Genomic DNA, 252,983 nt, shown 5'->3' with positions numbered 1-252,983 from the left:
CAATGCGAACTGAGCGTACAAAAAACAGACCAATCCTCAATTTTAACTTGCAGCCAGCCTTGATGAGATGATTACTATATTATTATATGATATACTATTTATGTGTATCCAAATATCAATAGTAGCCATATATTTTATACCTTTTTGATAGATTTGGTATCCAAATTTAGCCTATTTCAATTCTCATGTAGCACTTAACGAACAGTTCTGTATAACTTTACCTAACATGATGCCCAGAGCCAAAACCACCATTATTCAAAAATCCATATATATATATATATATTCCAAAAAACGCAGCGATTGGAAATGATAACTGTCCCAAAAATGCCCAAAAAGTTGAAATTTGGTACCTACAAAAATTGGTTTTATAAATATCTCAACTAAGTTCTGGTCTGCTTAGTATGCCATTTCGTTAAAATATGGCAGCTGTCTCAATCTTTAAATAAATCAACATAAAAACAATGTTCTGAAATGCTTATTACTTAAATAAACAGCTTGTAATGAACAATATTTGCGTATCCCAAACAGTGTCCGAGATATTGATTACATGTTAATACCATAATTTTCTATCGCCAAGAACAGACCGAAACAAGTTCAAACATGTAGAGTTTGTTGGCCAGTTTGGTATGCCATTTTGTTTCTTTATGGTGGCTGTTCAAACTTTAATAAAATTCACAACTCCATTATTTTATGAAGCTATTGAAAAAAAAAACTTCTGGAATGCTAATACCATTTACTAACCTTTTGTTATAAACAAATTGTTTCTTATATCAAATGGATTTTGATATATTTATTGAATACATGTATATCCCATGAGAATAAATTAATATTTCAGCTTTCATAAAACCTACCTACTTCTTCTGACTCAGCCGGAAGGACTGTTGAATAACAAAATCAGCTGAATACCAGTCAATTCAGAAGGTTTCTCAATTAAATTATGCAATAATTGTATTGGAAATATAATGATGATTTGATGAGTTTGTTAACCAATTTTCCATTAGTTTTAAAATAATAACTGTCACTTTTATGTTTTGATTATGAATTATTAGTTTTTGAACTCAAGTTTGAAAATTACTTAACACAAGGTAGGCGTATGCCACACCACATGTTGCGTAATAGACTTTGCTCAAGTCTATAGCTTATTTCATTATTGAGATGTCCTGTGAACAGGCAGACAGAAACAACGTCCAGGTAGTTAGAAGAGAAATTCTGCCCATCTACTGAGTGATAGACTTTGCTCAAGTCTATAGCTTATTTCATTATTGAGATGTCCTGTGAACAGGCAGACAGAAACAACGCCCAGGTAGTTAGAAGAGAAATTATGCCCATCTACTGAGTGATAGACTTTGCTCAAGTCTATAGCTTATTTCATTATTGAGATGTCCTGTGAACAGGCAGACAGAAACAACGCCCAGGTAGTTAGAAGAGAAATTCTGCCCATCTACTGAGTGATAGACTTTGCTCAAGTCTATAGCTTATTTCATTATTAAGATGTCCTGTCAACAGGCAGACAGAAACAACGCCCAGGTAGTTAGAAGAGAAATTCTGCCCATCTACTGAGTGATAGACTTTGCTCAAGTCTGTAGCTTATTTCATTATTGAGATGTCCTGTGAACAGGCAGACAGAAACAACGCCCAGGTAGTTAGAAGAGAAATTCTGCCCATCTACTGAGTGATAGACTTTAATGACGCTCAGTCAAATTCCATGGGTAGACATGCACCCTCATCAAACTTAATTCTTGTCAGCCCCAGCGCATCAGCACAGCTGTCATAGCAACAAGATGGCCGTTCGTTGGATACTACTCTTGCATTAAAAAGTATAGATAACCTAGTTTGAACGTTAACCACAAACTAACTAGTGAGCAAAAATTACAGGAGTTTTTGTGTCTAGACATAAATCAAATTGTTTACAAACATTAAATTTGTTTTTATGTTGGTAAGAAAGGAAAATGGACCTCTTTTGGTGCTTTACAACCAAATTACAATTTTAAACATTTTCATAACCAGGAAAACTTGTCTTCCTATTAAGATGAAACTTTTATACAAGATATGTACAAGAGTACTAACTTAGAGTGTTTAGTTTTAGAAATTTTTAATTATATGGATAAAAGTTGTTGTAAACCATTTTAACTTACTGCTCGGTTAAAAAATTTCTGCATTGGTCACATTATTGAGCTTATAGTAATTATTTTTGGTTTAAAAGCAATTTATTTTTGTTAACAGAATATAAAACTATAGTTTTAACAGCACTTTAACTTAAACAGTTTTGTTAATTTTCCGTGACTGGCACATGCTTGTTGGAACATGCGAACTGTCAGACTGTCGAGGGCGGTGTTGTGATGTAGTAAATTAAATACTGTTTTAATATATTAGACTTTCTCATCAGCTTTTTTCATATGAGCTCTGGGCCAATTGGAGGTCTTCAAGTCTAGGGTCAAGACTTGGCTGCTGAGGAGAGCATTCTACTCACTGTAAGAGTTTTTTAGTAGCGAATTTGATACTATCTTGCTCCATAGCCTGTGTAAATAATGTAAATAGTTTGTAAATAGCTAAAATTTTAACAAAATGTCTTGTACATGGCTAAATTTTTGAAGCCATCGATCCAGCTACCTGGTCAGGGATGCAGATAACAAGTATCAAGTTTAACAATGAATAATTTAACTTTTAAAATAGGAGTTTAGTAGTAAAGTACCAAAACCGGTATCTTTATCATTCTTACAGACACAAACCTATGATGTAAATAAATTGCTTAATACATCTTGACGCAAAAATAAACAAGCTTAAGTTTAATGTAACTCTCATAATTTTAGCTCTATTAGTTTGTGGTTAACGTTCAAACTCGGGTATCTATACTTTTTGATCCGAGAGTAAGCAAGCATCTTCCAACCAGACTGTTTGTCAACCGGCAGCACCGCACAGTGTCTAATATTTTATGTGCATAAAATTAAATGTGATGAAATAATATAAGTATTATTATAGTATCATTGAAAAACGATATTTTTAACGCTGTAAAATTATTTTTAGAATGCGATATACTTTTTTGGTTAGTTCTTTCTCATCGCAATTCTCAACAGCATCGCATTTTCTCTTTTTTTACTTTTTTGAAAATATTAAAATGCTTATAAACCAAACATTTTTAATAGTAAGGGGGCCTTCCCATATAAAATTAAAGGCTATACAAAACTGAATAACTTTCACATTTAAAGTTCTTTTCCATTTTTAACCAATAAAAAATCTGGAAAATAAACTGTATTTTATGCGGTACCAAGTGGAGGTTTACCTATCTCTTTACAAGTAGTCTGGCAATTAAGAAGCAAAAAAATAAAATAAAATATTGAAACATTGTATTTAATACATTCACACGTTTGCTGCGGCTGGCACGAAATCAAGCCAGCAGCGTCCCTGCCGCCCGATGGCTAGCGTGAAATCTACTGTCTACTGTCGTTCCCACAGTGTGAGCTCAGCTCTTGACGGGAGTGGATTTATCGCTGTCCGCGTGTTGGTTCAGACCTGTGAAACATTTATTATGGAGGGAGTGTTACAGACAGTGGTGCTGAACCTGAATCCAGCCCTGAATGGAGTAATATTACGGCGGCCTTGAAAAGAATACCTTTTACAGGTGAGAACAAACTTCTATGCCCAGTACCCGGAGAAGGGAAACCAATAGACTGGTTTTTGTTGTTGCTCGACGACATGGTGCTTAAAGAGCAAATTTGTTGCTACACTAACCAAAATGCCTTAGACATTTTTTCTGGTCCAGACATCGAACCACAGTCCCGGATTGCACATTACAAAGATCTTACAGTACCGGAACTGAAAACTTTCACTGGCTTGCTCCTACATATGGGTTCAATTAGACTCAGTCAATTCCAGGACTACTGGAAAATTGACAGACTCTACAATTTACCTGTCTTTAGGGAGTTTATGATAGGGATAGATTTTTAATCATTCTCAGATGCCTTCATTTTTGTAAGCCTAGAACGAACAATGCTCAAAACACTGATCGGCTCCATAAAGTTCAATATTTAGTTGATTTTTTCAACTCTAAGATGATGACAACTTATTCCCCAGCAAAGCAACTTTCACTTGATGAAGGTATGATACTATTTAGGGGAAGACTCCAATTTAGGCAATACATCAAGGGGAAACGCCATAAGTATGGCATAAAGCTGTACACCTTGAGTGAGCCTGAGGGTTTGTGTTTGCGCTTTATTATATATAGTGGTAAACATGATGTTTTGGGCGGAAAAGGCCATGCATCTAAAGTCGTGATGCACCTTATGAGGGGATTGTTTTATAAGGGCCATTCCCTTTATATGGACAATTTTTACATCAGTTTTGAATTGACCAGTAAGCTATTAGCACGCAACGCATGTGCCACAGGAACTCTCCACACAGACAGGAAACATAATCCTGTGCAGGTAACAAGGGCAAACCTCAACAAAGGTGAGACTACAGCTCAATACGCTGAAGGTGTAATGGTAGGGCGGTGGCGGGATAAGAGAAATGTATTGTACATTTCTTCTGAGTATGAAAACAATATGGTGACTATAATAAACAAACGTGGTCAGGAGAGAGACAAACCACTTCCCATAGTGCAGTACAACACCCATATGAAGGGAGTTGACCGTGGGGACCAAATGCTCGCCTACTACCCTTGTGAGCATAAGACCATTCGGTGGTACAAAAAATATTTGTCCATCTTATGCAAATGTTGATTGTAAACTCAATGTCATTATATAATATGCACAGTGGAAGGAGTAAAATATCCCTTTACAATTTTAGGAATCAACTGATTGGACCCTTGTTAACTCCAACACCAGATCGACCACTAAGAACACCACCACAGAATGTACTGCACAAGCTAGTAAAGACTGAAGAACTAGATGGTCAAGGGAAAAGAAAAAGAAAGCGCTGCAGGTTTTGTTCCAAGAAGGGAATAGTGAAGAGAACAGTGTATGTGTGTTGTTCTTGCCCAGACAATCCAGCATTCTGTCCGGTCGAATGCTTTGACAAATACTATAAAAACTTGTAAGTGGAGCAAAGACCCCTGGGGGGCAGGGTTGTAAGTATTTGTACATATTTTTAGATATTTCTCAACAGTAAATATAAGTTATTCATCCATTACCATATCCATATACCAGTTTTCGGGCCACTGAGTCAAATCGAACTTGCACCAGAAGCGGCCGGCACGAAATCGAGCCGAAAACTGTGACGTCATCTATACGTAAAATTATGCAACATCATGCTGATTTATGATCACCAAATAGATTTCTAACACGATTCGGTAAGTTTTAACACAAAATATGTTTTTAGCTCCTAGTGCATGTTATAATGTATTTCTGACCGCAACGAACGCGTTAATAAATATCACTTCAACCATGCGCTCAAATTTGTATTTACATTTTATCTCTTTTCATTGCAAAAGTGAGTTACAAGTTCAATTTTATGGATATTTTCACCACTTATTCAGCAAATTTATTGCAATGTCGAACAAACATAAACATTGAAAATAAGAACTGAAAGCAAAATATTGGCAAAAGCATGATAATTTGTTAACCTACCTACGCTTTTTTCATATAAAAAGGACAACTACAACTATTTTAGTGATCGGTACTTACATACTGCCGATCAGCTGCCGTCCATGAATATACACAGCAGACTCGCAGAGAGGGATGTCATAAATATGCACAATATTATTTACAAAGCTAAGATAATTTGTTTATTAGGTCATCTGTTTACAAACTTTCATATACTAAGTACAACAATCATCACCTAGTGATCGGTAACTTGCGTACTGCTGATCAGCTGTCATCTCCAAATAGACACAGCAAACTTGCAGCAATGCAAGATCATAAATACAGAAATAATAACTTTAAACAAAATACTATTTACAAACCTCTAATAATTTAATTACAATTTTTTGAACACAAAATACGAAAAAACCATATTAGCTGCTGGTGATTTGTGTACTGCAGATCAGTTAAAAATTATTGACAGGGTTCAAAGATTTGCAGATTTGATTGTGGTATATCGTCGATCAATTTTACAGTTTGGTTGAAAAGCACCAAAACTGGTACCTTTTTTCATTCTTACAAACATAAAAACTGGAAGTTATTGTTTATAAATAATTTGCTTAATATGCCTGAACACAAAAATAAAGAAGTTCAATTTTAATATAACTCTTACAATTGCAGCGCTACTAATTAGTTTGTGGTTAATTGTACGTTATCAATACATTTTATCTGAGATTTAAACTTGTGCTACTTGTAATGACTCATTTCATACACCCATCTCACATTCATTTCAATACTTAGGCCTAATTTAATTTAGAAATTTATTAGTAATAATAATTAAGGAATAATTATTTATAAATTGTCTCAAATTTAACTACAAACAATAATAAATACGAAATCAAAATTAATCAAAATTCACCTTATTACATATAAAATTCAAAAGTTATAAAGTGAACTAAAGTCAGTGATACAGTGTGCAGGGATGATTGTTATAAGAGAGTGAAGAGAGCAGATTTTTGAAAGGTGAAGAGGAGAGAGGGATCTGGAAGAAGTGAAGCAAGATTATTATTATAAAAGAAACTGGTTACATTTATTCAGCAGTATTTGAAAGGTTACTTTATTAAATTCTTATTATCACTGAAGTACAAAGAAGCAGAAGACAGACATTGTGTGAGAAAATTCCTTTTGAGTTTACTAGTGATTCATTGGAAGAACATAAAACCCAGGAACATTCGATTTGGCTAATAATTCAATTTTTAATATAATTAAAATTTAACAACAATTATTTTTCAAAATTACAATATCTTATTATAAAAATAAAAATACCCAATATTTCTATTTCATTAAGCCAGCACGACCACCCTGCCCTAAAAATTAAGAATTGTATTTAAAAATTTACCATTATTGTATCCTCCATCTTGTTTCAAAATTCAAACTTGTATGTCAATTAATAATCATCATTAAATTTCACATTTATATCATACTGAGTTATTTGTTTATTTCTAACTATAATCAGAATACAAAATTAAGTTTAACCATTTATTTAAAGTAATAATAGTAGTAGGATATTACAAAATTGGCGTCCAACGTAGTGGCTTAATGAAATATTTATAATCTTTGATTTGAGACAATTTTCTAGATCGTAACAATAGCCTAGACATAAGTACTGTACGTAGTTAGTTGTCATTTATTCATATTGTCTGTCAATAGGCTATAGGTTATTTAATAACTCACTATATAAACATTTAATTAACAATACATTAGTCCTGTAATATTTATTCTATCTTTTATCGCAATTAATGTCCCGTGATTTTAATTTAAGATACCCTAAACGGTACCCATTCCCAACAGATAATATGGAAAATAACCAAGTGCTAAACGTAAACAAAGACGCCATTAATCCCGGTATCGAAGACGAAAGCGAACAGAGAGAAGAAGCAGAACAAACTCCCACAATTCCTCGCGCTAACCAAGTCAACATTCTCACAGCGGGTCGACAACCAATCACGGATGAATGAAAAAAGTGCTACCAACACCTACGCGGCAAATTTCCCTGATTCCCTGCAGAGACGTGAAGATGGAGCTACTGCGCCTCCCACACTAAACGTAGTTGAACATTCTCATTATACTCAATCAGTTGATGCCATTGCAGTGACAGGTCAAATAAACAAACCGCTGACGAATCCCAATCGACAGCTCTTCATGCTATCATGAACGGTTTAAAACAACTTAATGAAAATTTGATTAACACTAAATCTGAGTTAAACGAAAACCTAAACGCAAAAATAAACGAAATAAGTGATTGTAATTTCTAAAACTAAAAATCGAACTTAGCTATGAAATCAAATCTTGTAGGGAGACACTCGAGACACAAATTAATGAACTGCGGGATAATCAAACTGAATTCCGAAATGAATTGAAACGCTATAAGGGACAATCAAGATCAATTCCGTGAAAAAATAGACCTGAAAATTAAAGAATCCACTGACAGCATTAGAGGAGAATTAAATCATAGTTTTGAAGAACATAAGGCATTTGTAAAACCAACAGATGAATAACCAACAGTTCAAGATATTAGAATCGGTACAAAACAAAAATCAAAACTCTAGAAAATAAAAATTGCTTTTGAAATAAAAAATGCTATAGACCAAGTACGACATGAAAACGCGGAAACAAATAAAATACAAATCAAAACCATTATAAATGAAATTCAACCACAAATCCAAAACAATCATGATAGAATAAACAATCTAGCCGAGTGTATTAATAAATATGAAAATGTGAATTAGAAAATATAAAATCTAAATCTCAAATTGAGACGAAACCATGTGAACCATTGCAAGTCATTTGTACCGGAGGAGATTCTGTAGACAGACAAGTGCCAAAATTCAACGGACGTTCTACCAGTCCAATGGAATTTTTACAAAAAATTAGAAGGTATTACGAAAAAAATATAGGTCGTGTGCAACTCACACACACATCTAACACTGAACATCTCATTGACATATTAGAAAGTAGTCTCGAAGGTCACGCGTCACGATGGTTCCAATTAATAAAACACGATATTAAAAGCTGGAGGATTTTGCACAAGAATTTACTACGAAATATTGGAGTCGTGATGTGCAACGCGGCATACGTGCAAAAATAGAATCAGAACATTACAAGAATAATGGAACATTGACTCGTGCTGAATACTTCACCGAGCGTGTTATCACACTACAATCGATTACCTCCCACCGATAACCGAAGAAGAAATCGTCACCATTTTATCGAACGGTTTGAACAAATTATTCAGGACAGCCGGAGCGTTTCAAAACATTAACACCATTAAAGAGTTTGAACGATTACTACAACGAGAAGACATCCGAGACGGCCCAAAACGGAACAAAATGATTTCATCCCAAAATCACAATTCATCTGGTTATAAGCCAATACACCAGAAACCTAACCTCACCAATCCCCAGTCACACCACATAATAAACATTGAACAAAGAGCATATCAGCCAAGGAATCAATATCACGGACAAAATCAACATTATAATGATCGAAACCAACATAAACAAAAACTATTACCACCCATACAAACAGTCGTAATGATAATGAATTCAAGAGTAAGACACAACCATACAAAGACCACTACCAAAATCGACAGAATACTCACTACTACCCAGGAAACGATAGACATTACCCCACCACAGAACAGGCACAAGTATGCACTATCGTGCGGCAGGGAGAAAATGCTCGAAATCTACCTTCTAGTACCGGCAACGACCGCAGCGAAGACGTTCCAGCGGCGGGAAACGGCTGCGCGCTGTAGAACGGAACCGAGGAAACATCGCACCAGAAATAAAATACGAAACTACAGCGCTAGAAAATAACGACCTCGGATATTTAAATCAGAATTATTCTTCAAACTATAACCCTAGTAGTGAATTTCAAGTTAACAACATAATATGTGATAAAGATTTCCTTTTTGAGGAAAAAATAGAACATCCACTAATAACTAATCCTATACAAATAAGATGTCCAGAAATTAACATCAGAATTAATAATGTAGAAACTAATGCCTTAATTGATTCCGGATCATCTATTACTTGTTTGTCAGAGTCTTGGTTTATGGACAACCAACAATCATTAAAGCCATTTGAAGAACTGCCTCTAGCCAATACTACCATTAAAACTGCTATTGGAAACATTTCAAAACGAATCAACCGAGTCATATATGTACCTATCACGGTAGCTGACGAGACTACTCACATACAATTCCTTATAGTACCGCATCTTGTCAAACCAGTGATTTTAGGAATGGATATGCTAGTGTTATGGAAAGCAGAGCTAAACTTTAATAATAATACAATAAATATGAAAATAAACAATACAAAATGTTATAATGAAGTTTGTAATGGCAATAAATGAAGGGCACTTATGTGAAATCACCACTCAACAAGGCGTTATGCTTATGGCAGATTTTAATGACTCAATGTCAACATTTAATGAGTATGGCACTATGAAACAATGGGAAGATAACAAGATTAATAATGAGAATAATGATTACATTGATGCACAACACAATATATCATCCAAAGATAATATTGTCGGTGGAAGATATAATGAAAACTCTAATCCCTAATAACTACATAAATGAAGAACAAAAACAATGTTTGATCAATCTACTATAACCGATATAGGGACGTTTTTCTCAGACAAACCCGGATGTTGCACTAAATATGAACACGAATTAAATATAGAAAATCCTAAAAATTTTAAATCATTAACCTATCCAGTACCTCAAGCATACCAAGACCGCTGTACAAGTTGAGATTCAACGCATGGAGAACCTTAACATAATCGAGAGAAGCAAAAGTACCTTCGTAAATGCTATCATCCCAGTAATTAAAAAGTCTGGAGAAATTCGATTGTGTTTAGATGCCCGCAAAGTAAACGCAATAATTAAACCAGATTTCGAATGTAACCGCAGTGTTAGCGAAATTCTGAGTAAATGTAGAAACGCGAAATTCATAAGCAGTGTAGGACCTAACGGCTTCATATTGGCAAATCCCACTTACTAAAACTTCGCGTCAATACACCGCATTCCAATTTAGAGGCAAGACCTACCAGTACAAAGTCACACATTTGGAATTTCTACTTCCCAAGCTGCACTAGTAAGAGCTCTTGATAACGTGTTTGATGATGAGATAGAAGCTTTCACAGCAATTTACGTTGATGACATATGTATCATTTCCCCCGATTTCAATACACATCTACAACACCTAGAATACATAATTCAAAAAGCTAGCTGAAGCCAATATGACAATAAACTTTGAAAAATCTCAATTCTGTAAAGATTCTGTACACATTCCTAGGTTTTTAACTCTAACAAATGAAGGTCTTCGTATGGATAACAGTAAGATTGATCCAATTCTAAACTTCCCAACTCCCAGAAGTCGTACACAATTAAAAGCATTCCTCGGATGTATCAATTATTACAATAAATTTATTCATAAATTCTCTGAAACAGTCCCAGCCACTATTACGACTAACGTCAAAGAAGGTTAAATTTAATTGGACTAGAGATGATGATACAACATTCAACAAAATTAAACAGCTGTTCATAAAAACTAACACTCTAACACACCCCGATCCATCCAAAGAATTCTACTTACAGACCGATGCGTCCGAATTTGCAATTGGCGGACATCTATATCAAATAAAAGAAAATAACGAAAAAGCCGCAATTATGTTCATATCACGCACATTACAACCAGCAGAACAGCGTTTCAACCACAACCGAAAAGGAATTATTGGCTATGATCCACTGCCTACAGAATGTCGATACATTGTTATGGGCGTTAAGTTAACAGTAATTACAGATAACCACACCTTAACTTTTTTTGAAAACCTGCCGTTTGCTAAACAATAGATTAGCAAGATGGATATTGGCTATACAAGAGTACGACTTTAAAATAATCCATTGCAAAGGGACGGACAACATTACTGCTGACACTCTCAGTCCGTATATCCCCACAGCACATGTCAAGCGATGCAAACAACCTCACTGAGTTATCTATTCATTACATCGAGAGAATTCCCGACCAACATCTACAAGATCAACTCCGAAACTTACCTCAGCTTCAACATCAAGACCCTAAACTACAACCACTTATAGAAATCTTACAGTCACCTATGGAAACAAATGAATTTCAAACAATTATATACTAATTATCGTTTATATGACAACACTTTACTACAAAAAATATAAGGGCAAATGGCTTATAGTCATCCCAGAATCAGTAATTAAACCACTAATACTAGAATGCCATCTCTATTATCTACACTGCGGTGCAAAAAAATGTTTCCTGTTACTGCGTGAAAATTTTATTTTCAAGAATATGCATCGAACAATCAGGCAACTGTTATCATCATGTGATAAATGTCAGCGCTGCAAAATCAACAACCATCCACTCAACAGTCAAGCCAAAGGAGTTAAATGCAGAGAGAAGAATGACCAGTTAGCAGTTGACATCATAGGTCCCTTACCGACTAGTGTAGGAAATACAAAATACATGTTAATTGTTATTGACATATTTACCAAATTCGTTAAACTTTATCCACTGCAAAGAGCAACAACCAGAAGTATATTACATAAATTATTTCACCATCACTTTCCTAATTACGGTTTTCCTAAACGAATTCAATCAGATAACGGAACCCAATTTAAAAGTAACGAATGGATCAGGAAATTTGAATCCCACAGCATACAATTAATATACAGTCCAGTGTATCACCCCAGTTTTAATTTGGCAGAACGGCCAATTAGAGAAATAAAGCGCTGTCTCAGAACATATTGTTTCACAGAATCATAAGAGATGGGTGAAATATGTACCTGTTATAAAATGAATGTCTTAATGAAATTTACCACGAATCAACTGGATTCACACCAAACGAACTACAGTTTGGAACAAGAAATATCAGATTTTGGAAAAAATATGTATCAAACCCTCTAGCTGAAGAAGTACCAATCGAACACAAAACTACTGATTGCAAGGCGTAAAACTTGAAGAAAGTAGAAAGAAGAGATCTGATAAGAAAAATGAAAAGAGAAAACCAGTTTCTCTCCAAATTAATGACCAAGTATTGGTAAAGTCCCATCACCTTTCTAAAGCTATAGCTGGTGAAACATCAAAATTATTTGAAGTGTACGAAGGACCATTCATAATTCAAGAAATCCTCGGAAATCAACCTACCAAATTTCTGATTTATCCCAAGAGCATGTATATGGACCTTATCATATATCCTCTTTGAAGCCATATAAAAACTCGGTCAACAACGCTACAGAATATACTGAAGTTGACGGCGTTGGGACCTGTGTGAAATTAATACTATTTCCCCCAAATAAACAGTGCAACTATACACCCAGTGACATAGACACTTTTAATCAATACTATATAAACATTTTCCTATCAGGAGGGGATAATAATTTGTTAGTGGAAAGTATACCGCTATTCGGTACACAATTCATTAAATGTGTATTTCTCCAAAAAAAAAAAACTATGTCCTTTGACATTGAGTTAATATTTGCCATTGATCTAAATGTTTCTCTATTGTTTGTTATTGTATACTAAGAAACTTGTAACTTTGTTCGTCTGGCTTAGCTTAAATACTACCTAACCCTAATGTTAATTTTGTTCTCCTTTTTCCCTATTGTTTATTTGTTAATTAAATTTATTAAATAGTATGTATGATCATCAATTAATTCACTCATTTAATGTGGTTCATCCTCCTCTTTAAGTATCACACATCTATATGTATCATTTGCTATTCATTCGTCATTGTATCGAAACCATGTTCATTTATTTCACATGATTTCTGAGGGGATATTGTAATGACTCATTTCATACACCCATCTCACATTCATTTCAATACTTAGGCCTAATTTTAATTTAGAAATTTATTAGTAATAATAATTAAGGAATAATTATTTATAAATTGTCTCAAATTTAACTACAAACAATAATAAATACGAAATCAAAATTAATCAAAATTCACCTTATTACATATAAAATTTCAAAAGTTATAAAGTGAACTAAAGTCAGTGATACAGTGTGCAGGGATGATTGTTAAAGAGTGAAGAGAGCAGATTTTTGAAAGGTGAAGAGGAGAGAGGATCTGGAAGAAGTGAAGCAAGATTATTATTATAAAGAAACTGGTTACATTTTATTCAGCAGTATTTGAAAGGTTACTTTATTAAATTCTTATTATCACTGAAGTACAAAAGAAGCAGAAGACAGACATTGGGTGAGAAAATTCCTTTTAAGTTTACTAGTGATTCATTGGAAGAACATAAAAACCCAGGAACATTCGATTTTGGCTAATAATTCAATTTTAATATAATTAAAATTTAACAACAATTATTTTTCAAAATTACAATATCTTTTTATAAAATAAAATACCCAATATTTCTATTTCATTAAGCCAGCACGACCACCCTGCCCTAAAAATTAAGAATTGTATTTAAAAATTTACCATTATTGTATCCTCCATCTTGTTTTCAAAATTCAAACTTGTATGTCAATTAATAATCATCATTAAATTTCACATTTATATCATACTGAGTTATTTGTTATTTCTAACTATAATCAGAATACAAATTAAGTTTAACCATTTATTTAAAGTAATAATAGTAGTAGGATATTACATACTACACTAACCTGGTATTCAACAGAAAGATACATTAGAATTTTTCGTGGGTTTTATTGCAGTTACTTATTACTGATAATGACCACTTAAAACAAATTGTAGAATATTTAATAATCTTGTAGTAAGTACATATTTGGCTATGTTGATATGAAAATTGTGTGTGACAAAAGTGAAGATAATCCATTCTGTAGATACAGTTTCACAGCCATAATTATAAAAATGCAAAATATCAGCCTTTCAGTTTCTCCTACAGATGTGGCACTAATTTAAAATCTTTAAGTTTAGAACTGCATAAACATGAATTGATGTCAAGGTCAAGGGAGGTTTATGTTCATCTTATGATGATAAATAAGTTACACAAATAAATGGCTTAGAAATCTTTTTATTTCTATTACAAAAAAATGTGATCTATTCTGATTTTTAATATAAAAACGAAAGTCATATAATTACAATAAAATTATACTTCTTCAATTAAAAACTAATATTTACAATAATTCTTCTAATACAGTTATCAATTGGAAAAATGATCTTCATAGCTCTTACTATCAGCACCTGAAATAAAATTCAAAAGGTAAGAATAAAGTATTGGTAAAGGTAAAATAAAACTTGTAACTCTCTATATCTCTCTCCCTCCCTTAACTTTACCAATGATATGACACATAGAAAAAACACAAAGTTTATTAATGTACCAACACTGTTTTTTTACTTATTTAAGTGTGTGTTTGACAATGCCATGATCGAGCGAAATGCATCACGCTAAGGATAAATTGGAATGATTTAGCTGTGAGTACATAATATGAGATTTATACCAGCAATCCCAGAACAAGATTGAAATAGAAAACATAGCAAATTTAAAAAAGTAACAATAATTTAATGGGCTTAAAACTTATGTATATAATATACAAATAGAGGATCCAAATCGACTATCATGGGACTAAAAGGACAGAATCACTGAACCAACTGACGGGAGTGGTAGGGAGAGGGTGCAAGTGTGATGATGGTGTTTAGAAGTCCTATCAAGATAGTCAGCAGGTGTCAACTGCCTTTTCATGTTACGCAGTGCTTTGTTTGTCTCTGAAAGAACGATTCAGTCTTTTCATTACTCTTAATCGTGAAGGACGATACTAAAAAAAAACAGTAGAATTGAACATTGAATTGCAATTATTTCAGGACACTATTGTATTTAACAAACTTGACATAAGTTTCATGGGAAATTGCATTAATCATTTGAGATCAAATATACATACAGTTTGCAGGGATTCACGTCAATAATGTACTAAAGGTCAAATAATCTTGTAGTGCTTTTTACTGAACTGACTCACTTATTTGTATTATCATGATTCTTATGTAATAACAAGTGAGCTTTCCAACAAACAAGCCTGGCAAATGCCAATATGTCAGAGGTTGTAGTTTAATTAACATTATAGTCTACTTGAATCTTGAGAGTAAAATAATTTGGGTCCAAATCTACTTCAGTATATGTCAAAACAGGACGTAAAAACAATTCCACAACATCTCAACTGAAGGTGTAGTTCATAAAAAGTAGTGAAATATAAAACATGGTTCAACATAATGATCAACGATGATTGACGTTACACTAATACAGGTGAACCAATATCATTGTGCTAACAAAACTAACTAAATGCAGTCTGAGTAAATTAATCGAAGATGAGTTGAGGTTAATGACATGGCTCGATTTGATGCTATACCAAACAATGTAGATGCTGATTATGCTGGAATACAAGAAATAACCGGGACAGTAAATAAAACCGACTAAATGACAACTCTGAAAACAGAATGACATAATGATAACTCAAAATGGAAAGCACTTAACTGTAATAAAATTTCATAACTTTATGAAGACAACAACTAAAGAACAGCCTGACAACAATAACTGAAAATGTGGGTCCACTTGAAGCTAATAAAACATGAACTGAATCATCTGTATTTAAGATGCAGCCCAACATGATGGACATTGAAGATGTGTACATAGTTATTAAAAATTAACATGGCATAGACTAATGTCTTATTTACAAAACGATAGCTAAACATATGAGTTCACCTAAACCTTAACTAAAACATGGCTCAATTGAACAAGATCTAAAAATGTGTGCTAATATGACTCTGACTGTAAGTTGATTTTATACTTTTAACACATGGGCAAATATAAGATGAATAATGTGCAGAACAAAATAAGGAAGCCCCCTTGTTCTAATAAATTTAAAACATTTAAATAGCACAGATAAATATTGGCTTTCATATTGCCAAATAACATTAAAAACTTCGATCATTTCCTTTAGAATAGATAGTACCTCTGTATACCTCAGATAAACCTTAATAACTATTTTTTATATAACCCTACCTCTTATGATAAAATGTATATAATTAATGAATGTAAAAAAATTTTGTAAGAAATTACAATATTTTATTACTTTTTAAACCAGATTTTGGAAATAAAAACCACAACTCTTTAAAAAGTCCCACAATATAAATAGATATTATATTGAAGTTGTTGAGTTACTATTTTATAGATATCTCAATACTCTTTAAGAAATAGGAAATCAATTAAATTGAAACAAAAATATCATCTTTGCAACTGACCTCAGCGTATTGGCTGATACGAGTATCCATTCTGGGGCTGCTGTGTAGGTTCGGGTGGTGGAGGAGGTGGTGGAGAAAAGAAAAGTGAGGGTGGCAGACTGGCCATCATGGATGGGGGCAACTGGGGGCCCATGGGAGGGAGAGACTGTGCCCCCGCTGCACTTGGCTGTTTGGGGTGCTCAGCAGTCTTGCTGTGCCTAGGGCTATTGCGGGATCGTGACCTAGATCTTGATCTGGAACTGCTAGAGCTGCGAGAACGTCTACGGCGGTCACGGTCTCGTCGACTGCGGTCCCTGTCTCGAGACCGGGATCGACTCCTACGTGGCGACAGTGAGTTGTTGCGGAACCCTCCACCCCTGTTGCGACCCCATCTTCTACCTGTGAACAAACAACAACTCACTATCTTGCATTGTCTACAATACCCAGTCATGGATATCGATTGCTTCAAGTAATAGATTGGTTATAGCAGACTATTAGATGTTGAACTGATAAACAACAATTAAATTTCAAATTCATTATTTCATGCTACTGCTCATTATGATCAGAAAGATATTTCCATCGTTCAAAGCACAAGTTCTATGTGGTAGTAAAATTGAGTACATAATTATTATTAATATGTCTATATGTCTATTATTCATATGTATGTGATGTAAAATCGGAATGGTAGTACGAGGGTAGTCCATAAAGTAACCGCCGTTTGGGTGTGGCGTGATAAGTAGTGGGGTTAGCGCCGCCATTCTCACATCGGTGTGCGCAGCCGTTCAGTACGCTTCTAGCTGTGCAAGGGAGAGCATCGTGCGATCGCGCGTTCTCTTGTTACAAACATGAGCGCCATGATAGAAAATCCCGCCAAGTGTGAAGTACGTGGTGTAATAAGATTTCTGTGGTCGAAAATTTACACAGCAGCTGAAATTCATCGTGAATTGAGTGCGGTGTATGGCCCAAACATTATGAGGGAAGGTGTAGTCCATCAATGGGTTCGTTTTTTTAAAAATGGAAGAACAAACGTTCACGATGAAGACCGAAGTGGTAGGCCATCTCTCGTCAGTGATGACTGGGTAAACAAAGTGGATGAGAAAATTCGCAAGAACTGTCGCTTCACAATCTCGGAACTTTCGGATCATTTTCCTGAAACCTTTTACTGTGAAACCTTAAAATGGCTACGACGAGCGATTCAAAACAAGCGTCATGGTCTTCTGACATCTGGTGTTGTGTTTGTCCATGACAACGCCCGCCTTCATACAGCTCAAAGAACAACAGAACTTTTGGAAAAGTTCACATGAGACGTTTTTGACCCACCCCCCCTACAGCCCGGACCTGGTTCCCAGTGATTTCTATCTTTTCCCGTACATGAAGCGGTGGCTTGCATATCAGAGGTTTGCGAGTGATGAAGAGCTTCAAAACGCTGTGACAGGTTAGCTACGTTCTCAGGCGGCAGATTTTTTCAAAGACGGAATTTAAAAAACTGTTAAAAGATATGATAAGTGCTTGAATTTGTATGGTGAATATGTAGAAAAGTAGAGAAAAGCTGTAGTTTTAACATTTATATAATAAACTTTTTGTATCTCAACTGGTTTATTTTTTATTTCAAAACGGAGGTTACTTTGTGGACGACCCTCGTATATTAGTGAACTTATGTGGTAACTGATCCATAGGTAGAATAAGTATCATTGAGAATAAAAAGGTGATTATGTACAAAAATTTAGTTCTCATCCTAAAATAAAATAATGTAATGGAATCCAATGCCACATTGAAACTGACTAACCGTGAATGTATTGTTATTAGAATTAAATACTGTGTCAGTTTAATCTAATTTCAATTTCAAAAACTCTGTTGATCCCTTGAGCAGAATAAAAAAAGTGTGTCTTGACAAGTTTTGTTTGAATCAGTCCTTTAGGTTTTGTGTGATTGTACAAATTTATTCACAAACTTTCAAATTTATAAGACACTACAGACACAATTTTTTGGGAATACAGTAATGCGAAATTCTGAGTTATCTGAAGTATAATATAAGAATTATATATTTTCACAATCCAGTCATTTTTTGTATATAAATTTATTTTAATACAGAAAGTTACTCAAATAAAACTTTTTATTAATATTGTTCTATACGTCATTATAGCATGAAAATGATAATCTGATTATAGAATGTCTTTTAGAGTGTAATAGCAGTGACCAAATCACACATGACTACTGCTAGAAGCCAAACTGTGTTGTTGCCCATTGCAATTTTTCTCGCAAGCGCGGAATATGTTTTAACAAATAAATTTGTAGGTCTATTAATTTGTAAATTTACACCATAACAAAGTTATACTTACTGCTGTATGTATATATTAGCCTCCGTAACTGATAACATTCTAAGGCTAATAGCAAACAGTTATTGTTATTGTTGGTACACATGAGATGCTGCTGTTTAGTTTATAGATGTCAATACCAACCAGAAACAAGTTTTCATGGCGAATAGCCTCATACAAAATTTTAATTAACCGAAATAGGCTTGGTCCCATATTCTTTGGATGACTGCATACCTAGTGCGTTCGGGAGACATTAAATTTGGTTAAAACATCTCTTGCTCAGTTCAGATTTAGTCTCAGATGGTTATCCTCTCAGCACGTCAACCCACGCATAGTGCCCGGCTGTGTTCTGTGTCACCACTTGGCACTTGCATAACCATGTATGTCACTTTTGCTCGGATTTAAAATGGTAGTATTTAGCCATGGAAGAAAAGCGCCTTGTTTATGGCTTTATCCAACATATGTCATAGTGGATGATTGAGGAAATTTATTAATTTAAAAACATTGAATATGCATATCTTAATACATGGTACAATCTTTGAAGATTTTTTTAACTGGTGAACTAGTTATCTCTAGGTTTTCTCTAAACGTTGTAGATTTCCTATTTTTTTAGTAACAAAAATTGGTATTTACTGGAAAGTAATTTAAAAATAAACTGATTTAGAAAACAATATATTAGTTTAGAAAATATTTTCCAAATTTAATAAGTCTATTTGGTACAGTCATAAAATTGTATTTCGATTTAATAAAAATTATTTAAGTTGCAATTTAAGTCTTACAATTGCCCTCCATTCAAAGTACATTATAATTTCTATCTTGCAGTATTACAAAAATAAAATGTAAATCTTGATTAAAAAAACATTTACTCTTTTTAATTGTTAATTGATAAATGACAATGGGAAACCCAGTTAAGATGTTGGTCCAAGTTCCCAAGTTCAAGTCTTCTCTTATATTCAGTTGTTAATAAAAAAAGCCATCAACTCCGTCTCTCCAGCTACTAAGGTCAACTACACACATTAGTAAAATAGTTTGTGACCAGACACTTACCCCCTCCACCCCTGCCACCTCGGAAGTTGTCAGCTAGTTCAAGCAGTTTGGGCGAGATGATCTGGTTTGCCTCCTTGAGTACAGCGATGAGGTCCGAAGCCTGTTTGGCATTCTGAGGTGTGAAGAAAGTGTAGGCAGTGCCGGTGGCATGAGATCGCCCCGTACGACCTATTCTGTGCACATAATCTTCCGAGTTGTTGGGGTAATCGAAGTTGATAACGAACTTTACGTCTTCCACATCTGAGGGTAACAGAAGGTGCATTTTAGTTAAGTTCTGGAGGCATTGGTAAATTTGCAAAATTGGATGCAGAACTATATAAACTGAACAACGTGTAAAGGTTTATCCAAAATTTTGATTTCATACAATGGATTATGATTTTCTTTTTATTATATTACTGTACATCTGTTGAAAATATTCAGCACTTTGACAGAGATTACATAAGATTGTATCCCATCCTGTGATTAAACATGTCAGCACAATTAATTCCATATAAGCTCTTCCAAAATTTGTTCAGCTTGTATAAAGTTCACTTTCATATTAGAATTTCTGCACACTATACTAGGATGGTTAAGGTGTAATATGATTTTGAAAGTTCAATAACAAAATAAAAAAATCTCCAAATATATAATCAAGTACATAAAATAAAGAAATGCAGTTTAGAAACACATAAAAAACAAATAAATAGCGTTTAAGCACCCAAATTTACAAACTTTTATTAAAATATGAGATAACACATTATGCTCAAACCCAAAAACCAATTTGTCAAATATACATTACTATCTCGCTAACAGATTTGTCTACATCCCAAGTTTTAATAGTTCTCATTAATAAACAAAATTGACCTGTCTATCCACCTGTTTGTCAATTAATTACAAACATCAAAAACCTTCCGGATACAATTTTCAAATAGTCAAATGAGAAAATTAACTAAAAAGCCCTGTAACGTGCCGTATGATACAACCCTAGTTTGTACTAAAATTTCAAATTCAAAATAAACTTTATATTCATACACACACACACACACTTTCAGAAGCAAAATAATGTTATCTTAGTATTAACAGCAAAAACGATTGATGTAATACAATAAACTGTGTTAATAGGCTTCAGCATTACTTAAATTACAATTGTCTAAAACATAATTTCCATTACTGCTTATTATCTGCACTGCATAAGGTATTTAATTTTCAGTAAAATTTGAGTGAAAAGTTTAACACTTTGAAGATGACACTTATTACACCTCAAGGGAACAATTTTTCAGAGCACATGATATCATTAATGTGTCATTATTATTGTGAAATATGCCTGTGGTTACTTTAGGCAAACAATTGTGCTACTGTAGCCGGACAATTTTAGGCATTGCATTACAAAATTCATATAAACATTATTTACAAAATTGCCATAGTCCCATATTTAATTAATAGTGCCACATAAGAGGCCCAAACATTTTCAAATATCTTATGATATATCACAAAATATTCTTTATTTGGTTATTATACTAGAATCAACTCTTTGTCAATTGTACCTTTCTTAATTACTTCTTTTGCCAAGAACACTTACTTACCAGCCAAATAGTTGAAATATACAAATGGCCATTTTGATTTTAGCCCCATAGGAACAATGATATATCTCAAATGAATTTACTCTTTGATTGTAGAACCATGAAAAATGTCTACTTTAAAAATATAATCAATATGTATCTAAATGCTTTATAATTTTTTTCAATATTTATATTAGTTTTAGGGATAAAATCAATAATTGTTTAGCTTGCAACATCCACATATTTAAAAAGAATAAATATTACACGTAAAACTCAAAATGTTTTGGATATGTATTAACATGTTCAGGCTCAGTGATGCCACGTAGTGACTTGTACGTATTACACAGTCGGTACCGACGACACTACATGTCTTTATTTAAGACTTCTTAGAATCCCAAATTGGTTTTAGTTTCTGTAAATTAAGTCTTAAAAGCTAGTATAACCCTTAAAAGTGATGTGGTTCTGATCTGAATTTCAGCCGCTATAAATGAGATGTTCTGATCAGCAAACTTGGATTTTAATCAGTTTTCCATATGTTTGTTCGGTACTAACTCCTTAACATGGTTTGATGTTACATGGACACGCTGACTTATGACATTGTGCCATGTGACACGCATCCATATGACATATATCACAAGTCTGTGCTGTATTAACGTTTGGTGGTTTAGTTAAGTGTCCATTTTATAAAGTCTTCTATAAATATGAACTTATTAATGTAACGATAAAACCATACTGAGTGGCATGAATTCATATTTTGTACTCATTATATAAAATACAAATCTTTTGTATATTGAGGATGTGCTATTTATTTCCAGAGTATTCACAATATTTTATCACCAAAGTTAGCTCATGGCGAGGAATGACATCACAGTTTCCTACTGATGATTACTTATTATGTAAAGAATATATTTTTCTAAGGGAAATAAATTATTATATGTAGCAAATATAATAATAAATAAATATTATTACATACTTTATCATTTAATTTTTGTCCTGGCCTTGTTATAAGGCATAACATAATCACTGATAATCATAATTCTTAGTATTGGTTATCTCTCCACTCCACATCACCAGAAATTCTCTTACTAGCCAAGTTAATATTACAAATACCCTGACTTTCCTAGTAATCCTCTCACTCACTAGCACCAGAGCAGTATTGGAGATTTATCCTCATCACCAGAAATTCTCTTACTAGCCAAGTTAATATTACAAATACCCTGACTTTACTAGTAACTCTAGCTCACTACCCCAGAAAAATACTGGAAATATGTCTGCATCAACTTGAATCTTCTCACCAGCAAAGAAAATCACATCATCAAGAATATCTTTTACTATAAACAATAATCTTAAAAATAATATTAAAACAATCTACAGATTTTTACAAAACCTAAATTTACTATATACTAAATTTTATTCAAATTAAACCATCTGTATGATGACAGTCAATTCGGCATCCTTACCTCTGTTACATCCAAAAACAACCAATGAGGTATTGTCACTAGTTACAAGTTCTGAAGATAACTCCTTATCATAAGATTATTGTATTACACCTTAATTAAAATTCACATTTGACGTCGAAGAAAACAAAGTAGTTTTATCAGGCTTTGCAGATCCTTATGATAAACATCACGACATTAATAAAATAAACCACGGTCTAAAAGTGCTACACATTTGGAAGAAAGGAAACATGTTAAACACAAAATACAACAGAGCACTTAATAACAAAAACATGAATGATAATATTTTTAGTGAAAAATTAAATTTCCGATCAAACACAACTTTTAATGTAATACACAATATAAACATACCTTATTACTGTTCGTACTGTCAACTACTGATAGCACCAAGTGAAGGATAAGGGAGTGGATTATGTTACTGTCCATGTCACAGTTTGCCTTTTTGTTGTGTAAATGTAGGCTTCTGTATGAACTGAGTAATTGTTTTTTGTTTTTTTTGTTGCATGATTTTAACTACAAAAACAAAGCCATTTGGGAAATTCAATTTTATAATGTACACCTCATAATAGAGGGTTATCTCCAAATATGTAACTAGTGACAGCACAGAGAGTAAAAAAACCCTAATAATTGTCAATTTCATCCAAACGGGGCATTGCTACTTTTCTAACTCATGAATTGTAACTGATACTACCACCAAAATGATTTTTTCTATAATGAAAGAGGACATAATATAGGATAGGGCATATTACAGGGGTTTCTCAGAGCATATACTACAGAGCAGACTAAAAATGTCAATCTTCAAAGTGTTAAATGGATTCTGAAATTGTTGTGAGAATAACTTACTTGGATTCTATACAATATATTCACCAACACAAGATAAGTTTATTGTGTTGTTTCGAACACTTTACTTAACCAAATCTGCAGTAAGGCAGTCCCATACTTCCAATACTTCATAAATATGCTTTTATAAATATTGAGTAAGCCAGTTTTTATATTTAAGTGATTTTTTTTAATTCAGTAAATCTTGGAGAGGTCAAATGACAAACATACAACAAAATTTACGTCACTGTTTCTATTTTAAGGAGAAGGCTATACTGAATAAAATATCAAATGTACAAATACCTTCAATGTAAGATTGCCCTGGAACTGGAAAATAGCTGTGATCTGTGTTTGCTGATTGATCATTTGACATGAGTTGAATACATTGATTTAATTGCTGAATTAATATCATTGGAGTTTGTTGTCATATTAAAGAGTGCTGCAAAGCCTGTTATTGTTACACTTGCCCTTACAATACTCGACTTCAGTATTAGGGCAAGATTCTGCAATCCAAGAAACCTGCTACTAATACAAAGTGTAGAAATATCAAGTAATCCTGAAATTGTTTATTGAGCAAACTACTTTTCTGTGGTTGAAGTATTAATTTTATTTAAAATTAGAATCAAATCACAAGAGTTTTGTTAGATTGACTAATGTAGCTCGTCTTCTAACATTCTCTACAGCTAGCTGTTAAGAGTGTTTTCGTTGATTACTTCTATAAAATTAACCAATTTAATTTAACTCTTTGCCTCTCATAACTTGAATCAGTTCCACTGATATATAGAAGTAGAAAGGAACCCATTCTCATTGCAGAGTAGCTCGATTCTTATTAGCTCTGTTTCCTGGATTTTTTGCACTTGGTCTCAAATTACACATACACATATATATATTTTTTGTAATTATAATAATATGGTTTTTTTTAATAATAATTAAAAGAATATTTATTCATGTAAAGCATAAAAAACAATATTTATGAACAAAATAGACACTTCATGGTAATACAAATAATTGTTATTCATATATTCATTTAATTTCTAAGAAATGTCTGAAAATCAAACAAATTCTCTGGCATTTAAACATGTATTTACCACCAGTTCCAGGGTTAGAACTTAAATTGTAATTTCTTGATACAGAATTGCTAAAGATGAAAAGTTATCTTTTGTACAGTTGTCTAGAACACCATGACTCTGTTGCTTACATAATCGGCTATTGAGTATCTATTTCCAACACACAGATGTGTATTAGTCTAATATCTAAACCGTATAATGGGTTCATACCTGCCGAAGAGCCTTGAACTGCTTCCGCCTAGGATGGGCACAACTCCCATTACTCGGGCTACACTGTTGCACTGACGTCAAACCACATCACATGGCACTTGTAGTAAATTGTTTATGTAAATTGTATCAGTTACTTGTGGGAGTCTATAAGACGTCATAGTCTTATGGTTACGTCATAAGCCAGTCAATAAATTAATAGTTCTTCAGGTACTTTGAAAAAATGTAGACATTCCTCTGACATCATGATCAAACCTTAGGTTCTACTCCATAAATAAATCTTTATGAAAAAATTACTAATACACAATTTTGTTTAGTAGGTAAGAAATTATTTTGTTGCAATCTTACTGATAATGTTTTAGAAGTAGTGTAATTTACAAATTATAATCACTAGATGTTTTACTTATTTTAAGTGAATCAAAATGAAATGTGTTGATAAATAACAAATATTTTCCCCTAATAATTCATAGGAACATAGTAAAAAATAACTTTCCCATGAATCAGTCTTTAAAAAATAAGACAAAATTTTATAAAATTAAAACGAAACTTAATAAAATAAAGCAAACTTTTATGGTACATAATGTTCTTTAATTCTGCTTAATTGCAGTACATAATTTATAGATGAGGGGTAACTCAACAATTTAAGATTTATAAAACAATATTCTGAACTACACCCCCCTTTTAATAAAAGACCTTGAGAGACTAAAAGCAGACTTTCATTCAAATCAGATTCATAATACACTCTGCAATCTAATAATAATAAAAATAGAAATCATTTTTGTTCAAGTTGAAAAAATTCTTAATCTAGTAATGAGAATCGTGAATGCAAAATTTTATAAACCTCACCAACCACAGTTTATTTTACAACTGATAGTAAATCTTTGATTGCAACTTTTTTTCAACAAAATAAAATTGTTGTCTAGCCTAGTGTTGAAGTTGTGCCCATCGCTTGCCCACTCTCAGCGAGGGGCAGGAGCGGGGGGCGGGCAGATGGCGGGCATGGCAGTCGACAGGCGCTAACATGCGCCAAGGATTGCGGGCACACGAACACCCACAACTGAGAGACACAACGACAATGCCAACGAGCATTATCACGTATGTGCCTCTGCAAAAAAAGAAACCAAAACTAATTTTTAATATTTTAATCTGAGTGGTTCGTCTCTGCAAAGAGAGTCGGTGTATACTAACAATATATATAGTAATGGCTACAACTAACACTTACCGTACCTCTTCAGAACAGCATAACCCTTTAAGAGATAGTATCACTTGAACATTAAACTCGTTTTATACAACTCTATAAAGAAATGAAATATTTGTTCAATTGTTACCTAAATGAATAAACAAAAGTAAAGTCAGATGGAACTTAAAAAAACTTTTGATACAATATTTAGAATATGAACAAGATCTCACCTAGTCCTCGGGCTGCCACATCAGTTGCCACCAAAATTGGACTCCGTCCTGAGCGGAAATCTATACATATAACAAAACAGATTTGTAAAAAAAGCTAATTATAGTAGGTATAAAATAAAATAATGACATTTGTTTTTGAAACAGAACCAACTGCGTGAAGCACTAAATGCAGATACAATCTATTCCTTATTATACTGGGGGAAATTGCAGGTTAACCATGCTATACAGCTATATCGTTGGTTGTTGCAGGAGTCAACATAAAGTCTGTTGAAATAACTTCTCACATCAGCATAAATTTAGTAAAACAATATTTAGATGGCAAAAAATTACTTTTAAATTCCACCAAGTCGAATTTTATTTCTTTTTCTACAAGACAAAACAGAACCAAAATTAATATTGGCACCAATGTAAACGAAGAGGAAGTAAACCAAGTTGAATACACAACATTTTTAATTAATTTTGAACATTTACTATGACCACAGGTACTTAAAAATTGGTTTTACTTGTAATACTTAGTAATTTAACAATTGTTCAATAGTTTTAAAATTCAAACAGTTATAACTACTGAATGAATCCACCTTTTGAAATCCGGTTTGCGGAATTGTACTCTCTTAAGTGAGACCTTTAATTTGATACCAAACTTGACCTATGCTGCTATTTAAGAATTTTGTGTGTGACTCCTTGTGGACCGTCCCCCAAAGGGATTATCCGGTCGGAAATTGGCAGATGTGTGCGTTACTATCACCAGTAAGCACGTGTGAACTTTGGTATTTTTTTTATATTGTGGTTTAAAAATTAAAAAAGAGATTCCATACTTAATTGTCACCCTGAATACATAATAAGTGTGCTAAACAACTTCAACTTGTTTTATAGTACTATGTATAACAGATTGGATTGCAAAAATGTTATGCTTCCTCTGTTAGCCTATAAATATGCTTTGTTTTATACTCTATTTTTATTTGTTGTTCATCTCTCATATGTTTTCAGTAATTGTAGTTTGGACACATGGATTATTCCTAAAGGTTTTCATGAGGTTCTATTCTAAAATTTGTTTGTTTCAATTATGGCCATATATGAAAGTTTGATCACAACCATAAAGTTGTTAGATGATAAATGTGTCAAATCTAGATGTGAAAAGACTAATACAGGTGTAGCTAATAATTTATACAACATGCAAGTTTATTAAAAAGAAAACTTTAAGACAGATATGAAGATGACAAAGGCCCTTCTAATGGACCAGGCCTGTATTCAATAGTTTGAAAAAAAAAAACTATTTGTACAGAAAAGTAAGATTTTTCCTAAAAAGTTAGTTTTCTTTCGTTTTCTGAAAAACAACTAAGTTGTAGTATAAACGCTTAGAAGCTATTAGAGACATCAATCTGATGTTTTCTGTTGATAATGCTCTTACTAGTTTACAATAATTGGAAGTTACAATTCCAATCTTAGAGATTTTCAGAATTGTGTAAGAGATTAGTTTTTAATTTTTTTGAACAAAAGTAATTTTTTTATCTAAATCACTGAGAGTAAAACAATAAGTTTTAAGTTTCAGACTTAATTTTAATCAATAAAAAGACTTAAAACTTCTATCTTTTAAATACAGACTTTATATCTCTTTGACAAAGTTGATATCTCCTACAGAACTTGATAATGGAGTATTAATTATTTTTATGCACAGAATTACTGATATATGGTTTTACGATGCTTACCCTGTAACACCAAATCCCTTTCTGGCTGAGACTTGTCTCCATGGATGCAGGACGCTTGAAATCTGTCAACATTTTGAACAACATACTAGTAATAGTTAAAATATAAACTCTAATTAGTAAATTGTATACCAAATAATATTAAAATAGAATTGTAAATAAAATTACTATAATTGAATTCTTAAAATAACTACTAAAGAACAAAAATACTGTTTTACCTCAGTTATAGTTTAAATTATTTTTAAAATCTTTCTAATGCACATGTGTCTTTATACCTTTACAGTAACTTTTGTCTAAGAGCTGACCAAGCCTATATTATAGAGAATGAAGAAATCTGTATGATATCCAGTAAGTACCACTGTCCTTTGTGAAAACATTACTTCAGCCTCAAATGGATAATCTTACATTGTATCGGTTGTCTTCATTTTGTATGCCTGTTTACAGCTTATTACCTTCTCTTTCTTATTAAAAATCTTTATACCATTTTACAGGCAACACATCTCAGTGTTCCTTCTATCTCAAACTGGATCTTCTACAATAAATTTTACTGTCAATACTGACAATTACGATTTACCTTACAATCAGCTTTACAATGTAATCCATACACAACCAATGATTAATCCTATTTATATTAAATAAAATATAAATTCTTTGTAAAATAATGCTTTTCACCAAGTACCAGATAGATAAAATCGACAAATAATGATTATTGAATTAAAGAATGATCACGGCAATCACAGATCAACCTCTCCCACTTTAACTGATGCGCATATTAACTTTTTGTTCCAATCACGACCAGATGATCAGTATTACTGTTATGAATTACAGCCTGATTTATCCATCCAGTTAATATTGTTAAATCACAAATGTACGAGTATATTAAATAAATTTACGGGTTTTTTTTACAATCCTTTATTATTTTTAAGTACTCACCCTTCTCTTCTAATTTTGCGTGTTACTTCATCAACTCTTCTTTTCGTCTCAATGAAAATTATGGTCTTGCTTTCTGGTTCTGCAGTGATTTCTTTAAGAAGTGTGCTTAGCCTAGAAAAAGACACATTGATAAACCATTATTTTCTTTTCATATTTATATAGAATATAAAAATCAATTCTCAACATCTAGGCTCTTTAGACTTTGTACATTTTATAAATCTCTTTGTATGTACATAGGTACTTATACCATTAAAAAGTATGATATTTGGAAATAAAGCAATTTACTGTATGTGTATATTATATGCTTAAGAGCTGTATGTTGCAAAATTCCACTTACTCAATTTTACCCTCGGTATTGTATATTCGGGATGGATAGTAATAAAAAAATAAGAACTAAATTTGGTTCAGATCTTGACCAGATCTGATAGGATATAGTAAACAGAAATAGGTTAATAAGCAGAGACAATGTGAACAGGTTAATGGAATCTTTTATAAGAAAATCAAGTAGTTCTAAAGTTTTTTCAAGTTTATTTATAAAAACTTTAGGTAGAAATACTGTGAATAATTTTATTGCATCTGGAACAAATCATCCAGCACAAGCGTAATAGTGAAAGCAGTGAGTTTACTAATAACATCATATGGCTGAAATTTATGCGTTGGGAGTTTTTAAAATTTCTAAAAAATAAGCTCACACAACTTAAAATTTAATTGTACATTTTGGGCAGTATAAAACTTTTATCCAACCTTGTAAAGTCTGAATGTCGCAACATCGGCATATCAGATATGGTAAAGACCTTGTAAATGGCCCGCAACAATCGTCTCATCGATCCGCATTTATTACTATTTTAATATAGTACACAGTTGAAATATCCAAGTAACCATATGACTGCATTCAATATGTTTCAATGTATCGATTAATGCGTTTTTTTTCTTTTTTTTTTCTTTCCAGTAGGTCTTTGAAATCATAACTAACTATGATGTTATTATGGTCTGTACGCCAATGAATTCGTCAGATCCAAATTATACGTCTGGCTTGTAGCACTGTTTCCTTTGTTACCTAATTTGTGTTTTAATTTAAAAACAAATCATAAAACAGTGTACAATTTACATTTATTAATGAAATATTATGAATATTGAGAGTTTTATAGCCACAAGCTTTTATATAGAGAATTTTTTCCAGTATTACTGCCAAGTGTATAAAAGTTAAAGGATCTAATGTTGACATTAGTTTATTGCAGAAAATTTGTGTAATAAATTTTGTTTATAATATCATAGCCTTTCACGTGGTATAGATAAAAAATCTTTAACAATGATGTATTAACACATATTAAAAAATATTGAATTTTGCTACCAGAAAATATGTATTATATTCTTTATTTTATTTCCAAAAGAGTAGAGTAATACTCTGCAGAAATTGCACAAACATAAAAATAGGAAATTAATATGATCTACAAGCTAAATGTTATTTACAAAAGTATGATCATTTGTTAATTTCAATCTATATTATATGGCTTTTAATATATAAATTATGACAAAAACGCGAATCATTCGAATACTACCAACCAGCTATCATCCATGAATAGACAAGACAGATTTCCGGTGATGCAAGAACATAAATGTAAAAAATACTAACTGCAAACAAAATATTATTTTAGAAAATTAAATATTTGGTTCATTATGTTATCTATATATAATTTTTCACACACAAAGTACAACAAAACTACATTTTATAGATCGTTAATTTGCGTACTGCCGATCAGCTGTTGTCCACAAATAAACATGCATGTATGCATGAACTTCAACATAGAATACAAATTTCAAGTCAAATTTTGTTTATGAAATCATGATATTTCCTTACTTTGATGAGCTATGACGTTTCATAGGCAAAATTGTGGTACAAGAAATAATCATAATAGACAAAAAATTCAAGAACCTTTTCCATTATATTGTAAAAATCTCTGATAAGTAGCCATCCTGTGTGCATTTTAGATACAGAAATTTTAAAATTTAAACACAATCAGAATGTTTTATAAATCTTAGTTTTCTAAAGACAAATCTATGTAATGAATGTTAACTGGTGATAAATCTAAAGCACCTTTAGAGCCAAAAGTGTGGTGAAACTTTAGGACCAAAGCTGAATTTCACACATGCAACCTGGATTTACATGGTTGACTACATTTAAACAAAAGTGGCATTAAAATTTTATGGAACCTATGGTAACTTAAGGACATTTACTGGAATACCTTCAGGGTAAATGGTGCCAAAATTATAAAACAATACTGTTATTCTCACAAATAACCTCAACATCCTAAGAAATTTAAATAATATTACTCTGTAGATCTTTCTATGACAAACATTCATTCCTGGATTAAATAAAATATATTCTTAATATATTTTAATATACTCTGGGAACGTTAACCGATCCATTTGCTGTTGATCACTTCAACATCCAAAGTGTGATCAACACTCAAAGTGCCATGTCGATTCATATTGTACTAGTAAAAGCATAATTACCGGTCAAAGTTACATCAATCGAAAGCATATGAGTTATTTCTAATGTTTAGTAGTCTTTTATTTTCTTTCATCCAGTTTCTAGTTGCTAATCTTGGTTTTCCCAGATGTGATTATTTTATTAACATCTGTTTGTAAACAAATAATGTTGTCATTTTTTCAGAAATATTTTATTTAAATTGAGCTAAGTTTGATCGTATGCTGTTGATTTAATAATTCAGAATGGATGATCTTTGTAGATCAAGTTATATTTGTGACACTCTAATGAAATCTGATGAGACTGACTTTGTTGAGTCAAAAGTAGAAGGTGTATTTTGTTTTCTTGTTTGTTGATTTAACAGAATTAACTGACTTATACACTGTTCTACATCAGGTAACTTAATAAAATAGTAGAAAAACACATTAATTTGGATGAGCCAATTGTATTATGCTTTTTTCATTGTCTTGCTTAGCTACTGAAAATGGTTAAACATTTGCCACTTGTGGTTTCCCCTGTTAACATAAAAATTATTAAAATTTTTATTTCTGAACCCCATTTATTTATATTTAATCATCAGATTAACCCTTTGAACCCCAGACCAAAATATTGATGGTGGAAAAAACGTACCAAAATCATTTGACCTAAGAACTACAGAGAATCCCCGGAGCAGAAACAGCTGTTTTGCATACTGTTTGTAAAAAATTTATACTTTTGCTATTTTTTATGCTATTGTCTTGTATTACACACCAAAATGTCCAGAATGAAATTGTATACACAGAAAAAGATTAGTCTGAAGTATAAAAAAATGTTTAACAGCATTTAAATAATTTTAAAATATATGTATATAGATTTTTAGGCAAAAAAATTGATTTTAAGATTTTTTAATTAAAAAATAAGAAATATTTTTACCATGGACACCCACATTTTATTTTTCTAAAATTAGTTTTGTGTATGTACAAAAAAAATTATATTGATATCTCTAAAAATAAACTTTTTTTGAATTTTTATATAAAAGTATGCGACTTGTAAAAACCTCTAGGCGTACAACACAAAAATCACTGATATTACCTAAATAAATAAATTAGTAAATAAATAAATAAAAAAATTAGTATTTTAACCCTTTGCACGCCAACGTCCGTGTGACACGGACGTCGGGTACTCAATCGAAAAACGCCGACGGCCGTGTGACACGGACGTCACGAATTTCTCTTTCTAATTTGTTTTTAGTACATCAGATCGGCATGATATTCGATCTAATGATTGTCTATTAGTTGCTTTTATACGCTTATAACGATTTAATACTCTATGGAGTCTTTACTTCGGTGGTATTTGTGTTTTATTTCAGCTGTGCGGCAGTTGGATTACTTGTCACAGTCGAGGTTGCGCTGCCGATCGTACTGTTTGTTTACGTCGTGTTTTACACAGTTCTTTCGTTTTTATAAACTGTTTTATTGTTTATTGTTGTTTTATACTTAGTAAAATGAGTAAAAGAAAGCGGGAAAGGTCACCGGCGAGTGAAAATACGTTGTTTAGTGGATTAGTTGAGCCGGATTTTAACGTTTTGGAAGACGAACTAAGTGACGATTTTGTTGACAACATTTCTCAGTCAGAGGATTCCAGTGCCGATTCAGATTCTGGTGGTGTGAAGAAACATATTTGTGATCCAGTAGATGACACGGACGAAGACCCGGACTTTGTACTTTCCGATAATAATGCGGATTATTCTTCTGACGACCTAGACTTGCCCTCCACGTCTGCAGGTAGGCCTAGTGGTACAAAAGAGGTAGGCCTTCAAATGTTGTGCCTGTTGCCTCTGGTTTGGATCAAAATAATTTGGTCAGACCTAGGCCTAATAACACTACCAACCAACAAAATGTCAACCAAGGAATTCCTGATGTAGGCCTAAATGAATGGAAAATCACAAATGATATTGGGGACCCAGGCAATAACCACATCCTTTGTTTTTTCTGAAATTCCTGGACCAAAACACTGTCCACCAAGTGATGCAAAGCCGGTCCAGTACTTCAATTTATTTTTTACATTGGGTTTGCTGCAAACCTTTGTTGCTGAAAACTAATCGATATGCAACAGCATACATGCAGAGCCATCCAAATTTGTCTCCTGGAGCCAGAGTACACAAATGGCGACCTGTTTCACTCTCAGAAATGAGAGCTTTTCTGGCAGTCATCCTAAATATGGGTCTCAAACAAAAAACCAACAATAAATAGTTACTGGTCAACCATGAAGTCACAGGCTAGCCCTTGGTTTCGAGATATGTTTAGTAGAAATCGGTTTTGAAGCAATCCTTCAATTTTTCCACATAGTTGATAATCGTACTCTATCTAAACCTGATCAGCCTGGTTATGATCCTGCAGGAAAGTTTCAACCCCTATTAGAACATGTCAATAGGCTATTCAAGACTCACTACACTCCACATAGGGAGATTTCTATTGATGAAAGTCTCGTAGGGACAAAAAGTCACTCTCAACTTATTCAGTATTTACCAAACAAACACCACCACAAGTGGGGCATCAAGTTGTGGATGTTATGTGACTCTGTCTCTAAATATTGCCTGGCTTTTTACCTGCTATAAAGGGAAAAAGAGATGCAGATGGTAACAATGAAAATGGTCTAGCCTACAAAGTTGTCAAAACATTACTACAAATTGGACAATACATGGAAAAGGGTTTACCACTTATTTGTAGACAAACTTCTTCAACACTATACCTCTTGCAAAATTTTTGTTCAGCAAATCTACCTATATAACAGGAACCATCAGGAGAAAACAGAAAGGGAATACCTGACCCAATGAAGGCAAAACTGGATGTTGGTCAATCACTTTATATGAGAAAATGAGAATCTTCTTATGCTAGCTTACAGAGACAAAAAAAGTCAAAAGAAACCTGTTATATTACTGTCTACAAAGGGTACTCCTAGGACTGTTGAAAAAACTAGAAAAAGGCATAATAGGGAAGAAACAAAAAAAACAAAACCTGAAATGATTGACCAATACAACCACTACATGGGAGGTGTTGATGGGTCAGACCAAATGTTGTATTGCTACCTAGATGAACGAAGGACCAGTAAAATACTGGAAGAAAGTCACATTTAATGTGTTTGCCCGAATGATCCTGAATTCGTATATAATATATAAGGAAAATTGTACTGGGAAACAAATGTCAAGGCTTTCAGTTCACTGTTAGTATTATTGAGGACCTTTCTCAAGAGTGGCTTGATAAAAATAATCAGCCCCGAAATATGGTCGGGAGGAGACGGACCAAATGGTTTTGGTTTAGAACATTTACCAGGGAATATGGAGAGGAACTGTGCTGTATGTAGTAAAATAAGTACTGCAGCTGGAGGGCGTAGGAAGAAATCAAGACTTATTTGTAAGAACTGTAAGAGGGGTGTTCACCCCCTTTGTTTTGGTGAACACAGATGCTAAAAAAGCCTTAGTCAATAAAGTGTAAATAATGTACATAGCTCAGTGAATTGTTAGTTTTGTGATGTTTATAAGTAAAAGACTAACTAATGGTGATTTAGTTTTGTGTGTTTGACATTTTTAGTTCTGAGCATAGTGAATTTACAAATATATATACAGTATAATACTTTACTTGCATCTGACCAAATTTACATATATGTCAACTTCTAGGGAAAAACGTCATAATCACAATAGTACATAAGGTAAGCATTTGAAATTGTATAATTAGGTTAAGAATTATATATAATTTAGTACTGTGTAACTGAAAAGCACCAAATATTTTTTTGAAAATCACTTAAGTGTGCAAAAAAATGTTTTTTACAAATTAAAAAATATTTTTTTAGTGTAACTTTTTTTATTACAAACATAAACTAATAATAAAAAATATTAAACCCCATTTTATTTGAAAGAGAATTTATTAAGAAAAAGAACAGTACAAAAATCATTAAGATATGTTGAAAAATAAAAAACATATGGAGGTTTATACGAAACCTTGCGAAGAGGGTGAAAAATGCCTTGGCGTTTTTGGCTGGTACTTTTAGAAAATGGGCTGGCGTGCAAAGGGTTAATAAAATACATATAAATATGTATTAATACTCATAAAATAAGTATTTTACGATTTCAAATAAATATGTATTAAACGCATATACCATGGCGACGATATTACGTCGCCCGGGGATTCTCGCAACTTCATTGGCGACGATACATCGTCGCCGCGGGGATCCTCGTATATCTTCTCGGCGACGATATTTCGTCGCCTGGGGTTCAAAGGGTTAAATAATATTTTTATGACAGGTAATTTGTCATGAAACTTAACCCTGCAACTGGCTTTAAGCGATTATCGACGCATTAACCACAGTTTAAAAATGGCACTAAGCTATTTTCGACGCATTAACTATGTCGTAATATGATCTCTCACAGCAAGTCTATTTTTACTTTGTTTGAAGTAAAACACACGTAAATCTAAAGATAAAGATTCAAGGTTTCATATTATATCATAAAACGCTTTATAGTTAAGTTAAATCTTTCATTATAAAATTCTAAACTTGGATGTTCACATTTCCGATTGCCATTTGTTTGCGTAATTTCCGAACACGCTAAAATTACCGTATGTTTGTAAAAGTTCCCTATCGTGAGTTTACGTTCTACACGATCGTAAGTGTCGTCATTGAAAACAGTGTATTCTTGGCTTTCAGAAACATCTTTTCAATAGCCAGTAGGAAAATAAATGTTTATAAAATAAGCGTTTGAAAAGCTCGTGTTTTGTAAAATCCCAAAATGCCTAATGCGTCGAAAATAGCTTCATTAAATTTTGTTATTTTTGTTACTTTATCGTTGTCTGGAAATAGTGAAAATCATATCACAACAAAGAGGAAGAATTGCTCTAAGCAACAGTATAATAGACAACGAAGACTATGAACTAGTATTTTATTTTTGTTCTGTTGCGCAATCACCGACTCAGCCAGTAGAGAAGAACAACGCATCGCATGGTTGCCGTGTTGATTTCTTTGTTGTTATTACGTCATTGCCGGTATTAGTGTATTGCTTGCTATTTATTTGGATATTTTAGACTTTTCGTTATTTAGTGTGTATAAATAAAAGTTTGTTTATTGTTTTTTTTCTAATTAGTGAAGTGAAAAATGTAGAGGTTAGGTTAAGTTTTAGCGAATAGGTTGGATTTTTGTGAAACTGAAAATAAGCCTATGTTCACGTAGGTTCAGTGTTTTATTATTTTGTAGACAATTTAATTTTAATTAAAATGAAATTTTGATTTAAATTTATGCAAAGGTATTTATTATAAAAGTAAAAACAAATTTACTTTTTCTGAAGGTATTAGCGTTTTATTTTTATGACCATCGCTTGTTATATTTTTTTAACAAAAAAATAATAGAGATAAAAATACATTGTTGTACATTTTTGTAAACTTCAATAAACGTTCTATCTTTATAAATAATATTTGGATGAAAAGAAAATCGTTAGCTAAAAAAGTTAGGCATTTATTTCACAATTTTGACTTTTGTAAAAATAGAAAAAAAATGTTGTTGCCATATAAAAATATCTTATACAATGTAAACCTCTATAAATATCATATTTTTCTCTTCTACATATATTTATCTCTTAGAAAAAAACATTTGTTCATCCAATAGATTCCAAAATGTTACAATGGTATACATAATAGTGCTATACAAACTTTTTTCAGATTTTGTAGTTTTTATAGATATATTATCCAAAAGTACCATTAAACTTCTTTTACCTAAATATTTTTTTTGTAATTTGTAATTGAGGTATATAAGCAAACTTTTGTATATTTTAGAATTATTCTAAAAACTTTCATATTACCTAAGAGGGTGCTATACATTTTGAGAAAAATTTATTCTTTAGTAATATTTTTACAAAAATCTGTAAAAAAATAAAAATATATTAAATGATTCAATCTTTAATATTTTTTTGGGAAACTGCATCTATTTCTAAAGACATTTATGTTTTTAAAGTGTTTGTATCTTAAAAAATAGATGAGCAGTGATTAAAATACAAAACCCTTACAAAATCACCAAAAAGTGCCTGCCATTTTGGGAAAAATGATGGCCAGTTCCAGGGTTAAGACTAAACTACATTAAAATGAAATAACAATTAGTATAATAAATGAAACATCAATTTAAAAATATGATACATTAGAAATTATAAGTTATGTTGAGGGTTATAAATTCAATAATTCTATTTATTGAATTGAACAATACAATAAATTAAAATATGTTAAATACATATGATAAATAAAGCATTATTAAAGAAAGAATTATGGAAGAAAGATTTTATGTTAAATTTGAAATATGTGAATACCAATTTAATTTATGATCAATTTCAATACCAACAAATTTTACTGGTTCTTGGACTGATATTCAATTCAATTAGAGTTTATAGATTTTAAAATATTGTTGGGTTTAGAATTCTGTTTTAAATTCAAGGGTCTTAAACACATTCATGGAGAGCTCATTGACAGAGAACGAATACCTCAAACTATCGAATTCTGTCTCTACAACGCTATAATATTTTTGTCTTCACAGCTAAACTTCCTACAATTTGTCTATTTTGGACTTTAGAAACATCTTATATTTTATTATAATGCAGATACTTTTATGTAATATATATTTTTAGAAGCTTCCAGAGATAATGTAATTAAGTTATATCTGTCAATTTGTAAAAGGTAGAAGAGTAGAAAAAAGGAATCAATAATATACTTAGATACTAACTTATTTCAGTAACTTTCAATACTTACTTGCTCTCCTTCTCATAGTCCTGACAGATGTCAACAATCTGAAGGATGTTGTGGTTGGCTGCCAAGGATAGGGAACCGACATTGATCTGGATGTAGTCTTTAAGAAAGGAGCAGGCCAGGTTCCGAACCTCCTTAGGCCACGTTGCTGACCACATCAAAACTTGTCTGTCCGGCTGCAAAACCACCATACCACTTCACTCGTTTCATGATCGATGAGGATTACAATGCACAATACATTAAAGACAATGTTTTTGTGTTACTGATAATATCACAAATAAGCAACCACATGCCAGGTGAAATTCGCTGACTTCTGAATTGAAATTAATTATATTCAACTCCTGATTTTAAAATACTTTGAAAATAGCGATTAAATTTATTATTAATAGGTACTACAATACAATGAAGAACATGAAGATTGTGAAATGTGAAAGTTATACACTACTTAAATTCAATAATATAAAACATTTATAATCAAAACGGAACAAAAAGTAAAAACAGAGGAAAAACATACATGTGTAATTGATTCATTGCCTGGCAAATTAAATTGTACAAGATAAGACAGACAGGATTTGAACCTGCACTAAATTTAATTGAAATCCAAATTCCGATGCCCTTGACCTTACAGTCACCAGTTACCCAATAATGTGGCATGCACTATGTAGGCTACTCATATTATGTTTTATTAACAAAGATTTATTCTTAAATTTGTAAATTCAAACTCTCTAAGACATTTAACATCACTTTGACTGCACATATTAATGAATACATTCATTCACCCACTATCCAATGTCACCATTACTTTCATTGACAAATGTAAGTTTTACTAAATTAAGTAGCTATTTAACCTTGAGATTTGAGTGTCAGATTCACAGCACTCATCAGTTGTTGGGTTAACGTGTATACAACATATGTATTCATCTCATGTAATTCACATTATTTATATTCTGAACTGAATAAATACTCTATTAGAAATATCAATTGAATTTCAATACTATGAAATATGTAGGAAGTCAAGTAGGTAGGTGAAATCAACAAACGTGAGGCGGAAGTGCTCAAGCTGAGGCAGTCCTTTATTGTGTGAGTAATACAGTCATATGGCTAGAAAAGAGTGGACAGTACACTTAAACAATATTATTTGTAGTAATTTTCTTGGTAGAATTGTTGCCTACTTTTTATATAGAACAGTTTTAAAAATTAATGCTAATTATATAAAATAATTTACAATTAAATGGCAGAATTAGTTTGTTAACTAATTTATTAAAATGAAACTCAGGTTAAATCGTATTTAAAAAATTTAACAATTAAACAAAATTTACAATTGTATTTCAGATTGGAAAATTCTGGATTCGACCATTATTTATATAGATACTATAATTGCAGTGAACATCACCATCAGGAATGATCTTAAACCAAAAGTAGGCATAAATAGAAAACTAAGGAAGCATTAAACAAGAACACAAAGTGAAACATTAGAGTAGTAAATGATACTACACTTACTCTGATTTGCTCAATAATTTTGCGTATTTGAGGCTCAAAACCCATGTCCAGCATCCTGTCTGCCTCGTCCAGCACCAGGTACGTGCAGCGCTTAAGGTTCGTGCGACCAGACTCTAGGAAGTCTAGAAGTCGTCCGGGTGTTGCAATTACAATCTCCACTCCCTTATCCAATTCTCGAGCCTGCCAACATTCAATCCTCTTACAAATCACGCCATTAATATTTACAATGGCGCTGAAAAATAATTCAATATCTGCATCTACTCTGATTTTAAAAATATTAAAATTTGTGGGTACCGGTCTCATCAATATAAAGAAAACCACTATGTTTATTCTTTTTCCTTTAAGGAAATTAAATTCTTCTAAGAAATATTTGAGTTAAGGTAAAACAAAAATTATACTCATTCTACTAAACGCAAACTCTCTTTTAAATGAAAAATAAATGTTTGAGTGACTAAAGTCCAATAATAAAGCTTAGAAATATTCAGTTTATGAGAAAATATTAGACTACAGGGAGTTCTAAGTCTATTTGGTTATTTTTGGAGTAAAAACACTAAATTTGTATTAAAATTCATATTAATGCAACTTTTGATGAACTAATAAATAACTAACCTGGTGAGACTTAGGGGCACCACCGAAGACACAGGTGTTGCGGATCTGTGAGGTCTCCCCCACCTCATTTGCCACTTGCTGTATCTGCTGTGCCAGTTCACGTGTTGGCGCAAGCACCAGTGCGATGGGTCCGTCACCACGACACAACCGCCCCTGGTTATTGATGTGTACCAATGCTGGCAGGATATACTGTACAAATACTTGTTGCTCACTTTCACGTAGTTTATGACAGATTAACATTTAAGTAATAACACAATACATACAAAAAATTATTGTTACGATTTAACAACTGATATATGAGGAATTAAACCAATTTTGTTATCAATACAGAGAACAACAATGCAATATGACAAGTTTATGATAATTCTTCTATTAGAACATTTTTTTCTAACAAACAATCCTTGATTGCACTGGTAGTATCTGTTGTGTAGCCATCTCTCATGTTGTCCACTATAACCTATGTTATACACAATACAAACAAAATAGGTTTAGTTTGCATAAATTACTACATGTGATCAATAGAATCTGAATATACTCACACTATCTGTCAGTAAATCAGGAAGCTATGTATTGATATTAAGTTCATGGTTCCTGAGCTACTTAGATATTTTAGGACCTTTTCTTTTTTTCATTTATTTTGGTTTAAACAAACCGGAACACTTATACAGAGGTCAACGATGAAAAACATATAACAAGCAATCACAGGCTAATAAATATTGTTCCAAACTAATACTAAATATTAATATGAAAATTCTTTAAAATTATTAAGGTGAAGAGGTCCCTGCTTCACCGGATTGCCGTGGAGACACAAAGTCGGGAGAGGGCAACACCATGTCGCCGAGACACCCAGATGAGCAAGAATGTTCCAATTGATTTCGTCCTACTCAACCACGAAAAAAGCAACAACAGACACTGTAAAGTCGCTAGTACATAGAAGGGGCATAGGTGGCTTGCTTTCTCCTCCCCGGCCTCAATCACAAAAAGACATTCTCATACGGTATAATTTACTTGGATAATCTTACGCCTGTAATCGATGACCGCCATGTCCGGATGGAGACAAACCAAGTGGTCCAGGACCTCACAGCTGACCAGCAGTTGGTCCAGAGGGACACACTGGTTCGGACACACCTCAACCCCCAGGGACGGATGGGTTGCAGCGATGAGGTGATCAAGCACCGTGTCATGCCACTGACACAGAACATGTGCCATCGTTTCATAATGGCAGCCAACCAGCAACACGGACAGTCACTAGCCTACCATTGCCAGCGACCGTGAAGAGGCAGCACGTAAAGGCGTGCCCTGTGAATGTACCTACAGTCCATGAATTGCGTATGGTGCCCCTCATAGAGGAAATAATGTAATAACAAAGTATAATGGTGTACAGTGAAGAAACTTGACAGGACAGGTCCTTTTCCGTACAAGATCAATCATGAGTTAATCCTTTTAACCCTGGCCATTATATCAAATGATATGCCAAAATCCCAAACAATTTTTGGAGAAAATGTGTTTTGTAAAAATCTTATAACTAAGCAATTTTTTAAGATATTAACCCTTTTAGGACCAGACCAAAATTTGACATGTGCAAAGAAAATTTTTGCGTTTTTCTGGCCATGCTCCAAGAACTGTGCATATTAAAAATGTGCGATTTTTCAAGCGTTTGAGAGAAAAATCATATCTTCAGAACTAATTACTGTACAGATTTTTTTTTAGGCTTAAAATGTTTATAATTAAATTGTTCATTGTGAAAAAATAAATTTAAGTCATTATATAGCAAAAAACAATTTGATTTATCTGTTTATCAAATAAAAAAAGAAAAAAAATTGAGTTTGATCTTCAATAACTACCAAAAATAAGAATAAGTTATCAGTGGGAAATGGTATTTATTAGTTCTACATATAATTCGCTATAACTGTACAAAATTTGAAAGCCCTTGAATAAAAAATAAAAAGTTTGTAAATGAATTAAATTTTTCTATAACACTGGTTAAAACACACTTTTCAGCATTAGCCTAACATACAAAACCTTACGGGCTACTAAGGATATTATTCGGTACTTTGGTATTATACCAACCACACCATTATGAAGAACACAAAAATATACATTTATAGAAACAAACATGATAGAACGAAAAAACAACTCTTTAATTACAAAATTACAAACTTAAAACGATTATCAATTGTTAATGGGGTCAGATTCCGTTATATGCCCCCAACGCTTAAACTTTTTTCAATGAACTTAGAACGTTATAAAACGATGTAGTTGAGTAACATAACTAACATTCCATCAATCAACAAGCATTTCCAGGTATTGTGATCGGTATTGTTCTCGCTGTTATCTTATCTTTCTCGAGAATCCCCATTACGGCAGGCCGCGCGACATCACATGATTATTTAAGTTTTTTGCACGGTACATAAAAAGAAGTTTTGTGTGTTTTTTTCAATAAAGAGTTTAGTTTTTGTTTGGTAATGTTTGTTTTTTTTGAATTTTTGTGTTTGTAGAAATGTAGGGGTAAAACACAGAAGTACAACAAAGCGACGCACCAGCTGAACGGGCGGCGAGACTCTGCAATCACGTTATCTATTAGACCGCTCGACTTTGACCTCTGTCTGAGGATGGGGAGGGGTTTGCAATAAGACAATTCCTGTTTTATATTGACGAAATATTGTTCTACGCTAATCTAGTAATCAGTAGAAGCAAAATGTCAAATAACGATTCATGTCTGGGTGTGGTCGGTATAATCCCAAAGTACCCTGACAACATTAAGATGCAACATGGCCGTAAAATTTTTTTTTTCACCAAGCTGATGATTCCAAAGACGTTTAAAATTTGATATCATAGTAAGAAACATACAGGGAATAGAAAAATAGTATATTTATTTCATATAGAAGATTAAAATATCTCTTAAAAAATATGAAAAGTCCGCCGGCGATAAATCAGACGGCTGGTCCTTTTCACATAGTACGCCGCCGGCGATAAATCAGACCACTGGTCCTTTTCGCATAGTACGTCGCCGGCGATAAATCAGACGGTTGGTCCTTAAAGGGTTAAACTAATTCTATTTTAGTTTTACTTCTTATTACACGTATTTCACAAAAATACGAAAAAACAACAAAATATCTTGAAAAGAGTTTGTTTTTAATATTTATATACATAAAAAATCAACTAAAATTTTAACATTTCAAATTTGTTGAAAACCATATAGCTAAAAAAAACTATTTGACACACAAATATCTATTTATTTTATGTCAAATTTACTAATCGAATAAAAATATACTACTTTATTCACAAGTTGAGTAACATAACGTTTTGTAAGGGTCATTTTTACTTTTTGCCATTTTTGTGCAAGTAGATGTAACATGAGCTTTGAAATTCATAGAACTTAACATAAAAAGCAAAGTTATTTCTGATAAAACTTTAGCCTGTATTTAAAAAATCCTTTTAATACATTTACAGATTTAGAATATGTTTTCAAAAATGTCAAAACAGCTATCACTCAAATCGTCGTCACTGCCCACGTCCACGCCACTTGCAACTACGTTAGTAATTGGTGTATTTTCCATTACGGAAGACTTCAAACAATTCCTTATACTCATTTTAAAATAAGTAACAATGTAATATTTAACTGCCCTACTTTATATTGTTTAACCTAAGAACACAAAACAAAGTGAAATATTCACAATGTAGTGAAATACAGGTATATGCGACAGTCAGTGCGCAGTCAGCAGTAGATGAATTGCAATTTCTCAATCACAGACAGACAAAATAAGAAGTCAAAGCTTTAGAACAATGATATTTGTGTGCAGTACTCTTTTTACACAAGTCTGCAGAATTTCAAAGAATTTGATCAAACAAGTGGCCAGTAAAATAATAAAATGTACGGACGTCAGGACACCATTTTTACAATGTCCATATAATATGGACGTTGGGGTTAATAGGGTTAATTTGACAATCATACTTAACTGTAAGTTTCTCTATGAATGGATAGATGATATCAGATAAGTATTAGTGTGCGATTTTGGTTTTATTGAAAAATATTAGAACCACAATCCGACATCTAGAAATTACAATCCCATATAAATTTCCAGAGAATAAAGCAATTCATGAATATTTAATACTATAACACGTTTATAGTACTCCATAGGCAAGAATGTTGAGAGTTAATGTATGTGGATAAATCAAACCAACATCACATTTATGACAAAAGTTCCATTCAGTAAATTGATTCCATTTTGTTAGTTAAAATTGTAGAACCTTTATAATACTGCCTACTCCTGCCATGATCAGTAGTACTAGGGGTTCTCACAGCTACTATCCAACTCCTAATATCCAAATGACACTAATATCCAAATCCTACACAAGTTTTCTCATTTACTTGTGGGCATCTTATTGAAAATATTGAGTAATTTATTCTTAGACAAAACACGAAATTCTTGTCTCCGGGGAAAGTAAATTTAATTTCTGACACCTTGTGCCTTGAGTTATTTATCACGTATTTATCAAGATTTAATCAATGTTAGAATTTGTTTTAATGCATTGTATGGCCACACTAGAGTCATTTTTATTAACACACTATAAGTATCATTGGTTTCCAAATGCTGCTATTATTCCCGGAATTCCTATTAGTACATCGCTTTAATGTAAAATAATACTTACTGATAGAGTTTTCCCTGAACCAGTAGATGCAATGCCCACCAAGTCTCGGCCACTAAGAGCAATAGGCCAGCCTTGGGCCTGGATAGCAGTAGGATATTCAAAACCTAGACGTCTGTAAAATACAATCCAAATCTAATATAAGCTATATGTAATAAAACCAAACAACACTGAAAATTAAAGGAATAGATACTAACTAAAAGAGCATTTATTCAATAATTTAATAAAAAAAAACTTATTTTCTTTGTATGAACAGCCCAAAACTTACATTTTGACATATAAGCGCACGATAATAGGCCAGATTCATAGGTGGGAAACTTAGTTAATTTTACTTGATTTGAAACTGCAAGTGTTCAACAAACTCAAGAAAAAAATCGTAATAAAATCACAAGTGAGAGTATACAAATTGATTGGTAATAACTATGTCTTAAGACCTCTTTTTTGACTTTTTAGAATGAATGCAGATAAAAACTTCATTTTAATTTTACATAAGAGTAAAGTGGCTATAAATAGATCATAAAGTCCTATGTTTCTACTTGTTTAGAACTATTAATAGCTTTAAGATTAAAGATAAATTTAAAATTATTAAGATAATGAAACTCCTGGCTTCCTTAAAACTTTAATTTTAAGTATTTCTATATAAAAATGTTATTTTTTATACTTTTTACAGTTATTTTAATTAAAACATATCAAAAACCACTTACTTTATTTCCTGCATGACATAATCTGGAAAACCTGCTTCTTCAAATGAAAATACAGGATTTGGAATGTTGTTGCCATTTAAAGTGATCTCTTTGCTGTTTCTGAATTCTTCTATTTCAGCTCGGGACCTGGAACAGCAATCAACTCTTGTGTCAGTATGAGATACAACTATACTAATTTTATTATTAACTAACATAACTATGTACAATATATAAATATTCCAAGTGAACAATATGTCCAATCTGGTGATGTAAGGGCAGGGAAACAAAATTGTGTCTTTTAACATAGTATTACAGTTCCTTTTGTGAGAAACGTATTAATGAAAAATATGTGTAAAAACAGCTGATTGTTGTGGCTCACAAACAGTGCTGTCACATAATGACAGTAGAAATGATATTGATTAGTACTCATAGTAATTAACTTTTATCCCACGATGTCAGTGACAGTAGGCAGACAAACTCCAGCAGCAGGTGATGAAGAGAGCTAAGCTTGTGAAAATTCCTGTGTTGAACCGTTAATGTCAACCAATTTAACCTTTTCAGGATCAAAGGGCAGTTTACTGCTGTTCCTGTACCTAACGAAAAATACCAGGTGGCAGTATACTGCCACTCCAATTTTTACTTCTTAATATTCAGCCAAAATTAAAAACTATACTTGTTTTATGATAAGAATACCCAAACTAGTGAACCAAAATATAATTTCAATTAAGATTATAAGTGCCTCTGACTTTTTTAATCAAAATTAAATATTTCAGAGTTTTCGTAAAATATTTTTAATAAAATAAAATTTATAAAAAGAAATTCTAGTAATTTTATTTAAAATTCACATAACAAGAAAGAGCCATTACACTTAATATTTTGGTACCATAAACATTAAAATAATAAATAGAATTATAAACCAAATAATTATTTTCTGAAACCCTTACAATACAAATCCGGTTAACAGAAATGTAGATTCTCCAGTATAGGGGATTATTTGCCCATAACTGTTGTTAGGATCATCGAAGAGATGTTTTGTTCATTCCATTGTGTTTCCATTGAATAGACCTTTACAATAACATGTCACAAGATAGAGGTTGCAATTTGAAGTTTTAAAATTACCCCCTTCAACCTCCCTTTGAAAAAGGGAGGGAAATAATTTTATCCTTCAAAAAGTTTATAAAAGTACTTTAACCCTTAGCGAGCCAAAAATAAATAACCCATACTACTCCTAAGAGCCATACACCTTAAAAATAAAAAAATTCCCACATACCAAAACCAATTTTTTATGATTCTTATAACATAAGAGGTAAAAAAACAACAAAATATTTTTTTTCACTCTTTATTGTTAATTTACAGCCAAAAAATGGTAAAATCATAATTTCACTGATAAAATTTAATTTTGACATTCTATGTGTTCATATATAAAATTAACAATAGTTGAACACAATTATTGTAATATTTTACAAAAAACAAGCATTTAGTAATTTTTATTTAGAGAAAATACAGGGTGGCGCAGAGAAACGGGAAATTTTGAAATAATCATAATAAACCAATGAATAGTACAAACAGCTTTTTGATGCTTAAAATGTGTTAAGCAAGAGTGGAAATTACATGAGAAATGTTGGAAATAACAATAAATCTAAAGTCACTTTTTAAAAATAACATCAGTTAAGTGCTGTCCATTGCGCCTAACACATTCATTCAATCGATTTCGAAAACATCATTGTGCGACGCAATGTGTTCTCTGGGATGTTGGCTACGTGTTCTTTAATCTGAGTCTTGAGCTCAAAAAGATTTCTTGGCCTAGTCTGGTACACAACGCTCTTTAAATGTCCCATAGAAAGAAGTCGCATACTGAGAGGTCTGGAGACCGTGGAGGCCAAGTAACGTTAACGTTCCTTGAAATTATGCGCTCCCCAAACAAACGCCTCAGTGCTGCCATTGACAGATTGGCAGTGTGTGAGGTGGCTTCATCCTGTTGAAACCAGGTTTGCTGAATGTCAATATCTGGAAAAGCATGAAGCCGTGGCGCAAAAAATGTCTCCAGCATATGAATGTAACGTTCAGATGTGACAGTTACAGTGGAACCGTTACCATCCTCAAAGAAGTAATTGTCCCTCGACAAGACACTGCACACCATACACTAACTTTAAGGCTATGTAACGGACGTTGATGAAGTTCACCGGGATTTCTGTGAGCCCAGTAACGCATGTTCTGCTTATTGACATGCCAATTTAAATGAAATTGGGCCTCATCAGACATCCAAAGATTTTCAAGGAAATTTGCATCAACATTTTCTGGGGTTCGAACAGTCACTATACGCCCAGGAGGTTTTTTATTTAAGGCCGAACCCGTCTCTTCAAAATTCCGAACCCATGATGATATGGCATGTGAAGAAGGAACTCAACCGTGGGGAGGAATATCATAATGGCATCGGATTACTCGTTGTGCAGCTGTTACACTATCGCCATTTTTGTAATACGCTCTCACGGCAACGGCACGCTTCGCACCACTCCACTGCTCCATTAAAACTAAATGACCGTTACTACTTGGCATCATGACTTCCGTTGCCCACTCCTACGAGACTTGCAGGTGTACCAACAACAACTTCAAAATTTCCCATTTCTCTGCGCCACCCTGTATATAAAGAAAATAGTAAAAATTTATATATACAAATTAAATAAAAGCAATGAAACTAAAAAAAAACTTGACAATAAAGCCCTACATCACGATAATAATACATAAACTACACTGTACATTGATTAAAAATATTAATAATTAACATCAAAATTGAAAAGATAAATACGAGGATCGAAAATGGAAGGGCGAATAAACATCCAACCTCACGGAAGGCTACAGGCAAACTGAGCGCGCGTCAGTAGACGTCGTTGGCTCTGCGGGAGACTATGAACATCCTTCCGCCCGCTATTTTGTCGATCGAACAAGAGCCGTGACCTTCAAAATAGACACGAACGGTTGTCCCTTGTTTAACAGTTTTTACTAAGTTTGTTACCCAGAAATGCTTTTAAATAATTTTTTTTTTTTTAATTGATTTTGCGTCAGTGGACGTCGTTGGCTTTTAGTGCTAGTTTATGCATGACATCTAGTAACGTCATTGGCTCGGAAAGGGTTAATACGTATGGTGAAGATTTTAAATGGATATCTCAATCCGTTTGGAATATATCCCCGCATATCAGGACTTAATTTACACCCAGTATATTTCATTATTTTATTTAACTTTTCTACTACCTTTAATTATTTTTGTTACCCTCAAAAATATCCAAAAAAATAATTTAACAAACCTGATGAAGGTTGTACAATGATCCGATTAAGACCTTATTGTTATATAAGATAGTTACAAGTAGGTTTTGAACTATCTAATTTTATAATTTGTAGTTATACATTTAAAAGTAGTTATTAAATTACTATAACATTTATATCTTTTTCCGGGTTATTGATGGTTAGTTAAAAAAAATTCGTTATTGGTCATTTATGAAGGTCTTAAATAATTACCTTGGGTGTGTAATTTTGTAAACCACTATTCAAAACTTTCATTTTTATTCAACACTAGTATCATTAAACAGATTTTTTTATTTACCATGATAAGCACCTGCTCATTAAAATGCACAAACAGCTAGATTGCCGAGAGCAGTGCTGCAACTATCGCCTGCCACCTGCTCATACTGAGGATTGCAAAAAGAAGTCGTAAAACTGTTGTTTTAATATATTTGATCATTTTTCTTCAGAGCTTTAGACCAACAATGTTAAAAAAATTAATCACTTGTTAAGAAACCATTTTCATATATTTAAATTTGGTATCTTATATTATGTTATCACAGCATGAAGGAATCCATTACATTCTAACCCATTTTGCACAATTATGGCATTGTTAAAATGCACACTCAAATAAACAAAAAAACACAGAGTAGACCTAAACAAACATGAAATAAATTAATTAAAAGTTTGTCTATGTGGGTCGTCAAGGTTAATAAAGTTTAAAATGTGGAGAAAAACATTGTAGAAATAAAAACTACAAGTGTTCACAGGTATTCTTTTATTAAACACTTTCCAAGGCTACATTTCAAATATCGACCACTTTGTTTGTATTCCTATTATTGAGGTCCTGTCATAAATGGGATGGTTTCTGGCACCGATTCTCTTATTTAAAATATTGTTCTCTGTTGTACAATGGCCTTCATATATTTCTACATCTTCTAACCTATTTAATATTTGTCCTTTGTTGCAATGATTCAATATTTCCATATTATCTGTCATGCTTGTATAACAATGGTTGTAATTATTCAGGTGCTAAGCAAATTTAGTCTGGCTGTAAATTTCGTTACGGGTTGAAATGTGTTCTTCAAAGCGGGTTTTAAACGTTCTTCCTGTCTTGACTTGTGTAAAAATGTTCAGTCAGTACAATTCAATCTATAAACACCTGGATTGGAATAAATATCTGGTTTATTACTTGGTTTTGTTTTGTTCTGAAATTTGTTGCTGGTTTTATATGCCACTGATAATCCGTATTTTATAAACGTATTGGTTAAAATATAGTATATTCAAGATTTTTCTTCTACTATATTAATGAGAATTTTTAGGTTTCTCGTGGAAACAGTCTATTGGAGTGAGTTTTTTTACATCTCGAAGACGTTTACATGTAGGCCTATAGTTTTCTTATTGATTATTTCATCAACATACCTGTGCCAATAAACTATTTTCTCTGTATGTTTGTTTTCTGAATTTAAGATCTGTTTTCTAAGTGGCTTAGGTATATGTCTGCTATGGTACCTGAAAGGAACAAGCTCATTGCTACACTGTCTTCTTAGCTGTATAATTGGTCGTTATACTGGAAATAATTTTGTTTCAGGATTGTACTTGTTAATTATTGTACTGTTTCTGTAATCTGTTCTATGGATAATTCAATGTTCTTTTGTAGTTTGTTTTTAAGGATTTCAATGGATTCTGTTATAGGGAATCAATTTATACAAGAGTTTTGCTCCACTAGATATAAGAAAGTGTTCTATTTTATTGATGAGATAAGTTTTTTCTTCCACATATATCTTTGGAATGATTATTAACTATGATGTTATGCCCTCTCAGCTGATCAATTGCAAATTACTTTGGCTAGTAGCACTGTTCACTTTGTTCGGTAATTGTTTTTTGATGTTAAGACAATTTATAAAGCAGTATACAATTCAACATTATTTGTGTAATAATTTCAATATTGATACTTGTTTGTTTTCCTAGCAACAATTTTTGTAAGTTTTATAGTTTCGATATTGCTGCCACCTGCATAAGATTTTGACAATCTATAATTACTGATACTAGTTTATTGAATAAGAAATGTTATTTTGTGCTTTATCTAATATATTTTATTCCTAACAATGAATGAATAAAACCTTGCAAAAAGTGAAAACTGCCTCTTACAGGTTTTTGACGAGAGTATTAGCTAAACATTTCTCAGTAATGGTCTCACTTGAATACACCAGATGGTGCGGGTTATCGAGAGTTAGTGTTTTTTTACTATTGTTTTTCATGATCTTTTTAATTAGAAAAAATATAAATATTAAACAAGAATTTTGCTTATAATTTCATGGCCTCTTGAATAAAAAAGAATCTAAAAACTAATACATATGGTCAATTTTAAACAAAACTCAAATATATATATATATACATTTTATAACAAACTTTGTACTAACACATATTAATAATTTATTTTTACAAAAAAAAATGTAATACTTTCTTCATTTTATTGCAAAAGAATATAAAAATCTGTCAAGTAGTTATAGACAATCTTTTCCAAAAAGTATACAAATATATCAAAATCGGGCCTGCAATTTAAGAGGGTAACATAGAAAAATAGCTGTGTCACTTAAAGTGTTATTTGAACTAAAGGTAATTTTTTTAATTCTAAGAGTCTTAAATCATTTTTAATTACTTCAAATATTTTTTTATTATTCAATTTAATTAAATAGGTATTGTTATTGTTATCTACAATCTTATCTAATTTTTTTAAATCCAGATTTTTATTTCTAAGTAATGTTCAACTATGCAAACTTTGGAATTAACGTAAAAGTGCGTTAATTGAGGATACGTGTTTAAAATCAAAAAGTAAAGAATACGTTAAATCATAGCAGTAAATGTCATACCTATTTGCAACATTTGGGTGAGGAACATAAAAATCTTTCTTGAAGGGCTCCAGTCGACTAAGGTCCCATCTCGGCTTCCTTAGTTTCTCTCCCGCCTGGCCACGCCTACCCCCAGCTCCTCGGTCACCTGTACGGACACCTCCTCCTCGCCGGTCATCCCTGAACCTGTCTCTGCTTCGACTCCTCCGGCGGTCTCGATCTCTGGATCGATCTCGACTACAACCATCAGATTCAAAACAACATACATAGTTAATACTTGGTAATCTTTTTAAATCTTATTTTAAACACTCCAATTTTTCGTGTATTTAATTAATACAATTTTGATTGTAAATAATTAAATTGGTTAAAGACAATATAATTGGATTTAAAAAATAACTTCTCCCTCCCTTAATATGATACCACTTTCATTATTAAAAATTTGTATTCAGATCTCTCTCCCTATTTTCAAGTAACATAATTTATTAAGGGCCAATATAAACATTTTAAATTGACAATATGGCTGGTAGAAGTTTGCCCTTTAGTCTTGATTGCAAGCCAGCAGTAAACAATACTCCTCTTGGTCCAGGTATTTTCCACAAAATATTAGGTTTACCATTATAATTATACAACACTTATATTGACATAATATTCCTGTTGCTGTCTCTTATTTTTTATCATTGCCTCTTACTAAAGCCTGGTAAATTAAAAAAGTTTAAACTTAGACTATTTAAAGACTAAATCGACAAAGCAGTACATCAAAATCATAGGAGATATCCTTTATAATTACACATATTTAACTATTTTCATTGAAAACTAATTTCTAACATAATGACATGATACATTTGTTTACACCATCTGGTGAAATCTTTAAAATACCAATAAAATCTACATTAAGTTACCACAAAGAAAAAAATACACTAAGAAAATGGACAACTCTTTGCAAACCATTCGGAATCTGATACCCTCCACATTCCAATGTTCTACAGAGTAATGAATCTATGCTGGTTTTACTGATTACATATATTACAGGATGAGTTAGCGTGGTAATGTGCTGCAAACGAGTAAATATACACAATGTGCCGACATGCCCACTGGACTCGTACTAGACAATAAGTAAATAACGATCATTGCTAAGTCGTACAAATGGCATTTCATATGCATAAAACTTATTTCACATTAGTGGAAAAAGAAAATAATTTAATTGAAACCCAGATTAAAATAGCTTTACTTCCTTAACTAAGCGCTTGAGCAATTTGAGTAACATTAACTAATACTTAAAGAAAAAAAACTAAGTGAAGATTATATATAAATGTTGGAGGGAGGATTTTGTTGCAGAACACTGGGTATTGTTGTAGAAACACTAACTCACATTGAATATGCAGAAAAAACACCGCTAACTAGTACCATAAAAGAAATAAACAATGACTATATCAGTAAATGGCTACACAACTAAATCTAACCATTAAGGAAAAGCTACATTGAGATACCCAAAGAAGTTGCACAATAGCTATCAGGGCCAAATAAAGAAAGTAAAATTATCAATAATCTTCACCATGGAGGAAGAAACTATAAATAACTTCTCCATAGAGTTAAAAACTGTGGCTAAAATGACGAAAAACTGCAAAAAGTACTCAAAAACTCTTAAAATTATATTCAAATGCAGTTGGGAAACTAATCTTCCTGCTCGAATTTTTGTGTGAATGTTGATAATCCTGTTATTCCCTCTTCTTATAAACTTAACTCTCCTTAGTTTGTTATCCTCTTCCACCCAAAAACTCCAATTCCTCCCTGTCCCCGAGACTGGTAAGCTAATTGAGATATAAACTAGGATTAAAACACTTTAATAATAATTATTATGCAATACATGGGTTTGCGACAGCTGCAGTATAATAAGAGGCCATCAACACAATCGGATGATCATTTTTGAATATATCATTCGATATTCATGACCATCCAAAGGACTGAAAGCATAATGTTGGACCAAATAACATAATAGATATTTCAAAAAAAAAATATGGTTTGGCTAGTTTTCAATCTTAAAAATTAATGTATAGTTTACTAATATAATTTACAAATTAAAATAGAATATAAAATTAATATAATTACAACAAAACAATAACATTTACTAACTTACTTATTTTCAAGGATAAACGTGACTGCTTGTGAAACAAAAAAAGACATGTATGTCACTGTTCTTGCTGCCATTACTCAATAACAAAACACATGATTTTAATTTTGATCTTATTTCCAAACACGTTTTTACTTTGAATAAATTTTGAACGATGACGTCAAATTGAATTAAGTTTTAGGCTTTACAAATGTTAATATAGAGAAGCTATATTTTTATATGTAAATTGTATTTAAAGTACTCTTGAGCCGTATAGTAACTTCTATGCCGTAACTAATAGCCTATAATAGCCTATATTCTACGTATAGTAACTAATAGCCGTATAACTATTACTTCACAGGGTAGACATCTTAGATACCATTTAAAATAATGCTTGAATCAACACCAATAATCACAATTTCTCCCTTATATTCTGCAAGATGACCGGCACTTCTGAGACAAGATTTTAAAGATTACACTGTTTATAAAAACATTTTTGCATATTCATCGCCATTGTTCATGTCGTTGTCTCTAATTTTCTCCTACATAAACAAAATAACAACAGCTGGTAATAATGTCACTAGTATAAATAAAGAAAGCTGGCAATAATTAATTATGAATATCTACATAGGTCAAATGTTGTATTCAATAGTATTGATATTTAAAATCAATATTCATCATCTGATTGTGTTGGTGGCCACTTATATTATACTGTAGCTTTTGTGACCGCCTCAAAATTCTTTTTGGAAATGAAATTATACTATTAAAGAAATTTTTAAAAGTAGTTTTAGATAATTTTATAAGCAACATAGCTAAAGTAAATTTCCTTCAAATTAATTGATCAGTATTGGTTGATTTTATCAATTCATTTAACTATGCACAAAGTTTACTGTTTGATACTATAAATATAAAAACCGGGTCATATACTATTCTACCCAAAACTAAAATAATATTCATATTAAAAATACTGGGTGGGGGGGGGGGGGGGTGGGGGGGGGGGGGGGTGGGGGGGGGGGGGGGTGGGGGGGGGGGGGGGTGGGGGGGGGGGGGGGTGGGGGGGGGGGGGGGTTACAAACGACATGAATTCGTTCTGACGGGCGACTTCAACATCAACGCGATGGAAAACAAACATCCAATCGCCAAAAAATGTGTTAATTTGTTGAAGTCTTTTGGCCTTGAGTTGCTGATCACGACTCCGATACGAGTAACAGCAACAACTGAGACAGTCATAGACAACGTCATTTCCAATCTTCCAAACATCGCAGTGTCCGTGGGTAACACAGCAATCCCGGACCACTATGGCCAAGAGGTTATAATTATTGCAAAGAAATAAGATCTTAAAATATTTCTCTTCTCAACACTTTCCTTGACAAACAAAAATTGGATTTTATAAATTTAACTCAATCCTTAGAACATCAATTTAAAACGTTTTACGGTGTCGTGCTTTTCCATTTAAATGTATACTGTTCTACAAAAACCATCAGAGCTTGTCCTAAGAAGACAAACAATTGGATCACTAAAGGTATATTGGTTTCCAGAGAAAAACTCAAATTTTTTCTTCAAAATCAACAAAAATATCTCAAACTATGAATTCAAAGGTCTTTTCAAAATGTATTAAAACCCTATGAAAAAGTTGTCAACGCAGTGAAAACATATGATGTTTCGAAATCAATAATTTCCTCAAAAAATGTTTTTAAAACTTTTGGGGTATTATCAACAATAAATAAAACTATTGTAAAGATATTTAAAATCGGGGACAAACTTATGGGTGGCGCAAAGGAGGTGGCAAATGAGTTTAACAGATTTTCGCGTCTGTGGCTTGTGAGCTAAATTCTCGACAATTACAGTCTCAGTTAAATCCCACGTGAACACGGAATCCAGTATCCTCAATGGCACCGTCACTTGTCGTTGAAGAAGAGGTCGATCGAATTATTCAGCATAATATCTCAACCAAAAGCTCAAATGATCTCAACTTGATGCCAATGTTTCTCATAAAGAAATGCTCTAAGCATATTTTGAGACGTATATTTCAACTCATTAATTTGTCTTTTCGACAAGGAGTTTTTCCTTCGCTCTTTAAAACCGCGAAAATTAGTCCAATTTACAAAAAGGACAATCCCAGTTCTACAATCAACTACTGGCCTGTCTCAATGTTGACAGTCATGAGCAAAATTTATGAAAAAATATTTTTGGCAGTTATGCTACAGTATTTGGATAAACACAACCGACTTTCAGATGAACAGTTTGGGTTTAGGAAAGTTAAATCGACTATAGACGCTGTTGTGTCTGGTCGACTTGGTTGTCGAGAGAAAATCAAAGTACCACCCTAGATGCCTTTCTGGATTTATCAAAAGCATTTGACTGTGTTGGACCACATAAATCTGCTCGAAAACTGGAATCATATGGCAACCGAGGCGTGCCATATGCGTGGCTTAGATCATTTCTAAGCGACAGAACTCAAGTTATCCAAATTTCAAATCAGTTTCCAAATCTAATCCAGTTGAGCTACTGGGTTTCCCAGGGATCAATTCTGTCCAATTCTGTTTCTCATATATATCAATAACATTGGGTCATCACTGTTACATAGAAACTTCGTTTAGTATGCTGATGACACGACTCTCTCCTCCAGTGAAAAATCAAAAATTGTGTTCAAAATTTCAACACCCTCAATCTTAAAACAAACATATTAAAATGTCATGAATTTGCTCTGCGGCCTTCAGACTCAGAGTGGCCCTGCCATTATGTTGCCACATTCAAATCAGGAAGAAGACTAGCACTAACTACTAAATTCCTTGAAATACATACATCTACATCGTGGGTTGACATGGAAGGACCACATTGATCATGTTTGCGCCAAATTATCCTCTCGCATTTATGTTTTTCAGGTATTTAGCCAAGTATTGCCCAACTCATGTTCTGATGACAGCGTATTATGGCTTGATTTACAACAATTTCATGAGAGTGTTTGCAGGTACAAGCGATTCGAATAATCGCTCATTTAAATTTCAGAGTCTTGTAGAGAAACCTTACAAAATTGCAACTGTTGACTCTGCCAAGTCCCTACATTTTCGATTCAACTCTGTTCTGTATGTGTAAATGTACCATGACAACTGGCCAAGACATTGATTCGTATGAGACCAGATGCAGGGGAAACTACCGAACTGGTAGGTACAGAACGGTGGTTTACGAACATCTGCCCTCACAGGCAGTTGGTCACTTCAGCAACAAGCTGCTCAATTGGATAAAGATTACCACATCACCCAATGTGCAAAAAAACTCGTTTGAAACACTTTTCAGCGTCACAAGCATTTTATAACGTTACCGAGTTTTTTACATTTAACTAGGAAATTGCCCAATCAGGAGATTGACTTCGGCGCTGTAGGTGGGTAATTGGCAAAGGGTGTAAGATGCATGAATATCGAATAGTATATTTGAGTGTGATCCTGATGTGGTTAGAATGTTCAAAGTTTTAGCTTTGAACTTTTAATATCGACGTTTGCTATGCTTGTAAATCATATCTTAGAAATAAGAATTGATTGATTGTTAAAAAGCCTGAGAGTAATGAAGCAAGACAAGTGTGCTATACCTGCCCTTATCCCTTTCCTCAAACAGGTCACTAAACGTATGTATCAAGGCTGTACAAGTGCTGTGGTTCCTTCTGAACCCTGTTTGTAGCTATGGAAGTACACTCTCTTTATCCATACACTCTGTCATTTGACATACAGCAATCTTTTCAAAGATTTTCGAGATGGCAGTCAAAACAGAGAAAAGTCTTAGTCGTTCAATGCTCGTCGGCTTCTGGATTTTTGGTAGTGGGTGGACAATACTCATTTTCCATGACTTTGGAAATTCTAAAGACTCATTGACTAGATGTTAATGCTCCCAAGACGTAAGGACTAACGCCTTTAATCATATTTATTGATATTCCGTCAGTGCCAACTGCTTTTGACATAATGCTATCCATTGCCTATTTCACTTCGTCCTCTGAAACTCTCTAAAATTTAAATTTCTCTTTTATACTTCCAAGCTCATTTTCGGCATAAAAACTTCTAGTATTATTCTACTAGTATTCTCATTTGCGTCATAGTTCTAACTCATAGTAGCAAACAATTTATTAACTGAATCCAGATTTTAAACTTGGTCTCGTTGATCTTTTTCATGCCACCCACCACATTTCCTTGTCTCAAACAATTCCAAAACTCTCTAGACCACTTAGAACCAGTTAGTATTCAGTAAAAGATAAATCCTTTTTAACAAATTCTAATCATTTTGTTCAGTCTTTTGGTTGCACACTTGTACTCATTCCAGTCATTCTTAGTTCTTGTGTGCCAGTAGGTTCTCTTAAGTTTATTTTTAACTTTTTTAAATTCAGTAATTTCTTTACTTCTGCTTCTTTACCAAGTGCTTTCGCCTTGGTTACTCGTTTACTGACTACGAGAGCGTTTTCGTCATAACTTCTTATTATGCTTGAAGATATAAATCGTTCTGCATTTTGCACTCCTTGTATGAATTTACTTCTTTCCCAATCAACATTTACCACATCAGTCAAAAACTTATTGCCATCAAGCTGGGAGCAATCTCTTTATCTTAGAAACTTGGTTACTTCTTTCTTCACATGGTGCAATACACAAAAATATGACTTGTTATTTTTATTCCTCTGTGATTTCAAATACTAGACTCGTCAATGGTGCCACAAATCTGAAACGTCATCGACACACAATTAAACACATACGTAGTTCTGTAATTATGTGATCTATTAGCGTTGGTAGTGACTCTTGTGGGTTCGACAATTTTCTGGTCTTTGTTGCAATGTTTTATCAATTGTCGGAGTTATTCTGTATTATACCTGTAAATGAGGTACTAGTACATATTGGTGATATCCTGAGCGGCAGCCAGAGAGAAGGCCACTTATAGAGTAATAAGTGGCCCTTATACAGGAGAAGACGTCACGACGACGTGGGTTATGAAACAGCTAACTGAATATTGACTCGTAATTGTCAATATTGGTGATATCCTGAGAGACAGTCAGAGAGAAGGCCACTTACAGAGTAATAAGTTTTTTCACAGACATCTCTCAATGTTTGCTCGATTACTTCGGTTTGCTCTCTTATTGAAATCAAACAGAGGCGGCAATCCTGTCTTTCACGTACGTCCAAGGCTCCGTTCTGCGAGTTTTTTTTTTTCTTGTATATTGTAGATAAATAAAATTTAAAGCACTAACTGATGGAAATGACTTTGATTTGTCATTTTTGTTAAGTGGGATAAATGATATATCCGAAATGTGTTCAATACAATATGTTAACAAGAATACAGTGAACAAAGAAGGTTAGTAAAACGTTTATCATAAAATAAATTCAAAAATCTAAAAAGAAACGTTGAGTAATTATGTTTAATGAGATGTATTTAGAGCGTTGATTGCGAACAGATATTACTAGAGATACTGTATACGTAAAAAACAAACACTAGATATATAAAATCTGCTACTCGTGGTGGAGATAATGCGGTCTATGTAAATATAAAATTGTTATATTTAAATTCTATAAACTTTACAAATATTACACCGCTTCATATATTAAAGAACCTCTATGTTTTACCGTTTATTCATATTTTTAATATATATATATATCGTATGGGGGACAAAGGCAGCTATCCATAAATAAATAAATTAAAAATTACAATTATTAAAAAGTACGTAAGAACAAAGTTCTTGAGTCATAAATTAAAAATAATATTAAAATCTCCCGTCACAAAGCTAAATCCAAATTACTGAGCCAGTTTAGAGACCCATCCTCTAAACCACTCAGACCAGCCAGACCACCAGAAAACAATCGCAAAGGGCAGTCGTTTACAATGTGCTCAATTGTCTGAGAGTTTGCGCCACAATCACACGTCTGGTCGTCAGTAATACCCCACTTGAATTTCCAGTGATTGCTTCTCCCAACCCCAGTTCGAAAACGATTCAATAAAACCCATTCCTTTCGAGGAATTTCCAAGCCACCCGCTGCTTTCGTAGGATCGGATATCAAGAACTTGTTCCGTCCATCGAATGATTCCCAGGATGACGCCCAGTTAGCATTAGGCGTAAAGTTCTCCTCTATCAACTGGGATGCTGTTCGTAGTGATGGCTTGCGTGATTTGAGCCGGCTATCTTGCTGAGGAAGGTCGCGCGTAACGGGCAATTCGGGATTGGACACGATCTTATTGAACTCTCTCAGAAGAGCCTCTTTGCGTCTAATCTCAGGTGGTGCTATATTGCTCAGCACTGGGAGCCAAGGTGTTGGTGTTGCCATGAGAGTTCCAGTAATTGTCCTCATGGCCCTATTAAGAACGACATCGACCTCTCGCACATGTGCACTATTAAGCCACACAGGAGCACAATATTCAGCAGCGGAGTACACAAGGGACAAAGAAGTGGTACGCAGTACTTTAGCGTTGGCTCCCCAAGTTGATCCAGCAAGATGCTGTACTATATTAGCCCTTGTTTTCAGCTTTGCTGCTGTCTTTTGAAGGTGACTTTTAAAAGTGAGAGATCGGTCTAAGGTAACTCCCAGATACTGCGGATGTTCATTAATATTTTTAATATGAAATATGTATTTGATGATAATTCGAGTCAACTTAATATTTCAGATAGAAACATAACACAAATTTAAAGCCTTAAGACTAATATAATTTTATTTATAAGACTACGAAAACAAATCGCTCATCCTAACCGAAAAATATATTTGTGATTTCATTAAACACTAGAACTAGACTTATGAAGGACTTACAGACGGTAAAAATCTCATTTTTCAATTTCTAATATTGTGTGTTTAATTGAGGTTCAGCGTCTGGAATCTGACATTGTAGCAGATTTATACTCCTGGATTCTGGTGTCATGTTCATCTGAAGATATAAATAACACTAAATACACTGGCTGGATTATTCATTAACTACTTAATCTATTCTTGCAAGCGGAGAACCATCAAGTAAAGTGAATCTGTTTATTGTCAATGAAAAATTGACAACCATTATTTTTTATCATTTTGGCATTTTTTATCAAAACGAGCTCTCCAGGGGGAGTTCCTAGACTCAAATATTTCACCAGACAGTAGTTTCTGCAACTCGCTTTCAATCAATTTCCTATCACCAAAATCATAAAATCTTGATTTTTTTACCAATCGGTCTGCAATCTGGCGTCAGATTAAAAAAGAGGTTTTAAGGAGATATCTCCGCAGAGGCCAGAATGCAGATTTTCAATGGACTTCTCTCAAATCTTCCAAATGAAACCCTTATTAAACTTGAATTATTACCATCTTTTATGCCATAGGCATTAATTAATATATATTATTTAAATTGATTATAAGAATGTAAATACCATGTTTTTTCGTGTATATGTTCAATCAATTGATTTTATAAAATTAATTCCCATGTTATTATGATTGAAATATCTGTCACTCAAGATATAAAACAAGCAACAATGGCTTGTTTTAATACAATGACTTTTATATAGGTAAAAAAAGAGGTGCCAAAGTACGAAGTATATTTTTATAAAATACGAAGAGTATTTGAATGTTGTGTTATTGATATTATTTACGTTAAAATAGACATACTTCTGTTTAACTCCTATATAATTCCCGTACATCAAATACTGTTTTATTTGACTAATAATTATAGGTGCCTCTAAGTTAATGTGTTGTACATAAATTTAAAAGCCTTCACGTCGAAGAGAACATTTCCACTGGGCAGCTCAACATCCGACTGTGACACGCAGTGACGGGGATGTGCATATTAATTATACGACTTGGAGGGTGGAACTTGCTGAGAGCAAAGTGTTTATCTGACATTCTCTCTCATATAATTTATGGATGACATGATATATAGCGAACTATATAGTTTGGAGTCAATACGGTATTGTAGACGGCAAATATGGAGAAACCATGTATAAACATATGCATATCGATGCTAAAGTACTGGTAACCTGCGGAAAATTATAAAAGGTCGCTTTTAAAATTATATATTTTATGGTTAGATTGTTATATAGTGGTATGGTACACTGAAGTCTATAATCTTTTTACATTTTTAAGGATCTCTAAAACTTATTTACTAGTTACTTACCTAATAAAGTTTGCTCTTTCAAACAATTGCAGTATGAAGGAAACAGGATTCAAGATTCAAGATCTTTATTCGTAAATGCAAAATACATTTTTACATTACACGTCAAAATACTAAAACTATATCTAACTTAACAAATCTCTTACACAGTAAAAACATTTATCAAGAAAGTGTGTCTTTAGTTTTTTTTTTTTTTAATAAACGTAGATTTTGCTCATTTTTAATATTCAATGGCAATGCATTGAAAGCTTTTGCACCCAAGTGGTATGGACCCCTCTCAAATGCACTAGTACTATGTGCAGCCACAGATATCAGCCCTCTTGATCTGGTCGGATACTGATGGTAGTGTCCATTGCTTAAAAAAAGCTTTGGATTGCCCTTAACAAAAGAGCATAGCTCGTACCCCACCAGACCCGCCAGAGTAAGTATTTTTAATTCACCGAAAAGAGGTTTACAAGTTTCGAATCTCCTACGTCCTGAGATGATTCGCAAACACCATTTCTGGAGGACAAATACTCTATTAAAATTTACTACACTGGATGGACCCCAGAACATTAACCCGTACCTCAAAATCGATTGAACGTGAGAAAAATATACTGTTCGTAGAACCTCTTGGCTACAGACCTTGGCGAGACGGCTGAGAGCAAATCCCATGGTTCGAAGCCTTTTGCAGACATGTTCCACGTGGCCGCCCCATGTGAGCCTATTATCGATATATAAACCCAGAAATTTAACTGAGATTTCTTGCTTGGCTTCCTCGCTTCCTAGTTTGATAAGACCCTGGATATTAAACTGGTTTGTGTTCCCTAGATGAAACTGGATGATATTAGTTTTGCTGATGTTTAATTTAAGTTTATTTAAATTGAACCACTGATTTAAACTTTGCAACTGGATGTTTGAATTCGATATAGCCAAATGTGGGGATTTATTGGAAACAAGAAAAGAACAATCATCAGCAAACATTGTAACTTTGAGGTCTGTTGAAATTTTTGGAAGATCGTTTACATAAATGAGAAATAATACAGGACCAAGAATAGAGCCTTGAGGAACACCACAAGTAACAGCTCTATATGATGAGAAAACTTTATTTTGGCCATCATGGATTTGGACGGTTTGATTCCTATCAGACAAATACGACTTCATGAATTGAAAAGAGTGACCTCTAACTCCATATTTTTCTAGTTTTCCAAGGAGAATATTATGATCAACGGAATCAAACGCTTTGCTTAAATCACAGAAAACACCAAGGGAATGAAGTCTATTGTCCAAAGAAAGCGATAGTTCGTTTATAAAATTGAAGATGGCTGATGTAGTGGATTTCCCTTGGCGGAAGCCATGCTGCTGAGTAGAGAGAATGTTGTTGATTTCTAGGAAAGCCACAAGTTTTTGACAGACTATTGATTCAAGAATTTTTGAGAAGGACGATAGAATTGAAATCGGTCTATAGTTTTCTGGTAGTTGTTTACTGTGAGATTTGTAGACTGGAATGATTTTACTGATTTTTAAGAGGTTTGGAAATATACCTGAAGATAAACTGGAATTACAAATGTGAGAGAATACAACACTTATAGAAGGAAAAATTTTCTTTAACACTGTGCATATTTTCGGACATTTTCCATCGTTCAGTGATACAAGGCTCATTACCATTTAGTATCGAGATCTGCAATCTGATCTCTTCCGCAGGTGAATAACTAATCCAGCACATAACTGCAATCTAGGTTAAAATAAACTAATCATACCAGAGTGTTGTGACAGGATCATAGGAATCACAACAACCATGCTGTGCGTCGACTGCATGCACGATAACTCTACAATATGCACTTAATAAAACCAAACACAACACTAACTATTAAAACTTAACTAAATAATCTGGTATGATTTGTTTATTTTAATCTAGATTGTAGTTATGTGTTAGGTTAGTTATTCACCTGATGAAGAGATCAAATTGCAGATCTCAAAACGTATAGTTACTGATTTTTTGTACCACTGGACGATGAGAAGTATTTTCTGTTCCCTTCACAATCCTTCCTCCGTCAAAAACAAACTTCAGACAAATAATTACAATATCTCGCTATTTAATGCTTTCCTTAGTAGTTTGTAGAACGGCTGCTATCTCGACCTTCGTCTATTTTGATCGTATTAACGTCATCTACATAAATCCACTTATAAATATGTTACTCTTGCATATATTGGATGGTTTAACTTCCTCTTTGATCAGCATTGTCGGTTTCGTGTTACAAATTACATATTTCTTTGAACTTCGCCTGTTGAAACAGACACTGACTTCCTAGTTTATTATACAGACAGTGCGCGCTGCACTGCGAGATAACGGTCAGGTGACGGTGTGTTTGGTGACCTTTCTTTTATTCTTTTTATACTATGGGTGCTAGCTGGGTACTACACTAAATAATATTCGCCAGTCAAGGTATGTCATTTTGAGTTGTTTTTTACTCCTAATGTCAAATTAACAGCTGTGATGAATATTTAATAATTTTAATCATTCTCATTGTTTTATACTTTTATAATTTATGTTTTGTATTGCTTCACAATATAATTAATACGTGTTAGATAAGGATACTGCAAGAAACAATTATTCCGATACATTACAATTACGTATGTGAAATATATATTATACTATTTGTTTATGGTCTAGGTGTGTCTGATGTCAAAACGAAGTAAATAATTCATTTTGAGCTTCTTCGTCGCCCACCTGTTTGGATCTCTTCAGGGGAACATGACTCCAGCTTCCAGGAGTCAAGTTTGTGGCAGATACCAGACTGCATTAAGAAGAAGGTGAGCTGGACGCAACATTCATATTGAATTAATCTTTCTCAATAGTTACGTTCTAATGTTGTTTAACAATATATTCTTCAGTTACATATGTTTCATAGTTGCACGCATTGACTGAGGTGAACGCAACAACTACTATTCCAACTGTCCTCAGGTCAGTACATGGCTTCTGTCGTAGTAAAGATGGTAATTAAAGCAAATCTTGAGATTTACTTCAATTTATGCCAAAATAATAACGACTACATTAACAACAATTCACTTTCTTCATATGCCCAATACTTTCTATATAATGACCTTTTATATTTCGGGCCACATGATTCACTCACTTATCTTATCATATGGCTATAACTGGTTTGTTTACAAAATAATAACCCATAAATTATCTTGTTTGAAATAGTAAACGTTTCCAGTTGTAAATTAATGAAAACATGAAATGCAGGTCAGAAATATTGAAAAATGTTTATAAATTTCCTTTTACCTAGATTGATTGCAATATTCAGTTTAGTCGGTATTAAAATCGTTGAGTGTAATCAATACAAGCAGGTGAATAGTCTACTAATAGACTTTGACTATCTCGTCAGCCAACTTTACGTTCAGCATTGCTCGTTTGTGGAAATAGGTGAAGGGATTTGCAGTGTGAGTATTTCTTAAATAAATTATAAATCTACTCTTTAGTACAAAATCTTAGTAGGCAATATATATCAACCAAGGGAGTCATACAGATTTTCATAGCACTGGGATTATGCTATGATAGACCAGTGGAACCCTGCCAATTTCATCCCGTCATCATCCAGTGTCATCAGTCATCACTTCCTTATAAAAGTCTCCATCGAAGAAGTTTATGCGGTCATCAGAGTCAAAGGAAGACCTATTTTAATAATTTCAGGTTCGAATTCCTACTTAGGATCATTCGTCAATAAGGAGTAAAGATTAAATAAATTAATATAACCGAATAAACGGATCAAGCATCGTCAAGCGTGGCTGCTGATTGGATGGGTAACCGCTGAGCGATCCTGTCCTTGCAAGCAAACCCGCCTGCCTGGCCGTTGGTGGTGGTTCGTAAGTCACCTTTAAGCCGGTGGTCCCTAAGTGTTAGAGAGCTCCTTAGCCTTAAATTCACCTGGCAAAATAAGAAATCTTTACTTTCTTTGTTTGAAGGTTATTTTGACTATGGAAGGATTGTGAAGGTAACAGGATTTTTCCGGACATTTGCCATCGTTCAGTGAAACAAGAAATCAGTAACACTTGTGTTTCACTGATCTTTATTACGATGTATCTTGCTGTGACGATATTTGTTAAAGGTCTCACTTGATTCTTCCTATATACGATCACCTCGACAGAGTGGAAGTGTACTACACATAGCCACCTAATATCACTTTTAAGGTTTTCAAATAGTCCTAATCCTCGTGTGTGTGTCCGTCAGCTGTTCGTGGAGCTATCGCTGGGTGTGGGAGGTAACAGGAAGCCGCTACGGAGGCAGATGTTCTTCGGCAACTGTCTGTGCTCAGAGTTCCGCTCCTGGCAGTTGTGTAGCCGACAGCTGGCTCAGCAAAGGTCCGAGGATTGCGTGTTCGCTGAAGGACAGGAGTCCCCGACCAGCAGCGCCAGGGTCCACCGACGGCTCTGTGATGTGACAGGAATGACTCAGTGGAACCCTCAGTGTAATTGTTCCGTTCCGCTGGCGGCTAACCCTCAGGAACCCATGCGAGGTAAACAAACATATATGTAAACCCTAGTGTTTTTGTGAGTCGAGGACCAAAAACGAAATGCATAAGAAAACTTATTTATAGCAAACGAATGTAGAAATTGTTTGCATGGCACTGTTAGCTACTGTACAGTCTATTCCCGTTCATTCACCATGGAGAGGAGTAACCGTCGGTTAAAACGACGAGAAAGTAACGTTTTTTGTAGACTTTCGATCTACTTCCCTCCGCTTCCCAATTCGCATGGACACTTATTCCGCATTGCTCCGTCCGACGTAAGAAATTTTAGTGACATCTATAAAATTAAATTAAGAACCAAATTATTCTATAAAAGATTCCAGTAAAGTAAGGATTTCAGTATAGTTAATTAAACTACAAAGGATCTCACAGTGAGTTCAGTCTCTATTCTTTTAAAATACGTTTGTTTATGTTAGCACAACTTTTTCCTCTAAAATTCAAACCGCTGTCGTAGTGTTACATTAATTGCAGAGAGGAGCACCCAACGATGAAGCTCTTGTGAACTAACTCTAAATTCCAGTCCCAAGGCAACAATTCTTCGCAAAACGTAATAAACTTGAGTAATACTCTACGGGTTTGAATGTAATTTTTTACACTTAAGGCATTTTTTTTCTTGATTCATTTCCTAACACCGTGCTTATGTCGTAGGAACGGTAAAGTGTCGATACTAATACAGTACTGTGGTTGAAAATCATCCCAGTTATACCAACATCTTTGCTTACATCCTCAGTTTCTGCTACTCCGTTAAGTTACCCAAGTATCTCGTGACTCTACGTAACCAAATATAAGATAGCAAACTACAAAAATTCTCTACATGATTCATAATCCCAGCATCATTTATAAATTATATTTTCGTGGATCCAATCGTTAAATTCTGCAGTTACTGCGGCAACCGGAGTTTTCAGTCTGTCTGGAACACAAAAGCAAGTGGCTTAGTGAATGTCAAATTCTTTATGGGTTATATTCATTCAACATTTCTGTTTTTATGAAACTAATCATTTGTCACAATGGAAAGTCCGATGCGGGAATTTTCTCTCATGTGTGTTCTCTCCATCTATTAGAACAGTATTATATTATACCATAACAGTAACCAATCAGTAAGAGAATAAGTAGAAGGTAATTTTAATTAACACGATGTACACTTGTAAGATACAATAAATCATCTGGACAAAGTTTCTGAGTGCTGTTCATAGTAATTGAATTTTTACAAATTCTTTACTCGTTCTAAACATGATTCTAGTCTAATTATGCTTCACAATTTTTGTGTTTTTTCCCGCAAGGTTAGGTTAGTGGTAGGACGTCGGACTGACAGTTTGCAGGAACAATCCGACCGAACCGCTTGGCCAGCTTTATTGTATACTTATCCTATAAAGTTATACATACTGCTGGTCATTTTGACTCAACATGTGAAAATTCTCCAGTTTACCGTGGTTTGAAAATGTAGGTTTAAGGGAAACCCCATCCATGCATGTTTTTTCAACCGGCTCAATTTAAATATATTATGTGGCAGTAACTAACTGTCCAGGTGGAAAGTAAAAGAAACTAAAATATAAAGTTAGTGAAAATGTGTAGAAAAGGCAATAAAGCTCTAGCAAAACTAAATTGCTTTCCATTCCATTTCCGTTCCGTCTCTATGCAACAAACCACGCCTGTTAAAGCAGTAGTACAGCTATTACAGACATCATCTCTATTGGGAAGAAGAAGTCAGCAATTAGATGTACCTACTGTATCTCCTGAAAGGAATTTAAAACGTAAATGAGGGTTGAAATTTTTGCCTTTCAAAACTGACCTTTTTGCGAAATATTAGTAGATTGCCTAGCAGAGTTAAGTGGTAGAGAAACTGTTCTCAGCTTTCTTCAGTCGCTTCACCACACGGCCAATACTGAGAGAGTTTTCAAAGTAATTAATTGTAGTTTGATTTTGTACATTAGTATAGGACTAATTTCCAAAAAGGTTGTTTTTGTCTCCAAGTATGTCGGCTCAGGTTTCCGGACTTGTTTCGCTAACCCGATGCCAGCCTCGATCTGCACCCCGCGCTCCGTCTGTGGAACGTCTCGCTGCGACCTCAGTCTTCACGGGTCGCTCTACGGAGTTAAGTGCGACAAGAGATGCAAGGACCATCAATCGGTGAGTGAGGTGACCTAATGAATTGCTAATGATATCGGTGCAAGCGAAAGTAGAACATTGTATGCAAATCTTATTCGTGTATGATCCAAAAACCTCAATGATCTGATCAATTAGGCTGATCTTCATGATAATTCAAGAGCCAAGAACCAACTTCTATGGTATGAGCACACAACCTGGGTTTTCTTTGAATCGATAGATAAAATTCCACTAAGGAAAATCGATTTTCAGCTTTGCTAGTTTTGGCACTAGTCTAAGTAGAAGAGTATCAAAAGGTTTAAAACTATTAAATGGTTTTTTTTTCTCAGCTCATAATTTTTAAGCTTTAAGCATTTAAAACTGTCCATTACAGACATAAATAAATGCTAGATGAGCGTCGGCTAACCATACAGACCAATTCTAATATTTTAATGTGGCGACTTTCATATCTTTTTATCCTGTTCTTTGACGGTGATATAATAGTTGTTTGAGTGTCTGACGGTTGTAAGTGTACCAAGCTAAGAAAAATATAATCTTAGAAAAACTATTATTCCATATTTTTAACCCTTCGATATCCCCCCTTTCCGATTTATCGATTTTTGGAACAATCGAATTGTGTGCTTAGGCCCTATACAGTGCAAATTGGTTTTCGGCTCCTAGACTGTAATACTATTGGAAGACCCAAGATAACGCTCCAGCTGGAAGAGCAAGATGGTGATTATACTGCTAAACAAAAGACAAAACACTTGTTGTCATTACATTTGCTTTAATGTAACTTAATCCTTTTCGTCTTCATTGTTGAATGACAAATGAAAACCAAAGGATCCAATTAAACTTTTATTTTTGCATAATTAAACACTCAATAAGTTTGAGAAGTTCAACATTTGTCTTTCTTGTCTACATTCCCGTCATTGCAACCATATCTAGTTAGATCTAGAGAAACCACTAAAAATATATACGATATAACGCCCTGCTTTATATCCCTTATTCATTAGGCTGCTTCCCGTTTGCTTTAATTCAATGTAAGAGTCTAAATTTTCAAGCCTACACTGACTAAGCGTTAGTGATGCCTGTCACTCAGGGGACTGGACAGATTCTTTTCTGACATGTATGCACGTTGTGTCAAAAACGAATTGAGGAATAGCCTTAAACTTTGGCATTAAATGTCTTTTCTGCGTAAGGAAAGACGAGTTTGAAAACTGAGGATGTCCCTTCATTGTATTTGGCTTTGTGTTAGCGAAGTCTATTACTCCAGAGTGACATATCACGAAAGAATCGAGCTGCACACTTTAACTTTTGCAGAAAACATAAGCAAGACCGAGTTCAATTATGGTGCAGTCCCTAATGTTATGTCCCACATTCTATCCCTAGTTAAGTGTGTTACGTGACAAATGGTCTGACCTACTTCTTCCTTGTTTATTACAATCAAACAAACAATTTATTGCTGCACCATCAAACCCCCATCGAAAGTTGATAGATGGGAGTGTAGGTTTTCAATCCAACTAAGCATTGAGATGTATCAACAACCACATAACTGGTGTACTTTTTTCAGTTCTGCGAGAGGAAAGGCCCAGCCACCAGTGAGCGACGCAACGTAACCTCGCAGTGGTCCCAGTGGAGTCCTTTGTCCGGCGAGGACAGGTCTAACATCCAGCAGTTCGATGCAGAGTGCGTTGGTTCCAAGTAAGCTATTGATAACAGTGTTTTATAACGGCTTCCTGAGTTTTAAACCCTCCTAACCAGAAGAGATTTACATGAATCTAACGAGGAAATGTGTTAGTTATTAGGCTTATGCCACTTGTGCTATAACTATGGTCAAGTTTTCCTGTTCATGCTACATCGAAATAGAGCTAAATAAAATACAATATCGATACTCGGGCTCTTTGTGGAGAGCCTATCTTCAGTCAAATGATTTACACTGAACATCAACGTCTTGATGCGGTTTGCACCGGATAAAAGTAAAGGATAGATAGAACTCTTGTTAGATCATAGTAATGTATAAATAGATTACTTTTTAGACTTCTAAGTTCAGTTTTCATTACGCAACTAAACAAAATTAAGAGATGTTTTAGGTTTAGAATAATCAAGTGATTTCATTAAGGCATGAGTTATGTTAAAGTTTAAAGTATTGAGAAGATAAAAATGATCTGAACTTAGCTTGACTTCCAACTAATGACATAATGATTATCAGGAGAGATGCAATCTACTTTAACAAATGCAGTACATTTTATGAGAATAATATAAATAGTAATACATAAATGGCTAAATACTCGTCATACAAAAATATATCGCTGGAATGAGTGTTGTTTTACTATAGCACGCTACCATACCTATAGTAGACTACTTGTTGCTAAGTCATAATCTTTCTAAACTAATTTTCTCCTTCTAAGAACAGTATACAACAGTCTCATAATTATACAACAAATAAACGTTGCGTTGTAATAGTACTCATTATTATAAAACAATATCTCTCTTTTTCTGCATTTTGTTAAACACATAAAAAGTAACAACACAACGTTGATATAGTGCTTATTAAATAGAATGATTCTTCGATGGACAAAAATGTGAATGTTTCATACGGCAAGATATTTAAAAAAAAGTCAACTATAGTTGATGAAATTTAATTTTACATAGATAAGAATGTGTTCTATGATAGTGAATAACCAATTAAGGATTAGGTTGAGCGTAATTTGTGTGTCAATTACTGTTCTGTACGAGTGTATGTCTGTCTATCTGCCTGCAGAATACCTTGAGAATGAAATTAATTATATATTTCAAATTTTGCATGTAACCTCAGTGAAGCCTCTTATGCAACTTGTGGTTTGGCAAAATGCTGCCTTGTAAGATATAATTATAACTTTGAAACGTTAATTGTCTTTCATAAATACCTTTAAAACGATGTGTATCTTCAAAAATGTATTGGCCCAAAATTTTTTATTTTGGAGGCAGGGATAATCTTGTGAAATTATACGAAAAGAGCAGTTTTATACCCTAGAGAGGTATTTATATTGAGCTTGGTTTTTCTAGGTAGTGTTGTTAAAAAGTTAATATGGGTGTGTGTGTGTGTGTGTGTGTGTGTGTGTGTGTGTGTGTGTGTGTGTGTGTGTGTGTGTGTGTGTGTGTGTGTGTGTGTGTGTGTGTGTGTGTGTGTGTGTGTGTGTGTGTGTGTGTTTATATATTAATCTTCAATATGAAATAGGAAGTTATTAATAAACAATTTATATACTTCAGCTTAAGAAGGGCAGGGTGACATTTTTTCAATGGCGTAGCTAGATAAAGTTGTAAAATGCGCCCTTCCTGTCTGCTCCAGTACTCCTTCCTACTTATCTTTACCTTCCCGTATCTCTCTATATATAGCCTACTTCCTCTGTAAAATTTTAATATACATAGATTTTGTAAAAATGAAGAGAAAACATTTGAAGACATTATTTTACATCAAGATTTATTTATGCATTATCTTAGTACGAAAATATAAGATACAGAAAACCTACAGTTAATATAAATAATAGTCAAGTACGTGATGGTTATTTACACCAAATTAAAACCTTTTCTTTTCTTATAATTAAAATATGTTTCAGCCAACTTGTTCAAATCGATACTGTTTAAACGCTATTTATTCTCATCTTAACTTTTTTGCTCAACCCTTACCAATCATTTATTAGGATCTGTTCTGTCAGCAAACAACCAACAAGGTTCACAGTAAATTCCATTATTATGTAACAGTGAAAATAAAATATTCCAAAACAATTGCTATTAATTTAATACTTTCAAAATGACGAAGTATATCATAGGTGAGCATACTCACCCAAAAACAATAATCTCATAAGAACCCTAAGTGAAAAAAAATTGGGGAACGTTAATATTATTAGTAAAAATACAGTCCCATTTCACTACGTTACCTACTCTTTTATATGACAAATATTACTTTTTTCATTATAATGATCTATAAAACTGTTTCGTATAACTAAACTCATGAGAAATTCCAAGATCTTACGTGTTACAGCAATAAGTTAGCCTTCAAAACTAAAAAAAGGTAAATTGTTTACTAAACAACCACCGCACAATGCACCTGCACCTATCAAGTATATTCTCAAACCACAGTGTGAGTGCGATACTGATTCATGTTGTGACTTGAATACTTCCCGAGCCTATCAATTCATTGAAGAAAACACAAAAGGAAATATTTAAGAAAATCTGTCTGGACAGTTTAACATACAACCTGATATCGCTTAAGGTAATACTCGCCTGCTCCAATGATGATTTTTTTATTGTTGTCAACTCGTAGATAGATCGAAATAGTTTATATAAAAGCCTCCATACCAATTATAAAAGTTACTAATTTCTAGTTGTTATTAAGTGCTGTAACAATGTGTTCATAAAACGTGTCTTTTATATTTATTATTGTTCCAGTAACAGCACTGCTTTTGACTGCCTTGGACCTGGATTGTTGTGGTAAGTCAGTTGTAATGTTGAATGTTGTTTTTTATGAAAAGGTTTTACTTAGAGGACTGTCAGAAATACAAACATTATAAAGTTTTTCATGAATTTGAGGTGTCAGTGCCTGAAGTGGAAGATCAAATTTCAATTTCTGGTCTGTATTACCTCTGAGACGTATGAACACCAAAGTACGCACAGCTCATGAACTGATATAATAACACATTTTTTCGCTTTCAAAAAATGGTGTATGAAGTTAGTGAAGCTCTCCTCAGAGTAATACTGTTGAAGAGGGATAGTAGAAATTATTGAGTGAAGCACATGTAGAAGCACTTGGATATGATTTACTTACTGTTGTATTCTTCTTCTTTTGTGGTTTTAAGAAGTCATGTATGGGTCTATAAATCTCTTCTAGTTGCCAGTGAATCTAAAGCTCACCCTCAAGATCATCAGTATCAACAAAAAATTTGGCAATAGCATTAATTAATAAATTGCCATGTATACAATTTAATGTAAATAAAAGTCGTTTGACAGGTATTTGGTCTTCAGATCATATGTTAGTTTGCTTATTTAAATGCATATGTGACAGATACGGCCAAATACAAAATAATTGAATCAGAAAAAGTAAGGGCTCTGTGGTGTAATGGTAGCACATTCACCCGGCAAATAAGAGATCCGTGTTCGACTCCCGGCGGAGCAAGTTCTTTCTGTGATTCAATGTTTATTGAAATTATATACATTTATATTTATTTATATATGTATATATATATATATATATACATATAAAATAGCACATATATATTTATATATATATATAAGATATATATATATAAGATCAATTAATGGAAGTTTATTAATAAATATGTTGAAATAACATCGAGTCAAGACACAATCCCTAATACAGTATTTTAATGCAAGATTCCACGTAAAACGTTCCAGTTTGCTTCTAACATTTTTTATAGAGAAGTCCATAGCAATCTTACTTTTCTTTGATTGTTCCTATATTCATTCATTATGCTCTATTTTGCAATCGTCTCAATGCCAGTTGCAGCCCAGAGGATAAGGACTGTATCTGCGAAGTGAAAGTTGAGGATGGTCACCTCAAAGCTTTCCGGTATACTGTCTCACTAGAGAAGAACATGTGCTCAGATGAGGCTGATCAATCCTCAGTCAAAGGTAACTCATTAATTGCATGGTTCATCTTATTTGCCGCTTAAAATGTATCAAGTTAACAAATAAAAACCTGACATTTGATGGTTGTAAAGACGGTCATCTCCTTAATAATATCACATGGTGATATCAACTGTTATGGTTAAGAACAGTTGAAACCTCAAACACTTTCAACTTCCATAATTTTCACCATTTTTATCTTATAATTATGAGATTTGTTTCATTTCAATTTAAGATAAATCCTTTCTTGTTTCTTCAATGCTTTATAGCAATATTTTAGTAAATTTAACAGTATTTTAGATTTTCACATATATAATTTCATCTTTTAGATATTCAAAATTATACAATCTATAAAGAGCTGCTGTAAAGCATTTGGATCTGTATGAATAAAACAGAGGGTACAGAATACAGATACTACAGATACAACATACACGTACACACACATCACATACAGATATCTCAACATACATCATACTTACAGATATCTCATATTATTGCAAGATACTGAAGTACTTGGGGTTTGACATTGTTATTATAGGATCGATTATTCACCATCATCCTATTAATCTTTGATGCTATTTGAAGTTTAATAATACAGTATTATTATTTTTAAACATTTGGATATACAAACAAACATTAGTAGTTATTTAGGAAGAAATACATAACATATATATGTATTTCTACCTAATATATATATATATATATATATATATATATATATATATATATATATATATATATATATATATATATACTATATTACTGTATAAATCAAGCAGTTTGCTACATTTGTGGAATAGTAGTGGTTTGCAGTCACCAATCTTTAATAGAATAATCACTGTTTATAGTCACCAAGTAAAATAATTACATCAATCAACTAAATGTTATTTTCTAATTTCAACTTTATTCACACCAGTTGGATTGACTAGTAGTTTAGTAGTTAGTTACCTTATCACTCAATCTCACGAAAATACTACCTCTATCTTCACTGCAATTTAGTGATAGGCATGCAGAGTGAGAGCATTTTCATGCCCGGCCCGAAACAAAATAGCTGACGGTCTTGCCAAGAACCACTGGTAAATGCCAATAATGTAAAGACAGACGTTTATAAAGGTGCAATTAACACTTTGTATATCTAGTGGCTATAAACAGGGACAACAAACCGTAGTTGCATAAGTAGTAATGTACACCACGACCTTGTAACTGAAATCATTGCGCCTTGCAGTAAACCATCAGAATCTTTAAGAGTGAATTATGGCCAGAAAAGATTAGCATATGTTTTGTAGTAGCTTTACTTACTTTCCTGCAAGAGCGTAGTGCATAGTTCAGAATTAAATCATTATTTATTTAGAATTAATATTAACTGTTATCAATTAATTAATTGTATTAATGCTATGTACAATTTCTAAGTATACTTGAGACAAGTCACTTGAGATGAGAAATAATATTGTAACAGAGTGTCAGATTTTATGTTTACAACTTGTTTCATACATTGACCAATGTATCAAGAAAACACATGTCCTGTAAACTATCCAGAGTAAAATTTACATAATGGGTTAGAACCCAGGGTGGCAAACTGTGAGGGGGAGAAAATTTAGAAAGATATATAAGATCCAGTGTTCTTAGTCCTACATTTCTCATATTGATGGAATTTTGACCTTCTACTACCGAATCACTGCAATAAAATAAATAACAGTGAAAAAAATCTTAAATGCTCTTAGTGTAAAATAATTATCTAAAATAATTTAATATTGAAGATCGCAGATTTCTACAACGAAAGGTGTACTTTGATACTAATAGTCAACTCAGATGCTTTAAAAAATATTATATTTTTGTTGGTTAGCATGAACAGGACTGTATTAGAACCAAGGTCAAGAGGGTAGGACATTTATTTATCATGGAATCTCCATTCATCGTTCAGGTTACTTACTTACTCAACTTTAATACAGATTTAAAAATACAAACACATTATCAATTATTAAATAATCAATAATACTATGTATTAATTACTAAACAATACTATTATAATTTATAAATCTCCCAAACTTTTAAATTTATAACACCAATGTAAATTTTAATTTTCAACAAGTTTTTGCACTCAGCACCAGCTACAACACTTTTCACATATATAATTTAAATTACCAAGTGAATTTCAAGTTATAATTTCATTTTGATTTTTTTCAGTGAGATCAGCAGGCTACAGGAGTAATAAGGATGAAGCCAAAGTTTGGAATCGGTTCCTAGATTTGGCTTCAAAGGATGACGACTCAAATTCTCTATTCTACAGTCCGAAGTCAAACAGTAAGAAAAATAAACCAATTGACTCAGTTTTACTCAAACCAGAAAGTAATAAGATAGATAGCAATGTTAACCAACAAGTGGAAGACTTAAACGATGGCAAAACAGTTGTTAAACATCCACACGAGTCTAACTCTGATCTTGGCACTCGTTTACAAGTCAATGTGAGCCAGTTATCAGCAGGTAGATTCCCAGAAAGAAATGGAAATTTATTGAATATTACAACAATCTTCATTGAAACTAAAGGTAATCTACCTAGTAATAAAACCAAAATATCAGAGAAAAACAAATACTTTAACAATGTACATAGTTTTATTATTTCCAATCATAATATGACACAGAAATCATTACTGCAAACAGAACTTTTAATGCCTTCGATGAATGAAATAAGTGATTACCGCTTTTCTCATCCAACAAACAGGTACACAGAAGAAACTACAACTGTAAAAATTGCTAAAAAGAAGGAGAAATCTGCTTCTAATTTGCAAGATGTAATTCCTACAGCCTCCTCACATCAGCAAATACTAGAAGAGAAGGAAAATGTGTTATCTAATAAACAATACAAGGATAATAATAACAGTCAAGTGGCAAATGATCAAGGTTGGTTAACTTTAAACTTTGACAATAAAAATAATGAACATTCTACAGAAAACATTAATCAAATTCACTTTGGAAATGAAATCAATAAAGCAATAGAGGGAATTTCCCCTACACATGGTAATAATGAAAGCAATAAAAATAAAATGTTTAATTTTCTAGACACTGTGGACAATACTTATGAAAAAAATAGGAGCCATGAAATACTTCAACATGAAGTAAATGCGAGTTTGGGCAAAGACAATGACCTAATTCGCTTTTTAAATAAATATATCACAGAACTAAACAATTCAAACTCGATTTTAGGTGCATTACAAAATAAAATATTAAATGAAGATACGAGTAAGATATTTACAGATAGCTTAAAATCAACTGAAATACCTACCCTTTCAGATTCAAATATATATTTAAATATTACTAATAGATTGATGAATGTGAATAATGTTGACATGATTAAGATAACAACAAGTAAAGTTGGTTCTGAGCATAGTTTTCCACATACTAAGGATTATAGAGATCTAAATACTACAAGAAATATAAATAAGGCATTGAAAGGCCAAGCTAAACCTACCAAACATTCTAGTAAAACAATAAAGAGTAAAGTAGAATCTGGGATTAAAAACATACATACAAATACACTAACATCTGATAAAACTCTAAAATTTGATATAAACGCTACAAGTTCAGAAGATAATAGGTATACATATGAAACTATATCAAACAGAAACTACAGTGAGATAACTGTAAAGCTGGAACAAGCAACAGAGCCAGCAACAGAAGTAGCAATTTACATTTCTGATATCGAAAACTTGTTACCAAACATTAACCCTACAACAAACAAAATTCTCAGGAATCTAACTACATATTCGGGAAGAAGCAATATTGCTAAACATAAGTTGAAGCTTCAGTCAAACTATACAACAGATGATCCTCTACAAAGAGTGTTCAGTAAAGTTTCTGAGGACATCACAACAGATGGAAACACTGCACATCCTCCCTTCTCTGTGCTATATGTAGAGCAAAGTACGCAAAGCAACTACGATGAGCCTGAACCCATTCTAAAGGACTTGGACAAGGATACTGTAGACTACAGCTTGGTAGATGCCCTCAACACAGGTATCGGAAAACCCTACAGAGACAGGAGCCAATACTTTTTCAGGGACAGAAATGCCAAAATAAACAATGAAACCTTATTTTCATCAAATAGAAGTATTATAAATGAAACTTTTGGTGATTAAATATATTTATATTAAACAACTAAATAGTAGAATGTAACAGCTTATTTGTGGTATAAAAATTCTACAAGCATATCATCTAAAAGTTTGAATATAATAAAATTTTATTAGCTTGGCCAAACCATATTATTACAGAAAATTTAATTATGCGTATAAATACTGCCACGTTATCGCAATGAACTAAAATTATGCATTCACTACACTTGAATTTCATTCACACATACAATATTTACATTCACCCCAATTCATTCTTTCTGAATTTTCTCACTCAGCCCAATGTCAGTTAGCCAAGCATGTTGTCTCCCAAAAGTCATAAACTCGTCTTTATGTAACATGCTCTTGAAATTAACGCATTTTCTGGCAAGTTTTAAATGCCTTGGGCATCACAACATATTTTTTATGGAATTGGGCAGTAATTTGACAAATTGAACTACTGTCTAAGAAAGCATGGTTCATAAGCTAATGTTCTGTTTCTCCCAGTTAGGTAGTTATCCCTGCCTCTAGTCTCATAAGAGTGTATATCACTACCTTTTATAGGATTTCATATTATCTTGAAAAAGAAACCAAAATATTAATAGAGGAAGAGTACTGTCAACAGTTTTCAGATTACCGAATCCTGGTCTGCACAACACTCTAAGTCGCAGTTTTTAAATTATTCTAATGGCCTTTGTTAAGAATAAATATTCTAGAAAAATGAATGTTTGCTCAACTTTTCCACAAAGCTAAACCATAGTATAGATGTGAATATATTAGTCCATAATATGCTGTTATCAGCACCTAAGTGAGGCAGTATTTGGATAGTTGTCTCAGTATATAAATGCCAGAGGACAATTTTGCACAAACGCTGTCCACGTGACAATCCCATGTCAACCCTCGATCAAGGTGTATTCCAAGGATTTTTGTTTAGTAGACTTCTTCAATATTGGTTTCATCCAAGGCTTGGACTAAAAACTGAATCTGTCTGTCGCAGACAAAGTATAATAAATTTTGATTTTGTTATATTTGTTTTAAGATTGAGCTAATTGAAATGCTTAATTGTATTGTTGAGCTCAGTAAATGTCACCATCTCTAGTTCTGTTTGATTTTGTATTGCAACAGTCACGTCATCTGCATATTGGGCAATTTCACAGTGATGAGCCAGCGTTGTTGACATACAGCAGAGTAGTGGACAGAGAATGGATCCTGAGAAATGAGAAACTCTAATCTGAAATTTGGACATGTTGTTTTCTATCGCTAAGATATGACTTAAGCCAATACACTCGTCTTCAATGATATTCCAGTATATAAGTAAAAGTGTTATGATCAACACAATTTAACACTTTAGATAAGTCAAGAAAAACACTAATCGTATCTCTTTGACTTTTAATTCTTTCCACTATCATGACGACTTGACACACAACTGTGTTGATTGTCAACTTTACTCATCGGAATCCGATCTGGCCTGATGATAGTAGATTGTTTTTTTTTATATTTAAAAGCCAAATAAGAGACACTTTTTCACCAATTCTAAATCTCCCTTCTTAAAAATTGAGGTAACTTTGACCATTTTGAGAGAGGAGGGAAATGCTCCAGAACGAAAGAGACATTTATCAAGTCATTGTTTAAGCAGACCGACAAATATTTTGAACACTGCTTCAGAAGTCATATTGACACATGATTCAAGTCATTTGATCTCCGTTGGAAAATGATTTTTCACTCAAGACATATCCTCCTCTATGATTGGAGTCAGAGCTATGGGGAAATGGCTGTCGCTGATTAAGACTAAGTCCTTAGTCAGTCCCAACTGAGGAAAAATTGTGTATAACTCATCAGTGACCCTGATGGCATTGCTGACTAGTTCGCTATCAATCTGTACCTCAATACATATTTGTCATTTAATTTTCTATTGTTGATTATAGCACACACCATTTTAGTTTTTTTTTTTTTTTTTTTTTGACATGAGCAGTGTTTTGATGACATCATAGTTGCAGCTCTGATTACCTTTCTATAAATTAATTTATAATTTTGATCAAAGTGTTTGAACTCCTCTTTTCTTAAGTGGTTATTAATTTCACATTGAAATATGAATTTTTCTCTCAAACCAAGATACTTTTGGTTATCCATTTACAATTCTCTATTTTAGCCTTTGGTTGTTTTAATTAGGGCAGCTTATGTTCAAATGGAAATTGTAACGTTTTTCAAAATTTTTGAATTGCTATTCAATGGGATTTAAACAATTTAGAAAATTTTGACTTACTTTCGAGAGAATAGGTTAAGTACAATGTGTGTGGGCATCCTGTTTAAGATTTTATTTTTACTAGATCCCGTGTGGGCTTGTGACTGTAATGATGACCTGTTGTCCATAGTGGTCTGAGATTGCTTGCTGTGTTGATCACAGTAACCCAGCAGTCAGTCAGATTTGTAATGGCATTGTCAATAATTGTTGCCACTGAAGTGGGGCAACTCATGTTGGTGTGTCTATTCACCAGACCAAATGACCCCAACAAGTCAGCAAACCATTTTGAAAAGAATAGTTTATTTTCATTTGAGGACCTGTATACTCCAATGACGTGCATTGAAGTGGTGTTTGTATGAATGTTGAACCCTGTAAATTCAAAATATTTGTCTGTTTGTCCATCAAGAGTGTAAGAGTGTATGGGTAAACAAACAATAATTTCGCACAAAGACTACTATCCTCCTCTTTTGATAGAGTTATGGCATAACACATTCACAAATGGGTAATTGAAAATTTTGAAACATTATATTTTAGTGTTTTTAAACCCATATTCAATAACAACAAGCAGGTCTTGAAGTTAATCTCCCTGTTTTGTAGCTATTTGTGCAGTTTAATGCATAAATGTCAATTGTTCTTTTAAATGTTTTATTGTAATTTGAATTTTAAAATTTATATTTTGAGTCAGTCAATTTATTTTGGTGGCTATGAGTGGGTTCTATAAAATTCTTGTCAGAGGAGATGCCTCAAGGATTGGTGCTGTCACAGACTGTGCCCTTACTACTCCCATGAAAGTTCTGCCCTCAGGGATAGAGACTGTTGAATTCAACATCTCTGGTAAGGTTGATGGAACTAATGACAAAGGGGCACTTTTCACCTTACGCAGGGCCTTTATGATGCACAGGGCCAGCAGGCGCTTTCCTTCCATGTGAAGATGCAAGCCATAGGAGGGAAGAAACTCCACCCGATTTGAGTTAATCTTTAGTACCTGCATACCCTTGTAGCCATATCAAAACTCATCCATAAGGTTGTTAACCAGTTGAATAGTATGAAAAATGTGGCTGTCAGAAGAAGGTTGTGTCTCTGCAATCCTGGAGAATACTGTACAATGCTTTCTGAAGCCTTCAAAATGTTTAAATTTAATATCCTGCCTCCTGACCGCCACATCGTTGGACCCCGCCATGAGGGTTGTTGGCTTGGGTCTTTTTACTTGATGAGGACTCTATGTTCAGGAAGCCGGCATTTGGTTTGCAGTCATCAGATTGCCAGTTCTGTCTTCTTGTCCAGACTAACATAGATGGTGCAGTGCTTCCTTCCTATTGCAAGGCAGTCAAAGACTAACCTAACCTCATTTAGTTAAAAGGAAATTAATTGAGGCTTCATATATTAAATTGGCAAACCAACCCATCAGTCAACCATAGTTGAAATTTGGTCGCTTTTGTTGCCATTTCTGAAAAATTAACTAATAACAAACCCTAAAGTACTAAACAGATTATACATTTCTAATAAGCCCGTGCCCAGTCATAATATGGTTTTGAGAAGTTCATCTAGAATAAATCAATAACAAAAAGGCACACTCCTGTTTTCTGCTTTGCCATCATCTTGTTTCTACTGTGATGATCGCCATTTGCTAATGGCCTCTGGTCAGTTCTCCGTGGTTGGTCATTCAGTGCAGACCTATAATTGTGGCCTGAATTGTTTAGATCAGTTTTAATAATTGGTGTTATGTTTTTATTAACTGCATATTTTAGAGGTAGTGTTGACATGGAGTTGACATACAGCATCGTTAGTGTGACTCCTGAGTTATGATTGTCACAAAACTCTATTTATCATCTGAGGAAGAGATGAGATTGGAGATCTCAAAAGTAGTATTACTGATTTCTTGTATCACTGAACAATGATAAATGTCTGGAAAAATCCTGTTTCCTTCATAATCCTTCCATCGCCAAAAACAAATTTTAAACAAAAAATAAAAAATGTTCAACAAACCAATAGTTCAATACATGATTAAGGAAGTTAAAAATGTTATTGTTCATTAGAAATATCTTAACACATTCGAGTCTACGCTCGAGCCAGACGCGAGCGCCATTGTTTAACCCTTTATAGGTCACTCATTTTGGCCGGGAACGCACATGGTTGGAATATCGACCACCTGAAAGAGGATAGTGTGTGCACGCATAAAAAAGTTTGGAATATTGAACTGAAACTTTTTTTTTTGTGGTCAGTGGTATACACCCATACTCTTAAAAATGTTAGAAATATTCTTACATATTTCACTTTTCTCTAAAACTATGGTTGATTTTTCAACCAGTGAGCGTTTAAGGGAATAGCTTTACCTCCGTGTTCACTGGTTGAAATATCGACCACATTTTTGTGGATAAAAAAATCAAATTATTTGAGTTAGATGATTTGTTTATTTGTACATGTAACTATATTAGGACACATATGAAGTGTATAAAATACATAATTTATTATGATATATAATGTAATAATAATTGCCTTATAATGGTATATTAATACAATTATAATTAAAGATTAACTAAAAGAAGTTGTGTTTTATAATAATACAAAAAAATATGGTTAGATAAGTAGTTCGTGTATTCTTTTTCAAAATAAAACCTATTTTAATGATAGAAGGATTAAATATTAATTATTTATTTACTAAAAGAGAAACTAAAACAGAAAGCCATAATCAACTTTATAAGGTTAAAAAATTGAGAAAATTAACATGATTTGCATTCTTTATAAATATAAAAAAACTTTGACTTGTTCTGTAGTATTTTACACTTTTGTAATTAATTATTCTGACAGATTCATTGGTCTTTATGGAAGAGCGCAAAACATTAATGCACAAAGCAATTTTACACTTCTCGCATTCAATTTGCCACCTCTTAGGCTTTTCTTTTTAGTACTACATCAAGCACAATGGCGATTTGGCGTAGGTATAGGAAAATGAAGGCCAACATCTGCCAATAATACCTCATTTACATGTCTTCCTGGAAAGAACTGTCTATCATTTCTAATGGTACCACATATAAACGAGAATTTAGCTAGCAGATTTTGTAAAAATGGGATGGTTGAGAAAAATCTGTCAAAAAATAGGCAGTATCCCAGGCCCACAAAAGCCTTTGATAATCTCAGTATAATACTTTCTCCTAAAGTTTCCTCACTTCCTCTTGTGGTTGATTTCCCTTCATAAACTTCAAAACAGAGCATAGACCCTGTCACACTACAAGCCAAAAACCCATATTTTGAAACCCCACTTGGTAGGCTTATTTTGGAGGTATTGTTTCAAAGAAGTACGTCCCTTAAAACAAACCTTGTTTCATCTAGGCTATGCTCAAGTATTTGCTTGGATTAAAAACTTCCCTATACTAAATAAAAACTTTCCTATAAAAATATTGTAAATAAACATTTAATTAAATATTTAAGTATTACGGGACTGTAACTAGAAATAAATTAATCAAAAAATTTATTTTAGGGGAAATAACTCGCAAGCCAAAAAATTTTAACTTGTATTGCTATTATATTTTGTAAATACACATGTTTCTGTGTTCATTGGTATATGTATGTATTGCCAAAAAAAATCAAGAAATTATCAATTTATAAACCACTGAAAACCTTGATGTATTTTGAGGTTAGAGTAATTTTAATATATAAGTTTAATTTTCATACTGACAGTTTCAGATAAAAACTCTAGATATACATGTTAAAAGGCAGACAATTTTAATCATAAACAAGTATCAAAATATATATCATGTTATAAATAATTACCTGTTATAAACCAGATTAAAATTTCCTGATGAAACTGCCCTTATCTCGATAGAAGCTGCAGGCTCAAACGCTCACTGGTTGAAATTTCAACCACTTTTAACAGGCCAATGATATAATATGGGTTCACGTTCAAACCTGAATCTTTCAACCAATGGCACCGATGTTCCTTACCTAATACAATGATACTGTGGACCATAGAACCCATTTTCCTTCAGCATGTCACTAAAAAATGAACCTTATTATTAGGTGGTTGAAAATTTCAACCATGTGCGTTCCATCAAACATTCCATATAATCAGGTGTGCGCGTTACTGGAAAGTTCTTGGTGGTTGATATTTCAACCATAACCTATAAAGGGTTAAACCCCCGGCCGGCGCTCGAGCATGACTCGAGCACAGCTTTGCCGATTGATATACGGAGTTGCTCGAGTGATATTCGAGTGCCGTCTGCTGCATTAGAAAGCCAGCGTTAATGGTTAGTTCAGAAAAATTCCGCTAGGCGCTACTACGTCATACCCGCTTGAGGCTTTTGTTTATCCACTGACGTAGCCTGACGCGTCGTCAGTCTGTCTACGACAACAATAATTTTTTTAGCATTTGGAATTTTTTTGGCAATTAAAATAATTATTTGTAAATATGTATATAGTAAATGCCTTTAAAAAAATTGAAATTACTTGTTTTATTTATTCAAAAGTTAGTTTTCAAGTAACACAAGACATGCGGGAGTTTTTATTTTTCTTCAAAAAATGTAAGTTTTGAAATTTTTAAAAAAATTAATTACATTTTATAGGAATACAGTTTTACATATCATTTTAAAGAGGAAAGATAGAACTTTCAAGAAAAAATAATATCTTATACATAATATTTAACAGTTTTTATAAATACAAAATGTGAAAACCAATTAATCTATGCAGACCGGGTTATAAAAACAGCAAATAGCGAGCCAGACTCCAATGTGTTAAATATTGCTTTAAAATAAAATGGAATGAATATCTTGGTTAGGTCACTCGTCTTTTTATACTTAGCAAAGGCCCTGTTTAAACAAAGCCTAGTGTCACTCCTTTCAAACTCTTATGAACTACTACTACCAAATGAAGTTGCATTTGTGTGTCAACATGAGCTGGTTTATATTTCATTGTTTTGACCTTGAAGAAGATAGATAATATTAGTAAGCAATACTGTGCATTTGTTTGCTACTGACACATGTGAATGACCTACCCAAAGCGACAGAAGTGATATTGTTCAAATTTTCAGACGACACTATGTTGCTATATATGAGGCCCACTTTCCATTAACATACGCTGGACAGGGAATTGTTACTCTTGGAAACTAATTCCTCACAATGGTCTTGCCCTGAACAAGCTCTTAATTAAGTGAGATAATTAAAGGTATTCATCACCATCCATAAATACAGCAGAGAAGTAAATTAGTAAACAATTCCTCAATAAGTTGTTTTGAAACCCCAGTTCTAAGAAGAAATTCTTACATAAGATCAATTTTGGATACAAATTTATATCTAATGCATTGTCTCACAGCATCAATTACTCTTGACGTTGTATCATTAGTGATACTCTTTTTACAAAGGATAACGTAGTATTGCAACAACATTGATCAAAATAAAAATTCAGGAGAGAAACAACTCAACTACTTACTCTTATAGCATGTATTTTATAATTGGTATAGTATAAGCAATACAATAATTTAATAAGTATTTTAGTACCAAATCGTAGCATTAGAACAAATTATGTAGCATTAGGTGTTCATCTTGAATTTTGAAAACAGCTGAAAGTGAAAAAGTAAATAATAAAAATATTACATTGTAAATACCCAAGTCCATCCATCATTCACTCCATTGCACACAGCAACACTTCCCCTTTGAAGCATTAAATGTACATCATTTCCGCCATATGTGACATTTTCTTGGGGATATGAACGAAAAGATCAAAATAGCTAGCGAGTTCATCAATATTGGTGTCATCAGGAGTCATGCGTGCCTGGATGGAGCAAGAAGCCTGAGGTCTCTGGTTCGTCGCAGATTCCGAACTCTCTGACGAAGGCAGAGCAAGCAGAGTGCTGCTGTCCGAATGGGTACGTCTACGAGGTGTGCGCAGACCAACAATGAAATGTTTGTCCCTCTTCGTTCTCAATTCGATGAAACTGATCGCGTCAAAACGGGAAAGCGCCTTTAAATTCAGTTTTGGCACACTGACAGACACCAGAGATCGAAAATCACTGAGCTCATGAGAGTCCAGAGCCAACACTTTACCCTGAGACACGGACAGGTCAAGAGAGGCTAGGTGAGAGGTCAGAGCAGTCGGAGAGTCCAACGGTCTCATAATTGATGGATTCTCCTTCAGCCTCAAGATAGGAGCCCTTAGCACTCTTCGATTTAGATTTCCGAGACGACTCTTCTGCAAGACTGGCCGCTTGAACATTGTCTTCTGTATAAATATGCTGCCCTGAAACAACATATTAGTACTGATAAGTAATTTCTTTGTTAATCAATTAATCATCATTCCATAATAAAAACATAACACATTATACCAACTACACGATTCTGTTATATCTAGTTCAAAAGAGGCAGCCATCAACTATTGTTGAACTGCTTCTGAGTATTACTTAAAAGTCAACTTGAAGTTCAATCTAGAGAACAAATGGATTATTAACTATGGATTATTAACAAATTCTTTTAAATTCCTAGGAATGGCCCTAGAGGAGAGACTGGTTTGAAATTATTACACTGAAAGCATTTGTTTCAGACATTTATACCTTCAAACTCTCACATGTCATTTGTGAACTGCATATGGTTACAAAGTGAAGTATCAAGCTTCTCATAATACTAGTGTTTGTTGGGTATTCTTTTGTTTTTAGTTTATTATATTGCTCTTAGGTCAGCAGGCAACTACAACACTGCCGCAGACATAATTTATTTCACAATTATCATTTTTTTATTGAGACATAACTTGTTTCACAATTATCATTTTTTTTATTGAAGTGATTATTTTAGAATTTATTAAATAAATTATTATTATTATTTATTTATTATTAATGAATTATTACATGAATTAACAGTTTATAAAAGTTATTTAAGATAAATAATATAAAAAGCTACTTTGGACACCTAAAAAAACAGAATAAATTTGTATAACTCATAAAGTTACATAAAATGGATATAAAAATACTTTTAGGTATTTAAAAATTATATTTCTGAAATCAGCATACAATTATTCTGAATAAAATTTTTGTATTTAAGGTTCAACAGTAACAGAGTTCTGAAAATGTTTTGAAATTTAAACAACCGCCAAAATACAACTAAATAATGTACCAAGGTGGCCAGTAAACTCAGTCGGAATATTTATGATTAATTTTTGTACAAAGTTAAAATTTTCATTCCTTTGCTAGTTCTTTGAGATAAGAAATGGACTTATGTAGTTAATATTCTGAAAACTCTTTAAGATACAACACAAATTGTTAATTACAAAATGTTTTGGAAATATTATAAGTATTCTATAACATTTTTGTTTATCTCAAGGTTCTTAAATAATGGAGTGTGTGAATTTTTTTAAGTCTGAACGGCCACCGTACTGAAATGAAATGGCGTACCAAGCTGGCCAATGAACTGAAGACAAAATATTGATTAGATAATTTTTTTTCTAAGTTTCAACTTGTTTAGGCTTGGGACTGTTATTGTTTCCACAAGCCATGTTATATAGCACTGAGTGGTTATATAGCACACACATATAAATTATATACACACAGGGAGTGGTTTTGTGCTCTGGGGGTCCGTTCGGTGGTAAGTCATGCAGTAAGTGCTACCATGAGGACATTTCCAATAGGCTGATTTTATCTACCAAAACAATAGTAGTAAACCAAATGTAACAAAACAACTTTTGACTGCTAAAAAAGCACAGAAACAAATTACAGTACACCAAAAAATCTGAAGTATCTGCCTTTATGATATGTCATGATATGTACAACTGGCATTAAAGAAATTGTCACTAAAAAACAGAAGCTTAACTTAAAGGCAACAATGAAAAACTTATAAAGTTTTTTCACAGGAGAATGGTCCAATTACCTTGCACTTTGCTGAAAATAGACCTTTTGGCACTGAAGAAAACAGATATAAACAGAGATACTTGCCTATGTATGGTGTGTGCCATTGGTGCAGAATGTTCAATCATGTAGAAAATTTAGAAAGCAAAAACATAGCTAACATTCTAAGTGGTATTCAATATATCATCGATACATCCATACTTTTCACTAAGAGAAATAAAAGAGTCAAAACTTCTTCTCTAGGTAGATAACTGGCGATTACAAAAACAAAGCGACACTACCACAGAGTGTTAATACGTTGACGACGTCCAATTACCAGACTCTTTTATATGCCTTTGAATTCTTTAATAATAACGACCAAAAGCTTAATAGTTTTTTAAAGTTAAAAGTATAAGGAGAAAAGTATATGGGCTTCACAATTTTGCACACCAAAACTTTTTCTATAGACTTTTTTTACTTTTATACATGGACCCCAAGAGGTACTTAAAATATTAATTTACCTAAAAAATTAAGCAATCGTGCACCCGACGGGGTACACGATAGTCTGAGGTATTCCTATAAGCGCGGGCTCATATTTCACAAACCAGCAAGACAAAGAAACAATGAAAACACTCAAATGAAAATGCTTGACAATGTGTACACCACTGGACACATGACACGCTTGATGCAAGCCTGGCATTTATCTGTTTTGGTACATGATGACAGTTATGAAAGATAATGTGTACTGTACCCGATGGAGTACACGTTATTGTGAACTTGTTAAATCTGTTCCTGCCTCTACCAGTTAAAGCGGGCAGGAGATGGACCTCCCATGGTTAGGTTAAAAGATATCTCTAACACTAGAGAAAGCACCCACTCCAACAATCATCATGCACAACTAGACCTATCGATCATTTGCCCCAATATCTTGACATTTGCAGTTAGAAGATATGTAGTTCCTGAACATCCACTTAATAACAAATGTATGTTTGTGACACATTGGCTTTTGGCTGTACCAAGGGTCGGTTCTACTGGCAGGTATATACCAGCCAGAAGTGCACGCTCCTCAGTGAAGATCCAGGTTATCTGGAGATTAAAAAGTTAAATATTGAAGCATAAAATCTAGATAGAGTTTAAGTTATTTTGATTTGAGTTTTTGCTCCATAATATGGTTTAAAATGAAGATTATATATTACCTGTGGTTTTTTCTTCTTGTTACAAAAGCATGAGCCCGAGGGACAGGCAGCCCCTGTCAGAGACATAGACTGGAACACAGATTCCGGAGCCACTGGACCGTTCACGTGCACTTTACCAAAAGGGTTAAAATTTCGAACACACATCTGGGAGCTACAACAACACATTAAATTAACATTTTTGGTGCTACTAACGAAACCTCATGCACAATAGATATACCTCTCCTCTACCCCTCAGGGAAGTTAAAATATACTATAAAATGTTACTTAAAGCTTTGTTTTTAAAATTCCATTTAAGGTGTAATAGTAGAAACTTTGTGTATGGAAATAAATTTTACACCAACAAGATACAGATTGAGATAATATGAGAAAACATTGATTTGCTTCTAAAAGAAACTCATAGTTATAAAAATGCAGTACTGGCTGGAGGCATTCATGATCAGACCCTCTGGAATTTTATCTTGTAGTGATAAGCTATATACTACTTTGAGAGATGTTTTTCGTTCAACACCATCAGCTCAGCCAGTGCTGCCACAGGCTACACTGATGAGTGGAAGCACTAGTGTCAGCCCAATATGAATTCTAAGAACGTCTAAATTAACAGAAACATTGTTTATTTGTGTCAAAATCCACTCCCCCTGCAGAATTTATTATTAATGTTATTTCATGTATACAAAGATGGCATTTGACATTATCTGAAACCAACATGGATAAATCTTGGTCACAACAAGATCACGTGATGTCCCGCGTACATGTAAAATGAGGCAATATTTCTCTTTTTCCCAGAAAAACAGTTCTACTTTTAATATTCCACAAATTCATTAAACTATTTGTCATTTACAATCCTTGATCTAATATTGTTTTGTTCTGGTGAATGATGGCAATGGGTTGATAACGCGCAACTTATATTTTTCCACTCTGGTCATTAAATTCATATTTTCTGATAAGAGCATGTACCAAAATGAGATTAAAACTTACCCATCAACATTTTTAAGCAAGCATATTTTTACAGTAGGCCTATCAATAATATTTCTCTTATAAAAAGAGATATGTGACTGCTGCTAAAATAGGTGTTTCATTTACAGTTTAAAATAAAATCATAATTTTGGTATTATTTGTCATAACTTTAGGTACATATTTTTTACATTTATATTCTTTGAAATAAACATACTTTATGACAATACTAGTAGTTAGTACTAGTAGTATACTGGTAGGCATAAATGTATACATACATAAATATATTTATTAAATTGTTTTTAAATATTTTAAAAATATAGTTTGAGCACTTTTTGGATGGAAATAAAAAAATAATTAAACTGCAGGAAACCAACTCATTTGGTTTACTATTTTATTTTTTAAAACCCTACAAATTTAGATTATAAGTCAAGTTAGATTCTAAAATAAAAACCGTCATTGTCATACAATAGCAATGTTTTAATCACACGCTGGGAAAATAGAGAAATTAAGAGTAAGGTAAAGTAATTAGGGTACATATAATTTTTTAATACAAAGAAAGCAAATAAATTAATTTAAACAATTTTGTTAGAATGTCTATTTAGATACAAAACTGTATAATGACATATAAATATATTTATTACTAGCTGTTTCCCACGGCTTCGCACGCTTTTCGTAAGCTTTGCCCGTGTATGTGTACTTGTTTCAAGTGACTCATATTATTTCCAACACCGACGTACAGTTTGCCTTGAGAAAACAAAAATACTTGCCTATTTTTTTAAACCTTTTACTGATGGAAAATAACACTGTTCTTGGAAATTGTAAAAAAGATATCAAATCACGTTTATCAAAAATTTGACATTTGTGACACGTTGTAAATGTCAAAAAATGTTTGTTTACATAGAAACGTCAAAAATATTTATGTTTACTTAGTTACTGTCAAAAATAACAACAATTTTTTGTCGCATTATATATGTTTACAAAGAACAGCTGATTAAAAATTTGAAAAGACTCTTTCACTTAATAACATATGTTTGCTGCAATGCATTTCTTACGGGTATTTCTGTAACCAGTGGGGCGGAATCCTGAATCGGGAAAGGGATAAAAAGTATCCTATAACCTTCTACAGATCAAGACGAACAAATTTTAAAAAAAAATTAGGCGAATCCGTCCAGCCGTTTGTGAGTGATGCTGTTACACACGAACAGTTTCATTTTTATATATATAGAAAAATAGAAATTTATTAGTAAATAAATGACATCAGCATGAAGCAGGCTTTTAATAGATAAAAATAAACAAACAATAAGTCACCAGCAGTCTGCTTTGTAAACAAGCTGATGTAATGCATTCCCGTGGAAAATAATGTTACTAACAAAACAATAAGCACCAAATTATACAAAACTATGAAAACATTAATTACGTAAAATTAAAGAGTCTGTACTCTTCATATTAAATAAATATTACAGTTTGTATAAATTGTAGGACCTTATTACAAGACACTACAATGGCATGATGTATCAGACTTTCGTTTTCCCAAAAGCCATTGGGGCTGACAGATTGGTCAAGCTGTTCTCAAGAGAAAAATGCTAAGAATAAGGTATCAGCCGGCTACAGTACGATAAGCCAACAACCGAATGATCAATAATATTAATCATCGATATTCATGAGTAAAGAATCCTCGCTATATCTACTTAGGCCAAATTACGTTATATTTCAATTACATTGTATTTCAAATTACAGTATAAAAAGTAATAATGTTACAGTGAATAAAAACTAATCTAGGATACGTGTATTATAAAATGTAACAAACAAAACTGTAGGTATTTAATTACTTTACTATGTTGAAGAATAACACATGAATGTTTTTCACATGAAGTGATCAATTTTACTATCTAGCGCTAAAATGCGTCACAAGTGCGTTCAGTGGCCTAGGCCTCAGCACTTTGACGACTGTTGCCGGTTCTCGCTTCTCAACTCAGCTTGAATACAGAGTTGTGTTTCGTTTCTCAGATGTGGCGAAATGGTGAAACTATTTAAAACTTTTCCTTATCTCACTAATGATGTCAACAATTTATACAGAAATGAACGGATGCATTTAAAAAATAGGAATTGATTTTAGGTTTTAGCTACATCACAAGCAGCAAGGGGTGGTACGCATCCAACGGTATGGTTTGTTAAATAATGAGCATGAAAGGGAATAAAATTTGCCGCTTTATCATATCAGACCACTTACTATTAATCAGTCCGTAGGAGTGAGAATTGCGCAAACATACGGCAACTCATAGCAATCCATCCTATCACGATTTGGAGCGGTTTCACACAGGCTACAAAATGCCAACAGAACACAGATAAAAGCCATTTGCTGAGGCGACGTAGTAGATATGAATGAGCATTGGAAGGATTCAGAGGGCTGCCAGTGAATCGTTGATAGAGGCGGATGTAATATTAATGCTGGTGTGTTCTACGTAGGATTGTTTGTAGAATAAATAATGAACAATCCAACTATCTTAGACATGAAAATTATTAGTTTTTATATTATTTTTATACAAGCACAAAATGTTAGATATTATAACTGATAATACAACACTAAAATGTAGAAAACTATGAAATAAAAAATGACGTATTTTTAAAAGTAAAAACAATAAATTAATTACTCCCGCAGTCAAGTAGACTTGTAATCCCATTAAAATTGTAAACTAACAATGTATAACGTGAATGTTAAACCAACAAATACTTATAAAAACCAAAAAGGTAGGGCTCATAGTTGATGATAATTTATTATTTATGTAGGCTATATATATTATTTTCTTTCTTATGTCCCAAGTAAGTATTTTAATATCAATAACATTTATTATTTTTAATTTTTAGTACGTATTATTTATATTGAAATATGTAATTAAATTACAGATTAAATGCAAGGGAAATCAATTTACTCTTATACTCAATTAAAATAAGTAGTTGGGTTTTAGTATCAATTTACTTATGTATATGTTAAGCTAGGATAAAGCAAGAAGTTATTTTTCTTTAATAATTTTTTAAAGCAAACCCAACATTTTATCATGCCAAATTTGTATTGAGATGTAGGTGTAATTTTGACATGCTCCTCTTAGTAAAATAACCAAATCATATATATATATATATATATATATATATATATATATATATATATGCACTTTTCTTGTCATGCTAAAACTACTAGCACTGGTAAGAAAATCTGGTATAAAGTACTATAATTGTAAAATATATAACGTTACTAAATTGTCAGGTAAACAATTATTCGTAAATATGGGTATATTTATAAGTTGATCTGATTTTAAGAAATAAAAACAAACAAATAAAAACAATTTGATTTTTAAATAAATAAATTCTAAATAATAAATTGATTTAGTTGTTAGTCAACAGATATCGTATGAAATATAGCAAATAAAAAACTATAAAATAGTTACATCATAGTAGGCTAATGTTTTTTACTTAATTGAGCATCTATTGACTACTCTCCAACCGAATCCACCGAGATCCATATTTCAAAAAGATTAGCACGCCCAAGAGGTCCCCCGATCTGGCACGCCCACAAGGTCCGGCGATCCCTGCGACAACTGGTACCCAGTGTAAACCGTTCAATATTACCTCAAACACTACTACGTTTCTGGGACTGCAACACACTGATATTTGCTGCGATATTGTAGTAGTGACAGTTGTTTAAGATCGTCGCTCCTGCACACAGTGGTCAGCCAACTAGTGGGTACTCGAGTAAACTGCTCAATTCAACCCACTTTGTACACCAGTAATTGTGCCAAGACCAATCACCACAGGTTGTTGTGATTAGGCTTGCGCGATTCTCGCTCACGTGTGAACCAGGCCTTACGACAATGTCATGGCGATGACTCATGTTGATTCATGTAATCGCAAGGGATTTTCAAGGTCTGTACATTAAATTCACAGCTTAGGCCTATTTAGTTTTTTCACAGTTAATGAAATTCACAGCTTACTCACGGTTTTTACGCACGGGTGGTGACCCTGTAGTGGTAACAAAATTAAACAAATCTTTACAAGCGCTTACTTGATCTGAACTTGAATTTGGCTATGATCTCGAGGGATGTTTTTCTTTTTTCCCCAGCAGTGTAGGGTGCCACCGAACCATTTCTGATCGGTACTTTCCCAATCTTAGATCACATCCTAAATCTTACGTGATCTGACGTCAGAGAAGTTGGACGATCTGGGACATGATCTGAGGTTAGGAAAATAACCATCAAAAATGGCCCCCAATGTGGGCTTTGGTGACACCTAAAACGGGTTCTAGGAACATAATAACTCAACACCTTATTTTGTATTAGGAATTGACAAACAGAATTTCCCATTTCTAGTGGCTATTACTCAAATACCTTACACATGATTTAACTGTGTTTTTAATTACTTTGGAACAATAATGTCCAGCTGAATTACATTACAGACTTTTAAGATTGTATTATAGTGAAGCATTTTATGTAATAGAAAATAATACAACTTAGTTTGTACCAAGTTTGAGCAGTGTAACAATTACTTAACAGGGTAAACATGTCTGACAGTATTTAAATCATTCTAAATGATGATTCGATATTATTGATCACTCGAGTGTTTGACGCTTATTATTCTGCAGCCTATCAGCCCTTGGGTCCTCAATGGGTTAAGGTGTTGCTAGGCCCCAATGTTACAGATAGCCTGCCAGTATTTCTGTGTGATTTATAAACACCTCATTTACCTGATTTACAATATAACTTTATACTATACCCAGCCTAAATAAAATAGCACTGTTATAGTAAATAAATCAAACATTTACCTCATTGGGCTAATTTGAAGTTTCTCCAGACTTGATGGCAAATTTTCCTCTGAATTTTCCATTTTAAATTATGAGCCTTTGATATAAAAGAAAGCCTTTACCATTTGATGTATGACAGCAACATAAATGATGATCCTGAAAAATCAAGATAACTGTCAAAAACAGAAAAACATTAAAATTATTCAGAGATTGCCTTCAAACAGACTACATTAATAGCTTGATTGTGACCTTGTATTTATCATAACCTTGTCCACACCATAATTACCAATAGGAAGTAAACTTACCAAGGGCAGTGATATTTATACAAAGTTGTATGATATGTTTGATATAAACCAGTTTCCAAAAATGTATGAAAATAACTCCTTACTTATAAGACTGAACAACGCACGCAAATGTAAACACAAAACATCAACACCATATGAATAAAATAATCATAGTCATTCATCCATAGAGGAAGATGAGTATTAACGAAACATCATCAAGGAGTTCAGAGTTGTTACTTATATATTACTTATAACAAATTTGAAAAGTGCGAGTTTATAGACAGTACAGTTAATTTCCTTCAGAAACAATACAATTAAAGAATAATAAGAAATTAAACTTTATAAACTAGTCATTTCTTAAGTGCAACATCATTTTTAAGATATTACTTTACTTACCTATGCACACATTTTAAATTGTACAAAAGTATTTTAGCCGGACTGAGATTAAGTGCTGCTAGTAAATTAAAAAAATTGAGTGCATTATAAGTTATTAAGGTAATTCTAAGCAATATATGGGTCAACCTCGATTTTTCTCATATTACAATATAATGTTCCAATAGTCAATTAGAAAAGGAAATGACTAGAATTTATTGCCGGAAAGCAGTTATAGGGAGCAGGCAACCGCCAGACGGTCATATATTGCTTAGAGTTACCTATTAGTGATCAGGGGCACTGACGTGATCTGGGCTTCAAATTTGGAACTACTTGAGTTAATTTTTTTTCTAAAAGAGCAAGCAGCTGAAGCGCTGCGCAGCGGGCAGGCATCGTGCGTGATCCTTTTTTTTATTAAAAATTTCTGATAAATTGTTATTACATATTACAATATAATGTAGGTAATGTATGTAAAACAATTTTAAACACATAATTACATGCTGGAAAGCAAAGTAAACCAATATAATCCGCCTAATACAAAATCTCCGTAAAAATCTGGTAAAGGAATCTGTGTCATTCCTTTGGCCTGAATCAATTCAGTATATACGAAGATCACGCACGATGCTTGCCCGCTGCGCAGCGCTTCGCGCTGCTTGCTCTTTTACAAAAAAAATTAACTCGAGTAGTTCCAAATTTGAAGCCCAGATCACGTCAGTGCCCCTGATCACTAATAGGTAATTCTCGCGGTTGTCTGCTCCCTATAACTGCTTTCCAGCAAGAAATTCTAGTCATTTCCTTTTCTAATTGAGTATTGGAACATTATATTGTAATATGAGTTGCCTGCTCCCTATAACTGCTTTCCGGCAAGAAATTCTAGTCATTTCCTTTTCTAATTGACTACTGGAACATTATATTGTAATATGGGAAAAATCGAGGTTGACCCATATATTGCTTAGAATTACCGTTATTAATTTTAAAACACCACTTTAATTAAGAATGTACATGCTGTAATATACGTTTCTTTCATTAATTTATGCAACTTAAAAATACCCAAATAGTTGTGTATTAGCAACAAGGGGCGCGTTTAATGTACAAATGCAAAAATATGAAGGAATATTTTAAGACGACGTTCTGAAAAGTATTCTTCGTTTTTGACGGAAAACAACTTATACGATGCAAAAGTGACACTATGACCCTTGTCCGATGGTTTACGTGAAATTAAATTTTATTCGTTTTACGTAAACGGCACACCATTGTACAAATATATTGATTTTACGTTTTAGTAGCTTCTTAGAATTCAGGACTCTTTCACGCATTTGAAGTCGAGAATATATTCTTTTAGTAGCAGTGTTACGAGGCAAAATTCAGGAATTTTTATATTGAATGCTATAAAAAAGCCAGGTTATATTCTAACTATCTTAAGTCTTAAAAAATTACTCAGTCTAAATCAAATATTGTATTGCCAGAAACATAATATAATATATAGCAATCAATATAAAACAGTCTCATAGCATTGAAATCTCAGTCAAAAATATAATTTTATCTATCATACTTCTTCCATTCACGCTAAATTCCCCACTTCCAATACTAGTTGTCAGTCTAATAATTGTGCGTTCACCCAGTGGTATACCATAAACTCGTTAGCACTGTCGTTGTTAAGTCGCTAACGTATTATTAATTGAGACATAGGTAACGCTATCTCACTATCGTTGCTTATATGTTACTATATATATGTAAATTCTCACTATCTTTGTTGGCAGCCTGGGCCTTGTAAATGAATCTTATAAAGTGCAATACGTCTTTCACATTTTTTATTATTTATTTTTAACCATAACAATAGCGTGCAAAATGTAACATGTAATTTAATTAAAAACAACCTATCAATTCAACAAAGATTTCAGCAAATATTTGAAAATTATGGGGCCCTTGTAAGGCGCCATTAAAAATCCACTGGGAGAAGAACTTCGAGCACTGTATGGCACAAGGTAAGTTCAATGTGTATGTGGCAGTGAGTGGGTATTAAATTGTTTATTATTAAATGCGCGCGCGCGCGCGTGTGTGTGTGTGTGTGTGTGTGTGTGTGTGTGTGTGTGTGTGTGTGTGTGTGTGTGTGTGTGTGTGTGTGTGTGTGTGTGTGTTTGTGTGTGTGTGTGTTTGAGCGCTCGTTAATATATGGTTACAAAAACTGGCAACTCAATATAGCAAAATTTTCAGCAGAGGCAAAAAATCGTTTATACTACTATTATTTATATGAGTTATTTACAGTCAAACTATGAAGATGACCGTGTTTATTACCAATGTATTAATATGGCCGACTTTATCTCCAATATATGTCTGGCAGTGACGTCGCCACTGACAGTTATCGAATTTTGGTTTCTTGGTCAAAACTATTTCACTTGTGAAATCCTAAAATGAAGCTTATATGGATGTGTAATGTTTACTTTAGCTTCTGGCTTCCAGTCTTCATTGCTCCAATCTTTTCCAATAAGTTTGACTGTCTCATGCTTCTTAAATGTTATATGGTACTCTTCAAGCTGCAAAATTGTATTTTTTTCTCAACACTTCTTTCGATTGAATCAAATATTCGATAACTTGACGTGTACGAATGCCCTAAGGCAGTCAACACAAGTTCAACCTTTTGGACAGAAGTTTTAGTTATATATCAAGCTATACATATTATGTTTCTTTTAGCCAAGCGATGCACATTGTTAGCAAGGTGCTGTTTTTCTTATGGAATGGACAATCATCGTCCACAAACTGTAGTGTCTTTACTTTCAAAATATCCAGATTTAGATCTACATTCAAGTTTGTCAAATACTGTAGAGGTAGTACTTTATTTATCATAAGCAGAAAGTTTGTAGTAAGCAAACAAAAGATGCGGGTATACACGTTTTCTAAACTACAGTCGATACTAATGTAAGATTACGCGACAGAGTAGTGCCTTTTGATTGGTCTTTGGTGGAGATGACTGGCTGTATAACCATACGTATCTTTAATTGCGATTTTTTACTCGCTTTTGACTGTTTATGTCTCCAAACAACACCTACTGAGTAAAACCAATAAATATCAAATATAAAACTTAATTATAAACATATTATTAGCAATATGTACCATTATACCAGTATTAGTATTCATAAATGCTATTATAAGATGACTTGCTGTTTTCATAAATACTATTGTAATACTTATAGTACAAAGTTGATTTAGGGTATAAGTGATTTAATATGTAACCAAAGATAAGGTTAATACATTTCGTTGATAGTGATTTGTCTGGTTAACAAGTTGGTAAAAATGTATTGAGATTGCATATATTTTGTTAAACTTTCTCGTACTTGTTTTATAAACGTAGCAATACTTATAATACAATAATATTTATAATAGCTTAAATAAGACAGAACACTTTTGCAATATATGTTACATCTTAACACGATTCAAACCTGATTATTTTTTAAATAATTTACAAGCATTCTTTAGTATGTTATAAGTTTATTATTGTAAGATTCCTCAGGACCCATATTCCTCAACATCTTGTAAAAATTCTTAATAATTGCAAAATATACAGTTATAAGTACAGTTAGAAGTGTTATATACATATTTTATAGTGTTTAACATTTGACACAAGTTATTAACACATTATTACACAAGAATGTGTCTTTTAACGATGGTTATGTGTAATTCGATGTTTGAATCGCTTTTCTTTAAATATATATTGTAATAATTTAGAGTTCTCGATCTTAAAAAAATACGTGGACATTTAAGTACCTATATCTTTTAGTTTAGAATGTTAGATAAATTACGTCAGATATATATAACGAATTACATAGTGTCGTTTATTTGGCTGATATAGACATTACACGGGTAGTCTGAAACACTCTGTAGGTCAGGGCCCGATTAACCAGTAGGCTAAGTAGGCTGCAGCCTAGGGCGCGAGACCGGTGACGATTTTAGGGGGGCGCTTCGGAGTTCAAGATGAAGTGCTTTTTATATGTAGTAAATAAAATGGTATGGTCTAAAACTTCACTATACATTTTTGTACATTATTTACACATCCACCTAGACCTTAGATTTACTCCATTTACTTAAAAATAACTATTAAGTAGAAAAAGAAATTAATTAATAGCGATTAGTGACAACGCATAGTAATTATCGTAACGGTAGGGAAACTAAAAGGGAAATTTTGCTTCGCGCGAGGGGCGCCGCCGGCCGCCGCCCTTCGCCGTTTGCAACACTGACGCTCTCTGACAGATAGAGACAGAGTGTAGCTGCAGCTGCAGTCAGTCGTCTCCTCGTCTGCACTGTTTGTTTTAGGCCTATGGCCTATGAATTATTTGGACTTTCGTTGTGATTAATTGGTGTCATTGCTCGTTATTATAAACACTGACATTTATTCGTAAGTCGAGTAGAGTGTTTGATACTGAAATATTAGAAGAAGCAGTGGTTTGCTTGTTTTACATATGTAGGCTACATTATGAGTAAAAAACCAAGTGGTTCCGAATACCGTAAACGGGCCCGGGAGCGCAACGAACGGGAAAGTGCTCTTCTAAATAAAATTCATAGACTAGACGATTTTTTCAATAAACCCGAAACTCCCAGTTGTTCTGCTGAGACATTGCCGGTCGTCACGGGAACTGAACGAAACGTTGTGAGTGAGGACAGCGGTGTTATAGTGGAAGTGGAAGTGATTCAGCAGCCTGCCAGTGCCACTGCTACCGATGTCTCAGACACCACAACGGAAATTGCACCTGTACACGTCCCTTCACCACCATCAACCGAGCAAATAGCAGATTTGGGACATCAGTTGCAAGATTGTGTACCAGCAAATAAAGAGGTAACCGATTCAAAAAATCTTGATGATCCCGCTTTATGGCTGGTAAATGAGGCATTGCGTGAATACTTTGCAGTGCACAGCATCAATCAAAATGACAGTGGGGATTTTTCCCAATCAAAGCGGCAGTATTCTGACCAAAACCGTTATTTGAACAAAGCTTGTTTTTTTCAAAAAACTTGTAAATGGAGAGATTGTAAAAAGAACTCATTTAGTTTATTCCAAATCAACTGGCTATGTATACTGTGCTCCTTGTAAGCTCTATGGGGGGACGACTGCCTTAGCTACATGCGGCTTTAATGATTGGAAAAATTCACACAAAATTCAAGAACATGATAATAGTCTAGAGCACAGAGAATGTGTGAACAAATATTTGACCCGGATGAATGCACCTCAGAGAGTTGATGCAAAACTACTTGAGCAGCATCAAGTAGAAGTGAAGTATTGGAGAGATGTATTGTCAAGAGTTGTTGAAGTAGTTAAGTATTTAACTTCTCGAGGGCTTCCGTTTTATGTTGAAAATGAAATTTTGGGGTCAACCAGTAATGGTAATTTCCTTGGCTGTATCGAGCTTTTGTGCAAGTTTGATCCTTTCATGGCTGACCATGTTGCTCGTTTCGGAAATAAAGGTAAAGGAGTGCCCTCATACTTATCTTCCACGATCGTTAACGAGTTTATTACTCTGTTAGCTGACAATGTTAAATCCAAAATCGCGTCAGATATCAAGAATTCTAAGTATTTTTCGATTATTGTCGACTCTACTCCAGATGTTTCCAACGTGGATCAATTGACTTTTGTCATTCGTTTTGTAGCACCTGACGGGTCACCTAATGAGCGGTTCATAACGTTCATCCCAAATTGTGGCCATAAAGGGGAAGATATGGAGAAGGCTGTGATAAATACTCTTGAAAGTTTGAACTTAAATATCAGTGACTGTAGAGGTCAGAGTTACGACAATGCAAGTAACATGTCTGGGTGTTACAAGGGGCTTCAAAATCGAATCAAAGAGCAAAATCCTCTTGCTCACTACGTTCCTTGCGCAGCTCATTCGTTACAGCTAGTAGGTTCGACCGCTGCAGAAAGTAGTAGTAGTTCTGTTGAATATTTTGCCCTGGCACAGCAAATGTACAACTTTTTCCATTCATCTACACACAGATGGGAAATTATCTTGTCGCAATATGACAAAGAATGTTTGACAGTCAAGACCCTTTCGAAAACTCGCTGGAGTGCAAGAGCAGATGCCAGTAAAGCCATGCACAAGTCATATAAACAAATAATCGCAGCGTTACAAGACATCACTTCAAACGAAGAAAATAAAAAAGACGTACGACTTGAAGCCAAACAACTGATAGAGCAGCTCCAGTCTTTGGAAATGACCATGATGATTTGTTTTTGGAATAAAGTACTCATGAAGTTTCATGACATCAGTGTACGACTTCAATCTGAAGATGGAGACTTAGATCAGACAGCACTTTCGTACGAGCTCCTAGAGTCTTTTCTAAGTTCATTAAGAAATGAGGAGCAATTTTCTAACTTTGAAAGTGAGGCAAAGCTTATGTGCAATTCTCAAGAGTACAAACAAGACAATACAAGGAAAAAGAAACCAAAAATCCCTTTTGGAGAAAGCAAAGAGGGGCACACTGAGTTTGATGGGCGGAAATCATTCCTGATAAATTGTTACTACAAAGCAATTGATACACTCCTAGGGCAACTAACAAGGAGAAAATCAATTTATGTCACACTACGAGACTCCTTCAACTTTTTATGGAATTTGAATAAAACTGAGAGTTCAATCTTGAAGGAAAAGGCAACAAAGTTAATGAATGAATATTCAACAGACCTAGATGATTCATTTCCAGATGAGTGTTTGTATCTTCAAAAATTTTTAAAAGATGATAATACATTCTATGAAGAGGAAAATGTACTGTCAGACAGAATGGAGGAAAAGAAGAAAGTCAAACCGACCGGGACTAAAGCCTACAGGCTATTGAAACATGTAAAACCCCTAAAACTTGAATCTCTTTTTCCGAACGTGGAAGTGGCATTGCGGATCTTCTTGAGCATGGCGGTGTCTAATTGCAGCGGAGAAAGATCCTTTTCTGCTCTTACTCGAGTCAAGAATTATTTGAGGTCGACTCTACGGCAATAAAAACTCCAGGCACTCGCTCTCTTATTTATAGAAAGTGACTATGTACAGCTCGTTCCGTTTGATGACTTGATCGATGCGTTTGCCTCATCAAAAGCACGGAAGAAAGACTTTGTTTAATCAGGGAATATATCGTCATGAGAAAATAAAAAGTTCTTTTGTTAACAGTAGACCTAATAATTTTATAGTTCTAGCTCATTGTTTGTTATTGTGATTAAATGTTCAAGTCACCAAGTTGTATACCAAAGTCTAATGTCATTTCTATGTAACATAATGTACTTGAATAAACCAGAGAAAGTTGATGACCAATTTGACCATGTTCATTGATTTATTATAAATCCTTTTCAGTTATTTACAGTTAAAACGCTAATTAAACAGGCTATACGTAGCTACTAAGCTTTCTTATTAAAATGGACAACAATAAAATCTCCATTATTATGGCAGCATTTATACTGAAGTAAGAGATAAAATTCACATAATTTTAACAGCCTTAAAATTACAGTATGCATTTTAAGTTATTTTGAAAAAAATAAGCCTACAGATTTTTTGAAAGTAACATTACAAAGTGCTGAACTTTGAATTTTGTGACTATTTAATGATAGTAATCTACAAAAAATGTATAAGAATTAAAAACTCATGTAAGGTTTGGCTGTAGCTAGGACACATTTTTGTATGTCCTACAAAACCAGTGGTAAATAAGAACCCTTGATTCTCTTTAAAGAATGTTACCTACAAGTCTACAACAATAGACCATATTCCATTTTAAAGATACAAATAAATGCTCAGCAGTAAGCATCCTTTCCCTTTGCAAGTTTGCACTTTCTATAATTTTGCTGTTTTTGTTCGTTTGTTTGTGTGTTTTTAGGAAATGACAGCAAACAGCATAGTTCTTTTAACCGTTGAATTTGAACATATTACATAGCAGTTTATACATACATGTATCATTAGACCTTTGAACAATAATTAAAGTTTATAGTTAGTTGCTGAATGTTGTTCTTTTCCTAAAGTTTAATACACTAAATGGTCTCTCTCTGTAATGGTCTTTAAATTTAAGTAAGTTGAAATTTTATTACAAAAATATAATATGGCCGCTATACAGCAGAACACTTTTTATTATTGAAAATTGACAGAGGGAATCCGGCCGGAAACCGTTGGTGGGGGGGCGCGAAGTACAAGATAGCCTACGGGCGCCAAAAACCTTAATCGGGCCCTGCTGTAGGTAAATTCAACTCTGAATCAATTTTCAGCGCTAGGCTTTCAAAAATTAGTTTTCGGTGAAATGTAAATTACACTAAAATTATACACTTCAAGACTCAACTATACACATTGGATGGATGATGCAGCTCCATTTATGGGACTTAGGTAAGGGAAATTTCATAAGCATGTTCCAGTACAAGTTTACTCTTATTTGATATTTTTCAAAAGGAAAATGCTCAATACGTTCAACACTATGAATGAAAAATAATTGACTGAGGGTTAACAAAGCCTATTACTGAGGAGGGGCTGGCAAAATGTCGCTTCTGTTAGTCTATCCGCAGGATATGAATAGAACAAGGATATAGAAATACTCCAGAATGTAGAACAAATTTAGCTACAAACTTTAAATTTGGTATGCAAATAATTCTACATGGGTAAGTTTGACGATGGTGCATATCCTTCCATAGAAAGTCCCTCATTCTATTCTTAGCAAAGTCTGTTAATCGACAAATGATCTGACGTTCTCCTACTTGTTACTTTAATCCATAGTTCATACATTTTCAGTTTTAAAAATATTCTGCTTTGAGAACAAAACATTTTCATTGTTTATTTCTGTCTAATGCTATTATAAGACAAGCAATCTATGATATAGTTACGGTAGGTTTGGCGACACGGCTGAGTGGGTGGCTTGTGACGTTTGTGATTATTCGCAATAACAAACTTTACTTACCTATTGAAATTCTGGCTTCAAATGTTGGATGCGTTTAGGTCTTACAATTCGTATTACACATGAAGGACCCAGATTTCGAGGCTTTTTCGGAAGGACCATCACACATATAATTATATTTATAAGAAGAGAGAAATTGAGCATATTACTGTCCAGGTTAAGTTACTGCTGTATAGTACGGGAAGATATGAGAGAGCTGGGTGCGGTATGCAGGAATAGGGGGAACTTCTCAAAGTGGGATGTATAAAATAAGAGGAACCTTTGTTTAAGTAATACGTTCATTGATTTTTAGTCCAAGTTTTGGTTTTCATTTTCTAAACACCGTGTATCTTAAATACATACAGTATTATTAAGACTGAGAACTGTAGCATCAGTGTGTATGCCACGGTCAAACAGAACCAATTTGAGAATCACAACTATTTTGGAAGCAGTTTGTAAATGTGAGCATTTTTCAATGGACTGGGGTATAACCACTTTTTCCGACAGTCAAGCAACAATCCAAAACATTGAATTCTCCCATTATGAGTTTTAATGTATTGTGCATATCAAATGTTAGCAGACTCTCAGCGATGAACGATGTGTGTAGAGGGCAGAAATAACTTTGACAATAATACAAGGAAAAGTACAATATAATAATCGTATACAATGTTGTATTTATCTCGAACAACGCATGGTTACATCAGTGTCTGCGAGTAGACTTAAACTGGTCACAGAAGGGAAGCCGCTGTTTGAGCCGGAAGTCTCGGAACGGCAGCAGTCTCTCATAGCCTAACTTGCCGTACTCCCCTTGATATTCGGAATGCCCTGTGTAGTAGTAAGCTGGCCTACAATAGCCCAATACTGTAAAATAAAAGAAATGTGATTATAAACAATATATTAAAAGAGAAGGATTGTATCCCTCTCTAATGTTTTATGTTATAGGCAGGGTGCTGTATATTGTTGACATCTTCAAGTATTCACCTTGATTGTATTATTTTTGTTTGCTTTTAATATGATCCATTTTTAACTCTATTCTGGGAGAAGACTGGCAAAAACTTTGATCAAGAACAATCTTTAGAAAGTTATCTTCAGGGAACTGTTTTTGCAAATTGAGGCTATCTCCTTGTAAATACTCAGACTAATTCTTTACGTAATTAATAGTCAGCATATTTTGTTTTTTCAAACTTTCAAATAAACTCTATCTTTATCATTATACTTGCAAACTTAATATTTCGTCTGGTGATGATCCATTGTTCATCAAAGTAGAAACAGTTTAATTAAATTGCTTCCTTGTGAATTTGAAGAGAGTTTGGGGATGGAAGAACAATGGTAGTTTTGTTGACCCAATAACTATTAACTTTTCAAGAGATGCCAAAGAAATAACAGTTAAACACAACACGTAATAATCTATATCTCATGAATAGTTAGGCCTATTTATTTGTACAGTAAAATAATTACCTCTCCTAGCAGTAGGCAGGGGTTGAAGAACTTTCCGAGTTTTCTCGCTATACATATTGTCTGCAACGTCTAAGAGCGTGTCCTGGTGCATGGAATCTTGGCCATCTTTACTGCTCACTTTGTTTTTTACTAAAAGCATTACGCAAAATGAAGAAAATTAATTATTTCTTATAATATTAATTATAGAAATTCTTTAGTTAAAAATACGTAGCATATTTTTATGATAATCTCATAATTCCTAACAAGTAATATACCTTTGTAGTACAGTTACGCCATAAAAACTTTAGACTAGCTTATAGTAGAATATACATTGTTAAAAGCAAATAATTTATTAAAACTGTTAAAAACTATTCAAACACAATAGATATTTTGTTGATTTAAATTTGTGAAGGGCATGTATTGTATTTTTGTTTTATATTATATAGAAAATATGATAGGGAAACAAGATTTTACATTATATCTTACATTACATTGGTGTGTTGAAGTGGAAAATTTTAAATACATACAATGATTTGTTAAAGAGCTTATGATTAATGTTGGAAATGTTTTTGAATCGTTAACTATTATTTTGTTGTCTCTTTATTAAATACATCAAACTGCTAATTTATAAGTGCATAAGACAAATAGATTACGGTATTTTTAAAGTTCAATACTGTTAACATGAATACAATTCTATATAAATTATACCGATATATGATAAATATCTTGTCTATTACATATATTATAATATATTATCCTTACTAGAGACAAACTATAAATTGTAATAGCAGGTAGTGCAACATTAAGCTTTTGAAATATAAAAATATGCAATTTTTAATTTATTGCTCTTATAAGACTAATCAGACTCGTATATAGTTTGGGTTTTAATGTCTAATTTTAAAATAACTTTAAAATCTTATTATTTTTTCAACAAAACCTAAAATATACGAAGTGAAACTAGGAATTGCCTAAATAAGAAAAAATGTTTGGTAGTTTGTTTTAAATATAAAGAAATTACTTTTTAATGTATAATTTTAATCCTCTGAATTAATTTCCATGTTATTTGTGTTTATTTTAAGGTAAAGATTCACTCTTTCAATAGTTTTTAATTCAATTTTAACAAGCAGCTTACCATAATTGTGTTTTTTATTTTTAAAAAATGAAACGAATCAGATCACCAATCAGTGAGAACTCTGTGACTGTTACAAGAGAAGAACGTGTGTGATGATTTGTTTGAAATGTCGAGTGAAGTAAAACTTTACAAAATTAACAAAACTAGCAAAAATCAGTTTTAAATGTAAAATGTTCAACATGTGTTATTCAATGTCAATATTCTTATTTTTGATAGGCATAATTATTTTTTTAATTAAATAAGTTTTGAGTTAAATATGCGTATATATATATATAGTTTATTAATTATAGAAAATCGTAAAATATTGCAACTTAACTTTTTCTATACAAACGAGTGTAAAAAGTTTATTTTTCAATATAGTTCAGTGACTTGTTTAAGTTATACACCATAATACCTATTGGTGAGAACTAACAAATGGGTAACATCATCTATTATATAAGGAATTTTTTACCATGCATTCATTGGAGCAAAAAACTGTATTAATTAATTATTTAGTCATTATTTATTATTAATATAAAAATGTTATTAATGCATGCACAATAAAATAGTTTCAGAACTAGTTAGAAATATATTAAATCAGGAAATATGTTTTTTTTTTCGAGTGCTTCAGTTTAAATTTAACAGTTATAGCATTTAATGTAAAAAAGTAGTTTGGCCTGGCTCTTACATACTGCATAGGGAATATACCTTGGCACTTTTTGCAAAGTAACCTGTAAATTGTATGGCACTGAAAGCTTTTTATATAATACTATATAGCTGATTCCCGCGGCTTCGCACGCTCTACGTAAGCTTTGCCCGTGTATGTGCACTTCTGGTACGAGTCAATTAGATTTCCAACGCCGATGTAGAGTTTGCCTTGTTGCCACGACCAAGAAAGTGTATATTTATAGCTATTGTACACGTACCTTTACTTTATTATAAAGTAGTCTAACGCTCAAGCTTTAAGTTCAGCCAGAAATTTATCTTAAAGAGAAATTTCCCATCATAACTTGGCGCCTTCAAATAGTATTTGGTTATTTAATTTACATAACTGTCAGGTAATTGCAGTTAATAATGTGCAGGCGCTTTAAATTCTATTATCTTTTGCAGCGTCACTTGGTGGCGAGTTACATCAATGGGCATAGCATATAAACCTTCTCTGTGGAAAAATACATATACATACAAATTTTCATAATGATCGTTCAAATAGTTCACGATTCCATAAAGGACAAACACACAAAAATTCATTTATACACACACACACACACACACACACACACACACACACACACACACACACACACACACACACACACACACACACACACACACATATATATATATATATATATATATATATATATATATATATATATATATATATATATAGATTGTCTTATTATTATATTTGGTTCAATATTAAAGATTTGAGGAGAATATAGTTAAAAAATGTTACCCAATTTGTAACATCTGATACTTATTATTGCTTGTTGGCAAGGATTTGTTAAATACTTATATCTCAACTTATACTAAATATATTTTTTAATGAACTTTAATATTAGTATTACATTTTATCATTATACCACATTATTAAGTAATAGCAAACAATGATTATAAAGAGCGTCAATTAAACTTTTTATTAAGTCTTGCTATACTAAGCTTAACTTTATTACAAAAGTAATATTGTTAATTTTAAAGTTTACCTTTTAAATTTTTATATAATTTTAAACAAGCACAAACCTTTCACACATTAGCTAAATATGAAGTCTACAATGGCTATTATTTTAATTTCAAACACATTACTCATTCCAATTGTCAAAGTTTATAATGTTGAAAGCATTAGATTATTTTCCTTTTAATTCGTTTAGATGTTTAACATTTGTTTTAAATTTAACAAGCCAATATTAAGGACTAATATAATAAATGACGCACAGGGTTATTTAACAGTGAAGAATTCGCCTACACCACACTATTAGTAATTATGTGAATGACATTCTCATCGGGCTTCGATGTTTTTACATACTCTAACATAGGCGATTTTTACTGTCTTTTAGACAAAAAATTTGTTATTTAAAATTGAAATACTAATGCAATTTTTATTTGTAATCTAAATCATAGAATACTCACGGTTTTCACAATGGTAAACATAGTATGTAGTTTTCATTCTCTGAGCATAAAGATTTCGTATTATCTCAAGTTGTTCATCCCATGGCAGTTCCTGGATTAAAACACGGTGATGTTTAATAATAATGATGTAGGCTCAGGCAAGATGAAACAAATTCAAAACAGAATTTTCAGGATTAAATTTTAAAATAACTACAGATCATGCAGGTCATATACAGATGCAAAATCTTAATTATCCATTTTATCTCCATTATTAATGAATTACTCTTCGTTAACAAAAAATCAGCATATTCACCATATATTACAGTGCATTTACAACTGATTGGCTAAGGCATAGCAATCTACATTATCAAAATCATAATCTTTCATGATACGAATGAGGAGCTATTCTTGAATTGTATAATCATCTTAAGCACGAAAACCTAGAGCAATCATGTATTAAATTCAGGAGGGCCCTAAAACGTTAATCATTGTGATACAATATTTAGCATAGTATTACTATTCCGTCTTTCGTAATAGTCACATTTATTATCATCCGTTCCTTGATTTGTTCTTTACGTTCAATCACCGTTTAATACTAAAGTTTAATATCTGTAGTTTACTTGAATCTAATAAGAACATATCTTTAGGTTCTTTGCTACATGTTTCATTTTTCATGTCCATGTATTAACGGGCATCGCGACATCGCCGCCCCCTCCCTAACGTATTACCGCCGTATCGCCGCCCCTCCGTAACTGATAATAGTCGTATCGCTATCCCCTCCTCAGCCAACCATCTGTGATAATATAATAACTAGTCTGAGAAGATATGACATCAAACCTTACAGTATTTTTTTGCCACCGAAACGTTTAAGTTGTGCGGTATATGACGCGAAATGAAAGTGCTTATACAGCTTTTGTGGCATGTGGGCCGCTCTAATAGTGTCGGAGGAGTCCTTTTGGGGTTACAAATCTTGTTTTTAGTTTTTAAAGGACTGTCGGCTCAATCAGTGGCGTAGCGAAGGGGGGGGTCCAGGGGGTCCGGATCCCCCCCGAAATTTTAAGACGTATTAAAAAATAAAGCATGGAGCAGGAGAAAAAAAGGAGAGTTATCATTTACTCTTGTCTACAAACATTAAATTGATTGATTTAATTGATTAAAGTGACCGTTGTTAAAAATATAATTGTCCTTTCGTTTAAATCATAAAGTATCAAACGATACTTTTGGGCTCGGCCTTTCGGATAGTGTAGTGTAATCACGGTATTGCTATAGAGCGCAGTCACGTGACGTCGCAAAGCAACCTAAATTGTAACACGGCGAACATTCGACCTCCAGCGCTCGTTGTGTAAACAACTACTGGAACAACATGAGTGACATTTTCAAAAAGATGGTACAGCGTGCCTTTGGAAGCGCCGGGAAGCCAGCTAAGAGGCCTAGCTCTCCACCTGCCAGCTCGGCGCCTAAGAAGGTCGCTGCTCCAGCAAAGGGCCTTTTTAAAGGCCACAACGTCACCACTGCTACTGTGACATCTGACCAACCTACGGCTTCGGTTTCTACGCCCAGGATACCCTTGCTGTTCCTGGACAGTGTTCCGGACTGGCCTACCCACGCCAAAAAGTTGCAGGAGTTGGCGCGGGACGGCCTGACGACAGCATTCCACGGTTCTCACTATCGCTTGAAAGTGACCACCGTGGAGGACTTCAGGGCAGTTCAGCGGTACCTATGTTCCAAGAAGCTGCCTTTCTACACTCACAACCTTGGGCGTGAAAGATCGCTTAAGGTTGTGATCAGCGGACTGCCCGACACCGATGATGTGGAGCTCTTCGATGTCTTAACTGACGAGGGCTTCGCCGTCGACGAGGTTGCACGACTTCGGACAGCCAGGGGACCTACCAGGAGCTGGCTGATCACGCTGACCAGGGACAGTGAGCGAGAGAATCCTGACACCAAGCGGGCTTGGCAAATCTACAACGTGACAAGCCTGCTCCATGTCAGGGTCTCAGTCACTGTCTACAAGAAGCCGGTCGGCCCGCCGCAGTGCTACCGGTGCCAAGGTTTTGGCCACGGCTCCGGCAACTGCGGCAGGCCGAGAAAATGTGTCCGCTGGGGGGGGGGGAATCATCTGAAGATGAACTGCCCCAAAGTCTCGACGGAGAAGGGTCACTGCTTCAATTGTGGCGGCGATCACAACGCCAACTATCGTGGGTGTCCAGCCTACAAGGAGGTCAGAGCGGCAGCTGTCCAATTAGGCCGCAAGTCCCGGCCTACCAAACCAGCGGCGAGGCGATCAACGGCCCAGCCGCTCAATGATGAGTCACCAGCGGACTCCGTGTCGGAGAGTGAAGCTGAGGACGACATGCCGCAGAAAAAGAAGCGCCGGAGGAAACCCCAGAACCCAGCCAACCGACTTCCTCGCCCGCCGGCATCTGTGGCTGACCTTCCGGTCACACAGAGGCCCAGGGCGACTCCCAGGCAGAAACTAGAGTGGCCACATACACCAGCCACTCTGCCGCGACAAACGGAGGCGCCAGCAGCAGATGCAGCATCAGAACCAGCCGCCCCCGCCCAGCGCAGCCTACAAGCCGTCTTGAAATAGCTGCGCAGCTGACCGCCCTCACCCGGCTCTTCAGTGAAGCTGTGGCCCTCAGTGGCACACCGACCAACTGCTAGACTGCTGCAGGAGCAAATTGTACAGTTGACAGGCAAGTCATTGAGCTCAACTGCTCAGATACTACCCACAGACCAGGAGGAGCGCCCAGAGGCCATCCTAGCGACCCGACTTGGACTTGGACAGTTTAAATTAGCGACCACTTCGTTCAAATTCGTCTTGGGGACGTAAAATGGCTGCTTAGAATTAAGTCACGACGTTTATTTTAGTGTCATTAAACTGTAGACGTGTATATAATTATCGAAAAAAAATATAAAAGATCACTTTCGGTCGGAAAATACAATTTAAAAGCTCTACTGATAAGAAGTTCCGACTACTTTGGATTTCACTGACTGAGGTTATTTGTCTTTGCCTACATTTTCCTTAGTATATTCCGTTTTGTTTTTTTTCTCAATAATTATATATTTATTCGTCGGCGTTGAATTAATACCTAAAATCAATGTCCTAACAAAATTATAAATACCACTTTTACCTCAACCACTCAACCAGTGAAATACAAAATCGTCAAAACTTGAATCTGTAGAGACTTTTTCTTCGGTATTTACCGACCGGAAGTGATTTTTTGTCGATAATTATATAGGTAGTCGAGTACAGTTTAATGATAACAAAAAATCGTCGTCCTAACTCAATCAAAAAACCACGTTTACCTCTATAACCGAAGTCCGAAGTAGTTGACGTTATAATCATTAGAGTTTTTCAGGTGTATTTTATTTCCGACCGAAAGTGATTTTTTTTCCGATAATTATATACTCCTCTACAGTGTAATGATACAAAAAAATCGTCATTATAACTCATTCATAAATACCTCAATCAGTGAAATCCAAAGTAGCCAAACTTCTGATCAGTAGAGTTTTTCCGGTACATTTTCCGACCGTTAGTTTGATCTGTACCCGAGCAACGCTCGAAAATTGCCCTCCTTTTCTAAAGGGTTTCGGCCGTCAGTGGCCCAATGTCCCCGAAGGGGTATTTCATTTTTTCCACAAAATATAGTTGTGTCAATTATATGCTTGAGTGAAGCTCTGTTTTGTTCTTTTTCTTTCTTATCCAGTGAATCCAACGTCACTTTGGAGCCTTATACTCGGCCAGAATCGAACTTCGTAAAGTTTCTGTAGCTATACAAGAAAATTTGTGGTACTAGAGTTGCTGTGAGAGTTGAATTTGCCTATTACATCTTTCCACTTTCTATAAGGCGTAGTTACTAAAGCTCCATATTTTTGGTATTTACCTTTTACCAGTGAACTCATTGGCAAATAACACACAAACGTCCCCCGGATCTTCCAGTTTCGGACCCCCCCCCCCGAACGAAATTTCTGGCTACGCTACTGGGCTCAATAATCCGTGAACAAGGTTTAAAGTGTACTGTAGTATATCTTGGTGATGTGATGGATGATTGGGGAAAACTAGACAGATCAGATCACGATGCTAATTTGAAGAAATTTCTTGAAATACTCCAAGCAAATAAATATAATTTGACCCTGAACCTTTGCTCAGGATTCGATTCATCTCTTTGGCTGTCATTTCAAAAGATCATTCAGTTAGATCCAGATTTACTTCAACTTTTGCTCAAGTAAACACGCTTCATGATAATCACTGCGTTGTTGTCAAGGCATGTTCGCTCACTATTCAAGTTTTATTTGAAACTTTTTTGAGAAGACTTTTCTGTTGTTCACTATTATCACTAATTCCATTTATGTCTGTACATACAGACGATATCTCAGAAACAAGTAGATCCAGAACCAGATTTAACGGTTGGGTGCACCACGGATTACCAGAGGATAAGCCAGTGCCCCTCTCTTCTTTTCGACCAAACATTGAACATTCAGGCAGTTCAGGAAATGAGACTGGCCTTCAATGTTACAATGCATAATATTGTTGTTACAATGTTACAATTTGCGTGGTATAGATCAGCGATTGGGGAATGTTTCTGACACATTATTATCGTTAATAAAACTGTTCTAGAAGTTTATTAATCGTAGACAAACATATCTGAATCGAACGTGAGTGATTACACTACGTACGAAACCATCAGGGCATCGTAAGGAACAAAGACGAAATCAGACAGAACAGCGTGTCAAGCGTTGTAAAGGCCTTCAGGACTTTTTTGATGAATAGAGCTCTACCTAATAGCATTACGTCAGGTAACATTGTTGTGAAGCAGCGATCTTCATTTGGTGGTAGCGCACTGGACATGATTTAAAAATATAAACATGTCATGGCAATCGTCAAAAAGTTTGGAAAGCCAAACTAGGGCTCACCGCGAAGGAGGGGAGTGAATGGGACCTGTCCCCCCACAAGAGCATTTTATTTCTAAATAATCTATCGCTTAATAGTCTATTTTCTACTAAAAGTAACATTGATGTTAGAACTTTGAAATCAATCATTATAAAATATAAGGATCCAAATGTTATAACTAGTTTTATTTACGAAATACATGGCACTGCACAAATAATAATTCAATTTTGTTGCTGTCACACAGCAGCTATGAAAGTGAAGTTAGTTCTCGTGGCTTCTCACTCGTGTACTCAGTACTTTCTGTAACGAGAAAAAATGTACTCATACTGATTTAGAATCATACGTTACAGAGTACTCCTAAAGTGGTACAGTCACCTGTTCCAGTGAATGTTATTGCCAAACGATTCCGAGTAATTTGTACCAGGATCAGCGGTAAACGTGTAAAGTATCTGTATCGTAAAAGTACTTGTAACAGTAACCTGTATCGGATACTTTCGGTTTGAAGACAGACGAGTACACGCTACAAATGATCTTCTGCAGTAGTCAGGACTTGATCTGTTGTCACAGAAGTGAGTAAGTTGCCGAACTCTGAGCAGTTCTTTATTGTGTTAGTTTGTTGTCATTCGGAGGAAACACCGCTACGGGCAGGTTGTCGATTTGCGCGTTAAAACGAGCAGTTTCCGGTTATGGTATATTTTTAAAAAACCTGCTCAATTCAACCTGTGTTAAAATTTAAACATTTTAAATGGTGGTTTACAAAATTACACGCTCAATATAATGACTAAGATCTCCATAAAGTGACCCAATACCGAATTTTGTGAACCAATCGGTCAAGAATAAAAGTTGGTATGTCATTTAATAACAACTTTATTTTCATTCTTGTCTAAAATTACAAATCCAATCACACACTTGTATCTATCTAGTATAAACATTTGGTCTTAATAAGATCACAAGTTTTTATTTATGAATATTAAAAGTTACAGTTTTGTTGAAAGATAAAAAACTTATATTGTACTCTATATAAAAACTTAAAGTTATTGTTAGTAAACAGTTTTACATGTAGAAATGCAGAAACAACAAGCTAAATTTTAGTATACCTGTTATTGCAGCTAGTTTGTGATTATAACTTTCAAACTCGGATATCTATACTCTTTGATCCAAGAGTAGACATCAAGCTTTGTTCTTTATTTGTAATTTGATCTTAACTATGTTATTGAATATTTTGTTAATTTTATGCTTACATTTTGTTTTCATTAAATATACTTCATATAAATTGTATTTGTTGCAGAATTTTTTAATATTCCTGTAAAAGCTTCCTGATGATTGAAGGTAGAGTGATTTTACTCTAAACTTTATACACTCCGACCTGATCCGTTCCCTCCTTTTATTAGTTCAGAAGTACTATAAAATAACGATGTTGGAAAGTAATAATTAAAAATTTTCCAGGGGAGGCCCCCGGAACCCCAATATTGATCTAGAAGGTTTTCCATACCCCTAATTCCCTGTTTTTTTCGGACAACCCCAGAGAGGATGCGCCACTGAAGCCAAATAATTATTTGACAATAGACTGTAACCTGGACTAGCCAGAAATATCTTCATGTCTTACTGGAAACGAATCCAAAAGAAATAGTCCTGTCAATGTTTCTAGAGCATTTAAAAGTAAACTTATTACCGTAAAAATATACATATTAATAATTAATTTTAGGTGTGATAATAGCCTATACGTATTAAAATATAAAAAACAAGGACTGTTATATTGCCATATACTACTGATTCTTGTTAAGGGGTTAACACTCCCAGAAGCGAATCAAATAGATCAACTGTGTCTTTGTACTAAATGTTTCCGTAGTAAAATTATGATAATCACATAAATATTAGCAGGCTATAAATTATAGTTATTCGATCGAGATTGATAGAAAACTATAAACTTTACACAAAGTTATATAAATACCAATTGTATTATTTTACTTTAGAAAATAATATAGTGAATTAGTAAACAATTAGTGGCAGAATACATTACATTTAGCTTAAACTAGCAATTAAGTATATTATTTTAACATGAAAGTCAACCTACAACCATGTATTAGTTAAGTCATTAGTATTTTGTAGTTATAAAACGTTTTATTAGAACATACATAATTTATTTTTATATTGTTTTTGTTGCACTAAGTGCTTTTTTAGTATAAATTCAAATAGTGTATCAATTATGTCCTTTCCCATGAGCGTAAGACCGTGCTTGTGTAATTAAGTTCGTCAATAATTATAATAAGTTGTGTGAAAACTGTTAGATATCCAGCCTGTACGATGGGGATATTTGTGAGCTATGATACCCGCCACCGTTTGATCAATAATCTACCAGCCATGGCTCAGCCACTTTAAGCTACTCAATTTAAAAAGGACTAAATACTGAATACTGCATCCACATAAAAAACTTAAAATTAATTAAGAACAATAAATAGGAACATTTTTACAAGTTTAAAAGTGTAAGGTTTCAGAAACGCTAGTAATGCAATAAGTTTAAAAATTATGAATTTTGTTTTTTTTATTCATGTGACTAATCTTTTAAACAATTAAATTCAATATATGATCTTTCCTACTATTGTGAAAAGTGCATGTGCCGTCAAATCAATGTGTGGTTTTTAGAAGGAAAAAATATTAAAAGCAAATTTTTCTCCAATCATCTACTACTATGTAGACAAGTATTAGACTAAAAGTCCTCACCCTTCCATATCTTGCTTCCCCTTCACACTGCCTTTTTGTTTGTATTGTTGTAAAAATTCAGTGTACAAATATGATTTAAAAATAATTATTCTCTACAAATAAGGTTACTTTATATATTTTGTTAAACTACCCCTTCTCTTTCTCATGGCCCCTTTCTCCCGATGTTGTTGACCCCTGTTGGCTCCTGGACTACCATGAGTACCAAAACTCAAGTCTATAATGCAAATGCTCAGTTTCAGATTATGAAATGACATTAAAACTCTGATTTGGTTCAGAACAATCCGTTACTGTTTGAAGTGATTTATCTCAATACAAATTTTGTACTCCCACTAAGGGAACTCCAAAAGTCTGCTAAACAAGTATTTTTATTTTAAAATCATTACCTTTCTTTTCAATAATTTCCAAAACGTCAGTTAATTTGGTATATATTTTGTTTCTAACATAAATATAACACTTTCATTATCTATTCAAAAACTGCAATAGTAATAACTCATATTACTTTTGTCAGTTGGATAACAAGTTTACTTTAGAGAAATCACATTAATACAACTCTTCACCAATAGCAATAATTTATTACTTTTCCCGAGAACTATTATTCAATGAATGAATATTTTGTTAAATGATACAAATGTTATCTACTACTTACCTTTACAGCATTAAGATCAATGAAAGCTTTCTTTTCATCTTTAGTCAAGGCAAAGGCATCAAAACCTGCAGATCTAAATACAGAATATAAAACAGAAATATTAATAATAATTAAGTGTATGGTATATAAGAGTAAATGTAACTAAGAATTAGAGACTACAGACAGAAATAGTGAAACTTAATTTAAAATTGAAATGTCTATAAATAAAAATACAAAGTAGTTCTTTGGCTTTAGAACAACTGGACTACTTTGGCTATTTTTTCGGACTAAAAAAAAATGGAACAGTTGGAAATATATACAGATTCGGGAGCTTCTGTGAAAATAGGAAATTCCAAGCGTTTTGAAAATTACTGGTGTACTGCAAACAGCTATAACAATAATAGTAAATGTTTTTTCTATAGTTGAAACTAGTGATGATTTGAAATCATTACGTGTATTCTGGATATTATTTTAACATTGCTAAAAAGTTCAATTTAGTGAAAAAATGTGAATATGTACATGATAAGTTACTCAAAATTGGATTGCTTTGACATAAAGGCTACGGAATACTGACAGTGGCTGAAAGAATAACACAGGGACCGAGCATTAACATTAACAAACTATGCCTTCTGTGACTGAGAATTGGGAAACAAGCAAGTCCGTGACCACTGCAAATAAATTCACAAAACAATGCAAAAAAAAACTAAGTGCAATATTTTTCAGACAGAGGAAACCATCTAGGGGGACAAATTTCGAACTGATGAGGGATACGTTATTGATTATGTAAGGTACATAACAATTAAAAATGTTTAGACTGAGAGAACATATGTTAACATAACAAAGATCAAAAAGCAGAGAAATATAGTTTAGTTCATCAGGATTACGTATTTTGTTATTATCCTAGAATGGAAACTGAATGTATGTGGAAGGAAGCCAGGTTGGCCTGGGAAGCATGCAGTGTCCTTTCTAGGTATTTAACTTAATCGTAGTTATTATATATGTATTAGTTTTTATGTTTGTGCTTATGTCATGCAAAAGCTATGTGTACAACTGTGTAGAAATTTTGCATGAACATTAAAATAATATGCATCTCAAATATTCTTACTTTAAAAATTAGCATTTTACATCGTAAGTGCTCTCACTAAGACCAATTCGGACTTTAGTATTCCTTCATAGTGGCCTAAAATAGTTCAAATGCTATTGAAATATTTGATCAAATATCATAGAATATGGTATAGATATTTTCTTTGTACTACATTTTATAACATTGAAGACATTTTCAGAATTAAAAATATTACATTTAAAGTATTCTCATTTCTCATTAGTCCATTTGTGTGTGGAATCTCATATTATTGCATTTACTACTACAAATTTTTGTGCAATTCTTAATATTTCAGAATATTATCTGTTCAAATTTAATATACCAATTATCTTATTATTTATTTATTTGTTATCACGTTAACACATTTTATAGTTTGAATAAACCATGTTAGGCATTTAAGATGAATGGTTTGTTATTTTCAGACGTTGATAGAATCATGCAGCTACTTTTCATTCATAATGTTGCAGTTATTTGTTGTAAAACTATGGATTTGTTTTAACTCCATTTTGTGATATTTTTATATGTAACATTGATTTATTTATTTAGTCATTTAATCTACATTAGGAATAATTCAGTTAATTAGTTAGAAGTATGTTAACTTGGCTAATGAGCAGCATTACGACTTTGTCAACGTTTATGTAAATAATACGACAATGAAATATTTGAATTTGAATACAAGTTGTGGAACATCAAAAACAAAACCTGTAACAATAATTATAACAGGCATGTTTCCAAATTTTATTACATTTCAATACCAGCGCATGTTGTGAGAAAAATTACTACTCTGCGTATATCATCTAGGTCAGTGCAACAACAAACTCAACTGTGGAACCGTAAATAAATTAGTGTGGAAGTAAATTGAATCGGTTGTATCTGACTCCTGTGCACCACAGTGACTTTTCTTGTGTAATTTATATACTTTCTTCATCAGGAGAAAAAAAGTAAACTATGGCACTTGAAAAGTCTTAGACATAAAGTAAATTAAAAGAACTAAAAGTAGACGCTTTTTAATTGAAGTTGGTTTTTGTTGGTACCTGTATATATTCTTGATGGGGCACAAGTCAAACTCAATTATGCCACTTGAAATACCTTAGATAGAAAATTAATCTAAATAGATGGAAGTTGACACTTTTTGACCAAATTAGGTTTTCGAGACTTATGTGTATTTATTTATTAATACAACAAAATCTAAAATAACGAGTCCACATTTTATTCACGTTTTGAATCTCTCAACCATGGGTACTGAAATAATAGGTCTACTTATGTTTAAAAAACTTTTGGGGCTGTCATAAATGCTTTCACTAATAAAGCTATTGAAAATTGTGTGTCAAACTGTGAGTAACTGCTAGTACTTTATAAATATACATTGTATATAGAAAATATATGCAATGCAATCTGATGTGTCACAAATTTACTACTGAACTCTTGATGTTATATTATCAGACTTACGAATCAAGTTTCTACTCTCCAGTATGCTCTTTTTTGTATTACCAGTATTTTTTGTATCCAGTATGCTCCAGTAAAGTATGCTCTTAAATATGCTTTCTAAAATGTTTAATGATAGTTCAACCCAGTTCTTAAATCATACCTGAAGTTGTTGATTTTGTATTCATTACCTAACATACATAGTTCAATGTTAGAAGCTAAAACTAAAAATGGAAAATCTACGTCGCCAGTACAAATACCTCACTGATATGTAAAAATACCTCCAATTTAATAAAAAAATCTTAAATACCTGATACACGACACTTTCAAAATTCACTTGTATTGTAATGGCTTACTGTTTTAATAGCAAGATAATACAAAGCTATCTATAAAAATATGTTTAACTTTTACACGAACAAAGTTTGCATGATTACTAGTTATTCAAATTCGGAAACAAAACAGATTTTGGCGTATTAAGTGATTTTGAACTGAACATTATATAACTCATTGAATTGTACTCATTGTTTGACCCATGCCTAAAATTCTTTTAACAACTTAAAAACAAGTATATTGTTTTTATGTTGTAGTTTTAAATAAAACATGGCAAAATTACAAAAAATCATTATTTATCTGGTGAATAAATATGTTTTAATGCATAATATTACAAATCTGTGTTGCTCTATAATATAGTAGTATTTGAGAATACAGTCAAATAATAGATTTAATTATAAAATAAAAATACATTTTAATCAACTTTTTTGTTTTTAAACTGATGCATGTGTGTTTATAATATTAAACACCATGACCATAACTTTTCTTTGTATATTTCTTTCTAATAAAGAGTAAATTCATACAAGAATTAAATTACTAATGCATTCTTTCATAATAGCTTGTATTCTACTCCACTAAAAATGTTTAACATTAGAATTGGTACATTTATAGAACACTTACATATAAAGTTCTGGTTGTGACTTATGCCAAATGTAAGTTTTAGCATAAGTAGAAGGAAACGTGTCTCTCTCCTTTTCTTCGTAATGCATGATCTCTAATTCATTATGTTACATAAATAATTAAGAGGTGAAATTGTGTATAGATTTACTGATAATTTAAATGTGTTGGTTACTAGAAACCTAGGAAACAAACATCAAATTGAAATATATCAATCCTCCTACTGGCCATTGACTAGAATCTAGTCAATATCTTATCAATCAAATATTAATACCAAAAACTTTGTCATCTTTGATTTTAATGAATTAAATTATGATAAAAGGCCACTGAACAACCTTTACTGTTGAATTTGTATAAAGCATGAAATTCAATGGTGAGTTAGTACTGACCACTATGTTGATAAATTAGTTCAGTATTTTAACCATAGTACAGATAAAAATTAAAGTATTCAACAAAGTGTTGTATATCAATAAAAAACTTCCAAGTTAGTTTTTTGTAGTGCTATAAGATACAATATTATATGTATTGACAGTATGTTTTATTGTAACCAATAATTACAATCATAACATTTTATTTTACAATGCTATTTTATAGTACTAGATAAAACAAAAAACATAATTATTTAATTAGTAAATTGTACATCTGTAATACTTTTCTACAAATAACGTAGCTATGGTGAGAAGAGTTGATTCAATATGAATGTCGAGTTTTGCTCTAGTTCACCTTCCTCTTCATGCAGCATCTGGAATCTAACATTGTTACATGTTTGACTCCTAGATTATAGAGCCATGTTCATCTGTACAGAATAAGAACAAAATCAATAACAAAAAAGCTCAAAACAAACAATTGATATTGTTTTGACATCAGAGACATCTAGATTTAAAAATATAGTGTAATCCAGGTGAATTGGCACTCTAAATGTTTCATCTGATTGGTCAATTGTGCACCTGACATGTACTTGCAGTGTTTTCTCAGAGTTTAGTGTTAGGTTATTATTAAGTGAAGGAATTCTGCAATGATGTGATGGAGTTAGAATAAAGTTATTCTGCTAAATCGTTTTTATCAGTAGGGTTGTATCATCTGCATACATTATGCAGTGATTGCTGTGGTTTTGTATGTTTGGTAAAAATTATCATAGTTTGTTTGCATTAACCCTCCACCTGATAACTATTTAATTTTAAAATGATAGGGTATTATCAAACTATTTGCATGGTTAGCTAAAAAAAATGTTTTAAATAGAAAATAGAGGAAAAAATGCCAAGTGTTGCGTATCAAATTGTTTGTAATAAAATGCTCTACAAGCTAGTGACATTAAAAACTTTTTTCTTCTTAGCCCGCAGGCCCCGGGGACACCCTCCCAAGCGCAAATGGCCTTACCTGGTCACAGTACTTCCTCGGTACTCATGGGACATTTTATGGATTCTGAAATTAAAAACCCTCAGCTACTTTGTGAACTCATCTTGTATACTTGTTGTATGGCAAAGCAGCACTATGCAAACAATCTATAGTATGGTTAAACAATTTGAATTCTTAGCTGTTTAGTGAAAAACGTTAAGAATATTGGACAATGTTTCGTTATAGTGAGATGCAATGAAACAAACCACATTTTGATTGTCTAAAATAGATGATTGCCAGTTAGAGGGTTAAATAATAGAATCTGGTAAAATCAACAAAGTTACATTTTCAAGTAGCACATGGTCTAATACAACTAAAGGGTTTTTATAAATAATATGAAACAAATTTATTAACTTGTTGATTTGTTCTTAAGTTGAAACAACCAAGGAATAACAAAAATACACAGGTTGAGTTTTGCATTCTATTTATTTCCAACTACCATAAAAATAATGGAATCCTCTTGCTTCCAGTGTGGTAACAAAAGTAGATAACAGTATTGTACTGGTTAACATGTTTGCATGGAACTAAATGGCACTTATTTAATTTTTGATTTTGTATATATCCAATGTTTATGTTTTAAATACCATCACCACAACAATATAAGAATTCCACAATAAGAAAATATGTCTTATAAAAAAGTATTACACAATTTTAACCATAAAACATTTATAAGTTCATTACTTGCTCCAAACATTGTTGTAAGAAACAATATAACGACAAATAAATTAACAATTTGAACGAATAATATTAATTGTAAGTGACACATCTGAGACTAACAGACATGAAATATTCAACAATAAATAAATTAATACTGGTACACAACAACTTATAACAGAATCGACAAAATAACAGAATTGCAATAACAATATAAATAAACTGTGAAACAAAATAAATATAAACGTTCAATCCATTAAGATATAAAATGTACTTTTGTTTGTCATATGGTTCACTGCAACTGTACACAGCATTCGGTAGAGAACAAATCAGAAATACAAATTTGCTATTAAATATAAGTAAATTTTGTATTGCCTGATAAAATTATGTAAATCACAGAGACCAGAACTCATGTTACCTAGTAAAAGAATGTTTTACACCGGTTAACTGCATGCATAAATGAACTACAGAAGACTACGCCAAGACTACACTTGGAGGATCAAGGTGTCTCGGTGGACTATAGCCAGATGGACACACACACAGGGGTGTCCACTGCCTTCACTATACTACACGACATCATCACCTATCATGGGACGACGCACATCAGTCTAAGGTGCTAGCATTACATTGCTTAGCACCATCTTATAAACTAACTCAACAAACTATATATGGTACAACTGACACAATTATTTGATTACTCATTTAATTTGGCAAGCCACGTTCGCAGAAATAATTACGTACAAAAATTAAATCAATGTCTTGTATATAGTTTAAAACTACATTATGCATCAACTTGTCAAGGCCATACCTTTGGAATATGGAATTACAAGTTCTTATAACTTGCCAGCTTAAGACATCAATCTAATTATATCTATTCAATAAAAAATTCTGGAACAGATTCAACTCTGTTTCAAAGAGGCTGCTTAATATAGTTTTGCCATTTTTGTAGACTGAGACATTCTTGTGTGAAATACTACAATAATTGGCATAAAAATAGACCATGTATTTTCTAAACAAATAATCACTATATCTTTAAATTATTATTTATGTAAAAGGTATAATATTTTAAAATATAAATGTATTAACAAGGTACCCTTTAGAACATTTGAAAACAATAATGCAAAAATGTATTTAGTATAATGCCAAACCCCATTCACAATCAAAATTTAATAAGTTTGAGACAACTGAATTAGTTAGAACATGTGATTTTATTATTACAATTTCCCCACAAAACTTCATTTGCTTGGCAATGAAAATAAACTTCCAAGCAAATGTCATATGCCTGCATTCATACATTATAGACAGATACTGCTTGATTATACACAAGTCTTTAAAATAAAATGAAACTGGATTATGCTACACCTCACAACTAGATGTGTCTAACTGATCAGACATATCTAGTTAAAACATTTGTACCAATTACAAAACACTATATCTTTCCACTTATACACACTTCTACATACAAGATTGGGTAAAAATTTTGTAATTAATTAACTACATAACAGTTTCAAAAGAAACACATCAATTTTCAAGATTTGATCAAATGCATAGTTAAATCATTTCTGAAAGAACATTAAAAACTGAAAATAAATACAAGAATATTAAACAAGTAAACTTGCTCTCTTTAGAGAAAACCCGTTAGATTTTGGTTGCTTAAGCTTGTCTAATAAAATTGAAAAACTGGAGAGATAAGAATTGAATTCTAAATCACTATACAACATAACACTCACCCTACAACAAATTAACAATGATTGAACTGAAGCAAAAAATTAACAATCTACAATATCGAAAAATAGTTATAACAAGTAACAATGTCTTACAATAAAACTAGATTGCTCAAGACAATAACAGATTAAGATCAATAACTACAATACTAGGCATTCTGATCATTACCGGTAACATTGATTAATTGAACTTAACATACAACTATTATTTGGTATGAAGGGAATTAGATTAGCTTCAATTGTTAAACTAAATTAAATATTTCAATAGTAAAAAAATATAAAGAAAAAATTTGAAAATTGGAAAATTTTAACGCTTAAGAAAAAGTCTGTCACAAAGTAAAAACTTGTGACTAGTTTGAAACCTAAAAAGCTTGTTAAAGCTAACGGAACACAATTAATGAAAGGCACACAATGGTTTGTGACAAAACGTTTACAGACAGCAAGTAAAATAAAATGTTCATAAGTAACTATTTACAACAATTACTGTACATATTCACAACTACGAACCTAGGAACTATGGAAGCTTTTCAGCTTTGTACGCATATTTACAATATTTATGTACAAGTAAAAACTAAGCCCCGGAACAGAGGTAGAGAGGCCCGGCACGAGCGAACATGTCCGGAGCTCACTAGCAGAGAGTATGTACAGTACACGAGACATCAGATCATTCAACTAGGGCTAACTCTACTCTCATGGTATAGACTTGGTAATTGTGTTGAACAGCCTCTTGCCCCACCACGACTCCAGGTCAAATGGCTTGAAATCTGGAAAATTAAAATTGTTTCTCACTTCAGCCAACTATAAAAATATACTAATCCAGAATAAATTAGGTCTCACACACTCCAAACAACTTGTTGGGCAATTAGGTGACAAGGTTTAATTAGTTATATTGATGATTACTATATGTGTTGTATACACCATTGTGTATAGGTATAATTTTCTACTTGCCTTGCCAGTAAAAGAAGGAAAACACAGAGTTTGGTGATAACTGTATAAGGGACATGTAATGTAGTAATACTTTAAGTTTATCCAATTCAATCTTCTTAAAAAAGGCAGAAGAAAGTATTCAAATATTTGAGTAAAATATGAATCGGGTTTTAGTGGAAATATCAATTTTAGACAAGCCAAATAAAAGAAATGTTTATACAAAAATTTCTACACATAATGTATGTATATACTTAAACATCAGCCACAAAAAATGGACTGATTTTGGTTAAAATTTAGATGTAAGCTAGTTAGGAGATAACTTAACACTTTTAGGGACAAGAGTCTATACATATATGAATAAATCAGCACTAAATTTATTCATTATTAGTTTCAAAAATCTATGTAGTAAGTTTGACCTTATATTGTTATAAATTAATTACGAAAGTAGGACCATGAGGGGATGGTAATATGGATTACCATTTACAACAGTGTTATTGAATTATTGCAATACATAACTGAAATATTTAACACTAGATCTGATGCTATGTTAGAAGTTCAAAATGGTCATGCTGTTTGTAGAGCTTTGCAAGCCTTAAAAAAAAATCACCAAAATTAATAAGACACTAACTTCTACTATTTGTTATAAACCGTTCCTTTGTCAGTAAACATACATTACAGTCCTAATACTCAAAATTATATTTAATGATTGGAAAAAATATTTTTATGATAAGAATGAAAAAGTGTTTGTAAATTTGTATAAAAATTCCAACTTTGGTAATATATTTTATTAACAAAGCATTATATATTTTGCAAAATATAATTGAATAAACTTTTCTGATTAAAACTACTTATTGAAACCAATTAGCAAAAACATTAAGAAATATGTCAAAACATTTAGCCTTGAATTGTCAAAAATATATTTACCTTGTAAGTGATGATTGGGTTCACTCTCCTTGTAATATACTATTGATGGACCTGAAATCAATTAATAGATAGCATTAATATTGAATCGTCATAGATGTGAGAGTAGGTATTCAATGGCTTTGGCAACTAGCACAACTAGAGCTCACTGTAGATTTCTTAACACTTTGTACCCTGGGCCCTTAATACATGTTTCGGCGTGGCTCCCTGGGGGTTTTATGATGATTTAAAAAAATTCTGTGTTATTACAGTAATTATGTTACAAACTCATACTATATATCTTTTTAAAGATACAGATACATACTTTGTTTAATGTATACAAATATAAAGTTTATTTTCAAAATAAAATTATTACATAATATTGAATGTTATGTAAAAAAATACAAAAACAGTTTTTGCTACATAGCTTGTTAGTTCAGGTAGTTCGCCTTAGTGTGGTAATTTTTAAAGCATAATGGTCTGAATTAAATACAGGATCTCGCACATTTTCATTTAGATTGTTCATAAAATCAATATTTGGTCCCAGGCGTGTATCAAAATCATCGTAATTTTCCGACTCGGAGTTAAACAAAAGATCGCGAATTGCATCACTTTTGATTTCATCACCCATATTATTTAAACTCGAAAATAATAAGTAAAGAATATAAAAGAAAATCAACGGAAAGTCGAGAAGAAAGAACAAAGCGAGTGTAAATACAAAACAAAACACACGGATAACCTCACATTGCTTACATTTGCCTTTACTTCATTCAGTAAGAAACTAAAGTTCTGATTTTTTCAAACAGTTAAATTCACATTTAGAATACATTATAATAACATTTGCTTCAGTATTTGTCAGCAAGAAAACTTAGTAAGGCATCACTAAGACTCACAACAAAACACAACGTGAAACACTAAAAAGCAAAATGACAGTACCGACGATCAGCCGCGGCGCCTACGATCAGCTGTCTAGACTCGCTTGTAATACGACGATAAATATACGTATTTCATTACTAAAACGTGACCCAGGGATCTCAAAACCAACAAATACGAACTTAGACAACCAATGAACATAATAAAAATGTTTGAATCCAAAAATAAGATGACTGAGCTAAATAATACAATTAAATAACACGACCCGAAGTATACTCGGGCGCCGGTAACAGGCGCTGCCGACGCGGCCCGACCTGTACTCGGGCTCAGGGTACAAAGTGTTAAAGAATAAAACAGCGACAACTGCGCACTGGAAATTTTAGTGAACTCTGAGAAATCTGCACAGTTGAGATCTCGGTTTCCATGGATGTGTGTGGACCAGTATTGTTATCATTCACTGTGGTTAGGAAAGGCAGTTTGAACCTCCCACAATCAGTCATAAGAAAAGCTGAAGAGAAAAAAGCACCTCCACAATGGTGATAGAAGTTAGTGGGATAGGTAAGGGTCTGTTCATAACAGATTTAACCCTTTGCACGCCAACGTCCGTGTGACACGGACGTCGGGTACTCAATCGAAAAACGCCGACGGCCGTGTGACACGGACGTCACGAATTTCTCTTTCTAATTTTGTTTTAGTACATCAGATCGGCATAATATTCGATCTAATGATTGTCTATTAGTTGCTTTATACGCTTATAACGATTTAATACTCTATGGAGTCTTTACTTCGGTGGTATTTGTGTTTTATTTCAGCTGTGCGGCAGTTGGATACTTGGTCACAGTCGAGGTTGCGCTGCCGATCGTACTGTTTTGTTTACACGTCGTGTTTTACACAGTTCTTTGGATCGTTTTTATAACTGTTTTATTGTTTATTGGTTGTTTTATATACTTAGTAAAATGAGTAAAAGAAAGCGGGAAAGGTCACCGGCGAGTGAAAATACGTTGTTTAGTGGATTAGTTGAAGCCGGATTTAACGTTTTGGAAGACGAACTAAGTGGACGATTTTGTTGACAACATTTCTCAGTCAGAGGATTCCAGTGGCCGATTCAGATTCTGGTGGTGAAGAACATATTTGTGATCCAGTAGATGACACGGACGAAGACCCCGGACTTTTGTACTTTCCGATAATAATGCGGATTGATTCTTCTGACGACCTAGACTTGCCCTCCTCGTCTGCAAGGTAGGCCTAGTGGTACAAAAAGAGGTAGGCCTTCAAATGTTGTGCCTGTTGCCTCTGGTTTGGATCAAAATAATTTGGTCAGACCCTAGGCCTAATAACACTACTACCAACCAACAAAATGTCAACCAAGGAATTCCTGATGTAGGCCTAAATGAATGGAAAATCACAAAATGATATTGGGGACCCAGGCAATACACATCCTTTGTTTTTTCTGAAATTCCTGGACCAAAACACTGTCCACCAAGTGATGCAAAGCCGGTCCAGTACTTCAATTTATTTTTTACATTGGGTTTGCTGCAAACCTTTGTTGCTGAAACTAATCGATATGCAACAGCATACATGCAGAGCCATCCAAATTTGTCTCCTGGAGCTAGAGTACACAAATGGCGACCTGTTTCACTCTCAGAAATGAGAGCTTTTCTAGCAGTCATCCTAAATATGGGTCTCAACAAAAAACCAACAATAAATAGTTACTGGTCAACCATGAAGTCACAGGCTAGCCCTTGGTTTCGAGATATGTTTAGTAGAAATCGGTTTGAAGCAATCCTTCAAATTTTTACCACATAGTTGATAATCGTACTCTATCTAAACCTGATCAGCCTGGTTATGATCCTGCAGGAAAGTTTCAAAACCCCTATTTAGAACATGTCAATAGGCTATTCAAGACTCACTACACTCCACATAGGGAGATTTCTATTGATGAAAGTCTCGTAGGGACAAAAAGTCACTCTCAACCTTATTCAGTATTTACCAAACAAACACCACCACAAGTGGGGCAATCAAGTTGTGGATGTTATGTGACCTCTGTCTCTAAATATTGCCTGGCTTTTACCTGCTATAAAGGGAAAAGAGATGCATGATGGTAACAATGAAAATGGTCTAGCCTACAAAGTTGTCAAAACATTACTACAAATTGGACAATACATGGAAAAGGGTTACCACTTTATTTGTAGACAACTTCTTCAACACTATACCTCTTGCAAAAATTTTTGTTCAGCAAATCTACATATATAACAGGAACCATCAGGAGAAACAGAAAGGGAATACCTGACCCAATGAAGGCAAAACTGGATGTTGGTCCAATCACTTTATATGAGAAATGAGAATCTTCTTATGCTAGCTTACAGAGACAAAAAAGTCAAAAGAAACCTGTTATATTACTGTCTACAAAGGGTACTCCTAGGACTGTTGAAAAAACTAGAAAAAGGCATAATAGGGAAGATAACAAAAACAAAACCTGAAATGATTGACCAATACAACCACTACATGGGGAGGTGTTGATGGGTCAGACCAAATGTTGTATTGACTACCTAGATGAAACGAAGGACAGTAAAATACTGGAAGAAAAGTCACATTTAATGTGTTTGCCCGAATGATCCTGAATTCGTATATAATATATAAGGAAAATTGTACTGGGAAACAAATGTCAAGGCTTCAGTTCACTGTTAGTATTATTGAGGGACCTTTCTCAAGAGTGGCTTGATAAAAATAATCAGCCCGAAATATGGTCGGAGGAGACGGACCAAATGGTTTTGGTTTAGAACATTTACCAGGGAATATGGAGAGGAATCTGTGCTGTATGTAGTAAATAAGTACTGCAGCTGGAGGGCGTAGGAAGAAATCAAGACTTATTTGTAAGAACTGTAAGAGGGGTGTTCACCCCCTTTGTTTTGGTGAACACAGATGCTAAAAAGCCTTAGTCAATAAAGTGTAAATAATGTACATAGCTCAGTGAATTGTTAGTTTTGTGATGTTTATAAGTAAAAGACTAACTAATGGTGATTTAGTTTTGTGTGTTTGACATTTTTAGTTCTGAGCATAGTGAATTTACAAATATATATACAGTATAATACTTATACTTGCATCTGACCAAATTTACATATATGTCAACTTTCTAGGGAAAGACGTCATAATCACAATAGTAACATAGGTAAGCATTTGTAAATTGTATAATTAGGTTAAGAATTATATATAATTTAGTGCTGTGTAACTGAAAAGCACCAAATATTTTTTTGAAAATCACTTAAGTGTGCAAAAAAATGTTTTTTACAAATTAAAAAATATTTTTTAGTGTAACTTTTTTTTATTACAAACATAAACTAATAATAAAAAATATTAAACCCATTTTATTTGAAAGAGAATTTATTAAGAAAAAGAACGTACAAAAATCATTAAGATATGTTGAAAAAATAAAAAAACATATGGAGGTTTATACGAAACCTTGCGAAGAGGGCGTGAAAAATGATGCCTTGGCGTTTTTGGCTGGTACTTTTAGAAAATGGGCTGGCGTGCAAAGGGTTAAGTATTGTCACTGGGGAGATTGTCACATATTTTGAATTATTTGGTGGCTGTTACCAGTTGTAGTAACCAGGCTAAAGACTACAGCTATTAGCTTTGATTCTGTACATGTATCTATATCCGAATGAGACTCAAAAAATTAAAACTCTAGAGATTTTTCCAGGTGATTTTTTAACCCTTTGAGGACCAAAAATGTTATAAGATAGTATCAAACATTTATACTGCCATAAGGTAGTATTATGAAATTAGGTTTATGAAATAAAGACATCAATAAAATAGTTGTTTTGCAGGTATTCAAAAAATGTACAGGTCTGGAAATATATGTCATTACATTAAATTTGTTGCATCAACATTTTTAGAAGACAAAACATTATTTACAAAAAAAAATATTGACATTTTAAAATTTTACACATTTTTATTTATTTAGTTGTTAAAAAAAACTCTTATAATGAAAGTTTGTGTACAAAAATACTCAATGTACTTGCGCACACCCATTTTATTTGATTTACATTCATATAATGAAATAAAATACAAGTTTTATATTGTTATGTTCGAAAATTAAAATGTAATGCTTGACAAACACACTTTAAAAATACAAAAAAACTTAGTGATTCACAATATATAATAAGTTTTTATTAATTTATTACTAATCATAATATATGTTTTGTAGTTTGATACAAAAACACTAGAACCTTATATTTATATAATAAAAGTATAGTAGTTTATTGGCAGCACTTGGTACGTCAAAATCACAGTGGATGATATCCTTCCTTCAAATTCACACATTCTTTACTTGATCATTTTCTGGATCATCCTTGTGCAGTACCTCTTTTGGAACAACTTTTGGAGTTAACCATATTGAAAATTCATTTTCAAGGATCCCCACTAAATGTATCCATGTTGTTAACCCAAAATTCCTAAGTCAACTGTACAAAACGTTATACGGAAGTGACTTACTTATCATTTTTATATATTACAACTTGTACAATATCTAAAAACTAACTATAAACCTCACCGCTTGACATTTGTAACAGACATTTTCTTGCACACAGATGAGGGACCTAAATTTTTGTAACGCATCTGCTATAGTGATGAAGTTATTTTACTTACTCATGGAAAAATAAATATGCACAATTAGATTATGGAGCACACAAAACTCCATAGTCATTGAACACGAGCAAAATCTGGTGAAAATCAATGTTTGGTGTGGAATGATGGAACTATTTTTCTTTGTTCAAAACTCTATTGCAGCAATAATTTATCAAGGTATGTTGGAATGATTCACCATTCCGCAACAACTAGATATTCCAAACTTGATTTTTCAACTTGAAGATACACTTCTCCAATGGTCTTTTGATGTCTGTCCATCAATGTTTTGAGTATTTCCCACAGCGTTGTATTGGAAGAAGTAAACTGATACAATGCGTTTTCCTGATACCATAATTTGTGAGTATTTCTTGTCAAGCTTAATAAGAGTTGTTTACAAAACAGTAAGTACACATGGTTTTTGATGAGCTCCATGAAAGAATTATGGTAAACTTTCATTAGATTTCACTACAACAGTTTGAGAACATTTGGATAGAATTCAACTACTGTATTGATGCTGTCTGTGCCACTTGTGGAGGACATGTAGAGAAAAGATAGTTAAAAGGAATCCTTTTTGCATTTGTATTATTGCTGAACAAAGTTATACTATTTATTTGTATATAATATCTGGACAACCAGTATATTACAGACAAGAATTATACATGTTATATTATTACACTGACAATATTATAAAATACCTAATTTTATTAACTTCACAAACATGAGGTCATTACCATAAATATAGCCTAATAGTAGTTGAATGTAATTGGATTTGATTTTAATTAATAAGAATGCATAACCCTAAATAAAACATTTAGTTTTAATATTGGCACTATCTATGTGTCACACAATTACGGTACCAAGTAGTTGTGATTGTAACTCTCGGAATAAACTACTTCTGTTTTAAACCTACACCCATCATCAAACAAGACAATTCTTCTTTGAACTCAGTATTAGAAGAGTGTTTCTTTTTCTAAGCGTCGGGTATTCAAAAAGCTAGGTTAACCAACAAAGAAATACAAAGTGATTTTCCAGAAAAATGGTACCAATGAAGCTAAACATGTTCTTTAGTAAATAGTGGTGTCATTCCAATGTACATACATGATGAGGGAAAAAACCTCAACATGAATGAGAATATACTACTTAAATAGAATTTATAGAGTTGAATTTAATTATAGTGGAATAATCATTTGAGCCTGGTATCTAGCACATGAACGTGTTCTGAAAGAAATAATAATATTTGATTGCTTTAATTTTTTAATACCAGGATTATAAGTGTTCATTACTTCTTCAAGGCAATTAATAAAACAATTATTACCACATTATTTTTATGATCAATGAGTAAACTTGTACACTTTGTTTCTTAAAAACATTTATTAGATATATTACACGTTGCAGTGTAACTATGGCTGGAGGAAATCATGTTCTGATGATCAGAATATAAATGCTGGTGACAACTTGCCTGAACTCTGACTGTCTGCTTCCCCATTTTCTTCTTCACATTGGGTTGTCTCGCCATTTTCTTCACACTCTTTACATACAGAGTTCCAGGCTGAAAATGTCACAGATTTAGGTTAAAACATAATTTCTATTTTAAATTAAATACATAAAATTACTTGAAACACTGGTTCACAGTGTTAATAGCTGAATTGGAACGGGTTGAATTTATAATTATTCTATGTAGAGTAAAATTAACTGTAATATGGCGTACATAGTTTTGTAACTTGTTAACTCTCAAACTCTCACATTGTTAGCTTTCACCCTCAAATGTATTTTACTGTATCATGAAACATGACTAGGACACCTCCGAAAACATCAGATGGTAAGCTAGCGTTATCTATTTTCAACTTTGTCAACGATGAAATGTAGAAAAAAGCTTGAAGGATTGGTGGTTGAATGGTTTGTGTTTTTATATCACCACTGTTGTTGCCATTTAGGTAGACATTTTCTAAAATAAGTTTATTCACAAGTAAAATGTTTACTATGATAATTTTATTTATTTTTGCATTTATGTTATTGTTGACAGTGAGTAAACATAATTAGAGAGATTGGATTTTTTGTGTTAAAAAACTGGTTTATTTTCAGGGCATGGTTTCCTTCCTGTTACACAAACACAGAACATTGACTTATTTATTTTCAATATATGAATAAAATGTATTAAGATTACAGATTAAGTTCACAATCTATCTTTGAATGATCACGTAGATCTTGTGATACAGAACAAATCTATTGGGCTTTACATCCAATGCCTAAAAATTTCAATCTGGAGTGAATTTAAATGATTTGTTTGTAATTACTGTGAATTTAAACTCTTTTAGGATCAATCAGCATTATTGCCAGTTCGGTATTTTTAGTTTTTTACTACCATTTTGGGGAATACATAACTGAGTAGTAAACAAATTCACTATTAAACAAATGCTGTTTTGTCTTTGTTTGCATTGAATATATCTAGTAATAAACGTCAAACAACGCAGTAATTGTGCTGGCACTGACATAGTATAACTTTGCACGACACTATACACAGAGTAAATAGTAGTGCAGGGCATTTTTAGAATGCCATTTGTTCTTTTATTTCATCCTAAACATCCAAACAAACACAAAAAAGGAAATTCATTTTTTCCTTATATTTTAATTATCTCCACTATTAATATGTTATATGTGTGTTTTTGCATGTTTGTTAAAAATACTAACAAAATATTCATTTTAATTAATTATTTGGATTTGGTACACTACAATATACAAAATATAATTAAAATACTTTCCATGGTAAAAATGCCTAGATTGCCTTCAATCTAAAATGTATTTAGAATATTTTTCTTACATTTTTATGTAGTAAATATTTATAGATTTTTTTGAAAGGGTTAACCCTTAGCGAGCCACAAATAAATAACCAAAACTACTCCTAAGAGCCATACACCTTAAAAATAAAAAAATTCCCACATACCAAAACCAATTTTTTTTATAATTCTTATAACATAACAGGTAAAAAAAACGACAAAATATTTTTTTTCACTCTTTATTGTTAATTTACAGCCAAAAAATGGTAAAATCATAATTTCACCGAAAAAATTTAATTTTGACATTCTATGTGTTCATATATAAAATTAACAATAGTTGAACACAATTATTGTTATATTTTACAAAAAACAAGCATATAGTAATTTGTATTTAGAGAAAATATAAAGAATATAGTAAAAATTTATATATATACAAACTAAATAAAATCAATGAACTAAAAAAAAACGTGACAATAAAGCCCTACATCACGATAATAATACATAAACTACACTGACAATAAAGCCCTACATCACGATAATAATACATAAACTACACTGCAAATTGATTTAAAATATTGATTAACATCAAAATTGAAAAGATAAATACGCGGATCGAAAATGGAAGGGCGAATAAACATCTAACCTCACGGAAGATTACAGGCGGACTGAGCGCGCATCAGTAGACGTCGTTGGCTCTGCGGGAGACTATGAACATCCGGCCGCCCACTATTTTGTTGATCGAACAAGAGCCGTGACCTTCAAAATAGACACGATCGATTGTCTCTTGTTTAGATAAACCTTGTTTGACAGTTTTTACTAAGTTTGTTACCCAGAAATGCTTTTAAATAATATTAAAATAAAAAATTGATTTTGCGGCAGTGGACGTCGTTGGCTTTTAGCGCTAGTTTAGGCATGACGTCTAGTAACGTCATTGGCTCGGTAAGGGTTAATACTATTTTCTTTATTGGAGACAAAACATTTTTGCATCTTTTCGTACTAATCAGTTTCCCCTCATTTTATAGGTTGTCTAGTTGTGATGTTATACAACTGCAATAAAACACTTTTCATTATGCCAATGGATGCAGTTAAAATATCATAAAAATAAGTACTTAATAACTTTTATTTAGTGAAGCTTTTCAACAGTAAAAGTATATTTACAAAATAAAATGTTAAGTATTTGTTTTTTGTTGCAGTAAAGTGTATTTGCTAGCTACATAACTATAAATAGCATGCATGCTATTCATAAGGGATGTTTAGAGACACACATGCACACTGATTGAATTGTTTGCCTGAAAAGTATACTAGACAATGGCCCTTACTTAGAAAACGTCCCTCATAGCCATTATTGATGATGGAAGATATGACACAGTAACAGAATTACAAACACTATTGTTATATGTTACAAAACTATGTTTTGAGATATGGTATCTTCTTTCTTTTTTAGATATCAAACTCTTAAACATAGGGTTAAACATATGAGAAAATTAACAAATCAAACTCCAAAAACATCATGTTTCATTTCTTGCATTATATACAGATGGCAGTCTGTAGTACTGAATTTAGATTTATTTAGTTTTGACCCTTTCTTATTTATAATCACCCTAATGGTTTTTAATCAATTTCTTGGGTTGTCATGAAAATTACTACAATTACAATTAGCTGTCTATAATTTTTTACCGTTCATGTAGCACAGCTCTTCCAGAAGGAAGCATATGCTATAATTATATATTCTATTTCAAAGGGTATTTATGCAAATTGTACACTGACACAGATAAATAACATGTGGAAAAATATGTGACATATCATTATATGTTAAAAATATGAACTGTAGGCTTATAAAAATTAAAACTGTCACAAAAGTATACTTTATGCATTAATACATGAAAATTATTTGAAAAATTAAGAAAAATGTCCGAGATAAATAATAAAATAAAGCAAGGCCTGATTTAAGATATTTTGCACCTATACTAGTATAAATCCAACTGAAATATAAAAGCAATAATCTTTATTGCGGAACAGGAAATACAACGTAGATAGATGTGTGAAGCAATTCTGATTATGACAGTAAATAGATTAACAAACCTAATTAAGATAACGATAACCCTGTGTTACCCACAAGATGTATCAGTGGCTAAAGTACAGACAACCCGCAGACATTTATCAATCTGACACTTAACAATGTATCAAAAAAACCTTTTTTTACTTATTTCCTTGAATAGGATTTAATAATAGAGAATGCAAACTAGATAAAGAGGTATCAGTAAAAGATAAATAGTTCTAAAATTAATAATCTATGAGTTTATTTTAATGTCTCTGGACCATAAAACTGATAGTTAACATTGTTATTCATGCTTTCTTAAGTTCTTAAAAATCTCATTAAAATATTACATTTTGAACAAATCTGTAGCATTTACTGATTCGGATGCGACTTCTTCCCAGTGACTATTACTGGTTATTTGGTTATAAAAACCAACATGTTAACAGGCATATAGTCCTGACATACACATATAAAAATCTTAAGTTCTGAAATAGAGAGAGAATAATAAAGTACAAAACAGAATCATGTTTATGGTCCAGTGCACTATTTATACAACAATACACTGATCTCCCATCAAATACCAACCTAAGCAATATTGTTGTGTACGATTCAGTCACCATTCTAAGAATAAATTCTATTTGGAATGTTCACTCTGTCTTACATGTTAAGCTCAAAAGAACTGAGGAAGCTCTTTGCACTGAATAATAAAAATAATAATAATTTTCTTTTCAATATAAAAAAATTGTCTTTTTTCACGTCACAAAGCAAATAACTCCAAATTTAATTTTTAAATTACATTGTAAATCTCAGGTACAAACTAATTTTGAATAGATAACAGTACTTCAGACATTTGTCATTGTTACACTGTATATTAAATGTATATTACCTTTGTAACATATAACGAGCAAATATCCAAAATCCTGTTATCCTTTCAACCTTACATCATCGATAACAAACTTTAATTTTAAGACTTAGCACTTGATAACCTGAAATGGAATAGCAATATTAAAATGGTTTCACAAAGGTTTTATCAATCTTGTATATCTAAAGAAATTACATTATATTACAGTAATAAAACCCTATCAATAACTTATTTTACACATTTACAAACCTATCATTTGAATCTCAAACTAGACAATACAAGCTCTGAATAATCTAGTAATCTCGTGCAACAAAAACTCATATGAACTTGATATTTAAAATCTAGCAAAATAAGAAAAAAACCTTTCTCAAAAATGGCAATGGTTACATTAGGTTTATAATTTAGAAACTAAGAGCACTATTCCAAACGTAACCATCATTTGGTTATTAAAAATATCCAAACATCCAATCAAATAAACATATTTTATTATACGAGATGTGGCTGGAAAGTGACTGGATTAGTATTGGCGGAACAGTCCTACCCCATCTCGTTTCGCTTATAGAACCAGTTATAAGCAGTGAACCTCTTTGTTTCTTGTTGAATAATGTCAAGTATCTAGAAAAAACAACATGTGAACATCAAATTTTCTTTTCAAACTAATGGTAATTGTGTTTTTATACAAAAGGGATTGTACCCATCGATTGGGTAAAAGAGGGGCAGACAGTGAATCAGAATTACTACATTAGTGTACTGACTATCCTACATAAGAGTGTACGCAGAAAACAGAATGATTTGTGGAAAAACAAGTCATGGATTATTGTATTTTTTTATTGTGTTATCAGGACAATGCTCACAAAGCTTTGTCAGTGAAGTCATTTTTGCCAAACACAAAATCCCCGTCTTAGATGATCTGAATTTATTTTATTCAATAATTTTATTTACTTTAATGACTAAATTAAAAGTATGTTAATTCATAAACCATACTGTAATAGCAAGGAAATTTATTTTCCTATTCAATAAACATTTATTTTTTAAAGCACAATATCAAAAAATGAGTGAGGGAATCCCTACAGTAAGTATGTGACTAGTTTTAAATTTGTTACATGAAGTCATTAAAAACTTTTTTTCTCATATTGATATATCGAAGCAAATAATTAAAAAGTTCCAAGTAGGCTAAGCAATTATAAAATAGATACTTTGAAAATATAATAATAATTTTTCCCATTTATTACGCCTTTAGTTGGGAAATTCAACAAAGCTAGTGCAGGGGGACACAGTATTAAGTTGTTTTTTTTTTCTTCTCAAACAACAGTACTAGCTTAAACAAATAAAACTAAGATATTATAGCGTTTTGAGCTGCTTTGGTTTTATTTTTTACAATTTTATAAGAAACATAAAAAGGGGTTTTTAGTATTAAGTAGATTGCCAAAACAGTAGGTAATGGATATTGAATGTACTCCTTTGGCAAGTCATGTTGCTCATGTTACTTAAGGGTAGTATTTCCATTCTGAGTTGAGCCTTTGTTATAACGGTTCTTTCCTATTCAATCCTATTGTTACTGGGTTTTGATTGGTTCAGATCAGGAAAGCTGGCTAAATTCATTGGAATTGTGCTAGACCAATGATTTAGCTTGGTTATGACATCATTAATTATGGGAGGGAGGGCAAACAAAATATTTAAACCAGCGCTTCTCGATTTCTGTTGTAAGAATGTGCGAGTCTGTCCATTCCATGTATACAAAAATCTCCATGAGTTATTTTGGGGAATTTCACAGACAGTTATCTAAGACTATAATGCAGATTAATTAAAGTAATCCAGTAAAACGGAAGGCCGTTAGAAGAAAGAAAATTTCATGTAGAATATTTGTTATTTTGTGTTTGAACAAAGGATTAATTTCATCTTTATTATAATTACAATTGAACTCTTTATAACTTAGTTTGTGTAATTTTGGATATTAATAAGAATTCACTTTGTAGCAAGTTGCATTTAAATTTTTTTAATTAACTGGAACAAAACAAGAAACTGGACAAAATCTCACAGTTTGAGTTTAGCACAAGGTGCATAATAGAACTTTGAGAACAAATTTAATTTGTTTGTTTGATTATTTTATTTTAAGAAGAGAAGAAACTTTAATTTAATTATATTTAAATTTAGTTTTTATTTGAAGAGCCGAATTTATTTTTTACTGAGAAGAGAGCATTTTATTTTAGTTTGAATTGAATATTAATATTCTTGATAAAGGAATTTTTTTAATAAGAAAATTTGGTCCAAATTTGATTGGTGATATAAAGATTAAAAGTTCAATAGTAAAGTATTTTAATATTGTGTTTACAAAGCAACATTAATTTTTTAAATTGACTTTGAATGAATTTAATATTAAAACACTCCAAAAATATTTTATAGACATAGATATACAGTAGTTGGTGTTCACTGGTTAAGCATTGCTCAGGCATAACTAATAAAAAAATAATGTTATACCAACTTGGAGAGTTGATTACAATTTAATCCTTGAATTTTTTTCAGGGTTTAGTGACCGATAACCCAAATCGTTATACATACTAACTTGATGTTTGTATACGATAATGAAAATAAATTATTATTAATAAAAATTAGTAATAACTGAGTTTATTTCTCATTAAAATAAAAGTTAGTTGAAATCCTGTAATTCAGATTCATTTATCAAGACAACTTATGCACCATCTTTACTAATATAAAGTTTTTTTTTATTCCTCTATTAGGGTGTTTGTAAGAGAATTAAAAAAATGTAAGTGAATAGTAGTTTTTTTAATCAAATTAAACCTTTGTATGAAGATCTTTTATTTATTCTCAAAGTTTGGGGAATCTAAATTCTCCCTCTAAATATGCCACTGTTCAAGCTAAAGCATAAAAGTACTGATTAAATTGTACTTACAATCATATATAAACTTAATGATTTCTTCATGTTGAGGGCTTATAACTTCCTGCTGCGCTCTTGTACTGTTTGACTTCTTGGCGTTGGTGTGGAACACTGGTTTATCGATGCTGAAACAGTGTTTTAGTACTCATTTAAAAACCAAATCACTTTTTTATTTACAGTATTTGTGTACGAAAGGTAACTTTGAACTCTAATCCAAAAGATTGGTGACGTTAACTCAGTAACCTATCTACTTGGAGGTGGAATTCCTACATTTGATTTTATGTTTTATTACCTCCTTAATATAACAGATGGTAAACAAAAATGCAAAACTGAATATTTATCCACATTTAATCTAAGCCCATGTCCATCTGACCAGCTATTTATCTTGAGCAAGTCGTCATTAAAAGACTTGACATATTATTAACTTTAGTCATGTCTAAAGGAGGTTATAAGAAGTTAACCCTTTGGTATCAACATCAAATTGATATGATTGGTCTCTCGAATCATCTGGCCACAACAATGGCTATTCTCTGCCCTAAGGTCGTTGATTTGTGACCACGTCCTGTCCCTCGGCTCGGCGGATCGACGCTGTTATGCTATTCAGCTCGCCAGACCCCTTGGTGTGGCACACTATGTTACGCATATATAAAATTCAATCCTTATTCAGTTGTGGCTGGTAAGTGTTGCAATCTATCATCATATAAATAAATCAATGAATAGTTCTCTATTTGCAACACATGCCACAGTAATCATGGTTCAGAATTATTTTTATAATAATAATAATTACACTGTAGCTGCTACTGAGTAGCCTATTCTATCTATTTATTAAAACATAGTGCATTTTGTGTAGACAAAGCTCAAAATATAGAAACAAGTTTATATTCTGTTCATTTAGAGACCTAATTGATACAGATTGTTTTATTAATTGTGTAGAGTTTGAAAATGTTCAGTGCATAAATTTGCAAGTAATATAAAATCAAACGTATAAGCTCCTTTGTGGGACAATGTGTAATATTCCTAACAGAGAATTTCGTTGAGAGTCATACTTTTTGTAGTTGTATAAAGACATATTCAATGTTAAATAATACATATGGCTTTATCCCTCAACATTTTTATCACTTGCGAGGAGTGGTTTAGGACTATTTTTTTTAAACATTTCAAATTTACAATACTTATAAAGTATTCAAAATTCATACAAATGTGTTTTTTGCAAGTAAATGACATATATTACGGAAGTCCATTTTATAATATACAATATAAAAAAGACAGGTGAAGGATATGATTTGTAGTTCTTAAAATATAGCAATTTTCCCAAATTATGCAAATACCAGAAAAATAGCCCAGTATTTCTGGTTTACTTCTTGTAATATAGACTGGTCTACAAAGGGTTAAGCACGGGATCACATTTAACAAACCACCAAGACAGCAAAACAATAAAAACACATTAAGGAAATGCATAGCAACGTATACCCCATCAGGTGCACGACTCGCTTGATGAAAGCCCAGTGTGTACCCGATGGGGTAAACAACGGCAGTTATGAAAGATCGCGTGTCATCCTGCACATATTGAAATAATATATATCTATATATATAAAAGAAAGTCGTGTTAGTTACACTATTTATAACTCAAGAACGGCTGAACCGATTTGGCTGAAAATTGGTATGGAGGTAGCTAAGAACTGGGAGAAGGACATAGGATACTTTTTATCCCGTTCCCGATTCAGGATTCCTCCCCACTGGTCTCTAAAAGTTACAAAAATACCTGTAAGAAATGCATTGCAGCAAACATATGTTATTAAGTGAAAAAGCCTGTTCAAATTTAATCAGCTGTTCTTTGTAAACATATATAATGCGAGAAAAGAAATATATGTTTATACCATTTAATTACTATTTTTAAATTTCTTTACACCTATAGTTTGAAAGCATAGAGTAAAAAAACTGCATTTCTTAACTATACTACGTGACAGTTCGCTGGAATAATGATTTTGAACTAATGTAGACTACGAAATTCATAATCTATATATATGCCCCCGGTGGAACTGGAAAGACATTCCTAATGTCATTGATTTTGGCTACTGTTTGTGCAAGATCTGATATTGCAGTAGCAGTTGCTTCTTCTGGGATAGCAGCCACATTATTGGAAGGATGTCGTACGGCTCATTCAGCGCTGAAACTGCCTTTGAATCTTCAAACCATTGAGCAACCAACGTGCAACATATCAAAGAACTCAGCAATGGCAAAAGTTTTAGTAGCGTCAAAAATCATTATCTGGGACGAATGCACAATGCCCCATAAACGTGCATTGGAAGCACTTGATAGAACATTGAAAGGTCTGCGCAATGACACAAGATGTTTTGGAGGCGCATTAATTTTACTGTCTGGTGATTTCCACCAAACACTGCCAGTTATTCCTAGATCGACTGCTGCTGATGAAATAAACGCTTGCCTATAATCATCAAATTTGTGGCGTTATGTAAAAAAACTACAGTTGACTGCAAACATGAGAGATGAATTATTAAACGATCCATCTGCTCAAAATTTTTCTAATCAGTTGTTGACTATTGGTAATGGTTGTGTTCCTGTAGACCAAGAAAGTGGATTGATTTCATTTCCATCCAATTTTTGCACCTTTATCTCAACAAAAGATGAACTAATCAGCAAAGTATTCCCAAATATCAATAAAATAACAATTGGTTGAGTGAGCGAGCAATCTTGGCAGCTAAGAACAAGGATGTGGATGACTTGAACTTTTTAATTCAGTCACATTGATGGTACTCTGCAAACATTCAAATCTATTGATTGCGTAACAAATGAAGATGAGGCCACTAACTATCCAACTGAATTTTTAAACTCTTTGGATGTGCCCGGCTTACCACCCCATAATTTACTTTTGAAGGTTGGTGCAGTAGTCATAATGCTTCGCAATCTAAATCAACCAAAATTATGCAATGGAACGCGTTTGGTTGTAAAAAAATTGATGATAAATGTGATTCACGCGACGATTCTTAAAGGAAAATTTAAAGGTGAGGAAGTTCTTATTCCAAGGATTCCGATGATTCCTACCGATATGCCTTTTGAATTTAAACGAACTCAGTTTCCAATTCGTCTTGCATTTGCCATGACGATCAATAAATCACAAGGCCAATCTTTGAGCGTTTGTGGACTAAATTTAGAAAATCCATGTTTTTCTCATGGACAACTATATGTGGCATGTTCACGTGTCGGCAAACCATCTGATTTATTCATTCTTGCACCTAATTACAAGACAAAAAATGTTGTATATCACAAGGTACTCGACTGAAGAAAGAGAATCAATATTAATAAATTAATGTATCTGTGGATTTGCTGCTTACTGCAATTTAAATTATTTTAGATAACTTACGAATTGTGTTTTTTATTTTGTTTTTCTATTTAAATTTCAGATTAGTTGTGAAGGAAAAAAAATAACAGGACCTAATTTGATTTATTTTTTACTTTGTCTTTTATTCTGAACATTTCAAGCACCAATGTGGATGCTGTGGACCCTTTAAGGCGGTACGAAGTTCGCCGGGTCAGCTAGACATATAGAAGTATAGTTTGTCAATTGTAGAGTTCTTTGCTGGCAAGTGAAAGTATGCAACTTGATTTCAGGTTGAGTGTATATAATAGATGTGTGTATATATATATGGCAAGTGAAAGTATGCAACTTGATTTCAGGTTGAGTGTATATAATAGATGTATTATATACACTCAACCTGAAATCAAGTTTTCACTTGCCAGCAAAGAACTCTACAATTGACAAACTATACTTCTTAGACTTCTTTGTATAGTATATAAAGTCCTAAGTGAATGATTATCACACTAATAAAATTAAAATTAGCTTAATACATAACAGGCTGTAATGTAAACCAACCGTATCGTCCAGTCATCTGGGGAAGAAGGCTCGCATTGACTTTCAACCCACTTTTTGGTGTATTCCCTTGAATTTTCCAGTCTTTCCAGGTTTTGGGTGATACCTAAAATAAAAATAGGTTGATTAAATTAAATGTCTTTTTAAAATTCAAACAGTCTATTAAAATACAAAATTGACAATACATTAAGCCTATCATGAGGGCCATTGGCAGAAGTTAATACATAAAGCTAAATAAAAAATTAAGAATTTTTCAAGTGAAAATCAGATATAAATCCATTGTAGTAGAATTGTCTCAAAACGCAACTAAATACATCCATTTATTTTCAACTTTGGAAAATTTATGCAATCTACAGTCTGCAAAGTGATGATTAATGGGTGTGATTCAGGGGACGGCACTTGGTCTTTTCATGTTTTATTGCTTTTATTAATGACATTTCAGTTGGTTTAGATGATTGTGTTAAACCAGTAGTTTATATAGATAGAAACATACTTATTGGCAAAGATAAGAATTTTCAACAGAAACAACTTAAAATGTAAAATGCTTAAACAAACTTTCTTAATTGTTTTGTATGAAATGAATTGATTTGTAATATGATAAAACAAAATATTATTTTTGAGTTTAAAATACACGTCTCAGATGTTAAAGTGGTGAAACAGTTATGAATTAACATTAATAATTAATTTAATTAGCATGTAAACAATAATTACATACCTGAATAAAGTTAGTAATGTTCTACTTATTCCTGACATTAAAGAATGTGATGTTCTATTAATACTTAAGGCAATTCTCTACAGTTACTGTATTAACTTCAATTTTTTTTATTGAAATATATTACAAAATTAATATTTTTAATTACATTTACAATGAAAACATGTGATGGAAAAATGAAATAACCTAAAAAAATAGTTAAGTAATTTTAAAATATGAAATGAAGATCAACGTGTTCCTACCTACTATTTGTATTACGTTATTTTCAACTTAATAATAATTAGGCATTGGAACTTAAATTATCGAAAATCCTGGTTCTTGGAAATGACTTGTGAAGTAATAAAAATAGTTCTAGTTTCCAATTTGAATCAAGAAGCTTCAGAGAAAGAACAAATAATTTGGACACATGCTAACCCCAATATTGATGGCACTAAAAATATTTGCAGGGGCTATCAATGGAGAAACAACGTTAACTCTGAGATTTTTCAAGATAGTTCTTTATATTGATTTAAATGTAAAAGTTCTGTAAAATATTTTCTTTTCACTAAATATTATTAAATAGTACAGTATTTTTATAAACTAAATGTACCTTCACTTAATTCCAGGAATTTATTTATATTAACCTCCCTACTATATTGACTACAATCTAGTCGAAGTGTAGCATTTGATTTTGCTCCATATTAAACAAACAATTTGAATATTAATACAAATAAATGTATTATGTGTATGTTCCTAATGAATTGTGTTATCAAAAACAGTTAGTTACTTCAAACACATTATTCTGGTTAAATTATAATAAAGCATAAATGCGTGGACAGATTGTATGGAACGCTATGTTGAGATTGAGATTCTAACATAAGCAATCTTCCAACAACTGTCAGGAGGGAATTCTTAGTCTGTAAAGAACCAAAGCTGTGGCATTACTGAAGAGGTCAATGAAGGTTTTTTCAGTTAGTTTTTAGTGACATTTACTTGGTTATTTGTTATAGTTTTGAAGAAGACGAAACAATGTATTTATTTAACAGACGATGCAGGTTTATTGGTGCTTTTGTTTTTGCTGCAGCAACATCAAAGTATGAGGGAAACTTTGATTTTCTGACATTTACATGTTTAACTTTACAGCCATCCATTTATAGTAAAGATTTTAAAGTGTTGGATATCAATCAAAAAGCCTGGTAATTTTGAGCAATTACTTGGTCAACCCCAAACTTTTTCATATTTTACTATGATAATCTAGAGATGTATGTGAAATTAAAAAAACCATAATTTATGTCCCGGAATTTACGTAAATAAAAAATAATACTGAAATGAGCAGAATTTTGTTTTTCTTAAATTTCGAGCTACAAATTAATTAGTTGTTATCGAGTTGAGACGAGTGCCTCCGGCCATCAGTGCGGAGCAGCACCGAAGGAAAGAAGTCAACGAAAGAAAAACATCCCTCGAGATAGTACCTATCAGTAATATATTTCTAGAGGGCAAACTTTGGTGCGTTGCAAAATGCTGTGTTCGTACAAAAAACCTTTGAACTTTTCCTGATCTTCACTTGAAACCGTGAAACTAAGTAACATGTTCTCACAACCGTCACATAAAAAAGGATTATTGGAGGAACCACTAGCAATCACAAATGGCCTTCCGCGCGTCTCCCGCAAGCCACTGTTATTGCGTGGACTTTGAACCTTCTTATCACTCGGCAACCTGTAGGACGGCCTGGCGGGGCTTGAATTATATGTTTCTTGCTTTCTGAGAACATCCTTATGACCATAGTAAAATATGAAAAAGTTTGGGGTTGACCAAGTAATTGCTCAGAATTACCAAAAGCCTAAGTTCTAAGCTATTACACAAAATTAAGATTATTACAAACAAATCTTTTGCTAGAAAATTTTACAAAGTTGTACAACAATTTTACAAACATGGTTTACAAAGTTTCAGTAAAAAGGCTAAATTTTTTTATTTGTACAGTATGAAGTGCGGTAAAAATCATTATTCTTCCATTACAATATGTATCCATTTGTAATATTTTTTTGTAATAAACTATATGATAGTTTTCTATCTTGTATCTAGAAAACTATTTCTTATCGCCAATGAAAAAGGCTTGTTTTTTTTGTAAATTTTACACATTTTAATTGTTCTTAATGAATCATATTTTCATAAAACGTTTTGCTTTGTATTACTTTTAGATATATTAACAATATTGGCTATCTTGATTTGTTGAACATGTTTAATCTGGCATTGTATGTGTAAAGTAGGTCCTATTGAATAATGTAAACTACTCTAAAAAAACTACCATTAATCTATATGTCTTATACCTGTATACTACTTTACACTAAAAATAATCTTTAATAATACCAGAAATACGTTTCAAATTGACATGCAACAGTAGCCAATCAATTGGCTTGAACGAAAACTCGTTTAGTGAACTGTATTAGATTCTGATCTGAGCTTGCATTTGAGTACTATCTCGAGGGATGTTTTTTTCTCTTACATCATAAATGCAGAGTAGCCCCAAGGCCGGCACTGATGGCTAAGGGCATTTCCGATCAGTATTTTCCCAACCTCAGATCACGTGCCAGATCGTCTAACGAGAATCCACATAAGAAAAGTTGGGCTTTGGTGTTCGGCGCCACCCCGCACTTCTAGTGAAAGAAGTAAAAAAAAACATCGGTACTTTGGGATTATACCGACCACACCAGTATGAAGAACACAAAAATAGAAATTTATAGAAACAAACATGATAGAACAAAAAAACAACTCTTCAATTACAAAATTACAAACTTACAAGCATTTCCAGGTATTGTGATCGGTATTGTTGTCGCTGTTATCTTATCTTTCTCGAGAATCCTGATTACGGCAGGCCGCGCGGCATCACGTGATTTGCACGGTACATCATTGCCTTTCCATTACAATTCAATTTATATTTCTGATTAGCCCCTCTAGAATTTGATATTTTACTGATAGGTACTATCTCGAGGGATGTTTTTCTTTCGTCGACATCAGCGCGGGGCAGCACCGAAGGTACTGTCGAAGCCCGCGCTGATGGCCGGAGGCACTCGCATTTTGGGTGGCGGAATGTGATCAAGAATAAAAACAAGTTTTGAGTGTTTTTTTAATAAAAAGTTTAGTTTGGTAAATGTTTGTTTTTGTTGAATTTTTGTGTTTGGAGAAATGTAGAGGTAAAACACGGAAGTACAACAAAGCGATGCACCAGCTGAACGGGCGGCGAGACTCTGCAATCACGTTATCTACTAGACGCTCGACTTTGACCTCTGTCTGAGGATGGGGAGGTGTTTGCGATAAGACAATTCCTGTTTTATATTGACGAAATATTGTTCTACGCTAATCTAGTAATCAGTAGAAACGAAATGTGAAATAACGATTCATGTCTGGGTGTGGTCGGTATAATCCCAAAGTACCAAAACATCCCTCGGGATAGTACCTAAATTATGGTCAAATCACATGAATGTCCATAAATGTTAACTTTGACTAGGCTATTTATAATACGTATTTACCTCCTTATATAGCTTAACAAAAAATTATAGATAGGGTTCTGACCCTATCCTCTCTGGAAACCTACCGATAAAACCAAAGTAGCTACACCAAAATTAGTGAGTTTTTAGAATAAAAATATAAATTAACAATTCTTAACGATTTTTGAGCAAATCATATTGTCATACCTCGCTATTTCATGTACAAATGACATCTCAATAGAAAGATTTGAATTTGGGTATAGTAAATGTCAACCATTGATAATATGTCATAACTAGTTATCAAATGATAATTGATAAAATGATTACCAAATGATACCAATATAACCAAGTTACACATTGATAACATTTGATTAGTTAGATATTAACTTATAACAATGTATTTAAGCTAGTTGTAGATTAATAATTATTTAGAGGCACCACTTATCAGTCTGCCCCTCTACCATTTAGATAATTTCTTACCACAGCTAGATAATGTAAACCAATGGAACATAGTCAATATGCAGTGGATGGTAAGATGCAGTTGCTCTCCATAATACTGAAGACCAAAGGTAGATGTGATAACCTATCATCTCTACATTATTGAGGAATATTACACACATTTGGCAACAGAATAGGCACTGATTCATTTTCATTTTTTTATAAACTAAATATATTATCCAATCTAAATAAATAGGCCTAGTCTGTTAAAATTAAACCTACCTCGTCGAGTTTTGTGAACAATTTTACTGGGACCTTTGGACACGGTATACATAACGAAAAACAGCTTTTTAATTAACTTTTGTAAACACTGCAAATTTTTAAATTAAACTTCACCAACTAAAGTTCGGCGTTCGGACCTAAAATTTGTAAAGATGACTGACGAAATGATAATAGGATTCTGTAATATTCTAAATTATTGGCCTTGGATTCCCCTACTCTTTCACAATATGCCGAGTCACGTGGTTGAATAAATAACTGCCTATTCAGTGCCTTCTTGATGTTTAATTTGCTTAACATTGTTCTAGAATATCAAAATTTATTAATACCAACTACTATATAAATTTGATATTGTTGTTATTTTATATCTATTAAATGATGTTTTTAGCTTCTTGCATTTTTAAATGCAAATGGTCGTGTTTTAGATCTGTGTCTATTTATTTATTACTGTATTAAAATGTTATATTAATTTTGCGAGTATTGACATTGTCTTGTTTGAGCGCGTGCTTGTGAGTGTGTGTGTGTGTGTTTTGCAAATGGCTTCTAATAAATATAAATACATACAAAATTCATATGAATATGCCGATAACAGCATACCTATACTTTAGGGTGATTGAGTGATTACCGTTTGAATATATAATCCCTGGATACGAGTTGTGATTCAAACTCTGAATTTCAAACAAATTATTTGACGACATTCACCTGTCATAGATAATCTCAACAGTAACAAATTACAAGATGTCCGACATCGTCATAAGCATGATACAGGAAGCATTCGAGGATGCGGTAATGACTATAGAGATGTCTAGTTCTTTGAAGTCCACATCCGAGAAGGAACTCTGTTGTAAATGTGGTGGGACAACAAGGCCAACTACTGGGACTGTAAAGTCTTCAAGAAAGCCGCGTAGCAGTGAGGAGAGTTAGCAAAAGGCCCGTCACCAAGAAACCACTTGTATAATCTCTAAATAACACGCCTAATACAGATAAACCTCCACCATGCAACAGATGTAACTATTATCTTGAAAAGGAGGTTTATCACAACTTGCCTGGATATCACACTAATCTACAAACCTCGGGCCAACAAAGGAACCATTGGAGGCCAAATACTCCAAAAATAAAATAATAATGTAATATATTTTATTTACGTTCGTAGTAACATTATTTCATTATATGTAATGTACAGGTTAGCAATATGTGTTGAAATATTGAGTTTCGCTTTTTTAGGGAGAGGCAGGAAAATGCTTTTACGCACACAGGTGGCCAGCCTGTAGTGTGGGACTCCTACCTACGTAGAATACCCACTAAAAACCTCCTGTACTCTTAGGATTCTAGCCTGGAAACCACTTATCGCTTTAAACTTCGGGCTAGGCCCAAGTTTGGCTTACGCCACAGGGTTTGCACCTATCTAACCGTTCGGATCTTGGATCTGTCCCGCGTTTCGGTCCAGATCAGTCTTTGTGGCACGGAGTATACCCTGTGCATCAATTGGTATGAGACCGATCAGAATCCATCATCTGATTCATTCTAACAATCAGTCTAACACTCACCACCATCCCGGCCGCACCGCACTACTTGTCATTGTGTTTACGGCAGCTTGTTTCATTTGTATCCCTTATACGGTGACATTAATACTTCTAATTATAGTGGAGATCTAACATTTACGTCGAGGATAAAAATAGGTTAGGATTGATGTGTAGGAAGATGTACTTTTTCGAAGATTCAACAAATCTTCAGCGTGTGCGCTCTTAAAATCTGTTGTTTCGTGGATAGAAAGTGGCGGAAATATTATGAAGTGTAAGTTATGACAGTGCAGAAGAATAATGGTCGCATAACATTGAACGAATGGAACTCATATTAGAATGTAAGGACACGAAACTGTAGACAAAAATCTGTACTAAGTTGCTGAAAGAACCGTTGTTGTACGCCGGATAACCCGAGTACTAAATCATATGATGAGTTAGCCAAATTAGTGGCGAACATTTGTCACGAAAATTGTTGATCATCTCGGAAAGGTACAACTTTAGTTTCCGTATGTAACAAGAACATGAGACTGAGATCGAATTCAATTTGCAATTAAAACATCTGTCTACACATTTGGGACTTCAAGACAATTTATCAGAGTGCCTGCATAATAGGTTAGTAAATAACCTACGAAGTGAAACAATCAAGAAATGTTGTTGGTGAAGAATACTTGAATTTGAAAAGGTATTGCAGATCGCCATGGCATTGAAGGCAGCAACTTTGACATGTCAACACACGTCACAGTCGGTGACTCCGCGATGGTGTAAAGTGGGAAGCAGATAGCAACACCGCTACACATAACGAAGCTATGGTGGGAAGGGTTGGTTCAATGTGAATGTTGAGTTTAGCTCCAGTTCACCTTCCTCTTAGTGCAGCGTTATTGGCCATTAATAAAATATTCAACTTATTTTAGGATACCAAATCAAAATCATTTTTCTATTAAATTACAAGGATCATTGACAAAGTCATAAAAATAGGCCTAGTGACAGCAATGCCTACCTTAATGTTAACATACAAATTAGAATATTAACATGCTAGTTATAAAACAAGAAAATGATAATATGTTGGGCGACCAGTATGGATTAAAATGTATAGAAAGTTGCACTTGTTGATCAAAAGAGTTTAATTTTAAAATTATCTAGAATGTTATAGATTTTATGCGAAAGAATTCTTCCAGGGAATAGAAAGGATTGTCTGAAGCCATAAATAATATTATCTTAAAAAGGTTTTTTTATCATATTATTTTGAATTGATAATAGCAGATGACTGTACAATTTCAACTACTGAGTGACTAATTCGTGTTTTATCTAACCTATTATGATCAATTAATACCAAACTCTTATGCGTTGTATTATAGGAGTGATTAATACTCTGGAGTTTTAAAAGTGTTGGATTTTGATAAAATATATTTTATTAAATAAAAAATATACAGGTTTATGGCAGTTTGAATGTTTTTAATCCTTAAAAAGAGGTTTACAATGCTATGAACTATGTTAGTTGGTACTTATTCGTAAAACCTTTTTTATTTAACAAGAATAGTTTTTATTTTGTTTGCATTTCCCCACATGACAAGCCGATATCTAAGGATGGACTGAGAAAAGGCAAAATAAGCATTTTTAACTTACTCATTACGCATAAATTGAGTAAGACGCTTAATGAGAAAGACAACATGTGATAATTTAGATGATATGTAATCTACTGTATGTGTGTATCCCAATTTAAATTTTTATTCATAAATATTCCCAACAATTTGGCACTTGATAGCTTACTGTGGTTATAACTGTTATCAGTTGTCCTTGAATTGAATAGTATATTTTGAGTTTTTGATTCATTTAAAAGAAAACTGCTACTTTTGAAACAATTGGAGGCTTCTGCAATAACTGATTGTGTTTACAATAATTACAAGTTCTTTTAAACTGTTGTTAATACCTAAGACAGTTGTGTTATCAGCATACATAATTGTTGATGAAACGAAAGAAGAAAGGTCATTAATATTAGGAACAACAGTGCACCAAGTATAGGTTCCTGAGGGACTCAATTTTCCACTGTAGCTCCCAGAGACCATTTTCTATTGATAAATACTTATTGTTTCCTACCAACTAAGTAAAATTAAAAAAATGAAATAGATTTGGTGTCAAAATTACAATATGATAGTTTCATAATGAGATCATCCATTTCCGCTCAGTCAAAGACCTGCTCAGGTCAAACAACGTCACCTGAGCAAAAACTTTTTCCTGAAAACCCTGAGAGATGTTCCTTACCACAATGTCTAAGGCCTGAATGGCAGATTTATTTTTTCGAAATCCAAACTGCATGGGATGCAACAGATGATTTGTTTCAAGATAAAGACATATGTATATAGACCAAAGCCTCCAATAATTTTCTTAAGACCGGGAAAATTGAGATGGGTCGGTAACTCTCTTGTTTACTTATTGTGCCTGTTTTGAAAATAGGACAGACACAAGAGATTTTTATTTCATCAGGGAAATAACTACCTCTAAAACACAGATTAAAGCAAAATGTGAGAGGACCAATTATATGAGGGGTTAGTTTTTTAATTAGACTGTTAGACATATCATGATTGTCACAGCTATCAGAATTATTAAGATTTTTTTAATACACAGAGATTTTTTTCTGGAGTAACTTCTGTCAACTGAAAGGTTTTGGATGGTTGCTTAATATGGGTTTTCCTTAGCAGCTCACACGAGCTATGGGAATTATTACCCAAATTTTCTTTTATCTCAGCAACAGAATTGATTAAATAATTATCGGAAATGTCTGGGCTAATACAAGATATACTGTGTTCAGTATTGGCTTTCTGAATGTTGATAGTAATTATTTTGCAGGCTGACTTGTACTTACTATTACTGCTATTAATTAGGTTTTTATTATGTGAGAGCTTTACCAAGGTTACAGCTTGTCAGTACTCCTTCTTCAATCTTTGGTAACTTTGTTTAGAGTTGTGGTCGGTTTTTGAAATTCTGTCCAGGTATTAAAGACACTAAACCAACCAAAGATTGTTGATGTCTTAATTTAGCCAAATTATGGTTATACCAATCATACTTTACTTTATATGAATTTTCAGCTTTTCTCTTTGTTTTTTTCAGGATTTTGAAGAAACAAATGTCATTAATGATGATTGAGATCATTTCCTCAAAGAAGGTTTGCACTTTGCCATCTCTTTATATTCAGACATTAATTTGTCCCAATCATGTGAGGCCAATGTCAAGCACAGATCACCAATAGTTTTGCAGGCATGAAGATTTTGATTTTGTCAATGCTATTAGTGACCAGAGTTGGTTGTTTTGAAAAGTTTGCTGAGAGAGATTAATAAGAAAGTCCATAAGAATACCATCACAATCAGAATAAGGGAAACTAACAATTTTATCTATAGCACGGTTCTGAATTCGATTATTATTTGTAAAGACATTGTCTAAGCAATGTGTGCTACAGGTTGCATTACGGTATAGTTTAGGCAGTACAAATTATATTGTTTTAAAAGGTTTTGAAAATAATGTGCAGTTCTGTTGCTGTTTGTTATATCAAAGCTATAATTAAAATCACCATCAACCAATGTATTATAATTATTCCAAGTAGTGAGGTATGCCAAAAGGCAATCCAAAGATTAAAAAAAAATGTTTGGATCATCTGATGACGATTGGTAAATACAAACAACGATAATACTCAGTCGATCCCAAAAAGTGACAGACGCCTCAAAATGGATCTACGAGCAGAAGCGGCTGACATCACATGTTCTAGACTGGAGCAAGTTATGAACAAATACTAAGGAGCCATCTCTAATGTGATTAGTCCTACTAAAAGACTGGTGCACTGGGAAAAAAGAACCTAACTCTATTACTATTTAGCCAGTGTTCTGATACGCAAACAATACCAGTATCTGTCACGACACTCTCGAGGATTGATATCTTATTTGTTATAAGAAAGAGCACCTTTATACTATTGTATTTGTAGATTTTTCATATTGGCTTTGCTGTTTTGATAAGTAATTTTTGTTGCATGTTTTGTTAGGTGTAAAAAATTTAAATCTTTAACAAATTCTAAGGGATGCATTTGTCTGTCACTGAAAACATCACCAATAGCAATCACACTGTCAGTCTTAGGAAGATTGGCTTCTTGATCGCAGGCTGTAATTTCATTATTTGTATTCACTACACTAGAGCCACTAACACTATTTCTTTGTTTTAGCACCGCACCAAACGTAAGGTTGCTTGCTATCACTATTACACTCTCAGGTTGACTTGATGTCACAGGTATAAGTTGAAGATCAGACTGTGGTGATGATGGGAGGGTTGCAGTCTCCTTGTCTGCAGCGTCCCTGTCAGCAAATGTCATTGAACCAACATCCCTTAGAGACAGATTTATTGTATTGTATTGTATTTAAGTTACAATGTTTTATTTTTTGTAAATAACATTTTTAAACTCATTTATAAAGACTTCACGAGTTAGTCCTCACGACAAGATTTATAAACTGTAAAACTTATGAGAGTGTGATACAATATCGATTGTAGCTTTTGTTTTCTGTAGAAATTGTAAGATGTTGTCAACAAAATATATTAGTTCCACTTTTTTGTTGGCACAGCTAAAAATTTTGCATGTTAAATGTTCTAGGCCTCTTCTTTTGAAATTTTCATTTAAATAATGCTACATAGCTTATGCTACATAATTATGGGGGTTAAACTTGCCCTTAGTGATAAGACTAAACACAGAGGCCCCATTATTAAAACAATGGAGAGCTAAATGGTTTTTAGATATTGCGATATTTTAGGTTTTAAACATTGTTCTTTAAAAACCACTACCACCCCAGCAAACATGTGGCGAGGATGATGAAAATCACCCAGATATACTGTGGGCGAATCCTGTTCTCCTACTGTGTCTAAAATGTATAATTAATTACCTCTCCTATATGTCCGTTTACAATGTTTATTGTGCCTTGAAATGGTTTATTAATTTGTTTATTTTGACTTGTTTGATGAACTTGAATCATTACTTTGACAGTTGGTTTTGGCCTCTCTGCATGGATAAACCAACATTTATATATATATATATATATATATATATATATATATATATATATATATATATATATATCGTATGGGGGACAAAGGCAGCTATCCATAAATAAATAAATTAAAAATTACAATTATTAAAAAGTACGTAAGAACAAAGTTCTTGAGTCATAAATTAAAAATAATATTAAAATCTCCCGTCACAAAGCTAAATCCAAATTACTGAGCCAGTTTAGAGACCCATCCTCTAAACCACTCAGACCAGCCAGACCACCAGAAAACAATCGCAAAGGGCAGTCGTTTACAATGTGCTCAATTGTCTGAGAGTTTGCGCCACAATCACACGTCTGGTCGTCAGTAATACCCCACTTGAATTTCCAGTGATTGCTTCTCCCAACCCCAGTTCGAAAACGATTCAATAAAACCCATTCCTTTCGAGGAATTTCCAAGCCACCCGCTGCTTTCGTAGGATCGGATATCAAGAACTTGTTCCGTCCATCGAATGATTCCCAGGATGACGTCGTAGCTGGACCGTCACTCTTGTGATCTCCCAGTTATGGCAGCTATCGAAGACCAACATTTATAGATTTGTACTATGAAGAAGTGCCTCGGCTGTACACTTCTTTAAGATAAAGGACCAGTTGCATATGCATCAAAAACTTAACAAGTATACAAATAAATTATGCCAGATCGGGAAAGAGATGCTTGCAATCAGTTTGATCAATATCTTTGTGGTAGATCCGGTATAATTGTGGAAAATGATCACAGTCCAGTAGTCAGTATTTTTAATAAACCGCTGATGAAATGTCCAAAAAGACTTCAGAACATGATGCTGACTCTCCAGTGATACAGCATTATGGTAAAGTACAAGCAAGGAATGAACATGTATCTGGCCAATACTTTATCTCGAGCACCAGAGAGTATAGAAAATCAAGAAAAGCAGTTCAACTTATACAAAATTAACCGTCACTTGAATCAGTTTGATCAGCCCAGTACAATTCAAGAACTTGGAACAGGAGTTTATTATGAACATTTAAAATCAGTAAAGCTGAGCGATACATCCATCAAAAAGATCATGGACGAAACAGCCAAAGATGAGCAGATCCAGAATTTGATCAAACAGATCTCAGATGGATGGCCCTAGGATAAGAAGAGAGTTCCACCAAGCTTAGTGTTTTTTGGTATTACAAAATGGATTTAGAGTTGAAGAGGATGTGGTTCTGAAAGGTAACCAAATTTTGATCCCCAAAATGTTAAGAAAGAGAGTTGGAAAGAGTGAGGAAAATTCATTGTTGTTATTTAGGCATAGAGTCAACAAAAAAACTTGCCAAAGAAGCAGTGTTTTGGCCAAACATGTTATCTGAAACTGAAGGTGTGGTAAGAAGTTCTAACATCTGTGCTAAGTTTGCTGCCAATCAACGATCAATAGAAATGAGATCTCATGAGCTGCCTGCTCAACCTTTTGAAAGAATCAGCATGGGTGTGCTTCAGATCAAGATCTATGACAGACTTCGTCGCTTTCTGATGACAGCTGACCACTACTCGGATTTCTTTGAAAAAGACAAATTGAATAACCTCACACCAAAAATAACAATTCTGGCTTGCAAAAGGAACTCTAGCCAATATGGGATCCCTGTGACAGTGCTCACAGACAACGCAACCAACTCTTCAGTGCGGGAGTTGAGACAATTTGCTCAAGACTGGGGATTTGAGCATATCACAAGAGTCCTCACTATCCGTAGAGCAACGGAAAGGCCAAGGTATCTGTAAGACTAGCAAATGCCATGATAAAGAAGGCAACAGAATAAAAAACTTACTTCTACAAGATGTTACTCCTGCAAAGAAACACACCGAACAAGACCAACTTCAGCCCAGCACAAAGAATGATGTGTCACTGGTTAAAGTGGCAATTGCCAAACATCAGAGCAAAACGAGAAATTGTGGATCCAGCACATATTCAAGAAAGTTTGACTTAAAACAGGGCCCGATCAGCAGAAACATAAAACAAGAATGTGGTTAAAAGAAAAGATCGTAAAGAGGTTTGGTACAAGAAGACGCTTGAAGATGGCTTATGGATAAGGGATAAAGTGGTCAATAGACGAGGAAATCATTCATATGAAGTGGAGAATGGTGAAAATGGAGCTGTGTATGTTAGGAAAGAGAGATCCATGAAACCCCGTATTCCAGAACCAGCTATGTCAAGTGAAGCCAGATTAGACGACAGTGAGTTGGTACCACAGACTGCTGAATCAAGTGGACAGTCCTCTTCTGGCCAAGTTTCTTTGCCAGTACATAAAAATAAAGCATCAGATCAAAAAGACCCCGGAGAGCAGTTACTCTTCCCATACGATTTAATGATTTAGTAACGTACAAGGTGAACTAAGTGTATCAAAAAACAATGGAAACGGGATGATTTACATCCAGTATATTGATAAGCTGATAAGATTTTGTACAGCATAATAATAATATATTATTGTTGTTGTTTACTATCAACTTTTTGTAAATCATTCTGTTGGAAACTTTTCAATAAAAATGTTGTTATTTTCCTTTATTTCTTACTTTGTTTTTTTTTGAAGTTAAATTAAAAAGATTTAATATTTTTCATCTGTACAGAGGGAGTTTTATCTTGCCTGCTCAATAACAATAAAAAGGAATAAATTAACAGCTAGTAGACTCAATAAAAAACATGTCAAATATAGCTTCAAATTATCAAGACTATATAACATAATTTTTCTTGAATTAAGATTTATTGGAAAAGAGAGTATACAAACCAATACATTTGGTACTTAATCCATCATCTCCTAGCTCTAGTACTTGCTCGATTACCACAAATGAGTGGTATATAGATTAAGTAAGAAAAGAGGACCATGATCCTACAAGATTTCCTGTCAAAAAACATATAAAAATCGAATTTTATTCTGATAGCCATGGGAAGAATGTCCCTCAAATTATTGAACATTGCAACAGAGGGAAAATTACCATTGATGGTGTAGTTAAGTCTGGACCTAACATTGAACATGTTTATATTCAAACGTTTAAGACAGATTCGACCAATCATTCTAATAGCCAGTACTAATGATATGTTGAAAGGATCTCCTGAAATTATATTTGGAAATTGTGAAATGGAGAAGTGTTTACTCCTAGTGAACACAGGCCAGTATGTATAAAAACATCCCTCCTCGCTTTGATGTCCATCTGAGTGATGTAATACACTAAGACATAGCACTGGCCAACAGCTACATTGGGGAACTAGTCTCAAGAATGAGTAATGTCAGTCCTATTGATTTTAATTTATTCAAAAGATTCCATTTCACAAGCCATGGTATGCTTTTAAATTATAAAGAAAAAAGAATCTTACTATTATGATTATTGACTATACTAAAAGAAATCATAGTACAAATCTATAAATCTTGCTTTATCCATGCAGAGAGGCCAAAACCAACTGTCAAAGTAACAAGTCAAGTTCATCAAACAAGTCAAAATAAACAATTTAATAAACCATTTCAAGGCACAATAAACATTGTAAACTTTAAATACTAATATATATATATATATATATATATGTGTGTGTGTGTGTGTGTGTGTGTGTGTGTGTGTGTGTGTGTGTGTGTGTGTGTGTGTGTGTGTACACAATATTAATACTACAGTAAAAACCCCTGAGCTGATCAGAAACTGGGTGCCATAGCACCCATAACTATTGATCCTTTTGGTGTGGTGCCCAACCAGCGCCCTAACCAAAAAAAGGAATGAATCATGGTTACAGTCACACTTATATAGAAAAACATAAGTATTTTCATGAAGATCAATCCCAAAGGGGGTATTTAACTTCCCATTGTCCTAAATAGGTAAACTTTGACACATATGTTCCTCATCACATTAAAAGAAAAGAATAAAGCAATGAAAATCAATCAAGCATGAAGGTTTTAATGGGGTTACAACCCTTAGAAAAACTATAGTTTGTTTTTCAACTTCCTGCTGTCCTAGAAAGGTGAAGTTTGACACACATGAATATTATGCCCTTCTAAACAGACTACCGTTACTATAAATACTACTTTAGTATGAAAGTAGAATACAAGGGCAGAAAGTACAGCATTTGTGACTGAAGTAGGTTTTTCAGACAGAGTATTTTTTTGTCATGGCAACAAGACAAACTTTCCTATGTAGTGTAAAATATAATTTATTGGAACCAAAAACGCTTCTTCACCCACTAAGGCTCAAATAAGAGAAAGTGGGAATTGTGTTTAGCTTTTGACTCACTTAACAATAAACATCGTAATAGTGCATACCATAAGCATGTCTACTTCCAAATCAAAATTATTATAATGCTCCATTATATTAAATCATAAGTGCTTTCAATAAGATTAGTAAGATGGACTTCGTATTCCTTAATTCTGTCCTAAAACAGTTCAGTTGTTAAATCTATTTGTTAAAATACTATGGAATGTTGTAAGAAATGGTGTATTTGGTTGGTATTAAAAACTGTGTTGCTCTTGACTTCGGGACCCCAAAACTTTGTTCTTTAAACTGAAAGTACAATAATTATTCTGAAGTGGATCAGGAGAGTGGAATATCTTAAAATGACTTGCTTATTTTCAGGAGTGTTTACTTTTTATTCAATAGGAAATCATGCGTAAAGCGGTAACTGCTAGTTTAAATAATAAAAGACTATTGGAGATTTCCAACTGTGGCATATATGACAATTGAAATAGAGTTCTTTACAAACAACTCACACAATATATGACCAATTTGGTATCTGTACCCCATACCTCGACAATCAGGCTGCAGTAATGGAAAAATTAACAATTTGATAATTAGTGTAATTTATATATCAAGAATAGTGACAAAATATTTTTTTAGCGTATTCCTTCTTTGTGTATCCTACTCTGATACAGTATTTGAAAATACAAACATAAACACTCAATTACAGTCAGTATTAATTAACAAAATATCAACTTTTTGAAGTGAAAACGTCATAATGCTATGGGAAACCTTATAGCCTAATCTACCTTATAATACTCAATACTACAGTATTTCAACACACAGTTTTGGTTGTTTGTAAACAGAACGTAGGTATTACTTGTTTCAATTATGATCGTGAAAGAGGACTTCGAGATAGCTGTATACCCTTTAAGGTGATTTGTTATTAAATGAATATGAATATATGAATATTTATTTATTTCCTCTCTCATAGTTACAAAGATCTCAACATACATGCAAAAACAGGAAATGATCTCCACATGGGCATAGCCTGTGTGTGGAGATCGAGACGTGATCAGCAGCATGAATATGTACTCATCAACATAAAAAGTAATGTAAATCTTCGTATGCTCGTAATATAAGAAAAAACAAATATTTCATAGCTACAACAAAGCAAGTGTTTGACAATTAGATTACAACCAGATAACAACCGCAGAAATGATAATATGATAATGGATGATTCATAAATGATAACAAGAATATAAACTGAATTTATCCAAAATACGAGATATCGGTTAATTAGGAGGCTTGGAACCTCTCACACACTTATACACTCACGCCACACATAACCATCATAATCTCTCTCTCTCTCTCTCTCTCTCTCTCTCTCTCTCTCTCTCTCTCTCTCTCTCTCTCTCTCTCTCACTCTCTCTCTCTCTCTCTCTCTCACTCTCTCTCTCTCTCTCCCTCCCCCCTCTCTATCCCCCCCTGCTCCCCTTTACTTTTATCTCCCCCTTCCTGTCCCTATATTTACCACGATCAAAAGACACTCTATCAACACTCAATCCTACACAGTTACAACATCATGACACCAACCCACTGTCAATGCTAGCGATGAACGAACATAGGTTCAACAATTATGCTAATGTGCATACAAAGAAGTTATAAAATATTCTAACTCAACTTTATCTATGTTTAGTAGCCATGAGGTTACTTTCTTTTTATAAGTGACGGATTTGTAAACACTTGGTAACTTAAGACAATCTGGTAATTTAGGAAAAATTATATTTGCAATGTAGTGTGAATTTGTGCAATTGATGGACTTCTCTAATTTTGGGGCAATAATCCCAGAGGACACTGCCAATCTGGTCGAGTAGCTATGGCTTACTTGATTAAAAATATTACTGTGGTTTTTGAACATGTACATTATAATATTTCTAACATATAAATGTCTAACGTTAAAAACCTTAAATTCATCAAATAACAAATCTGAAGGATAAAGACGATTTTTTTTCAAGGCAGCTTTAATAATTGCTTTTTGGACGATTTCTAATGGTAACAGCGAGCTCTTAAATGTCCCACCCCAAGCAATAATTCCGTACTGCAGAATAGACTGTACGAATGCGTAATAACCATTTTTAGTAAATCAAATGTTAATATATTACAAAGTTTTTTAAAAATAAAAATGTGTTTCCTCAACTTACTTCTTATATATTGGATATGAGCTGTCCATTTCAACCGATTATCGAAAAATACTCCTAAATACTTGTACTCAGATACACGCTCTACACATTCACATGACATACAGCCAGCCACTCCGCCACAAGTGTGAAGCCTCAGGTGTAAATTGTCCGGATCATGACCCGTCCGAAGTGCCACTGCCATGCACTTTGTTTTTTTGACGTTGATAGTGAGTCCATTTTGGTCAAACCAGCGCTTTACAGTGTTTAGACCACGCTCAGCCGCCCCATACACCTCTGGCCAGCTGGACCCCTCGAAACACAGAGCTGTGTCATCCGCGTATAAAAATATTTTACCATTTGCCATATTTATTTTACCTAAATTGTTCATATATATCAAGAATAATATAGGACCTAAAGTACTTCCTTGAATTACACCGTACTGTATGGTCTTCCTCGAACTCAGCTCCCCCTGAATTGTGACAACCTGACTTCTGTCTCGGAAGTAGTCTTTAAACCAGTTCAAGGTTGTATCGTGAGCCCCCAAGAAATTTAGTTTCTTAATTAATAAGTTCTGATTAATTGTGTCAAACGCTTTAGCCAAATCAATAAATACCAATAGAGCCTTCCTGTTTTTTCCCACAGCATCATGTAACTCTTTAGTCAACAAATATAAAGCATCATTCAAATTCCTATCGCTCCTAAATCCAAATTGGTTTTGATAAATTATATTGTTGATTTTTAAATAATTCACAAGTTGGTTCTTAACACATTTCTCTAAGATTTTTGCTAGTACACTAGATAAAGTAATAGGTCTATAGCTTACACACTCGTGTTTCGGACCCCCCTTAAAAATTGGAATAACTTTACCCACTTTGAAAACATTCGGATAAATCCCTTTTAAAATACTACAGTTAAAAATATGTAACAGTGGTTTTATTAGTTCGGTAATATTGTCTTTGACGATCCTAGCGGGAATCCCGTCAATCCCCGGAGCGGAGCCCCCCCTGAGTTCGGTGACACTCCGAAAAATATCATCCTGAGTGAGGGGAACCAGCCTGAGGGCCGAATCAACTGCAAAGTCACCATCATCAATAACAAGCTCAGTCACTGGAGGGACAGCACTGGCTAGCCCTGCCCCAACACCGACATAATAATCATTGAAAGTGTCCGCAACCTTAATCACGTCACTTTTATCAGGCTCCCTATTCCCTTCCAAAAATGGGTCAATTTTGAAAGCTTCTTTTCGTTTAGTATTACCGGTAATCTCGTTAATACTTTTCCATAGGAATTTCGCGTTATTCTTGTTCACGTTAATATTATTACGAAAATAGTCTTCTTTCGCCGTTTTAATAAGATTACTAAGTACATTCCGGTAGGATTTAAACTGAGCAATAAGAATAGGATTGAAAGGTTGTTTTTTTAATTGTTTGCTAATCTTATCTCTGTGTCTGATCGACTTAACCAATCCTCTAGTCATCCACGGTTTTATTTTTATTTCTTTCGCGGGAATGTGTTTATCTTCTGTAGAGTTTTTCAATATTGTCTGTATCTGATGAACAAATAGCTCGCTAGAAGTGTTGACGTCGTCTGTTTCAACTACAGACTCCCAATTAGTTACGGAAATGAGATGTGCTACTTTTTTGAAATCTATAAAAATGTTGTGATATGTTTTACTAAGTTTAGAATTGGTAATATTGTTATTAATTGCAGCAACTGTAAAATAATGATCCGTCATTTCGGCTTTAATTACACCGCATCTTACATCTTTCGTGGTACGTGAGTCGACAAAAATATGATCAATGCAGCTATTTGTATTTGTGGTGACACGAGTGGGTAAGTTAATACCACAGACATAGCCCGCGCCGTAGAGCACATCCAGGTAACGTTGCGACGTTGGGTTATGTGTATCCGGCAGAATACAGCAGTTCACGTCACCTATCAGCCAGTGTGTCCTGTCCCGCGGCCTGCTATCACAATACGACTCCAGATTATCAATAAACAGTTCAAGGTCAAGATCAGGTGATGGGCTGCGGTACACAGCCAGGATACTGTGCCGGCCACTACCAGTATAATGAATTCCACAATAATAGATAATACACCAACACTTTGCACTAAATATAAAATACCAAATTTGTACTAAAATAAAAAAACGGAAGGAATGGAACGAGAACTTGGTAAGGTGTTTGTCAAGGATGGACACCTGATTGTCAACGTTAGATTAACAAATAGAATTCAGTATGTAAGGTGTAAAATTATGTGCCCTACTAAAACCAAAATCTCCTGTTGCTGGAGTAGATATTATATTTAAACCTCTATATTTTCTAGGAGCCTCACCTCATGTTTAAATAAAAGACTAAATTCAATGAAATATTATTTTATATGACTCCATCTATACTACATTAACATTGTTTTACTCATTTGAAAACAGCTGATTAGTTTTAAGAAAATATCTTGATTATAACATTTCTTGAAAACACTGAACTATAAGAGATTAATATTGTCCATTTTTAACAGTAGAAGCTGATTATTTATAAAAGCCTACTGGTATTCATATGTTTGGATCAGCAAAATAATTTAAACAAATTGCAAGCTTTCTAGCCAAATGTACTACTACTATTAAAGACTCATAAGGTATTTGGCACCTTCTTACGTTAGCACCCAAACCGACAAAGACCTCAAATTTGTATTTTTAAATGAAACCGTTAAGAAATAATACTAACGATTCTTCTAAAAGACACATGGCCATCCAAACACTCTAGTTTGGTTAACGCAAGCATAGCTGTACCCCATACCTCGACAATCAGGCATTGGACTATTGGAGATTTCCAACTGTGGCATATATGACAATTGAAATAGAGTTCTTTACAAACAACTCACACAATATATGACCAATTTGGTATTGACTTATAATTCTGTCATATCAAGACGAGAGCTGTCTCCTCCATAGACTAAGGAGAAAGGAGCAAGGACCTCCAGGAATTGACTGATAGTCATGAGATTCTTTATTCACACGAGCCCATTCCACAGTGAACACAATCCCATTTAAACATTTCATGTTGTTGCTACCAACTTTGTTAATTAATTTGGTTGTTGTACAATACTATATAGTTCCAAATATAATATAAATAATTTTTTTTTAATCAGGATATAATTAACCTTTACAGTTACAAGACTAGGCCTACATATGTCATACGATTATATGATAAATTGACCCAAGTTTATCAGTGATCGAAAATCTAATTTTGTAAATGAAGTAAACAAAATGGAGCTATAGATCCATGGAAACCTTAATATTTTATTGGAGAAAACATTTAAAACATTTTATTTAAGCTAAAAAAATATATTAAATTCATGTTTCATATTTCTTACACTTACTATTTATCTGTTTTCTGTTCATTAGTTCTTTTCTGTGTTCAGGTCGTTCTCAGTTATTTTAGAGAAACATCAAAAAAGAAAATTATACATATGGAAAACAACTATAAAATCCAAACTGAGGATGAACAAAAGGTAATATAGCATATGTACACACTTAAGATAATGTTTGTAATATAAAAAATAACTGCACTTTGGCTATTCTAACCTTACTGTACTTGGCGTACGTGGTCGGTGTCATGAGGATATCATTTAAATCGTAAGTACCACCGATTCAAAACATTGTTCACCATTAGATTCTTGAAGTATTTCGTAGCCTCACTACGAAGAGCCATCTTCAAACAACTTATGTTAAGATTAAACCTATAAATTGATTCTCAGAGAAACTGATAACATTTTATGCGTTTGATTTTATTGAAGATTTAATATAACATTAAATGGGTGAACAAATCAATCTGTAGAGAAACCTCTGTTAATTGAAAAATACATTTGTATTTTATCAACATGGTTTTCACAACTTTGTTTCAAATATCAATACAAATATTAATATTACTATTTCTAATTGGAATAAACTTTTAACTATCAAAGTTGTAAATATGGACTCTAAAAAGAAACACGCTTTTAATTGCAGAGTTGTCCCGGATGCTGCCCACTAACGCATTGTAACTTGACAATTTTGAAACTTATGGATAAGTACAAAAGTTCTTTATTTAAAGTCATTTTTGACGATGGAAGGATTGTGAAGGTGACAGGATTTTCTTCAAACATTTCCAATGGAGGAAAAACCAGTAACACTGTAGTAGTGAAACAAAGTGCTACAATGTTACTGATTTAACAAAAATTTCCAAAAAAAAATAGTATGGATGTAGAAATACCACTTTTGTTAATTGTACAAACAGAAACTTTTGTTAATTTGATAATGACTCAATAGTGACATATTGTGTATTACAAAAATTAATACATTCGCTACTACAGGTTACTGTAGTGTATGGCATGTACGTCAATCTCATATCACTGTGACACTCGATTGTCAAGAACATAATCATTAGAAACACTACTAAGCTCACTTTATCTTGGTTAATGTTCTTATAAAAGAATACTTCTTTACTGCTGTAGTTCATTAAACATTTTTTTTTTAATATTCTATACCTGAGTTCTAATCTACAAGCTTAATAAACTTAGTTTCACATTTCAACTATAAACCTTTGTAACTTGTATTATTATTATTTTTTTTTTTTTTTGTAATCTTGTCTAATGAATCCTATCTATGAGTTTTTCTTAATAATAAGGAGGAAAACTGTTTCTCTCAGTTATCCTTGGCTTTATGATAAAACCTAATTGGAATGATATACCGTCAAATGCCAGACACTTGCAGATTCAGTGGAAGTTAAACAAAGATGAACGACTCAATTAACATTAGCTACATATTTTGTATTTTAAATTTTTTTAGTTAAACTTGTAGATTACAAAAATTTAAGTTTAAACATTTTAAACCCCCACCATTAGAAATGGATCTCTGCAGAAAGTTAACATTTTGCTTGATTGTGTAACTCAGTGTGATAAAGGATCTGCTGAGTTTCATTAATTTATCTTAATCCATTCATGAGGTAGGCTAATAATTGTTTTTAAAAACACACATACAGGCAGACAACTTCTAAACTAAGCCACATAGGACACATGTTAACATGTATTATTTGTAAGACAATGTGTATTACCTGCTAAACAACGTGCTAACGTTTTATTAAATAGTAGCAAGGCACACTGTATAACCAGTCTATTATTATAACCAGCTTTTTATACAACTGTCTCATGCACACTTTGATATATTTTACAAGTAGTCTGATTTTATTCAATAATGTTATATACTACAAACTTGATTCCACATTCATTACAAAATAAATAATGATCAAAACCTGTGAAATATTCTGTTTGATGTTATGCTATGATTCAAGGTAAACTGCAGTTTGAAAAAAAATTTCCAGCAGATTCCATATTCAATGACTCTGAGTAAAGAACTGATATCTGAAAAATCTTCATACGTTGACAAGCAAAATCAGAATTTAAAAATGCAGACTTCGTGTAAGTAAATATACATATTACTAGGTGTGCATAGAGTCCATTACCCATTTAATATAATATAAAAAACAGATTTCAGTTTACAAGAGAATATACTTTATTGAAGCTACAGGATTATTTTAAAAATTCTTTCTCAAATTGTATTCCATCTTGAATGATAAATGTCATCAGACAACCTGGATCACTTAAGTTATGATCGGATCACACATATTTATGATCGTTTATTAGAATCGATATAATTAAAAGTGTGTTTTAAGTAGCTTCTTTAAAATCTTCAATTGTTTGCTATTTTGTAGAATAGATTTTATCTATAACAACACCCAAAAAGAAAAAAATCATTGGTGTAAGATGAGACTTGTGTCAAAATTAAATTGCCCTTCGTCATCCAATTAATTTCCCATTGAATAGCTCATAAACATAGTTTTACACAGCTGTTGTGTGATATATTGCGTGTAGCTCCATAATATTGAAAAGTAAAATTCATTGAAGTCGTCATAAGTTATTTATAATCACAGAATGACGTTTCTAACATTTGCAAGTACTTCTCCAGTTACTCTTCCATCAAAGAAGCAAAGCACAATAAATTACTCATTACATGATATAGCACCTCATGTAATGAGTGTAAAGAGTAACACTGGATTGATTTAACTACGGTACCACTCAGAGTTTTTCTACGATTATCTGTATATTGATAGGTACAGTTGTATCTGTTCACATAGTCTTATAATGTGAATGTTGTCGCATCATTTCAAACTACACTGAGGGACAAAAAAAGTGGGACAAGCTTTTAAATTGTTTTAACTGTGTAATATTTTATTTAAAATTAAATATTTCTACATTTCTCTTACCTGTAGCTGATTCGTCACATGATTGCTTCAAATCTATCCTGAAACATCTTGCTTACTTTATTAATATTGCTAATCTTATCATGAGTCTAAAATAATGTCTTCCTTATCAGCTTAGAAGTGAACTTTCAACCCCTTTGTGATCATTGCCTGCCTCAGTCTGTGTGTCTATCCATTACTGCAGGTCATTCCCAGCTTAGACAACAACAGAAAATTCCTCTGTCACCAACAGATTGTGCCAGAGCCGTTGCTCTAGTTGATAGTGGCTTAACATTGCAAGAAGTAAAAAACATCACAGGGTTCCCTAGATCCAGCATAAGCAGAGCTGTGATTCTGCTTTAGATTAACAGGAAGTTATGAAAGGAAGCAGGGATCAGGCCATAACAGAAAAACAAGTGCCAGAGATGATCGTTTTGTTGTGTCAGTAAGTTTGCGAAATCGGTTCCGAACTTCTGTTGAAGTTTGTAATGAGCTTATGAGAGCCCGTGGAGTGAATGTTTCCACACAAACAGTCAGAAGAAGGTTACAGGAGGTGGGATTTGGAGCTTATCGCCCAGCTACAGGCTGCTCCCGCGCCACCGAAGAGCTCGTTTGGAGTTTGCTCGAACTCACGTAAATTGGACTGCAGAGCAGTGGAGCCCAGTGCTGTGGACCGATGAGTCTCGGTTCTCCCTGAGATCACCAGATGGTCGTGAAAGAGTGTGGAGACGGGCTGGAGAGAGGTTTGCTCAATGTGCAATATCGCCAAGAGACACTGAGCTTGTAATTGTTAATAGAGGAACATTAAATGCTGAAGGGTATGTGGAAGAGGTTTTGTCAGAACATGTAGTGGTTTTTGCTGGATTTGTGGGTCATAGATTCATGCTGATGCAAGGTAATGCTCGTCCACACACCGCAAGGGTGGTGCAAAATTACGTGAAGTTGGAATTGAAGTAATGGAATGGCCAGCAGACAGCCCGGATCTTAATCCATTAGAACACATCTGGATGTCATGGGAAGAGCAATAAGAAATCGTCGAGATGAGTTACACTCTTTGCAACAGCTTGGCCAGGCCCTGCAGGAGGAGTGGAATAACTTGGACCAGGAGGTGATACAGGGCTTGATCACCACTACAGGCAGTCATCAGAGCCCGAGGTGGGAACACAAGATACTAAAACGCCTTTGGACTACTCCAAGAAAATATCATTCTAACCATTTAATTTCTTTCTCCTTTTTTTGAATTTTAAGTTTTTTTTAGGAATTAACTTGTAATTACGAATAAATCTTTGTACATTGTTTTTCGTTTGTTGCAGAAATGTGTAAAGAACACTTTTCAGTTTGGTTTTTGGTTTTACATCAATTATAACATTAAAAGATTGAAAAATATTGAGTGTCCCACTTTTTTTGTACTTCAGTATATCTTAGAAAACAACTATCACTGTCTTGTAATTTATTGAACATCTAGCAAACTGACGCTTACAATCAGGATCGTTTACCAGTAGCCCATCTATGAAGCAAGGTATGTGAGGTTTGAATTTGGCTTTATGCGAAATCCTCCACACAAAAGTTCTTGAAACATTCTGTTTGAGAGAGTCTGCACATAGATTTTTAGGGCTCTAGCTAAATGCTTAAAAACTTTAAGCTGAAGGTCATCACTTAATGCTGGCCTACCTGACCTGTGGCTAATATGAACCCAAGTAGCTGACAGATACTGATTGGTGCTGGATAATCAGACAAGAATGATAAGATTATTGTAGTATGCACTGTCTGCTGGTATCTCAAAACTTTCAAAGTGATCCTCGTATATATAATTACATGAATTGGTATTTATTAACTATTCAATATTTATATATACTATGTAAATAGAGTTTCAGACATGCACACAATTGAATATTATAATTCAAGAATGACACATTATTTTGTTTGAACGTTTCTTTAAGGCTGTCCATCTTCCTTCCAAATTAATGAAATATACAAGTTTATAGTATACCAATTTTACTCTCTTGGCCTAAGAGTAATAAGAAATTTGTCTTTTTTGGACTCTGTATAAATAATTTGATTATACATGACCATTTTTCAGGCATAGATTTAATTTGACATTGAGGGTACCATTTAGGGGTGAATACCAAATGGAAAGAAATAAAAATGTACATTATAGGATTGGATTTTACATTACAATTATATCTGTGACAAAAATTGATAGCATTTTGTAGTATGAATAATTAATTTGTTAGTCTGAGATATGAGTTTTGAGATTGAATGGCAGTAATTAGATTCTTAACTTTTACTGACAATTCTCCTGTTTGCTGATTTGGAATGTGTCTAAAAATCAGCAGGTGACAAACATTACATTTTCAATATTTATGCACTCGTATATATAGTGCAAAGGTATAAACAAAAGGCAAATTAAATGACAGACATCAGTTAACTTGCAATACTAATTGCAGTAATTGTCAATGTTGTTCCACAGTGAGTGATGTGGGACGAGATGAGATAGTCTCAGTATTTGTGAGGACAAGTCAACAGCTGCAGGATATGGTGCGAGGGTATGAGCTGAAGGTGAACCAAACAACTGACCACATAAGCTGTCTGCAGGAACATATCAGTCTACTGCATAACCAACTGGCAGCCAAGAACAGAATGATTGCCCGCATGTGTGACCAGTACCTGACTCTTGCAAAGCAAAAACAGTTTTCGGTTGGTTACTTACATTATTTTGCTACTGTTAGACTATTTAATTGTTAAACAACTGGATTTTGTGAAGTGAAGATTTTAAATCTCTACATATAAAAGGTAAAGCCCTCACTCACTCATCAATAATTCTCCAACTTCCCGATATACCAGAAAGATGAAATTTGGCACATGTATGCCTTACAACATAACTAGAAAATATGTTGGTCTGATAAGTCTACTTCATTCTAAAAGTATCTATTTCTGGTCATTGTAATCTATTTCCAATCTTAAATCTTTTCTTAATCAGGGCAATAATGAAAACACTACTGTGGCACTGGGCATAATTTATACTAGGAGAAGATTACTAGGGTCAGAAGTACACTTGAATAAAGTAGGCTTCTCAGACCAAGTATGTATTTATTCTTTCGATCATGGAAACAAAGAAACCTCAACCATGGTGAATGTATAAGATAACTGATCAGAACCAGATATGCTTCTTCACACGCTAAACCTGAAATAAGATCCCGTGGAAATTTTGTTTACCTTTTGAACCTCTCAGCAATGAACACTGATATAATTCGTACCGTAAACATGTCTACTTCCAAATCAAAATTATTATAGGGCTTCATCACACCATATGTGCTTTCACTAAGATTACTACAAAATTCCTCCGCTCTAACCTTAAATATTTCTAGTGTCACTGACATTTTTAGAGCTATTCATTCAAATACTATAGTAAAATATGTAAGTATATTTCATTAGTAACCATAAAAATTATGTCACTCTGACTTCAGGGTCTCAAAACAATGCTCTCTAAACTTAAATTTTAGTTACCCTGAAATTCATCAGAAGATTGGAACATCCAATCATATTCAGGAGTGTTTATTATGCCATTATAAATAACATGCCTATGTACCTGTTATTCAATAGAAAATCGCACAGAAAGTTGCAGATAACTGCTGGTTTAACAATAAAAGAATAGTGGTTGTTGATTAGATCTTCTCATTCATACCTCATGAACTCAGATTACATTAAAGTATCGCTTTCAGTAACTGACACTTTAACATCCAAGACTTTGATAACTGTCATATATGATAATTACATTAAATTGTTCAAACCATGCTTATTATTATAAATTCTGATTATCGAGGTAGAAAATGTGTCATATAAAACCCCCAACACTTCTTTAAAATTGAGGTGTTGTTGCTACAGGCCAGACATAGACCAGCCTTGTTTCAACATATGACTGTTTGCATGTCCTTGTTTGTCATTAGTTGAATCTGATTAGAGTTCTTTTTTTGATTTCATGATTAGGTCATTGTAGGCTAATGCAATAGGTTGGGTTGAGTTCCATGTCATCATTTGGTCCTGTTAAGAGGTGAGAGAATAATTTAGAGCTCTCATCTTCCAAATTAATCACTGAATGGGAATTACTTAAATTTGTTAGTTAAATTTTGAATCCCGCTTTTAGACTGCCATTTATGGACACTTCGAAACAGACAAAAAATGTTTGCTTTGAACAGATCTTTATTATAATGTACCAATCATACATTGATACTAGCAGTTACCCGTTGCTTTGCACACAATTTCCTGTTGAAAAACCGGACAATATATTCATATATTCTTTTTCTATAACATAATAAACAGTCCTGAAACAATCAACAGTCACTCAAAGCTATTCCAATCTCCTGATCCATTTTAGATTTAAGTTTAAAGAATAGTGTTTTGGGGATCCTGAAGTTGTAAAGTGAAACAGTTTTTATAAGATTCGTATTTCCCTCGAACATGCCATATTAATTTATTGAAGTTCTCTGACGATTTCAATAACAATAACAATTTGCCTCTTTGCCTCAATGACGAAAGTGTATCACACAACTAAAAAGTTCCTGCAGTCAATAAGTCTGTTCCGGTCATTTAAATTCACTCCCGCTCTAATCTATTTACGGTTCCACAATTGAATTATGCTGTTGCACTAACCAAAAAAGTGGTCTCATATGTTGGTTTCAGAATCCAGCTTAGATTAATTTTTGGTGCTCATGATTTTGATATTTACACTGATTAATAAATGTATAAGGGTATACGCTTCTAGTATAAGGGCAAGAGTGTGTTATCCCCATTTGCTTTTCTTCAACTACAGTAAAAATGCCATTCATAATTTCAAACGAAGCTAACGAGATTTGATTACCTTATGTGCAAACATTCACAGCTTTGTACGATAAGGTAGTTTTTATAACAGCGTATAAATAGTATTTCCATGGCATTAGATGGTTTATTGATCATTGATGCAATCAAAATTTAAAATTACATAATAACTTCGTCTTTGCAATCTGCATTACACTACTGATCAAACAGTTCACAATAACAAAATATCGAAACGTAGTGTTACTGATTTCTTGTTTCACTGAACGATGGCAAATGTCCGAAAAAATCCTGTTTCCTTCACAATCGTTCCATTGTCAAAAATAACCTTCAAACAAATAATAAAATATTTTCTAAAATTTTAATGTAAGCAAATTTTTCTGCCTCTTTAATGAACTTCAGCTGAAAGTGTTAACAGCTGTTAAGTATCAATTTGCTTTGTATTATGTGTCGTAACGCAGTCTGTCGAATCCAATATAAAACACTAAAAAATCAAACAATAGTTTATATGCTGTAGATGGAGCTTATATTGGTCACTGTTAAATTACATTAAAATACAAAACCAATATTTAATACATATTATTGTGAGGCCTTTCGATATCCAAGATACCTTCATCAGACACATCACAAAAAATACAAAAGTACAAGTAAAATTTGATTATTAATAATAGTTAACATATGTGATTTAATAATAATTTGTCTTGGGTGGCGTAGTGTGTAAATATAATTAAATTATTACTGGTATTATACTATATAAATTTTTGAATGTTATTTTTGTAATTTTCGTTTTAGTAATATTGAATTTTGAATTGGTCCATCTTCTTGATTTATAGATCTTCTGTGTTTGTTTGATTTATGTAATATGACTCCCATGCATTTAAATATTTTGGAGTGTTAACATGTTTTAATAGTTTTAAGTTTTTCTGTGATATAGTATGTCCGGTATTGATGCAGTGGTGTGCGACGGCAGATTTTTCTTTTCTGTTGAATTTAATGTGGGAGCAATGTTCTTTATATCGTGTATGATTTTTCTTCTTGTTTGTCCAATGTATTTTTTTTGTTGCAGTCATCACATTTAATTTGGTATATACCTGATTTATTAATAATTTCTTCTTCATCTTTTGGATTTTTTAATTTATTCTTCAATTGACTTGTTGTTTTTATATGTGATGTTTTTATTTGTATGTTTTTTGAATGATTTTTGTACATCTTTAGATATATTTGTCCATGTAGTGCTTATCCAATTTGTGTTTGTGTCTTTAATAGGTAAAAGTGTTGTCTTTGACTTTTTGTCATGTTTCTTTTTTGCTTTTTTAAATATATGTTCGACTAAATCTGTTTTATATCCATTAAAAACGGCAACATCTTTTATTACTGAAGTTCTTTTTTGAATTTTTCTTGTGATAAAGGAGTGTTGTTTAATAATCTATATATCAATGAATGGAAGACTGCTCGTTTTTGTGTTGGTGGATGGTTTGAGTCATTTGTTATAAAACGATCAGTGTGTGTTGGTTTACGATATATATCGAATTCTAATCGCTTTGAAATTGTGTTTTTTATTACTAAAATATCTAAAAATGGAAGTGAGTTGTTGGATTCAATTTCATGAGTAAATTTAATGCTGGAGTAAAATGAATTTAGGTGATTTATAAAGTTATTAAGTTATTATTATCATTTCAACATGACCCTCAAGTCTGCAGAGCTTAACAAACTTCACAAATTGAAACAAAAAGTAAGATTAATTGATTATGATATTCGTTTTTTGAAAAATTGTAAACGTAACAAAGTATTTCCTAAATTTATTAAAATAAACATACCTATTAAAAACACGACAAACTAATAAGGTTCTTCATGATGCAAAATTGAATTGGCTTAGTTTGGAAATAAAAAATATGTATTCAAAACAAAATTCTTTGGAATTAGAAGCTATGGAACAGCATTTAAAAATTACCAAAAAGTTGTCACCAGTATATTATGACATATTTGAAGAACGATACCAAAAACTGCTTCAGAGTATTGAGTTTAAATGTAATAGAAAAATGAAAACACTTGAAAGAAGTTTGATAATTTAATAAAGAATCAAATTAAACCTGAAAATAATAATAAAAATGTATTCCCAAATCAAAGCTTAGTTAAAAAATTTATCTTCTACATCATTTTCAAACGATGAAATATCTCTTTTGAATAAAGGTTTAAACTTCAACTTCCGTGATTCAAAAGACATTGATTCATTAGTAATTGATATTGAAACAAACATTCAAAAATTTAAACTCAAATCAAAAAAACATTAATTAGATCTGATGTTTACTCAGCTATATCTAATAGCTTAAATAGTTCAAAAAAACTAACATTCCACAACGAAGATAAGAAAAATAAAGACGCATTACACAAGTTACAAAATAAAAATGTGTTTTATTTAAAATCAGACAAAGGAAATTCAATAGTAATCTTGAATCAAGATGATTATTATGAAAGAGTAAAAACAGTATGTTAAGTAAAGGACCATACAAAACTTTCAACAAAAAATCCACTTACAAAATTTACCCATTCAACTTCAGAGTCTATGAGACAATGTAAAATAGTAATCAATAGTGAAATATGCAGAAAGCTTACAATATCCAAACCCCATTCTACCTCGATTATACTGTTTACCGAAAGTTCACAAACCTGGAAAGGAAATGAGACCTATAGTGTCATCAATAAATTCTCCAACATATTTACTGTCTAAATGGTTGCAAACCAGACTTAAAGAGCTACCACAATTTCCTTCATTAGCAATAAAAAACAGATATGAATTTTTAAATTTAGTAAAAAATATTGAAATTGAAGAGATGATGAGTACTTAGTATCTTTTGATGTTACTTCTCTATAACCTAATGTACCTATGAACACTACGATTCTCTTAATACAAGATTGGCTTCAGTCTATTACATTTATCAAGCAAAGAAGTTGAAGAGTTCATGCTTCTAATTAATCTATGTATGAATCAAAATTGTTTTCAATTCAAAAAACTTATTTTATTTTCAAACTAATGGAACAGCAATGGGAAATCCTTTGTCATGCTTCATTGCAAATATTTTCATGAGTCACTTTGAAATTTTAGTGAAAGAATCTCTACCATACTTTCCAAGAATTTGGATTCGATATGTTGACGATATATTTGCAGTGTTCAACAAAAATGAAAACCTTAATATCTTTATAAAATCACCTAAATTCATTTTACTCCAGCATTTTAAATTTACTCTCATGAAATTGAATCCAAACAACTCACTTCCATTTTTAGATATTTTAGTAATAAAAAACACAATTTCAAAGCGATTAGAATTCGATATATATCGTAAACCAAACACACACTGATCGTTTTATAACAAATGACTCAAACCATCCACCAACACAAAAACGAGCAGTCTTCCATTCATTGATATATAGATTATTAAACACTCCTTTATCACAAGAAAAATTCAAAAAAGAACTTCAGTATATAAAAGATGTTGCCGTTTTTAATGGATATAAAAACAGATTTAGACGAACATATATTTAAAAAAGCAAAAAAGAAACATGACAAAAAGTCAAAGACAACACTTTTACCTATTAAAGACACAAACACAAATTGGATAAGCACTACATGGACAAATATATCTAAAAGATGTACAAAAAATCATTCAAAAAAACATACAAATAAAAAACATCACATATAAAAACAACAAGTCAATTGAAGAATAAATTAAAAAAATCCAAAAGATGAAGAAGGAAATTATTAATAAATCAGGTATATACCAAATTAAATGTGATGACTGCAACAAAAAAATTACATTTGGACAAACAAGAAGTAAAATTCATACACGATATAAAGAACATTGCTCCCACATTAAATTCAACAGAAAAGAAAAATCTGCCGTCGCACACCACTGCATCAATACGGACGTACTATATCACAGAAAAAACTTAAAACTATTAAAACATGTTAACACTCCAAAATATTTAAATGCATGGGAATCATATTACATAAATCAAACAAACACAGAAGATCTATTAAATCAAGAAGATGGACCAATTCAAAATTCAATATTACTAAAACGAAAATTACAAAAATAACATTCAAAATTTTATATAGTATAATACCAGTAATAATTTAATTATATTTACACACTACGCCACCAAAGGACAAATTATTATTAAATCACATATGTTAACTATTATTAATAATCAAATTTACTTTTCTGTATTTATTTTGTGATGTGTCTGATGAAGGTATCTTGGATATCGAAAGGCCTCACAATAATATGTATTAAATATTGGTTTTGTATTTTAATGTAATTTAACAGTTTATATATATAATGATTTTAAAATTAGGAGTATTAGGCTTCATGTGGTACACTTTAAGCCTGATCAGTTTGCAAAATTGAGAAAATCCATTTGAAACTGTCCCTACCACATGCTTACTAAAAGAATACCTCTGTAATAAACTTGGAAAGACTTTGGTGGCACCCATATTATAGTAAAAATAACTTAATACGTAATTAAACAGTCAATGTTTTAGTTCATTTGTATCAAAAGCAATAATAAATAAATAAAAATGCTTTTATTCAGCAAGCTTATTTCAACGATACATCATTGTTTTGCAAATCTACTCTTGTGAAATCAAGATCTAGCTAGATTAAACTAATAATAAAATAACAATAAAAATCTTGATCTGTATTCGACATAAGGTTTATTTGTATGTCCCAAGTATATTACTGAAGTGGCTTCCATCACTAAATCAACAAACAAAGCATGAAAAAAAATCCTCTTAGACGAGTGTACCTAATGCAGGGTGGCCTAAATAACAAACACAAGCCAAGCCTGACTCCCTTCACCCTCAGTACAACGGAAACATGTTCAATACTAGGATCAAGATTTTCTGGCAGGGAATATTGCTGGTACGTTAAACCTTCTTTCAGGTACAGCACAACCCCTCCACCTATAGTTTCTACATCTGTTCGTGGATCAGCCACTAATGAACACATCTCATCAAAACCGATGTTTAACGACCTCAAGTTCAAGTGTCCGACTCTAAGATCACGACTGTTTCTCCACCTCACGGCTAGTTTTCTGGGAGGCACTAGTCAATACAATTGTCAGTGTATTGAGAACTTTAAAATAATGTATCACACAACTCAAGTTTTCACTAAAAAATTTCTCAAAATTCACTCCCACCTCCATATTGGGACATTTTTCAAATTTGAAAATAATTCTATAGACTCTGGGTTAAATAAAAAGGGTATAATGAAAGAAAAAGTGTCCGAGTTAATTCATATGATCACTATAAATATCACATGGTTGGTCTGCCTTACCTGTATACAAACTTGTTTTTTAAAGCTTTGAGACGTTTTAAACATAGAATACACTTTCAACGAGATCTCGAGTGAATAAAAAACCAAACCTTTTTCAAATACCAATAAGAAAAAGATTAGGCATTACAAAAAATGCATTTCATACTGGAAAGTTTGCTAAAGTTTTATTCACTAAAATTAAAAATAAGATAGAATAGACTCAATATTTATGAAAATATTCGTATGAAGTATAACAATAATAATAATAAAATAAATAATTAACATGCCAATCAAACTTCAATGTTATTGTTTTTCTAACTAAATATTAAAACTTTTATGTATATAAAAACTCAACTAATTTTGTATATTGAAATCTTACCTCCATGTAGTTAACGTTCCATTTGTGATTCTAGGAGGCACATCTACAACGAAGAATTGATGAGCTGAACTCAGTGATCGAGGCTTGTGTACAGAACAATAGGCTCAAATTACAAAAGCAGTTAGTTCAACAAATTAACCACAGTCGTCACCTTGAGTATCAAAATGAAAATCTTGCCCAACAAATAAAAAAGATATGCAGACAGAAAATTGGATAAATAGATTATTGTATAGACTGAAATAAATGGGTTTAAAATGTGCCGTAATAGGATATATGTTACGATTATTTATGTAACGTTTAATTTACTCTAACACAATGTATCTCGGATTTGCAATGCTATTGGCAGCAGTTACAATTTATTTCAGTAGATACTCTTCTTTTGTTGTGGTCATATACATTACCAAATTGTAACTGAAAAATACTTTATTTTTAACTAGTTGTAATTGATTGATTGCTCATGCTTTTTTTCTGCAGCTACTTCTTATATGTTATGACTAAAATTATTGTATTAACACCTCATCGATCTGATTTTTCTATTTAAAAAAAATTAAAACCTCTCTAGTTCCCAGTAAACACCATTGAGAGTATACAGAACCATAAATCGATTCACTGTTATATTGAAATTATCAGAAGTAAAAAGAGTAGTGAAATCAAGAATCTTAGATTTCTCAATTCCGTTAGGAATCGAGACTTTATCTATCTTAAATAAAAACCTCATTTATTAAAATAATGGCAAAGTGGAAGTAAAATAAATAAAATACACTCATCTACTTACTATGTTGGTGGATTTTACCTGCAGGACGCATACATATGTTAACAGACCAATGGTACTTGACTTAAATAATATTGTGCAAACGATCAAAACTGTACAAACATACAAAACCATAAATATTACTAGTCAACAATCTGATATGTGTCTTGCACCAATCCCACCAACCTTATTTATTTAATAACAATGTGACAATAAAATCAACAACTTATAAACACAATACAATCAATAAAAATGTTCATACTGGTATAGCATACAGTGAATGGAACGCTTGTATAGTACTTGTATTTGGTTAGGAATCTATTCTGATATCACAGTCGGCATTGCGTCAGAACACGACACATCACGAGTTCGGTTCTTTCTTTAACAGCTGATCAATCTGTAAACACAAACGGATAACAAAACTTTACTATAGTATAAGAATAAATTTTTATGTAGCATGAACACATTTTCACAAACATTTGATTGTATTATTATCTACAGTTCATAAAACGCACATTTCTTATAATACAAGAAACCAAGAAATTTTTTCAATGCCAGTCTGCAAACTTTTCAAAGTATTACAAGAGAAAGAATACATTTTAGCAACTCGGATAGGAGCAGGCTATGCCGTGCCATCAATGCTAGACTACTTGTATCATCTCATTGCCTCATAGATAGCATAAATAGGTTTTAATTTCTCTACTAAGTTTTAGTATTTGTCAAATGGATTATAATGAACTTTATTGTGCATTAGTTGATTATTCTGACCGTTTGACGAACAAACAAGGTAGATGGTTCCAGGTAAGAGTAAAGCTTAAGCTTTGGTGACTTAAATTGCATAATTTTCAATAATTTTATATTCTATTTTGGTAAACCTTTACACTCATGTACGTTTTAAAAATACACACAAAATAGTGAAGAATTATTAATTAAGATTAATTACCAATTAGTTTCTAAATAGTTGTTAATTAACACTTTGAATCCCAAACCCAAGCTCAGGCCGGGCTGTGTCAATATCGTCAATGACCCAAGCCCGAGCTCAGGCCGGGCAGTCTATTTTTAGTTCGTGGAGACTGGTAATTCGCATTACTGACGTTTTTAGAGGTCGTGTTATGTTTAGCAAGTCATATTAGACTAATTTTATTAGTCTTCGATTATTTATAAACGGTTAAAAGCAAAAAAAATATTATAACAGAAATTGTATAACAAACAGCTGATACGACGCAGAGTCACCAACTACGCAGTTGTTAGCTGGTGCCGTGACGTCTGCACTGTTTACACTAGCTCTGTGTTTTACAGTGAATTATAAGTTATTTTAGCTACAGTTGTTTATAAAATTAGTATTTGGAGTGCTCAGTTATAGTTTTTATTATGTTATTTATCATACATTAATCAAGAACTACGTATTTGTCTGCTAGTGCCGTGCCGTGGCATCTGTACTCTTTGTACGTCTATTCGCTCTGTGTTTTACAGTGAAATAAAAGTTGTTTTAGTTATAGTTATTTATACAATTAGGATTTTGTGTTGCTCAGTGTTGTTTTATTATGTTATTCAACTCACACGTGTAAAATGAGTGAATTTTTGGATCCCAAAAACAACGAAGCTTATCGTTGATACATTGTATAATACAGATTCTGACTTACAGACTTACAGGCAGACATTTTCCCGAGAAAATTCCTCCGACTGATAAGAAGGTCCATCCAACAAGAGTGTGTAAAGTTTGTTCAGAGAAAAATAAACAAACCACAGGCAAATCTGGAAGAAAAGAAACTGTGTGGTTTTGCCCAGAGTGTGACACTGCCCTCTGCCTTCCTGAATGTTTCAAATTATTTCACACTAAAGCTAACTACTTGTAAATAGGACTACATTCTCTCTATTCAACTTTTCATCTGTGTTATTTACCTTGATTATAAATAAATATATTTGAACTACAACTTCTTGGCTTTATTTTGATGTGTTATGTTATGGTTAGCTGAAAAGAATCATTAAGAAAAATTTATAAACAAACTTATGCTTTATGTTCCAATTTTTATTCTTCAGTATTTTACACACTTTTTATGGACTCAACATTTTCATTAATTTAAAAAAAGTTGATATATTTAACTTGGATATATATATATATATATATATATATATATATATATATATACATATATTTGAACTACAACTTCTTGGCTTTATTTTGATGTGTAATATGTTATGGTTAGCAGAAAATAGTCAAGAAGAAAAATGTGCAAATAAATTTATGCGTTATGTTCAAATTTTTTTTTTCTTCAGTATTTTACACACTTTTTATGGACTCAAGATTTGTATTAACTTCAAAAAGGTAAGTAACATTTTTAATAGTTTTATTTATATTTTCCTGCTTTTTAATTTCATATATTGGTTTCTAAGAAACTATAACTTACAATTTTTTTACAATTTAACTAAAAAACCCTTGAAATGGCTGGGACAGCACATATAATTATTACTAAGAACACGGGATTCAAAGTGTTAATTTCTAATTTATTAATATTCTGAAGTCTATCTATTAAACAACATTTTCTAAAGGAAAATAATAATTATAACTGTGATATAACATTCATTAGTATGTTAGTAAATAATTACTATATACATCTGACAATGTCTATTGTATCTCTGTGAATTTAATGATAATTGTAAAATCCTTTTGTCAACTAAAACTACTAGGAGCTGTGTTTAGTGTGGGAGGGAGAGAGAGAGAGAGAGAGAGAGAGAGAGAGAGAGAGAGAGAGAGAGAGAGAGAGAGAGAGAGAGAGAGAGAGAGAGAGAGAGAGAGAGAGAGATCTGCTCTAGATTATGTGTGAATAATTTGCTAAATTATCTTAGAAATTTTAAAATGTTTAACACATTTTTATGTTAAAAAATTGTCCTCTCCATAGATCAATATATAGAAAGATAATTCCTTTTATGAGATAAGAACAGTTATAATAACAAGAGTGTAACTTGTTGTGGACATTCTGTTTGACGAGAGGTTTGCACAACTACAAAAGTTATTAGTGAAACCTGAGGCAAATCCCAATTACAACTAACCTGAGTTTTGTACATATCCTTAACGTCCTGCAAGTCCATGCGGAGCTCTTGGCTTTCTTCCAGCTTTTCTCCATAGAGCAGCAGCAATGCATCGTACTCAGTCCGCAGGTTGCCCAGTGCTGCCAACTGCTTATCCTGCATCTCCACCTGTGCTGTCAGGGTTGCCAATTCGTTGCTGAGTGCTGCTCGTTCTACGTCTCGTCTCGACAGCTCCCACTGCAACTGATGTACCTCACCTGTACGGGCACATCAAATGCTGATTAAACTGAATTGAAACTAAAGTATATTATAAGACTTTTTAGTGTGGAAGGAAATTAATCTTACTGTGGTTTTAAGTGATTATTATTATTGTTATTATTTTGACTATTCACCTGGTGTTTTTCTATAGATTATTTTTTTCTTAACACAGTATATTTCATAGTTAATTTCTAAAGTTTACAGACAAAATGCGATGAGTGATTCAATGGTGAGAAGATGGGTCCGACAGTTCAATGAAGGACATAGTGAAGTATATGATGAAGAACAAAGTGGGTGTCCATCTTTGGTTCCAGAACTGGTTCACGCAATTAATGACAAGATCTAGGAAAACTGCAAGTTTACAATTAGTGCCCTCGCTATGGAATTTCCTCAAATCTCACCATCAATATCATGAAATTGTTACCGAAAAACTGAAATTTCGTAAACTTTGCTCACGATGGGTACCAAAGATTCTTACTGAGCAACACAAAACAAAACGGATGGGTAGTGCACTTCAGTTTTTGACGCGTTATGATGAAGGCAGCGAAGAATTTCTGACACAAATAGTCACAGGAGATGAAACTTGGGTTTCTTACGACACCCATGAAAGTAAGCGGCAATCAATGGAATGGGGGCACACTTCATCCTCAGCAAAGGTTAAGGCGAAACAAATCTTGACACCTCAAAAACTTATGTGTACAGTTTTCTGGGACTGGAAAGGCATCTTATTCATCGATTTCTTACCACATGGTCAAACAATCAGAGCAGATGTTTATTGCGAGACACTTAGGAAATTGCGCTGCGCAATACAAAATAAGCGCCAAGAATTGCTATCCAAAGGTGTTATTTTTCTTCAAGACAACCCATGACCACATATTGCAAATGTGACGAAACACCTCCTACAAAGATTTGGCTGGGACGTGTTTGACCATCCTCCGTACAGCCCTGACCTCGCTCCTAGCGACTTTCATTTGTTCTTACATCTCAAGTCGTTCCTTTGCGGTCAACACTTCAACAATGACGAAGAGCTGACAGAAAATGTTACCAACTGGTTGAAGACACAGGCGGCAAACTTCTATGAAGCATATAAAATTGTAGAAATATAATAAAGTATAGAAAATATAATAAAGTATGAAAGAGTTCCCTAATCCAAACCCAACTAATCCAAAAATTCAGTAAATCTGAACATGTTCAGAAAAAAAAAAAATAAAATATGGTCTTTAATAAAAACAATTGTTTATAATGTTATGTTTCTAACCTTAATTGACAAAAAATCTAAACAGTAATGTTTTACATTGCAAAATGCAGTAAATAATTACAGCTCATTGTGATTTAAAAGTTAAAATGTACAGAAGTATTGAAGAAAGCAAAAGCTTCCCTAATATTAACAGATTTGATCAAATATGTATGTACAGAGTGATGACAGCACTCAACTGAAGCTCAACTGTCAGTACTAGTACATATAAACATACCAGATTCAGGTGTAATTACAAGATTCAAGGTATGTTATTATTTTAACATAATTATTAAAGAAATGACAAACTAATTCTTACAATGAACATTATCTATGAGAAAAAAATTAATATCCAGATTTTATTTTAGTGGAGATTGAGAGTCCAGTAGTTCAGGTCGTGTGCAAGATCTGCATTTTCTTTTCTGATTAATATAATTGGGTTTTCTGTAAAATTATTATATAAATTATATATAAAAGTGATCAGTAAGTAACCCACATCATTATTACATTGTTTATTTTTTAAGAATTTCCCCAGAAGGTGCTAAATTTAAGTTTTTCATAATTATTTTCACATTTTTATCTATTTCCTAAAGCAGATAAGAGTATTGAGATAAGGACTGATAATGAAGTGATCAGAACTGACCTTTGCCTTGTTTATATGACTAAACTTATCTCATAAGATTATCATTGGAGTGATCAGCCTAATGCACCTCTATCAGTCACCAGGATATCAGGCTTGATAGGTGAGTGGTAAAGCTAAGAATTTGTACTCTCAAGATTCCAGGTTAAATTCCAACAGGTATAAGTTCAAACTTTTGATTCACAAAATTATTTATTTGTGGATTTTTTGGATTGTCCATTTCCAAAAAAAAAAATTATTTATATTTTTCTACAATAATTTGTATATGTTTCTTCACACTTTAAACTGACTTATAAATTGATTATTTGATTAATATCAACTGGTTGGACAAAATCTTGCAATAAAAAGGAAAAATAACTTATATACTTTGTATATATACACAAACTGAACTGAGTGTGAATCTTTAATTATATTTGATTAATTCATTTTTCAATAAAGATAGAAAATAAATAAATATATTATCATATATAAATTCAAGTGCTGAGCAACATTGTAATATTGTGAAGGGAAGATTGTAATTATATAATTAGTATTTGTAATGCAATGGATCAACTGATCTTAACAATGACAGTTGTGGAAAATGTGGTCGGATCGTAAAGCATGGAGGAATGCTTTGTACAGGTCATTGTAACAATTGGCTACATTTGGGATGTATAAATTTGTCTTACTCAGCTGTTAAAAGTTTGAGCAAAAGGAAAATAAAAGTGTGGAAATGTCCCTTTTGTATGCAGGAATTAATAAAAGGAAAATTATACAGTAATGTGGTAGAAGTAAATAATCCTGAATTGGAATATTCCCTAACATTGGCGACAGAAATAGGAACAGTTCTACTCAATGAAAATGAGGATTTGAAACAAGAATTGTACGAAATAAAAAATAGGAAATCACCTCAAGAATCTGAACTTAAAGAAGAAATAATTAAAAGAGATGAACTTGTCAAAGAGCTAAAAAAAAAATTAAAACACAAAGAAGATGAAAAAATGAAAATAACAAACTCTTTTGAAAAAATTAAAAGTGTTAGTGGAAGAAAAATAAGTAATTATTTATCAAGCTGAAGATGAGAGAAAGAGGACTTAAAAAATAGCATGAAAAAATTAATGTTTTGTAAGAAATATACAATGTACAAAAATGAACTACAAAATGTTTTATCTTTTATTAAATCTCTCGAGGCCACAATTAATGTATTGCAGAAAGACAATGAGAAATTACAGGGGAAAGTAACATATGATGATAAACATGGTTTAGTAATGTCCTCAATGATTCCCACCCCTTGGTGTCACTCTATCAAACAGAATACCAGATTGTGACTTAACTACCAACAGTGATTTCACAATACGATCTCAGTGGTTTATAAATGCAAGAAAAATAAAGTTCTGAGTGTGCAAGGAATGCTAGAGTGTCACAGAATATATAACCTGCTCACAAAATACTATAGAAACATGCAATCCATTTGACGTACTCAGCTTTACAGATGATCAAGCAAGTATTCATCATGATAAGGAAGGATCTGATAGAACAGAACCAATAGGACATAAAAGAATGTTGTTATTAGCTGGCAGTCATGGAAAAGATTTAGCATGGAATCTAAACCAACATGTAAAGAAATATGAGGCCCATGGTTTTATCAAGCCGGGAGGTCATGCTGCTCAAGTTTAAATCCATATAACATTGAAGGGAAGAAGTTAAATTCAAGGGTATTTTAGTGATCTCCTGTGGCACGAATGATGTCGTAACATTGTAAGTAACAGGTTGAAGAATTATAAACGTCAAAGGTTGTCCTTATAGATCTACCTAACAAGTATTATTTGGACAGCTGGTTCTGTATTTATGCTGAAACATTAAGGGTTAATAGTGAGTTAAAAATATTATGTGATGGACTCGAACATTTACCTTTGGTGGAGGCTAGCAAAGCGGATAGACAACTTCATACAAGACACGGGATGCACCTTAACAATAAAATAAAAAACAATGGTTTGTGCAGAAGATCTGTAAAGCTGTAGTAAGAATGGATGGTGAGCAGTCAGCATTTGAAGAGCCAAGCTTTTATTTTTATGGAGAGGAATCTGAGGAACATACAAAATCACCTGAAGAAGAGGAAGAGCATAATTTGGAAAATTCTTCAATACCAGCACAAAAAATGAGTTCTGGACATAATGGTTTTTTTTAGTCAAGAGATTGTGTATGATTTGTAGACTAAATTTAGTATCTGAAAAGTTCAGCATGCACAAACATGATTTTCGTTTTTAAATATTCAGGGTCTGGATATAGTAACCTAATATCTAAAAATGATCTGGTGAGCCTGGATATTTTATTGTTTAGTTAGTTACGAATATTGTTCATATTAGTGGCTTAAACTTACCGTCCCTCTGTTTTAGCTGAGCCTGCAGTCCCTCCAATAGTGAGGTGGTATTGCCTGGTCGGAGACTGTCATACACACTGGACAATCTCCCACTCGCAGAACCCGTTTCAAACACATCATCTCCAAACTGGAAAAAGTTATGTATTGAGTTACACTGTACTTTATGAACAATAGTCTTTATTTGTAATTGCTTAAAGAAATGCAATGGCATCAATAGGCAATAATAGTATTTCTATCTTTACAATTTTTAGTATTTTTACTTCCTTCTTTCTTTTATTAAGCCAGTATACAAACAAAAATTAAGCATTAAAAAAAGCTATTAGTCAGTTTTAATTACAGATAAATACAACATTTATTTCTATTTTTACGCAACAAATTTGCAAAAAAGAACTCACCTTTTTGACTGTTTTTGTTGAATTTGTCATAGGTATTTTAAATGATTGAATAAGTCTCAATGTAAGATTGTCTGACCACACCATCTAGCTGTAAAACAGTGAAGTATGTACTGTTATTTATTTTGCTGTTTTCCTGCTAGGCGAATTGCCACCCGTCATGGATCAAAATAAAACGGGTCATTGTTGTATGAGGAATTAACTCGTAGTAAGCACAGTGGCCCTTTTTTTGTAATAAATCAGCAGCGAATTAACTTGGCAAAAGCTGTTAAAGGGTTAATAAGTACATGGGTTACTGAACTTGCCAGTTCCAACATGATTTTTGAGTTTGTTTCCCCTTTTGTTCTTCAGAATCTGTAGCATAATTAATGATTTTTCAGCTTATGTAAGACAGTATGTTGCCAAATTATGTTTTGTGTGTTTGTGAAGATAAATAAGCTGTTGCTTTTAGAGTGTGGAATGAACAAAAATTTGGTTTCCTCAGAAAATTAGCTTTTTGTTATTATTCTTAAAAATATAATTGGGGCTTTTTATTTTATTAATAAATTTATCGCTAAATACAGGATTTTTCAAAAGACTCTTTAAGGCATATTAAATTACTTTGGGATGTTTCCATAGAAGTTTGTATTTTTAATTCAATAAATTATCTCCAATTGACGTTTTTTTACATTACCTATGTAGCTGTGGATTACCTAAGAGTGTTACCATCTAATATGATAACAATACTTCCATGTGTTTATATACTATACTCACACTAGGCCAGATGTTGCTGGACATGGAGTCAGCCACAGAGACTCTGCCCAGACTGAGGGTTGGAGAAGATGGAGGAGACGCAGGAGGGGAAGGACCCCTTCTTCTAGCTTGTTCCTGATAACAGAACAATCATTAATACTATGAATTTGTATGATAGTCTTAGAAGTAACATTATTTTTACTTGTACAAATATCAAAATCACAAAGCTACATACATTATAATATTTTACAACAATTAATGGTGTCTGATAATGGATACGGTATTTGTTAACTTACCTCTCGCCGTAAAGACAAATCTCTTCAACTAATCAAGGTCTTTTGGCTTTTATTTTGCTGCCTAAATTTCGATTGGTAATCCCTCCTTAAAAGTTCTCAACTCATTCATTATTTACATGGTTCATTGAGTTGCCACTGATCACACTCTACAGAAGCATTTATATGTGGTTGTGTGGTGGAGGTCAATTTTATAAGTTAACGGTAAAGGAGGCTTTAGTGTTAAAAAGCCCTCACTATCAATGAGCAGCCTTGCTCATTGTTGTTTGACTCTGTTTTCCTATGATAACTAGCATATTTACTAGGGTCACTATTAATACAGAAAGTTTGATTGATGATTTATGTGATTAGAAGTGCACCGACCTGGATGGATGCTATCTTGCGTCGTTCCGCTTCCAAAGCTGCTCGCTCCACTGACAGTTGTTGTTCCAAACCTTTTGTCTCCCTCTCTCTCTCTGCGATCTCAGCTCTCAACTGCCGTACCACTGCTTCGTGTTCCTCCCCTAGCCTAAAGTCATACAACAGAAATTGTCATTTTTATAGTACATTAGACATATTTGTAAAATATGAAATAATGATTTTCAATATAAAATTGTACCATACTCCTATAACATATTTTTGGTTATTAGAATTCGTTGAGGGAATTGCTATGGTTAGGAGAAGTGACTACTGTCTTCATCAAGTAGGACTTTGGTCAACCTCATGCTACAACAGTGGGCACTAATAAGTTAGCATCCTGATTCAGGAAAATCCTTTGCACATGATCTCTGATTTCCTTTCAACTAACCCTTCAGGGTTATGATACCTTCTAGGGAGGCTTGATCAGAGGAAAATACCTTTTTTCACCAATGCTTGAATGGTTTACGAATGGCTCTAAAAGAAAAAGTGGCACAGGTACTGGGATTTTGTGAGTAAGACCATGTAGGGAGCTGATAGTCCCTATGGGTCCTTATCCCATGGTTAACAGGCAGAAGTCACATCCATTATGGAATGTGCTTGTGAGAATATTTGATTACCTACAGGAGTAAGATGATTAGCATTTTAACAAATAGCCAGGCAGCATTGAAGGCGTTGGACTCTTGTGTGCTTAACTCCAAACTTGTCTGGGATTCTTATCAAGTTGTTTCTTCTTTTGGGAGAATCAAGAATGTGACATCTGCTGGGTCATGAGGGGGTCTCTTGGAACAAAAGAGCTGATGCCGGAACTAATTTGAGCTCATTGTTTATCATGATGGGACCTAAACTGTTCTGTGGTATTTATAGGTGTGAATTCTATGGGGCTGTCTCAAAGTGGGTTCACACTGACCATGAGAGAAGGTGAAGACTGCATTCGAGTCTGAGGATGAGTAGATTGGTTCTGCTCATGAGTCCCTTCCCTCAGGATGGCGTCTGATCTTCTCTCCTTATCCTTACAATTTATAAATCTCAGGAAACATCCAAAACTGCTATAACATCCAAAACTGCTATAAACCTACCTCATGATTGGGAACAAACATTAAAGTGAACTAATTAGAGTTTTTCGTATTCTACAACAATGAAATAATAACTTACTATCTCCAGTGGTATGATGTTCATGTATTTTAGTATAAACAATAAAATGGCAATGATTTATCAACCTTTTACTGTCCTGATCCCGTTGTTTCAGTTTCTGCCTGGTCTCGTACAACTCTGCCTGCACAGTCTCCAGGTCGTGCAGTGTAGTCGCGAGTCTAGCCTCGAGCGCAGTGCAACGAGTGTTACCGGCCACCAGCTGCTCCCGCACTGCTCGCTCGCTTTCAACCAGTCCTGCTACACGAGTCTGCAGCTCATCTGTATATATCCACCATTAATAACTTATCAATTGCACTTGTGAAAAACATTAATTTTTTTTAAAGGATTAATTTTTAATTTTAAAATTGATGTATATAAGCACTGTACTACAGTTTTAAACTTTTAAACAAAATGTTTTAAAAGCGGCTGATAAAAATTGAATTAACAGCTGAAATAGATCAGAGGTGAGGGTGGTGTATGCATCAGCTGTTACAAATGTATGCAAATTTCTTTCTTTATATGCACATCAGTTTCTTTATTCATTTGTGACAGAACTCTCGAGTTGGTACATTTCTCTCTTATACTAAATTTTTATAATTTTATCAATGTTGTAAAGTAGGCCTTTACAGTTATGTTATACTCAATACATGAACTGTTTTACATTTTTCTATGGAATAAAACTTTTTTAAATACATACCTATGTATAGTCAAGAATAGTCAGCACACATTTTCTAGTAAAATTTTCTAGGTTTCTATCCCTTCTATCACTTCCGTGTATATAGGCCCCTTACACGTCATTCGTCTTATTTGCACAGTCAATGTTTAGAGAAGAATTACAGGCAAAATAAAATGTAATCCTTTACTTAAAAATTACTTTAAAATAAAGCTGCTCAATAGGTTTCAGTACTCAACATTCATTATAAAACAAATACAATATTATAAATTAACTGCTATGTTTAGTGGCCAGTAGTGCTGGCTTTACAAGCTATGGACTTATTATATCTTGGCCAGTATAGCTGGACATATGAGCTGAGATAAAATTACGTAGAAAATTAATCCCCGCTTCCAAGAAAATAGCTGCGACCAGTAGAGCTCCAAGGACAAATTATAAATACTGCCTTCGAGTGCATAGGATTAAGCCAACATCAGATGTTTACAAAACTAAAACCTATTTTCAATCATAAAATAAACATTTCCACCATAAACAGAATGTAAAGCTTGTCTATGAATTGCACAATAGTTGAACGATTTTCAATGTAAGTTATGTCTAAAATACACCGTTACCAAAAAATTATTACATATTCTAACAGCTAAATAAATTGACAACATAATAAAAACCAAAATGCTGCTAACATTAGTTGACGTACCAGCAAACCTCATCTTGACTGTCAGTTGTTACTACCTTGTGCTGTTCCCACAATCTTTACACCTTGACTAATAAAACTTTACATTCGTTTTGTACGTTATTGAAATAAATTGTGCTTTAAAAGTAAATACATATACGATAAATTCCCTTATTATTACATCTCAAATGATTATGATCATAAAAAAATTTTTAGATTAGTATATAAAATATATTTCATTAAAATCGTGTACAGCTAAGCTTGATACATATCTAGGCTAATAGTTTCAACTTTATTGATTAACAATGAACCAGCCAATAAGTGTTGTTAAAAATGAATCAACCAATCGTGGTTCAATACAGTTACAGCTTAGATACTGACTCATCTGTTGTAGAAGTTTGCGTTCTTGTCGCTCCCAGGTAGCCTGAGCCTGCGAATGTGCTGATGTCAGTGAGTCTATCTGTCTAACCAATGGCTGTGTGGCTGCACTCACACTCTGTGCAACATCCTCAACCACAGCACCGGCAGCCTCCAGTCTTCGCACCAATTCTGCTTGTTCCCTCCTCATCTCCTGCACCTGCCTGTAAACATGAGATACATCAGTCCTAGTGACTGCACTCACACTCTGTGCAACATCCTCAACCACAGCACCGGCAGCCTCCAGTCTTCGCACTAATTCTGCTTGTTCCCTTCGCATCTCCTGCACCTGTCTGTAGACATGAGATACATCAGTCCTAGTGACTGCACAGTTGCAATCACACTTTAGGCAACATCATTATGTGCATCCTCCAATCTGCTCATCAGTTTCACCTGTAACCTTGGTATAGGTTAAGTAATTTTGACAATGTATATTGTACATTTACTTGTATTTAATGGCAATAAATGAGTATTATTATATGAATAATTTTGACAAATTGCTTCCTATTTTCTAAATATGTTATTTCTGAATATTTTGCTTGCAGTTAGTATTTTCTATATTTATGTTCACCTAATGGCTTGAGTGGGCTGTGTTTATTTGCAGGTGACAGTTGATGAGCTTTACACAAATTACCAATCGTGAAAACGTAATTTTATTGTACTCTGGTTATGAAAATGCATATAGACATAACCTGAGTAACAAATTATCATGCTTTTGTAAATAATATTTTGTTTTCAGTTAGCATTTTTTATATTTACGTTCATACACCGCCCGAGGACTGCTGCGTTTACTCACGGATAAGAACTAATCAGCATTACACAAATTAACTGATCACAAAATCATGTTTTATCATACTTTTTGTTTGAAAACCCGTAAACATATAACCTAGTTCTCAAATTTTCATTTTGTAAGTAATATTTTGCTTGCACTTAGTATTTCCTATTTATTTTTGTAAATTGGCTCCAGTCTGCTGCATCTGTATGCGGACAACAGCTGATCGTTTGTATGCCTATTACCTATCACTAAAACAAGTTTTATTGTATTTTGTTTATAAAAACAACCATAGATAGATAATCCAATTACTAAATTATCGTGCTTTTGTAAATAATATTTTGCTTGTGGTTTCTATTTTATATGTTTAAGTTTAAGCAATGCCACACATATTTGTAAGTGATACAAATCTATGCCCATTTTTATCAGATTAAAAGCTTATTTTCTAGAAGCATATTATAATGTATCTAATTACCATATTTAATATATCAAATTAAAATGGAAGATAAGGGATTTGACTTTGTTCTTAAAATATAGCCAGTTCTCTGAACCTCTGCAAATCTCTTTAAAATAGAGGTTTTGATGGTATTCTTGAATTACTTGTGTTATCAGTCTCCTAAGGTTTAAGAATGACAGAATTAGATTGATGATGATGTTGTTTATATTATATTTAAGTAAAAAAAGGTTTTAGGATTTAAAATTCAAGAATCGGAAATTGTTTGGTTAGAATCGGAATCGAATTTGAAAATTCTGCATTCACCAATCATTAATGAATATATCTTGTAAAAGTGACTTATTTTAGTAAAAGAAGAAATGAATCAATTTAAAATTACAATTATTGGATTACTAGTTTAATTAAGTTCTGTATACCTATCGTGTTGCTCCATCTGCTGATCCAGCCGCTCTCTCAGCTGCTGCACTTCACTCTCAAGCTGGTCCCGCTGTTCAGCAGTCTCGGTCCATTCAGCCTCCAGCTTCTGTCTCACATCTGTCTCTGCAGCCGCCCTTGCTTCCGCAAGCTGAATCTGCAGCTGCGCACTACGCTCTGCCCCCTCCGTCACCTCCCTGCCACAAACATAAGAAACATGTGACAAGAATTGACAGTGTTGAGGAGCTCTTAGTTACAAGTCTGAATGTGAAAATGTTTAAACACACTTTTTTGTTCCATAGAGGTTCACAGGAAACATCTTCACCCTCCAAGCGGCAATGTCAGAAACATCTTACCTAAAAAGTCACTTGCCAATTGCAAGGTTGAACATTTCTGACCTAATTTTATTTTATTTACAAATGTAATTTGATGATATAAAACTCTGTAAGAACTATATAATTTGTGGTTTCATTAATTTAATTATAAATGTATTAATGAAATTAATAAATTATTGATTTATTAATTTATTTATTATTGATTTTATTTATTTCATTTTTAATTTTCTCTATGTTATTGCTTTAAGTTATTTAATTTTAACCAATTAATATTAATAGGCGAAGTATGTTTTGTATCTATTCACATTTCACCTAATTTTAACTGTAGCCTACATATTTTATTCATCACCAATTCTATTTTTAATTTATTACTTAATTTTATCATGTCATTAAATCCATTCATTAATATTATTCATGCCATCATATATAAACACTCCCATTTAATTTATAAGCTTAAATTCAATATTAATCTCAAATTCCCACTTTTATTAAATTAGTTTTCGTTACTTCACATTCATGTAAATTTCCTTTAATATATTTTATTTATTTGTAAAAAAAGGCCAATTTTATTTGTCTTATTTGTTGCAATATAATTTAGTTTAATATTTATCAAAATAAACATCTTTGACATTTTACAAAATCTCATAGGTAGGCCTAATTATGTTTTGTACAAAAACTGGTATAGGTAAAACTACACTTTTAAACTGTGGACAATCTTAAATGTGCATAAACATATCAATTATTCAATGTTTGTATATATTTTATAAGTACCTGAAATCACTGTAACAACCATGTAACTTCAATGAAAATAATCCTTGTTCATCAAATGTTTATTCAGTAAGTATCTGCCTCTTCATAAGTATTCGTTCACAAGCAGACACGGTTAGTACGATTGTGAAGAAGTGTAAAAATCTTTCATATGTTTTTTTTTTGTATTTGTGCCGGATTGTAGAATAGAAACTCAATGTACAAAGTGTACAGCATTGTGCATTTAGATTCAAGAGTTGTAACAGCTGCTGATTTGTATACCGAGCTGTATTTTTTTTTGTCTCCTATAACCTGTGTTTTGCCACTCTAAACAGTGTTGTTCTAGCTGTGTAAGTGTAGCCAGTGTTTTAAATATAACAGTGTTTATGTTGTGATAAGTGAAATACCTGGACTATAAATCATTGTAGTTTTATTAATAATGTATTATATAGTAAAACATTTTTATTTGTAGATTTATCTAATATTATGTCCTGAATGATGTTCATTCCAAATATACTATAAAAATTTTTTAAACATTTTAAATTAATTTCCTACTATTTTAAAATCAATAATATATTAGAATGTATAAATACATTTTTTGAAGTTTTTTACATTTCTTATGAATATCTCCAAAAAACATATTCTGCATAAAATAAGATACATCAATTATATATTTTTTAGCTATATATTTATCATATTTGTGAATCGGAAGGTGAAATGGAGCTAACTCAACATTTGCATTAAAACAAATTGTAACAATTTTTCAAAGAAATTATGTTTGCCCTCAAAAGATAGCATACTTTAAATTTTAGAAAAAAACTGGGAATATGTTAAATATGACAAATATATTGCTGAAAAACATATAATTTATGTATTTATGTAGAATATAATTTTTTGAGACATAAGATAGGTGTAGAATATAAAATTGTTTGTATATTTTTTAAACTCTTAAAGCGCTGAAGAAAATTTGGTCTCGGTTCAATTAGCATGCATTTAGAGAGTTATTTTTTGCTGTTGCCAAAGTTCAATTTATTTTTCTATTTCTTGGAAGAAGAAATAACATACAAATTTGGTTTAAAAAGCTATATCAGTACTGGCGGCTGTGTTTTACACATACAGTTATATCCGCATGCCGAGCCTCGCGTTGTACGATGAAATACCGATAAATGAATAGTATTAGTTATTGATTGATTGATTTTTCATGCAACACACAATCCAATTTGCTTCTCGATGGTCTTAAATCAATACATGTATAAATTTGGCTTATTTGCACCATTTTTGTGAATTATAATGTACATAATAAACTAAAATACAGTAAGACAATATGGATGGATATTTCTGTATGCTGCGATTTAATGGTTAATATATTAGAAATGAAACAACAGAAGACTTTTTTAACTTTCATAATTTTTGCATTTTTTATTCACTGGCACATGTAAGTTCAGAAGAAATCTAAAACTACAATTGATCTATAGAGAATATTATTATATTCAGGACTCTTTAATGCTTGTACAGGTTTATATTAATCCATCTTTGTGTGTGTGTGTACATATTTTTGTTTTAACTTGTTTTACCTGTTTAACTGTTGTTTAAATTATAAATTTGTTGTCTCTTGACATTTGCCTGTAACTATTGCTTGTAGCAATAAAGAATATGAATATGAATATTCCTTCTCACAGAAATGAGCAACTCACAACATTTTAAGTGATATAGCCCAATCGCAAATTATATTTTTTTATAGTTTTTTGATTGATGGATACAGTTTGATAGAAAAAAACCAATAAGAGAGAGAAAAATAATTCATGATTACTTTGAACAAAATATACACTTATGTTTTATAGACAGGTTAGGCATTTCTAATTAACTTACATCATTATTCTTTTTATCAAAACCTTATAATATTTTACAGCACTAATAAATACTCAGTTTTTGGGAAGGGGTAAATATTCATAAGTTTTTCAAATTTTATTTACTTAGAACATGTTACTTTAAATGAATCTATGAAAATATTATTAAAATATACATATTATTATAATTCCACAAATTTTAGTTACATACAAATATTTTTAAATTCTGAAAAAGTATCTTCTCATAATTTATTTAGCACCTAAAATTTAATTTCTTATTTATTTGCATACTTGGACCAAGTTTATAACTAAGCTATACCAGTACACTTAATAAAAAGCTTAAACACACTGCCTCATCCATGGATTTACTAAACGAAAACCATATTACCAAGGAAAATTCCAAGAAAAGTATACAACCCTCAATTTCTTTCATAGTTTTCATTATAGTATTATTTTTAACTGCAAATTCAATTTTGAACTACATGAAAGTTTTTTTGTTTTTTCTCTTAGGACAAGAAGCTTATAAATTGCACTTAGTCCTATAAGAACCTTAGCACTGCTTCCGGAGTGACAGGATATTCAGGGTGGGTAAGGTTAGGAGGTAGGGGCCACCTCCTATCGAGATCCATAAGGAAGAATTAGGGCACTAATCTCAAAGTCATATCTCCCTGGAAGAAGGGGAGGCCAGCTTCGAACCAGTCTCTCCAGTCAAAGTAGGCAGGGGGTGGCACACCCTTGTTGAGACTAGCATGAACCTCTGAGGTTAGGGAACAAACCCCACCAACTCCAACAGTCATGTCCCGCAGTAGATCTATCGAATTGCCCTTGAACCCCAGAATCTCGACATTTGCGGTTAGTGATGTGCTGCTGCTGGACATCCATAAGGCTGCCTAGATTTAAGTGACACATTGGTTTTTGCTGTGCCCAGTGGTAAGTTCAACCGGAAGGTATAAACCAGCCAGAAGTGATACCTGCTGGGTATACATGAAAGATTGCAAATGCTTTGAATTAATTCCAATGATGAAAACAGTACTAAAATCACCAATAGTGACAAACTGTGGTTGGTATAGTTAATTAAGTTCGTAAAAGCAAATCGTTTAATTTGCAATGGCTGATGATACTCACTTCTGTAGCGACACAACAGTTGACGTGAGACCGTCTACTTGAGCCTGCAAAGCCGTTGTCTGCGCCTCTAACCGCTGATTGGTGCGGGTCAGCTGGTGAACTGCCTCTATCTGGGACCTCTCCACATCCTGTTTGGCGGACAGAGCACGTTTCGACCTGTCCAGTTCTTGATTGCATTCCTCTAGTTGTTCCCTATCATCGACTAAATAATCAGTAATGAAATCAAATAATCACAATTACAAAGATTACTGATGGAATTCACATTAGTTGTTGTAAGATTACAACAAATAGAGGTTTTCAGGCTCATAAGATACCTAATGTAAAATGAGCTTGAAAACTGATTCAGGGCAAGTACAGTTTTCCAGCCACAACCCAAATAAAGCATGACTGTTAAATTATATCAATATATTTGAATTTGTAAGTACAACGTAAATGCAACAAAACCGAGGCACTAACTTGCTAATGGAAAACTACCGGATTGGTTTTTCATAATGCTAGATAAAAACCAGATTTAACCCTAGAACTGTTAATCGACATAATTATGTCGGTTAATGCCGCTTTTGTGGTGTTAACCGTCAAAATTTTGTCGATCAAACATTCCCTCCTATAATTACTTTTTATAATATACTCCGGTAACGTATCGATATAATTCATGCACCATTGGATTCGGGAAGAAAAATGCTAAGGAACAGATGAGTTTTATTTCTCTTTGTATTATGGTTATGACGTAGCAAGCTTGTTATTTTGAACGTAAAAGAAAACGCGACGCCGTTTGTTGTGACCGCCATATTGCCGCTGCCGTTCTGTATCACTTTCGTGCCGAGCTGTGGATGTTTGTAAGTTTTAATAGTTTTACGCGTGTTTTAGTGTCGTATTTAATGTGTAGTGTGTTGTTTGATGTCGTAGTAGTGTAAACATATATATTTTAGAATAAATCAATTTCTATTTACTGAAATATGTTTGAGAAATTACCGGCTTTGTGTAGGCTATGGCAAAATGACTTGGCTAAAATTCATTTCACATAGTTTGTTATTGTTTTCACTTACTAAACGTTATTTATAGCACTCTTTTAGCTCTGAAGTAACTATTTATTTTTGGTAAATAGATAGTTTTCACAATAAAATATATATTTCCTGTAATTTCTTTGGTTATATATAATAACTGTTTGGGTTATTCTCTATTTTTTTTAATATCTTTAGTTATATTTATAGTTTTCTAACTACATAATATTTCCTATTACTTATAAACCATAAATTTATAAATTTTGATATAGTACAAGCTTTAGAAACGATTTTATATTTTGCTGAATGAAAATTTTTCGCAAAATTTTTGAATAATGGCAAAATTTAACTTTTTTTACTTTTCAAAAAATAATTTATGGTAATTATTTCATTACTACTGTATATTTTATTTTATTCTAAGTAATAAAATATGCAAAATAACATGTATTCGTAGATAAATGTATTTGAAAAACTTGTTTTACCAAAGTCTTACGTGTACACCCGATTTTCAGAATTTATACGCATCGCTGCTTTTTGTTCTATAGCTTTATGATGCTTTCATAAATGTGTATAATGTTTATGTTTTTTTCTGAAACTAGATAAAATTTGACACAGAATGGCTATCTCACTTATAAATATTTCTCACTATAACTTCATTTGCTAGGTATGGTCCCCCCCAAATTTAAGAAATATTTTTCGTAAATTTTATATTTGATTAAAAAAAAGTGTTTATTAGAAAATTTTTGATGGTTAATTTTACAATATAGTGCAATTCTACGTTTAATTCTGAACACAAAAATATATACTCTTATTTATATTGCTTTTATTTTATATTTTTAATAATTTTTTTTAAAAAAACCTTGCGCGAAGCTCCAAAACAGCCCGACACTACAGGATGAAATGACCGCCAGTTCTAGGGTTAAAAATTAAAAAACTACAGATGCCAAGTGCACACAGAATGGAGAGAAATAAGAGCAGGTATGTAAAAGATCTACACTCCTAATCTTTTGATTTTAATCTTAAATAAACAATTCGTCAAAAATTACTTGTCAAACAATCAATGGAAGCCAAGTTCCCCTTAAATAATCTGATAAAATAATCCTATGAAATTAATTAATACTAAATATACTAAATATACTAAATATACTCACTCTTAATGGAGTGATTGGTTTTTCAGCCTTTGGGACAGAATTTACAGGTTAGTTGATAAATTATGTTTTTTGTAGTGCCATCAATGTTTACCTTTAATAGGATATTCCTTTTCAGTTGTGCTACTTTTAAACGATTTAGAATTGATTAACATCTTACAAAATGCCGCATCTTGGCTTGTTACAAGGATTGCACATGTTACATTTGATGTTATTACTTTTTAGATTGCCCTCATACTTTAATTTCGGGTCTAGAGAAAATGTTTTTGTAAATTTGGAGGTTTTTTAAAAATTACTTTGGGGGGCTTAGAAAATAAATTTCTAGTTTCAGGGGAAGATTCCAAAATAGGAAAAGAAACCTTTAGAATTTTGTTGATTTTATGAAGGCCAGGAAAATATTGGGTGATAAATTTAGGATCATTAGGATTAATAGCACTGGAAATATTTTTAGGTGCTCTGATTTGTCTATCAACAAGATTTTTAGGATACCCCTTTCAAACAGTACATGGGACAGTCTGTTTATGTAGTTATGGAAGTCAGATTGATTGCTACAAAGATTTTTTGCCCTTATTGGTAAACTCTTGGGGATAGATGTTTTTAATGTTAACTGGATGGCAGCTGGTGAAATGCAAATATTGCATTTTGTTACTGTCTTTGACATGAATTTTTGTGTTCAAATTATGATTTTCAATAAATACCTTAGTATCCAAGAATGTTACTGAATCTGGTGAGATAGACCATCTAAATTTTAAAAATGCTAAATTTATTGAGATTAAAAAGAAAGTCGTTAAGTTCTTTGATACCATGCTGCCATATTATAAAAATATCATTTATGTACCTGAACCAAATTAGATGTTTATAATTTTGACTAGTTAAAAAATTCTTTTCCAATAGTCCCATAAAAAGATTGGCATAAGAAGGAGCCATCCGTGTGCCCATAGCAGTTCCTTTAGTTTGAAGGTAATTTTGGTCTTGAAATTTAAAATTATTTAAGGTTAAAACCATGGTCATAAGTTTGAGAATGAAATTAGTACTAGGTTTGGAATCGTTTGGGCGTGAATCAAGGTAATTTTGGGCAGTGCTGAGACCATCATCTATAGGAATATTTGTATACAAAGATTCTACATCGACAGTACACAATAAGATGTCGTCAGGCAAGGGTTGATTAATTTGAGCTAAAAAGTCATTAGTGTCCTTGATATAGGAAGGAAGTGTTCTTACAAACGGCTGCAAGATATCATCAACATAAGCAGATATCCTTTCCGTAGGGCATCCATAGCTGGAGATGATAGGCCTGCCAGGAGGTGGTCTGGTAGGCTTATGTGTTTTCGGTAAAGTGTAAAACACCGGAGTTCTAGGATATCTAAGTGTTAGTAGATCAATGGCTTTCTGAGACAATCCCTCTTGAGGACCGTGTTCATAAGGTAATTTTTTGGATTTGTTCATTATTGTTAGAGAAGGATCTTCATCTAATTTCTCATATGTTGATGTTTCATTCACTTGTCTTTGTGATTCACCAATATAATCTAAAGAATTCATCAGAACGATAGAGTTACCTTTGTCGCTGGGTAAAATAATTATGTCTTTTGTTTTCACGTAGTGATTTAATTGCTCTAAATTCATTTTCAGATAAGTGTTTGTAGTATTTAAGTTGTTAGGAAACGAGGAAGTTGATAGATTGGCTAGGACGACGTTTATGAATTCTTCAACAGGATGATTAGTTGATAAAGGTGGAGGTTCCAAACCTGTCTATCAAATCTTGTTGATAGACAAATCAGAGCACCTAAAAATATTTCCAGTGCTATTAATCCTAATGATCCTAAATTTATCACCTAATATTTTCCTGGCCTTCATAACATCAACAAAATTCTAAAGGTTTCTTTTCCTATTTTGGAATCTTTCCCTGAAACTAGAAATTTATTTTCTAAGCCTCCCAAAGTAATTTTTAAAAAAAATTAAATTTACAAAACATTCTCTCTAGACCGAAATTAAAGTATGAGGGCAATCCAAAAAGTAATAACATCAAATGTAACGTGTGCAATCCTTGTAACAAGACAAGATGCGGCATTTGTAAGATGTTAATCAATTCTAAATCGTTTAAAAGTAGCACAACTGAAAAGGAATATCCTATTAAAGGTAACATTGATGGCACTACACAAAAAACATAATTTATCAACTAACTGTAAATTCTGTCCCAAAGGCTGAAAAACCATCACTCCATTAAGAGTGAGAATGACCAATCATCGATTTGATGTTGCTCCATCAAAATTATGAGGAGACCATTATCTGCTCATGCGATTCAACACAATCAAAAATAAATTAGAAAATTGCTTCAGCCTAAAAGGAATTTACCATTTGTGATCATTTTTTAATCACAATTCCTTCCAACTTCTTTCGCTATATTATAGAATTATTAGACCTATTTGTAAATTTCCTGCAACTACTTTTTTACTTACGTATTGTTATGTTGCTTTTATCGTTCTTAATAACAGACATGTAGTCTTATTTTAATATAAAAATACAAAGAAACATTTCTTGTACAAATTAATTTTGAGTTTTAGTTTATCTTACAGGCAAAATTAATTTTTCTTATACTATCATTTTGAAGAAAAGGTAATAATATTTACAACTGCGTATAGTATGTAACATTTTGGTCGAATAGAATTGTGTTTTCTTGCAGCAGAGTACCCTGATAAATTCAGCCGGTAACACTAAAAGCACTTCACGGTAACTCGACCAGAGAGAGTTTAAAAATTGTAAGTTAACTGTATAACTAGCATGGGATGAGAGTTTAACAATTTTAAATATCTGATGACTAGCTATTATGACACAAATACAAAATGCTTTTTAAGAAGTAAGTAAATTGGTCTGATAAAATAGCCGGACTGATCTGGACTTGGGTTTTAATTATTTAAATATACAGTACGTAAAATACATGTCTTACTTGAGCGAAGTGATGACCTTTTGGTTTTCCTTTTCTGTGGCTCTCAGCTTTTTGATGAGATTATTTAGAGTAAGCTGCTGTTTACTGAGCTTGTCCCCCTCAGCTCTAAGATCTGTAATCACCTGGTCCTTCTCTGCCTCCTCTTCTGCTGCCGCAGCTGCAACTCTTGCTTGCTGCAACATCAAGACACACAAGAATCCTGTCAGTGGTCAAGAATTACAATTAATGAAATTATTTACAGTGATCTGCCGTTTACTGAGCTTGTCCCTCTCAGATTTGAGTTCTGTCACCTGATCCTGCATAAGTGTAACTTTCTGCTACCACCGAATAGGTTTTAAGTAGGAAGCACTTTCAACACTTGCATTGATACAGGATCACTAATATAATTAGTGCAAATACAACAAAACAAACAAACTAAGGTTCCAGCTAGATGACTTTTAGGATGCAGCACTGGTGCACAAATTGTTAGCTCATCAAACAGATCATCACATTACAATCTGCTCAATTTTTCAAACAAGTTTGACAGATTTTACAGATAATAAAACACACACAAAATTTTAGATAGGATGATGCTTTACTTTTGTAGGGTAAATTTAGAAATAGCTTTAGAAAACATTAAAAATATCAACTTGTCAGGGCTTTGAACAGCATGTTTCAAATTCAAATATCAGGAATTATAACTGGTGAAATAATATTGATATCAAATCAAAACCCACCTCCAATTGTTTCCTCAAAACTTCCTTCTCCCGGATGGCTTGTTGGAACTTGCGCTCTAGTGCTGCCAACCTCTGAGTAAACTCCTCACTTAACTCGCTCACATCTTGTTTCTGTAGTCGGCTCTCCAACTGTCTATGTCAGAGAAGCCACTTTGTATTACAGGATTTGAGTAGAATATAATAATAATCATCTTTAATGCAATACAGTATCCAGTTTTTGTTGATATTTAAACAGTTTTAAAAATCCCAGAAAATTGCTACCACTGGAGAACATTTTTAATGATAAGAAGATTTTCAGTCAGTTGTTACTGGATATGTCAAAATTGACTGATTCATCAATAACAGGTAGCAAATGGCACTAAATTAGCTACAAGTTTTACATGTACATGGCCTTTACATGCTCACTGTCACAAAGCTTTACATTACCACTTCATAGAACCGTTGCCTTTAACCCTTTCGGGACTCATTAAAAAGTGCTAATTTCTCTATCTGGTTGTATTTAAATGTTCAGTTAAAGTAAAGTGTGTTATTTTTAAAACTAACTTTGTATTTGACAAAATAGAGTAATGTATGATTTTTTATGATTAATCTTTAAGTGTAAAGTAAAACAAGGTATAAAACAATGGTTTTTGTTACACCAATGTATTTTTCCTTTATAATTTAATACTTAAAACAAATATTTTGTTGTTTTTAAACTAAAATCCCAAGTTTAATGTACATTTTAAAATTGTTGGTGTATCAAATCATATTTGTTTGATTACATATGTGTATTTTAACTTATTTCTTTTGTTTTACAATATTATTTCTACTCCAATAAACTGTAAAAAATAAAATTTATACAAATCACTATTGTTAATGATATCCTCGCCTAGATCAGGTGGAAGAGGCCTTGATCGGTCTCATCATCACAGGATTTTGAATTGTTATTTAGTATATCACTAATGTCCTAATTTGTAATCCACTTGTACTTGCAGCCATCAGAAAAAATAGTACTAAATGAATAATTCACACATTTTTTCAACACTATAAACTAGCAATTAAATCCAAAGTAATAAAAGTGGTGTATTTTCACATGAAAATGAGGCCTAAAACTGATTACATTATTTAATTGCACTTTACTTTTATTGTTATGATTTCTGACTTCTTTGTAATACATATGATTTTGCTTACTTAATAATTGTTTTTACGTATTATCAGTTTTTTGTATATAAGCAATCAGAATGAAACAAACAACAAGAAAAAAATATACCAATTTTGTAGGATTAACTGTAGATGAGCCGCTTTGAAAGTGACTTAATAAGTGATCAGTGCGAGGAGGGAGTGAGAGAGAGAGAGATATGGAGAGGGAGAAGCGCGGACTCACTTCCCCCTCCACATTACTTACCAACCACCCCTCTGTCGCCACTTTACCACACGTAGGGTATGTGTTACATAACAGCTGTTTTAAAAACCCAGTAATAATAACAGCTGTTAACAATAAACATTTGTTTAAATACTTCTTAATTATTCTAACATATTAAATAGATGCAATGAACTATTCTTAACATATATAATAATATTTAATAATAATTTTTGTTATTATGTAACTATGAGAATAACAAAAAATAGCGTGATGCTCCAGAACACAAACACACCGAACCAAAGCACCAGCAAGAAATAGATCAAGCAATGAAAGAGGGCGTGGCGGTAGGCGTGGTCAAGCTCCTGCTCCTCCTCCCCCTCCACCATGGGCAAGAAATCTTCACGCAGGTCGCTTTTGATGCGGCTCATCTATAGATGTTTAGTTTACATTTAGTGTAAAACAACACAAAAACTGAAAAGGTTGTCTTCTAAAAAAACAACATAACTTTTACAGTTTTTAAAATATTAATCAAAACATGTTATATTTGTACTTACTTTGATTTTCTCTATCAATTGATATTATGTTTTATAGTGGAATAACGTTTCAAAGCACTATTTCTCATATGAAACTGAAAAAATATATATTGCAAGTAAATTATTTACTTGCAGTATTAATTACTTTTAGAATTAAATTACATTTAAATGTAAGATTTGTTTTATAGTTTTTAGGAAGGAAAATTATTTTTATGCTAACTTATTCTAAATGAAATTTCACTTGTTCAGAACTAAGTGATAGCCTGTGTATTTTATAAACTGAGTTTGAATCTTATGAGTTAAGATTAGGCCTACGAGAAAAAATGAAAATGTAGATGTATACAAGAAGTAGAGGTACCTTTACAGTTTAGAGCATAATACAATAATTTTTGGTGTATGTGTACAATGTTAGTTGTATTTTGTATTAAATAGCAGTATCAGTTTTTTTTGGGGAGGGGAATATTTTTTCCAAGTGCTATTTTTAATATGAAACTAACTGAAAAAATATTGGTAAGTACCATGTGTGCGTTTTTTTAAATATAGTAAATTAGCAATATAGCATGTTGTATGTGTTTTTAAATTAAAACATTTATCTGTAAAGAAAAGAAAATAAAAATTAAGAGCATATCTAAAACCTTTTTAATTTTATGGATGTTTCAGTAAATTGTTACAAAATCGCTGAAAAAGGCTTGGCATTTTTCAGGAGTATCTTGAGAGAAATCTCTGGCATTTTTCAAACAACATTTTTTTATCATGTGCCAGCACTAAAGGATTAACCTAATTTCTAGTCTATGTGTTAAGTTAATTTTCCTTGAAAATACATTAAAATACTAAGAGAGAAAAGCTTATATTTACTTAGCAATATAAAATTCATGAACTTTTCATAAATTTGTTACTTTTATACACAACATAGCTATATGGTGGGAAGGGTTTGATTCAATGTGAATATTGAGTTTAGCTCCAGTTCACTTTTTGCTTAGTGCAGCACATTAGAACACCTTACAGGAGAAAATTAGAAAAGCTCCTCACCTAGACTACATTTAATTTTGTAATGTAGATGTCTCTAATGTCTAAATAATGTAAAGAGTTCGTTTGAGCTTTGTCACAGACTTTTTTTGGGATCTTTTCAGAAGGACATGATTGCAGGAGTCAAATCTCTCACAGTTTCAGATTCAGACGCTGTACTAAGCAGAAGATTAACTGAAGAACGCAATATTTCCTTCATTATTTTTCTTCATATTGTAAGCTTATATTGTTAAAGAATAACTTCTTACGTGAAGTTACGTTAAGTTAGTGCCTTAATCTCTGAAATTCATATTGTGAATGGTAACAAGAACCAGTACCAAAATATTTATTATCTACCTTATTTTTAGCTCTTTGAGAGAAAACATTTAAAAATCACTTATGCCAAGTTTCATTGCCAAAGACTTATAGTTTTTGAAAAAAATGCAATCAGTTATTAAGTCAATGGTATTTGGTTTTTATTCAGATGCAAATTAACCCTTTCACTGCAGCAATTCGGTTTTTTGTACATCAGCAATCTACACATATAAACTGTCAGAGTCCAGTATTTCAAACATTTGCAAAAATAATTATATATTATATTAAAAGTCAGGTTATAAGTTATTTAAAGTCTGTATAGTGTTTAGAATGCAATACTTTAATAAAGATAATTCTTGTTTTTCTTAAGTGCTACCCTCTTCACTCCTGAAATGTTTGAGATTTTGATCTGTAACAATGTCAATGAGTAGAAATAAACAGTACTTTTTTGGTGTTCTGTAAGTTTAATAGCTGCATTTTTAGTTTACAAATTCCTAAGTCTAAATTATTTTACAAAAATAGGTATTTTATATTTATTGAGTTCTGTATTTTTATGTATAAATTATGGAAATCTGACTTATAAAATTACTTATATTTTTTAAATAATTTGTAATTTTGTAATGTTTTATTTTAGTTTGGCAAGTGCATTTTTTGTTAATAAATAACTAGGGCCAAATTATGTTTAAAAAATTGTTACGTTTATAAGAGTTGCGTATTTGTATTTGAAATGAAATTATATGCAATACTTCATATTGCCCACAAAGCTTAGAGTTCACAAAACCGGACGGGCAGTTTTAAGATATGACTCTAGCTAGTGAGCAAATAACTTGGCAGCAAAGAGGGTTAAGACTAATGTCATAAATCTACAATGACAGAACATGTTACTGTAGGGCTCACTCACTTTTGGAGTTCACTGTTGGATTCTTGCAGGTCAGAATTGATACGACTGAGGTCTACTAGTCTGGCTTCTCTCACCTCCAATATCTCTGTCATCTCTGATATCCTCTACAACCACAATAACATTATTATTACCGTTCACTTAATTTTAAATTTTGAGAAAACTTCACATTCAATAAAATTTTGTAATTCATCTTTCATTTACGTTTAAAAAAATGTCCTAAAGTTGTGGCTGATGCTCAATAAATACAAGCTACAACAACTAAGGGAAAGTAGAATGTATCTGAACATGAATTAGATCTTGATTAAATATAAAAATTAAAGTAACAAGTGAAAAATATACCATCCCTTGCATATTTGGTATGCCGTTTAAACAACTAGTACTCAGATATGGTAAAAAAAGAAACAGCCCAAACGCATTTATACATGTTCCCTTGTCAAACTTTACAATTCTAAAACTGAATGATAAAAATCTTAAAGATTTAAAAAAAATGTATAAGCTGAAAATCTTTTAAAAAGTTATTAAATAATCTGCTGATACAACTTACTAATTTAAGTAAACTAATATTATTTTGTTACAATATTTTCCTGACTCGAGCTTAACCAGATATTAATCAAACTTACAAAACAGTTCAATTAGTGAGTGATTTAATTATATACTGATTTCTCTTGTATATTTAATAATTAAAAGCAAATATTACAATTTACGTCTTACTGCTATTGAGCTTTAAATGATTCAACCACCAGGTAGTTGCTTTTTCTGTAGTTAATTTTGTTTTTCTCCAGGCAATACCAATTAAAGGATCTTCTATAAAAATGTATATTCAATGTTCTTGTGTAGATTAGATACTCATTTATCAGTGGCGTAACCAAGGGGATTATGAGGGGGATAGAACCCCTCCAAAAGCCCTGTACAACTTTAAAATAGGATTTTATGTTTTAATTCGTAGTTAATTATAATTGCATAAAAGCAATAAAACTTGTTTTGAAGTTGAAATGTTTTACTTTGAATGAGACCTATCTAATTTATTTAAATTTAGATTTTTTCAGATGTATGCATACCCACAGTACGGTCTGATCTTAAATCAGATTCATCTCTAACCCAAAGCCAAATTCTAGTTATGCCATTTTCATTTACCTTGAAAATTAAAAGGAATGGTTCTAGTGCAAAGCCCTGAAAGACACCACTTCACTTCCTACAAATCATCAGATACTTGCCTATTCATTAAAACAAATTGAGATAAAATAACTTTTAAAATAACATTTTAAAAGCTTGAATTATTTTTTTCTAATAGAGTACCATACATCTAAAGCTTGTCAATAATTATTTCATAAGAAATTACATTGAAAGCCTTACTTAAATGTATCAGAGTTAAAGCATTCTTATACACTAGATACTACAGTAGTTTCAATATCGCTAGCTATATAGCTTCCAACAGTTGGCTATTTTAACTACCAAGTCATATTTTATAGCTCTAAAATGATGCAAATAAGCGATAAATAGATCAAACTAGAAATAGAAGTACTCACCTTCAGCAGCTTGTCCACTTCTGAACCATCATCTGACCCACCACTTGAAACCTCCGACAACTCCCTCTGGTGGCCTGCCACACACGAATTTCTTTCACAAAATCTTTCATGTTTTCTTTTATACTACCCATCCCCGTCAACTTTGTTTACATAATTTTTACTTAAAACTTTGTATCATCAAATATAACATAATTTCACTCAAAGCTTTACCTCTTAAGACCATAGAGAAGGGTAATACAGTTTTAATACCAACTAGGGAAATTTCTTTCTATTAGTTATAATATATACATGTATTTCCATTTACATGTAATGGTATATAGTTAAATATACTAGGTGTCCATTTACAGGAAAGTTTAAAATTGAGTACTTAACCTAATTTTCAGTACAAAAAAATTTAGAAAATGAATTTAGAATTTTAAAATTTGGACATAATTTTCCAATATATGGTCAACTTAAACATTACTTATAGAAAATGTATAATTTCTTTATTTTTGGATACCAAACAACATTTTTATTCCAGGCTACTTTCTTTTTAACTTAGTCATTTAGGAGATACAGCCTACAAAATTTATTCAAAACTACATGTTAAAGAGGCATTGTGTGAGTAATTTTAAAAGTAATTAAAAATCTAATGTAAAAACTAAAGCATTGTTAAGTGGACTATTTTAGTATCATGTCCAGGTTTAGAAAATACACCTTAGCTCACAATAAAGTCATGTTGTATTGTGGCAGCCTTGCATATTTAAACCATTGTAGATAAACAATTACAACTACTCATTAATACTGCAAATAACTACTATTTACTGCTATTGATGTTCTACCAGACCTATGATCTCATTTAAGATTTACTTCTGATTCCTTCAGCTCTGATAGTGCTTTATCATCTAAGTGAAGTCTCTACTTTGGTAACAATTTTTTGGAACTGTTTGTTTGTGTTGGAATAACTCATATAAACTTTTTTTAAACTATCAGAAAATATAATGTGTCTAACACAGATCCTAGAGGAGGAAAGTAATGAGTTACAGAAATAAAAAAAACTATGAAAAATTCCAAAATTAACTTACATTTTTTTCACTGTAACATGGCACTGCACAATTCACTCACTTTTTAATTTTATTTAGGCTACACTTTTTTTTGTACGGAAACATATCAAATTTTCAGATTGCATGGTTATTACTCCAAACTTCACTACAGACTGAAGTACACTAGACAAGGACACAAACAGGACATTGATAGCCCTTAGGAACCACACTCCTGATGTTTTTCTAATCATTAAAGCAAAAGTAAGTGACTAGATTAGATAAGCATAATAGAAATGGGTAATTTTCATTATATGAATACTTTTTGTTGTTAGTGTTTTTGTGTTTTGACTGTTTGTTTATTTTTATTTAATAATTGCTATTGGTACAATTAATTATTATTAATATTAATTGCTAGTATTTCGTATTGTTTCATGCTTTTTGTTTTAATTTAGTGTACTAGCACAAGTCCGCAGTATTCAATTAAAACTAGTATAAGACTGATTTAGTTTATGAGTAAAGTACAGTACTGCCTAGCTATCGGGTACCGGAAGATGATAGCTAGTGATATTCCACTTATAATAATTATCTATTGTACTTTTGAAATCAAGAATGGAATAAATCATTCATTTCAATCCATATTTCATTCAAAGAGAATGAAAGGCGTCCAGGTTCTGCTGAAACAGCTGTAAACCATCTTTAAAACCAATATAAAATATTGTCAGTTTTTTTAAAATTCATATATTTGCATAATTACAATGAAAATTGGTGTCAGTTCCATGAAGAGATGCTACTAACTGACAACAATGGTGATACAAATTAGTGCTACAGTACCATCCCTCTAATTTTGCATGGATCTATCAAACTACTTCTGTAGAGTACATTATAAACGAATATGTAACTGAACAACAAGATGAGCCTTACTGACAATCGTGACATGTTGTTTGAGTTGTAGGAGCAATTATCTTCCTTTCATATCAGAGATTCAAAACTAACTTGTTTACGTAGATTCTGTTTATAATAAATTCAATTTTTCATGAAACAAGAAAAGCATTCCATCAAATCCAAATGAACAAATGTTATGTTAGAACCAAAGACAAAAGAATGTTATTCACCTTTCGTTTTGGTGGTGAGGATCTTGAGGGGCTCTGCGGCGGTCACCAGTCCGATCTTGCCTCTCATACACAACCGTGCAGGACTCTGTCGTGACGTTGCACTGCTGCTGTCTCCGTTAGGGGTGGGGCTAAGTATACAAGACACAACGTTAATACTACATTGTCACTACATCTGAAGTATGTATTTCTGCCCTAAGTTAAATTTCATTTACTGAGTAGAGTATGATAAGCGGGTCCTGTTTTTATATTGATGTTAAAAAAACAATATTGTTTAGTTGCAACCATCGTCATAATCAACCGATACTGATGAATTAATCTGAACAATAGCTTAAACCATCTGTATCATAAACGGAACACATTGTCAGATTGTAAACATCCTATTATAAATGCGAAAGTACCTTTGTTGGTTTGTTTTGTTTTCATGCATAAACTATTCAACGGATTGCACTGATATTTTTCATGGTTGACATTTTACATTATTTCGAAAAGCCTTCCGGGCTATGCCTCATTAGTTTCTAAAGCAGGTAAAAATATCATCTTGGTCTCTAAAGTTGTCAAATATTAATTGAAAGAGCCTGTTAAATGTAATTAACTTGTACAACTTGTATCAACTTCTGTCTCAACATTATATTATGACAGTATAACCATGTGTTTAATTAATTTAACCACTATTTTCAATTTGTTTACATTTATAGAGTAAAAACATAACAAAAGTAACGACACTTCTCATTTCAACATCGTGGCAACAAGGCAAACTAATTAATTTATTCTGGATTTTATTTAAGGAACTAAATTGTGAATGTGTATATGTAAGGTATTGAATTTGGTTTCCTTAGACACTGCGGGATGGCATTTTTACAGTAACTGAAGGAGCAAAGATGGAGAGACTGGGCAGTAACATGATTCAACAAAACATTAGTTGTGTCACTAAAATTCAAGGAAAAAAGCAAGCACAGTGAGTCTGTGATTATAGTAAGTGGAATCACAAACCACTACAAGTAACACTAAATATAATTTTTATTACAGAAAATTGTCATGGGCACATTGCATCCATTTGTCACTGATGATGTATACGATACTGCTTAGGTATATAAATATTGATATAATTCCTAGATTAGACCGAGAAAATAGTATGATATAGCTAACATGGATTGGGAAGCAAGAACTGCTTTACTATATCATGTATCATCTTCTTTACACATGGATTATATTAGTCATAAGTTATAACTGTCATAATATAAGTATTATTGATGTTTATTTTGGTTTTTAATTTCTAATAACAATATATAGAGAACAATTTAAACATATTATTATATACATTTAAAAACTACACTCTTAGGTTATTTTTTCAACATAATCCCCGTTCAAATTGAGACATTTATCATAATGTGACACAGGTTTTTTTATTCCAGCTTTGTAGAAATCTGCTACATGAAATTTTAACCACTGATTAACACCAGCGTGAAGTTCAGTGTCACTATCAAAGCAATGCGTTGTGAGCCAGGTTTTCATCACCGGAAGGAGGTGGTAGTCACTTGGTGCCAGATCTGGGCTATAAGGCGGATGATCAAACACTTCCCAATCAAAATTATCCAAGACTTGTAGTATTGTGATTGTATGAGGACGTGCATTGTCTTGGAAAAAGATTTTTGAGCTCAATCTTTCCCTACACTTGTTTTGTATCACTCGCCATAGCTTTTGTAATGTTTCACAGTACCTCTCTTTGTTGATTGTTGATCCTCATTCAAGGAAATCAACCAGAATCACACCCTTAACATAAAAAAAAAAACAGTTGCCATAATCTTTCTCGTTTGGAGACATTTTCTTGGTTTTTTTTGAGAATGTGTGTGCCTCCAATTCCATAGACTGCATTTTTGTTTCACAATTGACATGTTTCATCACCAGTTGAAATTTGACATTTCAGTGGGCAGTGAATACCATTCACCTATTAATCCACATGCAGTGATAGTCATGTAAAATTTTCTAAACAGAAGAGGATGTAAATAGCATAAAGCACAATAGAGAGATGGTGACAACAATACAACTGTAACATCAGAGTGACATTACCTGGATATGATCTCAATATCCGAAGAGGTGGTAGTCTCAAGTTCATCTCCTGACGTGTGACCACTGGAGCCAACTTTGATCATGTCCGAACGGCTAGAACAAAGGAATACAAAAGTTACATTTTTACTTGTAAAGAAATATCATCATTAAAACCATCACTCTGCCAGGCACAATGTCTTCTCCACCACACCAATCTTCTTCCGTCTAGCAGTCTTTCCTCATTCACTGTCTTGGTTAGGTCTTCATCCATACTAACACTATTTTTGGTAGCTTACTCTTCATCACGTAACAAATCAAAGCATTTGTATTTTATCCCTATCAGTCTAGTTCTGTATTTTTACCTGGACTTCATACTTTTCTTTAGCTTTCAATACTAGTCTGTACTCAGACCAGTTTTTTTGGATAATTTTACCAGGGCCCCACCACACATGTACTTGAAAGGACAGTGTTGGCGGACGTGATAGCTCAATCTAACAACTGTAACTTACTACTGAATCTTACTATCATTAAGAAAATAATAAGATGTCAATAGGAATATCTTGGGAGAGGGAGTGAAGGGGTGCGACAGAGGCGTGGTGGGATGGGCCCGATCGAATATCTTTTCCGGGTTAATAACTGCCCTGTTCAAAACACACCTCTGTATATGAAAATTGGAACATAACACACCCTGTATATGATTTAAATTAAATAAATCTCTTACTAACACTCCATCAAATTTAAAAAAGTTTCTAGACTGTCTCTCGTTTCCTTTCCGCTTAACACACTAACCAAATATCTTAATAGTCTCTTTATACCAACTTGTTTCTCCCAAAATTACATCTGTCCCCCTAGTTGTAACTATTGTATTCACTGGTCAAAAAGTAACTTCATCCCAATATGTAGCTATTCTTGTACCCTTTCTCTGTCTCATACCACCATCAATCAGGAAAAACCATTGCTGGTGCAGAAATAACAATATTGCACCTGTCAGCATTACATCCCACTTTATTAAGTGGAGAAAATACATTAAAGGGTTAATCTTTTATTCACCCTACAAAAATATATTGATAAGCAAGTTTTGATTGAACACGTTGGAAAAGCTTTTTGTAATTTATTTACAGAACCATTGATATTTGTAGTACACAATGAGCTCTCTGAGATTTTCTAAAGATAATGTACTATCCTTTGATGACTTTAAATAGTTTTCGTATAATTATGTTCATTTTTTACTGTGTACTTACTGATAAACATAATTTTTATTTGTTAGGCAATAATGTCAGTTGTTGTACTTGTTCAAACAACTGATTATAAACACATATTTATATTAATCAATTTATTTAATACAGTACATGATTTAACCCTTTGAGCGCCGCCGCTCCCGCGCACCGTCGTTCGCTAGACCGCCAGACGTTTGAGCACCGCACAGATCCAATACCGCCACGGCAAAATCACCCGTTTTTGCATGGTCACATATTAAATTACATAACTTTCGTAAATTTTGACCTAGCCTTTTAGTTTTGGTTTTGTATTTGAGGGGAAGAGATGTACTTTCAATTGATGTAATAAATTACAGTTTTATTATTTTTTTTTACATTTGTTTAGTAGTATATATGCCTGTCGTAATTAAAAAAAATAAAAAATCTTAAGTTTGAGGTCCAAAAACACACTGAATAAGTAACTTGGGCTCAAATAACGTTTTTTTAACCTAAAAATACGTATTGTTTTGAGCATATACTAAAAGTTACAAATATATTCCACAGAAATTGCATAAAATAATGTAATTTAAGTAAAATTAAAAAAATTTCAAAAATTCCGCTGTAGGATGAAGATACACTTGTTACTATAGAAACAAGTAAATATCAATATTTTATAGTTGAAATGAAGCAGAGCAATACAATTCAAAGTTGATATAAATATATTTAAATATATTTTATATATAATATTATGTTTAAACTATAAGGACAAAGACGTAAAGTTCACAGAACCACTATAGTGGCCCGCGGCGCTCAAGGTACCGCATACAGCGAGCCACTATAGTGGCTCACGGCGGTCAAAGGGTTAAATGTTCAAACTCAAAATCTTTAAAAATTAATAAATAATAAAAAGGTTGTTAGTTTAACACAGTTTATACAACTTCTTCAATTTTATATACAACCCACTTTCATAAAAAACACAAAGTACTACAATCACTTTTTAGAACAATACCTACAATACTATTTAAAAAGAATATTATTTTTGTTCAGTTTAGTTTTGCAGCATTTATAAATCCAATTGGAGAGTGAAACACCAAAGAAAATCCATAATACACATATTGTGCCCATTTTTGTAATACTAGATTCATATAATTAAAATATAAGAAAGGATCAGATAACTGATTCTACCACTTTTAAAATCTTCACTCTTAATTTTTTTAAGTGGAGCTGATCTAACGTTACATTCACTCAATATCACTCCACATTTACCTCTCGGAAGAGATTGGCGAGTGATCCCTGTGCGAGGGAGACTGTTCCGTCATGGCGTCTGCGAGCAGGGTCTTCAGGTACGATGTGCTGGACACGTTGTGTAGAGTAGTCTCCTCACCACTGCTCCCCATCAGGGTACCCTCCTCGCAGCTAGACATGCAGTCACTGCCCACACTCTGTACATCACAGATTGGTCATTGCAACATTCCAATATTTACTTGATACTGCTTGTTTATAACTATAGACTGATTACACAACACTGAGTTAGATGTTATAGACTAAATAGTGAGTTCTATTATGATTTTACCCTGTTTGTAATTGTTTGATACTAAGATTGCTTTACAATGGTGCAAAATAATTTAGACAACCAAGAAAACATGAGAACAGTTGTTTCTACTCAAATGAATACAACTTGATCTTAAATATTGAAAAAAAACTTAAAAGGTTTTACTTTATCACTACACATGTAATTTAATTATATAATTTTATTCAAACATAATTATGTATTACATAATACATCTTGTAAAAAGAATTCAGAATACTAAATACCAATATAAAATTATTTCCAGTAAAATACATATTAAATGTAAATTAATTAAGATTCATCAAAATCAAACAGTTTTCATGAAGACACTCCTTCCATCTTTTATCAAACACTTCATAATGAACTTTTTATTGTACCTGGATAACATTTATAATATTTGATATAAGTCAAGTATTTGAGTTAATTAATTGTCCCATGTTGTTGTGCCATTTGAGATAGCTGTGGTGTATTGTCCAACGTTGGTGGTGCCATATGATGAAGTTACAAATGTGATGTTGATTCTAATGTGGTGATAATTAAATGGATGTCCAATGCAGGTGTTGAATTATGTTATATGATGTGTTCCGGTTCAAAGTAAGGTTATGTCAACCGGTACAAATGGTCACTGCATATATTGAAAAAATCAATGTCACTGAGTTTAATTAATAATGTATGTTGATTGCAGATATTGTTTGGACTTTTTGTAAAATTGTATATATGATAAGTAACTTGATTGAAAAGTAATTCCAATGAGGTCCAATCAGTAAATACTCCATACTCACCAATTAGATGATTTTCAGGATAATAAATGTTTTTATGTTTCACTCATATAAATTTATTTTTTGTATTTCAATGTAATTCCACTCACCAATCTAATTTACTTGAACCTGTGGTTCTGAACTTTGGTATAACACTTATTCTTTCACAACATTAGAATAAAATTCAAGTATGTTCAGATATCAATTATTGCACTTACATTATTTGTTTTCCAATAAGCATTTTACAAATTTAATCAAAACAAACTTTTATAAAAACATGTGCTTTCTAGCATGAGGACCTCCAACACACATCCTCTCTCATTAACAGACCAGGCAAGTAGAAGGCTGAGCAATCCGCTACAACTGTCCTAGTCTACAGACCGGAAATTGTGAACTCTTTCAGTCTCCGACCCAAACTAATATGTTTTATCTTGATGTAAGTTAATATCGCCAATAGATTTTAAATTTCTGATCATCACAATTAAATAACTTGAATTCATTCCAGTATAAAGTTGACTTATCTTTCGCTTTATTAAATATTTTAGACTTACATGTAATAATCAACTGTTTGTGGTAAACAACAACTTCCGCTTACCGATCTTGCCGCGAACTATTTGAAATTTAAATTTGAACGATATTGATCTGTTACACATATTTTATTACCATAACAAATTGGATTTTAAAATTTGTTTATGTTATTGTTATTTCTTATTCTTGGTATTATTCATAATTATTTAGATGTCTTAACATGGATTCAGTGACAAGATTCCAATATTGTTGCAGAGTCGCTTTTAATGTGGCACTGTTCAATTAACAATGTTATAGAAGTAATTATTGTATTTCCAGAAACAAAACAAGAACAGCTGTTCTTCAGATCAAAATTCTTTATTTCCAAAAAGTTTAATAAAATTTTGATGAGAAGCCAGCAAGACTCATTCAACTGTTGAATTGTATTAGTGAAGTCAAGATATAAAAATTACACACAATAAATACTGATAATTTTTACTACTCTTTCTCAAAATGGTTGAGAGTTACACTTTGATTTTATAAATTTAACTATTAATAAATATAATTAACTAGCAGTTACCCGCGGCTTCACACACAATTTTGTGAGCTTTGTGCACGTATATGAGCACTTCTGGTTCAAGTGAATTATATTTCAACATCAATATTGAGTTTGCCTTGTTACCAAAATCAAGGAAATATGTCAAAATGTGTATATTTATGACCATATTAATTTATTCTGGTCTTAGTGTTTTTTATGCCATAGTTGATTTTGCCTTGTTTCCCTGATCAATGATATATATACACACACACATACACAGGTCTAAGAAGCCTACTTCTGTCAAAAAAAAACTAAGATGGGTTTTATAAGAGGCTTTAAATCTATACTACTAAATGTCAGATGGTAACTTTGTCTTTGCTATCTGCATTACAGTACTGACCAAGCACTGCATACTAAATATTTACTAAAATGTACAGTTAAAAGTATATTTTTACTAAAACTTTTCATTTTCTTATCGGGATATTTTCTTAAGTGGTGCTCAACAATGGTTGCAGATAAGGTTGAAATGAGAAGTGTTGTTATTATCAAGCTCACTCTATGATCTTAAGACTATACATGTTAACAAATTGGAAATAGTGATTAAATTAATAAACATAAGGTTATGCAGTCATAAAATAGTATTTACACAGAACAGTTCATTACATTTAACAGACTCTTTAAAAAAAAAAAAAACACTTGGGTTATCATTGCCCGATAACAAGATATGACACCTACTCATAATTTGGTAGTGTCAAAACAAGTAACTAGTACTAAAAACAAAAGAAATATTAATAATAATTAACTGGGCGTACTATAAATAATAAAGAACAGTTTCTTAAAACTATTAAGAACATAACATATATACACATATAAATATCTATGATATTATAACACTTAAAACTAGTTAACAATAGATCTGAGTGAGCTGTAAAAGAGCCCACCCAGTCCGGTTACTCTAATGGAAGCTCTTTTTTTTTTTTGTACTTCACAGCCCTTCAAACCCTGGCCAGCAATGAGGTACTCTCCAGGAATCCGAAGAGCTTAACTAGAACTTCATTATTGTCCCCTAGCAATTCGGCAAGAGTAGAAGGGAGACGATAATCGCGCCTCTGTCGAGAATAGTGATTACACTCGATCAGGACATGGTTTACAGTTAGATTAACATTACACACAGGGCACAAAGGAGGATCCCCGCGGTTCATAAGAAAGCCGTGGGATAGAAGTGTGTGTCCGATCCGAAGACGGCATAACACTACCTCCTCCCTGCGGCTGGTATGGTTTGAGGACGTCCAAGGTAGAACTGACCCCTTTATGTCCCGTAGTTTGTTATCGTTGATTTCTGTCCACGACCTTTGCCACTCATTTCTTAAGAGTCTTTTGATGTGTGGTTTCACATCTGGCAATATTAGTTGTTGGGTGTAAGGCGCCAATTCTATCGCTTCCCTTGCAGCTCTGTCGGCCATTTCATTGCCAGGTATTCCAACATGACTTGGTACCCACATAAAAATCACTTGAACATTTCTTCTTATTAGATCATGTAGGGAGTGTTTTATATAGCACAGAAGAACGTGTTTCGGATACAAGTCCTTTAGTGCTTCTATGCTGCTCAGTGAGTCGGTACATACCACCAGCCTCCCTGTCCTAGGGCACACGATGTTTAGTGCCTTCTCAATGGCCGTCAGCTCGGCAGTATAGACAGATGACGCAGGGGGGAGGCAAAATTTGAACTCAGATCTGGCAGTCACAAAGGCGCAAGTAGTGCCATTCCCAGTTTTAGATCCATCCGTATATACTACGTCACATGGTGTCAACTTGTTAAGCTCTTCACAAAATAATTGGTTTATTATGTTTGCGGATGTATCTTGTTTCTTATTGTGTACTAGCGAGTTTATAATAGGTGGTGTATTCAAAGACCACGGAGGTACGTCGCAATCGTGGCTTTGTCGCACCTCGAAAACGTCGATGCCGAGACGTACTATTATGTTCCCTACTCTTATACCGAAAGGGGCTGAAGCGTTAGGTTTCAACTTATACCTATGCGTTAACGCATTTTCAAATACTAAGTCGTAAGCTGGGCTGAAAGGTCTAGATTTCAGAGTATACCAAAAGTTGGCTAACAACAGATCGCGTCTTTGCGACAACGGCGGCTCTCCGCACTCAGCCAGCAAACTTATCACCGGACTGGAGCGGAATGCACCGGTAATCAGTCTGATAGCAGAGTGATGGATTGTGTCCAGCATTTTAATAGTGTTGGGACGTGCCGAGGAGTACACCTGACACCCGTAATCGAGGCACGAACGAATAAAAGCTTTATAAAAGCGAAGCATACATGTTCTGTCCGCGCCCCACCTTGTCCCTCTAAGCACTCTGAGCAAGTCCAGTCGCCGTAGACATTTAGCTTTCAATTCTTTCAAATGAGGAACCCAGGTAAGTCTGCTGTCCAAAGTAAGGCCCAAAAACTTTATGGTATGAGTATGGTATGGTACCGTTAATTGTAAGGAAAGGCTCGGTAGCATTCCTCTGCCTAGAAAACAATATGCACTGGGTCTTATCAGATGAAAAGGAAAATCCTGTTTGTCGACTCCAGTCTTCAAGCCGACGTATCGCAATCTGTAAGATTCGTTCCGCAGTAGCATGTCTCCTTGCGGCGACGTACACAGCAAAGTCGTCAACAAAAAGAGAGCATCGAGCAGGATTAGTGACACAGCTCACGATGCTATTTATAGAAATGGCAAAAAGTGTACAACTGAGCACACTACCCTGAGGCACCCCATTCTCCAGCATTATTGGGTTGGACAAAGTTGTGCCCAACCTTACCTGAAAAGTTCTGTCGCTCATAAAGTTATTTATGAAGCATAAGATGTTTCCACCGACTCCCCATGACATCAAGGTGTTTACAATTCCCCTTCGCCATGCGGTGTCGTAGGCTTTTTGAAGATCAAAGAAGACTGCTAATACCTGTTTTCGCTCAAGAAATGCATCTAAGATAGTAGTCTCCAATGAGACCAACAGATCCGTCGTTGACCGTCCTCGGCGAAACCCGCACTGCTGGTTTGCGAGAAGGCGGTTTTGTTCCAAAAACCATACCAGCCTACGGTTCACCATGCGTTCCAGAATTTTGCATAGACAACTGGTGAGTGACACCGGCCGATAACTGGTGGGATCTTTCCTATTCTTTCCAGGTTTTAAAAGGGGAATAATATGAGATCTACGCCATGCCGAGGGAAAGGAACGCTCCTGAAAAATCCGATTATACAGAGTTAAAAGAGCTTTTTTGCAAGAGATTGGAAGATTTTTCAGCATGGCATAATGGATATAGTCTGGTTCTGGGGGAGTTTTTGGAACAAGTAATCGCAGAGTTCAGCTCTTCTAAAGAAAATAACAGGTTAAGAGGGCTATTTGTGTTTAAATTGTAATTTATTTGTACCGTTTCAATGGTATGCTTAAATCTTTGAAACTCAGGACAGTATGATGTAGTCTTTGATACTTCAGATATGGTATGAGACAACTGGTTTGCGACCTCTTGAGGATTGGAAATGATATTATTCCCAACCGTTCTAAGATAGGTTGGGAGGGGGGTTTTCCACAAACCGAGCGAAGCTTCCTCCATACTACTGAAGAAGCCGTAGTCCTTGTTATGGAATTGGTGAACGCTTGCCACGATTGTCTCTGCGAAATCCTAAAAATCTGGTGGGCTTTAGCTCTCTTTTGTCGGTATAACTCTAGGTTTTCTTGAGTAGGCCTGATTTTAAATTTTCTTAGAGCTTTTCTTCTGTCTCGAAGAGCTTTACTACATTCTTCTGTCCACCAAGGAACAAAGTTCCGCTTCGGTGTACTAGAAGATATAGGTATTCTGTCCTGAGCTGCATGCAATATAGAATTATTTATGTTAGTGACTGCGGTTTCAATATCCAATGGAATATTTATTTCTGGGGTTATTATGGTTTCGTAAAATTTATTCCAGTCGGCTTTTTTAATAATCCATTTCGGTCTCCTGTTTCTTTGTATCACCATATCCGGAAAGCTAATCAGGATTGGAACATGGTCGCTTCCATGTAAATCCGTGATTAGCTGCCAGTCTATTCTATGTGCAAGATCCGGGCTGCAAATCGATAAATTGATGACAGACCAAGATCCAGTTCGAGGGCATAAATATGTAGGGGAGCCATTATTTAATACAACCAAGTTGGCTTCGTCGCAAATTCTGACAACCAAGTTGCCTCTTGAGGAACAGGTATTAGATCCCCAGAAATGGTGATGAGCATTGAAATCACCAATCATGAGAAATGGACGGGGCAACTGATTAATCAGGTCTGACAGCTCTTGTCTGTCGAGAACGAATGGTGGAGGTGGAAAATATACAGAACATATATTTATTTTAAAAGGAACCGAAATGGAGATACATGAAGCTTGCAGGGAAGTGTTTAAGTTCACTTCTTTTGCACCAATTGTTGCATCCACGAAAAATAGCTGTACCCCCACAGGCATTAAGGTTGTGGAGGTTATCGTAACAATAAATATCGAAACCCTTCAAGTGGGAAAAATTATTTGCCCAGTGAAATTTTGTTTCCTGGATGCAGACAACACTTGGCTTTGACTCCTGAAGAAGATGTTTTAATTCTTCAACGCGTGATTTTAATCCGTTTATGTTCCATTGGAGTATTGAAAACATTTATTAGTTATTTAAAAAAGGTTTACTTTATTTCTGGTTTTTGGGAATTGTGGATTTTTAAATTTACCTATGACTGTCTTGAATTCTGTTTCTAAGGTTTGTTCATCCACAATCTCGTCCTCCTCCATAACACTTGATTGGGATGAAAAACGGGAATGTGTGGAAGTGTTTGGTGATCCTTGGGAGCGGTTATCAATCTTACTTTTAATACTTTGTTTTAGTTTGTCGTTGAGCGCTTTTCTTTCAGCTGGCGTTAGCTGTTGAGGCTTTAGTTTCACGGATAAATTAGTTTTTTCGTTTGGTGTTTTTAGGAATTTTGCTCTAGTGCTCTGTAGACGAGGATCGTCAGATGTCTTCGCTGGAAGTAGCTTCTGTTGTACTTGGGGGATTGGATTGAAGTTTGCCGAGAGTAAACTAATGACATTTACCATTTGTTGTGTCAGGGCTTCAACCATCGCCTCCAAGGAAGAACAATGTGAAAAGGAAGGAGTATCTCGGGTTGTCGAGGCAGCAGCTTTTGCGTAGGACACATCTTTCTTCGGCAGTTGAGCTGTTCGTCTTCTATATTCTTTGCGAGCATCCACGAATGACAGCTTGTTAACTGTGGCAATCTTTATTACCTCCTTTTCTTCTAGGTATATCTTGCAATTTCTTGAGGCTGTGGAGTGTTTTCCTTTGCAGTTAACGCAGAAGGGTTCTATGTTGCATGTCTTTTCGTTGTGGTCTTCCTTACCACATTGTACGCACAGTTCTTTGTTTTGGCATACTTTACTAGAATGTCCGAACTTCTGACATCGAAAACATCGCTGTGGGTTTCGAAAGTACGGACGTACAGAAAGAACAAGATATCCTCCTTTAATCGTCTCCGGAGGGTGGGGTAAGTTGAAGGTTAGGATATGCCCGGGAGTTGCGATTTGATTCGTTCCTTCCATCCGGGTTATTCTGACGACATCAGTTACGAAACTAGGTTTAAGTTCTTCTTTTACCTCATCTAGATTGCATTCAAGCAGCTCCTTACTGAAAACGATACCCTTTGAAGAGTTCAGGGTACCATGGGGTTGAACTACTACTTGAAATTGATCAAAGAATGAGGTCATCTTCAGTAGTTGTTTCGATTGTTTACTATCAACAGCTTCCACCAGAACAGTTCCATCTCGAAGTTTCTTAATGGAGTTTGGCTGGCCTCCTGCTCCTACAATTGCCTTGTTAATAAGGAAGGGACTAGCTTTGGATAGAGGGTTTCTTTTATCTCTCGACTTGAAGACTAGGAACAGTGGAGTGTTTGTTGCATAGGCCTCGTCATTTTGATCTATTCTTCTTTGTTTGTTGTCCTCTTCTTGCATGGAGTCAGGTGATGGTCTTTTCAGATTACTTTCGCAATCTCTGTTTACTACACTGTGCCTTGGAGTTGAGGAGGTATCCATAGACAGTTAACCAGCGCTTTGTGTGAAGAGATGCGGGCCGAAACACCAGGAACGGGCGTGCCCTCGGGTCCTTGAACAAACAGACCCTACCCCAGTTCCCCGGGGCCTGGTGTTAGCTCGTTTAACCGAGACGGGAATTCGCACACGACTCGGGCTCGCACGTAGCAGCAGAGACTCCGACATCTCTGCTCACTGCACACTTCCTGACCAAGGACTGACGTGGCTGGTCTCAGATCTATCGTCACTGACGCGTCGGCAGCGCAATCGCACATCAGCCCCAGCACACTAACAAGAAGGCACTCCTTGATTAGGGCTGGGGCACTCCCAGCGGGTGACGAAGCGGAACAGTCGGAAGGAGTGAGTAGGGATGGATAGGATTAAGGATACGGGAAAGGATGGGAAAGGCAGTTTAACGTCATACCCAGGACGGAACAGGCTCTTTCAATCTACACTATAACAAAATATTCCTTCTTTTTATATTTATCTTATTTTTCCATGAACTTTTACAATACTAATAGTTATTTTGCTATTCGGTGGAGAGACGAATCTGAGATCATTATAATCAGTACAACCAGTCTTGAGTTTTAAATGGTTTAACTAACCCGACTTTTTTTATGTTTATAGATTAAATGGAAATAAGAACTTCACTTATAGCTTGTTTAAAAAATTCTTCCAAGACACTTACAAACAATTTGGTAACGTATCTCAAATCAACTGGTAAAAAACATTAAAGAAAACTAATTGTATTATTATTATATTATTATACTGGAGCCTTGCAAAACTTCTCAAAAGCAAACTATTAATGAGGAAAGTTAAATTAAGAATTTACAAAACCATGATCTTGCCAGTTTTGATGTACGGGTCAGAAGTATGGGCACTCACAAAGAAATCCCAAAAAAAGTTAATAACCTTTGAAAACAAAATACTAAGAAGAATTTTTGGACCAGTTCAAGAAGGAGACATATGGCGGATCAGGAAGAACAGAGAATTAAGAGAAATATACCAAGATCCCAATGTGATTGCACTGATCAGGAGTAAAAGAATGAGATGGATGGGCCATGTTGCCCGTAGGGGAGAAGAAAAAATGATAAAGAAGGTGTGGCGAGGGGAACCAGAGGGAGTGAGGCCATTGGGCAGACCTAGGATGCGATGGAGAGATCAGGTGGAGAAGGATTTAAGAACGATTGGCGCTACACTGGAAGTGGCTCAAGATAGAGGAAGTTGGAGAGACATTGTTGGCGAGGTCAAAAACCATCTGGGCTTCGAGTGGCCACAGGAGAAAGAGTAAGAGTAAGTAATTGTATTATTAACCCTATTATGTATTGATAATGAGTTTATTTTAATGAAATGAAAGGAAAATAACTTAAATAGTATTGTTAATGGTTTTACTGTTTCAAAGTATTTAATTATTTGTTAGACATTTGATGTAGTATCTTTAAAACATTTATGTAAAAACTAATCAATATTGGTTTTAAAAATTGTATTTCATGTGACTGACAAGAACTAAGTGATTCATATTAAATTTTATCTTACATTTCACTATTACTACACCTGAATTTTTCTGTAAATGAGAAGATACTTGAGAAGTGTATATCTGTCTCACCTCTCAGCCAGTTAAGTATTCTATTATTGTTTTAATACCTGTCTACCAGTGATCCTTCTGTTACTCAGCATTCCTTAAGGGCCCCATACACCTGCGAGTCGGAGAGCCAGGCTTGCGAGCTGGACCCGCTGATTATTCACTATACACCTACGTATCTTGTTTGCCCAGTTGCAAACATGAGTTTTTCGAAGGTTGCAGCTGCGGTCATAGTGTTAGATGAGCTAGGTGTATTTAAGAAGAAACGGAAGAAAATGGTAATGTGGTCAAAGAATTGGTTACTAAATAGAAAGAGATTCAGTCACATGAATTTATTGAATTTTATTAGGAATGATAGTCGCCAAGACTATCAGAACTATTTAAGGACGTCAGCTGAAAGTTTTAACATGTTATTGGACAAGGTTAAACCGCTTATAACAAAAAAAGACACTATACTGCGAAACGCTATATCACCAGAGGAACGCCTCACTGCTACTCTCCGTTTTCTGGCTACCGGACGATTGATTGAAGACTTAAAGTTTACTACAATCATATCACCACAAGCATTAGGTAAAATAATACTTGAGACCTGTAAGGCTATCTACAACACTTTGCAGTATCCCGTTTAAACTTGTTGGAATACTCCGCACTTCGTACCTTCCACAAACACAGCAAATTTCGATACTCTTCAATAAATGTTGTTAAAAAATCAGGGCTCATAAATAACTTGGAGTCAGCCATGTTAACTCAAAACAAACAAAACACCTTACCCTTGGCGGAACGAGTGGTGCGTAACGTTTGGCCTGCAATAGTGAAAACAGAATGAACAGATTTTTCGGTGGTGGGGGCACGAGACCGATCCGTAATGCGCCATACATCGACGAACTGATACCCGAGCCGAGCCGCACAGCAAGCAGTGGCGGTTCCGGCTCGGCTCGCCTGAATTTGACTCGGCTCGGCTCTTTATTGTCCATACACTGACGGATTTGGTCCATTTCTAGGCGAGTCGAGCCAGGCTCGCGAGCCAGACTCGCAGGTGTATGGGGCCCCGTTAGACTCTTAAAAATGATATGACCAAGACCTGTATACCTGTAAAGCATGCCAGTTCCCAAAGAACAAAATTCTCTGGCATTTGGCTCTTTCCTGTAAAAATCTAGTTGTACAACCAAATCTAACATGTGCCTGACTGCACTCACATCTCTAGGAGGCTCAGTAAGGGAGGTGTCCAGTGAAGAGGTGGACTTGAGCATGAGGTCCCGCACAGCGTCGGTGTGGTGTAAATCTAGTACAGTACCACTTGTCAGAGTCTCGGAGGCGGAGGTATAGCTGTCCTCCGCAACACTCGGCTCAGAGTCCTCCACCAGCTCCGGCACATCCTCCCCCTCCACAAGTGGGGATACTGAGTCACTTGAGTACCTGTCATCAGACATCCGTTTTAAGTATATTGTCCCTGATTACATCCCCCATTAGAGTCTCTTTTGCCACTCTTCAGTTTAGAATTTGTGCTAATTCCAACTATAAGACTGCTATTTAAAATTAAATCTAAAACCATTTACATATTTTGGAATTTTAATTTACTTATTTCCAAAAACAAGGTTTCCTTGTTTAACGCTAGATTTATAACCATTCCTCTGCAGTTTTGCAGGAAGCAAGGCTCCTTATATTTTGGTGGAGTGGGGAACTTGGACCACCCTTCTAATCCTTCACCTCTACTTCCTGTCAGTTCTCCTTGTACGTATGACCTGAGATCATCGGTAGTTTTGAGCTTATATTTGTTTAATTTTCATTTTAGTTTCACGAGATTTGTGGTTAAGAATAGTATTACCTGCAGATTCAGCCAAAGAAGTCGTCATGGAAAAGAAAATAAAAGGAAATGTTCTATTTGCATCTCCGAGAAAAGAAGAATGACACAATATGTATGTTATAGTTTAGTGCCAGCATCATGTGTGCCTTGACAACAGGTGAAAAAATTGTGGGGCCGACTCATAATAATAATAAAACGGACCAAAACAATTTTAAGTTATTTACATTTATAAAAGTTTTATTATTTATTGCTTGTTATTTAATTTTTGACTTATTTACATTCATGTTCATCCACTCAATATGAATTATTGTCACTTGACTTTGTTCTTTGTTTGTATTTTGCTGTATTCTCAAACGCCATACATTTAGTACATACAGTAAATAAGACAGGATATAAAACACATGAGTAGTTGATAACTTATAAATTTTACAAAAGTGTTTTTACCAAACGATTTTTATTTTACTAAAATAACTATATCATAAACAAAACATATTTCGAATTGATGAAAGAAAAACTACAATATTTTTAGTAAAAGTTTTGTTTTTTGTATTTTTGTTGGTTTTATAGTTTAATTAAAAAAACATTTGTAGCAAAATATTATTATTATTTAATACACTTTATTTTTCTCAGGAATAGTCTCGTAGACTAATGGTTGTGAATAGCTGAAGGCAAATCAATGGTTACGAATCTAGGGTTTAATACAAAGTTATGTGTTTTTCACACAAGTGATACATTTTTAAAGTTTTTTTTGTAATAAAGTATGTTTTTTTTAATTTGATATATAATTCATACTTGTCTGAACATTTTTCTACTTATATAGTAATATTTAATTAAGAAGCCAAGTAATATGTCTGAAAATAAATCAGTACTGCAGGCTATAATTTAACTACCTCAAGTGCTAATCCAATATCAGCCCGTTTTCTGGCTGGCGTAAATTTTCTGTTTTGGCTGAAGTCATAAATAACTAGTAAGGAGTTAAATAAATCTAGAACAGCATTACAAGAAAGCAAATATTAATAGTACATTAATGAATAATAAATCAAATGTTTAAATTTAATCTTGAAAATTAACTTTAAACTTTTTGGGTTCTCACTCTTGGTCTTAATGTAACCATATACAACAATTGATTAAATAATAATATGATTTGAATTTTATTAGGTTCAATTTATTTTTAAACGAATGATCAATTATCACACTGTTAGTTATATCTGTTTTAATAATGAGTTCTAAATATCTGATGTAGTTTGGTTTTAAGTAGAAATTGCAAATAAACTTGAAATCATCTCCAAAATGTAGACTATACTTACATGGAAATTGTAGGCCAACACTAACCTATTTTCACTGGAAGATGAGCCTAGCACCTCCACACTGCTGGGGGACGTGAGCACCTCAACTGACTCAAAGCTGCCAGACTGTCGCAGACGAGCACCAGACGAGGAGCTGCTGAGCGATGGTGGCGGCTCTGAATCTGGTGTACAACTGCCTAGGACCTCACAGCTCGAACTGGACCTGAATGTCAATATACAGGGTGTACATTAAGTCCTGCACAGGTATAATATTTTCTGAACGATAACAGATACATCAACAAGATTTGGTACATCAACACTACACCTAAAAAACTACTTTTTGAACTATCAGTTTTCTGTATTATCATGGGGAGGTTCCGCAAGGAGTCAGAAGGAAATCTTAAATAGGAGCAAAGGTCAATATGCACATCATTTTAAAGGGCTTATTTAGCAGAGTTTAATGCCGCAAACCGCACTCAAAAAGATTGATCCAGTACAAAATGGCGGCTGTTCAAACGTTTTACTTGGTTACATTTTATTAGTAACCATTATGTTAGCGAGTTACGGCTAGCGAAAGATTTCACCAGGATTTCAGCTCACCATATAAAATGAGGTCTTCCTGAAATTCTGGTAAACTAGATTAAGAGGCGAGTACAATTGTTTCTTAAGGGGGGTCCGTACCAAAAATTTCATTTTTTTTGAGTTTTTTGGTTTTTTTTTAGTTTTATATTCTTCAGAACCTCACCTTTTCAAAGATGTGCTTATTTTCTTTCTATCTTTTTTAGAAGTTATTGAAAAGAAAGTTTTTCGAAAGCATTGCAACCAATTTATGGTGAAAGAGGCAGCCCCGCTGGTGGCCCACCGCTTTAATCATATTCATACATACTACTACTATTCTTGTTTCCTTATTGTTATGTTATGTTCATTTGCCAAAAGCTGTTATGCTTGCTATCAAGCCAATATTTAGGGATTTGGCTGATCCTGAGCTTTTGCAAAAATGTGTGAAGGGCAAAACACAAAACCCAAACGAATCATTGAACAATGTGATTTGGTCTGTAATACCAAAAAGGGTTTTTGTTAGCCTACCAGTGCTAAAATATGGGACTTATTTAGCTATAAGCACATTTAATAATGGCCTGATAAGTAGAGTACAAATAATGGATGAGCTTAAACTTTCTCCTGGTAAAAATTTGGTTGCTGCAATGAAAAGCCTTGAGAATAAGCGACTCAAGAAAGCCGAATTAGCTGCAAATGAGCTTGAGAAGAAAATCAGGAAGGCTAAGGCATTGAAGAAAAGAAAGTTAGAGGACCAATTTGAGCAGGATGAAGCAGACAAACCAGCCTACAGCACTGGCAGCTACTGATGTTACCAAGTTCACTGTAGGTTAGTACAACAATTTTTTCAATCGCGTTTTCCCAAAATTTTTATTTTCTAACTTTGATGTAAGTTTTCTCAGGACCTGTTAAAGATATCTTTATGAAATTTTCACTGTGTGTTTGTTTTAGTATTTACTAGTCACTAACACAAGGATTTTGTAAAATTTTAATTTTTGGGCTTATAAAAATTAAATTTCTGAATTAAAAACTTGAAATTTAACACAAGTTTTTAAAAAATTTGTAGAAAAAATTAAAATACAAAATAAACAAAAATCCTTGTGTCAGTGACTAGAGTATTACATGATTAATAAAATAAAATAAAACATTTCAGTGTAGGTTCAACACAACTCTATAAAAATTACATATAATTAACATTACGGAGATAGGCGAACAGACCCCCCTTAAGGTTTTTGATATGATAAATTGAATAAAACAAGTCCCAGAACTATAAGTTAAGTAGTTTTTGAAAAAACAGTTGTCAAATCCAAAAGAATGGAGTGAAAACCAAATTTTTTTATATTTAGACAACAAACTTTGTTATTTTGCCAAAAAACTGTTCAAAATATTTATAAAATTTATAGAAAATTTTATTATGAACAAAACGGTGTAAATGAAGTACACAGAAAGTGAATAGATGTTTCATGAAATGAATTTTTATTCATAACAGTACAACACGCCTTATACATTTGATTGACAATAACTTTGTTAATTACCCATTAAAAATGTCTACTTGATACACGAAAAGTGTTTTGTTCTTTTTATATTTTTATTTTATTCTTCCTGAAAATGTGGGTATAAAATGATATGAAATATAAAATCTTTTTATCTGTTGTTTTTCATACCAATGACTGAAATACCATTTATATATATATATATAAACTGGGGGCATGTTTGGTGAAGTTATGTAGCAATCTTTCCTAAGTGTTATCAATTTTGAACAACCTAAGTGTTGAATTTGTACACAAAAACTATCTAAAATGACAACCTGTGTTGAAATAAGAACATTTACAAGCAATATGGATGTAAAACAGGCTAATTACAGCAGATACTTATCAAAAGCTTACCATCTGTTCAAAAATATTAAAAAAAAGTACATGTCAATAGCTGATAGATTTATCACCTGAAAATCATGTTGAGTTTGTGCTGAATTTGAAAATGTGATCTTAAAAGGTTGATTTTTTTAGTTACTAAGAATCATTTAAATATTGTAACATACCTCCGATCACTCTCTGAAGATATGGCTGATAGTCTGTTGCTGTAATTTCTGGGCTCCTTCTTCCGATACACAACAGGGGGGAAGCTAAGTATCTCTTCTCTGATATCAGCAGGGTTACCCTCTTCAGGAGGCTCCTCTTCAGCAGGGGGGCTGTTGGAGTCAGGAGTATGAGTCTTACCAGTGGGAGGACGGAATGTGGCTGCTTTCTTTGGCTGATGAGAGATTAAGTTAGTTGGTCTGGCGGGAGCCTCTTTGCTTCCAGATTCATCTGAGAAAATACATTATAGTTTATAAAATTGTAAATTAAAAACAAGTTCTGAATAATTTAAAATATCACTTTGACACACACCAAATCCACTAAATGTATTTATGTTTTACTAAGTAATGCCATATAATTGTAATGAAACGATCAGTTTACATCTGTTAACCGAGGATCTCTACAACAAAGCTGAAATATTTAAAGAAGATAACTGTGTAAGCAATGTTTTGATTTGGTGTGAACTAGAAGACTTTGGTGTTAACAAAACCTATGTTAAAAACTATTTGTTTTTCTCATATAATGTAGTTTAACTACATATCACTTTTTGGTGCATATTGTAAAAACTATATATTTGCAAAATTCACTGATAAAAACGTCTTCTAATAATTTTCAAAAATATAAAATGAGGATTAATTAACGGACAGTATGAAAAATTTCATTCTAGAAGAGAAATCATATACTGTATCAATCATAATTCATGGCTCCTAAAAGCTTATTACTCCCACTCTAACCACTTACAAATCTGTGAAGTTTCTCATCAAAATAAAATAACATTTCTGAGTGTTCCCCTACTATATGCTCAGTCTAATCAATTGTGGCAGTTCTCATAAAGACTAGATGCTAACCTATGATCATTCAGTGTAAGAGGTTCAGGGTACAAATCTCGTGGAAGCCTCCAGTAAATTATGCAAACTGCAATATCATGCAACAAAATATAATTTTTAGGTAGATATTAATACAAAAATATTTTTTATACTACATAACTTTGCATGTAAAATTACTTATTCAATTGTGATGATTAGGCCTATTCACTTGTACAATTATAACAGTTAATGTTTTCTTCATTTACATATACAATACACATTTTACGTTTTAATTTTTTTTAGTAAAACTTAGTAAAATGAATTAATTTTTATGTAGAATATCGTCACTGTAAATGCAAAACTAATTTTCAAAATGTTTTACCTATATTGATATAAAAATTATTGTTTACTTATGTTTATAATTACATGATTAGATGATATAGCATTTAAAGCAAGAAATTAATAAAATAGCTATTTTATTAGCACATGCAACTATTTGACATTCAAATAGTCATATTATAACATAAGACTTTTTTACTTTGCCATACATCTTTCGGCACTTTAGATAATTTTATGGATATTATTAATCAACATAGGACTTTTTTAACATTACAAGTTTGTTTTATTACTAAACTATTTTTCCTCTGTAAACAAGAAAATAATAATTCTTTAGAAACCTTACATTGCTTCAAGCTTATAAAGCATATTCTAAACTGAGTTAACATGACATAGGTTGTCATAAAAAAGTGATAGTCTTCTTTTAGACAGGTCTTTAGTTCCTGAAGGTCCTTAAATTTTCTTTCTTGGATGGGAAGGGGTTCACTGTAGAGCCATTTAATTTAACCCTTTAAGCGTCATGAAAAATTTGACCTGTTCTTTGATAAAGTTACAATTTTTTTTAATTTCCAATGTGTAAAGTTAAATTTATTTTCGTTTCTGTATGTCAAAATAGAGTTATTAACGGTAAATAAAATTTGTTTAGCCCTTTTTGGATTTCCTAGGCTAATTTTTAACTTTTGAGATTATCGCATTGTAGTTGTCACTAATATTTTTATCATTTATTCAGTAGTATGGGAATGAAACACAGTATTATAGATAAACATATACTATATTACAAACCAATAAAATTAGAAAAATACAAAAGTAGACAAAGAGTGTTTATTTGGTGGCAGGCTGTCACAACTGACATTCTGCGCGTCTCCCGCAAGCCACTGTTATCACGTGGACTTTGAACCTTCTTATCGCTCGGCAACCTGTAGGACAGCCTTGCAAGGCTTGAATTATGTTTCTTGCTTTCTGATAACATCCTTATGACCGTAGTAAAATATTAAAAAGTTTGGGGTTGACCAAGTAATTGCTCAGAATTACCAAATCTTCAAATTCCGAATCGTCTGGATTCGCCATTCACACGAATAATGGTAAAAAAACACTACATAAATACTGGAAACTGCTGTATATAATATGAATAATTTACTTTAAAAAGAATAGGACACAACAGAAAATTATTGATAACCGAAATACATATGCGTGTACAGTTCGAGGACTTTAGCTGTGCGCGTGACCTGGAGTGTGTGGTGATGGGCGGGAGGGGTGGCGGGGTAGCATTATGCGCTGCGTCCCGAAAACATTTCCTTTGACTCATGGTTAAAAGCCTCCTTTCAGGAATCGTATTGGCCCAAATAACTCATCGCACTCGCCACAATCAGTCTGTTTTGTGACAGTGCTGAGTGTAGCTTGTGCTTCGCTTTTACCGATAATGTCTGTTGAAATAAAGTCAAAAAAAGCCTATTCATAGTCAGGCTCGCGAAATTGTGAGTAATGTTTATACATTTATGAAGGAAGAGGCAGACCATCAAACTGTTAAAATTCCGTTGTCAAAGGCTCGCCAAAGAACTGCTGCAGCAACTGGAGTGTCAGAGCGAGTTGTGACTAAAATAAACAGGTAACTTAACAAGTTGAAGGTTAGTAACATAGGTGAGGCAAGTTTTACAACACCAAACAAAAACCGTCAACGACGTAGAATAGTTGACAATTTCCATGTTAAGATAAGATAAGATAAGAATCTCTTTATTCATATTTGTATACATTTTATACATGAATAGTGTCAGCATTGTATATACAATATAATTGACTAATCTTTACATTAACAAATTAGAATTCTGGGTATATTTTCCAATTTAAAATAGCCATACATAATATATAATGGTTAATCTATAAACATTATATTTCTGCAAGTTCATATTACAAATTAAAGAGAACTTTAAATTATTAAAAATAAGCTTCAAATTAATGAACTAACTAATGGGCCCTCTGATTCATAAAATTCCTCTATTGAGTAAAGTGCCTTTGCTGTCAGGTAACTTGTTAATTTTTTCTTAAATTTTGGCAAGGTTTGTTCCGATCTAATGTGGCAAGGTAATCTTTGAAGAAATTTTAGTCCCACGTAGGTTGGGCTTTTTTTATAGAACTCAAGATTATGATGCCCAATTATTCTATATCTGGAATTCCTGGTATTGTATTTTTGAGTAGGATAATCTGATATTTCAATACATTCTTTTGCAGTTAAGATTGTGGCAGTAATATATAAGGCAAATACTGTTGGAATTTGTAGCTGAGCAAAATAAATTTTAACTGAGTCTCTCCATCTAAGATTTAACATGATCCTGACAGCCTGTTTTTGTAATTTCAGAATTCTATTGAGATTTGCTTTGACTGTCCCCCCGTATAGGCTAATTCCAAAGTTTATGTGAGAATGAATGAGTGAATAATAAATTGTTTTCAATGTTTTGAGATTGCTCAGCTTTGACATTCTTCTCAGAGCAAATAATCCAGATGATATTTTGGATGAAATTCTATTTACGTGGTTTGTCCAGTCTAAATTTTTGTCAATCGTCAACCCTAGAAATTTTGTGCTGTCTGTTTGATCCAGTTCATGATTCTCTATTAGGATTTTAAGGTTGGTCTCTTTATTTGAATTTTGTTTTGTGTCCCGGTATTTTGTGTGTTGAAAAACATTGAATACCGACTGCAAAACTTTTGAGGGAGGCGCTAAGGGACAAAATATATTTCCAGGGTTGTGAGAAAAGTTTTAGGTGGGTATTAAAGGACCTGGAATTTACTTGGAGAAGGACGGCAAACAATAGGAAATTATTAATTGAAAAGCCAGAAATCCGAGAGAAGAGGATAACATACTTGAGAGCGTTGAAAAATTACAGGGAGCAAGGACGCCCCATAATTTATTTAGACGAATCTTATATACTATCGTCTCACGTATCTAACCAAACTTGGTCAAATGGCTCAAATGAAGGGTTACACGTGCCGATTTCCAAGGGCGAGAGACTAATAATTATCCATGCAGATGGAGAGAAAGGGTTCTTGCCCAATGCTTTTACATGTTGGAAAGCAAGCAACCATAGTGGAGACTACCACGACAATGTGAATGAGGACATTTTTATGAAGTGGATAAAGGAAAAAGTGTTACCGAATTTAGAACCAAATTCAGTACTAGTATTCGATAACGCACCCTACCATAACATACAAATTAATAAAGCTCCTACTTCAAAAAGTAGGAAGCAAGATATGAAGGTGTGGCTTTCAAAAAGCGGAATACCATTCTGCGACGATATCCTTTTATCCTGAACTCTACAAACTTGTGCAGCTATATAAACCAAGGCATGTCCGGTACGCCTTGGACGAAACTGTTCAACTACAGGGTCATAACATCTTACGACTTCCGCCCTACCACCCAGACCTCAATCCCATTGAGTTAATTTGGGCTGAAGTCAACATCATGTGGTTATGAGAAATACATCTTTCACTATGTATCAAGCTAAAGCTCTATGCGAAGACAAGATATCAAGTATGAGCGCAGAAGAGTCAGTAAAGTGCAAGCACGTAGAGAAAATCGAAAGGGACTATGCAGCTGCAAAACCCCAGATTGACAATATTATAGAATCCCTTATTATATCAGTTGGTTCGGATACAGACAGCAGTGACAGTGACCCAGAAAGAAGAGGAGGACAACTTGAGTGGAATTGAAGAACTCCAATGAAAAAACAATCATTGTAAGTAACATTTGTTATTAGAAAATTATATTCTAAGCATTAAATATTATTGAAGTGATTGTAAATAAATAATAAGAGAATACCAAATAATAACAATAATAGGACTTATCCTTGTTTTTCAGTTGTTATATTGTTGTTTAACGTGTTTTTTAAAATAACGTATGTGTGAATAATAATCGGCAAATCGAAATCGAGAGTTTAAAGTCAAGTGAGATTCTTGCGCCTTCATCTCAGCGGCTAGCACGTAAACGCAACCCGCCACACAGATAGCGTTCGTTTTTTGAAAGGGTAGTATTAGGGCTGCACGAGCACAGCTAAATTCCTCCAACTGTACCGGACGCTTCTCACTAACTAACTGACTAGATGCCTTGACGGGAGCTCCCGTCAATGACTTTGTGAAAGGCGCGGGGCAACTCCTGCTAGACAGTGTTTGGCCAATTAGAAGCAGCTGCCACTCCCATTGTAACAGAATTCGAGGCAGGGCAACCCGTCTGTATGTCGCATGACTACTAGAACCATCTAGCAGCAAAATATTCAACTAACATAGCAGTAAGAAAATAAAGAATGGAAAAACGCGGATCCACGGCAATAACGTTTTGAGCTTGTAGTGGCCCTCCGCGGATCCGCGTCAATAACGCTGGAAAGGTTAATTAAACACATCACTCACCGGTTTCTGTTGCTAAGGAAGTTCTAACCAGTCATCAGAGAAGTTTAATTTGCAACAAATGTGGCCATCAGTCGCATACTTAAGGCATCTCAAATCAGTGACATAAAGATCACTTTTCTTAGATCCTGATCGAATACTTTTGTAGTATCCATTAGAGTAGCAAAAGAAGTCCTTATAAGTCAAACTTTCTAAAAAAATAGGGACTGGGAGCAATTCTTGATTCACTAATTGCCCTCATGTAGCCAGCAGGTATGTAATGTTCTTGCTTTGTAAGTTTTTTCTCTATTGTAATGTGTATACTGTCTACCTCCATCTGAGTGTGTCCCAGGTCGAGATATTTTTGGTACACAGTAATATTTTTCTTCATGGCAAAATAAAGAAGTGCATTTGATACGGTTTCACATCTGTTCTGATATGTGCACCCATCACTCCAAATAATTATTTCAGTAATACTTGGTTTGTTTTCCACTTCTTTCCTTAAGAACCTTACCATCATTAAAGCAAACAAATTACTTTCTAAATTACCATTGCCCTCATGCCAGATGTAGCATGTTTCAGCATGTGCTGCTAAATTAAAAGCAGTCCAGTTGTGAACTTAAAGTTTAGTTTTGTAATATGCCACAGATGCTCTTATATCTGGGCATTTTAATACGTTTTGGACATCAACTGCATACAATAAGGTTTCATTTAAATTTTCTGCACCTATCTTGTCATTTCCCTTCACTTTTACCTTTGGTGTTTCTGGTAATCTTCAGCAGTGATTTTACTTAGATTGTATTTTAAGCATGTTTCACACTGATCTTTTTTGGGGAGAAAAAAATTCAATGTTCATGGCATACTTTCTCTTGGCAGATACTATATCCTCTAAAGAGCTAAGATTTGTTTTCCTCTAGGTATTTCTTAGTCATGTCATTCCATTTTGAGTAGAGAATCCAATCACTGTTTTATCCCATTTCTTTTTTCTGTATCTTTTAGAGGTGGTGCTAGAATATTGGGACTAATGTCAGTTATGGTTTGGAGGTTTTCATTATTGTCATTGTTATATTTTTCACACAAAGGTTTTTCTAAAACTGATTTCATAACCCAAGATTGAACTGACTTTCCACCTAAAGAGAACGAGTTAAAAACATCTTTTTACACACACTCACTCTTCCGTCCCCCACCTTTAGATAATACTTAAAACATATATTTTTATAGTTCTCAATGTCAGTAGTTCCACACCAAAAGTTTGGTTATGATTTATCCACCAATGACACAATTGTAGCTTGTTTTGCTTCCCAACTTTCAATGCCCTTCCAAAAGTTCTTAAACAGTTTTTTCTTTCATTTTCTGTTACCTTTTTACAGTTAAAATTACTTATATTTTTGCAAGCACACCTAACTTTTAATTTCCTTTAATTCCTTTTAATGGCAAGTTTATATTTAGCGCCATCTTGGTTTTTCAATCCTAAATAACTTTCTCCTTTTCTTCTTTAAGCCAAAGTTATATTCCTATCCAAATCCCGTGGATTTATATCTTCACCTTTTTTCCGTTTCTTTTTTTTTGGGACCATAGCTTCTCTCTCACCAGGAATATTTTCAGCCACTACCTCAACTTCTTCTGGAATAGCAGGAAAGTATTCATGTTGGACATCAGTAGTAGCAGGTAGGTCTCCGTCTTGGTCATCAACAGCAGGTAAGTACTCATGTTGGACATCAGCAGTATCAGGTAGGTCTCCGTCTTGGTCATCAACAGCAGGTAAGTACTCATGTTAGACATCAGCAGCAGGTAAGTCTTCGTCTTTGTCATCAATAGCAGCTAGGACAACCAACCGTTTTCCTCTTGACAGTATTCTTCTGAAACAGACTTGAGACTTCAGCTATAGACTGTTTTGTGTATGATTCAATAATAAATTAGCAGTAGGCCTATTTTAAAATAGCTTTTATTAGCATACATACATCTCTAGTTCAAAGGTTTCTTGTTTTATCTATATTATTTAACATACAAATGTGTAATTATAACAATTGCAAAAAGTCTTATGTTTGTTTGAAGTTTTAGTTTAGATATGTACTTGTGCTTGACATACGACATTTTGTAGTTTAAATAAAAGCTATAAAATCATCAAAATGCTCATTTAAATATTATTTACAGCATTATTAGGCTCATATATGAACTAATCTACAGAGTTTCTTTAATGAGTTAAACTACTTAATCTTATAAACTAAACAATGTAATACAAACACAAAATTTCAACATAACCTAAAAAAATGCTTACCTTGTTCAAAATGATGTCCCTACTGTTGTCATAATAAACAATTACAACAATTAAAACAACTCTGGAAAATGTCTCATTCACTTTTGCCCAACAATTTTACTTTATAAACTATTAAAGTTACAAAATAACCACACTGAAAATTACATGCGACGTTTTGCAATAACAAAAATTAACAGCAAAAACATACAACCTTTTAATATTAGATTTTAAATCCTAAATGAACACCTGATGACATGAGATATTTTGCTACAGGCCATTAACCCTCCGGCTGGTAACGTCGTAAATTACGACTCATTTTTTCCCGCCGTGAACTGGCAGAGTAGTAATATACGACTCATTTAACATCGTCTATTAATTACGTCATAGTTCCGATAATTACCGCTCGAATCGCATAAAAGTTATATCACTTTAATCACAAGATCCCAAGCCTTCTAATAATGTATTCACTTATATATATATATATATATGGATATTTGTTCTTTTATTGGCCGCTAAAAGCTCCCGACTACTTCCGCGTGACGCGACTCGGCAACTGTTAGTGCTTGTATATAGTCTTGTTTTTTTTTTTCAATTGTAGTTTTATTTGTAAATAAAAGTATTTATAACTATGTATTTTCTTTTTGTGCATAAGTAAGTAAACATTATGCATATTTTAGATTTTTAAATAAAATTAATTTTGATTTTTTTTTTAATGGCCTAATATAAAAAAATGTTTTTTGAAAAAAAAATTTTGAGTTCTGACCATCAAACATCCACCATTATTCAGGTAAGTCAAATTATAATTATGTTTATATTGTACAACATATTCTGCAGTGTAATTTGATGTATAACAATTTTGTGTTTTCTCCAATAGGCTCAAATGCGCGCCAGCCGGAGGGTTAATAGCAACATTTAGCCCCAATAAAAATATTATATTTAATTTTGCATATGACCTTTTGCACTTACAGTGATGATATACTAGTACAGTTGAGACAGAGCAATGATTTGTTTCAGGAAAGCAATATCATTAAATATTTGACATTATAGAAGTGACAAAACATATACATTGAATTAAATCCTTATAGAATACTAACCAAACTATATAATTATAAAACTTCTACTGTACATAAAATGCATTTGATATTGATTACGGTTTAATACAGTGAAAGGAGAGGGTTAACTGGAAAGAGTGTTGCTCATGAAAAGTCACTTTGTTGAATGCTTTCATTAAATCAGCCAACACATTCGCTGCGGCTGGCCCCTATTGGTGCCTGCATACCTATGCTCACAATAGTACGGCTGAGATAGTGGTCGTCGTGCAATGACACAATGGTTCATACATTTTCTGCATCCATTAATCATAATTATACTTTTTTGCCGCAGCAAATGGGTTAACCAGCATCTGATCTTCAGAGCCAAATGCTACTAGCAACTGAATTGTCTAATCATCAGAACATCTAGATGATAAGAAATAGAAGGTATCTCACTTTCTTGAGCCTTAGGGTTCTCAAAGAAGGAGCCAGTGAAGGAGCCCCAAAGACTGGCACTGGTGTTGAGCTTGTTGACAGTTGACAGTTGTGGCTCGCTCTCACTGCGTGGCACCCCCTCCACTGACACAGCAGACGGCACTGCAATCATACAACGGTTATTGTCAGAGAATTTATGTATTTTCTGTGCATTCCTTCAATGAAAATAGATTTATACATAGTTATTTTCAGAATTACAGGTTAGGTAACAAATTTATTTTCTACAAGTAAACAAATTTTTTAAATGAAAAAAATGAAAATAAATGGAGTCAGCTTTATTTCCCTATTAATCTGGAGAAAGAAAAACTAGTATTTACAAAAGTTATTTATAATACAGTACAGTTTTTGAAATGAGACTAAACAATTAATTACAAGAATTTTTGTTTTTTTTCTTACTGAGACAAACAATTTTCTTTTAATCTAATTTTTTGATGAGTTAGTAAAGTAAAATTGACAATGTGCTGCAACTTTCTTGGTATCACAAAAAACTTTCTTCCTCTCCCATCTGTTCACCATTCTGTTGAGAGAGGGCTGGCTGCTAACTTCAAGTAAATGTCCTCAAGAACAATTTGTCTTAGAAACAAGAAATCAAGAAGCCAAATTAGTTTATTTAAAAATAAACCTCTCAATATGAATATGACAATAAATTGTTCTTATTTTAAGTAAGTTTGTTTCCTTTCTTTAAAATTACTGATATTACAAATCACACCAGGGGGTTTACATAATATTTGTTCTAATATGATGTATTGTTGATGCAATAAAGAATCCTTGATTACTTAATATCTGATTTTGATTTAATATACAAAAAATTAACAGTAACAGGCAAATTTCATTTTACAATATTAATTAAAACAGCCATTAAGATGAAAAACTAGCTAAAATTATAATATATACAGTAAAAAACATATTAGAACTAACTCAAAGAATCATTAATAGTCCTGAATACATTAATATTCTTCATTGATCAGATTCATTAAAGTTTAAATTAATTACTTTTTAATTTTAAAACTTTTGAACTTAACATATTGTATGTATTAGTCAAGGATTTCAAAGGTGGCAGAGAAAAAAGAGCTTCAAATTGAATTGTAGAGGATCTATTTTAATTGAAAGAAGTAAGTTCTGTGTATTTGTATTATTATGTTACTATATCTCAATAGATGGGTTAACTTGGTTGAAATGGGGGGGGGGGAGGAATCTGATGGTTTTTATGAAAAATGCTAATTGGGTAAATTGAAGGGAAGGTTAGCATATTGTTGTGGCAGAAATTGTCTTTGTAGGATCTCTACCTGGAATGGTAACAGATAATCCTTAGGGTTCTTTACTGCAATTTAAAGATGTAGGAATTCTTCAGATCAAAAGCTCCACATATAAGCATCGGATTTGAAAAATGAGATAGATGTAACCATAAGTATGCAGTGAGTAGAGTCTGACCATCTGTGTAGGACAGTCTCCTAAGAATGAACAGACCACTCGGCCAGCAACTGCATCAATGTGACAAGAGAAGGTTAGCAAAAAACAGTTTGTAATATAACAAACAGCAGTGAGTTCCCATCCGTAAAGACATCAATCTCTGATGAATGACAATTTTTATTGAATACATGTATCATCCAAGTACAAGTACAGATTTGCATGAATCACACTCTTAGGGATATCATTGACAAAATACAGAGAAACGTATAACCCGTACAAAAATAAACTCCTGTAGGATCCAGTAAGGACATCTCTTCTGAAATGATTTCTCAGACAGTTCAGACCACCCAAATAAGGAATTCATATTGATGGAAAACAATAAGAAATGAATAAAGCCAGTAATATGCTGCAAATTTTATTAATTACCAAGGCTTCCACATTGTTAAGCAGAAATTGGTGCTTGACTAGGTCAAAGACCTTAATCAGGTCAAACAAAAGTCCAAAGTATGCTTCTTACTCTCCAAGTCACATGAAATTTGAGAATTTTTATAGCAAGACTTATTAAAAGCATTTTATAGCACTAACACATGGCAACAGCAGTGCCCAGGAGATTGAGCTCCCCAATCTTCTGAGAAATTTGATGAAAATCCCATGACAATTTATACTTTTACTGATAATTTTACTATTAAGTAAAATTGAAAATTTCATACATTTGGTAAAAAAGTTTTGAAAACAAAAAATTAAATTAAGGAAAGTAGATTTTGCAGAAGGTCTTATTAGTTACAGACCCTAATGTTTCTCACAAGATAAAGAAGGATTGATTCTAATGTGCATTTTACATGTTAGATACTTCACAAAACTCTTATATCTAAACAAACTTCAAGCAACCTCAAACAAAGAACTCCATATCTACTCGGATCTAGGAGATGGTGCACATAGACTGTTTTAAATGGTTAAGTCTGATTAAATGGCAATGGTAAATCTAAAGTATCACTCTTAGAAAGAGGATCATACTTCTATAATAATGTTATTGGCTGTGAATGCCACATGTCCAACCAACTTAAGAATACTATAGTCATATCTCATGAACTACCATACAACTACATTGTGCCACAAGTGCTGCTTTTAAATGTATTTTATAAATATACGTACACATCAAACTATTCAAATACTCACAACTGCTGTGGATGTTGTGTTCCACATCTTCCTCTTTGATGTCCAACGCTTTATCAATCGTCTTCTGGGCCTCCTTCAGAGCTGTTTTGGCTAAGTTTGCGAACCCAGTGGCGTCAAACCAACTCATTGTTTCCATGTAGTACTGCAACACGTGTCACCTGCCAACAGTACAACTTCTGAAGGTGGGTTTCTAGATAAATTTATGAAAAATGTAATGACAAATGTCAGCCAGATGACTAATAAAATAATTTTTATTATTCGTAAAATTTTGAAATATGTAAAAGAGTTTTTTTGAAATTACCAGCCTTTCTGATGATATAATTACTATTTTAATTCATTTCATTGAGTAAACTATGATACTGAGTATGGAAATCAATGTGCACAAAATATTAACTAATTAATAATCTAAGTATTTCTTTAATCAATATTTTCTCAGTTTGTAACAATGATGGCTTAATTTAACAATCAAATACAGTACTTTAACAACTTAGGAGTGAGATTAAGAATACACTATAGTTAGCAATTTTACCAAAATATATAATTACCAGTACATAAAGAATAAATACAGCATAGAATATGCTTCGTTCAAGTACTATGTCAGCTGACATTTTTGTAATTATAAAGCTGTTTACAGACAAACAAAATTAAGCAACTTGTATGTATTGATAGTTTGGAAACAATTGAATATTCAGGTAGTATCTCAAATAAAATTGCACTATATAAAATCAAAATCCAAAACGACAAAATTATATATGCTGTCTGGCACTTTATGCACTGTTTATAGCATCAAAATAAGTGATGCTGCAGCACTCAAAGGGGTTAAATGTCACACGTACCAATTACATTATAAAAGAAATATACAATTTGCAAACACCATTGAAGAACCAATTGTGAACTGAATTAGCACATTGACTGCAGTAGACACCTTACAGCGTAAAACTAGATTAAGCCGGTCTCACTTGTTACTGAGCCTTCTTTATGAAATTGATTAAAAACTTAATAAAAAAAACTAAATTGGAACTAAAAAAACTGATTTCTGGAATTGCATTTAAAATAAATTTGTGAATTGATGTTATGTATAACACTATTTTTTACTACTAAATTGATTACAAAAGAACTTAATAAAGACAAGTAAAATCCTAATGTACTTAATAGAAGAAATTTATTTTTTTAAGATAAAACAGTTGACAATAAACACATTTAAATACACAGGCGTGCTGCCACAGGACTGACATCTCAAGATTATGAAATGGCCAGACTTTCACCAGCTGCTAAAAATGAATATCTGATGTAGAGAATTACAAAGTTCAAATCCAACTAAAACTTGTCAGCTTTCACGAAGTGCAAATAAAATTTAAAAAAAACCCCACATCATAGTTGATTTGTGAGCTAAATTATGACCAGTTTTTGTTTATACTAACTGACAGCAAAAACAGTGCTAAATATACCTTATATATAAAAATTTAATAGATCTAAAACAATACATTGTAAAATGATTAATTAACACTTTTTCGACAAAGTTAGATGTTGACAATGGAGCGAACGGTACTTTGGGATTATACCGACCACACCAGTATGAAGAACACAAAAATATAAATTTATAGAAACAAACATGATAGAACGAAAAAACAACTGTTTAATTACAAAATTACAAGCATTTCCAGGTATTGTGATCGGTATTCTTGTCACTGTTATCTTATCTGTCTCGATAATCCCGATTAGGGCAGGGCGCGGCATCACATGATTTGCACGGTTCATAATTGCCTTTCCATTACAATTCAATTTATATTTCTGGTCAGCCCCTCTAGAATTTGATATTTTACTGATAGGTACTATCTCAAGGGATGTTTTTCTTTCGTCCACATTAGCGCGGGGCAGCACCAAAGGTGCGTCAAGTGGCCGGAGGCACTCGCATTTTTGGTGGCGGAGTATGATCAAGAATAAAAACAAGTTTTGAGTGTTTTTTTCAATAAAGAGTTTAGTAAAGACTTGGTAATGTTTGTTTTTGTTGAATCTTTGTGTTTGGAGAAATGTAGAGGTAAAACACGGACGTACAACAAAGCGACGCACCGGTCAGCTGAACGGGCGGCGGGACTCTGCAATCACGTTATCTACTAGACCGCTCGACTTTGACCTCTGTCTGAGGGTGGGGAGGGGTTTGCGATAAGACAATTCCTATTTTATATTGACGAAATATTGTTCTACGCTAATCTAGTAATCAGTAGAAGCAAAATGTCAAATAACGATTCATGTCTGGGTGTGGTCGGTATAATCCCAAAGTACCGAGCAAACTACAAGGTTCTACAACAGACAACCTCAGTGAAATTTTCAAAACACCAACAATTCCATCGTCATTGCTTGGCAAGAGGTGAAAATACAGGCAATTACAAAATGTTGATAATTACTTTTATATTTCATACCCAAAACCATACTGATCAGTAATGTTTTATGCATGAAAATAAAAGCTTAGAATCACATCCTTCTAATGGTATATTGTTTATTTTGAGTTGAAACTGCAACTTACTTACAAATCATAAGAAGGACAATGTGCTGTGTCAACTACTGTACAAACTGTTATCAAATAACAAAATTTGTTGGTTGTCACTTATAGGGTTAAATTGAGTAAGTTATTGTTTACCTACATGTTTATCACAAATCAACAACACACTGTAAATGACACAGGACATAAAATTTCAACTGTAATGATCCAAGAATTTTGGAGATGTGACAATCCTGAGAATCTCTCTCTGAATGTGAAAGACTGTCTACAAAGCTACAGCTCAGATAGCCTAGAGTTTACCTCCTAAATTTACATTAAACCAATCAATGAGAAATAAATACACTGTGCTTACGAATACAAATTTTCTTCAATTAATGATAAAGTAATCTTTTAAGCCTTTAAAATAATACAGTTTTAAAATATTCTTAAACTATTATATTCTAAAGAGACAAACTTACCTTCACTTTGAATGAAGTAGTTTATAGTAATATACCGCAATTTGCTCTGAAATATCATCTATGACTATGTGACAATATATAAACAAATATTTTTTTTATTAAATTAAAACTATATAAGCAATTAAGTTACAATACGCCCATTAGCTGGTCCGATAATATTTTATAACCTACAATCTAAAGAACGTATTATGACCGAAGTCGTGAAGAATTGATAATTGAAATAAAATTAACCTCTTCCTACATCACAACCAACTATACAAATTTGGTTTCGCGTTATAAAAGATAATGTTCACGACACATAAAATAAACAAATAAATCTCAGTATTTGAATAGAGATAAAAAGACATGACAGATCAGCATTCTGTACAAGCAGTCGACGTTTTGATTGCAAACTGCGGTAGTCAAATTCAGAACAAATAATTTTAACTAACATAAATTTAAATATTGATCTTTATACATCTGCTGTTTTAAATATAGTTTTTCTGTTATCTAATTTTACTTTTAATACATTTGTGATCGCAATATTTATGAATACAAACTAACGCGTAATTTTATTGGCAAAGTAACTGAGGTAGTTTTAATACAATGTTTTAGGACTGTAAACATTTGCTGGTATATATAAATATAACTCATATATGCGATGCAAAAAATTATAATAGTATATGCATTTTGTTATAAAAATCATAAAATAGACATCAAGACTTAGTCAAAAAGGCGACTTGGTTTCATGTAGCAGTATAAATTCTCTAAACATCGCCTGCCCCAGTGGCGCAATCGGTTAGCGCACGGTACTTATAGACAGTAGTCGTGAGCAATGCCGGGGTTGTGAGTTCGAGCCTCACCTGGGGCATTAACTTTTTGCTTAACGTTACTACTCTCTTCTTTTTTTTTATTAATTAATGTAATTATTTCGTTCATTTTAATGTTTTTATTATTTACGTTGACTAAAACTTTTCGCTGTTAACTTACAAAAATCTTGTGTACAAAAAATTGCATTTAAAATATAAATTCCAAATGGTTTCAGATGATTCAATTGGTACTAAATTCATAATGTTCTTTAGATTATAGGTTTTGCCCTTAATATTAATGATTAATTTTGTATGCAAGTGAGGAATTTATCTTCTTTTCGAGATTTACTTAAGGATGAAAATGTTCCTATCCTATACATATTGTGATTAATACATAAAAAATATTCATCATGAAACATACAGGTAGATTACTTTATTGCTAAAAATAACGTTTGAATTCTTTATTGATCTTATGCAACATTACAAGAAAAGAAGTTGGACAGTCATTTAATTTACAATGTTACTAAATACGGTACATAAAATAATGGTACAAAGTTACAATTTCATTTACTGAATAATTTTATTTATTGATATATTAAAACGTCAAACATTAAAAATGCATGTCCTCAGTGTTATTTAAGTAATCTTATTCACACAAAATTTATGCTGCTGTTTGACAAAATTACGATAACATCATACCTATATACATTATAACTAATTTATTTACATGTAGCTAATTTTATTTCTCCTTTTAAAAAATGACAATTTTTATAACAATGTGTGTTTTCAACAAATAAATGTTCTGATCCTAATGCTTACTAAAAATTGTACTTATTAAACTTTATAAACTGAATTGAAAGATAATTTGAACACGCTAACTCAGTAATATATTCTCATTAATCCCGAACATATATTGTACTTAAACCTCAACAGAAGTGTCATCTGCAATCCGTGCCTCTAGTATAAAATTTTGAAAAATAAATTTTATCGAGTCCCATTAAGGTCAATCACGTAGCCAGCGAGGGAGTCCAAGGGGTCCGGACCCCCCCAATTTTCAATATTTTATATTAATCTTTTAGTAAACAAAATTATTATTTAAATAATTCAGTATTGCTGATATGTGTACTGCTGAAATTTTGTTCTCAACAAAGAAACGGGTCAAGAACTTTTTAAGGAACAAAATGTGGCCTTACTCTTTGGCCAGTACGGGAAAATATAGGTTGTCTGGACCCATTCCTCAAAAAATCTTTTCCTGATTATGTTTTTTTTTTTAAAGGTAACACTTCGCCTTTGGGAGAAAATCCAATCTTTGTAAAACTCTATGTCTGATTTATCCGGATAACAGGTTTTATGCATATTGCAAAACGGAGCACCACATGAAAATGGGGTAAAAATGGCAAGATGACTACAATCTTTAGTGTGCGCAAAAGTTATGCAGCCTATTACCGAGTTTGAGTGATGTTTAAGGTCATACCTATAGACCTATCAAAAATCGAACTATACCACTGTTTATCATTTAATTTCACAATGGTTTATATGAATTTAAAATATTTATTTTAAATTTTCATAGTTGATATCACTTTTAAAATGAAAAATACGGATTTTTACTTGTTTTTATCGTATATCATCTTTGAATTGGTATTCCTTTAAAACACGAATCAGATTACATTAAATTTTAATACAGGGTTGACATTAAAAGATTGCTTACTTTACAGTTTATAAATTTCAGAATTTAATCTCTTCAAGACTTATTGTACATTTTCTCTTGACTTTGGGAGGTCGTACAATTATTTTATTTGCATCATTGTAATCGTTGGATAATTTACAGTTACATCACTATAACACACGTTAATAAATCCAATTATTGTAACATTGTCTATATTTATACAGGTTTCGTGAAATGATGCAGCGGCTGGTCAGAGCCGGGAAAGTGAGTGCGACGGTGTTACGCTGTGCTTCCACCGCAGCTGAAAATTTTAAAATATTTCCTAACAGCTTTCTTCATAAGAGCTTTGGACCTTCAAAGGTAGATTTAAGAATACTTATGTTTTTTAGCTATCATCTTTTTGAGTTATCATTTTATTTTTATGATTTTGTGATTACTTATTTATTGTCATCAGAGTAACTAATTTTTTTCCAATAATGTTTTTGAAGTGAAAACTTCTTTAGGCGCGTTGAGCGTTTTGGTAGAGGGTAAAATCCTCGGTTCGCGTCACCGACATGCTAATGATACTAACCTGCATGAAAAAGTCAGTCTCGCTGTGTTAAAACTGTCCCGGCGGAGTATGAAAACAGACTGCGAAAATCAGTGACCTTTACGGCTTCCTCTCGCGATTTAAAAGTGAAGCCAATGTCGTACAATTCTGTAAGATGCGTCAAATTAAAGCTCTTAATATTGCCAATCTATTGGTTACATTTTTAAATATTAAACAAATTTCGAAATAATTTTGATTATTGTTTACATTTTACATAGCGTTTACAATGACAAGAAAAAAGTAGTAAGCGAGGATTTTTTTTTTGGCCAGACAAAATTTGTCAGCGAGAAAGTTGTGTGAAAATAGATGAATATTTTTTTTGTAATTTATCATTTTTTTATTGGAAGTTTAGTTTAGCCTGTAGTAGCGTATGAAGTGATGAGTGAACGTTTCTGCCGGAACTGTAGTTGGCGCATTGGTTCACTGATACCGTATTAACTCAATAAATTAGTTTATTGTGCAATAAAAATACCTTTACGAAAGAACCAAGTTAATTTAACTAATTTATTAGTTTTAAAAATATTGTGGGTTTAATTGTTATTGCAATTATATACTTTATCCGTAGCAATAACTGTATTATTTACAACGGTGTTCAACTCACTGTTATTCACTCGGTGTTTACTCACTTGTATTCTATGTTTAACTAACTATTAATTATACAGATAAATGAATAATGAAAACAACGAATATATTTTTAAACATTTTTAATATTTGTAGGAATATTTGTATTTAAAATTTAGCATTATTCATTTTAATTATGTTTTTAATATTTAACCTCTTCATCATGAAATGAGTATTATTACGGTATAAGATTTATCTTACTAGCGTGGTAAAATAGATTTCTAGTTTTTGATAATATTTTTTCGTGGATTTTAAAATTGGAAAATTAAAAAAATGTTATAATAATTTTAGATTTTATGAAATATGTTCATTTATTGTTTTTATTAAGATATTGTTAAGATAATTGTATATTAATTATTTTTTCAACCACTTTGTATTTATATTTTGTTCATGATTTGTTTAACCCATCATATGTAACTAATAAATAAAACATAAAAAATTTCATATAATTTTTGCATATAGTTTTAATTACTCTCAACTTAATAGTTCCGTTTTCACTTCTATCGGCAGTCCCACGACTGCTACTGTTTTTTTTTTTTTAATTTTTATCGCACGTCTCACACATTTTGCGAATAATTCTGGATTCACAGATCGAATTTTTCTTAGTACAAAATTGGGAAAACCACAATTGGGAGGAGGATCACTTTACTCATATTGTGCCAGATAAAACTTCGATCTGTGATTCTAGATAATTGGCCATAGACGGCAATCAAACTCGAGGGCACATTTGGACATTATAGACAGTGGCGAGGTAGGCCTTTTACGGGGTTTCCCATCTTGATGGGAAAACAAAATAAGAGGAAAGAATTTTTTACAAATAGTGTCAGACAAGGAGCAAGGGAGTGCCAGAACATTTAATGCATTCATAGTGAGGCGGCAATCGCCATGGTGTATGTCGATTACAGGAACATTATGGTTCAGACACGCTCATCTCTTCTGCCATCAAACTAGAGTAGAGGTATCAGTCTGTCCGGTCACGAGACGACGATACTTACCACAATATGGCGTGCTTGTCTGGATAAGACGGGAACGTGCACACAGGTGATGATAAGTACCTGACATACAATATATAGAATATTGTATGGTCTTACTGTTTTATAATAGATTAAATGGTTAATTAATTAGTGTTATACAGGGGTAGTTAGTGGTCGCAGCTGATTGCTTAGGTTAGCGACCGTTTACTAACGTATTTGAACGGCAATTGATAATAAGATTTATTTCTACGGGGGCATGGCAGGTGATGACGGAGAAACTACCGATTACTTATGTATTTAACGAATATTCATATATTTACAGGGTGTCCCGTAATTAATGACTAAAACTTTACCGAGGTATAATGCAGGTGAAAACGAACAAATTTCATCATACCACACTATTATAGTTTTGAGAAAGTTTTTTTCTCATGTCAACTTTTCTGAAATGTAATGTGTTTTAAACAGATGTCACTGAGAAATTAGGCTATAAATTTTATTTATTTTGCATTTTAGTATTTATCAAGTAATAACCAAAAATCATAAATTAAAGGTGTGAAGAAGAGAGTAAACCCATCGAGTAAAATTTGTGAGTTCGAGTCTTGTAAAACCTATTTATTTCGTACATATGCAAATTTGTAACCCGTTTATATCTCTATCTTTGTAAGCTAACTTGAAAGTCCCCCTCGTTCACTTATTACCAATACTCCAACTTCCCGATATATCAGAAAGTTTAAACTTGGCAAACTTTTGCCTCATGACGAATAGGAAAACAAAACCATGTACATGAAGATCAAACATCCATAAAGGTTAAAGAAAGGTGCAACCCATTCTCCAATGTTTTTCAACTTCTCGATGTACTAGCAGGGCCCGATTAACCAGTAGGCTAAGTAGGCTGCAGCCTAGGGCGCGAGACCGGTGACGATTTTAGGGGGGCGCTTCGGAGTTCAAGATGAAGTGCTTTTTATATGTAGTAAAATAAAATGGTATGGTCTAAAACTTCACTATACATTTTTGTACACTATTTACACATCCACCTAGACCTTAGATTTACTCCATTTACTTAAAAATAACTATTAAGTAGAAAAAGAAATTAATTAATAGCGATTAGTGACAACGCATAGTAATTATCGTAACGGTAGGGAAACTAAAAGGGAAATTTTGCTTCGCGCGAGGGGCGCCGCCGGCCGCCGCCCTTCGCAGTTTGCAACACTGACGCTCTCTGACAGATAGAGACAGAGTGTAGCTGCAGCTGCAGTCAGTCGTCTCCTCGTCGTCTGCACTGTTTGTTTTAGGCCCTATGGCCTATGAATTATTTGGACTTTCGTGTGATTAATTGGTGTCATTGCTCGTTATTATAAACACTGACATTTATTCGTAAGTCGACTAGAGTGTTTTGATACTGAAATATTAGAAGAAGCAGTGGTTTGCTTGTTTTACATATGTAGGCTACATTATGAGTAAAAAACCAAGTGGTTCGAATACCGTAAACGGGCCCGGGAGCGTAACGAACGGGAAAGTGCTCTTCTAAATAAAATTCATAGACTAGACGGATTTTTTCAATAAACCCGAAACTCCCAGTTGTTCTGCTGAGACAT

At 33.1% G+C, this 252,983-nt stretch overlaps 7 protein-coding genes and 1 non-coding gene across 9 annotated transcripts; 3 read left to right on the top strand and 5 right to left on the bottom strand.

Moving 5' to 3' along the window:
* Nucleotides 1-14,566: 14,566 nt before the first annotated feature.
* LOC124354098 (probable ATP-dependent RNA helicase DDX17) lies at nt 14,567-45,406 on the bottom strand. The gene is made up of 11 exons (XM_046804304.1): nt 45,295-45,406; nt 41,664-41,940; nt 40,642-40,830; nt 40,033-40,212; nt 38,536-38,708; nt 29,290-29,400; nt 28,360-28,421; nt 26,654-26,713; nt 20,156-20,395; nt 16,815-17,192; nt 14,567-14,765 (listed from the first exon to the last, which is right to left on the bottom strand). The coding sequence occupies exons 2-10, from the start codon at nt 41,856-41,858 to the stop codon at nt 16,816-16,818; spliced, it is 1,587 nt and encodes a 528-aa protein (XP_046660260.1). The 5' UTR covers nt 41,859-41,940; nt 45,295-45,406; the 3' UTR covers nt 14,567-14,765; nt 16,815.
* Nucleotides 45,407-65,469: 20,063 nt separating this feature from the next.
* On the top strand, nt 65,470-78,680 carry LOC124354096 (GATA zinc finger domain-containing protein 14-like). 2 transcript variants are annotated; one of them, XM_046804302.1, is made up of 7 exons: nt 65,470-65,726; nt 66,514-66,799; nt 68,796-68,938; nt 70,467-70,597; nt 73,325-73,366; nt 74,394-74,524; nt 76,703-78,680. In XM_046804302.1, the coding sequence occupies exons 1-7, from the start codon at nt 65,547-65,549 to the stop codon at nt 78,649-78,651; spliced, it is 2,862 nt and encodes a 953-aa protein (XP_046660258.1). In that variant the 5' UTR covers nt 65,470-65,546; the 3' UTR covers nt 78,652-78,680. The 2 variants fall into 2 exon arrangements, with proteins under 2 accessions (XP_046660258.1, XP_046660259.1); XM_046804303.1 differs by lacking the exon at nt 65,470-65,726 and having other exon boundaries at nt 66,660-66,799; nt 68,783-68,938.
* A 7,600-nt stretch (nt 78,681-86,280) lies between these two features.
* LOC124354095 lies at nt 86,281-96,068 on the bottom strand. The gene is made up of 4 exons (XM_046804301.1): nt 95,912-96,068; nt 95,628-95,762; nt 89,861-90,011; nt 86,281-87,091 (listed from the first exon to the last, which is right to left on the bottom strand). The coding sequence occupies exons 2-4, from the start codon at nt 95,687-95,689 to the stop codon at nt 86,516-86,518; spliced, it is 789 nt and encodes a 262-aa protein (XP_046660257.1). The 5' UTR covers nt 95,690-95,762; nt 95,912-96,068; the 3' UTR covers nt 86,281-86,515.
* Nucleotides 96,069-105,768: 9,700 nt separating this feature from the next.
* Nucleotides 105,769-121,735, bottom strand: LOC124354093. The gene is made up of 5 exons (XM_046804299.1): nt 121,512-121,735; nt 118,055-118,127; nt 109,812-109,902; nt 106,595-106,723; nt 105,769-105,997 (listed from the first exon to the last, which is right to left on the bottom strand). The coding sequence occupies exons 1-5, from the start codon at nt 121,598-121,600 to the stop codon at nt 105,837-105,839; spliced, it is 543 nt and encodes a 180-aa protein (XP_046660255.1). The 5' UTR covers nt 121,601-121,735; the 3' UTR covers nt 105,769-105,836.
* Nucleotides 121,736-123,310: 1,575 nt separating this feature from the next.
* LOC124354094 (MAPK regulated corepressor interacting protein 2) lies at nt 123,311-150,196 on the bottom strand. The gene is made up of 6 exons (XM_046804300.1): nt 149,963-150,196; nt 145,070-145,172; nt 141,193-141,302; nt 134,067-134,156; nt 127,133-127,183; nt 123,311-126,045 (listed from the first exon to the last, which is right to left on the bottom strand). Exons 1-6 carry the CDS (start codon nt 150,012-150,014, stop codon nt 125,972-125,974), a joined length of 480 nt encoding a protein of 159 aa, XP_046660256.1. The 5' UTR covers nt 150,015-150,196; the 3' UTR covers nt 123,311-125,971.
* Nucleotides 150,197-166,185: 15,989 nt separating this feature from the next.
* Nucleotides 166,186-179,932, top strand: LOC124354092. Its single transcript, XM_046804298.1, has 4 exons — nt 166,186-166,394; nt 168,212-168,338; nt 171,630-171,856; nt 179,697-179,932. The coding sequence occupies exons 1-4, from the start codon at nt 166,239-166,241 to the stop codon at nt 179,877-179,879; spliced, it is 693 nt and encodes a 230-aa protein (XP_046660254.1). The 5' UTR covers nt 166,186-166,238; the 3' UTR covers nt 179,880-179,932.
* Nucleotides 179,933-180,430: 498 nt separating this feature from the next.
* Nucleotides 180,431-247,137, bottom strand: LOC124354091 (TATA element modulatory factor). Its single transcript, XM_046804297.1, has 22 exons — nt 246,751-247,137; nt 243,793-243,950; nt 241,168-241,308; nt 231,874-232,141; nt 229,327-229,503; nt 227,387-227,606; nt 216,409-216,584; nt 213,968-214,060; nt 211,901-212,028; nt 209,767-209,840; nt 208,241-208,344; nt 204,145-204,277; nt 203,429-203,601; nt 198,336-198,527; nt 194,284-194,478; nt 192,606-192,805; nt 190,968-191,160; nt 189,715-189,859; nt 189,080-189,193; nt 187,935-188,061; nt 183,465-183,700; nt 180,431-180,810 (listed from the first exon to the last, which is right to left on the bottom strand). The coding sequence occupies exons 2-22, from the start codon at nt 243,926-243,928 to the stop codon at nt 180,775-180,777; spliced, it is 3,261 nt and encodes a 1,086-aa protein (XP_046660253.1). The 5' UTR covers nt 243,929-243,950; nt 246,751-247,137; the 3' UTR covers nt 180,431-180,774.
* A 372-nt stretch (nt 247,138-247,509) lies between these two features.
* Nucleotides 247,510-247,600, top strand: Trnai-uau. The gene is given in 2 exon segments: nt 247,510-247,547; nt 247,565-247,600. It is a non-coding gene; the product is annotated as a tRNA-Ile (tRNA).
* The last annotated feature ends 5,383 nt before the right edge of the window (nt 247,601-252,983 follow it).

This window comes from Homalodisca vitripennis, chromosome 2 (assembly GCF_021130785.1).
Source record: "Homalodisca vitripennis isolate AUS2020 chromosome 2, UT_GWSS_2.1, whole genome shotgun sequence".
Lineage (NCBI taxonomy): Eukaryota > Metazoa > Arthropoda > Insecta > Hemiptera > Cicadellidae > Homalodisca > Homalodisca vitripennis.
This window is presented reverse-complemented; position numbering and strand designations above follow the sequence as displayed.

What these genes read in the sequence shown, in the direction of transcription:
- LOC124354098 (XM_046804304.1), bottom strand. Translation starts at nt 41,858, where the DNA reads ATGAAACGATGGCACATGTTCTGTGTCAGTGGCATGACACGGTGCTTG. An exon ending in AAATTATTGAGCAAATCAGA is followed by an intron (nt 38,709 to 40,032) that starts GTAAGTGTAGTA and finishes GTGGTTTTGCAG; the next exon opens with CCGGACAGACAAGTTTTGAT. An exon ending in AGGTGGCAGGGGTGGAGGGG is followed by an intron (nt 17,193 to 20,155) that starts GTAAGTGTCTGG and finishes GTTTGTTCACAG; the next exon opens with GTAGAAGATGGGGTCGCAAC.
- LOC124354096 (XM_046804302.1), top strand. Translation starts at nt 65,547, where the DNA reads ATGTTTATAAATTTCCTTTTACCTAGATTGATTGCAATATTCAGTTTA. An exon ending in TAGGTGAAGGGATTTGCAGT is followed by an intron (nt 65,727 to 66,513) that starts GTGAGTATTTCT and finishes TGTGTCCGTCAG; the next exon opens with CTGTTCGTGGAGCTATCGCT. An exon ending in TGATCAATCCTCAGTCAAAG is followed by an intron (nt 74,525 to 76,702) that starts GTAACTCATTAA and finishes GATTTTTTTCAG; the next exon opens with TGAGATCAGCAGGCTACAGG.
- LOC124354095 (XM_046804301.1), bottom strand. Translation starts at nt 95,689, where the DNA reads ATGGAAAATTCAGAGGAAAATTTGCCATCAAGTCTGGAGAAACTTCAA. An exon ending in CTTCAAATTAGCCCAATGAG is followed by an intron (nt 90,012 to 95,627) that starts GTAAATGTTTGA and finishes GTGTTGTTGTAG; the next exon opens with CTCCCAGATGTGTGTTCGAA. An exon ending in ACAAGAAGAAAAAACCACAG is followed by an intron (nt 87,092 to 89,860) that starts GTAATATATAAT and finishes ATGTTGTTTCAG; the next exon opens with GGCAGCATATTTATACAGAA.
- LOC124354093 (XM_046804299.1), bottom strand. Translation starts at nt 121,600, where the DNA reads ATGCATTACGAAGAAAAGGAGAGAGACACGTTTCCTTCTACTTATGCT. An exon ending in TTGATCTTAATGCTGTAAAG is followed by an intron (nt 109,903 to 118,054) that starts GTAAGTAGTAGA and finishes GTTTTAATCCAG; the next exon opens with GAACTGCCATGGGATGAACA. An exon ending in TGTTTACCATTGTGAAAACC is followed by an intron (nt 106,724 to 109,811) that starts GTGAGTATTCTA and finishes TAATGCTTTTAG; the next exon opens with TAAAAAACAAAGTGAGCAGT.
- LOC124354094 (XM_046804300.1), bottom strand. Translation starts at nt 150,014, where the DNA reads ATGTATACCGTGTCCAAAGGTCCCAGTAAAATTGTTCACAAAACTCGA. An exon ending in TGTTCACAAAACTCGACGAG is followed by an intron (nt 145,173 to 149,962) that starts GTAGGTTTAATT and finishes TTTTTATTTTAG; the next exon opens with GTATCACCCAAAACCTGGAA. An exon ending in AGCAGACAGTCAGAGTTCAG is followed by an intron (nt 127,184 to 134,066) that starts GCAAGTTGTCAC and finishes AATTGATTTCAG; the next exon opens with GTCCATCAATAGTATATTAC.
- LOC124354092 (XM_046804298.1), top strand. Translation starts at nt 166,239, where the DNA reads ATGTTTCATATTTCTTACACTTACTATTTATCTGTTTTCTGTTCATTA. An exon ending in AAACTGAGGATGAACAAAAG is followed by an intron (nt 166,395 to 168,211) that starts GTAATATAGCAT and finishes CTATGATTCAAG; the next exon opens with GTAAACTGCAGTTTGAAAAA. An exon ending in CAAAGCAAAAACAGTTTTCG is followed by an intron (nt 171,857 to 179,696) that starts GTTGGTTACTTA and finishes TTGTGATTCTAG; the next exon opens with GAGGCACATCTACAACGAAG.
- LOC124354091 (XM_046804297.1), bottom strand. Translation starts at nt 243,928, where the DNA reads ATGGAAACAATGAGTTGGTTTGACGCCACTGGGTTCGCAAACTTAGCC. An exon ending in CGGGATCAGGACAGTAAAAG is followed by an intron (nt 189,860 to 190,967) that starts GTTGATAAATCA and finishes GTATGACTTTAG; the next exon opens with GCTAGGGGAGGAACACGAAG. An exon ending in GCAAGATAGCATCCATCCAG is followed by an intron (nt 189,194 to 189,714) that starts GTCGGTGCACTT and finishes TTCTGTTATCAG; the next exon opens with GAACAAGCTAGAAGAAGGGG.